This window comes from Salvelinus fontinalis, chromosome 17 (assembly GCF_029448725.1).
Source record: "Salvelinus fontinalis isolate EN_2023a chromosome 17, ASM2944872v1, whole genome shotgun sequence".
In the NCBI taxonomy this organism is placed as follows: domain Eukaryota; kingdom Metazoa; phylum Chordata; class Actinopteri; order Salmoniformes; family Salmonidae; genus Salvelinus; species Salvelinus fontinalis.
Genome location: NC_074681.1, coordinates 13,433,576 through 13,721,933, shown reverse-complemented (window position 1 = coordinate 13,721,933; position 288,358 = coordinate 13,433,576). Strand labels below are relative to the sequence as shown.

Sequence of the window (288,358 nt, the reverse complement as noted above, 5' to 3'; positions counted from 1 at the left end):
CCAGTAGAGAGGTGCAGGGGAAATTTGAGGTTACAGTAGACTTCAGTTGCAGGGGTCAATTTGAGGTTACAGTAGACATCAGGTGCAGGGGTCTTTTGAGGTTACAGTAGACATGTGCAGGAGTAAATTGAGTTTACACTACACAGGTGCAGGGGTAATTTGAGATTACAGTAGACAGGTGCAGGGGTAGTTTGAGTTTACAGTAGACAGGTGAAGGGGTAGTTTGAGTTTACAGTAGACTTCAGGTGCAGGGGTAATTTGAGGTTACAGTAGACATCAGGTGCAGGGGAAATTTGAGGTTACAGTAGACTTCAGTTGCAGGGGTCAATTTGAGATTACAGTAGACAGGTGCAGGGGTAATTTGAGATTACAGTAGACAGGTGCAGGGGTAATTTGTGTTTACGGTAGACATCAGGTGCAGGGGTCATTTGAGGTTACAGTAGAAATCAGGTGAATTGCTATTTTGAGATTACAGTAGATGTCAGGTGCAGGGGTAATTTGAGGTTAAAGTAGACATCAGGTGCAGGGGTAATTTCAGGTTACAGTAAACATCAGGTAAAGGGGTAATTTGATGTTACAGTAGACAGGTGCAGAGGTAATTTGAGTTGACATTAGACAGGTGCAGGATTCATTTGAGTTTACAGTAGACAGGTGCAGGGGTAAATTGAGTTTACAGTACACAGGTGCAGGGGTAATTTGAGATTACAGTAGACAGGTGCAGGGGTAATTTGAGATTACAGTAGACAGGTGCAGGGGTAATTTGATTTTACAGTAGACATCATGCGCAGGCGTAATTTGAGGTTCCAGTAGACAGGTGCAGGGGTAATTTTAGGTTACAGTAGACATCAGTTGCAGGGGTCAATTTGAGGTTACAGTAGACATCATTTGCAGGGGTAATTTGAGATTACAGTAGACAGGTGCAGGGGTAATTTGAGTTTACAGTAGACATCAGGTGCAGGGGTAATTTCAGGTTACAGTAGACATCAGGTGCAGGGGTCTTTTGAGGTTACAGTAGACATCAGTTGCAGGGGTAATTTGAGATTACAATAGACATCAGGTGCAGGGGTAATTTGAGATTACAGTAGACAGGTGCAGGGGTAATTTGAGGTTACAGTAGACATCAGGTGCAGGGGTAATTTGAGATTACAGTAGATGGTGCAGGGGTAATTTGAGTTTACAGTAGACATCAGGTGCAGGGGTAATTTCAGATTACAATAGACATCAGGTGCAGGGGTCTTTTGAGGTCACAGTAGACATCATGCGCAGGGGTAATTTGAGGTTAATGTAGACAGTTGCAGGGGTAATTTGAGTTTACAGTAGACATCAGGTGCAGTGGTCATTTGAGGTTACAGTAGACATCAGGTGCAGGGGTCATTTGAGATGACAGTAGACAGGTGCAGGGGTAATTTGAGTTTACAGTATATATCAGGTGCAGGGGTAATTTGAGGTTACAGTAGACATCAGGTGCAGGGGTAATTTGAAATTACAGTAGACAGGTGCAGGGGTAATTTGAGTTTACAGTAGACATCAGGTGCAGGGGTAATTTGAGGTTACAGTAGACATCAGGTGCAGGGGTATTTTGAGGTTACAGTAGACATCAGTTGCAGGGATAATTTGAGTTTACAGTAGACAGGTGCAGGGGTAATTTGAGTTTACAGTAGACAGATGCAGGGGTATTAGAGTTTACAGTAGACACCAGGTGCAGTGGTAATTTGAGGTTACTGTAGACAGGTGCAGAGGTAATTTGATTTAACAGTAGACATCAGGTGCAGGGGTAATTTGAGTTTACAGTTGACAGGTTCAGGAGTAATTTGAGGTTCCAGTAGACATGTGCAGGGGTAATTTGCGTTTACAGTAGAAATCAGGGGAAGGGGTCATTTGAGTTTACATTAGAAATCAGGTTCAGGGGTAATTTAAGGTTCCAGTAGACATTAGGTGCAGGGGTAATTTGAGTTGACATTAGACAGGTGCAGGGGTAATTTGAGTTTACAGTAGACAGGTGCAGGGGTAAATTGAGTTTACACTACACAGGTGCAGGGGTTATTTGAGATTACAGTAGAGAGGTGCAGGGGTAGTTTGAGATTACAGTAGACAGGTGCAGGGGTAATTTGAGTTTACAGTAGACTTCAGGTGCAGGGGTAATTTGAGGTTACAGTAGACATCAGGTGCAGGGGAAATTTGAGGTTACAGTAGACATCAGTTGCAGGGGTAATTTGAGATTACAATAGACATCAGGTGCAGGGGTAATTTGAGATTACAGTAGACAGGTGCAGGGGTAATTTGAGGTTACAGTAGACATCAGGTGCAGGGGTAATTTGAGATTACAGTAGATGGTGCAGGGGTAATTTGAGTTTACAGTAGACATCAGGTGCAGGGGTAATTTCAGATTACAATAGACATCAGGTGCAGGGGTCTTTTGAGGTCACAGTAGACATCATGCGCAGGGGTAATTTGAGGTTAATGTAGACAGTTGCAGGGGTAATTTGAGTTTACAGTAGACATCAGGTGCAGTGGTCATTTGAGGTTACAGTAGACATCAGGTGCAGGGGTCATTTGAGATGACAGTAGACAGGTGCAGGGGTAATTTGAGTTTACAGTAGATATCAGGTGCAGGGGTAATTTGAGGTTACAGTAGACATCAGGTGCAGGGGTAATTTGAAATTACAGTAGACAGGTGCAGGGGTAATTTGAGTTTACAGTAGACTTCAGTTGCAGGGGTAATTTGAGGTTACAGTAGACATCAGGTGCAGGGGTATTTTGAGGTTACAGTAGACATCAGTTGCAGGGGTAATTTGAGTTTACAGTAGACAGGTGCAGGGGTAATTTGAGTTTACAGTAGACAGATGCAGGGGTATTAGAGTTTACAGTAGACACCAGGTGCAGTGGTAATTTGAGGTTACTGTAGACGGGTGCAGAGGTAATTTGACTTAACAGTAGACATCAGGTGCAGGGGTAATTTGAGTTTACAGTTGACAGGTTCAGGAGTAATTTGAGGTTCCAGTAGACATGTGCAGGGGTAATTTGCGTTTACAGTAGAAATCAGGTGCAGGGGTAATTTGAGGATCCAGTCCACATCAGGTGCAGGGTTCATTTAAGTTTACAGTAGACATCAGGGGAAGGGGTCATTTGAGTTTACATTAGAAATCAGGTTCAGGGGTAATTTAAGGTTCCAGTAGATATTAGGTGCAGGGGTAATTTGAGTTGACATTAGACAGGTGCAGGGGTAATTTGAGTTTACAGTAGACAGGTGCAGGGGTAAATTGAGTTTACACTACACAGGTGCAGGGGTTATTTGAGATTACAGTAGAGAGGTGCAGGGGTAGTTTGAGATTACAGTAGACAGGTGCAGGGGTAATTTGAGTTTACAGTAGACTTCAGGTGCAGGGGTAATTTTAGGTTACATTAGACATCAGTTGCAGGGGAAATTTGAGGTTACAGTAGACATCAGTTGCAGGGGTAATTTGAGATTACAGTAGACATCAGGTGCAGGGGTAATTTGAGATTACAGTAGACAGGTGCAGGGGTAATTTGAGGTTGCAGTAGACATCAGGTGCAGGGGTAATTTGAGATTACAGTAGATGGTGCAGGGGTAATTTGAGTTTACAGTAGACATCAGGTGCAGGGGTAATTTCAGATTACAGTAGACAGGTGCAGGGGTATTTTGAGGTCACAGTAGACATCATGCGCAGGGGTAATTTGAGGTTAATGTAGACAGTTGCAGGGGTATTTTGAGTTTACAGTAGACATCAGGTGCAGGGGTCATTTGAGGTTACAGTAGACATCAGGTGCAGGGGTCATTTGAAATTACAGTAGACAGGTGCAGGGGTAATTTGAGTTTACAGTAGATATCAGGTGCAGGGGTAATTTGAAGTTACAGTCCACATCAGGTGCAGGGTTCATTTGAGTTTACCGTAGAAATCAGGTGCAGGGGTAATTTAAGGTTACAGTAGACATCAGTTGCAGGGGTAATTTGAGATTACAATAGACATCAGGTGCAGGGGTAATTTGAGATTACAGTAGACAGGTGCAGGGGTAATTTGAGGTTACAGTAGACATCAGGTGCAGGGGTAATTTGAGATTACAGTAGATGGTGCAGGGGTAATTTGAGTTTACAGTAGACATCAGGTGCAGGGGTAATTTCAGATTACAATAGACATCAGGTGCAGGGGTCTTTTGAGGTCACAGTAGACATCATGCGCAGGGGTAATTTGAGGTTAATGTAGACAGTTGCAGGGGTAATTTGAGTTTACAGTAGACATCAGGTGCAGTGGTCATTTGAGGTTACAGTAGACATCAGGTGCAGGGGTCATTTGAGATGACAGTAGACAGGTGCAGGGGTAATTTGAGTTTACAGTAGATATCAGGTGCAGGGGTAATTTGAGGTTACAGTAGACATCAGGTGCAGGGGTAATTTGAAATTACAGTAGACAGGTGCAGGGGTAATTTGAGTTTACAGTAGACATCAGGTGCAGGGGTAATTTGAGGTTACAGTAGACATCAGGTGCAGGGGTATTTTGAGGTTACAGTAGACATCAGTTGCAGGGGTAATTTGAGTTTACAGTAGACAGGTGCAGGGGTAATGTGAGTTTACAGTAGACAGATGCAGGGGTATTAGAGTTTACAGTAGACACCAGGTGCAGTGGTAATTTGAGGTTACTGTAGACGGGTGCAGAGGTAATTTGACTTAACAGTAGACATCAGGTGCAGGGGTAATTTGAGTTTACAGTTGACAGGTTCAGGAGTAATTTGAGGTTCCAGTAGACATGTGCAGGGGTAATTTGCGTTTACAGTAGAAATCAGGTGCAGGGGTAATTTGAGGATCCAGTCCACATCAGGTGCAGGGTTCATTTAAGTTTACAGTAGACATCAGGGGAAGGGGTCATTTGAGTTTACATTAGAAATCAGGTTCAGGGGTAATTTAAGGTTCCAGTAGACATTAGGTGCAGGGGTAATTTGAGTTGACATTAGACAGGTGCAGGGGTAATTTGAGTTTACAGTAGACAGGTGCAGGGGTAAATTGAGTTTACACTACACAGGTGCAGGGGTTATTTGAGATTACAGAAGAGAGGTGCAGGGGTAGTTTGAGATTACAGTAGACAGGTGCAGGGGTAATTTGAGTTTACAGTAGACTTCAGGTGCAGGGGTAATTTTAGGTTACATTAGACATCAGGTGCAGGGGTAATTTGAGATTACAGTAGATGGTGCAGGGGTAATTTGAGTTTACAGTAGACATCAGGTGCAGGGGTAATTTGAGATTACAGTAGACAGGTGCAGGGGTAATTTGAGGTTACAGTAGACATCAGGTGCAGGGGTAATTTGAGATTACAGTAGATGGTGCAGGGGTAATTTGAGTTTACAGTAGACATCAGGTGCAGGGGTAATTTCAGATTACAATAGACATCAGGTGCAGGGGTCTTTTGAGGTCACAGTAGACATCATGCGCAGGGGTAATTTGAGGTTAATGTAGACAGTTGCAGGGGTAATTTGAGTTTACAGTAGACATCAGGTGCATTGGTCATTTGAGGTTACAGTAGACATCAGGTGCAGGGGTCATTTGAGATGACAGTAGACAGGTGCAGGGGTAATTTGAGTTTACAGTAGATATCAGGTGCAGGGGTAATTTGAGGTTACAGTAGACATCAGGTGCAGGGGTAATTTGAAATTACAGTAGACAGGTGCAGGGGTAATTTGAGTTTACAGTAGACATCAGGTGCAGGGGTAATTTGAGGTTACAGTAGACATCAGGTGCAGGGGTATTTTGAGGTTACAGTAGACATCAGTTGCAGGGGTAATTTGAGTTTACAGTAGACAGGTGCAGGGGTAATTTGAGTTTACAGTAGACAGATGCAGGGGTATTAGAGTTTACAGTAGACACCAGGTGCAGTGGTAATTTGAGGTTACTGTAGACGGGTGCAGAGGTAATTTGACTTAACAGTAGACATCAGGTGCAGGGGTAATTTGAGTTTACAGTTGACAGGTTCAGGAGTAATTTGAGGTTCCAGTAGACATGTGCAGGGGTAATTTGCGTTTACAGTAGAAATCAGGTGCAGGGGTAATTTGAGGATCCAGTCCACATCAGGTGCAGGGTTCATTTAAGTTTACAGTAGACATCAGGGGAAGGGGTCATTTGAGTTTACATTAGAAATCAGGTTCAGGGGTAATTTAAGGTTCCAGTAGACATTAGGTGCAGGGGTAATTTGAGTTGACATTAGACAGGTGCAGGGGTAATTTGAGTTTACAGTAGACAGGTGCAGGGGTAAATTGAGTTTACACTACACAGGTGCAGGGGTTATTTGAGATTACAGTAGAGAGGTGCAGGGGTAGTTTGAGATTACAGTAGACAGGTGCAGGGGTAATTTGAGTTTACAGTAGACTTCAGGTGCAGGGGTAATTTTAGGTTACATTAGACATCAGTTGCAGGGGAAATTTGAGGTTACAGTAGACATCAGTTGCAGGGGTAATTTGAGATTACAGTAGACATCAGGTGCAGGGGTAATTTGAGATTACAGTAGACAGGTGCAGGGGTAATTTGAGGTTGCAGTAGACATCAGGTGCAGGGGTAATTTGAGATTACAGTAGATGGTGCAGGGGTAATTTGAGTTTACAGTAGACATCAGGTGCAGGGGTAATTTCAGATTACAGTAGACAGGTGCAGGGGTATTTTGAGGTCACAGTAGACATCATGCGCAGGGGTAATTTGAGGTTAATGTAGACAGTTGCAGGGGTATTTTGAGTTTACAGTAGACATCAGGTGCAGGGGTCATTTGAGGTTACAGTAGACATCAGGTGCAGGGGTCATTTGAAATTACAGTAGACAGGTGCAGGGGTAATTTGAGTTTACAGTAGATATCAGGTGCAGGGGTAATTTGAAGTTACAGTCCACATCAGGTGCAGGGTTCATTTGAGTTTACCGTAGAAATCAGGTGCAGGGGTAATTTAAGGTTCCAGTAGACATTAGGTGCAGGGGTAGTTTGAGTTGACATTAGACAGGTGCAGGGGTAATTTGAGTTTACAGTAGACAGGTGCAGGGGTAAATTGAGTTTACACTACACAGGTGCAGGGGTAATTTGAGATTACAGTAGAGAGGTGCAGGGGTAGTTTGAGATTACAGTAGACAGGTGCAGGGGTAATTTGAGTTTACAGTAGACTTCAGGTGCAGGGGTAATTTGAGGTTACAGTAGACATCAGGTGCAGGGTAAATTTGAGGTTACAGTAGACATCCGGTGCAGGGGTAATTTGAGATTACAGTAGACAGGTGCATGGGTAATTTGAGATTACAGTAGACAGGTGCAGGGGTAATTTGAGTTTACGGTAGACATCAGGTGCAGGGGTCATTTGAGGTTACAGTAGAAATCAGGTGCAGGGCTATTTTGAGTTTACAGTAGAAGTCAGGTGCAGGGGTAATTTAGGTTACAGTAGACATCAGGTGCAGGGGTAATTTTAGGTTACAGTAAACATCAGGTAAAGGGGTAATTTGATGTTACAGTAGACAGGTGCAGAGGTAATTTGAGTTGACATTAGACAGGTGCAGGATTCATTTGAGTTTACAGTACACAGGTGCAGGGGTAATTTGAGATTACAGTATACAGGTGCAGGGGTAATTTGAGTTTACAGTAGACATCAGTTGCAGGCGTAATTTGAGGTTCCAGTAGACAGGTGCAGGGGTAATTTTAGGTTACAGTAGACATCAGTTGCAGGTGTCAATTTGAGGTTACAGTAGACATCATTTGCAGGGGTGATTTGAGATTACAGTAGACAGGTGCAGGGGTAATTTGAGTTTACAGTAGACATCAGGTGCAGGGGTAATTTCAGGTTACAGTAGACATCAGGTGCAGGGGTCTTTTGAGGTTACAGTAGACATCAGTTGCAGGGGTAATTTGAGATTACAGTAGACATCAGGTGCATGGGTAATTTGAGATTACAGTAGACAGGTGCAGGGGTAATTTGAGGTTGCAGTAGACATCAGGTGCAGGGTTAATTTGAGATTACAGTAGATGGTGCAGGGGTAATTTGAGTTTACAGTAGACATCAGGTGCAGGGGTAATTTCAGATTACAGTAGACATCAGGTGCAGGGGTCTTTTGAGGTCACAGTAGACATCATGCGCAGGGGTAATTTGAGGTTAATGTAGACAGTTGCAGGGGTAATTTGAGTTTACAGTAGACATCAGGTGCAGGGGTCATTTGAGGTTACAGTAGAAATCAGGTGCAGGGGTCATTTGAGATTACAGTAGACAGGTGCAGGGGTAATTTGAGTTTACAGTAGATATCAGGTGCAGGGCTAATTTGAAGTTACAGTAGACATCAGGTGCAGGGGTAATTTGAGGCTCCAGTCCACATCAGGTGCAGGGTTCATTTGAGTTTACCGTAGAAATCAGGTGCAGGGGTAATTTGAGTATACAGTACACATCAGGGGAAGGGGTCATTTGAGTTTACAGTAGAAATCAGGTTCAGGGGTAATTTAAGGTTCCAGTAGACATCAGGTGCAGGGGTAATTTGAGGTTACAGTAGACATCAGGTGCAGGGGTATTTTGAGGTTACAGTAGACATCAGTTGCAGGGGTAATTTCAGTTTACAGTAGACAGGTGCAGGGGTAATTTGAGTTTACAGTAGACAGATGCAGGGGTATTAGAGTTTACAGTAGACACCAGGTGCAGTGGTAATTTGAGGTTACTGTAGACAGGTGCAGAGGTAATTTGACTTAACAGTAGACATCAGGTGCAGGGGTAGTTTGAGTTTACAGTTGACAGGTTCAGGAGTAATTTGAGGTTACAGTAGACATGTGCAGGGGTAATTTGCGTTTACAGTAGAAATCAGGTGCAGGGGTAATTTGAGGATCCAGTCCACATCAGGTGCAGGGTTCATTTGAGTTTACCTTAGAAATCAGGTGCAGGGGTAATTTGAGTTTACAGTAGACATCAGGGGAAGGGGTCATTTGAGTTTACAGTAGAAATCAGGTTCAGGGGTAATTTAAGGTTCCAGTAGACATTAGGTGCAGGGGTAATTTGAGTTGACATTAGACAGGTGCAGGGGTAATTTGAGTTTACAGTAGACAGGTGCAGGGGTAAATTGAGTTTACACTACACAGGTGCAGGGGTAATTTGAGATTACAGTAGACAGGTGCAGGGGTAGTTTGAGTTTACAGTAGACGGGTGAAGGGGTAGTTTGAGATTACAGTAGACAGGTGCAGGGGTAATTTGAGTTTACAGTAGACTTCAGGTGCAGGGGTAATTTGAGGTTACAGTAGACATCAGGTGCAGGGGAAATTTGAGGTTACAGTAGACATCAGGTGCAGGGGTAATTTGAGATTACAGTAGATGGTGCAGGGGTAATTTGAGTTTACAGTAGACATCAGGTGCAGGGGTAATTTCAGATTACAGTAGACAGGTGCAGGGGTATTTTGAGGTCACAGTAGACATCATGCGCAGGGGTAATTTGAGGTTAATGTAGACAGTTGCAGGGGTATTTTGAGTTTACAGTAGACATCAGGTGCAGGGGTCATTTGAGGTTACAGTAGACATCAGGTGCAGGGGTCATTTGAAATTACAGTAGACAGGTGCAGGGGTAATTTGAGTTTACAGTAGATATCAGGTGCAGGGGTAATTTGAAGTTACAGTCCACATCAGGTGCAGGGTTCATTTGAGTTTACCGTAGAAATCAGGTGCAGGGGTAATTTAAGGTTCCAGTAGACATTAGGTGCAGGGGTAGTTTGAGTTGACATTAGACAGGTGCAGGGGTAATTTGAGTTTACAGTAGACAGGTGCAGGGGTAAATTGAGTTTACACTACACAGGTGCAGGGGTAATTTGAGATTACAGTAGAGAGGTGCAGGGGTAGTTTGAGATTACAGTAGACAGGTGCAGGGGTAATTTGAGTTTACAGTAGACTTCAGGTGCAGGGGTAATTTGAGGTTACAGTAGACATCAGGTGCAGGGGTAATTTGAAATATACAGTAGACAGGTGCAGGGGTAATTTGAGTTTACAGTAGACAGGTGCAGGGGTAATTTGAGTTTACAGTAGACAGATGCAGGGGTATTAGAGTTTACAGTAGACACCAGGTGCAGTGGTAATTTGAGGTTACTGTAGACAGGTGCAGAGGTAATTTACTTAACAGTAGACATCAGGTGCAGGGGTAATTTGAGTTTACAGTTGACAGGTTCAGGAGTAGTTTGAGGTTCCAGTAGACACGTGCAGGGGTAATTTTCGTTTACAGTAGAAATCAGGTGCAGGGGTAATTTGAGGATCCAGTCCACATCAGGTGCAGGGTTCATTTGAGTTTACCGTAGAAATCAGGTGCAGGGGTAATTTGAGTTTACAGTAGACATCAGGGGAAGAGGTCATTTGAGTTTACAGTAGAAATGAGGTCCAGGGGTAATTTAAGGTTCCAGTAGACATCAGGTGCAGGGGTAATTTTAGGTTACAGTAGACAGGTGCAGAAGTAAATTGAGGTTACGGAAGACTGGTTCAGAGGTCATTTGAATTGACATTAGACAGGTGCAGGGGTAATTTGAGTTTACAGTAGACAGGTGCAGGGGTAAATTGAGTTTACACTACACAGGTGCAGGGGATATTTGATATTACAGTAGACAGGTGCAGGGGTAGTTTTAGTTTATAGTAGACAGGTGAAGGGGTAGTTTGAAATTACAGTAGTCAGGTGCAGGGGTAATTTGAGTTTACAGTAGACTTCAGTTGCAGGGGTCAATTTGAGGTTACAGTAGACATCCGGTGCAGGGGTAATTTGAGATTACAGTAGACTTCAGGTGAAGGGGTCTTTTGAGGTTACAGTAGACATCAAGTGCAGGGGTAATTTGAGTTTACAGTAGACAGGTTCAGGATTGCTTTGAGGTTGCAGTAGACAGGTGCATGGGTAATTTGAGTTTACAGTAGACAGGTGCAGGGGTAATTTGTGTTTACAGTAGACATCAGGTGCAGAGACAATTTGAGTTTACAGTAGACAGGTGCAGGGGTAATTGAGCTTACAGTAGACAGGTGCAGGGGTAATTTGAGGTTACAGTAGACATCAGGTGCAGGGGTAATTTGAGATTACAGTAGACAGGTGCAGGGGTAATTTGAGTTTACAGTAGACATCAGGTGCAGGGGTAATTTCAGTTTACAGTAGACATCAGGTGCAGGGGTCTTTTGAGGTTACAGTAGACATCAGGTGTAGTGGGAATTTGAGGTTACAGTAGACATCAGGTGCAGGGGTCATTTGAGGATCCAGTACACATCGGGTGCAGGGGTAATTTGACTTAACAGTTGACATCAGGTGCAGGGGTAATTTGAGTTTACAGTAGACAGGTTTAGGGGTAATTTGACTTAAAAGCAGACATGAGGTGCAAGGGAAATTTGAGCTTACAGTAGACAGATGAAGGGGTAATTTGAATTTACAGAAGGCAGGTGCAGGGGTCAATTTGAGATTACAGTACACAGATTCAGGGGAAATGTGAGACTACAGTAGACAGGTGCAGGGGGCAATTTAAGGTACAGTAGACATCAGTTGCAGGCGTAATTTGAGGTTCCAGTAGACAGGTGCAGGGGTAAATTGAGTTTACAGTAGACAGGTGCAGGGGTAAATTGAGTTTACAGTTGACAGGTGAAGAGGTCATTTGAGATTACAGTAGACAGGTGCAGGGGTAATTTGAGTTTACAGTAGACATCAGGTGCAGGGGTCATTTGAGGTTACAGTAGACATCAGGTGCAGGGGTCATTTGAGATTACAGTAGAAAGGTGCAGTTGTAATTTGAGTTTACAGTAGATTTCAGGTGCAGGGGTAATTTGAGGTTACAGTAGACATCAGGTGCAGGGGTAATTTGAAATTACAGTAGATGGTGCAGGGGTAATTTGAGTTTACAGTAGACATCAGGTGCAGGGGTAATTTCAGATTACAGTAGACATCAGGTGCAGGGGTCTTTTGAGGTCACAGTAGACATCATGCGCAGGGGTAATTTTAGGTTGATGTAGACAGGTGCAGGGGTAATTTGAGTTTACAGTTGACAGGTTCAGGAGTAGTTTGAGGTTCCAGTAGACACGTGCAGGGGTAATTTGCGTTTACAGTAGAAATCAGGTGCAGGGGTAATTTGAGGATCCAGTCCACATCAGGTGCAGGGTTCATTTGAGTTTACCGTAGAAATCAGGTGCAGGGGTAATTTGAGTTTACAGTAGACATCAGGGGAAGGGGTCATTTGAGTTTACAGTAGAAATCAGGTTCAGGGGTAATTTAAGGTTCCAGTAGACATCAGGTGCAGGGGTAATTTTAGGTTACAGTAGACAGGTGCAGAAGTAAATTGAGGTTACGGAAGACTGGTTCAGAGGTCATTTGAGTTGACATTAGACAGGTGCAGGGGTAATTTGAGTTTACAGTAGACAGGTGCAGGGGTAATTTGAGTTTACACTACACAGGTGCAGGGGATATTTGATATTACAGTAGACAGGTGCAGGGGTAGTTTGAGTTTATGGTAGACAGGTGAAGGGGTAGTTTGAGATTACAGTAGACAGGTGCAGGGGTAATTTGAGTTTACAGTAGACTTCAGGTGCAGGGGTCATTTGAGGTTACAGTAGACATCAGGTGCAGGGGAAATTTGAGGTTACAGTAGACTTCAGTTGCAGGGGTCAATTTGAGGTTACAGTAGACATCCGGTGCAGGGGTAATTTGAGATTACAGTAGACTTCAGGTGAAGGGGTCTTTTGAGGTTACAGTAGACATCAAGTGCAGGGGTAATTTGAGTTTACAGTAGACAGGTGCAGGGGTAATTTGTGTTTACAGTAGACATCAGGTGCAGAGACAATTTGAGTTTACAGTAGACAGGTGCAGGGGTAATTGAGCTTACAGTAGACAGGTGCAGGGGTAATTTGAGTTTACAGTAGACATCAGGTGCAGGGGTAATTTCAGTTTACAGTAGACATCAGGTGCAGGGGTCTTTTGAGGTTACAGTAGACATCAGGTGTAGTGGTAATTTGAGGTTACAGTAGACATCAGGTGCAGGGGTCATTTGAGGATCCAGTACACATCGGGTGCAGGGGTAATTTGACTTAACATTTGACATCAGGTGCAGGGGTAATTTGAGTTTACAGTAGACAGGTTTAGGGGTAATTTGACTTAAAAGCAGACATGAGGTGCAAGGGAAATTTGAGTTTACAGTAGACAGATGAAGGGGTAATTTGAATTTACAGAAGGCAGGTGCAGGGGTCAATTTGAGATTACAGTACACAGATTCAGGGGAAATTTGAGACTACAGTAGACAGGTGCAGGGGTCAATTTAAGGTACAGTAGACATCAGTTGCAGGCGTAATTTGAGGTTCCAGTAGACAGGTGCAGGGGTAAATTGAGTTTACAGTAGACAGGTGCAGGGGTAAATTGAGTTTACAGTTGACAGGTGAAGAGGTCATTTGAGATTACAGTAGACAGGTGCAGGGGTAATTTGAGTTTACAGTAGAAATCAGGTGCAGGGGTAATTTGAGGTTACAGTAGACATCAGGTGCAGGGGTCATTTGAGGTTACAGTAGACATCAGGTGCAGGGGTCATTTGAGATTAGAGTAGACAGGTGCAGTTGAAATTTGAGTTTACAGTAATATCAGGTGCAGGGGTAATTTGAGGTTACAGTAGACATCAGGTGCAGGGGTAATTTGAAATTACAGAAGACAGGTGCAGGGGTAATTTGAGTTTACAGTAGACAGGTGCAGGGGTAATTTGAGTTTACAGTAGACAGATGCAGGGGTATTAGAGTTTAGATTAGACACCAGGTGCAGTGGTAATTTGAGGTTACTGTAGACAGGTGCAGAGGTAATTTGACTTAACAGTAGACATCAGGTGCAGGGGTAATTTGAGTTTACAGTTGACAGGTTCAGGAGTAATTTGAGGTTCCAGTAGACATGTTCAGGGGTAATTTGCGTTTACAGTAGAAATCAGGTGCAGGGTTAATTTGAGGATCCAGTCCACATCAGGTGCAGGGTTCATTTGAGTTTACCGTAGAAATCAGGTGCAGGGGTAATTTGAGTTTACAGTAGACATCAGGGGAAGGGGTCATTTGAGTTTACAGTAGAAATCAGGTTCAGGGGTAATTTAAGGTTCCAGTAGACATCAGGTGCAGGGGTAATTTTAGGTTACAGTAGACAGGTGCAGAAGTAATTTGAGGTTACGGAAGACTGGTTCAGAGGTAATTTGAGTTGACATTAGACAGGTGCAGGGGTAATTTGAGTTTACAGTAGACTGTTGCAGGGGTAAATTGAGTTTACACTACACAGGTGCAGGGGATATTTGATATTACAGTAGACAGGTGCAGGGGTAGTTTGGGTTTATAGTAGACAGGTGAAGGGGTAGTTTGAGATTACAGTAGACAGGTGGAGGGGTAATTTGAGTTTACAGTAGACTTCAGGTGCAGGGGTAATTTGAGGTTACAGTAGACATCAGGTGCAGGGGAAATTTGAGGTTACAGTAGACTTCAGTTGCTGGGGTCAATTTGAGGTTACAGTAGACATCCGGTGCAGGGGTAATTTGAGATTACAGTAGACATCAAGTGCAGGGGTAATTTGAGTTTACAGTAGAAATCAGGTTCAGGATTGCTTTGAGGTTGCAGTAGACAGGTGCATGGGTAATTTGAGTTTACAGTAGACAGGTGCAGGGGTAATTTGAGATTACGGTAGACAGGTGCAGGGGTAATTTGAGGTTAAAGTAGACATCAGGTGCAGGGGAAATTTGAGATTACAGTAGACATCAGGTGCAGGGGTCTTTTGAGGTTACAGTAGACATCAGGTGCAGGGGTAATATGAGGTTACAGTAGAAATCAGGTGCAGGGGTCATTTGAGGTTACAGTAGACATCAGGTGCAGGGGTAATTTGAGATTACAGTGGACAGGTGCAGGGGTAATTTGAGTTTACAGTAGACATCAGGTGCAGGGGTAATTTGAGGTTACAGTAGACATCAGGTGCAGGGGTAATTTGAGTTTACAGTAGACATCAGGTGCAAGGGTGTTTTGAGTTCACAGTAGACAGGTGAAGGGGTCATTTGAGTTTACAGAAGGCAGGTGCAGGGGTCAATTTGAGATTACAGTACACAGGTTCAGTGGACATGTGAGTTTACAATAGACCTCAGGTACAGGCGTAAATTGAGTTTACATTAGACATCAGGTTCCGAGGTAATTTGAGTTGACATTAGACAGGTGCAGGGGTAATTTGAGTTTACAGTAGACAGGTGCATGGATAAATTGAGTTTACAGCACACAGGTTTAGGGGTAATTTGAGTTTACAGTAGACAGGTGCAGGGGTAGGTTAAGTTTACAGTAGACAGGTAAAGGGGTAATTTGAGGTTACAGTAGACTTCAGATGCAGGGGTCAATTTGAGGTTACAGTAGACATCCGGTGCAGGGGTAATTTGAGATTACAGTAGACTTCAGGTGAAGGGGTCTTTTGAGGTTACAGTAGACATCAAGTGCAGGGGTAATTTGAGTTTACAGTAGACAGGTTCAGGATTGCTTTGAGGTTACAGTAGACAGGTGCATGGGTAATTTGAGTTTACAGAAGACAGGTGCAGGGGTAATTTGTGTTTACAGTAGACATCAGGTTCAGAGACAATTTGAGTTTACAGTAGACAGGTGCAGGGGTAATTGAGCTTACAGTAGACAGGTGCAGGGGTAATTTGAGGTTACAGTAGACATCAGGTGCAGGGGTAATTTGAGATTACAGTAGACAGGTGCAGGGGTAATTTGAGTTTACAGTAGACATCAGGTGCAGGGGTAATTTCAGTTTACAGTAGACATCAGCTGCAGGGGTCTTTTGAGGTTACAGTAGACATCAGGTGTAGTGGGAATTTGAGGTTACAGTAGACATCAGGTGCAGGGGTCATTTGAGGATCCAGTACACATCGGGTGCAGGGGTAATTTGACTTAACAGTTGACATCAGGTGCAGGGGTAATTTGAGTTTACAGTAGACAGGTTTAGGGGTAATTTGACTTAAAAGTAGACATGAGGTGCAAGGGAAATTTGAGTTTACAGTAGACAGATGAAGGGGTAATTTGAGTTTACAGAAGGCAGGTGCAGGGGTCAATTTGAGATTACAGTACACAGATTCAGGGGAAATTTGAGACTACAGTAGACAGGTGCAGGGGTCAATTTAAGGTTACAGTAGACATCAGTTGCAGGCGTAATTTGAGGTTTCAGTAGACATCAGGTGCAGGGGTCTTTTGAGGTTACAGTAGACATCAGGTGCAGGGGTAATATGAGGTTACAGTAGAAATCAGGTGCAGGGGTCATTTGAGGTTACAGTAGACATCAGGTGCAGGGGTAATTTGAGATTACAGTGGACAGGTGCAGGGGTAATTTGAGTTTACAGTAGACATCAGGTGCAGGGGTAATTTGAGGTTACAGTAGACATCAGGTGCAGGGGTAATTTGAGTTTACAGTAGACATCAGGTGCAAGGGTGTTTTGAGTTCACAGTAGACAGGTGAAGGGGTCATTTGAGTTTACAGAAGGCAGGTGCAGGGGTCAATTTGAGATTACAGTACACAGGTTCAGTGGACATGTGAGTTTACAATAGACCTCAGGTACAGGCGTAAATTGAGTTTACATTAGACATCAGGTTCCGAGGTAATTTGAGTTGACATTAGACAGGTGCAGGGGTAATTTGAGTTTACAGTAGACAGGTGCATGGATAAATTGAGTTTACAGCACACAGGTTTAGGGGTAATTTGAGTTTACAGTAGACAGGTGCAGGGGTAGGTTAAGTTTACAGTAGACAGGTAAAGGGGTAATTTGAGGTTACAGTAGACTTCAGTTGCAGGGGTCAATTTGAGGTTACAGTAGACATCCGGTGCAGGGGTAATTTGAGATTACAGTAGACTTCAGGTGAAGGGGTCTTTTGAGGTTACAGTAGACATCAAGTGCAGGGGTAATTTGAGTTTACAGTAGACAGGTTCAGGATTGCTTTGAGGTTACAGTAGACAGGTGCATGGGTAATTTGAGTTTACAGTAGACAGGTGCAGGGGTAATTTGTGTTTACAGTAGACATCAGGTTCAGAGACAATTTGAGTTTACAGTAGACAGGTGCAGGGGTAATTGAGCTTACAGTAGACAGGTGCAGGGGTAATTTGAGGTTACAGTAGACATCAGGTGCAGGGGTAATTTGAGATTACAGTAGACAGGTGCAGGGGTAATTTGAGTTTACAGTAGACATCAGGTGCAGGGGTAATTTCAGTTTACAGTAGACATCAGCTGCAGGGGTCTTTTGAGGTTACAGTAGACATCAGGTGTAGTGGGAATTTGAGGTTACAGTAGACATCAGATGCAGGGGTCATTTGAGGATCCAGTACACATCGGGTGCAGGGGTAATTTGACTTAACAGTTGACATCAGGTGCAGGGGTAATTTGAGTTTACAGTAGACAGGTTTAGGGGTAATTTGACTTAAAAGTAGACATGAGGTGCAGGGGTCAATTTGAGATTACAGTACACAGATTCAGGGGAAATTTGAGACTACAGTAGACAGGTGCAGGGGTCAATTTAAGGTTACAGTAGACATCAGTTGCAGGCGTAATTTGAGGTTCCAGTAGACATCAGGTGCAGGGGTCTTTTGAGGTTACAGTAGACATCAAGTGCAGGGGTATTTTGAGTTTACAGTAGACATCAGGTGCAGGGGTAATTTGAGATTACAGTAGACAGGTGCAGGGCTAATTTGAGGTTACAGTAGACATCAGGTGCAGGGGAAATTTGAGATTACAGTAGACAGGTGCAGGGGTAATTTGAGTTTACAGTAGACATCAGGTGCAGGGGTAATTTCAGTTTACAGTAGACATCAGGTGCAGGGGTCTTTTGAGGTTACAGTAGACATCAGGTGTAGTGGGAATTTGAGGTTACAGTAGACATCAGGTGCAGGGGTCATTTGAGGATCCAGTACACATCAAGTGCAGGGGTAATTTGAGGTTAATGTAGACAGTTGCAGGGGTAATTTGAGTTTACAGTAGAAATCAGGTGCAGGGGTCATTTGAGGTTACAGTAGACGTCAGGTGCAGGGGTAATTTGAGATTACAGTGGACAGGTGCAGGGGTAATTTGAGTTTACAGTAGACATCAGGTGCAGGGGTAATTTGAGGTTACAGTAGACATCAGGTGCAGGGGTAATTTGAGTTTACAGTAGACATCAGGTGCAAGGGTAATTTGAGTTCACAGTAGACAGGTGAAGGGGTCATTTGAGTTTACAGAAGGCAGGTGCAGGGGTCAATTTGAGATTACAGTACACAGGTTCAGTGGACATGTGAGTTTACAATAGACCTCAGGTACAGGCGTAAATTGAGTTTACATTAGACATCAGGTTCCGAGGTAATTTGAGTTGACATTAGACAGGTGCAGGGGTAATTTGAGTTTACAGTAGACAGGTGCATGGATAAATTGAGTTTACAGCACACAGGTTTAGGGGTAATTTGAGTTTACAGTAGACAGGTGCAGGGGTAGGTTAAGTTTACAGTAGACAGGTAAAGGGGTAATTTGAGGTTACAGTAGACTTCAGAGTGTAAGGGTTCAATTTGAGGTTACAGTAGACATCCGGTGCAGGGGTAATTTGAGATTACAGTAGACTTCAGATGAAGGGGTCTTTTGAGGTTACAGTAGACATCAAGTGCAGGGGTAATTTGAGTTTACAGTAGACAGGTTCAGGACTGCTTTGAGATTGCAGTAGACAGGTGCATGGGTAATTTGAGTTTACAGTAGACAGGTGCAGGGGTAATTTGAGGTTACAGTAGACATCAGGTGCAGAGACAATTTGAGTTTACAGTAGACATCAGGTGCAAGGGTAATTTGAGTTCACAGTAGACAGGTGAAGGGGTCATTTGAGTTTACAGAAGGCAGGTGCAGGGGTCAATTTGAGATTACAGTACACAGGTTCAGTGGACATGTGAGTTTACAATAGACCTCAGGTACAGGCGTAAATTGAGTTTACATTAGACATCAGGTTCCGAGGTAAATTGAGTTTACAGTAGACATCAGGTACAGGGGTAATTTGAGTTTACAGTAGACATCAGGTGCAAGGGTAATTTGAGTTCACAGTAGACAGGTGAAGGGGTCATTTGAGTTTACAGTAGACAGGTGAAGGGGTAATTTGAGACTACAGTGGACAGGTGCAGGGGTCATTTGAGGTTACAGTAGACATCAGTTGCAGGCGTAATTTGAGGTTCCAGTAGGCAGGTGCAAGGGTAAATTGAGTTTACAGTAGACAGGTGCAGGGGTAGTTTGAGTTTACAGTAGACAGGTGAAGAGTTAATTTGAGATTACAGTAGACAGGTGCAGGGGTAATTTGAGTTTACAGTAGACATCAGGTGCAGGGGTAATTTGAGGTTACAGTAGATATCAGGTGCAGGGGTCTTTTGAGGTTACAGTAGACATCAAGTGCAGGGGTAATTTGGGTTTACAGTAGACAGGTTCAGGAGTAATTGGAGGTTGCAGAAGACAGGTGCAGGGGTAATTTGTGTTTACAGTAGAAATCAGGTGCAGGTGTAATTTGAGTTAACAGTAGACATCAGTTGCAGGGGTAATTTGAGTTTACGGTAGACATTAGGTGCAGGGGTAATTTAAGGTTCCAGTAGACATCAGGTGCAGGGGTCATTTGAGGTTCCAGTAGACATCAGGTACAGGGGTCATTTGAGGTTACAGTAGACATCAGGTGCAGGGGTAATTTGAGTTTACAGTAGACATCAGGTGCAAGGGTAATTTGAGTTCACAGTAGACAGGTGAAGGGGTCATTTGTGTTTACAGAAGGCAGGTGCAGGGGTCAATTTGAGATTACAGTACACAGGTTCAGTGGACATGTGAGTTTACAATAGACCTCAGGTACAGGCGTAAATTGAGTTTACATTAGACATCAGGTTCCGAGGTAATTTGAGTTGACATTAGACAGGTGAAGGGGTAATTTGAGTTTACAGTAGACAGGTGCATGGATAAATTGAGTTTACAGCACACAGGTGCAGGGGTCATTTGAGTTTACATTAGACGTCAGGTGCAGGGGTAGGTTGAGTTTACAGTAGACATCAGGTGCAGGGCTATTTTGAGTTTACAGTCGAAATCAAGTGCAGTGGTAATTTGAGTTTACAGTAGACAGGTTTAGGGGTAATTTGACGTAAAAGTAGACATGAGGTGCAAGGGAAAATTGAGTTTACAGTAGACAGGTGAAGGGGTGATTTGAGATTACAGTAGACATCAGGTGCAGGGGTCATTTGAGGTTACAGTAGACATTGGGTGCAGGTCTATTTTGAGTTTACAGTCGAAATCAGGTGCAGTGGTAATTTGAGTTTACAGTAGACATCAGGTGCAGGTGTAATTTGAGTTTACAGTAGAAGTCAGGTAAAGGGGTAATTTGAGGTTACAGTAGACATCAGGTGTAGTGGTAATTTGAGGTTACAGTAGACATCAGGTGCAGGGGTCATTTGAGGATCCAGTACACATCGGGTGCAGGGGTAATTTGACTTAACAGTTGACATCAGGTGCAGGGGTAATTTGAGTTTAAAGTAGACAGGTTTAGGGGTAATTTGACTTAAAAGTAGACATGAGGTGCAAGGGAAATTTGAGTTTACAGTAGACAGATGAAGGGGTAATTTGAGATTACAGTAGACAGGTGCAGGGGTAGTTGGAGTTTACAGTAGACAGGTGAAGGGGTAATTTGAGACTACAGTAGACAGGTGCAGGGGTCAATTTAGGGTACAGTAGACATCAGTTTCAGGCGTAATTTGAGGTTCCAGTAGACAGGTGCAGGGGTAAATTGAGTTTACAGTAGACAGGTGCAGGGGTAGTTTGATTTTACAGTAGACAGGTGAAGAGGTCATTTGAGATTACAGAATACAGGTGCAGGGGTAATTTGAGTTTACAGTAGACATCAGGTGCAGGGGTAATTTGAGGTTACAGTAGACATCATGTGCAGGGGTAATTTGAGTTTACAGTAGACAGGTTCAGGAGTAATTGGAGGTTGAGGTAGACAGGTGCAGGGGTAACTTGAGTATACAGTAGACAGGTGCAGGGGTAATTTTTGTTTACAGTAGAAATCAGGTGCAGGGGTAATTTGAGTTAACAGTAGACATCAGGTGCAGGGATAATTTGAGTTCACATCAGACATCAGGTGCAGAGACAATTTGAGTTTACAGTAGACAGGTGCAGGGGTAACTTGAGTTTACAGTAGACAGGTGCAGGGGTAAATTGAGTTTACAGTAGATATCAGTTGCAGGGGTAATTTTAGGTTACGGTAGACATCAGCTGCAGGGGTAATTTAAGGTTCCAGTAGACATCAGGTGCAGGGGTCATTTGAGGTTACAGTAGACATCAGGTGCAGGGGTCATTTTAGGTTACAGTAGACATCAGGTGCAGGGGTAAATTGAGTTTACAGTAGATATCAGTTGCAGGGGTAATTTAAGGTTCCAGTAGACATCAGGTGCAGGGGTCATTTAGAGGATCCAGTCGACATCAGGAGCAGGGGTAATTTGAGTTTACAGTAGACATCAGGTGCAAGGGTAATTTGAGTTCACATTAGACATCAGGTGAAGGGTCATTTGAGTTTACAGAAGGCAGGTGCAGGGGTCAATTTGAGATTACAGTACACAGGTTCAGTGGACATGTGAGTTTACAATAGACCTCAGGTGCAGGCTTAAATTGAGTTTACATTAGACATCAGGTTCCGAGGTAATTTGAGTTGACATTAGACAGGTGCAGGGGTAATTTGAGTTTACAGTAGACAGGTGCATGGATAAATTGAGTTTACAGCACACAGGTGCAGGGGTAATTTGAGTTTACAGTAGACAGGTGCAGGGGTAGGTTGAGTTTACAGTAGACAGGTAAAGGGGTAATTTGAGATTACAGTAGACATCAGGTGCAGGTGTCATTTGAGGTTACAGTAGACATCAGGTGCAGGGCTATTTTGAGTTTACAGTCGAAATCAGGTGCAGTGGTAATTTGAGTTTACAGGAGACAGATTTAGGGGTAATTTGACGTAAAAGTAGACATGAGGTGCAAGGGAAATTTGAGTTTACAGTAGACAGATGAAGGGGTAATTTGAGTTTACTGAAGGCAGGTGCAGGGGTCAATTTGAGATTACAGTACACAGATTCAGGGGAAATTTGAGATTACAGTAGACAGGTGCAGGGGTATTTGGAGTTTACAGTAGACAGGTGAAGGGGTAATCTGAGACTACAGTAGACAGGTGCAGGGGTCATTTGAGGTTACAGTAGACATCAGTTGCAGGCGTAATTTGAGGTTCCAGTAGACAGGTGCAGGGGTAAATTGAGTTTACAGTAGACAGGTGCAGGGGTAGTTTGAGTTTACAGTAGACAGGTGAAGATGTAATTTGAGATTACAGTAGACAGGTGCAGGGGTAATTTGAGTTTACAGTAGACATCAGGTGCAGGGGTAATTTGAGGTTACAGTAGACATCAGGTGCAGGGGTCTTTTGAGGTTACAGTAGACATCAAGTGCAGGCGTAATTTGAGTTTACAGTAGACAGGTTCAGGAGTAATTGGAGGTTGCAGTAGACAGGTGCAGGGGTAATTTTTGTTTACAGTAGAAATCAGGTGCAGGGGTAATTTGAGTTAACAGTAGACATCAGGTGCAGGTGTAATTTGAGTTCACATTAGACATCAGGTGCAGAGACAATTTTAGTTTACAGTAGACAGGTGCAGGGGTAACTTGAGTTTACAGTAGACAGGTGCAGGGGTAAATTGAATTTACAGTAGATATCAGTTGCGGGGGTAATTTGAGGTTACGGTAGACATCAGGTGCAGGTGTCATTTGAGGTTACAGTAGACATCAGGTGCAGGGCTATTTTGAGTTTACGGTCGAAATCAGGTGCAGTGGTAATTTGAGTTTACAGTAGACAGGTTTAGGGGTAATTTGACGTAAAAGTAGACATGAGGTGCAAGGGAAAATTGAGTTTACAGTAGACAGGTGAAGGGGTAATTTGAGATTACAGTAGACATCAGGTGCAGGGGTCATTTGAGGTTACAGTAGACATTGGGTGCAGGGCTATTTTGAGTTTACAGTCGAAATCAGATGCAGTGGTAATTTGAGTTTACAGTAGACATCAGGTGCAGGTGTAATTTGAGTTTACAGTAGAAGTCAGGTAAATATGTAATTTGAGGTTACAGTAGACATCAGGTGTAGTGGTAATTTGAGGTTACAGTAGACATCAGGTGCAGGGGTAATTTGAGTTTACAGTAGAAGTCAGGTGTATTGGTAATTTTAGGTTACGGTAGACATCAGGTGCAGGGGTAATTTAAGGTTCCAGTAGACATCAGGTGCAGGGGTCATTTGAGGTTACAGTAGACATCAGGTGCAGGGGTCATTTTAGGTTACAGTAGACATCAGGTGCAGGGGTAAATTGAGTTTACAGTCGAAATCAGGTGCAGTGGTAATTTGAGTTTACAGTAGACAGGTTTAGGGGTAATTTGACGTAAAAGTAGACATGAGGTGCAAGGGAAAATTGAGTTTACAGTAGACAGGTGAAGGGGAAATTTGAGATTACAGTAGACATCAGGTGCAGGGGTCATTTGAGGTTACAGGAGACATTGGGTGCAGGGCTATTTTGAGTTTACAGTCGAAATCAGATGCAGTGGTAATTTGAGTTTACAGTAGACATCAGGTGCAGGTGTAATTTGAGTTTACAGTAGAAGTCAGGTAAATATGTAATTTGAGGTTACAGTAGACATCAGGTGTAGTGGTAATTTGAGGTTACAGTAGACATCAGGTGCAGGGGTAATTTGAGTTTACAGTAGAAGTCAGGTGTATTGGTAATTTTAGGTTACGGTAGACATCAGGTGCAGGGGTAATTTAAGGTTCCAGTAGACATCAGGTGCAGGGGTCATTTGAGGTTACAGTAGACATCAGGTGCAGGGGTCATTTTAGGTTACAGTAGACATCAGGTGCAGGGGTAAATTGAGTTTACAGTCGAAATCAGGTGCAGTGGTAATTTGAGTTTACAGTAGACAGGTTTAGGGGTAATTTGACGTAAAAGTAGACATGAGGTGCAAGGGAAAATTGAGTTTACAGTAGACAGGTGAAGGGGTAATTTGAGATTACAGTAGACATCAGGTGCAGGGGTCATTTGAGGTTACAGTAGACATTGGGTGCAGGGCTATTTTGAGTTTACAGTCGAAATCAGATGCAGTGGTAATTTGAGTTTACAGTAGACATCAGGTGCAGGTGTAATTTGAGTTTACAGTAGAAGTCAGGTAAATATGTAATTTGAGGTTACAGTAGACATCAGGTGTAGTGGTAATTTGAGGTTACAGTAGACATCAGGTGCAGGGGTAATTTGAGTTTACAGTAGAAGTCAGGTGTATTGGTAATTTTAGGTTACGGTAGACATCAGGTGCAGGGGTAATTTAAGGTTCCAGTAGACATCAGGTGCAGGGGTCATTTGAGGTTACAGTAGACATCAGGTGCAGGGGTCATTTTAGGTTACAGTAGACATCAGGTGCAGGGGTAAATTGAGTTTACAGTAGATATCAGTTGCAGGGGTAATTTAAGGTTCCAGTAGACATCAGGTGCAGGGGTCATTTAGAGGATCCAGTCGACATCAGGAGCAGGGGTAATTTCAGTTTACAGTAGACATCAGGTGCAAGGGTAATTTGAGTTCACATTAGACATCAGGTGAAGGGTCATTTGAGTTTACAGAAGGCAGGTGCAGGGGTCAATTTGAGATTACAGTACACAGGTTCAGTGGACATGTGAGTTTACAATAGACCTCAGGTGCAGGCGTAAATTGAGTTTACATTAGACATCAGGTTCCGAGGTAATTTGAGTTGACATTAGACAGGTGCAGGGGTAATTTGAGTTTACAGTAGACAGGTGCATGGATAAATTGAGTTTACAGCACACAGGTGCAGGGGTAATTTGAGTTTACAGTAGACATCAGGTGCAGGGGTAGGTTGAGTTTACAGTAGACAGGTAAAGGGGTAATTTGAGATTACAGTAGACATCAGGTGCAGGTGTCATTTGAGGTTACAGTAGACATCAGGTGCAGGGCTATTTTGAGTTTACAGTCGAAATCAGGTGCAGTGGTAATTTGAGTTTACAGTAGACAGGTTTAGGGGTAATTTGACGTAAAAGTAGACATGAGGTGCAAGGGAAAATTGAGTTTACAGTAGACAGGTGAAGGGGTAATTTGAGATTACAGTAGACATCAGGTGCAGGGGTCATTTGAGGTTACAGTACACATTGGGTGCAGGGCTATTTTGAGTTTACAGTCGAAATCAGATGCAGTGGTAATTTGAGTTTACAGTAGACATCAGGTGCAGGTGTAATTTGAGTTTACAGTAGAAGTCAGGTAAATGGGTTATTTGAGGTTACAGTAGACATCAGGTGTAGTGGTAATTTGAGGTTACAGTAGACATCAGGTGCAGGGGTAATTTGAGTTTACAGTAGACAGGTGCAGGGGTAGGTTGAGTTTACAGTAGACAGGTAAAGGGGTAATTTGAGATTACAGTAGACATCAGGTGCAGGTGTCATTTGAGGTTACAGTAGACATCAGGTGCAGGGCTATTTTGAGTTTACAGTCGAAATCAGGTGCAGTGGTAATTTGAGTTTACAGTAGACAGGTTTAGGGGTAATTTGACGTAAAAGTAGACATGAGGTGCAAGGGAAATTTGAGTTTACAGTAGACAGATGAAGGGGTAATTTGAGTTTACTGAAGGCAGGTGCAGGGGTCAATTTGAGATTACAGTACACAGATTCAGGGGAAATTTGATATTACAGTAGACAGGTGCAGGGGTAGTTGGAGTTTACAGTAGACAGGTGAAGGGGTAATTTGAGACTACAGTAGACAGGTGCAGGGGTCATTTGAGGTTACAGTAGAAATCAGTTGCAGGCGTAATTTGAGGTTCCAGTAGACAGGTGCAGGGGTAAATTGAGTTTACAGTAGACAGGTGCAGGGGTAGTTTGAGTTTACAGTAGACAGGTGAAGAGGTAATTTGAGATTACAGTAGACAGGTGCAGGGGTAATTTGAGTTTACAGTAGACATCAGGTGCAGGGGTAATTTGAGGTTACAGTAGACATCAGGTGCAGGGGTCTTTTGAGGTTACAGTAGACATCAAGTGCAGGCGTAATTTGAGTTTACAGTAGACAGGTTCAGGAGTAATTGGAAGTTGCAGTAGACAGGTGCAGGGGTAATTTTTGTTTACAGTAGAAATCAGGTGCAGGGGTAATTTGAGTTAACAGTAGACATCAGGTGCAGGTGTAATTTGAGTTCACATTAGACATCAGGTGCAGAGACAATTTGAGTTTACAGTAGACAGGTGCAGGGGTAACTTGAGTTTACAGTAGACAGGTGCAGGGGTAAATTGAGTTTACAGTAGATATCAGTTGCGGGGGTAATTTGAGGTTACGGTAGACATCAGGTGCAGGGGTAATTTAAGGTTACAGTAGACATCAGGTGCAGGGGTAATTTGAGTTTACAGTAGACATCAGGTGCAAGGGTAATTTGAGTTCACAGTAGACAGGTGAAGGGGTCATTTGAGTTTACAGAAGGCAGGTGCAGGGGTCAATTTGAGATTACAGTAGACATCAGGTGCAAGGGTCATTTGAGTTTACAGTAGACATCAGGTGCAAGGGTCATTTGAGTTTACAGAAGGCAGGTGCAGGGGTCAATTTGAGATTACAGTACACAGGTTCAGTGGACATGTGAGTTTACAATAGACCTCAGGTGCAGGCGTAAATTGAGTTTACATTAGACATCAGGTTCCGAGGTAATTTGAGTTGACATTAGACAGGTGCAGGGGTAATTTGAGTTTACAGTAGACAGGTGCATGGATAAATTGAGTTTACAGCACACAGGTGCAGGGGTAATTTGAGTTTACAGTAGACAGGTGCAGGGGTAGGTTGAGTTTACAGTAGACAGGTGCAGGGGTAAATTGAGTTTACAGTAGATATCAGTTGCGGGGGTAATTTGAGGTTACGGTAGACATCAGGTGCAGGGGTAATTTAAGGTTACAGTAGACATCAGGTGCAGGGCTATTTTGAGTTTACAGTCGAAATCAGGTGCAGTGGTAATTTGAGTTTACAGTAGACAGGTTTAGGGGTAATTTGACGTAAAAGTAGACATGAGGTGCAAGGGAAAATTGAGTTTACAGTAGACAGGTGAAGGGGTAATTTGAGATTACAGTAGACATCAGGTGCAGGGGTCATTTGAGGTTACAGTAGACATTGGGTGCAGGGCTATTTTGAGTTTACAGTCGAAATCAGATGCAGTGGTAATTTGAGTTTACAGTAGACATCAGGTGCAGGTGTAATTTGAGTTTACAGTAGAAGTCAGGTAAATGGGTAATTTGAGGTTACAGTAGACATCAGGTGTAGTGGTAATTTGAGTTTACAGTAGACATCAGGTGCAGGGGTCATTTGAGGTTACAGTAGACATCAGGTGCAGGGGTCATTTTAGGTTACAGTAGACATCAGGTGCAGGGGTAAATTGAGTTTACAGTAGATATCAGTTGCAGGGGTAATTTAAGGTTCCAGTAGACATCAGGTGCAGGGGTCATTTAGAGGATCCAGTCGACATCAGGAGCAGGGGTAATTTGAGTTTACAGTAGACATCAGTTGCAAGGGTAATTTGAGTTCACATTAGACATCAGGTGCAAGGGTCATTTGAGTTTACAGAAGGCAGGTGCAGGGGTCAATTTGAGATTACAGTACACAGGTTCAGTGGACATGTGAGTTTACAATAGACCTCAGGTGCAGGCGTAAATTGAGTTTACATTAGACATCAGGTTCCGAGGTAATTTGAGTTGACATTAGACAGGTGCAGGGGTAATTTGAGTTTACAGTAGACAGGTGCATGGATAAATTGAGTTTACAGCACACAGGTGCAGGGGTAATTTGAGTTTACATTAGACGTCAGGTGCAGGGGTAGGTTGAGTTTACAGTAGACAGGTAAAGGGGTAATTTGAGATTACAGTAGACATCAGGTGCAGGTGTCATTTGAGGTTACAGTAGACATCAGGTGCAGGGCTATTTTGAGTTTACAGTCGAAATCAGGTGCAGTGGTCATTTGAGTTTACAGTAGACAGGTTTAGGGGTAATTTGACGTAAAAGTAGACATGAGGTGCAAGGGAAATTTGAGTTTACAGTAGACAGATGAAGGGGTAATTTGAGTTTACTGAAGGCAGGTGCAGGGGTCAATTTGAGATTACAGTACACAGATTCAGGGGAAATTTGATATTACAGTAGACAGGTGCAGGGGTAGTTGGAGTTTACAGTAGACAGGTGAAGGGGTAATTTGAGACTACAGTAGACAGGTGCAGGGGTCATTTGAGGTTACAGTAGACATCAGTTGCAGGCGTAATTTGAGGTTCCAGTAGACAGGTGCAGGGGTAAATTGAGTTTACAGTAGACAGGTGCAGGGGTAGTTTGAGTTTACAGTAGACAGGTGAAGAGGTAATTTGAGATTACAGTAGACAGGTGCAGGGGTAATTTGAGTTTACAGTAGACATCAGGTGCAGGGGTAATTTGAGGTTACAGTAGACATCAGGTGCAGGGGTCTTTTGAGGTTACAGTAGAAATCAAGTGCAGGCGTAATTTGAGTTTACAGTAGACAGGTTCAGGAGTAATTGGAGGTTGCAGTAGACAGGTGCAGGGGTAATTTTTGTTTACAGTAGAAATCAGGTGCAGGGGTAATTTGAGTTAACAGTAGACATCAGGTGCAGGTGTAATTTGAGTTCACATTAGACATCAGGTGCAGAGACAATTTGAGTTTACAGTAGACAGGTGCAGGGGTAACTTGAGTTTACAGTAGACAGGTGCAGGGGTAAATTGAGTTTACAGTAGATATCAGTTGCGGGGGTAATTTGAGGTTACGGTAGACATCAGGTGCAGGGGTAATTTAAGGTTACAGTAGACATCAGGTGCAGGGGTAATTTGAGTTTACAGTAGACATCAGGTGCAAGGGTAATTTGAGTTCACAGTAGACAGGTGAAGGGGTCATTTGAGTTTACAGAAGGCAGGTGCAGGGGTCAATTTGAGATTACAGTAGACATCAGGTGCAAGGGTAATTTGAGTTTACAGTAGACATCAGGTGCAAGGGTCATTTGAGTTTACAGTAGACATCAGGTGCAAGGGTCATTTGAGTTTACAGAAGGCAGGTGCAGGGGTAATTTGAGTTTACAGTAGACAGGTGCATGGATAAATTGAGTTTACAGCACACAGGTGCAGGGGTAATTTGAGTTTACAGTAGACAGGTGCAGGGGTAGGTTGAGTTTACAGTAGACAGGTAAAGGGGTAATTTGAGATTACAGTAGACATCAGGTGCAGGTGTCATTTGAGGTTACAGTAGACATCACGTGCAGGGCTATTTTGAGTTTACAGTCGAAATCAGGTGCAGTGGTAATTTGAGTTTACAGTAGACAGGTTTAGGGGTAATTTGACGTAAAAGTAGACATGAGGTGCAAGGGAAATTTGAGTTTACAGTAGACAGGTGAAGGGGTAATTTGAGTTTACTGAAGGCAGGTGCAGGGGTCAATTTGAGATTACAGTACACAGATTCAGGGGAAATTTGAGATTACAGTATACAGGTGCAGGGGTATTTGGAGTTTACAGTAGACAGGTGAAGGGGCCTTTTGAGACTACAGTAGACAGGTGCAGGGGTCATTTGAGGTTACAGTAGACATCAGTTGCAGGCGTAATTTGAGGTTCCAGTAGACAGGTGCAGGGGAAAATTGAGTTTACAGTAGACAGGTGCAGGGGTAGTTTGAGTTTACAGTAGACAGGTGAAGAGGTAATTTGAGATTACAGTAGACAGGTGCAGGGGTAATTTGAGTTTACAGTAGACATCAGGTGCAGGGGTAATTTGAGGTTACAGTAGACATCAGGTGCAGGGGTAATTTGAGTTTACAGTAGACAGGTTCAGGAGTAATTGGAGGTTGCAGTAGACAGGTGCAGGGGTAATTTTTGTTTTCAGTAGAAATCAGGTGCAGGGGTAATTTGAGTTAACAGTAGACATCAGGTGCAGGTGTAATTTGAGTTCACATTAGACATCAGGTGCAGAGACAATTTGAGTTTACAGTAGACAGGGGCAGGGGTACCTTGAGTTTACAGTAGACAGGTGCAGGGGTAAATTGAGTTTACAGTAGATATCAGTTGCGGGGGTAATTTGAGGTTACGGTAGACATCAGGTGCAGGGGTAATTTAAGGTTACAGTAGACATCAGTTGCAGGGGTAATTTGAGTTCACAGTAGACAGGTGAAGGGGTCATTTGAGTTTACAGAAGGCAGGTGCAGGGGTCAATTTGAGATTACAGTACACAGGTTCAGTGTACATGTGAGTTTACAATCGACCTCAGGTGCAGGCGTAAATTGAGTTTACATTAGACATCAGGTTCCAAGGTAATTTGAGTCGACATTAGACAGGTGCAGGGGTAATTTGAGTTTACAGTAGACAGTTGCATGTATAAATTGAGTTTACAGCACACAGGTGCAGGGGTAAATTGAGTTTACAGTAAACAGGTTCAGGAGTAATTGGAGGTTGCAGTAGACAGCTGCAGGGGTAATTTGTGTTTACAGTAGAAATCAGGTGCAGGGGTAATTTGAGTTTACATTAGACAGGTGCAGAGACAATTTGAGTTTACAGTAGACAGGTGCAGGGGTAACTTGAGTTTACAGTAGACAGGTGCAGGGGTAAATTGAGATTACAGTAGACAGGTGCAGGGGTCATTTGAGTTTACAGTAGACATCAGGTGCAGGGTTATTTGAGGTCACAGTAGACATCAGGTGCAGGGGTCTTTTGAGGTTACAGTAGACATCAAGTGCAGGGGTAATTTGAGTTTACAGTAGACAGGTTCAGGAGTAATTGGAGGTTGCAGTAGACAGGTGCAGGGGTAATTTTTGTTTACAGTAGAAATCAGGTGCAGGGGTAATTTGAGTTAACAGTAGACATCAGGTGCAGGGATAATTTGAGTTCACATTAGACACCAGGTGCAGAGACAATTCTAGTTTACAGTAGACATCAGGTGCAGGGGTAACTTGAGTTTACAGTAGACAGGTGCAGGCTTCATTTGAGTTTACAGTAGACATCAGGTGCAGGGGTCATTTGAGTTTACAGTAGACATCAGGTGCAGGGGTAATTCTAGTTTACAGTAGACATCAGGTGCAGGGGTCATTTGAGTTTACAGTAGACATCAGGTGCAGGGGTCATTTGAGTTTACAGTAGACATCAGGTGCAGGGGTAATTCTAGTTTACAGTAGACATCAGGTGCAGGGGTCATTTGAGTTTACAGTAGACATCAGGTGCAGGGGTCATTTGAGTTTACAGTAGACATCAGGTGCAGGGGTAATTCTAGTTTACAGTAGACATCAGGTGCAGGGGTCATTTGAGTTTACAGTAGACATCAGGTGCAGGGGTCATTTGAGTTTACAGTAGACATCAGGTGCAGGGGTAATTCTAGTTTACAGTAGACATCAGGTGCAGGGGTCATTTGAGTTTACAGTAGACATCAGGTGCAGGGGTCATTTGAGTTTACAGTAGACATTAGGTGCAGGGGTAATTCTAGTTTACAGTAGACATCAGGTGCAGGGGTCATTTGAGTTTACAGTAGACATCAGGTGCAGGGGTCATTTGAGTTTACAGTAGACATCAGGTGCAGGGGTAATTCTAGTTTACAGTAGACATCAGGTGCAGGGGTCATTTGAGTTTACAGTAGACATCAGGTGCAGGGGTAATTCTAGTTTACACTTGGGAAAGAATGCTGTTGCTATCGTAAAGTTAGTTAGTGATCATAAAACATGATATTATCATGTTACGAACAGCAGATATTTTGTATGGAATTTCTATTTGGTGTGTATATTTTGTGCACCTTAAAAGGGATACCATTGGTAATGAAACACAAGAAATGTACAGTATGTACATCAATTTTGCCACATAGTTTGGATGGGAATATCTTAATATTTTTTTCATTTTTAAAATACTTTTACTTACCATATTTCCATCCACCTAGATATAAATTAAAACTTTCCCTCTGAAGAATGCCATTGCAGTACCACCCCACTTAGTTACCAAGATATTTTTTACAAACAAGATTATATCACCCTCTCCATGATATTAATATGATATGTTCTGTGATCTGTAAACAGCTGGTTATCTTGTTTTTCCATGATAAGAGAAAGTGCGAAGGATTTCCGGTTTGTGAGCACATTTGGGCTGAATCTTTCACACATCACAAATTGCAGATGGGAAGCAGTGATCTTGAACAGCCGATCACATTTCCGTGACCATCTGACACCTTCCATTTAGGAAAATAATACTTTCTATCTTAGCATACCCTCTGCTGCTGCTGTTGCAGCCAGCAAAAGGAATTATGCCTGGTAGACTTTGTTATGCTGTAACTTCCAGATAGATTCTCCATGTTTTGTTTCATTGATTAGATGAAATGCTCTAATCTTTTATCTGTTTATTCTAGGCTGTAATCATCTGAGCTGTGCGTATTATTGACTTATTTCCCTGTATTGTTGTTGATATGCCTGTCACCGCAATGCTATTTCAATTATTGACACTAAGAGTATCAATATACAGTATGTAGTGATGATTGTAAATTTTAACAAAAATAAATAGACTATTTAACATTTTGTAGAAATGCACAAAGCATGTAGTATTCACGTTTCTTAACTATTCCTACATTCCCACACTATTTCACACTATTTTGCTTGTTCTTTCTCTGCATATCCTCTTTGTAGAAGGGCAGTGGGCACCAACCCTGGTCTTTGATAGCTACAGGGTGTCAGCTTTTCTTTCAGCCTAGAACTAACAGAATTGATTCTGCAAATCAAGGTCCTGATAATTAGTTGATTATTTCAATCAGGTGAGCCTTGCTGGATTAAAACCCTGGAAACCCTGTGGTTCTCAATGACCAGGGCTGGAAACCACTACTGTGGTTAGTCCTAACCTTAACCCTAGTCATAGATCGAATACTAAACTCAAAACCAATTCATAGTCCATGCCTAGCACATTCATAAGCAGTTCATACTGTAAGCAAGTCAACTCAGGTCAAAATAAGCACACCTGGTTTTTGTTTGATAACAGAGTGGATGTAATGTTCAATCATATTTTTCAGAACATTCAATTGCGTTCCATAAAATATTTACATTCTAAGAAAATACCTATTTACTTCCTCTTCAAGGAATACGGAATGGTGCATGTAATGTGAATGTGACAGATACATATGAGTTGGGTTAACTGGTATGGAGAGAGTTGTAAATCACTGTACAGTGATTCTCTGTCTCAAGGGGTTTAATTAGTCCAGAAACTCTTCTCTTATCTGATGACCGACCCCCCCCCCCCCGCCCCCCTCGCTGCAACAACCTACCACCATATAAATGCCCTGAAATTTGAAGACCAGTGGCCTCAGGAGACTGAGTTGCTACAAAGAGCTGAAAGAGTTGGAAATGGTCATTTCATAGCACTAGGGTGGCTCTCTGGAGACTTGGGTAATGTCGTACTAATTGACTGTGGTATTATCTTATGGCAAACATTACAGTCCCAGACAAATTCCAAAATAGGTTATAGCTAGGTACTAGAGTATGATTATACTGTATGTTGAGCCGTTTAAGGTTGGAGTACTGTATAATCAATATTATTATGTTTTACAAATCATAGCGGTCAATTGTTTTTCCATTTATTTTGACCATTGGGGATTTTAGAAACATTTAAAATAATGTCTGTATTTCGTGTAGGCTTACCCTGCCGAGACGTTTTGATAACCGTGTAAATCTCTCTAAGACAAGGTGACTTTTATCAATATATTCACCTGTATTTACCCCCACCAAAATGAAATGCTAATTAGCTGCTAATTAATGCTATCATAAAGAACTACAAATGCCCTGATGATCTGGATGAGACTGCCGAATCGAGGCAAAGGTGAGATTCTCTGGATTAACTTTCTAATGTTAGCTACATTTGGTCAAGAATAAATTGCCTATATTTATTTAAATAAACAATTCTGTGAACTGTCTTGTGCAAGTTTTAAATTGACACAATAACTGTAAGCAAAGTGATGATGTGCAAGAGCTTGCAGGGATCTGTAGTCTTGCATGATGTCTACTTTGATGCTAATTATCTTTTTCGAATCTGAGAGTAAATAGTGCCAAATATATTGATAGAAGTCAACTTGACCGAGAGAGATATATATGGCTATCAAAACGTCATGCCAGGGCAAGCCTTTCCCTATGGGAAAAATTGAATGGTGGAAAAACGATTGGAACCATTTCCCTGTTTGACCGCTAGGTTTTATGGGAATTATGAAACCTCCACTGTGGGGCTCTATAGCCAAACCACTAGATGAGTACACAAGATGCTCAGATGGTCTGGTTACATTTTACAAGACTCCGGTAGTAACTGTATGATCTATAAACCACACTGGGTTGAGAGGTGGTACTGTCCTGTTGTCAAACATTCAACCATCAAAAGGCATCAAGAAAGATTCTATCTTTTATTCATGTTAAAACCCACTGTTTATGTGGCCTACTATTATCGGATGGTGTTGCTCTATTTCATAGTACATGAACAAGCTCATTTATCCTTATCCGTCATTGTATAACTTGTGAGGAGGTATCTGTCAGTTCTGGTCCCGGGGGACCCTTGGATATGCACGTTTTTGCTCCAATTGCGCTCTTTATTTAATTGACAGTTCAGTCCAACCTAATAAGTGCTATAACAGATTTAAAATTGATTTGCTTGAATGTTTTGTTTTCACGGTTTGCTTTGTGGGAAAGACATGTTTCATCGACTTGCTTTGTTATTTAGCCCCTCAATATGACAATTGTGATGATACATCAACCTAAATGCAGCATATAGTCAATTAAGAATGACAACGTAATTGTATGTGATTAAATAGTATAGGTAATTGTATGTGATAAGATATGTGTAGTGTATTGAGTGACACTAAAACCACATAGTTGTAGCACCAAACAGTTCTGAACTTAATTTAATCAATTTTAGAATAAGGCTGTAACGTAACAAAATGTGGAAAAAGAGTAGGTGTCTGAATGCACTGTATTTATATATATATGTGTGTAACATGTTGATAACATTGGTAGAGATGGTCTGACTCATGGAACCATCATGACTTACAAGACAACAAATATCAGATATGTGGTGTGTCTTTATTAGAGTTGACAGTGCATCTGTACACCTACTATAAGGTGAAATTATTTAGAAATGCTGTCAAAATGGGTTGTGAGGCCTATCCTGTATGGGCTCATTTGTAGGGACAGGCCACCAGAGGTCTCTTCACAGTCCCCAAGTCCAGAACAGACTACTGGAGGCTCACAGTACTACATATATCCATGACTACATGGAACTCTATTCCACATCAAGTAACTCATGCAAGCAGTAAAATCTGATTTAAAAAACAGATACAAATACACCTTATGGAACAGGACTGTGAAGAGACACAAACAGGCACAGACACACGCATACACACACACGATAACATACGCACTATACACACACGTACACATCGATTTTGTGTTGCAGATATGTGGTAGTAGAGTAGTGGCCTGAGGGCACACACTTAATGTGTTGTGAAATCTGTTGTGAAATGTAATGCAATGTTTTTAATTGTATATAACTGCCTTAATTTTGCTGGACCCCAGGAAGAGTAGCTGCTGCCTTGGGGATCCATAATAAATACAAATACACGCATTCCTTTCTATTGTGTAGGCCTACAGTAGACCTATGTCCATGTCACAATAACTATTCTATCAAGCTACAAATATCTGATAACTTCTGCTTTTAGATACTAAAATAGCTATATAATGGATGTTTATATGCATAGCAATTTAACTTGCTGGTTATTGGAATGAGGATGAATTTATGCTCCCAGAACATAATTTTGTCAAACATATACAAATATGTTTTATAATTAAAATTATAAAACTATTATTGGTAATATCATACTCTACGTCCAAATGTGAGGCATATAATCCACTAAAGTTGGACTAGCAGGAGCAGAATGAGATGAGAGGTTATTTTGGCGATGGAGATTAAGGCAGGGGCTTTTTGTCATTTGTGCGAGACAAGCCATTCATTCATCCATCCAGTTCACAGCCAAAAAAAGGCTGGTCCCAGAAATTAGCAGTTTCAGCTCAGCAGCAAAGTCGTCGGGCTGTGAAGGCAGAGAGAAATTGACTAATTAGCAATGCGCACTAAAACTTGACGGTTCTCTCTATAACAGCGAGGGAAGACTCGGTTTTTCTCCCCCTTTCTCTTTTCTTTCTTCCATAGATGTTTGAAATCGCAGTCATTTACGCTCGACAGTTTTTACAATAGCCTTGAGCCATAATTTTGCGAGTCTCTCCAGCATCCATACCCCTGCATGGTCTCTCTCCACCGGCCATGCACGACCGTTTCTCTCCCCAACCGTGGATTTCCTATTACTCTCGTTACGACTCACTGAGCCCCAGGCCCAAGGATAATGATGTGTTGTTTCTTGGTAGCATAATTTGTCACACGTATATTTCTTCTTCTTCTTCTCTTGCAGAAAGCACAGCTCCCTCTCACACACTCACACACTTCTTGTTAATTCAGAAGAACAAATGATCAACGCCAACAAATAACCTGAAATAGTGACTTTATGAGTGAGAATCAATAATTATTCTGTGGCACCGACCATAGACTTTTAAAGGAAAGGAACATATCTAAAGAAAAAGGAGAACAAAGAAAAATCAAGTGAGATTGTTGGGAACCTGAAGCTTTTTACAAGCTCGTAATCAGGTAAGTTTGGCTTGATCTGAAGCAAGCTGCTCACATCATTTAGTTGTGACAGGCGCTTTAGAGAATGTGGCGACTACGAAACAAGGTAGTACAGGACGCTTATATCAAGTTTACAAACATTTGTCATGTAGTAAATGCATTTTTAGCGTTGTTTAACTACATACACATGTGCATGTTTCATTTATATTATTGGATTGCTGCACTGAATTAATAATTTCCGATACTCATGTCTGAATAGTCGTAACTCAGGTAAAAAGGGGAAAAAGCTTCCGCACCGAGCACAGTGATGTCGGCTGTGTGAGGGACAAACTAATTGCTTTTGTATCACTCCGTGCGTGCATTTGTGGATGTGTAAATTTGATCATTGTGAGAGTGCAGCAAGATAAGAGGAGAACGATAAGTGTTAGCTGAATGCTGCATTTTATCTTTGCATAGGGGTTGCCTTTTCCCTTATTCAACAACTTAAATTGCGTTATCAAAGAGAAGGCGCTGCAGCATCTCCTCTCATAGTTTGTTTTGGCAATGCGCGTCAAACCGCAGCGTCAATTGAAATGATCTTGTCTTGAAAGAATGCAAATAGCAATTGAACGGCACATTCTTAGGACAATACGTTTTTATTTTCTCTTGTCTTCCGACATGAGCCAAAGTTGAAATGATAGCCTACCGGACCGAACTATATTGTTCATTGCAGAATAGTATCGGCGGGAGCAGCATGATGGTTTACCGGTTCGATCGGATGCATATTCATTTAATTAACCATTATGATCGGTGTAACGTGAAGGTATTAGAGACAATTCCCTTCTGACTGTGATGATGATATCATGTTATTTTATTCATAGATAAATGGGCTAGATGTAGGCTAAATGGCTTGCATGGTGTATTTGTTGCCTAGGTGAAGTCATGTCCAGATCGGGTGATAGAACATCCACCTTTGACCCTACACACAGTGACACCCTGCTGCACGGGCTCAACCTGCTATGGAGGAAACAGCTTTTCTGTGATGTGACTCTCACTGCCCAAGGACAGCAGTTCCACTGCCACAAAGCAGTGCTGGCGTCCTGCTCTCAGTATTTCAGGTGTCTCTTTTCTAGCAGTCATATGCTCAACAACGAGGGGACCAACAACAACAAGGACCAGGGGAGCAGTGGTACCCCATCTTCCTCCCCCGATGACAAGCTGATGGCAAGCACCCGGTCCATCAACAACCTGGTCCTCCAAGGCTGCTCCTCCATCGGACTACGGCTAGTGCTGGAGTACCTGTACACTGCCAACGTCACTCTCTCTCTGGACACTGTGGAAGAGGTGCTCTCGGTCAGCAAGATCCTTAATGTCCCGCAGATCACCAAGCTCAGCGTGCAGTTCCTCAATGACCAGATCTCTGTGCAGAACTACAAGCAGATCTGCAAGATCGCAGCACTGCACAGCTTGGACGAGACCAAGAAGCTGGCCAACAAGTACCTGGTGGAGGATGTGCTGCTGCTGAACTTTGAGGAGATGTGCGCCATGCTGGATGCTCTGCCGCCCCCGGTGGAGTCGGAGCTGGCTCTCTTCCAGATGTCTGTGCTGTGGCTGGAGCATGACCGGGAGACTCGCATGCACTACGCCCCGGACTTGATGAAGAGGCTGCGCTTCGCCCTCATTCCGGCCCCGGAGCTGGTGGAGAGGGTGCAGTCGGTTGACTTCATGAGGAGTGACCCAGTGTGCCAGAAGCTGCTGATGGATGCCATGAACTACCACCTGATGCCCTTCAGACAGCACTGCAGGCAGACCACAGCCAGCAAGTGAGGATGTACACACACACACGCACGCACGCACGCACGCACGCACGCACGCACACACACACACACACACACACACACACACACACACACACACAAAGTTAGTAAAGATACTACCTTGTACACTTGGAAAAGGTTAGGGTTAGTGAGGATGCTTTAGAATGGTCTAATCTACCTTATTTTCATACCATCTCACACTATAAATGTGTTAACTCTCTGTTAAAAAATGTAAGTGCTGAAAAGATGGAGAAACATAACTTCAGTCAATAGGAAGATAGTTGAACAGTACATTCAGGCATTTCTTCCAAAATACGAGTTATCTCATTATTCCCAAAAATATATAGGTCACTTATAATTAAACATAGACACACTTGTAAAACATATTACATAAGAGCACATGAAAACTGCTATTGACATAACCTGGGTAGATATAACCTACAAATACATAACCTATACATTTTTGAATAGCTTGACAAGAGCAAAGAAACAATTCATGGATTATAGAGTTGTAGGTCTGGGTGATCCATACCGAGAATGGTTACTTTGTTTGCCTTACCTACATTACAACCATGGCTTGTCATGTTGTGTTCGTCATGATCAGCATTTTCCGAGACAGTTAATGGACAGGAGGAAGATGATTGATTGGTGGTGCTTGAAGCTGCTGTTGTTTAAAACCTCTTGAAACATCGGAGTTTGTATTATAACTCTGAAATATTATGGAGCAATTTTCACTTTTACATTTGTTGAACATTATCTTCTTAATTCAGAAACAGTAGGCTTTATGATTGGAAAACTAATCTCACAGTATTGGAGAAAATAGAAATAAACAATTATCTTGCACTTGTGGTGTATAATGTATTTACCAGAGTAATTTATGGCATGGTTAATTTCCTTATTTATTTCTTACAATATCTTTATGGAGCACACTACTGTTTCCCTATCTAATGGAAATCAAAGAAAAAGTTATGAGCAATGGAGAGGACCTCCATGTCCTTGAGCATGTTGCCATGCCTAGTAGTCTCCTTAGTGAGATGTCCATACATGGGCCCAAATGCAGCATGGATCTAGGATCTAAACTTCTCATATTAATCACATGCCACTGTTTCTCTCCCCTCAATTAATCTGCATTATCTATGTCCAGTGGTCATTTGCATATGAGAATAACCCCAAAAACACATGAGTGGGCCATTATCCAAATGGATGCACTGAGACAGTGGTCATTTAGTCATAAAAAATAACAATACAAATGTCTGGAATTAATGGCCAATGTTGTTAAAACGACTGTTACTTTGTGGCTAGTTGTTTAATTGCATTGAACTTCATTCAAAACAAGATGACTGGACTCAATGTACAGTGAAGTTCGTGGCTCGGCTATTTCACAAACAAACCCCCAGAACTCAAGAATATGTTGAACAATTGGTTCAGAACTGCCACATGGAGTCTTCACCAAGTGAATAGCAATATTGATCTACTCTACTGTATCTACTCCCAGTCATATTTGTGTCACTGTATGTCACCCTGTAGAAAGGTTCTGATGACTTCACACCTAATTTAACAGATATATTTAGGGTGTAAACCCTCTTTGGACAGAAAGCATATGAAAAGCAAGCAGGTTCATTTTTTCACATAAATTCAGAGACAAACAGTTGTGATGTTACAAAGTCTAGTTACTCTGTTATTACCATGTTATTAAATAGATACAGTGTTCAGGTTAATACACAATGTTGTTAAGATGTTACTACTATGATCTACATAGCTCATATAGTGTTGGCCAATAAGGAAGTGTCTACATGATGGGGAACATTATTTTGTTATCTAAATATTTCATATAGGATATGCTACAGTTCAATGACTTCCAACACAATGAAGTTGTAGTGATCAGTTGCAGTTGACTTGGTACTATAATGAAAAAGCTTGTATTTTTGTTTGATGTTGGTGGTAGTTTTATTTAATCTATATCAGTTATGTAATCTTTGTGTTTCCTACCTCTTATCCCCACACCTCAACTCCCCTCCACCCCAACCCCATCCAAACCCCTCCACACCCACTTTACTCCAGGATTCGTTCCAATAAGAGGATGCTGTTGCTGGTGGGTGGCTTGCCTCCTGGACCTGATCGACTCCCCAGTAATCTGGTCCAGTACTATGATGACGAGAAGAAGACATGGAAGATCCTCACTAGTGAGTAGTAGCCCCGTCTTTTACCTGAAGCTTCTTCTGTTATATGCGTCAAATGAATCAACATTCTATCAACATCATATTTTATATTTTTTCAACATGCTGATGTTGAACATCAATCGATTTTTTGGGATGATTTCACAAAAAGTCATACACAGTTTATGTCTCATTTTAACCAGATTTCAACCCACAAATCAACAATAGGATTTCAAGGGTTGGTTTATTTCAAATGTAATGTTACGAGGCTTTGCCTTTAGCACAAGTACTTTTTCTGGCAAAATGAGGGAAGAAGGAAGAAGTTCCTCAAATTCCTAGAGGTAATGGTGTATTACTAGCACTTTTAGTGCGTTTTTAATCAGAGCGTGACTTTACAGGCACACCACCATGGCATGGAGTTTCCCTTGTTTTAGCTGAAATCTCCTGGCAAAGACGCATGGCCAGATTTATAGTCATCTAATGACATAGTGGCGTGTAGATGTAACATTATAGAATGACATGTTACTGTCCAATATATTAAGATACAATATATTATTATTGAATATTGAGTATGCCAGATAGATAGTAGAGAGTTAAAGAGAAAAGAAACATCCCTCCAAGCTAATAAAACCATATTGGTATTTGGACATGCATCGACAACTTGAAAAACCTTGCAAAGCTAAAAGCACATTCTGTGGGTATTCTTTGCCCAATAATTTACAGATGTAGGATCTTAATATGATCTTAATTTGAGCCAGTTTGCTACAGCTTGAAAATAACCCTGCAGCAACAGGAAATGTGAATTATTATGTGGATTATAATGAATGGGCATTTTTGTAGGGGTTGACACGTTTCGTTAGGGAAGTGGAAATTAGGAACTTTAGAAGTCTTTTTAAACCTTGAATACACTGCAAGTTTGCATTTCCTGATGTGCAACAAAATAGTCAACAAAGTAATCCTTTACACTCATACCCATATACAGATTGAAAATGGAAGATTTGGGCACTGATAAAACGGCTAAATTGGAACGCAGTGGCTGTACAGTAACATACTACACATGATGTCAGAGCTCTATCCTTGTGCTTCACAGCACTGTATGAGTTTTGACTGACAGCCATTCTGAACTTGAGCACCTTGCGTGACAAGAAGTTGCCCCCATTGGGCAACTTTTGCACATTATTTGATGTCTGAGTGAGAGAAATGCTGTAAATTAAGAGGACTCAATGTATTTTGAAAGATGACTCATTGAGGATTATAATAAATACTGCTTTGATGTCACACATGCAAGCCAAACACCTGTGAGTCCAAATGTGCACTTGTCATATATAGTGTCAATGTTTATGATCATTATGTTCGATGTACAGTTATAAGATGACATGTTGTCATACCCTGGGTTGTTCTGAACAGAAGTAGCCTATTTTTGTTTATTGTGAAGAAAATTTGTCGGGCCACAGACACCTGAATGCACAAGACTCCTTTCTATGCGCACCAAAATTACAATGTTTCTCTGAAATGCCTTGTGGAAGCCTAAACCTGTAAGATCGTATTTTATAAATTTGCTAGTCATGTTGGCAATAGAAGAGGCTTTCAAATGATGCCCACCTGATCCAGATAGCGATTTATAATGGACCGTTTTTGGATTGCGTAAACACCAACAGTAATTGTGTGATGGCGGGGATGCAGGGCTGTGTTCCAAACAAAACAACTACAAGTGTGCTTGCTCTAGTTCCTCAACGGCACAGCTAGGAGAGCTCAAAAAGTACCTTTTAGTTGAAGACTGTTCTTTGAGTCATAAAAGTGCATTGAAATGTCTTAGGAACTGTGAACACTTTGGAGAGGTGTGTGTCCACTTGGAGACAACAACAAAACACCTTGTCATTTTTGTGTCTTATTTTGCACCTATCCCACATTTCCCAGGAATAGTCTTATCATGTTACTGAATGTAACCAGAGTATTTTCAGTTTTCGTTATGATCAAATGCGGCAAAAAGTACAGTAAATGTAAAAGGCACATAAAATCAACAGTCTAATGTTTGGATTCAGTCTTGTGCCAGGTTGTTTTCTAACCTTTGGTGTAATAATTTCCCCATAATCTGTAAACTGTTCCCTTTCAATTGCTACCATAGTTATACATTTTCATATTTCTTCTGTAATAAATATTTCAATTTAGCCCTATCCATATAGGCCAATTCCCACGAGTGTAAAGGGTTAAGATCCTACATCTGTAATGCTTCTGCAAATACAAAGAACAAGCTTTCTATTACACTACTTGCCTCAAGATATAGTGTCCTATGCTCTCTCTCCCACCTGTCTATGTTGACCTTTTGAGAGACACCACTATATTCTTGCCAATTTCCAAAGGTCAAACAAGTGCTAATGGAAAACCTTATCTGTCCTTTGGATCATCATCTGTGTCCATATTGAGTTGTTGTCCTCTGGCCTGGCAGGGAGCATCTCTCACTAATGTTGCTCCATTCATACATATTAACCACTGGTCTACCTCCCTACTGTCATCTCATAGACCCCGTACACTCTATTCTCCCAATACAATACAACTTTATTGTCCATTTGTCAGAACTGCTTTCAATCACTCCCATTCAACACACTAACAGCACTTGTCTCACACATGCCCATAGTTATTTCTGGTCCTGGTCTGATATTGCCAGTGTCATGTACCATGATACCATTTCAACACATACCATCTGTAGCTAGACAGAATTGTAGCAGTGGTTCCAACTACTATGCAACTGTCTGCTGTCTGTCAACACTCAACAAGCTACATTTCTGCTCTGTTATCATTAGTGTTACATTAATGGTATTTTAACATTTCCTCTTGATTTTGTCAGCCATGTTACCAGAACAGGCATGCATACACAACGACTTTCAGCCTCATTGATATTTCAGTATTGACATTTTTCTCATTAAAGCTCATTGGTATAAAGTGTAACAACCAAAAGGTCAATGGGGATTTCCATTATTCAAAACTAAAAGTTAACACTCAAATGGTCCGTGTCCGTGTGGAAGGACAAAACTGCAAAATCATCCCCTTAACGTAACACATCGATAACCACCTGATGTAGCTGCTACACAATGGATGTGGAATAGAGGATGATTAACATTCAATCATAACTTTTCAATGAGGCGAAGCCTGAGAGGGATAGCGTTTGATTAAGACATTTATCAACACAATTTAGGGAGATTCTGATCCCTCTTGTCGCGTCCGATCACTGCAGCTCGTCTGTTCTAGAAACTAGAGGAACTCTTGCTTGCCATCTAGTGTACCTATCGCAGCGTGAAGAAGCAGGGAAGGGAAGGAAGACAAAGACATTGGCTCAGTTAAAGTAGTGACTCCGTCCACCGCTGCCTGATTCTACAGTACCTGAGCCAACCCGGCATTAATACCTCATGGCTTCAGAAATCCATCTTGATCTAAGCACAGTACTGAACAAAAGAATGCAATGTGGTGGGATGCAACACTAACGATGTTAGATGGCTGTAGTAACGCAACGTTGATTGGTGCAGTTGCCGTGGAGTCATTCAGTCGACCCCAACCAAGTGTGTTTCTATGCTGAGGTGTCTGACTCCCTCTAGTGAACCTGAGAGCTTACTGTAAAGCCAAGGCAAGGCCAATTCTAAGGGATTGGGTTTCTGCCACATAGTGGTTTTACAGTTTAGGCTCCAGTGGTAAATATGGAACAATTTAAATGTATTTTGATATCAACATCTATGAACATCATGATCCCTGATTCAGAGATGGATCTTATTTCTTTTCAGGCTGTAATGTACAAGACTATCAGAATAGAAGTAAAACAAATAAATTAGCAGACTTGAACATAAGTTATGGACAGTAAAAGCATCGTTCTGAGTCTTTTTATCCTCAATACCATCTGATTTACCCTCAGTGGAGAGCAATGTTTTTTTACAGTATCAGATGTTGTTTACTAAGAGCAGAAATCGCAACACAACAAAAATAACCACTCGTTCAAATCTCTTAACATCGACTAAATGATAACATTAAGGCATGTAATGGAAATCTACCACCTACACCCTCTTGCCAGTGTGGTGCACTGAAGTCAGGGAGTAGAATCCCCTTCCCTCAAGATAAAGCTGTTAGTCCTCCTATCTACCGTATCTGAGGCTCTCCACCTTCAATGGAAGACCTCTGCATGTCACACACCCTTATTGAAGATAAAGCTGTGTAAGTCAGTATCTGTCTGAGATAGACTCCCCTCTATGAGATGAAGACCCCTGCATGTCAGCCAGCCACAGCTTTTGAGATTGCAGAGCTGAGGAGAGGAGAGGCCAATCGGAAAGAAATGAGATTCAAGGCTGTCTAATTTTACAGCAACTGCAATCCATCAGACTAGCGGGGAGGTGACGGTGGAAATGACGGATGGAGACAGACAGGTGGGCTTTACCATGCCACTGATTTACGCTCAAAAGCCCACGCACGGTGCGGGCCTCTAGATTTATTGAGTGAACATGATCATGTTCATTATGACTGTCACCTAAGACCGTTTCTCTCCATCTCAACGGGGTCACTTTAGCAGGGGAAGATGGAGTGGAGAGAGGGAGAGGGATAAGGAGGTTCACCTAGACATTCACACAGTAAACAGGCAGGGAGACTTCACCACCACCAGGTGGTTGGGGGCGTTTGGCCTTCATGCAGTGTGTTGTCAAATGTGAAACAACACCAATTGTCTGAATACTGGATTAAAAGGAATTGTTTAGATTCTTTTGCTTGATTTGGTGCTAGAGTTTGGAGTGCAAGTTACTGCTCTTTCACACACAGTATAGAGTTTTTACTGGATGTCAAGTTGTGACATGGTGAGGTAGACCCCAGGAGCAGAGAAGAGAACCAGACAAGGAACCTGTACTTTAGGAAAAAATGTAAATACTTTACTGGAAAACGTTCAACACAAGGTACAAAGTAAAACTGGGAAAACAACCAACACTAAGAGTCGAACTCACTCAGGAGACAACACACACAGCAAACAAATCAAGCTTCTGCAAAGGGTGACAGAAAACATACCTCTCTAAAAGTAAATAATAATTAGTAACAAAAACACCTGTGTCATTATAGTCTCTAGGGCGGTCTCTGCCGCCCTCTGGTGACAGGTGGAACCATGACACCACCATTATGTGTCCTGCCTCAGCCAGTTTCTGACATCCTCCACTGTTGTCTTGTGTCTCCCAGTAATGCCTTACAACAGTGCCCATCACTGTGTGGTGGAGGTGGAGAACTTCATACTACTGCTGGGTGGAGAGGACCAGTGGAACCCCAATGGTAACATCACTACTGATACTACTACTAATGCCAATACTAATACAAAAAAAACTATTCATGTATATATAGTATTTATATTCATAATTCACATTTTATTGCCACTCAACATCTTTAGAAAGGATAGGAGTGGCCATATTAACTGTTTATGGATCTTGAATCTGACATGTATTTTGCAGGAAAGCACAGCACTAATCATGTCAGCCGGTATGATCCACGATTCAACAGTTGGATACAACTTCCGCCTATGCAGGAAAGGTAAGTCAATGCAAACAAAATTGACAAAATAATGCAATACAAATAGATGTGGGAATTATTGTACTGATTATTAACACTGAATTATTGCAGGGTCTGTATGTTCTAACCATTCCATACAAATAGCTTAGTGGTTAGAGCAGTTAGGGTCAGTAACTAAAGGTTGCTGGTTCTAATACCCGAGCCGACAAGGTGAAAAATCTACCGATATGCCCTTGAGCAAGGCACTTAACCATCATTTGCTCCAGGGGCGCCTTACTACTATGGCTGACACTGTAAAGCATCACATTTCACAGCACCTATCCTGTGTATGTGACAATAAAACATCTTTGTTTATTTTTTTACATACAGAGGTTATAACTGAGTTGTAACTTTGTCCACCAAGGCTTCCACCATGCACACACACACACACACACACACACACACGCACGCACGCACGCACGCACGCACGCACGCACACACACGCACACACATGCACACACAACCCACCACACACACCACACACAACCCCCCCCCCCCCCCCCCCCCACACTGTCCTGGTTGTTTTAATGATGTTGTCTGGTTGACACATCCTCCTCAGGAGAGCCAGTTTCTTTGCCTGCTGCCTGGATAAGCACCTGTATGTGATTGGTGGGAGGAACGAGTCGGGCTACCTCTCCAGCGTGGAATCCTACAACCTGGAGACTAACGAGTGGAACTACGTGTCCTCCCTGCCCCAGCCCCTAGCCGCACACGCTGGAGCAGTGCACAATGGGAAAATATATATCTCAGGTCAGACCTCACTCATTCTATTTAGCCTTCATTTTAATAGGTTGTCCCATTGAGGTCAAAATACCTATTTTACAAGGGAGACCTCACGGATCATCTCAATGGAAATAAGTTCATGTTGAAAATGCAAAGCTGAAAAATGACTAACTCAGACACAGTAAAAATGAACGGAAAAAAATCTATTGATCTGGAGTATCGTGATTAGTGCAGGACTGCTAAATATCATCTATCAATGCATACACAGACTCGTTGATTTCCCTGCACACTTAGTCAGGATGTGTAAGAACCAATGCTGGAGATGAGAAGCAGGTACGGAGAGTGAACATTTAATATAGCACAGACATGGAACAGGACAGGAACAGTGTCAGAACCGGGGAACACAACGACATATGACAATCAATGCTGAGGCGGGGAAAAGAGCTGGGGAACAGACAGATATAGGGGAGGTAAGCAGAATGATGGGTCAATTGATCCTGATGTGTCCATTCATAGCTAATAATAATGTCTTTATTTGTGTGTCTGCTATACCACTATAGGTGGAGTCCATAATGGAGAATACGTTTCCTGGCTGTATTGCTACGACCCCATCATGGATGTGTGGGCCAGGAAACAGGATATGAACACAAAGAGAGCCATTCATGCCCTGGCTGGGATGAATGACCGCCTCTACACTATTGGGGGCAACCATCTGAAAGGTAAAGACTGGCATGTCTCAGCTACTCTATTTTTTGCACATAGCCAATGAATGAATGTGGAGTAGAAGATGGATCCTCTGAATACTAGTATATTCTCTATATTCTCAGGGATGCTGTCCACTAATGCTCAATTGGATTCAATAGCTTGACCCATAAAGCCATATGACCCCTCTATCTTGTCCTCAGTTGAGCATTATTCTAGGAATATTGCAGTGTGGGAAATCACAATGAGGGTTTCTCATCGTGTTTCCTTTCTGCTGTGCTCAGGTTTCTCTCACCTGGATGTAATGCTGGTGGAGTGTTATGACCCCAAAGCGGACCAGTGGAACATCCTCCAGACACCAATCCTGGAGGGCCGCAGTGGCCCCGGCTGTTGCATCCTGGACAACAGCATCTTCCTAGTGGGAGGATACAGCTGGAGCATGGTAAAGGCTAATTTCACTATCTTTATCCTACGTTAACGCTTATCCTAGGTTTAGTTGAAATGCTATACAGTATGTATGATTGTGTGTGAGTATGAAGTTGTATTTTCTTGTTTTAAAAGCACAATAGCTTAGGGTATGTAGGCCTACAGTATGGGTTTAGGAATACCAACAACCTGGTGGCTAGATTAGTTTCAGTCCTGATAGAGACAACCATAGGTGGGACACCGTGAAATACCTTTACATTACTTTGAAACACCTTTGAAAAACCTTTAAAAAATTGCCCTCATAGACACATGCCCATGTATGAATTAATATAATAACGATGTCTCAACTGCTGTATTGCAGGGAGCCTACAAGTCTTCCACCATCTGCTTTAGCCCAGAGAAGGGGACCTGGACAGAGCTGGAGGGAGAGGTGGCAGAGCCCTTAGCAGGCCCATCCTGCTCCACTGTCACATTGCCTGCCTGTCTGCCCTTCAACAAATAACACATCACTAGGTATGACAGAGTAGCAGGAGAAGTAGGTGAGGAAGAGAATGGGGAGATGGTGGAAAGGACCATCGATAAACGAACAGTTGTTAACAAATTTTGTGATGAAGTACTCCAATCAGCCGATGGAATGTGTATAAATTATTTTTTTACTGGTTTGACAAAAGAGCACTTTCGTTATTATTGCCTACTGAAGGTTTGAAAAAGTAAGTTATCATGTATTTCCTGTATTTAACCCCATCTGTGTTGAACTTCTTCCAGACAATGGACACATTTCATATCAGATTTTTCTTTAATCGATAGTAAGTGTTTTTGGCTTATCTTGATATAACTAGCACGCATAGTGTTGAACTGAATTGTAATAGCTTTCAAAAATCCATTTGTATCTTGTTATTAGTAGGAGACATCAATCAAAAACAGAATGCAGTGCTGTTAAAAATAATTGTCACTGTAAACTGTCTGTCAACCAAATCACACTGAAACGGAACTCTGGTTAATACCCACTGGGCACAGAAGTCAGTTCAACGTCTAGTTTTGATTTACATTTGGTTGAGTTGTCAACTAACTTTAATTCAACATGAAATCAACACAACATTTCACCATGTCATTGGATTTAGAGTTAAAAAAGTACGAAATAACCTTACGTTGATGACTTTTTGCTAATCTAATTAGTTTTCCACGTTAATTCAAAGTCATCACATTGATTTTTGCGGTTGAAATGACATAAAAACAACTTTGATTCAACCAGTTTGCCCAGTGGGTATGCTCATCTTTTTACAACCAAAATCATGATTCTGTGTACAGTATATTGTAAAGCAGAGACATACTAACAGTTGATCTGCTTGTTGGATATCGTTGCCATACTGTACATGTGGCAAAGGAATCCTTCTCCCTTCAAGCTGCAAGCGAGAACACTTTTTACATTCAAAATCTATTCTGATCTTTGTAAAAACGGCACTAAAAACTGATATGATTATTTAGGGGTCGTACAATCAAATTATTATTATTTATTGCTAGCCATTGATATACATTGGTAGCAATGTTAACTGGGTGATAAGGTGGGTTTTCTGTGGTTTTGTGTTCAATGTTACCTGTTAATGTTTAACAGAGCCTATTTCCAGAGATCACAATTCCCCTCAAAAAGAGTATATCCCATTTAAGATAAGGATAAAGAATACAGTGGTCCTTAATGCACTAATAGTGAACTTTAAAAACCCTGTATATAAGAATGGTTCACAAAACTAAAAGTTTGCTGAATTGTTGTTACCTTCAGTTATACTAAGTTCAGAAACATGATGAAAGTGAATTGAACTGTCATGTATACATCCTACTCTTTTGTCTAAGTAAGTGTGCAAGGTCCACACTGAATATTGGTACCTGTTGAAATACATATAAATAGGGTATGTTGATTTTAATTTTTGTAAATAATCGCTTGCAGTCGAAAAAAAATTGTGCACTCAACCTGGGATTTATTCTCAAATCCTGTTATGTCCTTTGCATTTTAGAATATGAAAATAAAAAGGAAACTTGATGATTACAACAGTCTCTGAACCTTGTTGCAGGTACTGCAAATACATCCAGTCAACAAACCCTCACTTTACATAGAACTTCCAGTATACAGTGCCTTGCAAAAGTATTCATCCCTGTCATACGGTGGGTATAGCTGGTACATGGAAGTCAGGCGCAGGAGAGCAGAGATGAGTGAAAAAAGAAGCACTTTACTGAGGCAATAGTAAGAACAGAACGCAACCGCGTCACAAAAACAAATGCCCAAAGAACAAGTGAGGCAGCACAAAGTACAACAACCCAGTACAAAGTACCGGCTGCCACAAAGCACGGGTACAAATAAAACCCGGCGCAACACAGCGTGCCAACCAAGACAATAAACAATACCTCACAGACATGGAGGGAACAGAGGGCTAAATACACATAGTAATCATGAGGATATGTAAACCAGGTGTGTGGAAAACAAGACAAAACAAATGGAAAAATGAAAGGTCGAGCGGCGATGGCTAGAAGACCGGTGACGTCGACCGCCGAACGCCGCCCAAACAAGGAGAGGAACCAACTTCGGCAGAAGTCGTGACAATCCCCCTTGGCATTTTTCCTATTTTGTTGCAGTACAACCTGTAATTTAAATAGATTTTTATTAGGATTTCATGTAATGGACATACACAAAATAGTCCAAATTGGTGAAGTGAAATGGAAAAAATTGCTTGTTTAAATATTTTTTTTTAAATTAAACGGAAAAGTGGTGTGTGCATATGTATTCACCCCCTTTGCTATGAAGCCCCTAAATAAGATCTGGTGCAACCAATTACCTTCAAAAGTCACATAATTAGTCAAATAAAGTCTAATTGTCACATGATCTGTCACATGATCTCAGTATATACACAGCTGTTCTGAAAGGCCCCAGAGTCTGCAACACCACTAAGCAAAGGTCACCATCAAGCAAGCAGCACCATGAAGACCAAGGAGTTCTCCAAACAGGTCAGGGACAAAGTTGGGGAGACGTACAGATCAGGGTTGGGTTGTAAAAAAATATCAGAAATTATGAACATCCCACGGAGCACCATTAAATCAATTATATAAAAAAATGGAAAGAATATGGCACCACAACAAACCTGCCAAGAGAGGGCCGCCCACCAAAACTCATGGACCAGGCAAGGAGGGCATTAATCAGAGAGGCAACAAAGAGTCCAAATATAACCCTGAAGGAGCTGCAAAGCTCCACAGCGGAGATTGAAGTATCTGTCCAGGGGCCAGAAAAGGGGCATTGCTTAAAGAAATGAATAAGCAAACATGTTTGGTGTTCGCCAAAAGGCATGTGGGAGACTCCCAAAACATATGGAAGAATGTACTCTGGTCAGATGAGACTAAAATGTAGCTTTTTGACCATCAAGGAAAATGCTATGTCGGGCACAAACCCAACACCTCTCATCATCCCGAGAACCCCCAGAACCCCAACCCCATATTTTTCGTCAGGGACTGGGAAACTTGTCAGAATTGAAGGAATGATGGATGGCGCTAAATACAGGGAAATTCTTGAGGGAATCTTGTTTCAGTCTTCCAGAGATTTGAGACTGGGACTGAGGTTCTCCTTCCAGCAGGACAATGAGTCTAAGCATACTGCTAAAGCAACACTCGAGTGGTTTACGGGGAAACATTTAAATTTCTTTTAATGGCCCAGTCAAAGCCCAGACCTCAATCCAATTGAAAATCTGTGGTATGACTTGCTGTACACCAGCGGAACCCATCCAACTTGAAGGAGCTGGAGCAGTTTAGCCCTGAAGAATGGGCAAAAATCCCAGTGGCTAGATGTACCAAGTTTATAGAGACATACCTCAAGAGACTTGCAGCTGTATTTACTGCAAAATGTGGCTCTGCAAAGTATTGACTTGGGGGGGGGGGGGGGGGGGGGGTGAATAGTCATGCACGCTCAAGTTTTCAATTTTTTGGTCTTATTTCTTGTTTGTTTCACAATAAAAAATATTTGGATCTTAAAAGTGGTAGCCATGGTTTGTAAATGACACAACCCCCCAAAAAAAATCAATTTTAATTCCAGACAGCTCTTTGGTCTTGGCCATAGTGGAGTTTGGAGTGTGACTGTTTGAGGTTGTGGACAGGTGTCTTTTATACTGATAACAAGTTCAAACAGGTGCCATTAATACAGGTAACGAGTGGAGGACAGAGGAGCCTCTTAAAGAAGAAGTTACAGGTCTGTGAGAGCCAGAAATCTTGCTTGTTTGTAGGTGACCAAATACTTATTTTCCACCATAATTTGCAAATAAATTCATTAAAAATCCTACAATGTGATTTTCTGGATTTTTTCCCCTCATGTTGTCTGTCATAGTTGAAGTGTACCTATGATGAAAAGTACAGGCCTCTCTCATCTTTTTAAGTGGAAGAACTTGCACAATTGGTGGCTGATTAAATACTTTTTTGCCCCACTGTATATATTTCACACGATTTTGATAATATATTCGTCAAGCCCATTCAAAATATTAGGGGACAGAACCCAAAAGTATGAAGTACGAAAACAGTTCGGAAGATCCCGATTGAAATTTTAAATAATAACACTTTGGTGGGTGCTTATACGTATTTGTCCTATTTCACACATGTGAATTGAAAATGTGTTTTATGCATAACCCAACTCTCCCTGACACACCTCAGAGAGTGGGGTCATAGTCAGTGTTGGCCATTATTAATGGTGACCATGGAACAATTAGTTGTATGCTTAACTAGCTGGCTAGCAGATTTTTCCCCTTGTCAGCTCAGGGAATAGATCTAGCAACCTTCAGTTGCTGGCCCAACATTCTAACCGCTAAACTACCTGCTGCCCCAGTATAATTGTAAACACTATAAAGGTGGAAAACTGCAGAAAGTAATGCTGAAAGACTACTTTGTGATAACCTTCAGACTCAGAGTATACACAAACAAACACAAGCAGCAAAAATATGTGCATCTGCTGGTTGGCATTCCTCTCTTTATCTGGTAAAGGACACCAACAGTGTCCATTTTCAAAGAGGCTGTTGGCCATTTACAATTTGACCGCAAACTCCTGCTGCTAGCTAGTCATTTTTAGGTTTTTAGGTTTTCAACTTTTATTATTTGGGGAGCTTGGCACACCTGTATTTGGGGAGTTTCTCCCATTCTTCTCTACAGATCCTCTCAAGCTCTGTCAGGTTGGATAGGGAGCATCGCTGCACAGCTATGTTCAGGCTTCTCCAGAGATATTTGATCTGGTTCAAGTCCGGGCTCTGGCTGGGCCACTCAAGGACTTTCAGAGACTTGTTCTGAAGCCACTCCTGCGTTGCCTTAGCTGTGTGCTTAGAGTCATTGTCCTGTTGGAAGGTGGACCTTCGCCCCAGTCCTAGGTCCTAGGTGCTCTGGAGCAGGTTTTTCATCAAGGTTCTCTCTCTACTTTGCTCCGTTCATCTTTCCCTTGATCCTGACTAGTCTCTCAGTCCCTGCCACTGAAAAACATCCCCACAGCATGATGCTGCCACCACCATGCTTCACCGTAGGGTATGGTGCAAAGTTTCCTACATATGTGACGCTTGGCATTCAGGCCAAAGAGTTCAATCCTGGTTTCATCAGACCAGAGAATCTTGTTTCATTGTCTGAGAGTCCTTTAGGTGCCTTTTGGCAAACTCCACGTGGGCTGTCATGTGCCTTTTACTGAGGAGTGGCTACTGTCTGGCCACTCTACCATAAAGGGCTGATTGGTGGAGTGCTGCAGAGATGGTTGTCCTTCTGGAAGGTTCTCCCATCTCCACAGAGGAACTCTGGAGCTCTGACAGAGTCACCATCGGGTTCTTGGTCGCCTCCCTGACCAAGGCCCTCCTCCCCCGATTGCTCAGTTTGGCTGGGCGGCCAGCTCTAAGAAGAGTCTTAATGGTTCCAAACTTCTTTCATTTAAGATTGATGGAGGCCACTGTGTTCTTGGGGACCTTCAATGCTGCAGAAATGTTTTGGTACCCTTTCCCAGATCTGTGCCTCGACACAATCCTGTCTCGGAGCTCTACGGACAATTCCTTCGACCTCATGGCTTGGTTTTTGCTCTGACATGTACTGTCAATTGTGGGACCTTGTATAGACAGGTGTGTGCCTTTCCAAATCATTTATTTTGTACCCCTTTGTCTCCCTAATTTCGTGTATCCAATTGGTAGTAGCGGTCTTGTCTCATCGCTGCAATCCCGCACGGACTCAGGAGAGGCATCGGTCGAGAGCCGTGCGTCCTCCGAAACACAACCCAACCAAGCCACACTGCTTCTTGACACAATGCCCACTTAACCCGGGAGCCAGCCACATTAACATGTCGGAGGAACCACCGTACACCTGGCGACCGTGTCAGCCCGCCACAGGAGTCTCTAGTGCCCGATGGGACTTGGACATCCCTGCCCGCCAAACTCTCCCCTAACCAGGATGACGCTGGGCCAATTGTGCACCGCCTCATGGGTCTCCCGGTCGCGGCCTCCTGTGACAGAGCCTGGACTCGAGCCTTTCCAAATCATGTCCAATCAATTGAATTTACCACAGGTGGACTCCAATCAAGTTACAGAAACATGGATGATCAATGGAAACAGGATGCACCTGAGCTCAATTTCGAGTCTCATAGCAAAAGGTCTGAATACTTACGTAAATAAGGTATTTCTGTTTTTTATTCTTAATGAATAGGCAAAAATATTTTTTTTTACTGTTTTTGCTTTGTCATTATTGGGTATTGTGTGTAGATTAATGAGAAAAAACCCTGAATTTAATCAATTTTAGAATGAGGCTGAAACGTAACAAAAAAAAAGTCAAGGGGTCTGAATACTTTCCGAATGCACTGTATCATACCCCCCCAAAAATGCTAACCTCCCCTGTTATTGGCATGTCTTGGGGGTATGATCTTTGTGCCTCTGTAACTTTATCATGCATCAATATTAACAGTTCATTCATGATTATCCGTAATCATTGTAACATCCACATTAATGTAGAAGTGTAGAAGATTAATGTAGAAGAAATATATTCTACTCTTATTTACAATAAAAGTGTCTCCAAAATGACAATAGATTATTTACCATTCATTTCTATTGGGCACAACATAATCTGAAACACAACCAAAACAAACTGCAAATGCATCCAACATGTTTGTAGAGCCACAAGCTTGATGGAGTCATTGCGTGCTAGGAATATGGTACAAAATACTAAATGTTTGACTACATTAACACACATATCAATCACCACCTTCCGGAGACACCTGAAACCCCACCTCTTTAAGGAATACCTAGGATAGGATAAAGTAATCCTTCTAACCCCCCCCCCCTTAAAAGAGTTAGATGCACTATTGTAAAGTGGTTGTTCCACTGGATATCATAAGGTGAATGCACCAATTTGTAAGTCGCTCTGGATAAGAGCGTCTGCTAAATGACTTAAATGTTAAATGTAATGTAAATATAAGTCAATTTGTCAAAATACTTATGAAACCTTCAAATGGGGATACTAGATAGATAAAGTGCTTTCATTTATAAAAAAGAGAAACAGATAAGTATGAAAATACCCTCAAATAAAAGGTGACATTCTGATATGTCGCCTCATGTGAAACATTTGATCTCAAATCCAAAATGTTGGAGTATAGAGACAAAGATAATTTGTTTTATTATTTCATTTTTTATTTTAAAAGATTTACCCACCTGCTAGTTACAACCTTGTCTAATCTTGGCAACTCGTCAATGGGCCGGGAGAGGCGAAGGTTGAGACATGCGTCCTCCAAAACATGACCCGCATAGTTAACTACTTAACACACCGCTCGCTTAACCCAGAAGTCAACCGCACTAGACCACTTCCACACTCCATCCCCCAGGGGCAGCAGCAGCCAGGTCCACCTTGTCTTACCTGAACCTCTGCCATATTATCAAAGCTGAGTTTACACTTGTAGGTGTGATGTCTGACCTCTGGCTTCTCCCATGGCAGCCTCTTAACTTTTCCTTCTGGGAAGATGTTATTCAGGATCTCCCAGCTGAGGTCAAAAACAGCCTTCAGGAAAATTAGAGACATACTGTAGGAGGGTCACTCAAAACTACACAAACAATGAGCCACCACTTCGATAAATCCTGTAAAAAAGAAATTCGTTACCTACTATTCCACCATATTAACTAATTTACACTAATTGGGTGAATTAACTGATTGTGTGAATCAATATGTGAATATTGTGAATCTGTGCTTTTACACCAAGGCTTACCATCCTGTAGCTACGCTTGCTACGGGTCTCCAGATCATCTCCCTCTGCATATATCCCCAGAGGGATGCCTGGCTTGTCTTCGTCAGCCAGGATGTGTGGCCCCTGGGCCAGCTTGCTTTGGGTCCAAATGTGTCCAGTAGCCAGGTGCACCAGCCTGGTCACCGCAGGCACTGTGTGGGGCACCACCATAGGGATCTTAGCCTTTTGTGGCTTAAGCTTGGCTGGTTCTTTGGGAGGCTCTTTGTCACCTGCTTTAGCCATGGGGCTGCTGGTTTCCACCTGCCTTGGCATGGGACTGCTGGTTTCCACCTGCCTTGCCATGGGGCTGCTGGTTTCCGCCTGCCTTGGCATGAGGCTGCTGAAGCTTACAGAGTTGCTTCCTCTTTGCCTCACTGTGGCCCAAATCATTGTTGAACCACTTATCCCCGAGCTCGTCCAGCAGCTCATCGAGCTCATCGCGAGGTTTGGTATTTTTCCCCTCTGTGGACCGATGGCTTTGGCGACGGTGGTACGACTGGCCTTTGTCTGGACAGAGTGTGGAGCAGAGAATAGTTATACTAGAGAATGTACTGGATACTTCAAAAATGAACTTCTCAAGACATGGACAGTACAAAAGCATCAAAAAACATAAAATGATACGATGGGGTAACTCACCTGGCTGTTGCTCTGCTCAGGAGGGTAGGGTGAGCACCTGCCGGTGCTGCTGCCTCGGCCACTGCTGGAGCTGTGGCTGGAACTGGAGCTCGAGTTGCTCTCCTCAATCTCACTCTCCCCAGAAGACTCAAAGTCCTCCTCATAGTCAGCCTCAGCCTAATGGTGAAAGACTCATGCAGTGACCCACAGTAGAACATTACCTATTGCCAATGACTATGTACTACATGTATATTAAAAATAAATAACAAAAGTTACTCCCTTACCTCTTCCTCTTTCTCCTCATCTGAGGACACCTTCTCCTCCTTCTCCTCAGTGTCAGGGCTGGACTGGACCAAAATGCCATCGAGGCCTTGGGGGGTTCTTTTTCCCCCTGGGAGGCTTGGAAGATCCACATGGCCAGAACCTCCTTCTCCAGGCAGAGCACGGCTTCCTCCAAGGCATCCAGCTGGCATTTCCATTCTAGCAGCTTCTCTGCCTGGCAGCAACGTTGCCAGAGCACATGCTCACGCTTGGTCAGGTACCTAGCAGATGAGACATATCAATTATTTCCCCCACAGATGAACCTGTGAGATTACATAAATCCATATCTGATGACAAAGTGTGTAGTAGGAGTACAGTATTAACTAGATATAAGGACATCAAAACAGAGTTACTTTGAAACCTTGTTGGCCACCTTACGACTCCTTCTTCCCAATAACTGAACCTCCTCCTATGGGGACCATACATTACAGTACATGTAGTTAGTTACTTATACACAACCATGGTTATGCTACTAAGTACAGTACATACAAAATAAAAGTGGTGTTACTAAGTACATTCAATAATGGTGTTACTAAGTACATAATACCATAATGGTGTTACAAAGTACACATAAAATCATAGCAGTGTTGCTAAAGTACCCTAAAACTTAAATTAAACGCTTAGTCTCAAATAGCTGCCTGTCCCTTTTAAAACATAGGTAGCATAAACGTAACCACATGTATATGGATTTGCTTTAGTGTACAGTACCAGTCAAAAGTTTGGACACACCTACCACCTTTTTCTTTATTTGTTACTATTTTCTACATTGTATAATAATAGTGAAGACATCAAAACTATGAAATAACACATATGGAATCATGTAGTAAACAAAAAAGTGTTAAACAAATCAAAATATATTTAATATTGTCAAACGGTGTGTGTAGCTGGTACATGGAAGTCAGGCGCAGGAGAGCAGAGATGAGTGAACAAAGAAGCCCTTTACTGAGGCAATAGTAAGAACAGAACGCAACCGCGTCACAAAAACAAATGCCCAAAGAACAAGTGAGGCAGCACAAAGTACAACAACCCAGTACAAATACCGGCTGCCACAAAGCACGGGTAAAAAACAAAACCCGGCGCAAACCAGCCGGAAGCGTGCCAACCTTGACAATAAACAATACCCCACACAGACATGGAGAGAACAGAGGGCTAAATACACATAGTAATTATGAGGAGATGTAAACCAAGTGTACAGGAAAACAAGACAAAACAAATGGAAAATTAAAGGTGGAGCGGCGATGGCTAGAAGAACGGTGGCGTCGACAAGGCGAGGGACCGACTTTAGCGGCAGTCGTGACAAATATTTGAGATTCTTCAAAGTAGCCACCCTTTGCTCTTTGGGATTTTGAGTGGTGCAGTGGTCTAGGGCACTGCATCTTAGTGCAAGAGGCATCACTACAGTCCCTGGTTCGAATCCACGCTGAGTTATAGTGTCATAATGGGTAATTGACAATAAATGGGTCTTACATCCAAAATCATTGTATTTGGTTCAAAGCAGCTGAACTCCTAGGAGTAACATTGGATGGTCAGTTAACAGGGGAAAGTCCCAAGTGGATCAGTGGTCTAAAGCACAGCATCTCAGTACAAGATGTGTCACTGCAGTCCCTGGATGCAAATCCAGGCTGTATCACATCCGGCCATAATTGGGAGTCCCAAAGGGTGGTGCACAATTGGCCCAACGTTGGCCAGGGTAGGCCGTCATTGTAAATAAGAATTTGTTCTTAACTGACTTGCCTAGTTAAATAAAAAAATCATTGATGACAGCTTTGCACACTCTTGGCATTCTCTCAACCAGCTTCAAGATGTAGTCACATGGAATGCATTTCAATTAACGGTTGTGCCTTATTCATTTGTGGAATTTCTTTCCTTCTTAATGCGTTTGAGCCAATCAGTTGTGTAGTGACAAGGTAAGGGTGGTATACAGAAGATAGCCCTAGTTGTTAAAAGACCAAGTCAATTTCATGGCAAGAACAGCTCAAATAAGCAAAGGGTAACGACTGTCACGATCGTGTGGAGGATTGACGGACCAAAACGCAGCATTAGGAAAATAAGCCATCTTCCTTTTTATTATGAAGAAGGAGAACCGAAAACAAAACACTATTACGAAAACTAACAAAACAAACAAACGACCGTGAAGCTATGAACGTAGTGCACATACAGGCTACAAACGTATAACATAGACAATTACCCACATCAAACGAAAGCCTATGGCTACCCTAAATATGGCTCCCAATCAGAGACAACAGAAATCAGCTGTCTCTAATTGGGAACCCATTCAGGCAACCATAGACTCTCCTAGACAACTACACCAACATAGACACAGCTAGACACATGCACTCAACACAAACCCATACACTACACCCAACACCCCCTTTACCATATAACCACCCAAAACCGATAAAACACAAACATTCCCCATGTCACACCCTGACCTAACTAAAATAATAAAGAAAACAAATAATACTAAGGCCAGGGCGTGACAACGACAGTCAAAATTGCTTTAAGACATGAAGGTCAGTAAATCTGGAAAATTTCAATAACTTTGAAAGTTTCTTCAAGTGCAGTCGCGAAAACCATCAAGCGCTATGATGAAACTGGTTCTCATGAGGACCGCCACAGGAATGGAAGACTGAGAGTTACCTCTGCTGCAGAGGATAAGTTCATTAGAGTTACCAGCTTCAGAAATTGCAGCCCAAATAAATGCTTCACATAGTTCAAGTAACAGACACATCTCAACATCAACTGTTCAGAGGAGACTGCGTGAATCAGGCCTTCATTGTTGAATTGCTGCAAAGAAAATACTACTAAAGGACACCAATAATAAGAAGAGACATGCTTGTGCTAAGAAACTGGTGAATTAGACTGGTGAAATCTGTCTTTTGTCTGATGAGTCCTAATTTGAGATATTTGGTTCCAACCGCGGTATCTTTATGAGACGCAGAGTAGGTGAGCGGATTATCTCTGCATGTGTGGTTCCCACCGTGAAGCATGTCAGATCATGTCTATTGCATATATAAGCCAGTGGGGAACAATAGAGTGTAATTAATTAATCAGCACATTTACCATGTGAGGGGTCTCCATTCTGAAATAGATCCACTTGTTTCACCAGCCAGTCAAAGCAACCACTCTGTTCAAAGATTGAGCAGAGACTGACAAACTGCTAGTGATACTCTAAAACAGAATGCTGCTTTAATGATGTGATAATACAGTGCATGGTACATGTAATAAGGAACACAGAGGATGAAGTAATCCATATGAACATTCTTCGAGAGCGGTCAATGTGGTCAAATGTGTGATGTGTGCTAATTCCCGTGTATTAAACTTATTTTTAACTAGAACTACAACTTAAAATCAAATATTCAGTGTTTTCCTTACGACTCTTTTATTTCAAAATAAAAGTTGATAAAGCTGAAGATGAAACAAATTGAGCAGTCCATCCCCATCTCTGACTGACATTGAGTGATTTGTTCTAGAAATGTAATACTACCACCAACTACTGTAAAATGTATGATATACTGTAGTTTTACTTCACCATAGTTTCAAATAGCCTTTGGCCCTTTCAACAATTGCATTGATATTTACAGTGTAATGTTCATATTCAGTTCCTGAGACCTACAGCAGTTTTGACTCAAGTTATTATTGGGTTAATAACTTCCACTCCAGAAGGATGTCCAAGCCATTCATTGCATGATACTTCAACTAAAAAAAAGGCTTTACCAAATAAATTAAATCATGTGTAACATCAGGCATTTTCAATGGTACATGGTTCACAATAAACATGAATTAAGATGATCAATTAATACATGTTAGCAATTTACTAGTTTCTATAGAACATGGGCATACTGTACTTGATCTAACACTGACTGATTCCCTGCACAGAGTAATGATTATTGGGATGATTTCCATGCATAACCAACCCCTTTCCCTCCCTTCCTTCTCCAAGCAGCCTGTGTAGCCTACATTAATCTCAGCTAGACTCCTTGGCTCCCAGCCTCTCTCCTGGATTTAGCTGCACAGCACTAATCATCATCACTCAAGGAATTCACGCGAATTCGTTTTTAATCATAATCTCAGACAATTTGAGGAATAAGAGGAGAATAAGACGAATTTCGTGTCATTTTGATGGCAGGTGCCCTGGTAACTGATAGTATGAAGAAGGGGACGTCACTTCAAGGTAAATGTTGTTTTTACAGATGAATATTTTACAGATGAGTTAATTGATGTTTTCCCCAACGATCCATTACAGTATTCCCTAGAGCTCATAGTAACATGTTTCTAGTCGTTTATTTGGTGCTCTGATTATACTGTAATGCGCTTAATTGTTTGTTGTCGTTAATATGCTGTATTCATGAAAACATTCTATTATTCCACATATACCTGTTGGAAGCTCGGTTTTTTATTATATTTGATTTCATCGATTCGCCGGCGACCAATGTTTGCGCACAAATTAGTCGAAAGGGGGTATAACTTGGCAGATCTTGTTGCAAACAATTCCAGTACGCATTAAGTGTTGCGCAAGATAACAACCATGGACATATTTGCAAATGAAAAAGGACACAGAATGTCAATGGAGTGGTTAACTTTATAATGAAGGTTGAAAAACATGTGAACGTTCTGATATTATATTATATATCAAGGATTTTATTATGTGTTAGGCTGTGTTTTATTCATTCGCAGCTACAAATGTAATAACAGTACAAACAAAAAAGAAACAACCTAATAACAGTTAGCTAGCTGAAGGAAAACCTCTATTCTATTTTAGCTACCCCATGCCCTTACAGTTTTAGCGAAGGGAGATACTCATGGCCTATGCGGTCCTAATAAGTTGTTTTGTTATTGGATGTCATTGATTTATTGTTGACTACTATGACATATTTCATATGGCAGAATTAAAAGTAATACTAATGGCGATCTCATCTATATCTTCAACGTAATTAAAGTCCAGACTGATATGATTTACATCATGTTGGTTCAAGTGTGTTGCTTATATGATGCTGTGTACTATGAGGCCAAGGTCCAGTTTCAGTTATGGCAACACACAAAGCACAATAGAATACAATACATTGGTCTTTCTCAGTGTACTGCCTGTCACTGGCTGTCCCTCTACTGTAGCCTAGGTTAGGACAGCGGCAGCTCTGCAGTCATGTCTCCTGTGGCTGTACAGGTCTGAAGAGCTGCTGATGAGTGACTCACTCTCTCTCCTCTCTCTGTGCCTCAGCTCTCCCACACTCCAGAATGCTCCTTTCAGCTTCTGCTCAGTGGAAACGGCCTTGTCTCTTCTTTGTCTCAGATAGTGTCGCAGATAACCTCTGTTTTGTTCTGCCATTTCTAACATACAGTACTTTAATAGCCCCATAGAACAACAGCGTGAGGAAAGCAGCCAGGGTTCTCATGTGGGGTCCATTGGAGCAATGGGTTTGATAATTGTGTAATGAACCCCTGGCATTTACATTATCATCCAATTATGTGGTCATATTCAGGCCATTTTAATATAGTGCATTGCGTAGATTTGTTCATGTCATCAAATTGCAATCAGGAAAGGTGAGGTTAGAGAGGATCAGATCATTATTTTACTCAATATAAATAAATGTTGTCCTTTTGGTACTTTGTAACTAAGGCATTCAGTTTTCAGCATCCCCATTTTGGAGATTGTATTGTGTTTCCAAGAAACAAAAGTCTAAAGAGAAAGCTTGGTTTTCCATCTATCATTCTCCCTATTTCCCGCTGTAAGTGCTTGGTTCGTTTGGTACATATGAGTTATTAGTGGTTCACTTCACGCAAACAGCTGTTAAAGCTAAAAGAAAATGGCACTGCATCAGGGGAGGTCACTTTGCTTTTCTTTTCATCCATTTGTGTGAAATGGCAAGATACACCCAATTACTCAGCAGTGAAATATCAATAGAGCCATACGCCTTCACAAGGACCAGACGTTTAACCCCTTTTATTTGGCAACATCACCATCACTAAAAGGAACGGACCTACTGTCAGATAAAGGTGACTGGTATGTGCCTACATCGGATGAAAGGTTAGAGGTTAAAAGAGGGAAGCTTGAGGCAGGTGGACTTACTGCCTGAGAGAAGCAAATCTGTTTTCAAAAACTGTAGTCTGCACAAGATAAGACTGAACAGTGGATTTTTCAGCTTGATATTAGCTTCAGGTTATCAGATTGAGTTACAGAAAACAAATCTGTTTTCGAGGACTTGGCACAGAAAAATATTATCAGTATACATATTTGCAACTCATCGGTAACTGCAGTCAAATTACTAAATTACCCTCTAGTGGCCTCATGGGTGGAATGTTATTAATATGTTTCATAATTTCATAATTAATAAATATTAAAAATAAAAAATCATGCAGAAAATCCATTGTTCCTATGTTAGACGGTTGTGTTATATTTCAGTCTTCTGTGATGTATATAAAGTCTAATATTGGGATGCAAACTCAAAATGTAAGTCATTAAAACTCCATATCTGACATGGTACAGGTGTCGTCTTTGTTTTAAGACCATAACCATGTGTGTGAGTTGTATACTTTTGTTTCAAAGTAAACTTGTTTAAGGTTACCAAGAAACACTCTGTGTGACCCTGACTTAGCCCACTGCAGTAAAAGGTTACATGGAATCCGCAGTAGGGAGAAACAGCGGCACTGGCTCCCCCACCACCATTGTTATTGTTTTTGTTGCTGAGCTGAGCAGCAGTACATATTGTGCTCTTCTATGGCGCGTGCAATGATGTCAGAGGGGAACAAATTGTGTTTGTTGTTTGCAATAACTTCTATGCTGTTGTAATCACAAATGGAAGTGGCTGTTTCACCATTAGCGATTTCAGATTGAATCTATTCTCTCTCTCTATTTATCTTTCCCTAGCACTATGTTGATCCCAGCAGCCCTCCTATCCAGAGATGCTCACCAGCTCAGACAAATCTCTATCTCTGATGCCCGACCACTGTGCCCCAGCGGGTTTGGCTTCCGGGCCCAAAGGCAGCACATCCAGTAGGGGGATGCACGGCACTCGCTCCTCCCTCTCTCTCCCTGAGCCCGAGCCATGGCGCCGGACCCCCAGCCCAGGCACCACCCGTCAAGGGGGCCTTGTCCAGGAGTCCCGCTCCTGCTCCTTGCAGGTTCCCCACTCCGGCCTGGAGACCCTGGATCTACCCCCGCGTGCGGCCAGCTTCGACGTCCCTTACAGGGTGGAAGAGGCAGGGTCGGACACAGGCTCAGGGTCTGTGAGTCCCTGTAGTATGCAGAGGAGACGCGGGGGCATCGTGGATCAGAGGGATGTGATCAGGGCCCACGAGTCGCACAAGATGCAGAGCACACCACAGGCCCGCAGGAAAGACTGGGAGTAAGTACACAGGATGGAGGGGGGAGGGGTTCTCTCTTCACATCTCTGTCCTGCATCAAGATGAAAAGAAGCAGGGGGAAAGAAATGTACAGAATGTATCCAGGAATAGAATGTATACAATAATTTATAGGAATGCACAGAGTAATCAGCCTACACTATGTTGGTTGAAGTGTGGCAGATTCTCATGTTATGCTGTGATAACAAGACAGAATTGGAAAAGTGGTCAATGGTCAATGTGTTCACCTCATCTGGCTGCAAGTTTATTGGACTGTACAGTGTCCCTTCAGACCTTACAGTGCCCTGTCTGACTGGCTGTACAAATCTCTAGGTTGAATCTGATGCTGTGTTACAATATTATTGGTGGTTGGGTTCTATCTACTGTATGCATTGCTTGCTTGTGGAACTTTGAGCTCTGGAGCTCTGATTACCTCCTTAGCATCACTCAACTGTGGAGTGCCACTCCATCACGGTAACCCCACCCCCTCTCTCCCCCCACATATCTTCTTTATCATAAGCACATTCTGGTATATACTGTGTTCTCTGGTTGTAATTCTCTCTTTGTCTCTCTCTCTCTAATGCTTTCTCTCTCTCTCTCTCATGCTTCCTCTCTCACAATTTCTCTCATTCTCTCTTTTCCACGCTCCCTCTCTCACTCTGTCATACACACTTACGTAATTACTCTTTTGTATCCCTACTACACTCGCACACTCTCTCTCGCTTCGCATCCCCCCACCACCCCCTCACTCATTCATCATATACAGCCAAACATAATTGGGAGACTTGTTTGTTTCTGGTTGCAACCCAATGTTCCAATGAACAACATTCAACGCAATGGGTCAACTCAGTCTTGCATTATGGTATCGATCAGGTTTGGAATCATTTTTAAAAATCAGTCTGGAAATCACTGGGAATTCACCTCAACAACAGTTTTTACATGTCAAAATTATATTCACTTTTGAACTCATACAGTTATTCCCACGCATTCCCCCTTAATCCCACCTCAAGTGTTTGTGCAGTAGAATGTCTGTCAGAAAGGCCAGACATTAGGGTTTATCTTAGTGTAGTGTGCATATCTGACCATTAGAGGATGCCACAGAATCAAACAAAGCATACCGTGGAAAATCAAATAGATAGTGGCGATGATAATGGAAAGAGAAGTTCTTGTTCTTCCAAGATGTGCATAAAAGAGTTTGGTATTTGCTAAATATGAATGGTGGCTGTTGTAAATATTCACAATTAACATCCAAAGAGCAGTAGAGATGATTAGGCTATACAAGTAGTGTATGACTGTTTCAATAAACTTTGAAGTAATTCAAAGTATCTTACAAAAGGCAACAAATAACTTTTAATGAAATACGAGTGTGTGTCTGAAGATGACACATTTTTGAAGTGACATCTATTATCTGTACTGTACAGGATAAGGATTACTGTAGGAGACATAAGCAACATTTTACCATTATCAGAATGCAACGTTGATTGAGAGGATGGGGTGTGGTGTACAGTTAGGTTATTAATAATATGTCTGTTTATATAAGCTTCAGTTATTGGTAGGACCAGATCGACATAACTCAGGAATAGAGAGTGTCTGTTGCTAGGTAACGGAGATAAAGAAAAACGCTAAAGCCACTCCAATCAGCGTTGGTCGGGGTGAAATCCTCTGTCGACAATTACATAAACGCTCTTCTGAGTTCTGCCGATAAGTACACCCATTAATGTTTTAACTCGTGGTGCATGTCAGCTGCATACATTTCTCCCCCTTCCAAAGGAATATGTTTCAAAAGGACTGTGCTTATTTATTAAAATGTCCTCCTCCTGAGTGTTGTGAAGAGATAAATACATCATGAGTTTTTCCTCCTTGTCTAGAGACACAAGAGATGGCACCGGAAATGCTCTTCTCCTCTTTGTATCTCCATTACAGAAAGTCCTTCTGAAACACATAATAGTGGAGATGTCGTGCAGATTTGGACCACACATACTATATTCCGTTACCCCACCAGTACAGACTGTAGGTCATTCTGTTGTTCCTGATGATGTCAACCATGCTAACCCTTCTGATGCTTTGTATTATGAAGTGACATCTGAAGGCATGAGGATGAGGATGATGATGATGAGCTGAACTAATGATGAATGCATGATTAAGCTCTCAATACTGGGTAGTAATCACTTCCAAGTGGACTCAATTTAGAAACAAACTATGTGAATCAATGTATTTCTTTGTGCAACTTTGATGGTTAGATATTGGAATAGGAATGTTGTTGAATTCAACCGTATATATCCTATTAAATTACCAGATGGGCTATTTCATAAACCTTCAAAGTTCCAGAATGGGCTGAAAATGGCAGCTATATTGGTCAGGGAGAAATCCAAACCAATCTAATTGGAATGAATGGCAGTAGAGGTATAATCCTTATTTTACTTATGCAGGAAAATACAAGTAAGATGTGATATATATCAGACATTGTCTAATATAATTATTGCCAACCTAAAATATTGTTATATAATTATAAATACAGTTTATATGGCTTTATTAAAATGTTCTGTAAAATTGCCTCTAAAATATTTGTAAACAGACCATAATTGTCTTAATGTTTGTTTTCTTGGAAAAATGTGAGTGCTATATGATACAATATCAGTACTTGTTGCATTTACAACTTGTCTAAATTCTATCATCAGCTGATTTCAGCCAGTGTATGGCTGTGGATTGACTGCATTGTTTGAATGGAATGTTGGCATATTGGCAGTTACTTAAAACATTTATGGAATCATTCCTCTAAGACTGTCTGGCTAGCTAGCTAACAAACATACAGTGCAGATACATTCATCTAATTCATTACTTTGCACAATAATCTTATCAAAGCACTGGCAAACCATGGTTTACCAACTCCCTGACCAAAATGGCTGACCTTTAGCCCATCATAAGAAGGTTAATGTCCGTTCTAGTATTCTAATTCTATGCTTTCAACATATGAGCAGCGCTCATAGTCATTCATTTAACTTATTTTACCAGAGTGAAATATTATTTGAAGGCAATATTGGCCCCTCCGTTTATCTAGAGGGACTGAAACCTTGACATGGTTTGCCAGAAACTGAGTTGCCCTGGGGGAGAAACCGATTTCTGTAGGAAGTGGTAGCTCTATTGTGCAACATGGCTTTTGTTGGCTAAATGAAAAGAACATAGCAGAATTTCAAGAGAGCTGTGTCGCTATGGAAACAACTGCGAAGAGAGAGAAAAACGAATTTCATGTTCATAGAAATTGACAAATATTTTAGGCCCACCTCTTAGGGTCTTTTCTGGTGCTTTATGTAATGGATGTTTAAGCAAAAATGTCTACATATGACTTTATGTATTGTAGTACTATTGTCTCTCTCTTTCTATTTTCTATTTCTCTGTTTCTCTCTCACTCCCCCACTCCCCCCCCCCCTTCTAAAGTATCTACACATATACCCATAGGGATAGAGGGAGGGATGGGGGGATGGGATGGGGGGTTGGGATGAACTGGTGGTCATTTTTAATAAGACCCATTACCACATCTCGAAGAACAGCGGCAGATGGAATGAGAGAGCCCCGTGTTGCCAAATTAGGTCTCCATCACACTCTGAATTAGTGTGAAAGCCCCTGCTTTCTTCTCCTCTGTCTCCCACATAAAGGGGGGCAGCTCCTCAAGATCTATTTCATGATCTATTTTTATTTCAGACATTATATTCCAATATTAGCACAATGACCTGGATTGGTTAAATGTTTTTAATATTAGCCTACAAGTCTGTCTTCATTAATAAACATACTGTATCTCAATGCTCTCACTGTGTAGCTTAAAGCTAATATGTATAATTTAAGGTGTACACATGGAAATCAGTTCATAACACCAGAGGAAACTTAAATTGGCCAATAAGTTATTATCAGACTTCTTTGTGTGATAAGGTTTACCTTTCAATTGGGGAGGCTTTCAGCAGTTTTCTTGGTTCCAATTAGTTCTCTTTGTCTCAAGTCTTTGTTTTAGTGTTATGATGGTGGCTCTACAGAAACACAGTCTATGCTGATAGTGTGTTCACTAATGCAGGGACTGTGACCTAGTGGTACCAATGACACAGGTCATGCTTTGCAAGACATGTTTGTTTAAATGCATTGCAGAGAAAGGGGCCTATTTGTGTGGGTAGATTGTTTGTCACCTTATTTTCTAGCTGTATTTTACTATAACATAATGCTAACACTTAGGATCACTAATGTGTTCCTTTACTTTCAAAGGTGATTTTAACCCCCCCCCCCCCCTCCCCCCCCTCTAACCCCACCCCCTTAGGAATTCTGGTTATTGTTTTAAATGTAGAACTTACAAGGGCATGTGAATGGTGTGGATAATAGAGATAGAATGCATAGATAGTTTCCATATGTATTTTTGGAAACTGACAATTTTGACAAAATGTCAGTGTTCAACACTGAAATATATATTACCATGGAAACGGAAATATGATTTTTCTATCTCATGACAATTCTCATTCAGATGTACAGTATGTTGAACATTGCCATAGGCTACTGAAAGACGTGGGAGGGGTTGCGCAAGTGTGCGGGAGCTTGCGCTCACTCTCCTTCGTGGTCATTTGGAGGCAGGTAAACGCATTGAAAGATAATCGTTCGCGGATCAAAGCAGTATTCTAGCGCCAAATGTTTCTCTCTGCAGAAACAATTACATGTATCATTGTTAAACGGATAAAAGATTTCGAAAATGTTTTAGACGATACAAATTGGTCGCTTCGGAAAGTTACCAAGATCTATTTTGACTGGATGAGAGGAGATGCGTAAAGTTTTTGGAGACGAGGATACATGTCCCGTGGACTCCATTGTCTAACGAAGATCAACTGGGTTTAGGCTAAATATGCATTCTATAGTGTACGTTACTGAATTTATATGTTTTAGAAAGTTTTAAGTGAAAAGTCGGTGAATGTTGTTCCTGTTCCGAGTTTATCCAGTGATGCGTTTATGTTGAAACTTGCCTGGAGCGTGACTGACCATCACCGTTCACTCGCCCGGACAGATGGGGTGATCTAGATGGACATATTTTACAATCCGTGTAATCGAATCGTTATACATTATTAGTATGAAAACTCAACAGGAAATGTACATTTTGTCTTTCACTTCAGCATGGAATGACATTGCATGTAACTTTTGTTTGGGGGGGGGGGGCTCTTTGCGCCTCATCAGGTCGGCTGTCAATGGATATTTTATTACTCTACCTACACATTTGCTTTTTAATTTGTTTTGATATCCAAGGCAACAGCATATAGCAAGTTTTATCCTCGTTTTTCCCTCCATAGAATGGCTCGGTTTGGAGATGAGGTTCAGATGACGATGGATTCCCGAGACTCCGGGGACCCGGAGCGCGGGGAGGACGGCGGGGACACGGCTTCAGGTACAGGGTCAGGGACGCTAAAACAAACTAAAGCGGCGAGGGCGCGAACCATGGCTCTCTACAACCCTATACCCCACCGGCAGAACTGCCTCACTGTCAACAGGTCGCTCTTCATATTCGCCGAGGACAATTTAATTCGGAAAACCGCCAAGAGGATCATAGAATGGCCATATCCTTCCTTATACTATACATACTCACTCACACGTTATGCCTACCTGAATATCACAGCACTCAGATGTGTTTTGTGTTGTCTGTCCGTTGTCAAAAAGTATTGCTAACTGCTAATTCGACTGTGGTGCATATCAGCACAATGGACAGCGCCCATACTTATCTATATTATAATGGCTGTCCTCAGTCGTCACTTTTAATTGAGTTCTTTAGATTTGATTTGACTGTTATAGTAGGCCGTCAGTTTGTTCTTCTTTTTTATTTTCTTCATTTTTTTGAGGTACAGTTGTGTATTAGTCTGTCTATTAGTCAGAAATACACATGTTTTTGTTGTTGCCTTTTTCTATGCTAAATCTATCAATAACCACAGAGAGCTCAGTTTTGTCATGCTTATACTTACGGTATAATGCTTATACTAATACGTTATTATGCTTTACAGATAATGCATTGATTCCATAATGCAATACACTGCTTTTGAGATGTATCATCATACTCATACATTGTGCCACTCTACTGCTTCCTGTTATTTAACCACCATCCCAGTTGTTGTGTGGGTGTACAACCAGAGTGGTCAAGACAAGCTGAACACAGATGGTTGGAGGTATTTTTTGTATATTTTATAAATATATATTTTTTTAACCTTTATTTTGACAGGGAGTCATGCTGAGTGTGAGTGTGAGACTTTCAGTTTTCAGGACTAGATAGTCTTTCGTTTTCTGCACTTGATTGAGCTTGTGTGTGGCAATGGAACCGAAAGTCCCAAAAGTGCAAGTCCCGCCCACCTGGCACTTCCAGGCAGGTTCAATCAAATTTATTTTAAAGAAAACAATACTTTTTGAACCCATGTCTAGTTGTTGGTGGTGAATATTCATTCAAGTGGCTGTGAATGACTAATGGGAGTCAAGGCTCTGGAGAGTATTATTTTGTTGAGGAGTATTATTTTGTTGTGGAGTATTATTTTCTTATTTAGATTGCCTATTTTTAACTAGTTTGAGTCGTGCCGACATGATGTAGACTCATCAATGTGATTCACAGTAGCTCCCAGAGGCCCCCGCCACAGCCCTCCTCAGTGAGTTAATGACACCATTTTCACTCAAGGCTAGAAATTAATAATGAAGGAGAAAGTGTCTCATGTGGCGCCTCTTACGATAGCCAAGTCAAACATAGTCTCTCATACACACACACACACACACAAACACACACACACACACACACACACACACACACACACACACACACACACACACACACACACACACACACACACACACACACACACACACACACACACACACACACACACACACACACACACACACACACACACACACACACACACACACACACATTAACAGAGTGATGCAGCAGCAAAGCTGTGGGTATCACAGTTTACATACAACAGGTCCCTCGAAGTGTTGCCCTCTGTGGGGAAGAGGCTCTCAGGCCAAAGTGACTTTTGAACACACTCAGATAAATGTTACTGTAAAAGGTTGTTGCCATGGATACTACATTAGCTCTGACTGCTTTGATGCCAGTCTCTATTTGAACCATTCCATTGTCCATCCATCCGTCATCTGATAATCCATCCATACAATTCCAATTTAACTGTAACTACCAACATCCCCAGCCATTCTGTATAACCTGAGTATAGCAAACATTAGGGACACCTTCCTAATATTGAGTTGCAATGTTTTGTATACTCAGTGTATATATAATAGTTTCCATTCCAATATAATCAGCATTGTCATTATCATTGGTTTGTCACGATTGTCTTGAACTGTATATAATCATGTAAAAAAGCCCTGTCCTTAACCTTGTGGCCCTTACACCGTTTGAGTGGGTGATCCTGGCGACCATCACGGCCAACTGCATCGTCCTGGCCCTGGAGCAACATCTTCCTGGGGAGGACAAGACCCCCATGGCCAAAAGACTGGTGAGACTAGGCCTTGATCGGTTAATATTAGGCATTTAGGCTGCATCTCAAATGGGACCCTATTCACTATATAGTGTTGTAACTTAAATGGGTTACAGCGTTTACAGTTTATTCATAGCCAGACAGAATTATTTATTATTACAGTTTACAAGTGAGGTCTATGTATTTTATTGCAACACATATGACAGAACTATTTACACCTTTCTGTTGTATTGGTTGAAAACTGCAAGTACCACAATGTCTTGAGGCAGTAAGTGAGAACAAGATGTTTTGTACAGTCTAAAGTGGTAAAATGTAACGTGAACGATTCAATTCACTCAAAGAACCTTTCATCGCATAACTAAAAAGTTACAGTTGAAGTTGCAAGTTTACATACACTTATGTTGGAGTCATTATTGTTTTTCAACCACTCCACAAATGTATTGTTAACAAACTATAGTTTTGACAAGTCAGTTAGGACAACTACTTTGTGCATGACACAAGTCATTTTTCCAACAATTGTTTACAGACAGATTATTTCACTTATATTTCCCTGTATCACAATTCCAGGGGGTCAGAAGTTTACATACACTAAGTTGTCTGTGCCTTTAAACAGCTTGGAAAATTCCAGAAAATGATGTCATGGCTTTAGAAGCTTCTGATAGGCTAATTGACATAATTTGAGTCAATTGGAGGTGTACCTGTGGATGTATTTCAAGGCCTACCTTCAATCGCAGTGCCTCTTTGCTTGACTACAAAAAAAATTGTAGAACTCCACAAGTCTGGTTCATCCTTGTTAGCAATTTCCAAATGCCTGAAGGTACCACGTTCATCTGTACAAACAATAGTACGCAAGTATAAACACCATGGGACCACGCAGCCGCCATACCGCTCAGGAAGGAGACGCGTTCTGTCTCCTAGAGCTGAACGTACTTTGGTGAGAAAAGTGCAAATCAATCCCAGAACAACAGCAAAGGACCTTGTGAAGATACTGGAGGAAACGGGTACAAAAGTATCTATATCCACAGTAAAACGAGTCCTATATAGACATAACCTGAAAGGCCGATCAGCAAGGAAGAAGCCACTGCTCCAAAACCCCCATAAAAAAGCCAGACTACGGTTTGCAGCTGCACATGGGGACAAAGATCGTACTTTTTGGAGAAATGTCCTCTGGTCTGATGAAACAAAAATAGAACTCTTTGGCCATAATGACCATCGTTATGTTTGGAGGAAAAAGGGGAAGGCTTGCAAGCCGAAGAACACCATCCCAACCGTGATGCAAGGGGGTGGCAGCATCATGTTGTGGGGGTGCTTTACTGCTGGAGGGACTGGTGCACTTCACAAAATAGATAGCATCGGGGAAATTATGTGGATATATTGAAGCAACATTTCAAGACATCAGTCAGGAAGTTAAAGCTTGGTCGCAAATAGGTCTTCCAAATGGACAATGACCCCAAGCATACAGTCGTGGCCAAAAGTTTTGAGAATGACACAAATATTAATTTTCACAAAGTCTGCTGCCTCAGTTTGTATGGTGGCAATTTGCCTATATTCCAGAATGATAAGAGGAGTGATCAGATGAATTGCATATAATTGCAAAGTCCCTCTTTGCCATGCAAATGAACTGAATCCCGAAAAAACATTTCCACTGCATTTCAGCTCTGCCACAAAAGGACCAGCTGACATCATGCCAGTGATTCTCTCGTTAACACAGGCGTGAGTGTTGACGAGGACAAGGCTGGAGATCACTCTGTCATGCTGATTAAGTTCGAATAACAGACTGGAAGCTTCAAAAGGAGGGTGGTGCTTGGAATCATTGTTCTTCCTCTGTCAGCCATGCTTACCTGCAAGGAAACACGTGCCGTCATCATTGCTTTGCACAACAAGGGCTTCACAGGCACTGATATTGCTGCCAGTAAGATTGCACCTAAATTAGCCATTTATCGGATCATCAAGAACTTCAAGGAGAGCGGTTCAATTGTTGTGAAGAAGGCTTCAGGGCGCCCAAGAAAGTCCAGCAAGCGCCAGGACCGTATCCTAAAGTTGATTCAGCTGCGGGATCGGGGCACCACCAGTACAGAGCTTGCTCAGGAATGACAGCAAGCAGGTGTGAGTGCATCTGCACGCACAGTGAGGCGAAGACTTTTGGAGGATAGCCTGGTGTCGAGAAGGGCAGCAAAGAAACCACTTCCCTCCAGGAAAAACATTGGGAACAGACTGATATTCTGCAAAAGGTACAGGGATTGGACTGCTGAGGACTGGGGTTTCTCTGATGAATCCCTTTTCCGATTGTTTGGGGCATCCGGAAAAAAGCTTGTCCGGAGAAGACAAGGTGAGCGCTACCATCTGTCCTGTGTCATGCCAACAGTAAAGCATCCTGAGACCATTCATGTGTAGGGTTGCTTCTCAGCCAAGGGAGTGGGCTTACTCACAATTTTTCCTAAGAACACAGCCATGAATAAAGAATGGTACCAACACATCCTCCGAGAGCAACTTCTCCCAACCATCCAGGAACAGTTTGCTGACGAACAATGCCTTTTCCAGCATGATGGAGCACCTTGCCATAAGGAAAATGTGCTAACTAAGTGGCTCGGGGAACAAAACATTGATATTTTGGGTCCATGGCCAGGAAACTCCCCAGACCTTAATCCCATTGAGAACTTCTGGTCAATCCTCAAGAGGCGGGTGGACAAACAAAAACCCACAAATTCTGACAAACCTCAAGCATTGATTATGCAAGAATGGGCTGCCATCAGTCAGGATGTGGCCCAGAAGTTAATTGACAGCATGCCAGGGCGGATTGCAGAGGTCAACACTGCAAATATTGACTCTTTGCATCAACATCATGTAATTGTCAATAAAAGCCTTTGACACTTATGAAATGCTTGTAATTATACATCAGTATTCCATAGTAACATCTGACAAAAATATCTAAAGACACTGAAGGAGCAAACTTTGTGAAAATCAATGTTTGTGTCATTCTCAAAACTGTACGACTGTACTTCCAAAGTTGTGGCAAAATGGCATTGGGATAACAGAGTCAAGGTATTAGAGTGGCCATCACAAAGCCCTGACCTCAATCCTATAGAAAATGTGTGGGAAGAACTGAAAAAGCGTGTGCGAGCAAGGAGGCCTACAAACCTGACTCCATTACACCAGCTCTGTCAGGAGGAATGGGCCAAAATTCACCCAACTTATTGTGGGAAGCTTGTAGAAGGCTACCCGAAATGTTTTACCCAAGTTAAACAATTTAAAGGCAGTGCTACCAAATACTAATTGAGTGTATGTAAACATCTGACCCACTGGGAATGTGATGAAAGAAATGAAAGCTGAAATTAATCATTCTCTACTATTATTCTGACATTTCACATTCTTAAAATAAAGTGGTGATCCTAACTGACCTAAGACAGGGAATTTTTACTCTGATTAAATGTCAGGAATTGTGAAAAACGGAGTTTAAAGGTACTTGGCTAAGGTGTATGTAAATTTCCGACTTCAACTGTAAGTAGTGCACTATATTGGGAATAGGGTGCCATTTGGGATGCACATTACTCTACAGTAAACAATATAGCTTGCAGCCTATTTCCAGTTTAACAAGTCTAATTGCCATTCGGACCTATGGTTTCTGGGTGTTTTAGGTTTACATTTTTTTAAATGTTGGCTGTGATATGCCGCGTTCACGTGCTATCAGAAACTCGGAAACTAACTTACAGTTTTTTTTAATGGCTTTGGTACATTTTCACAACTCTTAGGACAAAAACTCCAAACTAGTCACACAGCTAGTCTTTCACTCAAACCTGTCATTTTTGTTTAACCAGGCAAGTCAGTTAAGAACAAATTCTTATTTACAATGACAGCCTACCCCGGCCGAACCCGGACGACACTGGGCCAATTGTGCACCGCCCTATGGGACTCCTAATCACGGCCAGATGTGATACAGCCTGGATTCAAAACCAGGGACTGTGGTGACGCCTCTTGCGCTAAGATGCAGTGCCTTAGACCGCTGTGCCACTCGGGATCCTTTTAGATTGTAAAAATCTCTCACCACACAACCATTGATTGAAAATATCTTTAATGTGAAATGTAATGAGAACATTTGTTTAATCACCAAAACACAACATAATGGTCTTTTACATTTAGTACTTTTAACTACAAGTTAATCCAATAGCAAACAATGCAAGATACATGTTTCAAATCACCCTTAGAAGTATAAATTACAGTAGATTACACAGATTTTACATTAGGCAATACACTTACATTAGCCAACAAAATTGACAGAAAATTGGCCGATGAGGTTCCACCCACGGCGCCGAGTTTTGGCCAGGTTGAAGCCCGCTTCATCAACAAAGATTTACTCGTGATGGTTCACAGCAGGATCAAGCACCAACACCCTCGAAAGATATATTTTGGTGAGTTATTTTTACAGAATAGTTCCAATATGGTATTGTGAAGTAGCATGTGCATCAAATAGTAACAGTAATACAGTGTATAGAGCTTTACGAGAACATACTCAGCCTGCAGTTGTTTCACCTGGTCGTTGTTTCTCTCGAAAGGCACCAGGTAAATATGTTTCGTAGATACCTGGTGCCTCTTCTAAAGGCAGGTGATTGTTGGTAGGCTGATGGATGCCACATTGGCAAAGGTGTCATTGTTCTCCTCAATGTTCTGCTTTATTTCGGACAGCAGTAAGTCATTCCTGGCACTCACCATTTCCACCACTGCCCACTCCTGCTGGTTGGTCAGCACACTGCCACAGAGTATACTGTCAACAGATCATACCTTAAGAATACTAACATGTTTTGGTAATTTACATGCATTACTATATATCATTTACTATACATGTAATGGTAAAGCATAGTGCATATCCTGCAGACTTACCAGTTTTCTTGGCGAAATGTTCTCTTGATCTAATTGACAGTTGATCTTTTCAGATTGAGGTGAACTGTTCTGGCAGCCTCTGCCGTGGTAAGGCCTCTGTTTACCACATGGTCAACGATGATGGCCATGACTTCATTAGACACAGCAGTTCCCTGCCGTCTGCCTCCCTCTCTCTGATATCCACCTCTCTGACGGGCCCCTTGTCCACGAGCTCTTTGATTTCTTCCTCCCCCTTTCGGTCTATCCTGCTCTATGTTTACACACACCCTTTTACATGGTGACCAAGGTGGTTATCACTATGTTAAATCAATTAACAATAACGAGTAGTCATTGTGTGTGGTTATCATGTATCATACATGAAATGTAGATGTTTCTACTTTACAGACAAACACATATTATTTCTGTAGTTCTCAAAATCCATATATAGTAGACAAACCAGTTTAAAATCTATAGGTTTACCAAACGGTTAAATGATTAACCATTAACCACAGTTGGATTAAGTGATGGTCAAATGTATTTTAACAATTGTGAAGAGAATCATATGAAAAGTATTGTGACCATTGCATTGTGAAAGGCAATTACTTTATATGAAAGGTATTTCTAGATGAAACACTGTAACGCTCGTCTAAGGGAGGAGACCAAAACGCAGTGTGGTAAGTGTTCATTTTAAATTTTATAAATAAACTGAACACTGAAACAACAACAAAAAAACAAAGAGAGTGACCGAAACGAAACAGTCCTGTCTGGTGCAGACACAAAACAGAAAACAACTACCCACAACACACAGGTGGGAAAAGGCTACCTAAGTATGGTTCTCAATCAGAGACAACGATAGACAGCTGCCTCTGATTGAGAACCACACCCGGCCAAACACAAAGAAATAGAAAGCATAGAAAAATGAACATAGAATGCAAGACATAGAATGCCCACCCCAACTCACGCCCTGACCAAACCAAAATAGAGACATAAAAAGGATCTAAGGTCAGGGCGTGACAGTACCCCCCCCCAAAGGTGCGGACTCCGGCCGCAAAACCTAAACCTATAGGGGAGGGTCTGGGTGGGCATCTTTCCGCGGTGGCGGCTCTGGCGTGGGACGTGGACCCCGCTCCACCTTAGTCTTGGTCCACTTAGGTGGCGCCTCTGGAGGGGACCCTTGCCGCCGACCCTGGACTATGGACCCTTGCAGCGGGCCCCGGACAGGAGGGTGACTCTGGCGGCTCCGGACAGGAGGGAGACTCTGGCAGCTCTGGACTGGGGATCGTCGCTGGAGGCTCCGGACTGGGGATCGTCGCTGGAGGCTCCGGACTGAAGGGCGTCACTGGAGTGGAGAGACACACAGGAGGCTTCGTGCCATGGATCATCACTGGAGGCTTCTTGCCATGGATCATCACTGAAGGCTTCGTGCCATGGATCATCACAGGAGGCTTCGTGCCATGGATCACCACTGGAGGCTTCGTGCCATGGATCATCACTGGAGGCTTCGTACCATGGATCACCACTGGAGGCTTCGTGCCATGGATCATCACTGGAGGCTTCGTGCCATGGATCATCACTGGAGTGGAGAGACATGCAGGAGGCCTTGTCCTTAGCTGAGGCACCGGATACACTGGGCCATGGAGGCGCACTGGCGGTCTCGAGCGCAGAGCTAGCACAACTCGTCCTGGCTGGATCCCTTCTGTAGCCCGGCAAGTGCGGGGAGTTGGAACAGGTCGCACTGGGCTGTGCTGGCGAACCGGGGACACCGTGCGTAGGGCTGGTGCAGTACACCCCGGGCCGAGGAGAAGCACTGGAGACCAGATAGCTCGGCTGATGCGAGGAGCTGTGATGTAGCGCACCGGGCTATGCGTGCGCACTGGGGACACCGTGCGCTTCACCGCATAACACGGTGCCTGCCCGGTCACTCTCTTGCCACGGTAAGCACGGGTTGGCTCAGGTCTCCTACCTGACTCCACCAATCCCCCCGTGTGCCTCCCCCCCCAAAAAAAGTCTGGGCTGCCTCTCGTGCACGTTTCCTCGAGCCAACTCCTCGTAGCGTTGCAGCTCCGCTTTAGCTGCCTCCAGCTCCTCTTTGGGACGGCGATACTCTCCCGGTTGTGCCCAGGGTCCCTTTCCGTCCAAGATTTCCTCCCATGTCCAGGAGTCCATTCCACCACGTTGCTTGGTCCTTTGGTGGTGGGTAGTTCTGTCACGTACGTCTAATGGAGGAGACCAAAACGCAGCGTGGTAAGTGTTCATATTATAATTTCATTCAAAACTGAACACTAAACAAAATAACAACGAGTGTGAACGAAAACGAAACAGTTCTGTTAGGTGAAGACACACAAAACAGAAAACAACTACCCACAAAACACAGGTGGGAAAAGGCTAATTAAGTATGGTTCTCAATCAGAGACAACGATAGACAGCTGCCTCTGATTGAGAACCACACCCGGCCAAACACATACAAATAGAAAACATAGAATGAAAACATAGAATGCCCACCCCAACTCACGCCCTGACCAACCAAAATAGAGACATAAAAAGGATCTCTAAGGTCAGGGCGTGACAGTATTAAACTACACATTCTCATGGGTGCATACCTTCACAAGCATACCTGTGTAAATGTTCAATATGGTTTGTGTCCCTCTGATGTTCTAATGCATCCATACTGTATCTTCCCCCTACAGGAGTGTACTGAGCCTTACTTCATTGGGATCTTCTGTTTTGAGTTTGGCATCAAGCTTGTGGCCCTGGGCTTTGTGTTCCATAAAGGCTCCTACCTGAGGAATGGATGGAATATCATGGACTTCATCGTGGTGGTCAGCGGGTGAGTTACAACTAGTGAAATATGGATTGCTATGCATTTATGTGGGACATTTGGACTAGAAGCTCTGGCACACTTACGATGGACAAATATCACTTGTTTATTTTGTGCCAATGTGTTGGCATCAAGGCCTTAGTCAGAACATTTTCTTGAAGCTCAGCTGGTGAGGGACAGCACGGGCCTCTTACGTCTCCTCTCCGTGACCTACAAACCTGTGGCCATGTGTCCACATTGGTTTTTCCTTGTGGACTCTTTTGCAAACACATCCATATGGATCTTGTCTTCTGCAGTTAGGCAGTTACTATTAATGATTGGTTAGATAGCTGTTCATCATTACAAAAATGTGCTTATGCATAACAAGGTGAAGTGTGTGCTTCCCCTGCACAGTGTGGCTATGCAGCCAGCAGATAGGTGGGTGGATAAGTGGATTGGCTGTCGTGTCGAAAACCTGTTTAGTTTTGCCCCCCAGGGCCTCTGTGAATTACATGTAAATGTAGTGAGAAAGAGAGAGAGAGAGCATAGAGAGAGAGAGAGAGATTGGGTTCATTTCTGCTTTATGTTTATCTAACACTTTACTTCTTCATAATGCTCAAAGTCAACATTTTTGGCATCCATATTTGGTATTTTCTGTTGTATGTAGGGAAGCAGCATACAGTATACAGGGAAGATGGCTGCTGGCATGTTGACATCACAGCTCACCCCAACGCCCACGTCTCTCTCTCTCTCTCTCCACTTTCTCTCGCTGAATGCACTTACATAAAAGGACCTGCATCACGTTGACACACCGTTTAGGACAGACCCAAACTCAACAGCTGTTCTATCATCATTTAGTAGATACCCATCGCAAACTGTCTAAACAACATGGAAGAATCTGAAACAGAGCCTCTTGGTGCAAAATATTCCAGTTACTCAATCAGAATAATCAGTGGGGGGTCTCGGCAGGTCAGAGAGACCACTACATGTCTGTACTGTCTCTGGATTCAAGTGTTACGAGGACAGACAAACTGTCTGGCACGGTCACATACTGTAGTTTATGGAGGAGTTCATAGAGTGCATCCTTTTGTCTGAGCCGGTAATGAGTCAAAGAGAAAACATCCACGCTGTACTCTTATTGTATCATGAGTAGTCATCTGTGTGTGTCTGTGTGTGTATGAGAGAGAGAGTTTTTAATACGCTATGCTTGTGGGGGCCTCTAGCTCAGGTCAGGACCTGGGTGAATCAAAGCTGTTTCAGTTCCATGCGTCATCCCCTGACAAGTGTCACTATTTCAAATGAGAGATGTGTCATGCTTTTTCCTGCTACTCATTGCTACTCATCTTCAGTATATTGCATGCTGCGTACTGCATATTATTGTGAGCGATAACAGTGGTGGATAAAATACTTCATTGTTATACTTGAATAAAAGTAAAGATACCTTAATAGAAAAGTACTCAGGTACACGAGCAGTTAAGAGCAATGAGCCAGTAACTGAAAGGTTGGTGGTTTCAGCTCCTGAGCTGACTAAGTGAAAAATCTGTCGATGTGCCGTTGAGCAAGGCACTTAATCCTAATTGCTCCTGTAAATCGCTCTGGATTAGATCATCTGCTACAGTGCATTCAGAAAGTATTCAGATCCCTTTCCTTTATCCACATTTTGTTACGTTACAGCCTTATTCTAAAATGGATTCAATAAAAAACATCCTCATCAATCTACACACAACACTCCCTAATGACAAAGCGAAAACAGTTTTTAGGACATTTTTGCACATTTATATAAAATATACAAAATGAATACCTTATTTACATAAGTATTCACAGACCCTTCGCTATGAGACTCGAAATTGAGCTCAGCCTGTTTCCATTGATCATCCTTTAAATGTTTCTACAACTTGATTGGAGTCCTCCTGTGTTAAATTCTGTTGATTGGACATGATTTGTAAAGGCACACACCTGTCTATATAAGGTCCCACAGTTGACAGTGCATGTCAGAGCAAAAACCTAGCCATGAGGTTGAAGGAATTGTCTGTAGAGCTCCGAGACAGGATTTCTGCAGCATTTAAGGTCCTCAAGAACACAGTGGCCTTCAGCATTCTTAAATGGAAGAAGTTTGAAACCACCAAGTCTGTTGCTAGAGCTAGCTGCCCAGCTAAACTGAGCAATTGGGGGAGACGGGCCTTGGTAAGGGAGGTGACCAAGAACCCGATGGTCACTCTGACAGAGCTCCAGAGTTCTTCTATGGAGATGGGAGAACCTGCCAGAAGGAGCCATCTCTGTAGCACTCCACCAATCATGCCTTTATTCTAGAGAAGCCAGACGGAAGCCACTCCTCAGTAAAAGGCACATGACAGCCCACTTGGAGTTTGCTAAATGGCACCTAAAGGTCTCAGGCCATGAGAAACAAGATTTTCTGGTCTGATGAAACCAAGATTGAACTCTTTGGCCTGAATGCCAAGCGTCACATCTGGAGGAAACCTGGCACCATCCCTATGGTGAAGCAAGGTGGTGGCAGCATCATGCTGTGGAGATGTTTTTCAGCGGCAGGGACTGGGAGACTAGTCAGTATTGAGGGAAAGATGAACGGAGCAAAGTACAGAGAGATCCTTGACGAAAACCTGCTCCAGAGTGCTCAGGACCTCAGACTGGGGCTAAGGTTCACCTTCCAACAGGACAACGACCCTAAGCACACAGCCAAGACAACGAAGGAGTGGCTTCGGAACAAGTCTCTGAATGCCAGACCCCGGACTTGAACCAGATCGAACATCTCTGGAGAGACCTGAAAATAGGTGTGCGGCAACGCTCCCCATCCAACCTGACAGGGCTTGAGAGGATCTGTAGAGAAGAATGAGAGAAACTTCCCAAATACAGCTGTGCCAAGCTTGTAGAGTCATACCCAAGAAGAGTCAAGGCTGTAATCGCTGCCAACGGTGCTTCAACAAAGTACTGAGTAAAGGGTCTGAATACTTATGTAAATGTGGTATTTCAGTTTGAGATTTTTTATAAATTTCAAAAATAAATAAAATGTCAAAAAAACAGTTTTTGCTTTGTCACTATGGGGTATTGTGTGTAGATTGATGAGAAACAATTAATTTAATCCATTTTGGAATAAGGCTGTAATGTAACAAAATGTGGAAAGGTCAAGCGGTCTGAATACTTTCCAAATGCACGCTAAATGACTAAAATATGAAAGTCACCCAGTAAAATACTACTTGAGTAAAAGTCTAAAATGATACGGTTTTAAATGTACTTAAGTACAGTGGTGGAAAAAGCACTCAATTGTCATACTTCACTAAAATTAAATACAGTTTGTTTACTGTGATATATGTATCTGGTCAAACATATTTTTCCCAATAATTTTTCTCCAAAAGTTCCAAAAGAACTTATGTGACATACTTTCTGGTGGAAGGCATGTTCCCCCTCTCTCCCCCCCTCCCCTCCTCCTCCCCTCCTCCCCTCCCCTCCGCCATCTAGGAAGTAAGTCAGACATAAGAGGAACAGCACACATGTCACGGCGGCAGGCGACTGGGAAATGAAACAAGGCCAGTGGGCCAGTAGCTGGCGGCTGTCATTCCGTCTGAAATTAATGAAATTGTTGGAACCTCATCTACAGGGACTCAGAGCTCATTAAGAATTCTTCATTTTTATGGGAAGAGTGTGTAGAAAACCCCAGATTTGCTGGGATTCTGAACATGTTCAATTACAGTAACTCCCCCGGCAACAAGTTTGGTACCGGTGGATTGGATGTCGTTGATTAGCGTAGACTTGTATGCCAGGTGAATTGTATTGCATATGTCGGTACTCCAATTATGTATTAGTAGAACTGGATAGCTACAGTATATTATGCACTTATACAGTACTATGTATGTTTAGGAGTTTTCTGTTTCATGGATTTGAACATACAACCATTTAGTCACTCGTCCATGTCTCTCCATGTCTCTACCCTCTTTGCCACACTACATCCCATTGTACTACTCACCAATCAATGTAGTACTCATCAATCAATCAATCAATCAATCAATGGTGCATCATTGAGTCATGTTCTCGCGCTCTTTTGCTCCTGACCCCTCTCTCTCTATTGTATGTGTCAGACCAGCTCATCGTCCCTGCTCCCCTTACCCCTCTCTCTCTATTGTATGTGTCAGACCAGCTCATCGTCCCTGCTCCCCTCACCCCTCTCTCTCTACTGTATGTGTCAGACCAGCTCATCGTCCCTGCTCCCCTCACCCCTCTCTCTCTACTGTATGTGTCAGACCAGCTCATTGTCCCTGCTCCCCTCACCCCTCTCTCTCTACTGTATGTGTCAGACCAGCTCATCGTCCCTGCTCCCCTTACCCCTCTCTCTCTACTGTATGTGTCAGACCAGCTCATCGTCCCTGCTCCCCTCACCCCTCTCTCTCTACTGTATGTGTCAGACCAGCTCATCGTCCCTGCTCCCCTCACCCCTCTCTCTCTACTGTATGTGTCAGACCAGCTCATCGTCCCTGCTCCCCTCACCCCTCTCTCTCTACTGTATGTGTCAGACCAGCTCATCGTCCCTGCTCCCCTCACCCCTCTCTCTCTACTGTATGTGTCAGACCAGCTCATCGTCCCTGCTCCCCTTACCCCTCTCTCGCTACTGTATGTGTCAGACCAGCTCATCGTCCCTGCTCCCCTCACCCCTCTCTCTCTACTGTATGTGTCAGACCAGCTCATCGTCCCTGCTCCCCTCACCCCTCTCTCTCTACTGTATGTGTCAGACCAGCTCATCGTCCCTGCTCCCCTCACCCCTCTCTCTCTACTGTATGTGTCAGACCAGCTCATCGTCCCTGCTCCCCTCACCCCTCTCTACTGTATGTGTCAGACCAGCTCATCGTCCCTGCTCCCCTCACCCCTCTCTACTGTATGTGTCAGACCAGCTCATCGTCCCTGCTCCCCTCACCCCTCTCTCTCTACTGTATGTGTCAGACCAGCTCATCGTCCCTGCTCCCCTCACCCCTCTCTCTCTATTGTATGTGTCAGACCAGCTCATTGTCCCTGCTCCCCTTACCCCTCTCTCTCTACTGTATGTGTCAGACCAGCTCATCGTCCCTACTCCCCTTACCCCTCTCTCTCTACTGTATGTGTCAGACCAGCTCATCGTCCCTGCTCCCCTCACCCCTCTCTCTCTACTGTATGTGTCAGACCAGCTCATCGTCCCTGCTCCCCTTACCCCTCTCTCTCTACTGTATGTGTCAGACCAGCTCATCGTCCCTGCTCCCCTTACCCCTCTCTCTCTACTGTATGTGTCAGACCAGCTCATCGTCCCTGCTCCCCTCACCCCTCTCTCTCTACTGTATGTGTCAGACCAGCTCATCGTCCCTGCTCCCCTTACCCCTCTCTACTGTATGTGTCAGACCAGCTCATCGTCCCTGCTCCCCTCACCCCTCTCTCTCTAGTGTATGTGTCAGACCAGCTCATCGTCCCTGCTCCCCTCACCCCTCTCTCTCTACTGTATGTGTCAGACCAGCTCATCGTCCCTGCTCCCCTCACCCCTCTCTCTCTATTGTATGTGTCAGACCAGCTCATCGTCCCTGCTCCCCTTACCCCTCTCTCTCTACTGTATGTGTCAGACCAGCTCATCGTCCCTGCTCCCCTCACCCCTCTCTCTCTACTGTATGTGTCAGACCAGCTCATCGTCCCTGCTCCCCTTACCCCTCTCTCTCTACTGTATGTGTCAGACCAGCTCATCGTCCCTGCTCCCCTCACCCCTCTCTCTCTACTGTATGTGTCAGACCAGCTCATCGTCCCTGCTCCCCTCACCCCTCTCTCTCTACTGTATGTGTCAGACCAGCTCATCGTCCCTGCTCCCCTCACCCCTCTCTACTGTATGTGTCAGACCAGCTCATCGTCCCTGCTCCCCTCACCCCTCTCTCTCTATTGTATGTGTCAGACCAGCTCATCGTCCCTGCTCCCCTCACCCCTCTCTCTCTACTGTATGTGTCAGACCAGCTCATCGTCCCTGCTCCCCTCACCCCTCTCTCTCTACTGTATGTGTCAGACCAGCTCATCGTCCCTGCTCCCCTCACCCCTCTCTCTCTACTGTATGTGTCAGACCAGCTCATCGTCCCTGCTCCCCTTACCCCTCTCTCTCTACTGTATGTGTCAGACCAGCTCATCGTCCCTGCTCCCCTCACCCCTCTCTCTCTACTGTATGTGTCAGACCAGCTCATCGTCCCTGCTCCCCTCACCCCTCTCTCTCTACTGTATGTGTCAGACCAGCTCATCGTCCCTGCTCCCCTTACCCCTCTCTCTCTACTGTATGTGTCAGACCAGCTCATCGTCCCTGCTCCCCTCACCCCTCTCTCTCTACTGTATGTGTCAGACCAGCTCATCGTCCCTGCTCCCCTCACCCCTCTCTCTCTACTGTATGTGTCAGACCAGCTCATCGTCCCTGCTCCCCTCACCCCTCTCTACTGTATGTGTCAGACCAGCTCATCGTCCCTGCTCCCCTCACCCCTCTCTCTCTACTGTATGTGTCAGACCAGCTCATCGTCCCTAATCCCCTTACCCCTCTCTCTCTACTGTATGTGTCAGACCAGCTCATCGTCCCTGCTCCCCTTACCCCTCTCTCTCTACTGTATGTGTCAGACCAGCTCATCGTCCCTGCTCCCCTCACCCCTCTCTCTCTATTGTATGTGTCAGACCAGCTCATCGTCCCTGCTCCCCTCACCCCTCTCTCTCTATTGTATGTGTCAGACCAGCTCATTGTCCCTGCTCCCCTTACCCCTCTCTCTCTACTGTATGTGTCAGACCAGCTCATCGTCCCTGCTCCCCTTACCCCTCTCTCTCTACTGTATGTGTCAGACCAGCTCATCGTCCCTGCTCCCCTCACCCCTCTCTCTCTACTGTATGTGTCAGACCAGCTCATCGTCCCTGCTCCCCTTACCCCTCTCTCTCTACTGTATGTGTCAGACCAGCTCATCGTCCCTGCTCCCCTTACCCCTCTCTCTCTACTGTATGTGTCAGACCAGCTCATCGTCCCTGCTCCCCTCACCCCTCTCTCTCTACTGTATGTGTCAGACCAGCTCATCGTCCCTGATCCCCTTACCCCTCTCTCTCTACTGTATGTGTCAGACCAGCTCATCGTCCCTGCTCCCCTCACCCCTCTCTCTCTAGTGTATGTGTCAGACCAGCTCATCGTCCCTGCTCCCCTCACCCCTCTCTCTCTACTGTATGTGTCAGACCAGCTCATCGTCCCTGCTCCCCTCACCCCTCTCTCTCTATTGTATGTGTCAGACCAGCTCATCGTCCCTGCTCCCCTTACCCCTCTCTCTCTACTGTATGTGTCAGACCAGCTCATCGTCCCTGCTCCCCTCACCCCTCTCTCTCTACTGTATGTGTCAGACCAGCTCATCGTCCCTGCTCCCCTCACCCCTCTCTCTCTCTATTGTATGTGTCAGACCAGCTCATTGTCCCTGCTCCCCTTACCCCTCTCTCTCTACTGTATGTGTCAGACCAGCTCATCGTCCCTGCTCCCCTCACCCCTCTCTCTCTACTGTATGTGTCAGACCAGCTCATCGTCCCTGCTCCCCTTACCCCTCTCTCTCTACTGTATGTGTCAGACCAGCTCATCGTCCCTGCTCCCCTCACCCCTCTCTCTCTACTGTATGTGTCAGACCAGCTCATCGTCCCTGCTCCCCTCACCCCTCTCTCTCTACTGTATGTGTCAGACCAGCTCATCGTCCCTCCTCCCCTCACCCCTCTCTCTCTACTGTATGTGTCAGACCAGCTCATTGTCCCTGCTCCCCTCACCCCTCTCTCTCTACTGTATGTGTCAGACCAGCTCATCGTCCCTGCTCCCCTCACCCCTCTCTCTCTCTACTGTATGTGTCAGACCAGCTCATCGTCCCTGCTCCCCTCACCCCTCTCTCTCTACTGTATGTGTCAGACCAGCTCATCGTCCCTGCTCCCCTCACCCCTCTCTCTCTACTGTATGTGTCAGACCAGCTCATCGTCCCTGCTCCCCTCACCCCTCTCTCTCTACTGTATGTGTCAGACCAGCTCATCGTCCCTGCTCCCCTCACCCCTCTCTCTCTACTGTATGTGTCAGACCAGCTCATCGTCCCTGCTCCCCTCACCCCTCTCTCTCTACTGTATGTGTCAGACCAGCTCATCGTCCCTGCTCCCCTTACCCCTCTCTCTCTATTGTATGTGTCAGACCAGCTCATCGTCCCTGCTCCCCTCACCCCTCTCTCTCTACTGTATGTGTCAGACCAGCTCATCGTCCCTGCTCCCCTCACCCCTCTCTCTCTACTGTATGTGTCAGACCAGCTCATCGTCCCTGCTCCCCTCACCCCTCTCTCTCTACTGTATGTGTCAGACCAGCTCATCGTCCCTGCTCCCCTTACCCCTCTCTCTCTACTGTATGTGTCAGACCAGCTCATCGTCCCTGCTCCCCTCACCCCTCTCTCTCTACTGTATGTGTCAGACCAGCTCATCGTCCCTGCTCCCCTCACCCCTCTCTCTCTACTGTATGTGTCAGACCAGCTCATCGTCCCTGCTCCCCTTACCCCTCTCTCTCTACTGTATGTGTCAGACCAGCTCATCGTCCCTGCTCCCCTCACCCCTCTCTCTCTACTGTATGTGTCAGACCAGCTCATCGTCCCTGCTCCCCTCACCCCTCTCTCTCTACTGTATGTGTCAGACCAGCTCATCGTCCCTCCTCCCCTCACCCCTCTCTCTCTACTGTATGTGTCAGACCAGCTCATTGTCCCTGCTCCCCTCACCCCTCTCTCTCTACTGTATGTGTCAGACCAGCTCATCGTCCCTGCTCCCCTCACCCCTCTCTCTCTCTACTGTATGTGTCAGACCAGCTCATCGTCCCTGCTCCCCTCACCCCTCTCTCTCTACTGTATGTGTCAGACCAGCTCATCGTCCCTGCTCCCCTCACCCCTCTCTCTCTACTGTATGTGTCAGACCAGCTCATCGTCCCTGCTCCCCTCACCCCTCTCTCTCTACTGTATGTGTCAGACCAGCTCATCGTCCCTGCTCCCCTCACCCCTCTCTCTCTACTGTATGTGTCAGACCAGCTCATCGTCCCTGCTCCCCTTACCCCTCTCTCTCTACTGTATGTGTCAGACCAGCTCATCGTCCCTGCTCCCCTCACCCCTCTCTCTCTACTGTATGTGTCAGACCAGCTCATCGTCCCTGCTCCCCTTACCCCTCTCTCTCTACTGTATGTGTAGGACCAGCTCATCGTCCCTGCTCCCCTCACCCCTCTCTCTCTATTGTATGTGTCAGACCAGCTCATCGTCCCTGCTCCCCTCACCCCTCTCTCTCTACTGTATGTGTCAGACCAGCTCATCGTCCCTGCTCCCCTCACCCCTCTCTCTCTACTGTATGTGTCAGACCAGCTCATCGTCCCTGCTCCCCTTACCCCTCTCTCTCTACTGTATGTGTCAGACCAGCTCATCGTCCCTGCTCCCCTTACCCCTCTCTCTCTACTGTATGTGTCAGACCAGCTCATCGTCCCTGCTCCCCTCACCCCTCTCTCTCTACTATATGTGTCAGACCAGCTCATCGTCCCTCCTCCCCTCACCCCTCTCTCTCTACTGTATGTGTCAGACCAGCTCATTGTCCCTGCTCCCCTCACCCCTCTCTCTCTACTGTATGTGTCAGACCAGCTCATCGTCCCTGCTCCCCTCACCCCTCTCTCTCTCTACTGTATGTGTCAGACCAGCTCATCGTCCCTGCTCCCCTCACCCCTCTCTCTCTACTGTATGTGTCAGACCAGCTCATCGTCCCTGCTCCCCTCACCCCTCTCTCTCTACTGTATGTGTCAGACCAGCTCATCGTCCCTGCTCCCCTCACCCCTCTCTCTCTACTGTATGTGTCAGACCAGCTCATCGTCCCTGCTCCCCTCACCCCTCTCTCTCTACTGTATGTGTCAGACCAGCTCATCGTCCCTGCTCCCCTTACCCCTCTCTCTCTACTGTATGTGTCAGACCAGCTCATCGTCCCTGCTCCCCTCACCCCTCTCTCTCTACTATATGTGTCAGACCAGCTCATCGTCCCTCCTCCCCTCACCCCTCTCTCTCTACTGTATGTGTCAGACCAGCTCATTGTCCCTGCTCCCCTCACCCCTCTCTCTCTACTGTATGTGTCAGACCAGCTCATCGTCCCTGCTCCCCTCACCCCTCTCTCTCTCTACTGTATGTGTCAGACCAGCTCATCGTCCCTGCTCCCCTCACCCCTCTCTCTCTACTGTATGTGTCAGACCAGCTCATCGTCCCTGCTCCCCTCACCCCTCTCTCTCTACTGTATGTGTCAGACCAGCTCATCGTCCCTGCTCCCCTCACCCCTCTCTCTCTACTGTATGTGTCAGACCAGCTCATCGTCCCTGCTCCCCTCACCCCTCTCTCTCTACTGTATGTGTCAGACCAGCTCATCGTCCCTGCTCCCCTTACCCCTCTCTCTCTACTGTATGTGTCAGACCAGCTCATCGTCCCTGCTCCCCTCACCCCTCTCTCTCTACTGTATGTGTCAGACCAGCTCATCGTCCCTGCTCCCCTTACCCCTCTCTCTCTACTGTATGTGTCAGACCAGCTCATCGTCCCTGCTCCCCTCACCCCTCTCTCTCTACTGTATGTGTCAGACCAGCTCATCGTCCCTGCTCCCCTCACCCCTCTCTCTCTACTGTATGTGTCAGACCAGCTCATCGTCCCTGCTCCCCTCACCCCTCTCTCTCTACTGTATGTGTCAGACCAGCTCATCGTCCCTGCTCCCCTTACCCCTCTCTCTCTACTGTATGTGTCAGACCAGCTCATCGTCCCTGCTCCCCTCACCCCTCTCTCTCTACTGTATGTGTCAGACCAGCTCATCGTCCCTGCTCCCCTCACCCCTCTCTCTCTACTGTATGTGTCAGACCAGCTCATCGTCCCTGCTCCCCTCTCCCCTCTCTCTCTACTGTATGTGTCAGACCAGCTCATCGTCCCTGCTCCCCTTACCCCTCTCTCTCTACTGTATGTGTCAGACCAGCTCATCGTCCCTGCTCCCCTTACCCCTCTCTCTCTACTGTATGTGTCAGACCAGCTCATCGTCCCTGCTCCCCTCACCCCCTCTCTCTCTACTGTATGTGTCAGACCAGCTCATCGTCCCTGCTCCCCTCACCCCTCTCTCTCTACTGTATGTGTCAGACCAGCTCATCGTCCCTGCTCCCCTCACCCCTCTCTCTCTACTGTATGTGTCAGACCAGCTCATCGTCCCTGCTCCCCTCACCCCTCTCTCTCTACTGTATGTGTCAGACCAGCTCATCGTCCCTGCTCCCCTCACCCCTCTCTCTCTACTGTATGTGTCAGACCAGCTCATCGTCCCTGCTCCCCTCACCCCTCTCTCTCTATTGTATGTGTCAGACCAGCTCATCGTCCCTGCTCCCCTCACCCCTCTCTCTCTATTGTATGTGTCAGACCAGCTCATCGTCCCTGCTCCCCTTACCCCTCTCTCTCTACTGTATGTGTCAGACCAGCTCATCGTCCCTGCTCCCCTCACCCCTCTCTCTCTACTGTATGTGTCAGACCAGCTCATCGTCCCTGCTCCCCTTACCCCTCTCTCTCTACTGTATGTGTCAGACCAGCTCATCGTCCCTGCTCCCCTCACCCCTCTCTCTCTACTGTATGTGTCAGACCAGCTCATCGTCCCTGCTCCCCTCACCCCTCTCTCTCTACTATATGTGTCAGACCAGCTCATCGTCCCTCCTCCCCTCACCCCTCTCTCTCTACTGTATGTGTCAGACCAGCTCATCGTCCCTGCTCCCCTCACCCCTCTCTCTCTACTGTATGTGTCAGACCAGCTCATCGTCCCTGCTCCCCTCACCCCTCTCTCTCTCTACTGTATGTGTCAGACCAGCTCATCGTCCCTGCTCCCCTCACCCCTCTCTCTCTACTGTATGTGTCAGACCAGCTCATCGTCCCTGCTCCCCTCACCCCTCTCTCTCTACTGTATGTGTCAGACCAGCTCATCGTCCCTGCTCCCCTCACCCCTCTCTCTCTACTGTATGTGTCAGACCAGCTCATCGTCCCTGCTCCCCTCACCCCTCTCTCTCTACTGTATGTGTCAGACCAGCTCATCGTCCCTGCTCCCCTCACCCCTCTCTCTCTACTGTATGTGTCAGACCAGCTCATCGTCCCTGCTCCCCTCACCCCTCTCTCTCTACTGTATGTGTCAGACCAGCTCATCGTCCCTGCTCCCCTTACCCCTCTCTCTCTACTGTATGTGTCAGACCAGCTCATCGTCCCTGCTCCCCTCACCCCTCTCTCTCTACTGTATGTGTCAGACCAGCTCATCGTCCCTGCTCCCCTCACCCCTCTCTCTCTACTGTATGTGTCAGACCAGCTCATCATCCCTGCTCCCCTCACCCCTCTCTCTCTACTGTATGTGTCAGACCAGCTCATCGTCCCTGCTCCCCTTACCCCTCTCTCTCTACTGTATGTGTCAGACCAGCTCATCGTCCCTGCTCCCCTTACCCCTCTCTCTCTACTGTATGTGTCAGACCAGCTCATCGTCCCTGCTCCCCTCACCCCTCTCTCTCTCTACTGTATGTGTCAGACCAGCTCATCGTCCCTGCTCCCCTCACCCCTCTCTCTCTACTGTATGTGTCAGACCAGCTCATCGTCCCTGCTCCCCTCACCCCTCTCTCTCTACTGTATGTGTCAGACCAGCTCATCGTCCCTGCTCCCCTTACCCCTCTCTCTCTACTGTATGTGTCAGACCAGCTCATCGTCCCTGCTCCCCTCACCCCCCAGCCCGGTCCTCCACCCTTTGCCCCCTGCCCCTTGTGCCCCTCTCTGCTGTCCCTGTTGGAGAGTGTGTGTGACACTTAGCTGTAATGCATAATATATTTTGGTGGGTGTTCTGAATGATTCATTAGCCATCTGGCACAGAGACAGCTACTCCATGTGTGTGTGTGTGTGTGTGTGTGTGTGTGTGTGTGTGTGTGTGTGTGTGTGTGTGTGTGTGTGTGTGTGTGTGTGTGTGTGTGTGTGTGTGTGTGTGTGTGTGTGTGTGTGTGTGTGTGTGTGTGTGTGTGTGTGTGTGTTTGTGTGTGTGTGTGTCATTAATTTTCCTTCTCAGTCTGTATACAGAAATATCTTTTTTTCTACAGCAGTTATCACCCAAATCAATCAATTAACAAGTTAATCACTCAACCAATCAATCGTGCATCATTCAGTCACATAATCCTATTGTGCCCTTGATAGTGAACTCAAGAAATGAATTGACATGTTATATTGCATTAGAAGTACTTGTACTCACCATGGGTGTCAACCTTGAGTTTTAAAAGAGAGAGTGTGTAGGGGTCTCATTTCCAATCATGTTTGTCTAATTGAACTGTATAAACAATGGTTTATAGTCCCATGTGGGTAGTCGTTGTGAAAACACAGGCCCAGCTATTTATTTGGTGACTAATAATGGATAAATGCCGCCTGCTTTTCTAATCCCAAAGGAAGCATGTGGAATGTTTTATAAAACATTATGTTTAGGACATCAAATGGAAGATAATGCACTTAAAACTAGTACTGGCATCTATAGGCGTACACACAGGATTCCTCTGTACGTCTTGTCATTCGCTGTAAGCAGTCTTCTTAAAATGGCAGCAACATGATGTTCAAATAGTTTATCTTTTTTTCCTTCTTATGTTTCCCTCCCTGTGTTCAGTGGTTGTTCTCTGTGTAGGTGGAGGTGTGTGGGAGAGGCCGGCAGGCCACATTCTGTTCATGTAATGAATTCAACCACTTAAAAGTCAGTTTCAGTACAATACAGTGTAACACTATGAGGCGAAGGTAGAGCAGCCACTCAGTGTAACGTGAACAAACGACGACAAACCAACACAGAAACAGCATAAATAAATTCCAGAAATCTGGCCCTGCTATTCATATCTATCCATTACATTAACAACTACACTCTTAGAAAAAAAGGTGCTATCCAGAACCTTAAAGGGTTCTTCGGCAGTCCCCATAGAAGAACCCTTTGAAGAACCTTTTTGGTTCCAGGTAGAACCCTTTTGGGTTCCTTGTAGAACCCTTGTTCCTTGTAGAACCCTCTACATGGTATCCAAAAGGGTTCTACCTGGAACCAAAAATGGTTCTCCAATGGGGACAGCCGAATAACTTTTTTGGAACCCTTTGTTCTAAGAGTGTTCTGAACATTCTCTCTAATAGCTAGTGTATTTCTCCAGTTCAGGTCATGGTGGATTTAGACTGTGTAGATGTGACAGACTGGTCTGCCAGTCTGTTTGTGCTATCATGTCAACTGGCACTCATTATCGTGTTTGGCTTGACAATGACAGCAATGGATCTGGGACCAGGCTTTTGGTCTTGTGGCTCTAAACGAAACTTGGACAAAACATTTTATGTAGGTTCTCCCTTGCATTGATTGTATTTTTAATGTTGTTCTGGTGATTTGTTTGGACAGAAGGGATTCAGCTGCATGAAACTAGTGATCTGTGGTCAAAAGAAATTCTCTGCCCAATCAGCCATGAAGGAGCAGCAGTGCTACAGCTTTTGTTCAATGTGTTTGATGGCTGTAGACTCCCACACCTCTCCACACTCTCTCTGCTCTCTCTCTCTCTCCCTCTCTCTCTCTCTCTCTCTCTCTCTCTCTCTGCTCTCTCTCTCTCACTCTATCTCTCTCTTCTCTCTCTGCTCTCTCTTTCTCTCTCTTTCTCTCTCTCTCTCTCTCTTTCTCTCCTCTCTCTCTCTCTCTCTCTCTCTCTCTCTCTCTCTCTCTCTCTCTCTCTCTCTCTCTCTCTCTCTCTCTCTCCATCCCTCTCTCTATTGCGTGGGCTCACACTTGAGTTTCTGCCATGTGCTTTCTGCCCAAACACACACCCCCTCCCCCACAATCCGCAGCACTTACTATCAGAAGTTAATCGATTAATCTATACATAGAATAGAATGAATACCTGTTCAAAGTCATATATGTATGGCGTTAGCAATGTAGTGTACAGTACAATGTACAGGAAGTACAGTTAATACAGAGACTGATTTGCCTTTCTTTACTTCCTGTTGGTTGCTGTAAATGTTTTCAATGTTTGTGTGCGTGGGTGGAGGGATGTCAATATGTACGTGGGTTGTTGAGGGATGTGAATAGGGTTATTCCATGTCATTTCAGCAAGCCACCATCTCAGATTGTTCTGAACTCATTTCTGTAGTTAGAAACAGATAAGATTAGCATTCTTGAAACATTCTTTTGGTGAAATTGTATTTGATCAAATTGATTGCACCCAAATTGGCTATTTTAATTTATAGGATTCATATAATCTTCAATAAATATAGTACCTAACATCGGATTTGGATCATATTTATTTTTAACAATGACTAAGACATGAGGAATCCAATAACATTTCAAAAGCCACCACGGCACCCCCCCACACAACCCACACCAATCCCACCCCAACAACCAGTGTACAGTATCAGTTCTCTATGTTTGAGAAGTAGTATAAAGATGTGGTTTGGAGTATGCTTTTTCATCCTTTGTAATGTATTTCCTGTGACTCTGGTGATGGTCCAGCCAACCCCCCCCCCCCCAATGAATTTGCTTACATTATTTACCATAAATTAGTATGCAAGTACCAGGTTTTCCCAACTAGATGCCGCTGTTCCTGCTACTGCCACCACACCCTTTTATCCATTTTGCTGGTCTCTTGTGTTTATTAAATAGATCGCAGCATTTCTTTGCATCTTTGAGCAGAAAATAGCTTTTGCTGATAATGAAAATACATTGTGTTGTCAATTGTGTGGTCAAGCCAGTCCTCCATGAAAGCAATTCAGTTTGTCCTTCTCTTAGCAACCTAATGCTTCAACACAACTATCCTTGAGTATTCCAACAACTGGAGGCTCTCTGAGAGGGTTATCCATATGGTGCAATTCTCATATGAAGACTTTTCCTACAAGCCCAACATTTTGATGGACATATGGGCTAGTGACTAAATGTGACAACCCTAATAAAATAATACAAATATTAACCATTGCATGGCAGTCGTATGTTTAGAAAACATCTTTATTATTAGAAAACATCTTATTGTTAAACCCAGCAGAACACTATACAGTGTGTGTTTGGGACTTGTACCATTGAAAAGCATTAGAGGACATAATGTTGAAACCATTAGAACTGCTGTAACCTAAAGGTGTGCTGTTCGTCAGGAAAGGTCTAACTAATCAATTTTTAAAGGGAACAAACCACACACAGAGGGACTGTTTCCTAGACACAAATTAAGAATAAGAGAAGGACATACTGAGTTGCTTTCATGGAAGATTGGCTTGAATTGTGAGCATGACAGCACAATTTATTTCAATCATCAACAAAAGCTATTGGCTTTCTACCCAAATCCATACTGAATGATGGAAATATTCTGTTAAGCTGACAGTGTCGCTCTGAATGTGATAAGTTATCAGATGATGATAATTGTGGGTTAATTTGATTTCCTCAACGTAGACCGCTTCTGTCACTCAAAGATCCTTATCCATAAACCACACTACCTATTAACCATTTATTCCATTGGAAAACATGTGTCGGCAGAATCCTGGCTACAGCAGGGGCCCACATGAACATCCCCGTGGACCTGCGGACTCTGAGGGCGGTGCGAGTCCTGAGGCCTCTCAAACTGGTCTCTGGGATCCCTAGTAAGTACTCTGCATATCAATCACCAGCTGAAATATTAATCAGTTACAGTATCATAATACCTCTGTCTGTACTCTACTACAATGTCTTATTCCCAGAGGCAATCAGGCATTAACTATTCATACACGTGTGTGGTGTCACCAGGCTTGCAGATCGTGCTGAAGTCCATCATGAAGGCCATGGTGCCTCTGCTCCAGATCGGCCTGCTCTTGTTCTTCGCCATTCTCATGTTCGCCATCATCGGCCTGGAGTTCTACAGCGGGAAGCTCCACCACACCTGTCTACCTACAGCTGACATCCTGGGTAGGAACATACTTCATTCTCCCTCACACTCCCTGCATTTCATACATTACCCCAGTGGTTCCCAGCCTGCGGTATTAGGACCCCCGGGGTTACTTGGCTTATCCACAGGGGTACTTGAGAAGACTCACTAGACCATAGGCCTACTGGTAAAATGCACATGACGGGGTAATGTCGTGGAATATTCTAATCAAGTGAGAGAAACTTTGTCATTTCTTCAAACAATCATCTTTATTTAATATTGATTAATTATTGCAATAATGAGACCAGTCAACCCAACACTCTTGACTGTTCGGCCGAGTAATCTAACCTGTACGCAAATGCAGTGTTCTTTATATAGCTGACACTAACAATGCTTAGTCATGGCTGGTTCCACCCCTCCCATGCAGACCAAGGGCACCATAAGCCACTCTGGATTCATCCGGTCGCTATCTGAGCGGGGTTGTTGTCTTAACCCCACCCTGGCTTAGTTTCTCAAATGCAGGGATGATTTTGAGACAATGAGGGATTGTTCTACTCCTAAGCTATCTCTAGTAAAACACATTATTGTCTTTGTAATGCAGTCTTTAACTCATCTCTAGTGACCATACGCCCAGATTGACTGTAGGGAACTAGAGTGGAAACCATAAAAACACAGCATTAGTAGGACAGAAATGTCTTACTATTAGTTAAATATGAATTGTTAACCATTAATAAGAAATGAAAAGGTAAATACGTAATTGTTCTCTCACAGTACTTCAGGGGTACCTCGGACAGAGCAAAATTCAGTTGGTGGTACAGTAACCGGAAAAGGTGGGGAACCACTGCACTACCCCACACTCCCCCACACTCCATGTATTTCATACACTCCCCCACACTCCATGTATTTCACACACTACCCCACACTCCCTGTATTTCACACACTACCCCAAACTCCCTGTATTTCACACACTACCCCACACTCCATGTATTTCACACACTACCCCACACTCCCTGTATTTCACACACTACCCCACACTCCCTGTATTTCACACACTACCCCACACTCCTTCACACTCTCTCTCTAGCAAAACCTCTTTGCCCACTTCTACCTCTATCCCTGGAGGAGGTCCCCTTCCCCTATGTGCTACATTTCCTCCCTATTATACTGTATTTATCTTTAACATATTCTATTATACTGTATTTATCTTTAACATATTCTATTATACTGTATTTATCTTTAACATATTCTATTATACTGTATTTAGCTTTAACATATTCTATTATACTGTATTTATCTTTAACATATTCTATTATACTGTATTTATCTTTAACATATTCTATTATACTGTATTTATCTTTAACATATTCTATTATACTGTATTTAGCTTGAACATATTCTATTATACTGTATTTAGCTTTAACATATTCTATTATACTGTATTTAGCTTTAACATATTCTATTATACTGTATTTAGCTTTAACATATTCTATTATACTGTATTTAACTTTAACATACTCTATTATACTGTATTTAGCTTTAACATATTCTATTATACTGTATTTGTCTTTAACATATTCTATTATACTGTATTTAGCATTAACATATTCTATTATACTGTATTTAACTTTAACATACTCTATTATACTGTATTTAGCTTTGACATACTCTATTATACTGTATTTAACTTTAACATTTTCTATTATACTGTATTTAACTTTAACATACTCTAGTATACTGTATTTAACTTTAACATGCTCTATTATACTATATTTAAATTGAACATACTCTATTATGTTGTATTTAACTTTAACATATTCTATTATACTGTATTTAAATTGAACATACTCTATTATACTGTATTTAACTTTAACATGCTCTATTATACTATATTTAAATTGAACATACTCTATTATGTTGTATTTAACTTTAACATATTCTATTATACTGTATTTAAATTGAACATATTCTATTATACTATATTTAACTTTAACATGCTCTATTATACTATATTTAAATTGAACATACTCTATTATACTGTATTTAACTTTAACATATTCTATTATACTGTATTTAGCTTTAGCATACTCTATTATACTGTATTTAACTTTAACATACTCTATTATACTGTATTTAGCTTTAACATACTCTGTTATACTTTATTTAACTTTAACATTTTCTATTATACTGTATTTAACTTTAACATACTCTAGTATACTGTATTTAACTTTAACATACTCTATTATACTGTATTTAACTTTAACATACTGTATTTAACTTTAACATATTCTATTATACTGTATTTAACTTTAACGTACTCTATTATACTGTATTTAACTTGAACATACTGTAGTTAACTCTCTCTCCCCCTGCACTGTTTATCAGAACATCTTTATAATGCAGCTCTTTTACCTGGCAGCTTCACGAGGATCATTCTGTCCCATCTAACACTTTTTTCTAAGTACACTTAGAAAAAAGGGTTCCAAAAGGGTTCTTCAGCTGACCCCATAGGAGAACCCTTTTTGGTTCCAGGTAGAACCCTTTCTGGCTACAGGTTGAACTCTTTTGGGTTCTATGTAGAACCCTCTATAGAAAAGGTTCTACATGGAACCCGAAAATGGTTCTACCTGGAACCAAAAAGAGTTCATGTTAGTGTAACAGTAGAACTTTACGTTGTCCCCTCGCCCCGACACGGGCGCGAACCAGGGAACCTCTGCACACATCAACAACGGTTGCCCACGAAGCATCGTTACCCATCGCTCCACAAAGGCCACGGCCCTTGCAGAGCAAGGGGCAACCCTACTTAAAGTCTCAGAGCAAGTGACGTAACTGATTGAAATGCTACTAGCGCGTACCCGCTAACTAGCTAGCCATTTCACATCCGTTACACTCACCCCCCTTTCAACCTCCTCCTTTTCCGCAGCAACCAGTGATCCGGGTCAACAGCATCAATGTAACAGTATAACTTTACGTCGTCCCCTCGCCCCGACACGGGCGCGAACCAGGGACCCTCTGCACACATCAACAACTGACACCCACGAAGCAGCGTTACCCATCTCTCCACAAAAGCCACGGCCCTTGCAGAGCAAGGGGCAACACTACATCTAGGTTGCAGAGCAAGTGACGTAACTGATTGAAACGCTACTAGCGCGTACCCGCTAACTAGCTAGCCATTTCACATCCGTTACATTAGTGTGCCTAACTGAGCTGCTTAGCTACATTTCAATTAGCCAACAATGATTACTCTGTAATTACACAAGCCACAAATAGTATTTTATTTACTCTAACATGGAAAAAATATGGTTTGACCCAGGGATATACTGTATGATCAATCTCCAGAAATGTGTATTTCTCAACTGTCAATTCATGCAGCAACACTGACCCCTGGGATGTTGGTGAGTGGTCCCTGAGATGGTTAGCTGACACAGATTCAGTCAGTTCTCAAGTGACAGTTTTTAATGTAAGTGGTCCTCCAAGGACAAAGGATCATAGCTCCCCTGTTGTAATTAAGGTTGAGAGGAACACTGCTCTAGACATCTGCTACTCCTAAATCCTATTTCAGTCTATGGTGACTTTGGAAAAGGTCAGAAGCAGCGCAAAAGTAATCCGTCTGAAAAGATTTGGCATGGATCCTCAGATTCTCAAAAGGTTCTACAGCTGCACCATTGAGACCATCTTAACTGGCTGCATCACCGCTCGGTATGGCAACTGCTCGGCATCCGACTGCAAGGCACTACAGAGGGTAGTGAGTACGGATCAGTACTTCAGTGGGGCCAAACTCCCTGCCATCCAGGACCTCTATACCAGGCGGTGTCAGAGGAAGGCCCTTAAAATTGCCAAAGACTTCAACAACCCGAGTCATAGTTTTCTCTGCTACTGAATGGCAAGCGGTACTGGAGCGCCAAGTCTGACCCCAAAAGGGTCCTGAACATCTTCTACCCCCAAGCCATAAGACTGCTGAACAGTTAATCAATTGGCTACCGGACTATTTACAGTGACCTCCTTTATTATTATTTGTATTTTTTTTGCACTGACTCTCTTGCACTGACATTATGTACATGCACTAGACTCTACCCACACACTCACACATACTACACTGATACTCCAACACACACACACACACACACACACACACAGACACACACACACACACACCAATACACAAAACACACACACATACACACATAGACACGCTTTCACACTCTTAACATACGCTGCTGCTACTCTGTTTATTATCTATCCTGATTGCCTAGTTACTTTTACCCCTAGCTACAGTACCAGTCAAAAGTTTGGGCACACCTACTCATTCAAAGGTTTTACTTTATTTGTACTAGTTTATACATTGTAGAATAATAGTGAAGACATCAAAACTATGAAATTACACATGGAATCATGTAGTATCCAAAAAATTATTCAAAGTAGCCACTCTTTGCCTTGATGACAGCTTTGCACACTCTTGGCATTCTCTCAACCAGCTTCACCTGGAATGCTTTTCCAACAGTCTTGAAGGAGTTCCCACATATGCTGAGCACTTGTTGGCTGCTTTTCCTTCACTCTGCGGTCCAACTCATCCCAAACTATCTCAATTGGGTTGAGGTCAGGTGATTGTGGAGGCCAGATCATCTGACGCAGCACTCCATCACTCTCCTTCTTGTTCAAATAGCCCTTATACAGCCTGGAGGTGTGTTTGGGGTCATTGTCCTGTTGAAAAACAAATGATAGTCCAACTAAGAGTAAACCAGATGGGATGACGTATCGCTGCAGAATGCTGTGGTAGCCATGCTGGGTAAGTGTGCCTTGAATTCTAAATGTATCACTGACAGTGTCACCAGCAAATCACCATCACACCTCCTCCTCCATGCTTCACGGTGGGAACCACTCATGCGGAGATCATCCGCTCACCTACTCTGCGTCTCACGAAGACACCAAAAATCTCAAATTTGGACTCATCAGACCAAATTACAGATTTCCACCGGTCTAATGTCCATTGCTCGTGTTTCTTGGCATAAGCAAGTCTCTTCTTATTATTGGTGTCCTTTAGTAGTGTTTTTTTTGCAGCAATTTGACCATGAAGAAGGCCTGATTCACGCAGTCTCCTCTGAGCAGTTGATGTTGAGATGTGTCTGTTACTTGAACTCTGTGAAGCATTAATTTGGGCTGCAACTTCTGAGGCTGGTAACTCTAATGAACTTATCCTCTGCAGCAGAGGTAACTCTGGGTCTTCCTTTCCTGTGGCGATCCTCATGAGAGCCAGTTTCATCACAGCGCTTGATAGTTTTTGCGACTGTACTTGAAGAAACGTTCACATTTCTTGAAATTTTCCACATTGAGTGACCTTCATCTCTTAAAGTAATGATGTCTTTTCCCTTTGCTTATTTGAGCTGTTCTTGCCATAATATGGACTTGGTCTTTTACCAAATAGGGCTATCTTCTGTATACCACCCCTACCTTGTCACAACACAACTGATTGGCTCAAACATATTAAGAGGGAAAGAAATTCCACAAATTAAATTTTAACAAGGCGTACCTGTTAATTGAAATGCATTCCAGGTGACTACCTAATGAAGCTGGTTGAGAGAATGCCAAGAGTGTGCAAAGCTGTCATCAATGCAAAGGGTGGCTACTTTGAAGAATTTCACATTTAAAATATATTTTGATGGATATTTTTTTGGTTACTACATGATTCCATATGTGTTATTTCATAGTTTTAGTGTCTTCATTATTATTCGACAATGTAGAAAATAGTAAAAATAGAAAAAACCTTGAATGAGTAGGTGTGTCCAAACTTTTGACTGGTACTGTATGTCTAGATACCAGACCTGCTGTTGTCAACTCTCTAGAGACAGCAGGAGCGGTAGAGATACTCTTAAATGATCGGCTATGAAAAGCCAACTGACATTTACTCCTGAGGTGCTGACTTGCTGCACCCTCGACAACTACTGTGATTATTATTATTTGACCATGCTGGTAATTTATGAACATTTGAACATCTTGGCCATGTTCTGTTGTAATCTCCACCCGGCACAGCCAGAAGAGGACTGGCCACCCCTCATAGCCTGGTTCCTCTCTAGGTTTCTTCCTAGGTTTTGGCCTTTCTAGGGAGTTTTTCCTAGCCACCGTGCTTCTACACCTGCATTGCTTGCTGTTTGGGGTTTTAGGCTGGGTTTCTGTACAGCACTTTGAGATATCAGCTGATGTAAGAAGGGCTATATAAATACATTTGATTTGATTTGATTTATATTACCTCAATTACCTCGTAACCATGCATATTGACTCAGTACTGGTATTCCTTGTATATAGCCTCGCTATTGTTATTTTATTGTGTTACTATTTCCTTTTTTTTCGTTTTTTTTCTTCTTACTTTTTAACTCTGCGTTGTTGGGAATGGGCTCGTAAGTAAGCATTTCACTGTAAAGTCTACACCTGTTGTATTCGGCGCATGTGGACAATACAATTTGATTTGAAACAACGCACCATGGACAGTGGTTATCAGGCTCCCCATGCTGTTGGGTGGAATACTGCAACACTGTGTTGTTAGTTTGGTGAAGAAAGGAGCGTGCTACTTACATTTGAACCACATCTGCCTTGTCCTGTGTTAGAAAATGAGACGATGGATACGACCGAGGTGGAGTTTGCGTGCGGAGTCAGGAAGTGTCCAGAGAAGTACGACTGTGTCGGGTCATGGATCGGCCCCAACGACGGCATCACCCAGTTTGACAACATCCTGTTCGCTGTGCTCACTGTCTTCCAGTGCATCACCATGGAGGGATGGACAGCTGTACTCTACAATGTGAGTACCGTACACTCCAACTACTTTAAGGCTACTCAACAACAACAAAAATACATATTTTTGGGGCAGACACATTGAGGGTCAAATCCTGACTTCATGTGTAATTCAATGTTTCACGTACAGTGAAGGATTTATCGATGTCAATGGGAGCTTTGTCTGAATGTTGGAGTGTTGCATGGGTATCTCTAAGGTTTGTGGATTCGTGGAGGACTCCTGAATGCACAGGAGGTTTGATAGGTGCCTCTATCTTGTATCTGTTCTTGTACTTCTTGTACTTACATACACGTCTCGTGTGTGCTAGACCAATGATGCCTTGGGCTTTATGTGGAATTGGATCTACTTTATTCCTCTCATCATCATCGGCTCTTTCTTCGTACTCAACCTGGTGTTGGGAGTCCTCTCCGGGTGAGTAAATAAAAGTGTGTGGGTGTGGGTGTGGGTGTGGGTGTGTGTGTGTGTGTGTGTGTGTGCGCGCGCGCGTGTGCATGGGCAGATGTGCAAGGTTGTGTGATTTTATGAGGGTTTTGGAAGGGGTATTAATGGATCGCCCCATGTCCTGCATGTGTAGGGAGTTTGCCAAAGAGAGGGAGCGGGTGGAGAACCGTAGAGCCTTCATGAAGCTGAGACGCCAACAGCAGGTAGAGAGAGAACTCAACGGATACAGAGCCTGGATAGACCGAGCAGGTACTGTACTGTCACCTTAGAACCACCACCAGAACTACGTAAGATGGAACAATGTATATATTATAAGATCCAAGTGGTGATTTGGGTGTTATGGTTTGGTCGAAGTAGATCATGTTCATTTTGCAAGCTGCTGTGGTGCTTTTGAAATGGCTCTGCCCTGATGGAGATACCTGGTGAATATATGCCTGGAGGGTGACTTTGTGAAGCTGCAGTGCTATAATGGCAATCTACAGTATCTTTCTCCCACGCAAGTTGAGGTTGAGAGGAAGGTGAGACTGACTCACTGACTCAAGTGTGAATGCGAGTCTGTGCGCATCCATGTGTGTGTGTGTGTCCATTTTTGTGTACATGTGCTCATCCGTGTGTGTGTGTGTAGGTGTGTGCATGTCCGTGTGTGTGTGTGTGTGTGTGTGTGTGCGCACGTCTGTGTTTGTGTGTGCCCATCCGTGTGTGTGTTTAAAATGTATGCGTTAGTCATAGAAATCAATGTGTTCCATCTCTGGAGGGGTTTATCAGGGCCCTGAAAGAGAAGCGTTGGCTGCCAGGCGAGCACTAGATGAGCTCTTACCTGATGATGAGTTTCTCCCCCTCTTAGAGCATCAACACTATGCAACACTATACATTCAGCCCCAATACTAAGCTTTGCAATGCTAAAACAATAATTTCAATATTACATTTCAACAGGTTAGCCCCATGATTTGCTCACAATCTTCAGAGAGTGCTGAGAGAGGGAGAGAGACCTATTTACGTTTCAGTAACACTTTATGATCACTTAGTGTGGATAACCTTGAAATGTGTTCATCCCAATGTTACAGAGGAGGTTATGCTGGCTGAGGAGAACAAGAAGTCGGGGAGATCTGCTTTAGATGGTAAGAACCAGAAGACATTGAGAGGAGTCACCACCAAAATGTTCTATTAATGTCCTTGCCTTCCACATTCACTACCCTTGCTACAGTAATCCTTACAGTCCAATACAGTACAGTACAGTGTTTTTGATGATACATTGAACACTTCACCTTTTCACAACCTGCCTCTCTCCATCAACTACACGACAACTCCAGCTATAGTCAAAGGCAACATTTTGTTGCTCTTTGACCTTCGTTAGCTGAGAGCTGCTGCAGACAATTGAAAATGCCAGTGAAAAGTGAAAATATACTGTAAAACACCTCAAGAAGTTAATTTGCTTTGTTTACTGTGTGGACATTGTGGTTGTCTTGGTAACAGTAAAGTGAAAAAGGCTTGGCGTGCGCCTGTAGTGATATACCATCTGTCAACAAGGTCTTGTTTTTAGAATGTTTTTGTTTGTCTCACTCCTTTTCAGAAGACGTGAATGATTCATATGACACTTTCATTTACACCGTATCTAATATCTACCCTTCCTCTCATGTTCAGAGGACTTCAGTCAGTTTGCCCTGAAAGTTAGTATGTCAGCGTGGATATGTGCCATTTCCCACCGTTAACATATCATTATTTCTATTTAGAGCTAGTTTGCCATTCACTATGCTGGCTCGTGAAATGTGTTGTGTCATAAAGCATCTGTTGTTTCATGTCAGACTATCTAGGCTATTAGAGACATTCTCTGTTTGTTCTCATTTTGTGTTGTGTGTGTATTCAGTGCTGAAGCGGGCCACCAGTAAAAATGCAAAGCGTAGAGGAGGTCCTGGGGATGCGGAGATCTCCACTATAGGTGAGTGAGGAACACACAGCCTAGACCCTCATATTAAGACTTCTTGTTGTCTTTCTCTTTGCCTCCATTTCTCATCTCTTTCCCCCATATCTATTTGACCTCTAATATTTTCTACACCTTTTCTCTCTCCTCTCCAACCCTGACCTTTTTCTTTCTCCATATCCTTTCTCTCCCTCTCTTTCTGTCTATTTTCTTAAACTATCCTCCTCTCCTCTCATTCCTCCTCCCCAGGAGCACCTCGTATGCGGATCCGTACGGTGCGACGTGGCCCGGTGGCGTACATGCGTCGTAAGGAGCGTATGCTGCGTATCTCCCTGCGGCGCATGGTGAAGACAGACACCTTCTACTGGACTGTCCTCAGCCTGGTGTTTCTCAACACCATATGTGTGGCCATTGTCCACCATAACCAGCCAGACTGGCTCTCCACCTTCCTGTGTACGGTTGATCGATCAATTGATTGAATCAATAACATTTTCTTTACATAGACAATTCCACCACAACAATTACATATTCCGAGAAAATAAACTCCTGGCACTAAGCATAGGCTATGCATTGTATTTACAGTATAACTTACAGTAGCAAACTTTAAATGCATTCTGAACAACTTTCAATACATCTCCAGACTATGAAGATGGCCTTCTTCCATCGTACAGTGTTTATAACATAGCCTGAAAAAAAGCTGGGTTTGAACAGAAAGGCTCTGAACATCTGCCCAGCCTTTCATTTTTAATGATTTATTATTTCTTCAGACTATGCAGAATTTGTTTTCCTGGGGCTCTTCTTGGCAGAGATGTTCTTAAAGATGTATGGCCTGGGTTTCCGCCTCTATTTCCACTCCTCATTCAACTGCTTTGACTGCGGAGTGAGTTTGTTTATCCTTTACGTTTACTCTCCAATAGCTTATGGTGAACCTTGATTACCACAGCTAAGTGGAATCAAGACTTACAAGTGTGGCAACAAAATATTTGCTTATTATTATACAGGTGGATCAAGAAGCATTACATTTCTAACAATATGGACAATTAAGTGCTACTGTTATGTGATACTGTCCTATATTGCAGACTAGTGTGTGTTCTTAATGATAGAGGTTTGTCGAAACTGAACTTCTCTTACAGTGTTTGAGTGTTGCTTGGTGTCTCTTGTGCAGGTGATAGTTGGCAGCATCTTTGAGGTGGTGTGGGGCTTCTTCCGGCCTGGCATGTCCTTTGGCATCAGCGTCCTTAGGGCGCTGAGACTCCTGAGGATCTTTAAGATCACCAAGTGAGTGGAACATCAACCAGAATGAGGGTTAGGATCAACATTAGTGTTACTGCTGTAAGTGCAATGTATTATCACACAAGGGTTAAGGTTACTGCTGTAAGTACAATGTATTATCACACTAGGGTTAAGGTTACTGCTGTAAGGACAATGTATTATCACACTAGGGTTAAGGTTACTGCTGTAAGGACAATGTATTATCACACTAGGGTTAAGGTTACTGCTGTAAGGACAATGTATTATCACACTAGGGTTAAGGTTACTGCTGTAAGGACAATGTATTATCACACTAGGGTTAAGGTTACTGCTGTAAGGACAATGTATTATCACACTAGGGTTAAGGTTACTGCTGTAAGGACAATGTATTATCACACTAGGGTTAAGGTTGGGATTAATGTTAGGGTTAGGGTCAGTATTGGTGTTACTGCTGTAAGGACAATATATTATCACACAAGGGTTAAGGTTACTGCTGTAAGGACAATGTATTATCACACTAGGGTTAAGGTTACTCTTGTAAGGACAATGTATTATCACACTAGGGTTAAGGTTACTGCTGTAAGGACAATGTATTATCACACTAGGGTTAAGGTTACTGCTGTAAGGACAATGTATTATCACACTAGGGTTAAGGTTACTGCTGTAAGGACAATGTATTATCACACTAGGGTTAAGGTTACTGCTGTAAGGACAATGTATTATCACACTAGGGTTAAGGTTACTGCTGTAAGGACAATGTATTATCACACTAGGGTTAAGGTTACTGCTGTAAGTGCAATGTATATCACACTAGGGTTAAGGTTGGGATTAATGTTAGGGTTAGGGTCAGTATTGGTGTTACTGCTGTAAGTACAATGTATTACCACTCTAAAAGGCAGTCAAAATGGCAGAAGGAAGATATTGAGGTCTGTCTATTTATTGTACCAACCTACTCTCTTTTTTCTTGACCAGGTACTGGGCATCACTGAGGAACCTGGTGGTGTCTCTCATGAGTTCCATGAAGTCCATCATTAGTCTGCTCTTTCTCCTCTTCCTCTTCATTGTCGTCTTCGCCCTGCTTGGCATGCAGCTCTTTGGGGGCAGGTGAGCAGAACCATAGGGTTTGGGTTCATTTATTAGATACAGTGTCACTGATATCAGGATAGTTATTCAGTAGTTCTCCAATAACAGGATATTAAGAATGTCTTGTATAGACAGGTCTCAGGACCCATGAATGTATTTTCAGTTGATCTGTTCATTGACTATTGATGTGGATTCGCCATGATCATATCACCAGATATTATTCCAAATATAAATTCAGGTGCCGCCTGAAGCTGTTCCATGTTATGTTGTGCTGCATCGGAAATGGAATGATAAATCTGAAATGAAACGTCTGGCTGAAAATATCAACTTCCACCTCCTCCTCCTCCTCTTCCTACCTTCTTCCTCCTCCTCTTCCTCCTCCTCTTCTTCCCCGGTCACATCTGCCTATCCATTCTCTTTCTCCCTCTAGGTTCATCTTTGAAGATTACACTCCTACCAACTTTGACACGTTTCCAGCTGCCATCATGACAGTGTTCCAGGTTTGGCTTCTTCACTCCAGACTCTCCCTCTGGCTTCCCCATGATGACACACAGAACCCAGGGATATCTCCCACATCCCCCCAGGGCCAAGATTAAACAACTCTGTTCACTGCTCGCCTCCCCTTCCATTTACTAGCAGCCCACACATACACATACATATACACATGAATGTCAGAGCAGTGAAATATGGAAGAATGTTTGATAAAAACCGTAAACTAGGTTTTTACGAGATAAATCAATTAATAATAGGACTGACATTTTTAACTCTGCAGAGAGAAAGAACCCTGTTACCAATATGATTAAATTATGGCCCAACAATGACTAAACAATTCAGACAAGGTTCCTGCCATTTTGAATCTTCTTATGTATTGGTGTGTGGTATTTGTGTGCCTGCATTTCCAATTATATACTTTGCGTTTTTGTATTATTTTCATTCAAATTTAATTGGGCTGCTCATTATTGATTCTTTAATTGTGACTCTAGATCCTGACTGGTGAGGACTGGAATGAGGTGATGTACAATGGAATCCGCTCCCAAGGAGGAGTGCAGTATGGCATGTGGTCCTCCATATACTTCATAGTGCTCACCCTGTTTGGGAACTGTATCCTTCTTCAACTTCCTACTAACCACCGTCTACTGATTCTGTTCACATTGTAGATAGGTTTCTATATACACTACCGTTCAAACGTTTGGGGTCACTTAGAAATCTCCTTGTTTTTGAAAGAAACACACAATTTCTGTCGATTAAAATAACATCAAATTGATCAGAAATACTGTGTAGACATTGTTAATGTTGTAAATGACTATTGTAGCTGGAAACTGATTATTTTTTTATGGAATATCTACATAGGCCCATTATCAGTAACCATCACTCCTGTGTTCCAATGGTACGTTGTGTTAGCTAATCCAAGTTGATCATTTTAAAAGGCTAATTGATCATTAGAAAACCCTTTTGCAATTATGTTAGCACAGCTGAAAACTGTTGTTCTGATTAAAGAAGCAATAAAACGGGCCTTCTTTAGACTGGTTGAATATCTGGAGCATCAGAATTTGTGGGTTCGATTACGGGCTCAAAATGGCCAGAAACAAAGACCTTTCTTCTGAAACTCATCAGTCTATTCTTGTTCTGAGAAATGAAGGCTTTTCCATGCGAGAAATTGCCAAGAAACTGAAGATCTCGTACAACGCTGTGTACTACTCCCTGTGTACTACTCCCTTCACAGAACAGAACAAACTGTTCAAAAAATGTGCTTTTCTTTCAAAAACAAGGACATTTCTAAGTGGCCCCAAACTTTTGAACTGTAGTGTATTTCTTTCTCCTTATGTGAAAGTTGTAGCAGGCCTAAAGTAGGAGTCATGGGTTTTGATGTTGTGTGGAACTGTTTGGCAGAAGTTCATGTATTTCAGTTTCTTCCACCCCTGTAAGCATTCTTGACCATACTGTGACCAGATACACTGCTCAACGTCTTCTTGGCCATCGCTGTGGATAACCTTGCCAACGCACAGGAACTCACCAAGGTGTGTAGTACTATTTTAAGAATTTCTACGGAATTGGTTATCTTGAAATTAAAATAAGTGCTTTCAAAGAAATGTTTAAGGGTCATGATCTATGGTCATAGCCAATGTTCCCTCTAATCTGCGTACATGTGCAGGCCGCGCAGCTCCCCCGGGACTGCAGAGCAGAAGAAATATCAGCCCGCGCAGAGAAGCATGAGATTTTCCTATTAGTTTTCCCCATTAGTTAATTAACACTATTAACATTTCCCTTTACTGTGGGAATTGTGATCAAATCAACGCAATATTAGCCACTTTCAATGCAACATACCGAAACAAAACAAACTATGCAAGAGATTCTGTTCTAGGCAGAACGCATCAGAGTAGGATTCTGTTGCATTGACACGCATGACTCAGCCCATACACAGACCAGTGTGCCAAAACCAATCAGAGCTGCAGTAGGCTATATGCAAATAGACAATTGCCATATATGGATCTGTGCCATTCACTTTGAACTGGACTGTGTTTACAGCATGAGCTGTCGTGAGTAGATGCGCTCAGTGGTGTAATGTACTGAAGTAAAAATACTTGAAAGTACTACTTAAGTAATTTTATTTGGGTATCTGTACTTTACTTTACTATTTATATGTTTGACAACTTTTACTTCACTACATTCCTGAAGAACATTGTGTACTTTTTACTCCATACATTTTCCCTGACACCCAAAAGTTCTTGTTACATTTTGAATGCTTAGCAGGATAGGAAAATTATCCAATTCACACACACAAGAGAACATCCCTGGTCATCCCTATTGCCTATTATCTGGCGGACTCACTAAACACAAATGTGTCATTTGTAAATTATGTCTGAGTGTTGGAGTGTGCCCCTATCTATCCGTAAAAAAATGTGCTGTCTAGTTTGCTAAATGTAACTAATTTTAAATGATTCATGCTTCTCCTTTTACTTTTGATAGTTAAGTATATTTTAGCAGTTATAAACTCAGAAAGAAACGTCCTCTCACTATCAACTGTGTTTATTTTCAGCAAACTTAACATGTGTAAATACACTGCTCAAAAAAATAAAGGGAACACTTAAACAACACAATGTAACTCCAAGTCAATCACACTTCTGTGAAATCAAACTGTCCACTTAGGAAGCAACACTGATTGACAATAAATTTCACATGCTGTTGTGCAAATGGAATAGACAAAAGGTGGAAATTATAGGCAATTAGCAAGACACCCCCCAAAACAGGAGTGATTCTGCAGGTGGTGACCACAGACCACTTCTCAGTTCCTATGCTTCCTGGCTGATGTTTTGGTCACTTTTGAATGCTGGCGGTGCTCTCACTCTAGTGGTAGCATGAGACAGAGTCTACAACCCACACAAGTGCCTCAGGTAGTGCAGTTCATCCAGGATGGCACATCAATGCGAACTGTGGCAAAAAGGTTTGCTGCGTCTGTCAGCGTAGTGTCCAGAGCATGCAGGCGCTACCAGGAGACAGGCCAGTAGATCAGGAGACGTGGAGGAGGCCGTAGGAGGGCAACAACCCAGCAGCAGGACCGCTACCTCCGCCTTTGTGCAAGGAGGTGCACTGCCAGAGCCCTGCAAAATGACCTACAGCAGGCCACAAATGTGCATGTGTCTGCTCAAACGGTCAGAAACAGACTCCATGAGGGTGGTATGAGTGCCCGACGTCCACAGGTGGGGGTTGTGCTTACAGCCCAACACCGTGCAGGACGTTTGGCATTTGCCAGAGAACACCAAGATTGGCAAATTCACCACTTGCGCCCTGTGCTCTTCACAGATGAAAGCAGGTTCACACTGAGCACATGAGCACATGTGACAGACGTGACAGAGTCTGGAGACGCCGTGGAGAACGTTCTGCTGCCTGAAACATCCTCCAGCATGACCGGTTTGGCGATGGGTCAGTCATGGTGTGGGGTGGCATTTCTTTGTGGGGCCGCACAGCCCTCCATGTGCTCGCCAGAGGTAGCCTGACTGCCATTAGGTACCGAGATGAGATCCTCAGACCCCTTGTGAGACCATATGCTGACACATGCACATTTGTGGCCTGCTGGAGGTCATTTTGCAGGGCTCTGGCAGTGCACCTCCTTGCACAAAGGCGGAGGTAGCGGTCCTGCTGCTGGGTTGTTGCCCTCCTACGGCCTCCTCCACGTCTCCTGATGTACTGGCCTGTCTCCTGGTAGCGCCTGCATGCTCTGGACACTACGCTGACAGACACAGCAAACCTTTTTGCCACAGTTCGCATTGATGTGCCATCCTGGATGAACTGCACTACCTGAGCCACTTGTGTGGGTTGTAGACTCCGTCTCATGCTACCACTAGAGTGAGAGCACCGCCAGCATTCAAAAGTGACCAAAACATCAGCCAGGAAGCATAGGAACTGAGAAGTGGTCTGTGGTCACCACCTGCAGAATCACTCCTGTTTTGGGGGGTGTCTTGCTAATTGCCTATAATTTCCACCTTTTGTCTATTCCATTTGCACAACAGCATGTGAAATTTATTGTCAATCAGTGTTGCTTCCTAAGTGGACAGTTTGATTTCACAGAAGTGTGATTGACTTGGAGTTACATTGTGTTGTTTAAGTGTTCCCTTTATTTTTTGGAGCAGTGTATTTGTATGAACAAAACAAGATTCAACAACTGAGACATAAACTGAACAAGTTCCATGACATATGACTAACAGAAATGGAATAATGTGTCCCTGAACAAAGGAGGGGACAAAATCAAAAGTAAGAGTCAGTATCTGGTGTGGCCACCAGATGCATTAAGTACTGCAGTGCATCTCCTCCTCATGGACTGCACCAGATTTACCAGTTCTTGCTGTGAGATGTTACCCCACTCTTCCACCAAGGCACCTGCAAGTTCCCGGACATTTCTGGGGGGAATGGCCCTAGCCCTCACCCTCCGATCCAACAGGTCCCAGACGTGCTCAATGGGATTGAGATCCGGGCTCTTCGCTGGCCATGGCAGAACACTGACATTCCTGTCTTGCAGGAAATCACGCATAGAACGAGCAGTATGGCTGGTGACATTGTCATGCTGGAGGGTCATGTCAGGATGAGCCTGCAGGAAGGGTACCACATGAGGGAGGAGGATGTCGTCCCTGTAACGCACAGCGTTGAGATTGCCTGCAATGACAAAAATCTCAGTCCGATGATGCTGTGACACACCTCCCCAGAACATAACGGACCCTCCACCTCCAAATCGATCCTGCTCCAGAGTACAGGCCTCGGTGTACCTCTCATTCCTTTGACGATAAACGCGAATCCGACCATCACCCCTGGTGAGACAAAACCGTGACTCGTTAGTGAAGAGCCAGTCCTTTTTGCCAGTCCTGTCTGGTCCAGTGACAGGGGGGTTTGTGCCCATAGGCAACGTTGCCTTACAACAGGCCTACAAGCCCTCAGTCCAGCCTCTCTCAGCCTATTGCGGACAGTCTGAGCACTAATGGAGGGATTGTGCGTTCCTGGTGTAACTTGGGCAGTTGTTGTTGCCATCCTGTACCTGTCCCGCAGGTGTGATGTTCGGATGTACCGATCTTGTGCAGGTGTTGTTGCACGTGGTCTACCACTGCGAGGACGATCAGCTGTCCGTCCTGTCTCTCTGTAGCTCTGTCTTAGGCGTCTCACAGTACGGACATTGCAATTTATTGCCCTGGCCATGTCTGCAGTCCTCATGCCTTCTTGCAGCATGCCTAAGGCACATTCACGCAGATGAGCAGGGACCCTGGGCATCTTTCTTTTGGTGTTTTTCAGAGTCAGTAGAAAGGCCTCTTTAGTGTCTTAAGTTTTCATAACTGTGACCTAAATTGCCTACCGTCTGTAAGCTGTTAGTGTCTTAACGACCATTCCACAGGTGCATGTTCATTAATTGTTTATGGTTCATTGAACAAGCATGGGAAACAGTGTTTAAACCCTTTACAATGAAGATCTGTGAAGTTATTTGGATTTTTATGAATTATCTTTGAAAGACAGGGTCCTGAAAAAGGGGCATTTCTTTTTTTGCTGAGTTCATTTACTTTTGATACTTAAGTATATTTAAAACCAATACTTTTAGACTTTTACTCAAGTAGTTTTTTATTGGGTGACTTTTACTTGAATGATTTTCTATTAAGGTACTTTTACTCAAGTATGACAATTGGGTACTTTTTCCGACCACTGGATGCGCTTGTTTTTAGATCCAAGCTAGAGCTGCATGTAGCCACATGTGCACATTTTGTTCATATCCTTTGCTAGTTAGTGAGTTATTAGCCCAGTTATAGATCATTTGTAGTCAGCAATGGAGAAGTGATTGCTTCCTACAAGAGCACAAAAAGGGAAAAATTGTAGACATCTTTGAGAAGCGAGTAAGGTAAAAGCTTTTGTTTTGTCTTAAAGGGGCGGTGTTGTATTTTGAGACAGGATTGAATAAGCTAAGTAGCCAATAGGCAGAGTGTAGCATAATTTGTCTGATTCTCTGTAATAATGGTATGGGAATAATAATGCATTTTATTTTAGAAAGTGGTTTCTTGCATCAAACAGCACAACAACATATTCAGTCACCTCCTTGTCTGAAGGACAAGTGGATAATTTCCAAAAGTCTCATGGAATTTAAGCCTACATTGAACACCACACATTGGCTGCTACTGTAGGCTGAATGATAGAACAACAATTTCCATGCTAAAATGTTTATCCATTGTTTTTGATGGTAGGCTACTGGTAGGCCTACATTATGATCAAATAGCCACAGTAGCCTACTTGACCACCGTCTGAAATTAACTTAAAGCTGTTACAGCCTCAGTGTTTACAGTAAACGCGCGCTGGAAGTTGCACAGAATTTACACAACGTTTAAGTTTGAGCTCAGCGGACCTGAAATTTACTCAGTGCCCCAAAAAATGTTAGCTGCCCTATATCCTAAACTATTTGTGGGACTTAAATTTATTTTTGCGTTTATTTTACCTTTGTTAGGACGAAGAGGAGGAAGAGGAGTTTTTCAATGCAAGATACGCCAGAGGCACAGATGGCCCGATGTCTGAGTAAGTGCTCCGTTTATGCTTTTATTACAATGGCAATTGGTCAGGCACCTTCTTTGGCCTAGTCTTGGTGAAGATTAGGAGGAGATTTGAAACTGAGGGGTGATCATCATGCGAACTCAATATCTATCGATTACACAGCCATAACACTCACAGGAAAACGCTGGTCTACTATACTCTTTGAGAATCTGGTGTAGGCGTAAGCAGAATGTTGATTTTCTTTGCATACAGCTGCATGATCAATCTTCAGGGTTAGAGAGGCATGTTCTGTGGGCTGTGTGTGGAAAATGAATGTGTACTTGCTTGTTACATAGCATGTGTAATGGAAATTGCATTAGGGAAATTAGGGATGAGGCACACGTCCAAGTTAAGACAAGCATCTTCGCTTTGATTCGGATGTTGCTCTGGGGACTTGTTAATGATGTAATGATCTAATGTAGGATAATGCATGATTTTAATTAGGATATACGTTTTTGGTTTATTTGAGCATGTCAGTCAACTGTTAAATGAAGAAAGATAACAGGCCAGTCATACAAGCATGTTTTTTATTTATTTAGGATTTGTTTATTTGGGAATATCAGTAAACAGATAAATTAAACCAAATGACAGGGCAATTATAGAGTATAAGCATAGTATAATGCTTAGTGTATAAGCACCACCAACCATTCTGCTCCCTCTGTAACAGGTACAGGTAGGGGGAAAAGGATGCATGGATTGTACTGTCCTCTGATCTTCTCCAGGCACGTTACACTGACTGTGTCATTTGTCTGTTACAACATATTTGAGTGTCAGTCCTATGTGTTTCAGAGCTATCAAGATGCCACTGCTTTTGATACGTATACTGTACTATGGTGTAATGTTATGTCATGCTGCTTCCATCATGTTGTCTTGTTACTCTATGCCTGTAATGTGGCACTAACCAAAATAAATACTACAAAATATAAGTAACAATTCTAGCACTGCCCTTGTAGGGTCAAGTTGAAACAATTTGTAATAACACTTGGATATTCACTGTTATTTGATAGGATTTATAAACATCCACTGTCACTACTGAGAAATAATATTTTTTCTAAGTGAACAGGATCCATTTATAGATCCATTTATCAAGCTGTCAAAGCCAAATTCCCATGCCAAATATACGAAATATTATAATAATACAAATAAAATAAGATAGAACCAAATATACTAGACTGGCATTACTGGCATGACCCTTGACCTGGTTTTGGACTGTGTCACAAGGATTGTTCTATTCTGTCTCTGTTCCAAAAACACTAATGTCTTGTTTTCAACCAATCACTCATTGAATACATGGATTACAAAAGAGTCTGAATACCGTAAGTAAAGTTGTCTGTCTGTCTGTACCCCTGTCACACCTAATTCAAATTCCTTTATCTTAGTAGAAGAAGTTTCTATATATCACAGTATTTCCCTATTTTAATCCTGCACTATTCCTTTTTGTTTTTGTGGCTTTTTGATTTTGTGTGCTTTCTTCCCAGGTATTTTCATCATTTGAATTTCAATCGAATTTCTGGATGTTTGCTTTATTTAGATGATAATTCAAAAATGTAATTGAATTCATCTTAAGCCATAAAACATACAATATCTCTGATTCAAAATGTTCATGGCAAATTGCTCTGTCGTGCAATTTTCGTACTTCATTATTGACATATTTACATACATAGATACTATGTTATATAATATGTAATATGTCTATACTCTATTTAGTGTGAGGTGTAACTTATCATTGATAAGTGTACATGTGACGTGGGCGAGATGCTGCCCTCTAGTGACGGGCTTTGTATTGTGTTCTGTAGGAGGAGGAGGCGGCCCTACCTCCGCAGGAAGAAGGCCATCCACAGGGGCCGTATGGCCGTCCCCGAGGAGGAGGAGGAGAGCACTGCTGGGGGCGGAGCCGACCAACCCCCCAATGGCACCAATGCCTTCTCCAACCGCCGTGACCGACGGAGGAGGGGGGGAGGAGGAGGAAGAGGAGGAAGGTCCGTGTGGGAGCAGAGGGCCAACCAGCTACGCAAGCGGCGCCAGATGGAGAGCCAGGAGGTCCTGTTCGGAGGCAGCCCCACCGAGGACACCACTGACACCCCTACCACCGCCTACCGCGCCCCCACCCTCTCCCCAGACGCAAGCCCCGGTCACCTGCCCGAGTCGCCCATGTCCGGGATCATGCCCATGCCTGAACCCCCGATGTCCATTGCCATCCCGCTACCGGAACCCCCAGACTCGGAGCCTGTGCCTCTGTTTACGTTAGCTGAAGAGAGAGCGGTGAACCATCGCCCCACTGGTGGGGAAAGGAGGCACAGGGTGGCCCGGAAATCCAGGCCTGGCCCTGGGGGGGCGGAGGAGGGAGGGGCGGCGCGGCATAGGAGGCACCGTCACCGTGAGGCCCGGGCTGAGGCCAAGAGCAGAGAGTCCCCACATGAGGAGGTCAGCGAATCAGGCAGCCGCGAGAGGAAGATATTGGAAGAGAGGGAGGAGAAGGAGGGGAAAGAGGAGAAGGAGGACAAAGGAGAGTTCGCTGAGGTGGAGGGAGGAGTGTCAGGCAAGGATGAAGGAGGAGCCCTTATTATCAACTTAGAGAGTGAAGAAGAGCATCTGAGGTAAGACAGTGGTTCTAGGTTCCATTATTTTATGATAAGGGTCATGGCATTGTGATTATTGAGATTAGACTAAGTGTCTAAACACATGTACACATTCTCTTCCATACACCTCCTCTGCAGGGTGTGTATTGCAGACATCCCTGAGCCTCCCCTATGTGATAACTTCCCTGAGTACCTACCCCCACCCCTGCTGGAACTTCCACCCCAGATGGAGGAGGGCGAGGTGGGGGAGACTGGGCAGTGTGAGCCCTTGTCCCAGGACCCTCCAGTGGAGCCAGCCCCAGAGCAGTTCGCAGACCCCTCAGAGCTCCAGGCAGCAGCAGGGGTCAGTGACTCAGAGAACAACCAAGCCTCCCTGAACCTTGAGGAGAGTAAGGAGTCAGAGCAAGGCCCAGACAGCCAGACCAGTGTGATCATAGAAATGTCTGGAGCACAGCCACTGCTGGAGGTCACCCCCATGACAGGTATGGTGCTCAACATTTTACAGTAGTTCTTTGAAAGCAATGTAAGGGCCATTGACTGTTCTGTATGGTTTCCTGCTGGAACAAGGATGGTTACGATAACGATGGAACTTCTTTTGTAATGCTCGGGAAGAGCCAGGTCAAATAACAGGTTTTATCTTCAATTTACTTTTAGCTTTACACAGCAGCAAGGAGGTGGAGGTGTACCATCGTGAGAGGAAGGAGAAGAAGGAGGAGGAGGAGTCGCAGGTGGAGAAGGAGGAGGATGAGGAGGCTAGCCCGCCCAAACCTGTACCTCCTGGCAGCATGTTCCTCTTCAAGGCCTCCAACCCGTAAGACTCTCCTTCCTGCCCATGTCTTGGCATACATTCAAGTGCAGTATTAGTCTTTTCAGTTCAGTTCTATGTAAGGAGTGTTCTGTGGGGCTCCCGAGTGGCGCAGCGGTCTAAGGTACTGCATCTCAGTGCTAGAGGTGTCACTACAGACACCCTGGTTCGAATCCAGGCTGTATCATAACCGGCCGTGATTGGAAGTCCCATAGGGCGGTGCACAATTGTCCGGGTTTGGCCGGTGTAGGACGTCACTGTAAATAAGAATTGGTTCTTAACTGACTTGCTTATTTAAATAAAGGTAAAATAAAATAAAGGACTGAAGTTCAGAGTCTGAACCCAGTTAGAAAAGGCTACTGTGTTTATGCATCAGTCAGTGTGCTCTTACTGCACAAGTACACATTCACATACTCTCTCATACATTGTATCAGAAACACAAGTAATACATTGTATCAGAAACACAAGTAATCTTTTTTGAGACCATGTTTGCAGATACAATATAGTAGTCATTATATTTATCATCATTGTCGTCATGAGCGATCACTTGTGTTTCTGATACTGTTGACCATCTCTCCACTTTATTGATCTGTAGGATCAGGAGGATCTGTCACTATGTGGTGACCATGCGCTACTTTGAGATGACCATCTTGCTGGTGATCGTGGCTAGCAGCATCGCTCTGGCTGCTGAAGACCCTGTGTGCACCAACTCTGACAGAAACAGGGTGAGTTCAATTTTGAATCTGGAATGTTGCTATCAGTGATGTGGATGTGTGTATATCTTCTCACATAATTGTTGGATGTGTTGGCTTTTCTAGGTTCTCCGTTACTTTGATTACGTCTTTACTGGAGTCTTCACGTTTGAAATGATTATAAAGGTGGGATACTCAAAGAGAAGTGATCAATTATGATCAACTAAAATGATCAACTGAAACTATGCACAGAAATAAACATGTAACAATATTTTCAGTGTAGTAACTTATGGTGTTATATGTACGTGTGTGTATCTATATTGTTGTTTGTTTGTGTGTGTGTGTGACTATGTTGATGTGTGTGTGTGTGTGTGTGTGTGTGTGTGTGTGTGTGTGTGTGTGTGTGTGTGTGTGTGTGTGTGTGTGTGTGTGTGTGTGTGTGTGTGTGTGTGTGTGTGTGTGTGTGTGTGTGGGGGTTTGTGGGGTGTCCTCCAGATGACTGACCTGGGACTGCTTCTTCATGATGGCTCCTACTTCCGTGACCTGTGGAACATTCTGGACTTCATCGTGGTGGTGGGAGCTCTAATCGCCTTTGCTCTGACGTGAGTTGGGTTGCAAAGTTACCGGTAATTTACCAAAGTTACCGGAGTCTTCTGTAATTTTGGTAATTAACAGGTAATCTATGGCAATCTATGGTAATTTTGGTATTTTATACTTTAATAACTTTTAAAGTTTTTTATTTATTTATCTGTGTCCATATTGTGCTAGTGGATAGACCATACGATTCAAGATAGCCTAATTAATGAAAAAAGCATTGAATCAACAATGGCATTATTTTCAATTGACTCTGCAACTCTTCCAACTTTTTTTACCTTTTTGCTGCCACTAGTTTTCCACCAAAACATTTACAACAAATACATATAGACATAGTAAAATAAATAATCAAAGTGTGTAATATGTGAAGTATATTTAATTCTGAAAACCTCATATTAAACACCAATGGAATTCACTAAGTTTATGGTTTATATTTAGGATAATGTTTTACAGTTTTGTCATTCTATTTTTTTGCTATCTTAACTGTATTTAATTATTTTATATACAGTACCAGTCAAAGTTTCAACACCTACTCATTCAAGGGTTTGTCTTTATTGTTACTATTTTCTATGTTATAGAATAGTAGTGAAGAAATCAAAACTATGAAATAACACATATAAATGAATGATGAAGTAACCAAAAAAGTGTTAAAAAATCTAAACAGATTTTAGCTTTTAGAATCTTCAAAGTAGCCACCCTTTGCCTTGATGACAGCTTTGCACACTCTTGGCATTCTCTCAACCAGCTTCATGAGGAATTATTTTCCAAAAGTTGAAGGATTGCCCACATATTCTGAGACCTGTTGGCTGCTTTTCCTTCACTCTGCTGTCCAACTCATCCCAAACCATCTCAATTGGGTTGAGGTCAGGGGATTGTGGAGGACAGGTCATCTGATGCAGCACTCCATCACTCTCCTTCTTGGTCAAATAGCCCTTGCACAGCCTGGAGGTCTGTTGGGTCATTGTCCTGTTGAAAACAAATGATAGTCCCACTAAGCGCAAGCCAGATGGGATGGCCTATCGCTGCAGAATGCTGTGGTAGCCATGCTGGTTAAGTGTGCCTTGAATTCTAAATAAATCACTGACAGTGTCACCAGCAAAGCACCCCCACACCATCACACCTCCTCCTCAATGATTCACGGTGGGAACCACACATGCGGTGATCATCCGTTCACGTCCTCTGTGTCTCAAAAAAGATACAGCGGTTGGAACCAATAATCTCAAATTTGGACTGATCAGACCAAAGGATAGATTTACACCGGTCTAATGTCCATTTCTCGTGTTTCTTGGCCCAAGCAAGCCTCTTCTTATTATTGGTGTACTTTAGTAGTGGTTTCTTGCCAGCAATTCGACCATGAAGGCCTGATTCATGAAGTCTCCTCTGAACAGTTGTTGTTGAGATGTGTCTGTTACTTGAATCCTCAAATCAAATGTATTTATATAGCCCTTCTTACATCAGCTGATATATCTGTATATATAGTTCTGTATAGAAATCCAGCCTAAAACCCCAAACAGCAAGCAATGCAGGTGTAGAAGCACGGTGGCTAGGAAAAACTCCCTAGAAAGGCCAAAATCTAGGAAGAAACCTAGAGAGGAACCAGGCTATGAGGGGTGGCCAGTCCTCTTCTGGCTGTGCCGGGTGGAGATTATAACAGAACACGGCCAAGATGTTCAAATGTTCATAAATGACCAGCATGGTCAAATAATAATAATCACAGTAGTTGTCGAGGGTGCAACAAGTCAGCACCTCAGGAGTAAATGTCAGTTGGCTTTTCATAGCCGATCATTGAGAGTATTTCTACTGCTCCTGCTGTCTCTAGAGAGTTGAAAACAGCAGGTCTGGGACAGGTAGCACGTCCGGTGAACAGGTCAGGGTTCCATAGCCGCAGGCAGAACAGTTGAAACTGGAGCAGCAACACGGCCAGGTGGACTGGGGACAGCAAGGAATCATCATGCCAGGTAGTCCTGAGGCATGGTCCTAGGGCTCAGGTCCTCCGAGAGAGAGAAAGAAAGAAAGAAAGAGAGAATTAGAGAGAGCATACTTAAATTCACACAGTACACCGGATAAGACAGGAGAAATACTCCAGATATAACAGACAGGGTCACCTAGCCCCCCGACACATAAACTACTGCAGCATAAATACTGGAGGCTGAGACAGGAGGGGTCAGGAGACACTGTGGCCCCATCCGATGATACCCCCGGACAGAGCCAAACAGGCAAGATATAACCCCACCCACTTTGCCAAAGCACAGCCCCCACACCATTAGAGGGATATCTTCAACCGCCAACTTACCATCCTGAGACAAGGCCGAGTATAGCCCACAAAGATCTCCGCCACGGCACAACCCAAGGGGGGGCGCCAACCCAGACAGGAAGACCACGTCAGTGACTCAACCCACTCAAGTGACGCACCCCTCCTAGGGACGGCATGGAAGAGCACCAGTAAGCCAGTGACTCAGCCCCTGTAATAGGGTTAGAGGCAGAGAATCCCAGTGGAGAGAGGGGAACCGGCCAGACAGAGACAGCAAGGGCGGTTCGTTGCTCCAGAGCCTTTCCGTTCACCTTCACACTCCTGGGCCAGACTACACTCAATCATATGACCTACTGAAGAGATGAGTCTTCAGTAAAGACTTGAGACCGAGTCTGCGTCTCTCACATGGGTAGGCAGACCATTCCCCTCTCTCCACTGGCATTCCATAAAAATGGAGCCCTATAGGAGAAAGCGCTGCCTCCAGCTGTTTACTTAGAAATTCTAGGGACAATTAGGAGGCCTGCGTCTTGTGACCGTAGCGTACGTGTAGGTATGTACAGCAGGACCAAATCGGAAAGATAGGTAGGAGCAAGCCCATGTAATGCTTTGTAGGTTAGCAGTAAAACCTTGAAATCAGCCCTTGACTTAACGTTTCTAGGACACACGTTCCGCTAGCAGAACCCCCCCCCCCCCCCCAACATTCTGCTTAAAGGAAATATTTAACACATTAACAAGTCCAATACAGCAAATGAAAGATAAACATCTTGTTAATCTACCCATCGTGTCCGATTTTTTTTAAATGTTTTACAGCGAAAACACAACATATATTTATGTTAGCTCACCACCAAATCCAAAAAACACACAGCCATTTTTGCCAGCCAAAGATAGCTTTCACAAAACCCAGAAATAGAGATAAAATTAATCACTAACCTTTGAACATCTTCATCAGATGACACTCATATGACATCATGTTACACAATACATTTATGTTTTGTTCGATAATGTGCATATTTATATCAACAAATCTCGGTTTACATTGGCGCCATGTTCAGAAATGCCTCCAAAATAGTAATTGCAGAGAGCCACGTCATATAACAGAAATACTCATCATAAACTTTGATGAAAGATACATGTTTTACATATAATTAAAGATACACTGGTTCTTAATGCAACCGCTGTGTCAGATTTTTAAAAAACTTTAGTAAAAAGCACACCATGCAATAATCTGAGACGGCGCTCAAATATAAATAAAATTTCTCCGCCATATTGGAGTCAACAGAAATACGAAATTACATCATAAATATTCCCTTACCTTTGATGATCTTTCATCAGAATGCAGTGCCAGGAATCCTAGTTCCACAATAAATCGTTGTTTTGTTCGATAATGTCCATTACTTATGTCGAATTAGTAACTTTAGCTAGCATGTGTAGTACTCGTGTCCAAACACTGGCGCAAGTGAACGCAAACGTCGGATGAAAACTTCAAAAAGTTATATTACAAGTCGAATAAACTGGTCAAACTTAGTTGAGAATCAATCTTCAGGATGTTGTTATCATATATATCCAATAACGTCCCAACCGGAGCATTTCTTCATGTCTGTAAAAGTAATGGCACACATTGACATCCCATGTCTAGCGTGCGTGACCAGGAACTGGCAATTTGCCAGACCAGTGACTCAAATAGCTCCCATCTGGCCCCACATCACACTAGAGGCTTCATTCCACGTTCTACTGACTGTTGACATCTAGTGGAAGGCATATGAAGTGCAAACAGATCCATAAATTACAGGGATTTGAATAGGCGATGACTTTCACATCGACCCTTTTCAGAATTTTCACTTCCTGTTTGGAAGTTTGCCTGCCATATGAGTTCTGTTATACTCACAGGCATAATTCAAACAGTTTTAGAAACGTCAGAGTGTTTTCTATCCAGTACTAATAATAATATGCATATATTATCATCTGGGACAGAGTAGGAGGCTGTTCAATTTGGACACCAATTCATCCAAAAGTGAAAATGGTGCCCCCTATCCCTAAAAAGTTTAAACAGGAAGCCAGTGTAGGGTGGCTAGCACTGGAGTAATATGATCAAATTTTGGGGTTCTAGTCAGGATTCCAGCAGCCATATTTAGCATTAACTGAAGTTTATTTTGTGCTTTTCCCGGGTAGCCGGAAAGTAGAGCATTGCAGTAGTCTAACCTAGAAGTAACAAAAGCATGGATACATTTTTCTGCATAATTTTTGGACAGAAAGTTTCAGATTTTTGCAATGTTACGTAGATGGAAAAAAGCTGTCCTTGAAACAGTCTTGATATGTTCGTCAAAAGAGGTCCAGAGTAACGCCGAGGTCCTTCACAGTTTTATTTGCAACGACTGTACAACCATCAAGATTAATTGTCAGATTCAACAGAAGATCTCTTTGTTTCTTGGGGCCTAGAACAAGCATTTGTCCGAGTTTAAAAGTAGAAAGTTTGCAGCCATCCACTTCCTTATGTCTGAAACACAGGCTTCTAGCGAGGGCAATTTTGGGGCTTCACCATGTTTCACTGAAATGTACAGCTGTGTGTCATCCGCATAGCAGTGAAAGTTAACATTATGTTTTCGAATGACATCCCCAAGAGGTAAAATATATAGTGAAAACAATAGTGGTCCTAAAACGGAACCTTGAGGAACACCGAAATATACAGTTGATTTGTCAGAGGACAAACCATTCACAGAGACAAACTGATATCTTTCCGACAGATAAGATCTAAACCAGGCCAGAACTTGTCCGTGTAGACCAATTTGGGTTTCCAATCTCTCCAAAAGCATTTGGTGATCGATGGTATCAAAAGCAGCACAAAGGTCTAGGAGCACGAGGACAGATGCAGAGCCTCTGTCTGACGCCATTAAAAGGTAATTTACCACCTTCACAAGTGCAGTCTCAGTGCGATGATGGGGTCTAAAACCAAACTGAAGCAATTCGTATACATTGTTTGTCTTCAGGAAGGCAGTGAGTTGAACTCTGTGAAGCATTTATTTGGGCTGCAATCTCAGGTGCAGTTAACTCTAATGAACTTATCTTCTGCAGCAGAGGTAACTCTGGGTCTTCCTATCCTGTGGCGGTCCTCATGAGAGCCAGCTCTTGAAATTTTCCGGATTGACTGACCTTCATGTCTTAAAGTAATGATGGACTGTCTTTTCTCTTTGCTTATTTTAGCTGTTATTTTACCAAATAGGACTATCTTCTGTATACCACCCTACCTTGTCACAACACAACTGATTGGCTCAAATTAATTCAATTAAATTAACTTTTAACAAGGCACACCAGTTAATTGAAATATATTCCAGGTGACTACCTTATGAAGCTGGTTGAGAGAATGCCAAGAGTGTGCAAAGCTTTCATCAAGGCAAAGGGGGGCTACTTTGAAGAATTTCAAATATAACATGTATTTTGATTTGTTTAACACTTTCTTTGGTTACTACATGATTCCATATGTGTTATGTCATAGTTTTGATGTCTTCACTATTATTATACAACGTAGAAAATAGTAAAAATAAAGAAAAACCCTTGAATGAGTAGGTGTGTACAATTTTTTGACTGGTACTGTATATTACTGAAGGCCACACAGATAATTACAGAGACCTGTGATAATCTGAAGTAACCAAAAAGGCCACTGGATCTCATCTGATAAAATTCCACCCAAAAGGAAAGTTAGCAAAATTCTGGTACTTTACTGGTAAACTTTTCCAGTATTATACCCTTCCTCTGCAACCCTAAACATGAGTCACACTCACAACGCTTCTGCTGCTGGATGAGTAATCACACTGACTCACTGTAGCAGAGTAGCAGAACTTATATTATATACTGCACTGTAGCATATCTCAACATATATTATGCGTCTTCTAGTTGATGCCTCATGCAGTGATCGAAATATTGCATTTCCTATGTCTTTGTAATAACTCTTTCCCTCTGACAAGGGGCGACAGGTAGCCTAGCAGTTAATAGTGTTGGGCCTGTAACCGATAGGTCCCTGGTTTGAATCCCTGAGCTGACAATGTTAAAAATCTGTGGATGTACCCTTGAGCAAGGCACATAACCCTAATTGCCCTTTATAAGAGCGTCTGCTAAATGACTAAAATGTAAGTGGACATGTCAATGAACTTTCAGTCTTTTGTAGGCTAACAGGCTAATAACATAATCAAGTACAGTAGCTAGCGCACACAGGATTTAGTTCTGGGTTGCGAGGTTAATGAATGTGTGCTTCTCCTCTGCCTTGTATGTAGATATGACTGTGTGTTGATTTCTCTGTTGTGGATATAGCTGTGATCCTCTGAGCGGTGCTCGTTGTGGATCTCTCTTTATGTTTCTATTTCTCTGTTGTTCCTGTGGAATTTATCACTGTTGGGGCTTCCAGGAATGTGATTGGGTAAAGCACACACTTCTCATTCTCAGAAAATTCTCATTAAATTCCCATGCACTTCTCATTGAATTCTCATGCGCTTCCCGTAGAATTGTCATGTACTTCTCATACAATTCCCTGTTGGACTTCTTATAGAATTCTCATACACTTCCCATACTTCTTGTACACGATTCACCATGTCTATTTTCAGATACTTCTGTCAGCTACAAATATTTTAAACATTTTACAGAATTCAAATTAATTCAAATTACAAAAAATAAATGAAGACCTTCTTTGTTAATTTGTGTGAACACTTGTGTGTTTGTGAGATTTGTATGTGTGTGCTCTCGCTCGTGCATGTGTGTGTGTGGGCATGCGTGCATGCATGTGCGTTTGTGTTTCTTCCCTGTGAGCCCACAGTACACTAAAACACATGTCTGCATCAACAGGAACAACAAAGGCAGAGACATCAAAACCATCAAGTCCCTCAGGGTTCTGAGAGTCCTACGACCTCTGAAGACCATCAAGAGACTCCCCAAACTCAAGGTACCATACTGTACTGTGTTAATGTTCATATACCAACATGGTTGGAGAATTTCAGTTTACTTCCTGAATTGAATGAATTGAAATGGAATTGACCCGAACCCTGTCTACCAATGCCAATGCTTTGTTGACCTTGGCTCCTCTTACAGGAAAAACACATGATTTCACATGTGGAAAATCACATGATTTCACATGTGTAGTTTCATGTTATCACATGTTGCTTTACATGTTGTCACATGTTATAACATTAACTTTGCATTAAGATCACATGTGATATCCAAGGGGTTTTTCCATAAAGGTCCTTCATTAAAATGAATGAAATCTTTCAAAACTTTCAGGGAATTTCCAGTGAATGTGGGTTTTTACCTTCTATCCGTGGAACCATGTATCCTCTCCTCCTCCTATACAGGCGGTGTTTGACTGTGTGGTGACGTCTTTGAAGAACGTCTTCAACATCCTCATCGTCTACCAGCTCTTCATGTTTATCTTCGCTGTCATCGCCGTTCAGCTCTTCAAAGGAAAGTTCTTTTACTGCAATGACAGCTCCATGGACACAGAGAAGGAGTGCCAGTGAGTCCAACACACAGATGTACAGTATGCCAGTGGAGGCTGCTGAGGGGAGGACTGCTCATAATAATGGCTGGAATGGAGTACAGTGGATGGAATGGACTGAATGGAATGATATCAAACACTAAAAAAACATGTTTTTGATACCATTCCATTTACTCCATTCCAGCAATTATTATGAGCCATTCTCCCCTCAGCAGCCTCCACTTACAGTACAAACACTGGAACAAACAAAGACAACAAATCGTTTACTTATTCACAATCGTCCACACAACACCCATTTCAAATTGGTGAGTGATCAGAGGAATCCTTACCTCCTCTGTCTCTGTCCTTTAACCTCTATTCTGTTCTTCACAGAGGTTACTACATTGACTACGCTCGAGACAAGAAGGAAGTGAAGAAGAGGGAGTGGAAGAGGCATGAGTTCCACTATGACAACGTGTGCTGGGCTCTGCTCACTCTCTTCACTGTTTCAACTGGAGAGGGCTGGCCGCAGTAAGTCCCTGATGTTCCCAGCACTATGCTCTAACACAACATGAATGCAACTGATATGGGATTCAGAGAGACTGTTGACATTTGCCTGTTACTATTCCCCCTCTCTCTCTCTCTCTCTCTCTCTCTCTCTCTCTCTCTCTCTCTCTCTCTCTCTCTCTCTCTCTCTCTCTCTCTCTCTGTCTCTGTCTCTGTCTCTCCTTCTCTCTCTCTCTCCCTCCCTATCTCTCTCTACTTGTTTTCTCTCCCTCCTTACCTCCAGGGTTCTGCAGCACTCTGTGGACGTGACAGAGGAGGACATGGGTCCAAGTCGGGGCAACAGGATGGAGATGTCCATCTTTTACGTTGTCTACTTTGTGGTCTTCCCTTTCTTCTTTGTCAACATCTTTGTCGCTCTCATCATCATTACCTTCCAGGAACAGGGTGATAAGATGATGGAGGAGTGTAGCTTGGAGAAGAACGAGGTACAGGACAGAAAAGCAGCACACAAATGCACTCCCATTCTACTATAGCTTAAACATACTGCTGTACCCCATCACCCCAGAATTTGATTTCGTGAATAGGTGCTGCCAGCAATAGACCACAGGAGGTTGGTGGAACCTTACTGCTGGACCACAGGAAGAGTAGCTACTGCCTTGGCAACAGCTAATGGAGATCCATAATAAATACAAATACTCAACTTGTACATACATTCGTACAACACGAAAATAAACACAGGATTTCATGAAATTGATTCACTTAACAGTGGTTCCCAAACTTTTTATAGTCCCGTACCCTTTCAAACATTCAACCTCCAGCTGCGTACACCCTCTAGCACCAGGGTCAGCGCACTCTCAAATGTTGTTTTTTGCCATCATTGTAAGCCTGCCACACACACACACTATACAATACATTTATTAAACATAAGATTGAGTGTGAGTTGTTGTCACAATCCGGCTCATGGGAAGTGACAAAAAGCTCTAATAGGACCAGGGCAAAAATAATAATATAATAATAATCAATAATTTTGCTCTTTTTTTAGCCATCTTACATGTAAAACCTTATTTGTTCATCAAAAATGGTGAATACCTCACCACAGGTTAATGAGAAGGGTGTGTTTGAAAGGATGCACATAACTCTGCAATGTTGGGTTGTATTGGAGAGTCTCAATCTTAAATCATTTTACACACACAGTCTGTGCCTGTATTTAGCTTTCATGCTAGTGAGGGCCGAGAATCCACTCTCACATAGGTACGTGGTTGCAAAGGGCATCAGTGTCTTAACAGCGTGATTTTCAAAGCAAGAAAATCTGAGCACATCCCTATCCAGAACTCTGGCGGTGGCTTCTGATTAAATTACATTTTCACAGAACCGCTTGTTGCAATTTCGACGAGGCTCTCTTGTTCAGATATCGGTAAGTGGACTGGAGGCAGGGCATGAAAGGCATAACGAATCCAGTTGTTTGTGTCATCCGTTTCGGGAAAGTACCTGCATGATTGCGCACCCAGCTCACTCAGGTGCTTCGCTATATCACATTTGACATTGTCCGTAAGTGTAACGATGCACGCTGAGAGTCGGGAAATACATTTAATTAATAAATGAAACAAACACGTAACACAAACAGCACACCAACATGGAACAGGAACAGAAACAGTGACGCCTGGGGAAGAAACCAAAGGGAGTGACATATAAAGGGCAGGTTATCAAGGAGGTGATGGAGTCCAGGTGAGTGTCATTATGCGCGTAGCGCTGGTGACAGGTGTGCTCCATAACGAGCAGCCTGATGACCTAGAGGCCGGAGAGGGAGCACACGTGACAGTAAGCATGAGTTCATTTTTACACAACAAATTATACAATGATGGAAAGACCTGTGTGTTGTCCTTGTTAATGCAGACAGAAAAGAGCTCCAACTTCTTAATCATAGCCTCAATTTTGTCCCGAACATTGAATATAGTTGCGGAGAGTCCCTGTAGATTCAGATTAATTCAGGCGAGAAAAAACATCACCCAGATAGGCCAGTCGTGTGAGAAACTCGTCATCATGCAAGCAGTCAGGCAAGTGAAAATTATGGTCAGTAAAGAAAACTTTAAGCTTGTCTCTCAATTTAAAAAACGTGTCAATACTTTGCCCCTTGATAACTAGCTCACTTCTGTAAAAGCATCACATGGTCGTTGCCCATATCATTGCATAATGCAGAAAATACACGAGAGTCCAAGGGCCTTGCTTTAACAAAGTTAACAATTTTCACTGTAGTGTCCAAAATGTCTTTCAAGCTGTCAGGCATTCCCTTGGCAGCAAGAGCCTCTGGGTGTATGTTGCAGTGTACCCAAGTGGCGTTGGGAGCAACTGCTTGCACGCGCGTTATCACTCCACTATGTCTCCCTGTCATGGCTTTTGTGCCATCAGTACAGATACCAACACAAAGTCCATTTGATGTCACAAAGATGTCCAGTACTTTAAAAATATCCTCTCATGTTGTCATGATTTCCAGTGGTTTGCAGAAGAGGATGTCTTCCTTAATTGACCCCCCATAAACGTAATGGACATATACCAGGCCTGGCCAGCCACGTCTGTTGACTCATCCAGCTGTAACGCAGAGAATTCACTGGCTTGTATGTGAAGCAGTAATTGTTTCAAAACATCTCCTGCCATGTCACTGATGTGTCGTGAAACAGTGTTATTGTCTTACTACTCGAAAGTCGTCTTTATTCTCGCTCAAAAAACTCCTATGGCTTATTTTTAAAATTGTCATGTTTCATTTCTAAATGTCTGCTCAAGAGTGAAGGTTTCCCGTGAGAGAGTAATGGTTAATGTGATAGGATGTTAATTATTTGACAAGGCTACCTGTATTTGACACTGTGTTGTTATTTCGCTGAACACTAGATGGTTTAATTTTATTTTTGGCAGTGAAATGAGGCTACTCATGCGAAAGAAAAAACTCATCCAAATGTATAGCCCCGTCAGAAAATATAAATATACTGTTTGAAAATGTGAAGAAAAAAATGTAAGTTATTATTATTTTATTTTTTAAAATGTGAATCACATTTTTATTTGGCATACCCCCGACGGCTTTGCGTACCCCTGGGGGTAGGCGTACCCCAGTTTGGGAATACCTGACCTACAATAACCATCTTGCTACCTTGATCAGATATACACATTTGATTGATCACAATAATCTCACAGTTTCATTTCTGATTTCTTCCTCTTCTTTTTATTCTCTCTCCATCAGAGGGCATGCATTGACTTTACCATCAGTGCCAAGCCCCTGACGCGCTACATGCCCCAGAACAGGCAGACCTTCCAGTACCGACTGTGGCACTTTGTGGCGTCACCATCGTTTGAGTACACAGTGATGGTCATGATCGCCCTCAACACTGTGGTGCTCATGATGAAGGTATGGAACCTATGTCTTTGTAACACAGTTTATAAACATGTACAGGCCTTTGTTAGAATTTAGTTTCACTCTCAAAGTCTCAAATCCATAGGAGCAAGCCCAGTGTAACCCTCTTTGTCTGATAACAGTTGAATATGACACATCTCTGTCTCTTTGTATTAAATATGTAACCCACTTCTTTGCCATCACTGTTCGATACTTTCCGGTCTCACTCTGACTGTGTCCTGTTTGTCCGCAGTACTACTCAGCTCCAGCAGCATATGACACGGTACTGAAGCACCTGAACACAGCCTTCACCGTTCTCTTCTCCCTGGAGTGTATCCTCAAGATCATGGCCTTTGGTTTTGTGGTGAGCAAGACAACAGGATTAAACTGTCCAACTGGGAAAATTAATGTTACGGTAGACATGGTAGCATGTTATGGTAGAATCGTTTCCATTCAAGAAAGGAGGCTTGCTTTTGTATAATGGTGCTCATTTGCCCCCTGACAGAACTATTTTCGAGACACTTGGAACATTTTTGACTTCATCACTGTGCTCGGCAGCATCACTGAGATCATTGTGGATTTACAGGTAATGTTTCACTTTAGCTCTTTAACCTTTACTTCATAACCACTGTGATTCATGAGCTGGTAATGCTGTAAAGCTTTTTCTCTCAGTAAAAATAGGCTATTAAAGTTGTAAATGTACTTGTTGACTTACTCGCCATCAATCAAATCGATCTCTATATATCCCTATGCCTATGGGTATGTTCTGTCTTCTTTGTCCCCGGACACTTCTCTGTTCCGTATATGCCTTGCCGTCTCCACCTTGGCGTCATACATCAGTTTTATGTTTACTGTATTTATATAGAATATTCTGTATGTTGACTTTGTGTAAATTCCTCTGTCTGTATAGTATCTGTACGTTTGTCTATTGCAGTGGAGGCTGGTGAGGGGAGGACGGCTCATAATAATGGTTGGAACGGCGCAAATGGAATGGCATCAAACACCTGGAAACCATATGTTTGATGTATTTGATACCATTTCACCTATTCCGCTCCAGCCATTACCACGAACCCGTCCTCCCCAGTTAAGGTGCCACCAACCTCCTGTGGTCTATCGCTGGCAGCACCTATTCACTAAGACAAATTCTGGGTATGTATAAATGTACTTGGTGAATAAAAGTGATTCTGACTTCTATATTTCCTGTGGTCTGTCTATCTCAGTCAATAAACACATTCAATATGAGTTTCCTGAAGCTGTTCCGGGCTGCCAGACTGATCAAACTGTTGAGGCAGGGCTACACCATACGAATCCTGCTCTGGACCTTTGTACAATCCTTCAAGGTCAGCCATGTTCTCCCCTGCTTTTACCATCTGTCATGTCCACTTAAGAAATATCCGACTTTGTTAATAGAACTAGTAGTCTGTCTTTATTTTGTATGTCCCTAGTCCCAGCTGGCCGTTGCACACACAGATGGGACTCGGCTGCTGGTGTGTGTTCTTGGGAAAACCAAATCCTTCTTCTCTATTTGTATCTCTTCTTTGCTCTAGGCTCTTCCTTATGTTTGTCTGCTCATCGCCATGCTGTTCTTCATCTATGCCATCATTGGGATGCAGGTAAGACCTCCAAAGCTTATATGCTTTACAATGGTAACTTCAGCCACAAAAAGGATGTTGTATTGCGGCTTCATTTGTTTCTCACTTGATCCACGCAAGGTGTTTGGAAACATCAAGCTGAACGATGAAAACCATATCAACCAGCACAACAACTTCAAGACCTTCTCCGGTGCACTGATGCTTCTCTTCAGGTGGGTGCATTGAGAAGGAATCAGAAGCTGAGACATATTCAAAACTATAAGTAGATTATTTTGCTGGCTGATGAATTCATATATTGGTTCATGTTTAATAGACTAATTGGTTGATAAATTGCTTGCTTGCTTGATTAATTGACTCATTAATTGACTCATTTATTGACAGGAGTGCGACGGGGGAGTCATGGCAGGAGATCATGCTATCGTGTCTGGGGGGGCAGGAGTGTGAGCCAGACTCCTCCATGGCGCCCATGACCATGTCCCCTGACCACGAGGGAGGCTGTGGTACTGACTTTGCCTACTGCTACTTTGTCTCCTTCATCTTCTTCAGCTCTTTCCTGGTGAGGACGCTGCATGAATAAATTTTTTCTCCTTTCCTCCACTCTTTCTCAGCACTCTTTCTCTCCCTCACCGTCCATTTTTCTGATAGACAAGAGCAACTTTCGATAGTGCTACACAGATACACAAAAGCAATTTTTTGGATTGTATGCATGGACATGTGGACATCAGTATTGTATCTGTGTAGCACTATCAAAAATACACACATGCTATCTCTCACACGTCCTCTCCTCTTGTATGACTGTAGATGCTGAATCTGTTTGTGGCTGTGATCATGGATAACTTTGAGTATCTGACCAGAGACTCTTCCATCCTGGGTCCTCATCACCTGGATGAGTTTGTCCGTGTCTGGGGAGAGTACGACCGCGCAGCATGGTGAGAGAGAAGACACCACCATGTCTCAACTCTTCCCAGCAGAGGACAGTGTATTGACTCTCTAAAAGCGAAATAGGCCTGAACTGCCTTAATTCCTGTGTTAGACTGGCCAACGTCTTCTGTTTCAAACTCCAAATGAATGCCTTAACCCTTACCTTTTCTCCTTAACTCTCTCTTTCTCCTTCCTAATTTTCCCCTATTTCTTCTGTAGTGGGCGTATACACTACACCGCCATGTATGAGATGTTGACCCACATGTCTCCACCCCTGGGCCTGGGGAAGAAATGCCCAAGAGGAATGGCCTACAAGGTATGGAAGAAACACTTACTTTATTTTATTAATTTAAATTTAGGATAGACATATTTTTTACAGTTGTTTCACTGTAAAGCATGTGGAATTCTCTCTATCTCTCTCTCTCCCTCCCTTTCTACTGCCCTCCATCTCTCTCTATCTCTCCCTCCCTCCCTCACTCTCTCTCCGCCCATCCCTCCTTTCCTTTCTCCCTCCACAGAGGCTGGTGTTGATGAACATGCCTGTGGATGAGGACATGTCAGTCCACTTCACCTCCACCTTGATGTCTCTCATCCGCACCGCTCTGGAGATCAAGATCGCACGAGGTCAAGGAATGAGTTGAGTTGAAAACCACCACGCCTCACTGCATTTGCATAATTTTTCCAATTTAGACTTGGTCCATCTTGAGCCTGAAGATCCACACTGCCTAGGGCATGCAGACTTTTGGTCCAGCCCAGTACTGGTAACACACCGGATTCAACGTATAAATGGCTTGGTGATTTGTTGAGTAGTTCAATCAGGAAATTCAGCAACATTAACCATTTCCCCTGTCTGTGTGTAATGGCTGAATAAAAAAAGACTCCTGTGGATCTATTGTAATGTGGTCCAGGTGGGGAGGACCGAGTAGCTCTGGACACTGAGCTACAGAAGGAGATCAGTGTGATATGGCCATACCTCCCCCAGAAGACCCTGGATGTACTGGTGCCCATCAACAAAGGTCAGACCCACACTGGAGAGAGACATGGAGAGGTAGACCTGGGAGTCAGTCAGTCAGTCAGTGGCTAGCAATCTAATCTAATCTGTGTCTTACAGATTCTGACATGACAGTAGGTAAGATATATGCCTCCATGATGATCATGGACTACTTCAAACAGAACAAAGCCAAGAAGCTGAGAGCACAGCTGGAAGCACAGGTCAGCTTTACACACCATATACACATTATATACACTGAGTGTACTAAACATTATGAACACCTGCTCTTTCCAAGACATAGACCTACCAGGTGAATCCAGGTGAAAGCTATGATCCCTTATTGATGTCACTTGTTAAATCCACTTCAATCAGTATAGATGAAGGGGAGGAGACAGGTTAAAGAAGGATTTTTAAGCCTTGAGACAATTGAGATATGGATGGTGTATGTGTGCCATTCATAGGGTGAATGGGCAAGACAAAATATGTATGTTCCTTTGAACAGGATATGGTAGTAAACTCAGCAAAAAAAGAAAAGTCCTCTCACTGTCAACAGCGTTTATTTTCAGCAAACTTAACATGTAAATACTTGTATGAACAAACAAATTTCAACAACTTAGACATAAACTGAACAAGTTCCACAGACATGTGACTAACAGAAATAGAATAATGTGTCCCTGAACGAAGGGGGGGTCAAAATCAAAAGTAACAGTCAGTATCTTGTGTGGCCACCAGCTGCATTAAGTACTGCAGTGCATCTCCTGCTCATGGACTGCACCTGATTAGCCAGTTCTGTGAGATGTTACCCCACTCTTCCACCAAGGCACCTGCAAGTTCCTGGACATTTCTGGGGGGGAATGGCCCTAGCCCGATCCAACACGTCCCAGACGTGCTCAATGGGATTGAGATCTGGGCTCTTCGCTGGCCATGGCAGAACATTGACATTCCTGTCTTGCAGGAAATCATGCACAGAACGAGCAGTATGACTGGTGGCATTGTCATGCTGGAGGGTCATGTCAGGATGAGCCTGCAGGAAGGGTATCACATGAGGGAGGAGGATGTCTTCCCTGTAACGCACAGCATTAAGATTGCCTGCAATGACAGCAAGCTCAGTCCGATGATGCTGTGACACACCACCCCAGACCATGATGGACACTCCACCTCCAAATCGATCCCGCTCTAGAGTACAGGCCTTGGTGTATCGCTCATTCCTTCGACGATAAACGCGAATCCGACCATCACCCCTGGTGAGACAAAACCGTGACTCGTCAGTGAAGAGCACTTTTTGCCAGTCCTGTCTGGTCCAGCAACGGTGGGTTTGTGCCCATAGGCTAAGTTGTTGCCGGTGATGTCTGGTGAGGACCTGCCTTACAACAGGCCTACAAGCCCTCAGTCCAGCCTCTCTCAGCCTATTGCGGACAGTCTGAGCACTGATGGAGTGATTGCGTGTTCCTGGTATAACTCGGGCAGTTGTTGTTGCCATCCTGTACCTGTGTACTGGATGTACCGATCCTGTGCAGTTGTCGTTGCCATCCTGTACCTGTCCCGCAGGTGTGATGTTCGGATGTACCGATCCTGTGCAGGTCTTGTTACACGTGGTCTGCCTCTGCGAAGACGATCAGCTGTCCGTCCTGTCTCCCTGTAGCGCTGTCTTAGGCGTCTCACAGTACGGACATTGCAATTTATTGCCCTGGCCACATCTGCATTCCTCATGCCTCCTTGCAGCATGCCTAAGGCACGTTCACGCAGGTGAGCAGGGACCCTGGGCATCTTTATTTTGGTGTTTTTCAGAGTCAGTAGAAAGACCTCTTTAGTGTCCTAAGTTTTCATAACTGTGACCTTAATTGCCTACCGTCTGTAAGCTGTTAGTGTCTTAACGACCGTTCCACAGGTGCATGTTCATTAATTGTTTATGGTTCATTGAACAAGCATGGGAAACAGTGTTTAAATCCTTTACAATGAAGATCTGTGCAGTTATTTGGATTTTTACGAATTATCTTTGAAAGAAAGGGTCTTGAAAAAGGGACATTTCTTTTTTTGCTGAGTTTAGGTGCCAGGTGCACCGGTTTGTGTCAAGAACTGCAACACTGCTGTTTTTCATGCTCAACAGTTTCCTGTGTGTATCAAGAATGGTCCACCACCCAAAGGACATCCAGCCAGCTTGACACAACTGTGGGAAGCATTGGAGTCAACATGGGCCAGCATTCATGTGGAAGGCTTAAAACACCTTGTAGAGTTCATTCCCTGACGAATTGAGGCTGTTCTGAGGGCAAATGGGGGTACAACTCAATATTAGGAAGGTGTTCTTAATGTTTTGTACACTCAGTGTAATAACCTCAGTCCTCTTCTGTATAACATTATCATGGCATCTGGCATCTGTTGACACAACCTAGTGCCTGTAGTGATGTATTGCTTGGTGTGGTCTCCTCTACAGAAGGCCAGTCTGATGCCGTTCCAGCGGCTGGATGCCTCGACCCTCTCTGAAGACATTCTGTCCAATGCCCAGCCCCTGCCCTGCATGCCCCACAGTGCTGGCTCCGCCCTGTGAGTCAGTCCGTGCGTGCAGGCTTGCTTGCATTCGTGTATGTGTGTGTGCCTTGTGCCTTTAGTAAGTATTTGTGACCGACCCCCTCGATTCGGCCTTATGTAGCAACATTTTTAATTGTTTTTTACGTTGGATTAAAGTAGAGATGTAGAGCTTAAAAATTGTATATCATACACTGCAGTTGAGAAACAAGTAATTCTGCTTTGAAAGTTGGTACTTGAAACTTGTAACCCCACTTTTGAGAAAATGGCCCTTGAATATTTTGGTACACCTACTGGAGAGCTTTTCTTTGTCTACACCCATTCAGCATTGTTCACACCCTCTTAACCTCTCTGGGATATTCGGGACGGTAGCGTCCCACCTCAATAACAGCCAGTGAAAGTGCAGGGCGCCAAATTCAAAACAACAGAAATCCCAGAATTTAAATTCCTCAAACATACAAGTTTTTCACACCACAGTGTCCGATTTCAAAAAGGCTGTACGACGAAGGCACACCAAACGATTATGTTAGGTCAGTACCTAGTCACAGAAAAACACAGCCATTTTTCCAGCCAAAGAGAGGAGTCACAAAAAGCCGAAATAGAGATAAAATGAATCACTAACCTTTGATTATCTTCATCAGATGACACTCATAGGACTTCATGTTACACAATACATGTATGTTTTGTTTGATAAAGTTCATATTTATATCCAAAAATCTCAGTTTACATTGGCGCGTTACGTTCAGTAGTTCCAAAACATCCGGTGATTTTGCAGAGAGCCACATCATTTTACAGAAATACTCATAATAAACATTGCTAAACGATACAAGTGTTATGCATGGATTTTAGATCCATTTTAGATGGATTTTAGATCCTTAATGCAACCGCTGTGTCAGATTTCAAAAAAGCTTTACCGAAAAAGCACACCATGCAATAATCTGATTACAGCGCTCAGACAACAAATCAAGCCATACAGATATCCGCCATGTTGTGGAGTCAACAAAGTCAGAAATAGTATTATAAATATTCACTTACCTTTGATGATCTTCATCAGAATGCACTCCCGGGAATCCCAGTTCCACAATAAATGTTTGATTTGTTCGATAAAGTCCATAATTTATGTCCAAATACCTCCTTTTTGTTTGCGCGTTTAGTACACAATCCAAACTCACGACACGTGGGCAAGTCCAGGCGAAAGTTCAGACGAAAAGTCATATTACAGTTCGTAGAAACATGTCAAACGAAGTATAGAATCAATCTTTTGAATGTTTTAACATTAATCTTCAATAATGTTTCAACTGGAGAATTCCATTGTCTGTAGAAATACGATGGAACGCAGCTAACTATCACGTGAGCGCACGTGACCAGCTCATGCCAGACACCTGACTCAATCAGCTACCATTCCCCCCTCCTTCACAGTAAAAGCATCAAACAAGGTTCTAAAGACTGTTGACATCTAGTGGAAGCCTTAGGAAGTGCAATATGACCCCATTTCCACTGTATCTTGGATAGGCAAAGAGTTGAAAAACTACAAACCTCAGATTTCCCACTTCCTGGTTGGATTTGAGTTCTGTTATACTCACAGACATCATTCAAACAGTTTTAGAAACTTCAGAGTGTTTTCTATCCAAATGTACTAATTATATGCATATTCTAGCTTTTAGGACTGAGTAGCAGGCAGTTTACTCTGGGCACATTTTTATCCAAGCTACTCAATACTGCCCCCCTGTCCCAAAGAAGTTAAGCCTTAGCCCCACCCATCTCTTTAAAGATTCACATGCGAGGCCATGTGGTAAACACACGCTATATCAAATAAAAGCTGTGTTTATTTGTCTTATGCACAGGACACAGAAGTGGTTACTTGCATAGTAGTAATATCTAAAACAGAAAGTGTCCAGATAAAACTATTGTATAAATATTTTAGCATTATTAGATGACACTTACCTGACACACTTGTCTAAATTGATGGGTCATGTGAAGGAAATGCTATAACCACCTCCCAGCCACACAGCTAAGTGGATGGGTCACTATTGTCTAGACATGTACACATGTTCATTAAATACAATAGATGGCCGTAATCACCCCCAGACACACCTAGCTAATTTGATAGGTCATGTAATAACCCGGCCGAAGTGGAGTTTTTTGTTTAGACATGTAGCTAGCTAGCTAAACAATTAACCGGCATAATCCCAACTCATACTACTACCAAAACAAACATTGTAATAGCTGTAGTATGAATCTGCAGGTAGCTAAAGCTATCAAACTAGGTTCAATGTTAGCTAGCTAACATTAGGCTATAACTAGGAATGCAAATGGATTTCTGATTCGAATAGTATTACTACACTGGTCATACACATAATGTTAGGTAGCGAGCCAGCAAGCTGCAAGCTGCTAACTAACAGTATGCTTTAGCTTGCAATAAAACCAACTTTCTCACAAAATTAGAAACTTATATCTGATAATGTAGCTAGACTCTTAACATATACATGGGCGAACGCTTCACAGCAGACTGGAACCATTTAACTCCGTTTTGTTTGTAGCTACATCTTGTTTGGCCAGCGTTGTGTCAAGTCACTCCGGTTTACACTGACCGTGGCGTGTGCAGAAATTAGTCCATCACTTTTTCAACTGATCTGTCGATAGCACCTGCTAAATACAGGGCATCAATGTTGTTGAGAAAAGTTGCAACACTTCTGTAGTTCTCGTTGGCTAACGTTATATCTTTCAATAATGGTGCGGTAGAATGGACTGTCAAACATACTGAACAGCTCACGTTATAGACAGAAGCATGCTACATGGCAGACCAATCCAAACTCATCTCCCGGCATGTCCAGCCCATCCATTATCACAGCCAATCATGGCTAGCGGGAAGGTTCCTGGCTTTTTCCGTGGCTAAACCAACTAGGCTCGTACTTATGGATGGAATACAAGTTTGTTATTAAGGCACATGAAAGTTCACAGGTTCCAGAAGGCATTTCTGTCAAAAAACACATTTTGATAACAAAGACTAATAATAATATTTTTTAAAAGTAGTGACGTGCGACATACGCCTAGTTTCCTGAAATGAGTCACATTTGTGTTTGACAGTATTTCCTCTGTGACTTGCCTCCCTCTGTAGGACCAGAGGAGGCCTGGTGGCGTTGAGTCCTCTCTCCCCCCAGGACCTGCTCAACATGCAGCCCATGACCTCTGACACGGATACCAGAAGCCAACACTCCAGGGTAACGAGAAGGACCAAGTCCTATGTACTGTAGAAACACATCACAGGAGTACTGTACACCACACTAACTAGCACAAACACCAACTACACAAAGTACACACACAAAGAAGCCTTTATATAATTTAGTAAGTGTACAATGATAGCTCTATAAAGCCCTTTGCTAGGAGCCAAAAGGAAAAAGTCAGCTATGGGCAAAATATAAAATACTGCCCGGTGAAAACCTAACCTCTTGCGTTAAAGCGCTAAATATCAACCCACACATAGACAACAATGAATCAATTACACTTATCTAATAGTAATGGTTGAATGAAGATGCTAATAGTGCAGCGCAGAGCACGGCATTCATGTTTCTATGTGTTTCCGTCCTTGCCTAAGTTGTAGTCTGATTAGTGGAGGTTTAAAGGAGATGCAGGCATTCTCGCTGTTCATTGTGCTGTTTATAGGCTGTTTGGTTGAACTGGTCTTCAGTGTACTGTTTGCCCTATAGGAATGTTACGACTTTGACCCTGGATATCTGTTAGTGTTTGCCAAATTTGATGTATATTTTCACTAGGGAGTTACATGAGTCATGACAGGCTTTAAGGAGAGGTGAACTTGTCTGGCTCAGTATGTTTGGTGTATCCAGATCTGAACTTGCATGAGTATGTGTAACAGTAGGCCCAATTGTTGTTCTGGTCTCTCTCTTCTCATTTATTGTTGTAGCGATGTGCTTGTGCTGCCATCTCCTCTTGCTCTCTGACTTTCTCCTCCTGCTTTGCCCAATCTTTCTGGGGTCAGTCTCCTTGTTGTCATTGGTTGTTAATCTGTGGCTCTTTGGCTGGAATGGCTTCTGATTGGTTGGTGACAATGGAATGGCCTAGGTTTGATTTACCCAATTGCAGAAAGGCCTTGCGAATTTTTACCATGTAACATTGTCTGAAGTCCTCCTTGGCTGGAACCCCAAAAGGCAGTTAGTCCCAGTACTGAATTGACCAGCCTGATCTCTACTGTACTGTACTCTATCTCTCCCCTCTCTCTGTCTCTGGTCTCATATAGGTGAGTGCAGGGGAGTGCAGTGGGTTGATTCCTGACCCACTGGAGCTCCCATTTGGCAGGGGGCTGTGTGTACGGGCTTCCTCCATGCCTCGTCTGTCTGTAGAGCCACAGGTACTGCCCTCTGACCACACTGACTCCTCCAGGGGCCGGAAGGGCCCGGGGCAGCAAGGGGGCCCCAGAGTGTGACATGCATGTCTGTGTGACAGAAGACAATGACCAGGCTACACTGGTTGTGCCGTTTAGAGAGAAACATTTATTTTATGTGTCTTCCGTTTGCTGCTGGTGTGTCTGGAGAGATATAATCAACATGGATGTTTTTCTACGGAATGCTAGCGGTTCAGAATGGTGTTTTATTGATCCTGGGTTACTGGTATGTTTTGCCTTACCTCTCTCTCTGTCTCTCTCTCCACAATGAGTTGAGGGGGGAAATTAGGCGGTCCAAGCGTCCTAGTTGACCTGTTAATTGCCTGGAATAGTGAGCATGGATAGGAATTATGGATGGATTTCTTCCAAAGTAATAAAACGTATTTTATGGTATTTGTGGGTATTTGGTTGTCTCCTCCTCTTTGTGTATGGCCATGTACGTGTGTGTGTGTGTGTGTGTGTGTGTGTGTGTGTGTGTGTGTGTGTGTGTGTGTGTGTGTGTGTGTGTGTGTGTGTGTGTGTGTGTGTGTGTGTGTGTGTGTGTGTGTGTGTGTGTGTGTGTGTGTGTGTGTGTGTGTGCCTGTGTGCGTGTGCAGACCGAGATGGCCAGTGGCTCTATGAAGCGGTCCTCGTCCACTGTGGCTGACCAGAGGGTGAATGGCCTGTGGCAGGAGGAGAAGAAAAGTCCTGATAGACTGTACAGACCACGCCACAAGAGCTACAAGGCTGCCGGTCAGTCTCCACTCTCTACTCACGTGACCTCTCCTCTTATCAGTCCCACTGGCATGATGAGGGGTGGTATTCGTGTGTGGTTATTGTATGTTTAAAGAGTTCTTATTTTTCCATGTCTTTTTTATGTCTTTATCCTAAGTACATCAATGATTATCCACTTGTCATCAACATACTGTTTACTGATCTACAGTGTAGTGATAATGTTGCTGTTTACTGATTTACAGTGTAGTGATAACGTTACTGTTTACTGATCTACAGTGTACTGATAATGTTACTGTTTACTGATCTACAGTGTACTGATAATGTTACTGTTTACTGATCGACAGTGTAGTGAAAACGTTACTCTTTACTGATCTACAGTGTAGTGATAACATTGCTATCTACTGATCGACAGTGTAGTGATAATGTTACTGTTTACTGATATACAGTGTACTGATAACGTTGCTGTTTACTGATCTACAGTGTACTGATACCGTTACTGTTTACTGATCTACAGTGTAGTGATAATGTTACTGTTTACTGATCTACAGTGTACTGATAATGTTACTGTTTACTGATCTACAGTGTACTGATACCGTTACTGTTTACTGATCTACAGTGTACTGATAATGTTACTGTTTACTGATTTACAGTGTAGTGATAATGTTACTGTTTACTGATCTACAGTGTACTGATACCGTTACTGTTTACTGATCTACAGTGTACTGATAATGTTACTGTTTACTGATCTACAGTGTAGTGATAATGTTACTGTTTACTGATCTACAGTGTACTGATAATGTTACTGTTTACTGATCTACAGTGTACTGATAACGTTACTGTTTACTGATCTACAGTGTACTGATAATGTTACTGTTTACTGATCTACAGTGTAGTGATAATGTTACTGTTTACTGATCTACAGTGTACTGATAATGTTACTGTTTACTGATATACAGTGTACTGATAACATTACTGTTTACTGATCTACAGTGTAGTTATAACGTTACTGTTTACTGATCTACAGTGTAGTGATAACATTACTGTTTACTGATCTACAGTGTACTGATAATGTTACTGTTTACTGATCTACAGTGTACTGATAATGTTACTGTTTACTGATCTACAGTGTAGTGATAACATTACTCTTTACTGATCTACAGTGTAGTGATAACATTGCTATCTACTGATCGACAGTGTAGTGATAACGTTACTGTTTACTGATCTACAGTGTACTGATAATGTTACTGTTTACTGATCTACAGTGTACTGATAATGTTACTGTTTACTGATCTACAGTGTAGTGATAACATTACTCTTTACTGATCGACAGTGTAGTGATAATGTTACTGTTTACTGATCGACAGTGTAGTGATAACGTTAATGTTTACTGATCTACAGTGTAGTGATAACATTGCTATCTACTGATCGACAGTGTAGTGATAACGTTACTGTTTACTGATCTACAGTGTAGTGATAACATTGCTATCTACTGATCGACAGTGTAGTGATAACGTTACTGTTTACTGATATACAGTGTACTGATAACGTTGCTGTTTACTGATTTACAGTGTACTGATAACGTTGCTGTTTACTGATATACAGTGTACTGATAACGTTGCTGTTTACTGATTTACAGTGTACTGATAACGTTGCTGTTTACTGATTTACAGTGTACTGATAACGTTGCTGTTTACTGATCTACAGTGTACTGATAACGTTGCTGTTTACTGATCTACAGTGTACTGATAATGTTACTGTTTACTGATCTACAGTGTACTGATAATGTTACTGTTTACTGATCTACAGTGTACTGATAATGTTGCTATCTATTGATTTACAGTATTTACTGTAGGCTAATTGTTCGACTTATGGGCGTAAGCATGTAGCTTCAATCCTGTCCTTTCATCATACCCTCTCTCTTTATCTGTTGTTGTCTCTCTCTGTCCCCCTCTCTCTTTATCTGTTGTTGTCCCTCTCTGTCCCCCTCTCTCTTTATCTGTTGTTGTCTCTCTCTGTCCCACTCTCTCTTTATCTGTTGTTGTCCCTCTCTGTCTCCCTCTCTCTTTATCTGTTGTTGTCTCTCTCTGTCCCCCTCTCTCTTTATCTGTTGTTGTCTCTCTCTGTCCCCCTCTCTCTTTATCTGTTGTTGTCTCTCCCCGTCCCCCTCTCTCTTTATCTGTTGTTGTTCCTCTGTCCCCCTCTCTTTTTATCTGTTGCTGTGCCCCTCTCTCTGTGCTCCTTGCCATGGTCTTCCTCTTCCTCATCCAGTGTCGCGGTCAGAAAGGAAGAGGCAGTTGGACACAGAGAAGGAGCGCGGGAGGTCTAAAGAGCGCCGCCACCTCCTCTCCCCAGACACGTCCCGCTGTACCTCCGAGGAGAGGAGCCTGCAACCCTCACACTCCCCTAGCCGTGAGCGCACACACCCCCTGGACAAACAGGTAGGCCACACACATGCAGGATGCTTAACCAAGGACACATATTAAAGACCCATACACCATTAGTACCCCCTGAAGCCACAACTAGACCAACTAGACACAAACACATACCCACATTTGAAGAACTGGTAGGCCACATACACACTTGTGAAAAAACAGTCAGACATTTGTATTAAATGTGTTTCCACTCTTGTGTCCAGGGCAACAGCTCCGACAGCCCCATCCCCACCTCTGAATCTAGTACTCCTAGCCGTCGCCCCCTGTCCCAGACCTCAACACGCTCCCATCCCCACATCTCTTACTCTCCTCTGGTGTGTCGCACGCACCCTCCCTCAGGGGACGATGATGACGACAGGGGCAGCCCAGAGACTCAGAGGCGAGGGGAAGCCTCCAGAGAGGGGGCAGGGGGAGAGGGACAGAGTGGGGCGAGGGGCCGTCGCCACCAGCAGGGCTCTCCCCTGCGTCGCTACCCGTCGGAGCCCTACCTGGCCCTGCAGGAGGACGAGCACAGTCTGGACCCCACCGGGTTCATGGAGACGCTGACTTTCGAGGCGGCGGTAGCCACCAGCCTGGGACGTGCTAACACGGTCAGCTCCACATCCAGCTCCAGCTTCAGCTCCGCTCGACGGGGTTCCAGGAGCGGCTGGCAGGTCCCCAACGGACACTTCCGGAAACGCCTGGCTCAGACGGTCTCTGTTGCGGGCTGTGAGCCACTCAGCGACACAGAAGAGGACGACCGCTGCTAGGAGGAGGAAGAAGTGGAGGCGGAGGGGCGGTGAAGAAGGAGCGTAGGGAGTAAAGAGTTAAAGTTGTATTACATTATAAAGGAAAAGGGACATTTGTCACTCTCTTGCATTACTACTGCATACCTGTGTGATTGTAGTATGTTTGCTCAAATGTGAGAGGAGAACAAAAATAAGAACATTGTTTTTGACTTTTGCAAGTGGAATCCCTTTCAAATCCACACAGAAAATGTACAATAAATATCTACCCACAAATATTTGACTGTGGTTCATTTATATTTTGACTATCAAAATAAAGAGCGTAATAATAAACCTCAAATAGCCTTGGATGGACAGAAAAGAGATTAAATGAATAGAATTGTAATTTGTGTCAATAGGTATTGTCATATCTGAAGGTGTTTCTCTGGCATTGATTCAGTGTTGCTCTTAACGGTGTGTGTGGGGTGTGAATATGTAACTATGTGCAAAATAAGGAGTAACAATATCTTTGAAAGCCATGGTTTTTGTAAATACATGTGGGTTTTTTTCCTATAAATTTGCCACCAGTACCACTTGATTGTCTGAGTAGGATACATGGCCATAAAGAAGGGTAACTGTAAAAGTACTTTATAAATGAATGAAATGTAGTCATGTCTATGTAACAAAATACACCCAAACAATAATTGATCAAGCAATGTTTTTTCGAATTTTAGTAGAGCTGAGTTCATTTTTGACCTTTTGCACCCTCCACCATTAGATTTCCTATCCCTTTACTGTCTACAAAGGGAACACACTTCTTTAATAAGAATCTATTCATACGTAAACCATGTAACTCCTGTTGTAATTTTTTAAAGGAATAAAACAATCATTAATACAAGCAGAAAAGTGAATGGCACATTGTCTTCTGTTGGAAATCTGTATGATTTTCTTTTCTTTTTTTACCAACTTGCAGGACAATGGACAACAACCAACAATGTCATGAAATGTGATTGCTTTCAATAAAAGTATTCATTATTTTTCAGAAAAGGAATGCCTAAATATCTAGTGTGATTTGAAAGACATGGCTTTGTTATGAACAGGACTCTAGAGAACCAAATGACTAGGACAATACCCAGAACATGGCTTCAATCCAAACCTTTATTAAGCCAATAGGAAAGCCAGCAGAACCTGTGGCTGTCTTGAACCAACCTTCATCTTGTTGATGTACTGTACTGTACCTGTTTTTCTTCAGATGTTACAATATTTTTTTAAACATTTGACTGATTCATTCCTTCTCATCTTCCGGAATCAATAACTGGCCAGAAACAATCATGAACTTGAGTATTTTCTTCATCAATGTAGCCATCCATGTTCTCCTCTTCTTCATTAGCCTACCGCGTAATCAGTACTTGTCAGATACCTCACTGCAACTGTATATTTTCTACCTAGATTGGTTTATAAAAATACTGTATGAGCCATTACAGACGACACATGTAGGAAGATGTTTTCAACACACCTGATTTTACCTGTTATTTAGAATGGTTTACTAATAATGTACAGTACATTTATACCATGCTTTCTGCAAGATTGCAAGAGAACATATCCCTTTCAGCTCACAACACACTTGAAGGGTGGAATAGGATATTTCTGGAATGGTCATTTAAGGTACATGTATATGTATTTGTTTTATTTGCCTGAAAAAGGGTAATGATTCTGTGAAACTCACTTAACCAAAAAACAGAGAATTGTATAATAAGTTCCTTGAATGCAAATAGTTGTTTGGTTTATATGTGTAAAATAGTTGTATATACAGTATGAATAAAAGTTTCCTAAATTCCAAGAAAAGTATCCTTAATTGCAGTTATGTGGCTGCTTGTCTCGGTATCTGATGTAGACCAATGGTCAACTCCAATCCTTATATAACTCTCCATAAGGCTCTAATGTCTGGGTAAAGTCAGGAATAAACATTTTGCTGAATGTTGTTTACACTTTACAGTAGACCACTTCAGGGAATAACTATACATGAATTATGAGATTAAACCAACAATTGTGATCTTTGTTTAAGAACAAAATTGTATATCATTAAAAAAAAAATGAAATAACAGACTATTTTGGGTCTTGTGCCAGCCACCACTTTTCATTTCCTTGTGTGACGTTGCATTGCAACCATCCAATGAAAGTGCAAAAAGCAAACTCCTCACTCACCTTATGACAAAGTCAACAACACTAAAGCCGTTACGTCATATCCAATGGACGCCAAGTTCAGGTTGAAAAAATTGAATAATATTGCAAGCTAGCCAGACACTTACTTTATTCGTGAAGTCAGTGGTCTATATTTGTGAAGAATATAGATGTTCTATCGCTAATGTCGTTATGATAGTTTCTATTTGAGCGAACGTTTTTCATTTAAAATCTTAGGCCGAGGAGTGAATGATATTAATCAAGGAAGTCACTAGCTGTTTAGCCAAAAGCGTTAGCTAGCAGCAGTATCTAGCTAGCTCTTTGTTTTGACTGTGATGGTCTGATGATGTTGAATAGCTTGGGCAGCTGATGGGTCTCGAGCTAGTGTTTATATGAACATATATATATATTATGTTTTAATGGATTGTTAAATAGTATTTAATGTGTAATAACATTACTTCTTCAACGAGGGGAAGATACATTTGGTTGTAAACGAACAATAGGAAGTTTACAAGCTAGCTAAACAACGGGGGACTGAGAAGTGGACATGGGCAATTGTCTCAAATCGCCGACGTCCGACGATATATCTTTGCTTCACGAATCCCAGTCTGACAGAGCAAGTTATGGGGAGGCAGACCCGGATTTGGAGCCACCTCCGCCTTACCAGGTCAGACTTTATAGCTACTAATGTTAAAGCTAGAATCCTTTGTTGCTACATTTATTGTTGGACTTATACATTCATTATATAGTTATAACCACTGATTCTTGAAGAATATAACTGATAAATGCCTCATGAGCTTAGCTCAACAGTCGTACCCTATCAGAACCCAAAATATAAGCTTGTTTTGTTTGTAAACAATTTAGCTAAATGTAAACTAACACTGTATAGCCTCTAATCATGGTTATAATTATAATTTTGATATCGTGGATGGTCAGTCCTTATTGCATCCATAGCTCTGAATTAATTTGAGAGGGGTTCCATTTCTCCAGGCCCATCCCTCAGCATTTTACCAAAACAGAGGCGGGGTAACCACTTTGTTATTGCTTCAATTAAGGACCCTAGCTTTAAGTATTGCTATGCGAATTGACAGAATCATGCAAGACCCAGGGGTCAAGTGCATTGAACATCTTTAGAGAATCTGGTCAAATATTTCCTAATTATTTAGCTAGATTATTTATTTTCTTTTATATGATTCCATACCATTACTGACTCATTCATCTAGGTATAGTTTAAAGTGAATTGTTGCTGTCAAATGTATGGTTTTAAAAGCTAGGCTACATCAGATGAGCCACAATAAAATATTTAAAGGGCTGAGCAATAGTGTTGCATTGAAATTATTGTTTTCATAGGTAGTCCTATTTGCAACTGATTGTTATGGGTCTGAGTTTTCACATATCAATAGTTGAACATACTCAGTCACACAAAGAGAAAAACACACAACACTTTTAATGCCCAAATGCTTTTCAATCTCACAAAAGTGTTCTAAACAGGCTTGCCAAGAATGTCTAGACTGGGCAGTTTTTTCCGGCTGCTTTATCCATGGCAGGGTGTGTGTTTTGGCTCGCCACAGCGCAGAACACACATTGTGATAAACCATTATGATAGACTCCTTCTTTCTCCTTGTTGTATCACACTTTCATATAGGCCTCACACATGATTCCACCTCAAATCACCCAATACTAGATAGCTGCCGAGTCATACCCTGGCTGCCCAAAAGTAGTGTAATTGTCTATGAATTGGATTTGCCGTGGCAGTGTTTCTGCTAGTTTAATTTCCAGGTTCCCCCTGGCAACAACATTGTCAATTGAAACAAATGCAAGACAAACTCTTGTAGGCGGGGTGGAACCGATGATGTATGTGTATAAACCCTGGATGACTGACAGGTGGCGCTGTATTGAAGCCACCGCACATCCATCTTGGTATTCCTCAATTATACAAATTATTTTGGAAGATTTAGAAATGCATTTATTAATGTCTATATTTGTTTTTGACACATTTATTCTATTACAGACACTTTAGTGCATACTTTTAAATTATATTATGTGAGCTAAACATTAAAAAGAAAATGAACAAAAATAAATAAAAAAATCTTTAAAGTATTTATTTAAGAGTACTAATGTTACTGTCCCCACTACAACAACTGAATAAATACATGTAATTTTGTCCTTGAACCATTTAATTGAAATACTGTCGCCAATATGGCCGACCAGTGGCTTCAATGCCTTTCAATGGCCAATATATAGCATCAGCAATCCAGGGTTTACAGCTGAAGTTGGAAGTTTACATACACTTAGGTTGGAGTCATTAAAACTCGTTTTTCAACCACTCCACAAATTTCTTGTTAACAAACTATAGTTTTGGCAACTTGGTTAGGACATCTACTTTGTGCATGACACAAGTCATTTTTCCAGCAATTGTTTACAGACAGATTATTTCACTGATAATTCACTGTATCACAATTTCAGTGGGTCAGAAGTTTACATAGACTAAGTTGACTGTGCCTTTAAACAGCTTGGAAAATTCCAGAAAATTATGTCATGGCTTTAGAAGCTTCTGATAGGCTAATTGACATCATTTGAGTCAATTGGAGGTGTACATGTGGATGTATTTCAAGGCCTGCCTTCAAACTCAGTGCCTCGTTGCTTGACATCATGGGAAAATCAAAAGAAATCAACCCAAGACCTCAGAATAAAAATGTACACCTCCACAAGTCTGGTTCATCCTTGGGAGCAATTTCCAAACGCCTGAAGGTACCATGTTCATCTGTACAAACAATAGTACACAAGTACAAACACCATTGGACCACACAGCCGTCATACCGCTCAGGAAGGAGACGCGTTCTATCTCCAAGAGATGAACGTACTTTGGTGCGAAAAGTGCAAATCAATCCCAGAACAACAGCAAAGGACCTTGTGAAGATGCTGGATGAAACAGGTACAAAAGTGTCTATATCCACAGTAAAATGTGTCCTATATCGACATAACCTGAAAAGCCGCTCAGTAAGGAAGAAGCCACTGCTCCAAAACCACCATAAAAAAAGCCAGACTACGGTTTGCAACTGCACATGGGGACAAATATTGTACTTTTTGCAGAAATGTCCTTTGGTCTGATGAAACAAAAATAAAACTGTTTGGCCATAATGACCATCATTATGTTTGGAGAAAAAGGGGGAGGCTTGCAAGCCGAAGAACACCATCCCAACCGTGAAGCACGCGGGTGGCAGCATCATGTTGTGGGGGTGCTTTGCTGCAGGACGGACTGGTGCACTTCACAAAATAGATGGCATCATGAGGTAAGACAATTATGTGGATATATTGAAGCAACATCTCAAGACGTCAGTCAGGAAGTTAAAGCTTGGTCGCAAATGGGTCTTCCAAATGGACAATGACCCCAAGCATACTTCCAAAGTTGTGGCAAAATGGCTTAAAGACAACAAAGTCAAGGTATTGGAGTGGCCATCACAAAGCCCTAACCTCATTCCTATGGACAATTTGTGGGTAAAACTGAAAAAGCGTGTGCGAGCAAGGAGGCCTACAAACCTGACTCAGTTACACCAGCTCTGTCAGGAAGAATGGGCCAAAATTCACCCAACCTATTGTGGGAAGCTTGTGGAAGGCTACCCGAAACGTTTGACCCAAGTTAAACAATTTAAAGGCAATGCTACCAAATACTAATTGAGTGTATGTAAACTTCTGACCCACTGGGAATGTGATGAAAGAAATTAAAGCTGAAATAAATCATTCTTTCTACTATTATTCTGACATTTCACATTCTTAAAATAAAGTGGTGATCCTAACTGACCTAAGACAGGGAATTTCTACTTGGATTAAATGTCAGGAATTGTGGAAAACTGAGTTTAATTATATTTGGCCATGGTGTATGTAAACTTCCGACTTCAACTGTATATACGTCATTAGGTGGAACAGACCACCCAAACCCCGCTTATACCATGGTTGTTGAAACACTGGGTCATGGGATCAGTTCAGTTGAGTTGGCCCATGGATTGACTTTCTGTATGTTTCTTCCAGGAGGCCCACATGCCGGTGTACCACCCCACCCCCAGCCAGGCCCGCCTGGCCAGCCAGCTGACTGAGGAGGAGCAGGTCCGTATCGCCCAGCGTATCGGCCTCATCCAGCACCTCCCCCGGGGTGTCTACGACGGAGGACGGGACGGCTCTGAGAAGAAAATCAGAGAGTAACCATCTGTTTACCACTGTTTTTATTAATATCTTAATATTATTAGTTTACCACTGTTTTTATTCTCTGGTGTAATTGATAAAGGTCACTGTTCATGTGACCTGAGCAGGTAAAACTCTGACCCTAGTTGTAGCATGTAACTGTGTTTGTATAACATAACTAGTGCCCAGAGTTTTTCCTGGTCAGTTAAAGGGCTGAGGAAAAAATGATCAAAACCACTATTCATACATGTATTGACCCATTTTCTAGGTGTGTGATATGTATGATGGACTTTGTGTACGGGGACCCCATCCGGTTTCTGCCCTGTATGCACATCTACCACATGGACTGTATAGACGACTGGCTGATGAGGTCCTTCACCTGTCCCTCCTGCATGGAGCCTGTGGACGCCGCCCTGCTCTCCACTTACGAGACCAACTGACCACGGACCCTAAATACAACACTACCCCCTTCTGCCGAGCTCTGCCTTGCCACCCCCCTACAAACACACGCACACATACACACACACTTCCACCAGCCCCAACAAACACACACATGCTGCCCCCTTCCCCTCTGCTTTTTACCTTGGGATAAGGAGCAGCACAGTGTCTTGGTCGGTGATGACATACGAGAGAGAGACTATGGAAACACTAGTGATTAACAATGAAAAGACTTGGACCCATCCACCCATCACCTGGAACTGGCTCTGAACTGGGACTGGCTCTGAACTGGAACTGTCTCTGAACTGGAACTGGCTCTGAACTGGAACTGGGACTGGCTCTGAACTGGGACTGGCTCTGAACTGGGACTGGCTCTGAACTGGGACTGGCTCTGAACTGGGACTGGCTCAGAACTGGAACTGGAACTGGCTCTGAACTGAACTGGCTCTGAACTGAACTGGCTCTGAACTGAACTGGCTCTGAACTGGAACTGGAACTGGAACTGGCTCTGAACTGGCTCTGAACTGGAACTGGAACTGGAACTGGCTCTGAACTGGCTCTGAACTGGAACTGGCTCAGAACTGAACTGGCTCTGAACTGGAACTGGAACTGGCTCTGAACTGAACTGGCTCTGAACTGAACTGGCTCTGAACTGAACTGGCTCTGAACTGAACTGGCTCTGAACTGAACTGGCTGAGTCATGGTCTGACTGAAATAAGGCAACATTAGGCAGCTGCCTACATAGGAGGACAAGCAGGCATAATATGTGCGTCTGTGGTGGACTGGGTTCCTGAGTCAGCTGTTGAATACAGTACTAGGATTGGGTTGGTGATGTTATGGTCAGAAGAGGGGGAGGGGCTGTTACTGTAGTGATGGCTCACTGCATTTCCACTTGAGCAGGTCTCGGTGGCATCCCATCCCAGCCAATCATTATTCACCATGATTAGTAGCTGGGAATGGGATTAGATAATTTTCTGTCATCTGAATTTGGTCACCAGGAAGTATCCTATCAGATTCCTTTGGAACCCACAGCTGGCAACAACAAGACAATATTATGACTCATCAGTCTTCTAAAGTCTCAAAATCCCGCACTCTGAATATGACTTAGTAATGGCAAAACAGCTACAGGAAAGCCGGCATGGTGGCGCAATAATGGTTATCTCTCTACGGACTGAAGCATACCCTGTTTTAGTGTTTCAAAATAAAATAAGTTACAGAGCATAGTCTCCTTTTAGGATTACAACAAAAACAATTATAGTATGCACATACACAGTGCAGAAATCACCCAAAACCCATCCTCTATTAGACTATGATATGTTTAATGGAGAAACACATACACTACCGTTCAAAGGTTTGGGGTCACTTAAAAATGTCCTTGTTTTTGAAAGAAAAGCAAATTGTTTGTCCATTAAAATAACATCAAATTGATCAGAAATACAGTGTAGACATTGTTAATGTTGTAAAAGACTATTTTAGCTGGAAAAGGCAGATTCTTTATGGAATATCTACATAGGCGTACAGAGGCCCAGTATCAGCAACCATCACTCCTGTGTTCCAATGGCACGTTGTGTTAGCTAATTCAAGTTTATAATTTCAAAAGGCTAATTGATCATTAGAAAACCCATTTGCAATTATGTTAACACAGCTGAAAACTGTTGTTCTGATTAAAGAAGAAATAAAGCTGGCCTTCTTTAGACTAGTTCAGTATCTGGAGCATCAGCATTTTATGGGTTCGATTACAGGCTCAAAATGGCCAGAAACAAAGACCTTTCTTCTGAAACTCGTCTGTCTGTTCTTGTTCTGAGAAATTAAGGCTATTCCATGCGAGAAATTGCCAAGAAACTGAAGATCTCGTACAATGCTGTGTACTACTCCTTTCACAGAACAGCACAAACTGGCTCTAACCAGAATAGAAAGAGGAGTGGGAGGCCCCTGTGTACAACTGAGCAAGAGGAAAAGTACATTAGGGTGTCGAGTTTGAGAAACCGATGCCTCACCAGTCCTCAACTGGCAGCTTCATTAAATAGTACCCGCAAAATACCAGTATAATCGTCAACAGTGAGGATGCGACTCTGGGATTCTGATCAATTTGATGTTATTTTAATGGACAAAAAATGTTATTTTCTTTCGAAAACAAGAACATTTCTAAGTGACCCCAAACTTTTGAACATTAATGTACATCCGTTACCTTTTGTTTTGTCTTTCAGATTTACCATTATAAATGGCTCCACTGCCATTCCAAATGGCCTGAAGTAGTGGATGAGCTGTATGTCAATCACTCTGTGTAAGGTTTATAGGTTTTACAATAAGAGGAGTAGCATAGCTGTCAGACAATGTAAAGGGCTCATTTGTGCATGTGCAGGATGATCTGTCTAAAAGTTAGGAATGCTTGCACACACATTAATCTGATCCCGAGATTTGCACTTTACTTATAGGACAATAACGGAAGCATTATATTAATATATATACCTATAACCTTGCACTTTTCAATATTATTTCTTATTTTCGCAGCACAGAAGTTAAGATTGATATTGATAATGCTGTCAATGCTACCATTGGTCACATATCAAGTTGAACTAAAGCTCAATAGCTGAATATGTATTCATGAAATGTGTGATTCAGTAGTGTGCATCTGCTTTGTTTTGCTTGTCTTGATTCTAGTGTGTGTTTTTGTGTGGAAGTGACTGAGTGAAGGGGACAGAGGTTTGCTTTGTCTTGGATGAGACAATATTGAATAGAATAATATTTCTTCCCTTAAGTACTTAGCTTACTTACCTGTATTTTCAATCCCACAGTCATCATTGCGCAATTTTATTTCTTGCTGTAAAAAACAAACAAAAAACATTTTTTTTGCTTTTTTATATATGTTTGTAGCGAAGTAGCGTTGCAGTGAATTATTTCCATGACATTTTTTGTTTATATAATAGTGATACCCTTTTCTGTATTGATGTTTGTGTATCTCCTACCTTTTAGATGTATCGTTTGTCATTGTGTTTGTGGGAGATAAGTATTTCCCATTAGAGTTTACACTGGCTTGAGTATACATTTGCAAACCTCTGTCCCAAAGATATTTGTAAGAGGGGGAAGATTTCTCTCATGGTTTCACGGTGACATTAAACGACAACACACGTGTTTCAATTATTAGCTTTGTTTTGCAGTGTTTTTCAGAATTCTGAAAATAAATGTCATCTCCTGTAGTCCTGGTTTTTGAAAGGCCAAGCATCCCTCATATTGAAGCTGTAAAAAAATGTAAATAAACAAGAAAGCACACATTTGTGTCATGCCTGACTTATTAGTGTTCTGAGACTGTAGTATCTTGTTACACCAGATGTTAGTCAAACGTTACATTTCCCCTTTTATCCTATCAGCAGAGTACATACTGTAATTATTTCTGCTTAGATTTGTTGCTGCTATAATCATGGCAATGGTATTTCAAAGTCTTTTGTCACATACAGTATTGCACAAGCCAGGCTTTTATGGTCATCATGATCTGTGCTTTTACAGAAGTGATTAGTTGCGACATGCCTGTTTGTTTCTCAGATTAGACGTTTTACCTAATTAATCAGTATGATCAGCTTAGTTTATCAATGCTGCAATGCAATCGCCTGACCAGCTTAGACTAGTGGGGCTAATGCCATGGTACGGAGGCAAGATTACGTTAGGCAACATTGTACAAAACATGGGCTCTGTCAAAAAAATTACTAGTTGCAACATCCTAACTTGTTTGTTCTTTTTCTTGAAGCTAAATACACCTAATCTGATTTTGTTTGGCAACATAACTAATCTTTGTGGCCCTTTCACTAGTAGAGACACTCAGTATGCGCAGCGCTTTTGGGTGCAAGGCCTCAATGTATTCAGATCCTTTTTTCACGATGGAGCAATGGTCAGTGAAGGTTCCTCAGAGGAGGAAGTGGAGGACCATCCTTAGTGAATTTCATGAATATAAAAATAGTGAAACATTCAAAAGGTTATCATTTTTAGATACAAATATACTAAATATATTCACTTCACCAAATAATTGATTAAAACACACTGTTTTGCAATAAAAGTCTACAGTAGCCTCAACAGCACTCTGTAGGGTAGCACCATGGTGTAGCCGGAGGTCAGCTAGTTTCCCTCCTCTGGGTACATTGACTTCAATACAAAACTTAGGAGGCTCATGGATCTCACCCCCTTCCATAGACTTACACAGTAATGACAACTTCCGGAGGATGTCCACCAACCCATCAGAGCTCTTGCAGCATGAACATGTTGTCCACCCATAGGATCAGAGAATGAATCTAGTACTGAAAGCATAAGCTACAGCTAGCTAGCACTGCAGTGCATAACATTTGCTGAGTAGATGACTCAAAGAGAGAGAAAGAAAACAGTTGAACAGTTATGAAACAAATTTTTCAAAAATGGAGGAGCAAGAGAGCCAGCTGTATTTTGTTGTATTTCTTTTTTTCACTTACTTAGCTACCGAATGCAGCTAGCTAGTTTAGCCTACTCAAACACCCAGCTCAAACAGAGAGGGATGCTATGTTAGCTAGCTGGCAATGGCTATCCAACACTAAAACTCTTCCAAGTCAAGGTAAGCTTTTGGTTTTATTAATTTATTGCCACCTGGGCCCACTTGCTGGCTGACTACAATGTACTGCATGATTGTAGCGGGTTTACTAACCCGTTAGTTCTAGTAGCTATGTTGACTATGTTGTCAGCTAATATGGTGACAATGATGTAGGCCTTGTATAGCAGTTAGTGGTTATATATGAAGGTTTGGCTTGAAATGGTTTTTTTGCCTGGTCACAGACAGCTGATGTGTTGTGCACTAAAGTCCACAAGCGAAGGTGAAAGGAGGAGAGTGTGTAGATCCGAGAAGGAATTATACATCAAGAAAAGTGATCATACTGTTTGTATGTGGCTGCTATGAACATGAACTGTGTTTGCGTGTGATCAGGGGTGTATTCATTCAGCCGTTTCTTAAACGGAACGGGGATAAACATACCTGAAAATGTCCAATAGAAACTCTTATTTGCAACTGTTAGACTAATGATTACACTCTAGATCAGCTAGATGCAGGCAAGAGTGTGCAAGGCGGTATTAAATGTGTCATCTTGATTACTTACATTTTTCTCTCAACCTGTGCACCTATATTGTAAACTAGGTCGTAGCAACCTCATGATGGATATAGGGAAAATGTGAGTATCATGTAGTAACCTAAACCTATGTTACATTGAGCTGGGTGAATGGAATATGAATGACAGTCATCCAATATACTGTAATAGAAATAAGGCCATGCTCATAAAAATCGTCCTCCCTCATCTTAAACGGCACCGACCACCACTGATTAACATGGAGCGGAGGGACTTTGTCGTAGATTCAATCAGATCAATAGTTAACCAGTATTAGCAGACACCGACATAGCGGGTATTTTGGCTGTCAGAGGTGGAACTGTTGGACCCTTCAAATCGGTGAGCAGCTGCTCTTGAGATCAAAGCCACACTGTCCCACTCCTGTTAGAAGTTCAGAAGGAGAAAGCGTAGGCTGTATAGAAATACTTTTTAAAATCATTACACTAAATAATTAGTTTCTATCATCCTAATGGAGGTGTAGATTACATCTCACATTCCAGTGTTCAAACAATGCTGCATGGGATTTATGTTAATGTACCTCTGTGCAGCCAATGGCAATGTCCGCTTTAGGTATAATGCCGGGAGCCATTTGTGGATTTGACAGCTCTAATGCAGTTCCACCTTCAACTCCGCCAAAACAACCGCTATACAGATGACATGGAGCAGAGGGACTTTATTGTTGTCCTTCGGGACTAGTTCTTTCATGTATATACCTGTACTACGTGTGCATCTAAGAAATTCGTTTTTTTATTTTTTATACACTATAGAATAGTCAAATTATTAGTTACACACAACATTCAACTTTCTTTCCCAAAATAACAGACATACAATAAAAAGGCCAGTATTTTGATTATATTTTAATTATTCCAACCCTGAAGTGCACAGAGACATGGTACTGTGAACAAACACATTGATTTCCAGCACTGACACAACAATTGTATTAACCAATCAGGGTGTCGTGACTGAGAGGCCGCTGATGTTTTTTGCTGTGGGCTCACAGAAATAATTGTAGGAAACCTACTTATGCCCTGATACCAGCAGGTTCCATTCATACCACGAAATGGTACATTTTCATCAAAATGGACGCTCAACCATACTGAATCGTAGGTGGCAGAAAGTTAAATGACTTAAAATCATGATGGAAGATGGTCAGATACTTGCCTTGTTTTTGCTGACACAACAAGCCAAGTTATTTGTAGCCTATACTTTGTCATTGTTTATTTGTTTGTTCTATTGCTGAGGGAATTGTGATGCTTAGTATGAATACCCTGGAATGGTGACTACTAGTCTTTGTGCATTGAGGATTATTGAAATGTTATTTCTTGTACATTCCGTGGAAGGTGACGGGTATAGGGCAGTCCACCTCTGCCCTTGCGATCTCCGACATGTCCTTGGCGTTGAGGATCAGCATGTACCCTGACTTTTGGGCCCCTGGGGATACTACAACGGTCAACAGAACTCCTGTGGGTCATTGGAAAAACACACGGTTGGTAGAAAAACACAGTGCCCACCATTGTAACTGTAACCCGTCTTTTTATGAATTATGCTGAGAACATTTTTCTACTAAATTTAAGTACCTTGTCCCTGGATAAATAGCTAAAGGACTCTATTCAATCCGCATTGCGGAAGTTCAGTTTTACAGCGTGATTGAAATTTAAAGGCAATGTTCCTGCTTTAGAGGAGACTGCATCCACGATAAACACTGCATATGTCAGCTTAATTGCAAATTACCTCTAAATTTCTATCTCAGATTGAATAGAGCCCAATGTCTCTTAAACTCTTCTTAACACTAACACAAACACAATACTATGTATCAGTGTTTGCCCTGCACCATGCCTGTAACAGTGACAGTATAGTACACTAAGGGTACAGTACAATACTGTGCATACCATCATCCTCATCCACGCCATCGGGGGTCTGCACAAAGAGAGGCTCTGAGGGGTAGGAGTCCGGCTCCTGCCACACCCAGGTCTCCTTGGTCTTCACGTTCAGCTTGATGATCTACAGCCGCATAGAGATTCCTCAAGGTCTAACATACACATCTTGGTCTTCACATTCAACTTGATGATATACAACCACATAGACAGAAACTCATGGCCACTCACGTAACATGCTATGACCTCTGCCATTCACTTCTCAGAGTTTGAAGATAGATTTGTGGCAAACAACAAGACTACTCACCCTGTCAGGAATGAAGTGGTTGAGGCCCAGGGCATAGGCATATGTGTAGTTCTTCCCACCGTGCTTCTCATAGTTGATCTGAGGAAACTCAAAGGCTTGGCGGGGCCCAGAGAACAGCACCTCAGGCTCCAGCCAGATGGTCCCGTCAGTACGCATCACTGCTGTGGCCGTGGTGTACGGCAGGCATATCAGGTTCTTTCCCTGCTCCTCCTGAAACACAGTCAGTATGAAAGAAGGTTTGAATAAGTTAGAGCAGTTATACAGTGCATTCGAAAAGTATTCAGACCTGTTGACTTTTTCCACATTTCGTTACAGCCTTACTCTAAAATAGATTTTTTTTAAATCCTCAATCTTCACACAATACCCCATAATGACAAAGGGAAAACAGGTTTTTAGAAAGGTTTGCAAATGTAGTTTTTTTTTTAACAGAAATACCATATTTACAAAATAATTCAGACCCTTTGCTATGAGACTCGAAATTGAGCTCAGGTACCAAAAAGGGTACCTAAAAATGTCTGCAGCATTGAAGGTCTCCAAGAACACAGTGCCCACCGTCATTCTTAAATGGAAGAAGTTTGGAACCACCAAGACTCTTCCTAGAGCTGGCCGCCCGGCCAATCTGAGCAATCGGGGGAGAAGGGCCATGGGCAGGGAGGTGACCAAGAACCCGATGGTCACTCTGACAGAGCTCCAGAGTTCCTCTGTGGAGATGGGATAAACTTCCAGAAGGACAACCATCTCTGCAGCACTCCACCAATCAGGCCTTTATGGTAGTGGCCGGACGAAAGCCACATGACAGCCCGTTTGGAGTGTGCCAAAAGGCACCTAAAGACTCGTCGACAAGATTCTCTGGTCTGATGAAACCAAGATTGAACTCTTCGGTCTGAATGCCAAGCGTCACGTCTGACTTAAACCTGGCACCATCCCTATGGAGAAGCATGGTGGTGGCAGCATCATGCTGTGAGGATGTTTTTCAACGGCAGGGACTGGGAGAATAGTCAGTATCGAGGGAAAGATGAACAGAGCAAAGTACAGAGAGATCATTCATGAAAAGCACACTGGAGCAGGTTAGGACCTCAGACTGGGGCAAAGGTTCACCTTCCACCAGGACAATGACCCTAAGCACACAGCCAAGACAATGCAGGAGTGGCTTCGGAACAAGTCTCTGAATGTCCTTGAGTGGCCCAGCCAGAGCCCGGACTTCAACCTTTTGAACATTTCTGGAGAAACCTGAAAATAGCTGTATAGCGACACTCCCCATCCAACCTGACAGAGCTTGAGAGGATCTGCAGAGAAGAATAGGATCTGCAGAGAAGAATGGGAGAAACTCCCCAAAAACAGGTGTGCCAAGCTTGTAGAGTCATACCCCAAAAGACTCGAGGCTGTAATCGCTGCCAAAGGTGCTTTATCTGTCACGTTCTGACCTTTATTTCCTTTGTTTTATCTTTATTTAGTATGGTCAGTGCGTGAGTTGGGGTGGGCAGTCTATGTTTGTATTTCTATGTTTTGCTATTTCTGTGTTTGGCCTGATATGGTTCTCAATCAGAGGCAGCTGTCAATCGTTGTCCCTGATTGGGAACCATATTTAGGTAGCCTGTTTTGTGTTGGGTTTTGTGGGTGGTTGTCTTCAGTCTTTGTGTGTCTGCACCAGATAGATCTGTTTCGGTTTTCACTTTGTTGTTTTTTGTATTTTGAGTTGTTCACTTCATTAAATAAGATGAACACTTAGCACGCTGCGCATTGGTCCTCTGATCCTTCAAACTTCTCCTCCTCAGACGAGGAGGAAGACGACATCCGTTACATTATCAAAGTACTGAGTAAAGGGTCTGAATAGTTATTTAATGTGATATTTCAGTTTTGTATTTTTAATACATATCTAAAAACCTGTTTTTGCTTTGTCATTATGGGTTATTGTGTGTAGATTGATGAGGGGGAAAAAACGATTTTTATCAATTTTAGAATAAGTCTGTAACGTAACAAAATGTGGAAAAAGTCAAGGGGTCTGAATACTTTCTGAATGCACTGCACACGTTGCTATCCAAAATAAAATAAATACAGGGTAACACATATGCACTTTATTGTCCAAAAATTAAGAAATAATATGTAAATGAAATGTAAACTAAAAAAAATGATTTTTAAAGAGAAGGAAATGACTTACCCTGTGGATGTCCAGTGGGATGACGTATCTCCTGACCTCTGGCTGAGGTGCCATCATGGCTGCCTTCTTCACCTCTTCCCAGTTGGAGCGCAGGTTGGCCAGCCAAAGGTAGTTATACACAAACTCAAACCTACCAGGAAATGAATGAGAATTAGTTTCCTAATCCTTTAAAGAGACAGTGTTTAAAGACCAGGGGCTAGGATTCATTAATCAATTCTTCTGAAAAAGGACATTGCTAAGGCAATTCACTTCAAATGAATGCCACCCCTGAGATCCCTCAGTCCACAATTAATCCAGTCACTTATGATGTGTCATCACTTTTTATATACGCTTACAACTGCCACTGTATTGACATTGCCATCTTATGAGAGAGACAATTTTTAGCTGTTCCATTACCCTTTCCATGTACACACATCAGCCACGATGAAACCATTGTCCTCATAAGTGTTGATGTGATGGAACAGGTTGATGGGAGCAGCCTTGAACTTATGGTCAATGTATTCTCCTTGTCCTCCTCCAATGTCCTTTCTGGCGATGTGGAACAATGTCTGTGAAATGTATGTTAAAAAGTTTATTAGGTTTGACAATAATGTGTGTTAGGCTTAAGTCTGTTGTGACTGCACACGTGCGATTTGGTTCTGGGTGTCGAGACTAGGTATGATGTTACTGTACATAATGGTCCTGTTTAGAAATGTGTCACTTTAAACTAAAATCTACTGAGTGTTTGCCTCCTTACCCCGAGAACCTCGTTGGACTCGAAGCAGTCCATGTAGTTGGAGCCTCGGATGCTCCAGGCACTGAGGAACTTCAGCAGGTTGATTTTCACAGGGGTTTCGACAAAGACAAAGTAGTTCTCCGACATGCCAAAGCTAAGGGTGATATTTAGACCGTTTAAGTTGGCATGCATTGTAAGTTGTTATATGGCTTAGTCAAATAACACAGAAGGAGGCATGTCCATGATTGACTTCTTGCTGTTTTGGGGACCTCAAGTTCAACTATGAACATGATGGATATGTTATTATGACCCACCTGTGCACATAGGAGGGCTTGAACCTCTCGGCACTGGGGAACTGCACCACAACCTTGGACTTTTCAATGGGGTCTGACTTGTCTGAGGAGAGAACACAAGATGCAATCAGGGCACAAGCCTTCAGATTCCCTTACTATTACAAGTTATCCTATCCAGAACAAGTTAAGTACAAGTTACCTACATTTTCTAGTTTAAGAGTTGGAACATGTGCATGAATTCTGAATGAATATCTTTCATTTTCATTTTCTTGAATCAATTTGGACACAAGCCCAACCTTTCTGAGTGGGTGGGATTCTGACAACGTTGTAGGCCAGCGATGCTCCTTTCCCCATGCAGTTTCCGATGTTGAACACTGTTCCGTCTCTCTCAATGTGTGGGTGGGCTGTCACTCCATTGATGTTGACGTAATTGCACAAGTCCACCTGAGGGGAAGTGAAGTCATAGTGTTATTCATTATTATGTTATACATGTGTTATAACTATTAATGAGAAGTGAGACTTCTGTCTATAATCAGTGGACCAGTATGTAACACTTCCATTTTTTTGAGTCTGTTGAATTAGGCCAAAGGATATAGGCATACACTGGTTTCTGGTACAGTATATTGTGAATACTGTCATGAAGGGGGATGGAATTTCAGCCTTGGGGAAAAGAGGAGAGTAATACCTTCTTCAGTGTATCCAGCGTGTCAGTGTTGACTTTAGTGATGTAATTGGTTTCTGTGACGGCGTAGTAATCTTCACCAATGGGGTAAACGTTCACCAGGCAATTGTCTGTCACCTCAACACCCTTGAAGTAAGTGAAAAACCTGCACAGAGAAACACACACCAGTTTTTGAAATTGATCCAACAGTCATCATTAAAACGACGATCAAGGCAACAGCAGTGAAAATATACACAATGATTGATATGAAGGATCAGATATACAGTGCCTTCGGAATGTATTCACACCCCTTGACTTATCCACATTTTGTTGTGTTACAGCCGGAATTGAAAATGTATGACATTTAGATTTTGTGTCACTGGCCTACACACTATACCCCATAATGTCAAGGTGGAATTATGTTTTTAGAAATTAATAAAACATGTAAAGCTGAAATGTCTTGAGTCAATAAGTATTCAACCCATTTGTATGTCAAGCCTAAATAAGTTCAGGAGTAAAATTGTGCTGAACAAGTCATAATGTATTGCGTGGACTCACTCTGTGTGTAATAATACTGTTTAACCTTATTTTTTAATGACTACATCATATCTTTACCCCTCAAATACAATTATCTGTAAGGTCCTTCAGTCAAGCATTGAATTTCTTACACAGATTCAACCACAAAGACCAGGAAGGTTTTCCAATGCCTCCCAAAGAAGGGCACCTATTAGTAGAATAAAAATAAAAAGCAGACATTGAATATGGGGAAGTTATTGGTTATACTTTGGATGGTGTATCAATAAATCAGTTACAGAGTTAAATGTCTGAAATATTTTTGGCAAGAAGTGAAAATGTCTGTGTAGCAATTATAAACAAACTTGACAGAGCTTGAAGAATTCAAAAAGAATAATGTGCAAATATTGTACAATCCAGGTGTGCAAAGCTCTTAGAGACTTACCCAGAAAGACTCACAGTTGTAATCGCTGCTACAGGTGATTCTAACATGTATTGACTCAGGGGTCTGAATACCTATGTAAGTTAAATTTCTGTATTTCATTTTCAATAAAATTCGCAAAATTTCTAAAAACATGTGTTCACTTTGTTATTATGGGGTATTGCGTGTAGATGGGTGGAAAAAATATACATGTAATATTAATACATTTTGAATTCAGGCTGTAACACAAAATGTGGAATAAGTCAAGGAGTATGAATAGTTTCTGAAGGCATTATATGGCAAGCAAATATAACCATTTACAGGATATGGGGCGGCCTAGTGGTTAGAGCGTTGGGCCAGTAACCGAAAGGTTGCTAGTGTCACGACTTAGGCCGAAGTCAGCCACTCTCAACTCGCGGCGTTCGGCGATTGCCTAGTTAAATAAACTAAAATATATGTTGCAGGTTGAGGTTTATTGGGATGAATATTGTTCTGGAGGCAGGGCTGAGAAATTTCCACTAGAGAGGACGGCTACAAAGTCAAAATTGCCTATATACACTGCTCAAAAAAATAAAGGGAACACTAGAATAACACATCCTAGATCTGAATGAATTAAATATTCTTATTAAATACTTTTTTCTTTACATAGTTGAATGTGCTGACAACAAAATCACAAAAATTATCAATGGAAATCAAATTGATCAACCCATGGAGGTCTGGATTTGGAGTCACACTCAAAATTAAAGTGGAAAACCACACTACAGGCTGATCCAACTTTGATGTAATGTCCTTAAAACAAGTCAAAATGAGGCTCAGTAGTGTGTGTGGCCTCCACGTGCCTGTATGACCTCCCTACAACGCCTGGGCATGCGAGGTGGCGGATGGTCTCCTGAGGGATCTCCTCCCAGACCTGGACTAAAGCATCCGCCAACTCCTGGACAGTCTGTGGTGCAACGTGGCGTTGGTGGATGGAGTGAGACATGATGTCCCAGATGTGGTCAATTGGATTCAGGTCTGGGGAACGGGCGGGCCAGTCCATAGCATCAATGCCTTCCTCTTGCAGGAACTGCTGACACACTCCAGCCACATGAGGTCTAGCATTGTCTTGCATTAGGAGGAACCCAGGGCCAACCGCACCAGCATATGGTCTCACAAGGGGTCTGAGGATCTCATCTCGGTACCTAATGGCAGTCAGGCTACCTCTGGCGAGCACATGGAGGGCTGTGCGGCCCCACAAAGAAATGCCACCCCACACCATGACTGACCCACCACCAAACCGGTCATGCTGGAGGATGTTGCAGGCAGCAGAACGTTCTCCAATGCGTCTCCAGACTGTCACATCTGTCACGTGCTCAGTGTGAACCTGCTTTCATCTGTGAAGAGCACAGGGCGCCAGTGGCGAATTTGCCAATCTTGGTGTTCTCTGGCAAATGCCAAACGTCCTGCACGGTGTTGGGCTGTAAGCACAACCCCCACCTGTGGACGTCAGGCCCTCATACCACCCTCATTGAGTCTGTTTCTGACCGTTTGAGCAGACACATGCACATTTGTGGCCTGCTGGAGGTCATTTTGCAGGGCTCTGGCAGTGCTCCCCCTGCTCCTCCTTGCACAAAGGCGGAGGTAGCGGTCCTGCTGCTGGGTTGTTGCCCTCCTACGGCCTCCTCCACGTCTCCTGATGTACTGGCCTGTCTCCTGGTAGCGCCTCCATGCTCTGGACACTACGCTGACAGACATAGCAAACCTTCTTGCCACAACTCGCATTGATGTGCCATCCTGGATGAGCTGCACTACCTGAGCCACTTGTGTAGGTTGTAGACTCCGTCTCATGCTACCACTAGAGTGAAAGCACCGCCAGCATTCAAAAGTGACCAAAACATCAGCCAGGAAGCATAGGAACTGAGAAGTGGTCTGTGGTCACCACCTGCAGAACCACTCCTTTATTGGGGGTGTCTTGCTAATTGCCTATAATTTCCACCTGTTGTCTATTCCATTTGCACAACAGCATGTGAAATTTATTGTCAATCAGTGTTGCTTCCTAAGTGGACAGTTTGATTTCACAGAAGTGTGATTGACTTGGAGTTACATTGTGTTGTTTAAGTGTTCCCTTTATTTTTTTGAGCAGTGTATATTGTTTAAAAAAACGTTGGTCTTAATTTAAGGTTAGGCGTAAGATTAGCAGTGTGGTTAGGCTTAGGTTTAAAATCACATTGTATGACTTTGTGGCTGTGCCAGGGATTGACTACCCTACAGATCTGCCTCCGGTACATGAGTCATCCCCATAAATGCCAACATGCGGCTATGTTATTCATCTGATGAGGAGGTTAGCTACCAACCTGGAGAAGATGTTTTTGCAGGGATCTGGGTAAGCGAAGGTGCCAAATTCAGTGATCACCACACGCTTTTCTGTAATGGCACGCACATAGGCATCTGTTTTAACATACCTAAAGGATAAAGGTAGAAATGGGTATCAAATCCATTAGGTTAATAAGACTCAAATGCAATGTAACCACTGATCTCTAACGGACATTATTCATCCATTCTTACTTGTTGAAGTAGGTGACTTGGCCATTTTTGAAGTCGAATTTGTGCATGAGGGCCTGGCCATCGAAGAGGTGGTAGAAAGGCTCATCTCCAACCTCAAACAGGCCAGGGCCCAGACGAAGAAGACTTCCCTTCAGAAATGAAGGAATCCTACCTGTAGATGTGAGAGAAAAGAGCTTTGTAAAAACAATTGATCAATGAACAGTTCAATGTGATTTTATCTAGAGCAGGTAACAGGTCAATTAGGGAATGTTTGTTATAGATACAATACTGTTTTCACATGAATTAACCAAGATGGCAGTGATTTATTTGCAGATGCAGTGTATTTTTCTGTGTTCTCATTTTAGGATTGTGTACAGATTGAATGTACCAGAAATCTATACTATATATACAAAAGTATGTGGACACCCCTTTAAGTAAGTGGATTTGGCTATTTTAGCTGCACCCGTTGCTGACAGGTGTGTAAAATCAGGCACACAGCCATGCAATCTCCATAGACAAACATTGGCAGTAGAATGGCCTTACTAAAGAGCTCAGTGACTTTCAACGTGGCACCGTCATAGGATGCTACTTTTCCAACAAGTCAGATAGCAACATTTTTGCCCTGCTAGAGCTGCCCTGGTCAACTGTAAGTGCTGTTATTGTGAAGTAGAAACGTCTAGGAGCAACAACAGCTCAGCTGCGAAGTAGTAGAACGCACAAGCTCAACGAACGGGACCGCCGAGTGAAGCGCGTCTGTCCTCGGTTGCAACATTCACTACCGAGTTCCAAATTGACTCTGAAAGCAACGTCAGCAGAATAACTTTTCGTCGGGAGCTTCTCAAAATGGGTTTCCAGGGCCGATCAAGCCTAAGAACAACATGCGCAATGCCAAGCGTCAGCTGGAGTGGTGTAAACCTTGCCGCCATTGGACACTGGAGCAGTGGAAATGCATTCTTTGGAGTGATGAATCACGCTTCACCATCTGGCAGTCCGGCGGACTAATCTGGGTTTGGCAGATGCCAGAAGAACGCTACCTGCCCAAATGCATAGTGGCAACTGGAAAGTTTGGTGGGGGATTAATGGTCTGAGGCTGTTTTTCATGGATTGGGCTAGGCCCAATGGTGGAAAAAGTATAAAATTGTCATACTTGAGTAAAAGTAAAGATACCTTAATAGAAAATGACTCAAGTAAAAGTGAAATTCACCCAGTAAAATACTACTTGAGTAAGTCTAAAAGTATTTGGCTTTAAATAATCTTAAGTATCAAAAGTAAATGTAATTGCTAAAATGTACTTAAGTATCAAAAGTAAAAGTATAAATCAATTAAAATTACTTATATTAAGCAAGCCAGACGGCACCATCTTGTTTAAAAAATATATTTATGGATAGCTAGGGGAACACTCCAACACTAAGACATTTAAGTTTAGTGAATCCGCAATGTCAGGTAGTAGGAATGAACAGGGATATTCTCTTGATAACTGTGTGAATTGGACCATTTTCCTGTCCTGCTAAGCATTCAAAATGTAACGAGTACTTTTGAGTGTCAGGGAAACTGTATGGAGTAAAAAGTATATTTTCTTTAGGAATGTAGTGAAGTAAAAGTTGACAAAAATATAAATAAGTATTTTTACGAATAAAAAAAACTGAGCTGGCGCACACCCAGAGAAAATTATTTTATGTAGCGGTGCTGACTAACGGCGAATAAACTATGAGCTATAAAAAAAAATAGAGTTGCGCACTATATATAAACTCCCAGTAATTTATTGGGTAAATCACCAATGTTTTGTCAGCACTTAAGGCACAGTGATGCCGAAACGTTTGTGATTTACCCAGAGTTTATACTTAAGTACTTTACACCACTGGCTACAGCATACAATGACATTCTAGACAATTCTGTGCTTCCAACTTTGTGGCAACAGTTTGCGGAAGGCCCTTTCCTGTTTCAGCATGACAATGCCCCTGTGCACAAAGCGAGGTCCATACAGAAATGGCTTGTCAAGATCGGTGTGGAAGAACTTGACTGGCCTGCACAGAGCCCTGACCTCAACCAAATAGAACACCTTTGGGATGAATTAGAACGCCGACTGCGAGCCAGGCCGAATCGCCCCCAAAATCAGTGCCCAACCTCACTAATGCTCTTGTGGCTGAATGGAAGCAAGTCCCCAGAGCAATGTTCCAACATCTAGTGGAAAGCCTTCCCAGAAGATTGGAGGCTGTTATAGCAGCAAAGGGCTGACCAACTCCATACGAATGCCCATGATTTTGGAATGAGATGTTTGATGAGCAGGTGTCCACATACTTTGGTCATGTAGTGTAGTAAAGTTAAAATAACCTGCTTCATATGACCAAATAAATATGTAGTTAACAAACCTGTAACTGTTGCAGGGACAGGCTCTGATAACTCCTCAACTGTCTCAAAGATCTTCTTGTAGCCACCAGCAGGGTGCTCAAATCTGCTTTGTGAAGGAAAAAAATGAAGTAACTGAAGCCCGGGGCTCTCCAACCCTGTTCCTGAAGAGCTACCCTTCTGTAGGTTTTCAATCCAACCCCAGTTGTAACTAACCTGTTCAGGTAATCAACCAGCTAGTTATTAGAATCAGGTGCACTAGATTAGTGTTCAAGTGAAAACCTACAGGAGTGTAGCTCTTCGGGAATAGGGTTGGAGTGCCCCGCTTTAACCTATAAAAGGTCAAACCAACACTGTCCCAAAGGAGGAATTTCTCAAACATAATTCAAAATGCATACATTCATACATATTTTCTCTTTATTGAGTAAAGCAACACACATTATTCCAAATAAAATTTGGTCTACTTGCATGAAAAATGTTAGATTTTTCAAAGTTGACATTTTCCACTTTATCCCTATGGTTGACCCTTGACAGCGTGAGAGTTCAGACATGAATCCAGACATAATAAATGAACCATCACTCACCGGCTGACCATGGTTCCTCCTTGTTGTGGGAGCACAGAGACACACACTCACTCACATACAGATGGCTTCAGATCACTTCTGAACTGGAAGTCTTGGCACTCCAAGGGGGTTTAGGGTCTTTATACATCGAGCCCCTCTCTCTGTCTTGACCCTGAGTGGCTGGAACATTTCTCTTGACCAATCAGGTTGCACCATGAGAAAGAATGCCATTGTGCCAATATCCTTAGCTTGGTTGCACAATGGTGGCCCTCTAAAACCGGATTTATTTTGCCTGAATATTTCACAAAATCAATAGGCCTGTGTTTGTCTGGCAAATGTGTTGCAATAACATAAGATGTGATTGTTCAATCATTTATATATTTACCAAACCACAGTAGCAGGGAGAGTCTATAGATACATTTCATGGCATTTCACTAAATTAATGTAATTATTTTCTACTTTCCTGTAGACTACATTTTGTAACTGGGATAGATTTACCTTACCCTCCTGCTCAATTGACTATTTGGCAGAACATTAACAATAGTCAAACGGCACCAATTTCAAATGGGCCTTATACTCTTGACTTGTATATATGCATGTGTGATTCAGAGTTACTGTGTAACTGCTTATCTCGGCTGAGTTTTGCTTATTTAAATGTACATTTCTACAGAGTACGGAGTCATACAGTACTTTGTGTACATTGGGGTCTATAAACGTTAAGTCCCCTATGTATGGGACTTTGAGCGGTTCTGGACTGGTTCTGACCGACATTTCTGTGTACAGAGCACTTGTTGAATGACACAACATGAATTGCTGTGTACACCGTGAAAGCTCTGATTGTCCCGCTTCACATGTCACTCTCCGCTCTCGTCTGAAATGCAGTATGTGAAATCTGACACCTTATTTGCATAGGGAGCTACACATCACATTTTCTGGGTGTCAATTATGTACCCCCCCACACACACACACTTCTGTTGAATAGGAAAAATACATATTTAATATTTGTATCATATTTGTACTGTGTACTTGAGCTTGTGTCCTCAAAAGTGACTACCAGAAAGGTGAGATGTTAATATTTTTGGCAGTATACGCATTACTAGGTACTGTTTATGGCCCTCTCATGATAAATAAATACTTTTGGGTATGTCTACAAGTAACATTAGTCATGATTTTAAAGTAGGAAAATGTGTCTAAAAAATACAACACAAGACCATGTTATTGTTTTGCACCACATCAGTAACTAAACACTGTAGATGTCAAATTGTTTTTACCAACATCTAATCATGTTCATATTAAAATACTGGGTACTATTTTGTGTAGTGTGAATAATGTAATTGATAGCATCATGGCAAACAAACTTGTTTTGACAGTTATTTTGTGAGGAACAGAGGTAGCCATCAGAACTTTGCCAGGGGCACACAATTTGCTGTCCTCATATGAGCGGGTTGCTTTTCCCCAGGAGACTAAAGAACAATGTGGTGATTGTCCTCTGCACATGTCCAGAGTAATAAGCCCCTAGCTACCTGGATTATAGCTGGTTGCTTTTTTAGACAGACACAGGCAACTTCAAACTCGGACCAAAGAACAATAAGCAAGTAGCCTCAGTGATAAATAAACGATCATTAGTATCCAATTACATCACTAACAAATTATAAACATGAATAGTATAATTCACAGATCAAAGGGGCAGGTTTCAAGGGATAAATACACCTAACATATTTTCACGTGGACTAGAAGTAAGCATGCATCTATCTATCTATGTATAAAGATCCAGGACAACAACCTCTCCCTCAACGTGATCAAGACAAGGGAGATGATTGTGGACTACAGGAAAAGGAGGACAGAGCATGCCGCCATTCTCATCGACAGGGCTGTAGTGGAGCAGGTTGAGAGCCTCAAGTTCCTTGGTGTCCACATCAACAACAAACTATCATGGCCAAACAGTCGTGAAGAAGGCACAACAAAGCCTTTTCCCCCTCAGGAGACTGAAAAGACCGACCACTAAAACAGGTCCTCAGATCCTCAAAAAGTTCTACAGCTGCATCATCGAGAGCATCCTGACTGGTTGCATCACTGCCTGGTATGGCAACTGTTCGGCCTACGACCGCAAGGCACTACAAAGGGTAGTGTGTATGGCCCAGTACATCACTTTGGCCAAGCCTCCTGCCATCCAGGACCTCTATACCAGGCAGTGTCAGAGGAAGGCCCTAAAAATTGTCAAAGACTCCAGCCACCCTAGTCATAGACTGTTCTCTCTGCTACCGCATGGCAAGCGGTACCGGAGTCTAGGTCCAAAAGACTTCAAAACAGATTCTACCCCCAAGCCATAAGACTCCTGAACAGCTAATCAAATGGCTACCCAGACTATAAGCATTGCCCCCCCCCCCCCCCTCTCTTTTACGCTGCTGCTACTCTCTGTTTATTATCTATGCATAGTCACTTTAACTCTAACTACATGTACATATTACCTCAATTACCTCCACTAACCAGTGTCCCCGCACATTGACTCTGTACCGGTACCCCCTGTACATAGCCTGCTATTGTTATTTTACTGATGCTCTTTATTTTTTACTTTTAATTTTATTTATCTATTTTTTACTTAACACTTATTTTTCATAACTGTATTGTTGGTTAAGGGCTTGTAAGTAAGCATTTCACTGTAACACCTGTTGTATTTGGCACAAAAGTATACATTTTTCATCAAACTAAACGGCTGCCACAGCTGATTATGAAAAACTCTGTGAACAGAGGGTCACTCACTCTCTAAAAACGTTTAGATAAAAACCAAATCCATTGTTACATTGCTGTGGCAGATTTGTACCAAACACAAACACTGAGTGTCAGAGTGAAGCTTTGGATGGGAATATAAGGCCTATTGTTGTTGACGCGCATAAAAGGAGAGCTTTGATTTTCTACACTGCATTCCTGCAAAGAATTTGCTTAAACCATCTAAGTCTCAGTTGACACATGTTACTATGCCCATTCTGGTTGAAAACATAGTCAATATCCACATAACACTTGTCAGCCTAATAACTTTCAAATCAATGACCTCAACAATAAAGCCATTGGTTACCAACACCTCTCACATGAACAGTGATTAGCCCTACTGTAATATTGTAATAAAATCATGAATACATCCATGTCCTATTATTTCCTACTGATGTAAAGTGATATAAACCGACCACTAAAACAGTTGAAAATACAGTGGGGAGAACAAGTATTTGATACACTGCCGATTTTGCAGGTTTTCCTACTTACAAAGCATGTAGAGGTCTGTAATTTTTATCATAGGTACACTTCAACTGTGAGAGACGGAATCTAAAACAAAAATCCAGAAAATCACATTGTATGATTTTTTAAGTAATTAATTTGCATTTTATTGCATGACATAAGTATTTGATCACCTACCAACCAGTAAGAATTCCGGCTCTCCACAGACCTGTTAGTTTTTTTTAAGAAGCCCTCCTGTTCTCCACTCATTACCTGTATTAACTGCACCTGTTTGAACTCGTTACCTGTATAAAAGACACCTGTCCACACACTCAATCAAACAGACTCCAACCTCTCCACAATGGCCAAGACCAGAGAGCTGTGTAAGGACATCAGGGATAAAATTGTAGACCTGCACAAGGCTGGGATGGGCTACAGGACAATAGGCAAGCAGCTTGGTGAGAAGGCAACAACTGTTGGCGCAATTATTCGAAAATGGAAGAAGTTCAAGATGACGGTCAATCACCCTCGGTCTGGGGCTCCATGCAAGATCTCACCTCGTGGGGCATCAATGATCATGAGGAAGGTGAGGGATCAGCACAGAACTACACAGCAGGACCTGGTCAATGACCTGAAGAGAGCTGGGACCACAGTCTCAAAGAAAACCATTAGTAACACACTACGCCGTCATGGATTAAAATCCTGCAGCGCACGCAAGGTCCCCCTGCTCAAGCCAGCGCATGTTCAGGCCCGTCTGAAGTTTGCCAATAAACATCTGGATGATCCAGAGGAGGAATGGGAGAAGGTCATGTGGTCTGATGAGACAAAAATAGGGCTTTTTGGTCTAAACTCCACTCACGTGTTTGGAGGAAGAAGAAGGATGAGTACAACCCCAAGAACACCATCCCAACCGTGAGGCATGGAGGTGGAAACATCATTCTTTTGGGATGCTTTTCTGCAAAGGGGACAGGACGACTGCACCGTATTGATGGGAGGATGGATGGGGCCATGTATTGCGAGATCTTGGCCAACAACCTCCTTCCCTCAGTAAGAGCATTGAAGATGGGTCGTGTCTGGGTCTTCCAGCATGACAACGACCCAAAACACACAGCCAGGGCAACTAAGGAGTGGCTCCGTAAGAAGCATCTCAAGGTCCTGGAGTGGCCTAGCCAGTCTCCAGACCTGAACCCAATAGAAAATCTTTGGAGGGAGCTGAAAGTTCGTATTGCCCAGCGACAGCCCCGAAACCTGAAGGATCTGGAGAAGGTCTGTATGGAGGAGTGGGCCAAAATCCCTGCTGCAGTGTGTGCAAACCTGGTCAAGAACTACAGGAAACGTATGATCTCTGTAATTGCAAACAAAGGTTTCTGTACCAAATATTAAGTTCTGCTATTCTGATGTATCAAATACTTACTGTATGTCATGCAATAAAATGCAAATTAATTACTTAAAAATTATACAATGTGATTTTCTGGATTTTTGTTTTAGATTCCATCTCTCACAGTTGAAGTGCACCTATGATAAAAATGACAGACCTCTACATGCTTTGTAAGTAGGAAAACTTGCAAAATCGTCAGTGTATCAAATACTTGTTCTCCCCACTGTATGTGTATACAATTATTGCTCTTGCTTGTTTCTGGGAACAATTAGGAGGCCTGCGTCTTGTGACCGTAGCGTACGTGTAGGTATGTACGGCAGGACCAAATCGGAAAGATAGGTAGGAGCAAGCCCATTTAATGCTTTGTAGGTTAGCAGTAAAACCTTGAAATCAGCCCTTGCCTTAACAGGAAGCAAGTGTAGGGAGGCTAGCACTGGAGTAATATGATCAAATTTTTTGGTTCTAGTCAGGATTCCAGCAGCCGTATTTAGCACTAACTGAAGTTTATTTAGTGCTTTATCCGGGTAGCCGGAAAGTAGAGCATTGCAGTAATCTAACCTAGAAGTAACAAAAGCATGGATACATTTTTCTGCATCATTTTTGGACAGAAAGTTTCTGATTTTAACAATGTTACGTAGATGGAAAAAAGCTGTCCTTGTAACAGTCTTGATTTGTTCGTCAAAAGAGAGATCAGGGTCCAGAGTAAAGCCGAGGTCCTTCACAGTTTTATTTGAGACGACTGTACAACCATCAAGATGAATTGTCAGATTCAACAGAAGATCTCTTTGTTTCTTGGGACCTAGAACAAGCATCTCTGTTTTGTCCGAGTTTAAAAGTAGAAAGTTTGCAGCCATCCACTTCCTTATGTCTGAAACACAGGCTTCTAGTGAGGGCAAATATTGGGCTTCACCATGTTTCATTGAAATGTACAGCTATGTGTCATCCGCATAGCAGTGAAAGTTAACATTATGTTTCGAATGACATCCCCAAGAGGTAAAATATATAGTGAAAACAATAGTGGTCCTAAAACGGAACCTTGAGGAACACCGAAATATACAGTTGATTTGTCAGAGGACAAACCATTCACAGAGACAAGCTGATATCTTTCCGACAGATAAGATCTAAACCAGGCCAGAACCTTTCCGTGTAGACCAATTTGGGTTTCCAATCTCTCCAAAAGAATGTGGTGATCGATGGTATCAAAAGCAACACTAAGGTCTAGGAGCACGAGGACAGATGCAGAGCCTCGGTCGGACGCCATTAAAAGGTCATTTACCACCTTCACAAGTGCAGGCTCAGTGCTATGATGGGGTCTAAAACCAGACTGAAGCATTTCATATACATTGTTTGTCTTCAGGAAGGCAGTGAGTTGCTGCGCAACAGCTTTTTCTAAAAATGTTGAGAGGAATGGAAGATTCGATATAGGCCGATAGTTTTTTATATTTTCTGGGTCAAGGTTTGGCTTTTTCAAGATGAATACCAAATCCATTGTTACGTTGCTGTGGCAGATTTGTACCAAACACAAACACTGAGTGTCAGAGTGAAGCTTTGGGTGGGAATATAAGGCCTATTGTTGTTGACGCGCATAAAAGGAGAGCTTTGATTTTCTACACTGCATTCCTGCAAAGATTTGCATAAACCATCTAAGTCTCAGTTGACACATGTTACTGTGCCCATTCTGGTTGAAAACTTAGTCAATATCCACATAACACTTGTCAACCTAATAACTTTCAAATCAATGACCTCAACAACAAAGCTGTTGGTTACCAACACCTCTCACATGAACAGTGATTAGCCCTACTGTAATATTGTAATAAAATCATGAATACATCCATGTCCTATTATTTCCTACTGATGTAAAGTGATATAAACCAACCACTAAAACAGTTGAAAATATTTGTATACAATTATTGCTCTTGCTCGTTTGTTTCACTTTTGTGATATAACATATTCAAATAGTCAATGTCTGTTATCAATCATGACTTCCATCTGAACAGGGGGATCAAGATATCTCTTGGCCTTGCACCATCTATTTCAATTTGCCTAGAAATATAGTTAACATTTTTAATCAAGGTACACTATCGTAATTTGGTTGTGAATCAGCAGTTTTCTCTTATGTCAGTCACTGATAGTCACTTAATTAGTCCATGTCAGCTAACATTTTTAGATTTTAAATTAGTTTAGCAGCCAGCTGATTTTGATAGTCCATCTCACTCAGGTATCATATTTAAACCTGCAAACATTTCTCTCCACTCTATGGAAAAATTTGTAGAATTGCTGGAAATGAGCTGTAAAACAGCACATTTTCATCTCTGCCCTATGGCAAAATTAGTAGAATTGAATGAAATTAGCTATAAAATGCAAAGTCTTCTCTCCGCCCGATGGCAAAATGTGTAGAATTGCACAAAATAATAAATGTTCTCTCCGGTGTTGAGGGAGGCTGATAAAATATTTTGCTCAAAATGTGGTGGTGGTGGGGGGTACGCAGAGCAACTGACTAGCCCCTTATGATGAATTTGCATTTTTTGGGGCCCCCACTCTGAGTTAGCGTGTAGTGTTTTGTTTATTTATACATTTTCATACAAGTACAAATGACAAATATCAGGCTCAAATATTTGTTATACAAATGATCAGCATTCAACAACTTACATCACTAGTAGTGTTAATGTGTGTTAGTAAAGGTCTGTCTCCCCCAGGAATCAAATTGTGAAATTTATCACATTTCTGTGGCATGTAATAATGATTATTATATTATTCTACATAACTTGCAACAACAGTAAATTGAGACCCTGACTGAATTGGTCCGAGGGCGTTCAAAAGGGGGGCGGCCCTCCCGCCGCCAGTTGTCCATCCCACGCCCGTGTAAACTATCTACATCACTGCAGGATTTTCACAGTGCGCATGCCGTTCATTTTTTATGTGTATTCACGCTTACAACATGGCGACGAAACACATTGGGATGAACGTTTGAGTTTATAAAACATCTTCGGCTAGGATAGCAACGAAGTACATTTCTAAAAAATCCTTCTCAAATCGAGGTGTAATTGTTTATATATTTGTTTTTAAAATTGTATTGTGAAAAAAATGAATTGTACCACGAACGTAGTGCAAGTGACGAACGTGTCGCCAAGCACAACATCCGAGCAGATGCGAATGCTGTTCGGGTTTCTTGGAACCATTGAAGAACTCAAATTGTTTCCACCAGAGTAAGTAACTCATATTTGTTTAACTTTTGTCGCAAACTAGACATCGTTATTGTTTATTTGACTATTAATTTCATACCAATTTGTGATTTGGTTGATTTCCATATAGGTAACGTTAGTATTAACTTTAGTTTAGCTAACGCTAGCTAACGTTAGCATCGGAGGCCCAAGCTGGCCGTCCCCAAAATATTAGACGAAATATGAGCTAGCTAAGGTAATAGTTTGGTTAGCTACCCCAGGGGTGTTTTGTTGGACACAATCTACTACTATGTTGTTGCTATCTAACTAACTTACAAACGAACGTATTGCAGTGAATCGCCTCTGCCAGTGACGTCGCGTGTGTGTTTTGTGAAGTTCCAAGAGTCGGAGTCCGTGGGGGTTTCTCAGCATCTGACCAACACAGTCTTCGTGGACAGAGCGCTGATCGTCGTCCCTTTTGCCGAAGGTTGGTGCTTTGTTCTCCCCTCTTCTGTATGAATGATCCTATGACGTAGTTATGGGAGAGTCACGCGCCCATTGATTTCATGGAGTTCTATGATCCTGTGGTTTGAGATACTATTTAAGCATGTGTCCTAGCTATTTCAGATCCTAGTATCCATTCTCGATCTGACAAGCCTATCTGATTCTGTGATAAATGATGCCATGCCACTCTCCCAGTGTCTTGTACAATCCCCTTGCTAATTACAATGAGAGAGATTTCTATATCAGATCTCTCAACCCATATCCATGGTATACTGTGGAACTAAATACCAAACTTATAACCACCATACACATCATTTATTATATAAAGCCACTGCCACACTGTAAGGTCATAATGCCACCCATGATGTATTGGACTTGATAGACACTAAACAACACAGACGACTTTGAGTCTATAGTGGTCTCCAGAGCCTATTCTTTGCCCCCCTTCCCCCCACCACCCCTTTAACAGTAACCACAGTATACCAAGATCTGCTTTAGGGACCGGCACTTTCTTCGACTGAGAGAGCTGAACAAGCCCAGACTGTGCACGGGCAGACAAAAAGAAAGCAGAGAGGAACTTGCATGTATATGAAAACTTAACCATGCTTTTTATTTTCTCCCCCATATTGGACTATCCTCTATTAAACTTATCTCTGTTATTTGTGTGTGTGATTTGTTGTAGTGGAGAAGGCAAAAGCAGAGCCCCCTCCTTGATGGCTGAAAGTGGTCCTCTGCCTGCCAACAGGGGATTGTAGACAATTACAAAAGGCCAGCAAGCATTCAAGCAGCCCCCCAACCCCTTCTCTTTCTCTTTTTTTCTGTGTCCTTTCTTCTTTCTCTCATTTTCTATTCTCTATGTATTTTAGTTTAAGTGGAATGCAGTAGTTAAGATATTACCATAAGGCAGATCACATGTATAACACAACATGTTATTTGACTACTCACAAGTCTATTTATCAAAATAGGTATTTTAATAATCTGACCTGTATAACATCCAATCTAATTCTCATTGGATCCAAATGGTCACTGAACAGTGAACAATACACATACATCTCAATGACACTGCTATTGCTACAGCTGCATTTCATACTTTTTTCATCTTTAGCGTTAAGGCACTTCCTGGTTTTGGGAGTTGGGTGAACCCTTATCGCAATCTAGTATCCAATTTTAATTCAGCTAAAAATTAGATGCACTCACTCAACACTCGCTGTCCCTCAAATTGGCAGATTCAAATAACTAGGCTGTGTGTTTTCTATGTTGACCAGTGATACTGTACTTTAAGGTTTCTGACTATCTAGTTGTCGTTAATTGTCTTAGATATCCACCCACATGACAATGGCAACTGGTTCAGTGCTCTCTCTTTAACAGTGGTCTTTCTTTTTTGTTGTTGTGTTTTACAGTTCTTTTTCCTGGCTCAGCCAGTCCTGTATACCAGGCCCCGCTGAAAATACCACCCAACCGTTTTGTCTCCTGCAGCTAAATTCTCTCTCCCATGTGCCATTTTTTAAATGTTTTTTTTTGTGGGTGTGTGCGTATGTGTGTCTGTCTTGGTGTGTGTATGTTTGTGCGTCTTCTGTTAAAAAAAAAAAAGAAAAATGTTGTTTTTCCCATTGCATCTTGATTAAGATATTGTATGTTTCCTTTTTTAGGTAGCATTGGTAACATTGATGTGAAACCATAGTTGTTTTTTCCCCCCTATATTAGTCAGACATAAAAAACAAGCTAATCTAATGTTGCCAAGTTGATTATTAAACTTAATCAAAAAGCATTACTTTTAAGCATATTTGATGCAGTGACAAGTAAGGTTTTTGGGAGCATAGATATCGCCTACCTAGAATTTGATTGCTAGCTAGGTTATTTTTCTACGTATTGCTGGTAAGTAGTAGAAACTGTGACTGTACAGTATTTACTGTTGACCTCCAACTCTCTGAAATTCTTTTTGTTTTGTGTATCTCGATTTTTTTTTCTTTTTTTTTCTCTGTGCTCCTTAGTAGTGAAGCCACCAACGTGAGTCGCTTGTTCAATCTATATGAAAATTGAGAGCACACCCCACTGGAGAAGCCGCTGTGCTAGCTAACGTTTGGTTCATGACTTAAAATACACGTTCAGGTGATACAATCTTGGCAGTGTTCACTGGAGTAGTGTGTATTGTGTGATACTTTTTTCCCAACCTTAGAAGAATAACTATCTACAATGATTAAAAGAATAAGGGGAACAAACCTTCTCAAATCTAGCAGCTATCAAAGGTAACAGTATTGAAACCTGTACACATGTTTGTTTGAAGAATACCTGAGCAAGTAATCTTTTTGTTTTTCAAAATGTCTCTCCTCTTTAGTAGATTCTAGACGTAGACGTTCTCTTCTTCCCATAATGCCGGTTTTGTTTTTCTGTAGGTGTTATCCCAGAGGAGGCTAAGGCTTTGTCACTGCTGGCGCCAGCAAATGCTGTTGCAGGGATTATGTCCGGAGGAGGTCTCCTTCCAACACCTAACCCCATGTCCAATCCACAGGTAGGACTTCTCCCAACACCAAACCCCATGTCCTATCCACAGGTAGGTCCTCAGCATAGACATCCAATATTTTGTTGTTCAATTTAATTATGTGGTCTTTCATTGTCTTACGTCAGCGCAACGATTCTGCCTGCGCTAATCTGTCTCGTATCTTGCAAAACATATGGGATATATAAAAAGTAGTTTGGCTACCATGTGCTGTCTAGCATTTGAAAATACTAACGTAAACTCACTCACTTTTGTACATCGTCTTGGTCCGTACAATTTACCTTATTTTTGCGCCCAAAAAAGTAGTACTTCCATATCAACTGTAATATCAATACCAATGTAAAGCACAATTTCACCCCTTTCCAACAAAATTAATGACGAGACCTTCATGATGCCCATCTCTGCATAATTCAAGAAGGCAATGAGCTTCGTCAGGTCTTTTTAAAATGTCGATTGGGGAGCGAAGGCTACGAAGTGATCTTGAAAGGGAGAAATATGTTGTGTGAAGAAACAGGTTTTTTCACCTGATTTGTCCAACTAATCAAGTTTAAAATGTAAATAAAACAAAGAGTTTATGTAATGTCTCATCACATACCTGTTTGAAGGTTTGTGTCGAATTTGAAGAGGGATTTAGGGCTGCGCTAACATTAGCCTCACAAGTGAACTGCAGCTGTTCTGTCTTTTGAGTGTCATGATGGCTCGCAGTAATGACGTGCAAAAAAAATGCACTTGGCACCCTAGTCATGAAATATCAGTTTAATATTAGCAATAATTATATTAATTTAGACAGAAATCATGAATGAAGTTTTCTTAAGTATATATGGTTAAGCATGATATTAATCTGCGAGAGAACGGCTACGCCTGGTGGAAAGAGGCTGTACGGCACAAAATGAGATGTAACGTACAGCGTCAGAGGGGTCATTTTTTTTCATCTTTTCTCCAATACTGTTCGGCCATGACCATGTCAATCAACGCTGAATCGAAACGTGGTTCACCCCCTGGATTTCGATGCCAACACAGTCGCTACAGTCCCATTCGTTTTCATTGCAGCCTCGTTTGAATGTTGCGGTTACGCACATTTGTACGGAATGGGGTGAGTTTACGTTACCTTGGTTACATCGTCTGCTTAACCTAATTTCTGCCTCAACTGTCTATTAATCTCAGCTAAAACAATAAATTGGTCAATAATGAAGTTTCTTTGGTGATGACTTCTAGTCATTTTACATTTAGCATGGATTTTTGTGCTTCAATGAGCGGTATTTCCGAAGTTTGACTGGGCACAAAAGCTAGCATAAATTTGACCAATATTAGCTTGCTAGAGGAGAAACGTTGCTGCTAACCAACAAGCTACCTACTTAGTGCTGCGTACACAATTTGTTGAACGCTTCAAACAAAACCTAGCTCGCAAACTACTTCAGTAGTGCTAATTTTAACATTACAATTTTTAAAAATGTGACCAAATTAGTTTCTTTTTGATTTGTTTAGTTGGGGGGTTTACAGATACTAACTTTTATGAGTTTTCATGAAGCAGCTGTTCTGCCGTGAGTCATTGCAGTAGCCTCCCGAGTCAGCTGCTGTAGTCAGCTGCTGTAGTCAGCTGCTGTAGTCAGCTGCTGTAGTCAGCTGCTGTAGTCAGCTGCTGTAGTCAGCTGCTGTAGTCAGCTGCTGTAGTCAGCTGCTGTAGTCAGCTGCTGTAGTCAGCTGCTGTAGTCAGCTGCTGTAGTCAGCTGCTGTAGTCAGCTGCTGTAGTCAGCTGCTGTAGTCAGCTGCTGTAGTCAGCTGCTGTAGTCAGCTGCTGTAGTCAGCTGCTGTAGTCAGCTGCTGTAGTCAGCTGCTGTAGTCAGCTGCTGTAGTCAGCTGCTGTAGTCAGCTGCTGTAGTCAGCTGCTGTAGTCAGCTGCTGTAGTCAGCTGAGCCAATTATACAAAGTTACTTACAAGTTAAATGTTAGCAATCGCAGAGAAACATGCTGGATTACGGACTGATTTCTGATATCGGTCCCTCATTTTGAGGCTGCATGTCTACAACTTCTGGGTAATTTAACCAGGCTAAGCAAGCTTTTCATGTCAGTAAAGGTAGAGCTAGCCAGCTATGTCAGTAAGCTAGCTACAACAGTTAGCAAAGCTGCTGATCAAGTCACTGCACTGGTGACCGAGGTCCTTGCACATTATTTGTGCAGGAGATACCCACAGTTTTGTTTATTTTCTCAAAATTGCAAACCAATAAATCACTGTCACTATTTGTTTTATATTTAGGTAATTATTCTGCCTATTTCATGGATACAAAAGCATATTGATTAAAAAAATAGGAACTGTGTTTTCATTGTTGAATGGTGGATGCTCAGGAATATTCATATTTACACACGAGTTCCACATCCTACAAGACAGATTAAGGGACGAGCGTTGCGTAGGAGTGACGCCATCTGACATAAGACAATGTCAGTCCTTAAGTTAATGAAATGGAACATGCCCTGATAAGTCCATTCTCACGTGAACACAGGTGTATACATGACCACGGGTATACCACGGGTATATATATAGTTATATAATTTAAATGTGTACATCAGGGTTCCCCAACTGTGGCGGCCTACTGGCCGAATTTAGCTTGCGAGTGGTTTTATTTGGCTCCCCAGGCTTTCTTAGCAAAGAACAAAAAAAACGTATTTTTCATTGTTGATCATAAAACTGTAAAAACACCAGGAAATCAGCTCCAATTGATTTAAATTTAGGAAATCTGTTCCCAAGTATTCTCATGCATAATAAAGAGATGATCGTATACAAATGTAAGCAAGGTTTGAAATGATTACATTTTAGTCAAATATGGTATCTGTTTGGGATTCTTGCGGTCAATTTGCAGTCTACAAAGGATTTGTAATTATGTTCCGACCATCCACTCAAGAAAAAATTGGACCTCGGCTGAATCTAGTTTATGATCCCTGGTGTACATGATACTGCAACAAATTTTCCCCATGGGGACAATGGTCTGTAAAATAGAGTCATAGACAATGAAAGGGTTAATAATGTGTTGCATTTTAGATGGGAGGCAATCCTTTCGGTGGTCCCTCCATGGATGCGATGGCAGCGTTTGGGTTTTCAAACCCCAATATGAATATGAATATGAATCCCCAGGTGAGTGTTTGCTTGCAACCTGGAGATGCACTACATGACCAAAGGTATGTGGACACCTGCTCGTCGAACATCTCATTCCAAAATCATGGGCATTAATATGGAGTTGGTCCCCCTTTGCTGCTATAACATCCTCCACTCTTCTGGAAAGGCTTTTCACTAGATGTTAGAACATTGCTCTGGGGACTTGCTTCTATTCAGCCACGAGCATTAGTGAGGTTGGGCACTGATGTTTGGCAATTAGGCCTGGCTTGCAGTCTGCGTTCCAATTCATCCCAAAGGTGTTTGATAGGGTTGCCGTCAGGGCTCTGCAGGGGAGTCAAGTTCTCCCACACCAGTCTCGACAAACCATTGCCATGCTGAAACAGGAAAGGGCCTTCCCCAAACTGTTGCCACAAAGTTGGAAGCACAGACTCATCTAGAATATCATTGTATGCTGTAGCATTAAGCTTTCCTTTCACTGGAACTAAGGGGCCTAGCCCGAACTCGTAAAAAAACAACCCCAGACCATTAATACTCCATCAAACTTTAAAGTTGGCATTATGCATTCGGGCAGGTAGCGTTCTCCTGGCTTCCGCCAAACCTAGATTCGTCCGTCGGACTGTCAGATGGTGAAGCGTGATTCATCACTCCAGAGAACGTATTTCCACTGCTCCATAGTCCAATGGTGGTGAGATTTACACCACTCCAGCCGACACTTGACATTGCACGTGGTGATCTTAGGCTTGTGTGTGGCTGCTTGGCCATTGAAAACCATTTCATGAAGCTCCCGACGAACAGTTCTTATGCTGATGTTGCTTCCAGAGGCAATTTGGAAATCTGTAGTGAGTGTTGCAACCGAGGACATATGATTGTTACACTCTTCAGCACTCTGCGGCCCCGTTCTGTGAACTTGTGTGGCCTACCACTTTGCGGCTGAGCCGCTGTTGCTCCTAGACATTTCCACTTCACAATAACAGCACTTACAATTGACCGGGGCAGCACTAGCAGGGCAGAAATTTGGCGAAATGTTGGGAAGGTGGCATCCTATGACGGTGCTACGTTGAAAGTCACTGAGCTCTACAGTAAGGCCATTCTACTGCCACTGTTTGTCTATGGAGATTGCATGGCTGTGTGCTTGATGTTATACACCTTTCAGCAATGTTTGTGGCTGAAATAGCCAAATCCACTTATTTGAAGGGGTGTCCACATACTTTTGTGTATATATAGCGTTCTGTTAAAAGGGAAATGTTGAAATTATATTTCTAACTTGTATATTATATATTTTACACTCTTCTTCCCCAGTCTTTTCCCACTGAGCAGCTTCTGAAGTTTATGACGCAGGTGGATCCAAAGTAAGTCATCGTGTCTCTAGAAAATTCCCGTTACAAGACATCAGACTAGCTCACCTCCAGTAACACCTATGAGCCATTAATTTGTTGGATTGCACTCCAGTGTGCTCTAATTAAGCAGTAAGGCACGGAAGGGGTGTGGTATATGGCCAATGTACCACTGCTAAGGGCTGTTCTTAGGCACAACGCATTAGCTGTGTTATATTGGCCATATACCATGGACCCCAGAGGGGCTTTATTGCTATTATAAACTGCTTACTAAAGTAATTAGAGCAGTAAAAAAAAAATGTTTGTCATACCTGGGGTATACGGTCTGATATACCACGGCTTTCAGCCAATCAGCATTCAGGGCTGGAACCACCCAGTTTATAATTAAGCAGTAAGGCCTGCGGGGGTGTGGTATGTTTAAGCAATAAGGCTTGAGGATGTGTGGTATATGGCCAATATACCACGGCTAAGGGCTGTTATGCACGACCTGGATACAGCCCTTAGCCGTGGTATATTGGCCATATACCACAAACCCCTGAGGTGTCTATTATAAACTAGTTACCAACATAAATAGTACTTTTTTTTGTCATACCCATGGTATACGGTATGATGTACCACGGCTTTCAGCTAGTCAGCATTCAGGGCTCGAACCACCCGGTTTATAATGGCCAGAACAGCCCTTAACCATGGTGTATTAGCCGTATACCACACCCCCTGGGTTCTTATTACTTAAATATACCACGCTTAAGGGCTGTTCTTAGGCACGACGCAAAGACGACCCTTAGCTGTGGTATATTGGCCATATACCACAAACCCCTGAGGTACCTTATTGCTATTATAAACCGGTTATTAATATAAATATAACAGTAAACAAGTAGTTTTGCATATTGTCTGATATGCACGTGACTGGAATGCTGTGGCTGTTTCAGCCAAACACCATCCAGGACCCAAATTACCCGGTTTATAATCACCACAAAATAATGTCCTCTTCTTCAGAATGAGCCACATGGGTGTAGGGATGAACATGAACATGAATCCAGGCCTGAAGGCAGACTCCTCCAACAAAGAGATAGAAGTGGCCATGAAGAGGGTCAGAGAGGCCCAGTCCCTAATCTCTGCTGCCATCGAGCCTGGCAGTGAGTAGCCAAAGCATTGCATCTCCAAAACATACCTTACATCTCAGATATATTACCGTTAGACCTAGCTAAAAGCTATTGTTTGCTGTACCAAAGTAATTTTAACGTTTTGTTTATGCAGACAAGGAGAGCAAGAGGAAGCACTCGCGTTCCAGGTCCAGGTCCAGACGCAGAAGGTCCCGTTCTCGCTCCAGACACAGGTGAACACAATCTGTTTTCCTGACAAATGATTTGGATTGTGTTAAAAATAAAGTAAAGCTTTTTTAAATTCTTTTTGAGGGCAGAGATTGATGTCGTGTCTGTGTGATCTTCGTGGTCTGCAGGCGTTCAAAGAGCAGGTCTAAGCGACGTTCACACTCCAGGAGCAGGAGACGCTCCAAGAGCCCTCGAAGGAGAAGTGGGAGGTCCCACTCCAAAGACAGGAGCAAACCATCACCAAGTATATCCAGGTGAGCCACAGAGCACAGACTTGACCCATTCTTAATCCTCAAATTGCACACTCATAACTTCCAAGACAGCCCTGAGGATACTGTCTACCTCGTAACCACAACTCTAATCCCATATATACAGTTGAAGACGGTAGTTTACATACACTTAGGTTAGAGTCATTAAAACTAGATTTCAACCACTCCACAAATTTCTTGTTAATAACATACTATAGTTTTGGCAAGCCGGTTAGGACATCTACTTTGTGCATGACACAAGTAATTTTTCCAACAATTGTTTACAGACAGATTATTTCACTTATAATTCACTGTATCACAATTCCAGTGGGTCAGAAGCTTACCTAACCGACTAAGTTGACTGTGCCTTGAAACAGCTTGGAAAATTCCAGAAAACAATTGTAATGGCTATAGAAACTTCTGATAGGTTAATTGACATAATTTGAGTCAATTGGAGGTGTACATGTGGATGTATTTCAAGGCCTACCTTCAAATTCACTGCCTCTTTGCTTGACAACATGGGAAAATCAAAAGAAATCAGCCAAGACCTCAGGAAAAAAAATTGTAGACCTCCACAAGTCTGGGTCATCCTTGGGAGCAATTTCCAAATGCCTGAAGGTACCACGTTCATCTGTACAAACAATAGTACACAAGTATAAACACCATGGGACCACACAGCTGTCATACCGCTCAGGAAGGAGACGTGTTCTGCCTCCTAGAGATTAACGTACTTTGATGCGAAAAGTGCAAATCAATCCCAGGACAACAGCAAAGGACCTTGTGGAGATGCTGGAGGAAACAGATAAAAAAGTATCTATATCCACAGTAAAATTAGTCCTATATCGACATAACCTGAAAGGCTGCTCAGCAACAAAGTAGCCACTGCTCTAAAACCGCCATAAAAAAGCCAGACTACGGTTTGCAACTGCACATGGGGACAAAGATCGTACTTTTTTGGAGAAATGTCCTCTGGTCTGATGAAACAAAAATAAAACTCTTTGGCCATAATGACCATTGTTATGTTTGGAGGAAAAAGGGGGAGACTTGCAAGCCGAAGGACACCATCCCAACCGTGAAGCACGGGGGTGGCAGCATCATGTTGTGGGGGTGTTTGCTGCAGGAGGGACTGGTGCACTTCACAAAATAGATGGCATCTTGAGGAGGAAAGGTATGTGGATATATTGAAGCAACATCTCAAGACACCAGTCGGGAAGTTAAAGCTTGGTTGCAAATGGGTCCTCCAAATGGACAATGACCCCAAGCATACTTCCAAAGTTGTGGCAAAATGGCTTAAGGACAACAAAGTCAAGTTATTGGAGTGGCCATCACAATCCCTGAACTCAATCTTATAGAAAATGTGTGGGCAGAACTGCAAAAACATGTGTGAGCAAGGAGGCCTACACACCTGACTCAGTTACACCAGCTCTGTCAGGAGGAATGGGCCAAAATTCATTGTGGAAGGATAACCCAAAACATTTGACCCAAGTTAAACAATTTAAAGGCAGTGCTACCAAATACTAATTGAGTGTATGTAAACTTCTGACCCACAGGGAATGTGATGAAAGAAATCAAAGCTGAAATAAATCATTCTTTCTACTATTATTCTGACATTTCATTCTTAAAATAAAGTGGTAATCCTAACTGACCTAAGACATGGACTTTTTACTAGGATTAAATGTCAGGAATTGTGAAACTGAGTTTAAATGTATTTGACTAAGGTGTATGTAAACTTCCGCCTTCAACTGTATATAAAATGTACACTACCGTTCAAAAGTTTGCGGTCACTTGTTCAAGGGCAGAACGACAGATTTTTACCTCGTCAGCTCGGGGATTCGATCTTGCAACCTTTCGGTTATAAGTCCAACGCTCTAACCACTAGGCTACCTTTTGCCCATTTAAAGAAACAATAAAACTGGCCTTCTTTAGACTAGTTGAGAATTTGGAGCATTAGCGGGTTTGATTACAGGCTCAAAATTCTTCTTTCTTCTGAAACTAGTCCGTTTATTCTTGTTCTGAGAAATGAAGGCTATTCCATGTGAGAAATTGCCAAGAAACTGAAGAGAGCAAACTGAGCAAGAGGACAAGTACATTAGTGTCTAGTATGAGAAAGACGCCTCACAAGTCCTCAACTGGCAGCTTCATTAAATTGTACCCGCAAAACACCAGTCTCAACGTCAACAGTGAAGAGGTGACTCCGGGATGCTGGCCTTGTAGGCAGAATTGCAAAGAAAAAGCTATATTTCAGACTGGCCAATAAAAATAAAAGATTAAGATGGGCACAAGAACACAGTCACTGGACAGAGGAAGATTTGAAAAAAGTGTTATGGACAGACGAATCCAAGTTTGAGGTGTTCGGATCACAAAGAAGAACATTCGTGACATGCAGAAAAAATTAGAAGACGCTGGAGTGCTTGATGCCATCTGTCAAGCATGGTGGAGGCAATGTGATGGTCTGGGGGTTGTGGTGGCATTTTTCTGTTTTACCAAAAGAGGAGAGTTACAAACTACACACCAGTCAGAGTTGTACTTAAATTACATATTTTTTAATAAGAGCTTTGCAATAGCCCTTTTTAACTTTCAATGATGTGCTATCTCTAATGAACCATTGAAAAGTGACTACAGAAAAATACAAAGATATTTTATAGCCAAGATACACCCCTCTCAACTTACATGCTGGACCACAGATCTTAGGAACTGTTGCCAAAGAAATACTTTTTCTTGAGAAAGGAGTATCCCTTAGCCAGATAACATTCACTATAAATTATCGTTCAGTTTGGTCCCTCAGACGAGGTTCTAATCTCGTTCCTGGTACGTCATAGGACAAAAACACCAACTCATCCAATGGCATATATCAATTATTAACTCTAGATACTCCCATCTCAAGTAAATCCCCTCTTGACCCCACTCCTGGACAAGCTCACTGAGGGGAGTGAGACTCTAGGTCATACACTGTCCCAGGATAAGTGTAAGATTAGAGAGGGCATACAATGTTTCCAGACACTGCCATACACCTCCCCCCAATGGGAAAAGGAGGGAGTGACTGGCGCACAGACATTGTGGCGACAAGTAATTGGTTCCCCATTAATCACGCCATCCCTTCACATGGTTTAAGAATAGGCAAAGACACATTCACATATGAAGACAATGCTCCATTCTGTCCTCTTCCCATTCTCATATTCTGCATAGCACCAGGGACATGTAAAAGACAAGCCTGACCTCCCCCCTCTGGGCCCCAAGTGACTGAGCCCTAGCTGAGGGAAAAGTGCAACTGCCAACACTATAGTCCAAAAGGATACATTCTAATGACAAGAATCTCACATAAGCATATTATGCAAATAAAACATCTTAATTATCTATGTTACCCAACTCCTTCTGATTTGTCTGCCACAGAGTGCTTTGGTGGTGGTAAAGTGTGAGATTTGTGCAGGGTAAAAGAGATCTTGAAGAAGAAAGCTCTCACTCCGTTTTGCAACGCCATGCCATACCCTGTGGACGGCGCTTAATTTGAGCCAATTGCCTCCTACAACAGGACAATGACCCAAAGGACAGCTGCAAACTATGCAATAACTATTTAGGGAAGAAGCAGTCAGTTGGTATTCTGTCTATAATGAAGTGGCCAGCACACTCACCGGATCTCAACCCTATTGAGCTGTTGTGGGAGCAGCTTGACCGTATGGTACATAAGTGCCCATCAAGCCAATCCAACTTGTGGGAGGTGCGTCAGGAAGCATGGTGTGAAATCTCTTAAGATTACCTCAACAAATTGACAACTAGAATGCCAAAAGTCTGCAAGGCTTTAATTGCTGCAAATGGAGCATTATTTGACGAAATCAATGTTTGAAGGACACAATCATTATTTATTACCTTGTCAGTGTTTTGACTTTCCTATTTTGCTAATTAAATTCAAATATGTTTTCATGGAAAACAAGGACATTTTGAACGGTAGTGTATGTACAGTGGGGAGAATAAGTATTTGATACACTGCCGGTTTTGCAGGTTTTCCTACTTACAAAGCATGTAGAGGTCTGTAATTTTTATCATAGGTACACTTCAACTGTGAGACGGAATCTAAAACAAAAATCCAGAAAATCACATTGTATGATTTTTAAGTAATTCATTTGCATTTTATTGCATGACATAATTATTTGATACATCAGAAAACAGAACTTAATATTTGGTACAGAAACCTTTGTTTGCAATTACAGCGATCATACGAGTCAACAGAAATACGAAATTACATACATTACGATTTTGTTCGATAATGTCCATTACTAGTGTCTAATTAGCTACTTTTGCTAGCACGTTTAGTTCACATGTCCAAACGCTGGCGGCAGTCCAGGCGAACTCGGACGAAAACTTCAAAAAGTTATATTCCAGGTCAAATAAACTGGTCAAATTAAGTAGAGAATCAATCTTCAGGATGTTGTTATCATATATCCAATAACGTTCCAATCGGTGCATTTGTTTTTGTCTACAGAGTAATGGAACGCATGGCGATATCATGAGTAATGCGCGTAACCAGGAACTAGCATTCCGCCAGACCACTGACTCAAATAGCTGCCATCCGGCCCCACATCACACAAGAGGCTTCATTCCACGTTCTACTGACTGTTGACATCTATTGGAAGGCGTAGGAAGTGCGAACAGATCCATATCTTACTGGGATGTGAATAGACGATGAGTTTAACATCAACCAGCCCCAGAATTTCCACTTCCTGTTTGGCAGTTTGCCTGCCATATGAGTTCTGTTTTATACTCAGGCATAATTCAAACAGTTTTAGAAACTTCAAAGTGTTTTCTATCCAATAGTAATAATAATATGCATATATTAGCATCCGTGACAGAGTAGGAGGCAGTTCACTATGGGCAAGCAATTCATCCAAAAGTAAAAATGCTGCCCCCTATCCCTAAAAAGTTAAACAAGTCAAAATATATTTGATATTCTTCAACGTAACCACCCTTGTTGACAGCTTTGCACACTCTTGGCATTCTCTCAACCAGCTTCACCTGGAATGCTTTTCCAACAGTCTTGAAGTAGTTCCCACATGCTGAGAACTTGACTGCTTTTCCTTCACTCTGCGGTCCAACTCATCCCAAACCATCTCAATTGGGTTGAGGTCAGGTGATTGTGGAGGCCAGGTCATCTGATGCAGCACTCCATCACTCTCCTTGGTCAAATAGCCCTTACAGAGGTGTGTTGGGTCATTGTCCTGTTGAAAAACAATTGATAGTCCCACTAACCGCAAACCAGATGGGATGATGTATCGCTGCAGAATGCTGTGGTAGCCATGCTAGTTAAGTGTGCCTTGAATTCTAAATAATTCACTGACTGTCACCAGCAAAGCACCATCACATCACCTCCTCCATGCTTCATGGTGGGAACCACACATGCGGAGATCATCCGTTCACGTACTCCCCGTCTCACAAAGACACGGCAGTTGGAACCAAAAATCTAATTTGAATTCATTAGACCAAAGGACAGATTTCCACCAGTCCAATGTCCATTCCTTGTGTTTCGTGGCCCAAGCAAGTCTCTTCTTCTTATTGGTGTCCTTTGGTAGCGGTTTCTTTGCAACAATTGGACCATGAAGGCCTGATTTCACACAGTCTCCTCTGAACTGTTGGTGTCTGTTACTTGAACTCTGTGAAGCATTTATTTGGGCTGCAATTTCTGAGGCTGGTAACTCTAATGAACTTATCCTCTGCATCAGAGGGAACTCTGGGTCTTCCTTTCCTGTGGCTGTCCTCATAAGAGCCAGTTTCAATATAGAGCATGGTTTTTGTGACTGCACGTGAAGACATTTTCAAAGATCTTAATGTTCCATTTTCACTGACCTTCATGCCTTTAAAGTAATGATGGACTGTCATTTCTCTTTGCTTATTTGAGCTGTTCTTGACATAATATGGACTTGGTATTTTACCAAATAGGGCTATCTTCTGTATATCACCCATATTCAACCTCTCCTTCGTATCATCTGAGATCCCCAAGGATTGGAAAGCTGCCGCGGTCATCCCCCTCTTCAAAGGGGGAGACACCCTGGACCCAAACTGTTACAGACCTATATCCATCCTGCCCTGCCTATCTAAGGTCTTCGAAAGCCAAGTCAACAAACAGATCACTGACCATCTCGAATCCCACCGTACCTTCTCCGCTGTGCAATCCGGTTTCCGAGCCGGTCACGGGTGCACCTCAGCCACGCTCAAGGTACTAAACGATGTCATAACCGCCATCGATAAAAGACATTACTGTGCAGCCGTCTTCATCGACCTGGCCAAGGCTTTCGACTCTGTCAATCACCATATTCTTATCGGCAGACTCAGTAGCCTCGGTTTTTCTAATGACTGCCTTGCCTGGTTCACCAACTACTTTGCAGACAGAGTTCAGTGTGTCAAATCGGAGGGCATGTTGTCCGGTCCTCTGGCAGTCTCTATGGGGGTACCACAGGGTTCAATTCTCGGGCCGACTCTTTTCTCTGTATACATCAATGATGTTGCTCTTGCTGCGGGCGATTCCCTGATCCACCTCTATGCAGACGACACCGTTCTGTATACTTCCGGCCTTTCCTTGGACACTGTGCTATCTAACCTCCAAACGAGCTTCAATGCCATACAACACTCCTTCCGTGGCCTCCAACTGCTCTTAAACGCTAGTAAAACCAAATGCATGCTTTTCAACCGTTCGCTGCCTGCATCCGCACGCCCGACTAGCATCACCACCCTGGACGGTTCCGACCTAGAATATGTGGACATCTATAAGTACCTAGGTGTCTGGCTAGACTGCAAACTCTCCTTCCAGACTCATATCAAACATCTCCAATCCAAAATCAAATCTAGAGTCGGCTTTCTATTCCGCAACAAAGCCTCCTTCACTCACGCCGCCAAACTTACCCTAGTAAAACTGACTATCCTACCGATCCTCGACTTCGGCGATGTCATCTACAAAATAGCTTCCAATACTCTACTCAGCAAACTGGATGCAGTTTATCACAGTGCCATCCGTTGTGTTACTAAAGCACCTTATACGACCCACCACTGCGACCTGTATGCCCTAGTCGGCTGGCCCTCGCTACATGTTCGTCGTCAGACCCACTGGCTCCAGGTCATCTACAAGGCTATGCTAGGTAAAGTGCCGCCTTATCTCAGTTCACTGGTCACGATGGCTACACCCACCCGTAGCACGCGCTCCAGCAGGTGTATCTCACTGATCATCCCTAAAGCCAAAACCTAATTTGGACGCCTTTCCTTCCAGTTCTCTGCTGCCTGCGACTGGAACGAATTGCAAAAATCTCTGAAGTTGGAGACTTTTATCTCCCTCAACAACTTTAAAAATCTGCTATCCGAGCAGCTAACCGATCGCTGCAGCTGTACATAGTCCATCTGTAAACTACCCACCCAATTTACCTACCTCACCCCCCCATACTGCTTTTATTTACTTTTCTGCTCTTTTGCACACCAGTATCTCTTCTTGCACATGATCATCTGATGATTTATCACTCCAGTGTTAATCTGCTAAATTGTAATTACTCGATTTATTGCCTACCTCATGCCTTTTGCACACATTGTATATAGATTCTCTTTTTTTTTCTACCATGTTATTGACTTGTTTATTGTTTACTCCATGTGTAACTGTGTTGTTGTCTGTTCACACTGCTATGCTTTATCTTGGCCAGGTCGCAGTTGCAAATGAGAACTTGTTCTCAACTAGCCTACCTGGTTAAATAAAGGTGAAATAAAAAATAAAATAAAAAATATGTGCAAAAGTTGGCTACTGAAGAAACTCATATGAAATATATTTTTGATTTAACACTTTTTTTTGGTTACTACATGATTCCGAATGTGTTATTTCATAGTTTGATGTCTTCACTATTATTCTGCATTGCAGAAAATAGTAAAAATAAAGAAAAACCCTTGAATGAGTAGGTGTTTACAGACTTTTGATTTATTTAACCTTTATTTAACTAGGCAAGTCAGTTCAGAACAAATTCTTATTTACAATGACGGCCAAATCTATACACAATACCCCATAATGACAAAGCAAACAACTTTTTAAATTTTATAAATTAGCAATCACATTTTACATAAGTATTCAGACACATTACCAAATGCATTGTTGAAGCACGTTTGGCAACTATTTTAGCCTCGAGTCATCTTGGGTAAGACGCTACAAGCTTTGCACACCTGTATTTAGGGAATTTCTCTACAGATCCTCTCAAGCTCTGTCAGGTTGGATGGGGAATGTTGCTGCACAGCTATTTACAGATCTCCAGAGATGTTCAAGTGCGGGCTCTGGTTGGGCCACTCAAGGACATTCAGATCCTTGTCCCAAAACCACTCCTGCTTTGTCTTGGCTGTGTGCTTAGGGTCGTTGTCCTGTCGGAAGGTGAAACCTTCGCCCAGTCTGAGGTCCTGAGCGCTCCGGAGCAGGTTTTTCCATCAAGGATCTCTGTACTTTGCTCTGTTCATCTTTGCCTCGATTCTGACTCGACTCCCAGTCCCTGCTGCTGAAATACATCCCCACAGCATGATGCTGCAACCCCCATGCTTCGCCGTAGGGATGGTGCCAGGTTTCCTCCAGACGTGACGCTTGGCATCCAGGCCAAAGAGTTCAATCTTGGTTTCATCACTCCAAGCGTGCTATCATGTGCCTTTTTACTGAGGAGTGCCTTCTGTCTGGCCACTCTTCTATAAAGGCCTAATTGGTGCAATGCTGCAGAGATGGTTGTCCTTCTGGAAGGTTCTCCCATCTCCACAGAGGAACTCTGGAGCTCTGTCAGAGTGACCATCGGGTTCTTGGTCACCTGCCTGACCAAGGCCCTTCTCCCCCTATTGCTCAGTTTGGCCGGGCGGCCAGCTCTAGGAAGAGTTTTGGTGGTTCCAAACTTCTTCCATTTAAGAATGTTGGAGGCCACTGCGGTTCTTGGGGACCTTCAATGTTGCAGAAAGGTTTTGGTACCCTTCCCCAGATCTGTGCCTCGACACAATCCTGTCTCTGATCTCGAAGGACAATTCTTTTGACCTCATGGCTTGGTTTTTTCCCTGACACGCATTGTCAACTGTGGGACCTTATATAGACAGGTGTGGGCCTTTTCAAAATAATGTCCAATCAATTGAATTTACCACAGGTGGACTCCAAGTTGTAGAAACTTCTCATGGATGATCAATGGAAACAAGATGCACCTGAGCTCATTTTAGTCTCATAGCATTTGGTCTGAATACTTAAGAATAAGGTATTTATGTTATGTTTAATAAATTAGCAAAAATGTCAAACCTGTTTTTGCTTTGTCATTATGGGGTATTGTGTGCAGATTGCTGAGCAAATTGCTTTATTTAATCCATTTTAGAATAAGGCTGTAACGTAACAAAATGTGGAAAAAGTCAAGGTCTGAATATTTTCTGAAGGCACTGTATATACAATACCAAATATTGATCAGATGTAACTAACTTGTCTCTGAACCACAGGGATAGGAAGAAAGAGGAGCGGGATAAAAAGTGCTCCAAAACACCTCCGAAAAGCTACAGCACTACCAGGAGGTCTCGCAGTATAGATCGGTGAGTGCAGCTTTGTTTGGTCAGAGCCACACATCTGACTTGTCTGTTTCTCCATGCTGCCAACCATGTTGATTGGTCAGATATTTACTACTTGTGACATTACATTTTTTCATTTTGTTGCTGTTGAGTACAGACGGAGGAGGAAAAGTCGCAGCGCCAGCCGATCTCCTAAGAAATCCCCCAAGAGGAAAGTTTCCAGGACTCCCTCTCCTAGAAGGTGGATATTTTGGCCTATCTATGGTCTCGTTATTGCCGTTTTTATTATTGATTGCTTCTCATAGAAAATCATTTCCTAAGGGGACACGTTTTCGAAATGATGCCAGTGGTATTGGTGGCTACTTTGAGTGTGAATGAGACAATCTTCTAAACATTTTGTTTACAGTGTGAATGCACTCGAATCATGCACTCAATTTATTTCGATTTCAAATGTCAAGGTTTCTTTTAAGGGACCTGAAAATAAACAATGTTGGACTGTCTACACTCATTTGTTTTCATAATCTTTAAACTCTCCTCTCTACAGACATAAGAAGGAGAAGAAGAGGGACAAGGAAAGACAGAATGACCGGGATCGAGAGCGCAGGTGCGATAAAGACCGCAGTCGGGAGGAACGGAAGGAAAAGAAAGAAAGGAGTAAAGATAAGGAACGGGAAAAGAAAACTGATGGAGAGAAAGGCGATGTGAAGGTAAGCAGCAATGACTACAACTGATTTGTCTTTAGTTATGTAAGATGTGTAGGCTGTCCATGCTTATTCTTCCTTCTGGCTTTTGACCTCAGATCTAGCGTTACTCGCTGTATTTAAATGAAAAACAAGTAATATGAAATGAGCTTCAGAAATATGAAACTTAATCATTTCAAATGTCCTAGATGTCTTTGCAGGTCACCAGAGACTATGATGAGGAAGAGCAGGGCTACGACAGTGAGAAGGAGAGGGAGAGGCTGGACAAGAAGGATTCCGACCAGGACTCCGGAGCCCAGTCTCCTCACTCGGTGGAAGGCAATGGCACTGGGACTCCCAAAGTCAATGGTGACGACCACCGCGAAGAGGACGTCGACCACCATGAAGAGGACGACATGGATGTCAGTGATTGAGTCACCTAATCATAGAGACGGGTGCATAGATCTCTGTACCCAACCCTCCATTGTACCCAACCCTCCATGCTGCACCGACCTTACTGTATACAGGCTTCAATCAACTCCATCCCTCTTTATCTCACTTGAATTGTTAGATTTCTTTTGGAGTGACTAGACAAAATATAGATCAATTAGAAGATGAACCTTAAGACTTCAGTTGTTAATTTTCTGTTTATGGTGTGTACATGATTCTTTATTTTGTCCTATTTCGGTGGTGAAAAGGTGTGGTTGGGTGAAAGGTTTATTGCCGTAATTTTAAGTGTATACTCTAGCAAGTGTGCAACCTTTTTTATTTTTTCCTTAAAGGATAACGGCATTTGTGTATTTTTGTTTTTTATTTAGTTTCTACTCATTGCTGGGAGCAGAAGCAGCCAGTTGCACTGCTTAACAAATTCACTGTATGTCCATTCCATCAGACATGGCTGCTAGATGGAGCAGTTTGCTGTGGACTTAGCTTTTCATTCTTGTATTGTTGCCTCAATAATTCACCATTTACTATTTTTTGTCACTCCTGTACGTGGTATATAGTGTTCATATCCCATCCGTTATTATACGGAAGACGTATAGTGAGTCTTGTGGTGCTATAATAACCACACCTTATAGCTCACCTATTCACAATACCCATTAGATCTTATTCTTATAAGTTTGTATTGTGCTTTATCAGTGATTCTTTTATATACAATAAAAACCCATATGTGTAAAGATAATGGAGCAATATTTTTTTAAATAAGAATCTTTGAGAACTAAGTCACCAAAAACTAGACAGGTAAAATTCAAAAAATGGCATGGGGCCCACGTTGATTTTATGTTTGAGTTACTCAGCATTAGAACACAACATTTAGCATTGGCTTATGTGTATAATTGCAGGAAACGAGCTTTAAAACTGTCAAATGTTCTTTCTGGCCCATGGCAAACAATGGAACACTGCAGTGCAAAGACATGATGCTGGTGATTTATTTAAAGGAATGGGAAATTGGAAAAGCTGCAATACATTTTTAAATAACAGTAGGCTCAAGCCAGATACACATTCTTATGACCCAAACTGTTACCTACTGCTGGTCATATCTCATTTCAAAAACCATATGGATTTTACAGGTTGATAGTCCAACTGTATAAGCTGTCATTAAAATGTAATGTAGAGTCTGTAGTATACTGAAGGAAATAATCTAAATGCATTTGACCAAAGGGTTTTAAGTGTGGTTACAATATTTATACGGTAGAAGTTGGTCTTCCTGAATAATTCAAAAGGATAGCGAGATGGCAGCAGGTATAACAAGTGTGTAGGAAATATACACTCAAAAGGACATAAGTAATCCAATTGGGTCAACATAGCATGCAATTAAATATACTTAATGTCAGTGCAGTATCAAACTAGAACAGCTTTCCTGAAACCCCATCTGGGTTCACACACACCTTTAAAGTACAGTACAACAGTCCTCTCTCAAACACAAAACACATTAAGGGCTGGATTCAATCCATATCACAGAAGATATGCATTAAAATGTAAAGGTTATTTCCGATTGAGCCAACACCGTGTTTACCGTGAATGCAGTCTGCGACCACAGGAAAATTGGCTATAATTGTCAATCGCACTATAAAGCGGATCTTCAGCGCTACGGATTGAATAGAGCCCCAAATTCACACAATCACTTGAAACAGACGGTGATAGCCAGGAGGTAAGATAGATGAGCTAACCTGAAAATACAGGTGTTTGCATCCTGAGTGAGAGAGCACGAGTGAGCAAAAGGCTTGGGTATTGATTTGTGTAAGAATGCTGTTTAAACCAGCAGGTTTAAAAATAACATTCTTATGTACTGGAAATGTATTGCTACACAGTGCAGCCCCTTTTGACTAGGCCTATATAATCTACATAATTTAAATATGAAAGTTATGCTCAGTTCAGTTATGACGTCTCTATTTTTCAAACACTTAAGTTTATAAGAAAAGGGTAGTCTCCAATGGGCAGACGCTAGATGCAGTGAGTGCTAAGCCTGGAAAAGTGCACATTGAAGATGTCACAGTCAACTCCATAACTTTTCAGAGCAGTGATCATGTAGTAGGTTAATGAAGTTGTTAAGCAGATGACATCAAATATTTTTGGGGGACCTTGTGCTGTTATTGCTACACATATGAACATGGTTGTGGTGCAATGCGAGTCCTGTTTGCATTGGTTTTCTATGAGGAAATATCTACAAATTGAACACTCAGGGCCAAGAGATAATTCCCTTTTTTCCATCAGAACACACAAACATCAAACAATAGGATGGCACATTCTAATTTTGTCTCAACTTAAGTTGGTCATTTTCCTTTTAAAAAAGTAGGTAGGTAGAGGCTGTTTGTCAGTTTCCGAGCAGGTGGGATGGGGGCACATCTGGTTACTATGACAACCAGGTCAGAGGTCAGGGAAGCGACTGGGGTCCTCCTTGTAGTCTGCTGGGATGGAGAAGATGGACTCCTCAAAGTCATCGTAGCGAAACTCTTGGAAGGTGACCGTCGCTGTGATAGTGGGGAACACAGGGATGTCTGGAACACAAAAATAGGAGAGGTTGTTTCCAGCGTTTAATATGTCAGTTTCTTCATAATTTAACAATATTTCATTTTACAGTGCATTCGGAAAGTATTCAGACCTCTTGACTTTTTCCACATTTTGTTACGTTACAGCCTTTTCTACAATGGATTCTTTTTTTTAATTGTCCTCATCAAATCGACACACAATACCCTATAATGATAAAGCAAAAACAGATTCACAGAAATGTTAGCAAATTTGTTCAGTTAAAAACTGAAATATCACATTTACATAAGTGTTCAGACCTTTTACTCAGTACTTTGTTAAAGCACCTTTGGCTGCAATTACAGCCTTGAGTATTCTTGGGTGTGACGCTACAAACCTGGCACACCTGTATTTGGGGAGTTCCTCCAATTCTTCCCTGCAGATCTTTACAGGCTCTGAACAGGTTGGATGGGGAGCGTCGCTGAACAGCTATTTTAACGTTTCTCCAGAGATGTTCGATCGGGTTCAAGTCCCGGCTCTGGCCGGGCCACTCAAGGACATTCAAAGACTTGTTCCCAAGCCACTCCTGCGTCGTCTTGGCTGTGTGAACCTTTACTCCAGTCTGACGTCCTAAGCACTTTGAGGCAGGTTTTAATCAAGGATCTCTCTGTACTTTGCTCCGTTTATCTTTCCCTCGATCCTGACTTGTCTCGCAGTCCCTGCCGATGAAAAACATCCCCACAGCTTGCTGCCACCACCATGCTTCACCTTAGGAATGGTGCCAGGTTTCCTCCAGACGTGATACTTGGCATTCAGGCCAAAGAGTTCAATCTTGGTTTCATTAGACCAAAGAATCTTGGTCTCATGGTCAGAGTCCTTTAGGTGCCTTTTGGCAAACTCTATGCGGGCTGTCATGTGCCTTTTACTGAAGAGTGGCTTCCGTCTGGCCACTCTGCCGTAAAGGCCTGATTGGTGGAGTGCTGCAGAGATGGTTGTCCTTCTGGAAGGTTCTCCCATCTCCACAGAGGAACTCAGGAGTTGTCAGAGTGATCAAAGGGTTCTTGGTCACCTCCCTGACCAAGGCCCTTCTCTCCTGATTGCTCAGTTTGGCCGGGCAGCCAGCTGAAGGAAGAGTCTTGTAAAAATCAAGTTGTAGAAACATCTCAAGGATGATCAATGGAAACAGGACGCACCTGAGCTCAATTTCAAGTCTCATAACAAAGGGTCTGAATACTAATGTAAATAAAGGTTAAAAAAATATATTTTATACATTTTAGAATTAAGGCAGACTAACTAAATGAAGCGCAGAGATATATACACACACATGAAACCTTAAATTAACAAAATGTGGAAAAAGTCAAGGGGTCTGAATACTTTCCAAATGCAATATATACTGAACCAAAATATAAACGCAACATGAAACAATTTCTAAGATTTTTCTGAGTTAGAGATCATATAAGGAAATCAGTCAATTGAAATAATGTCATTAGGCCCTAATTGATGGATTTCACATGACTGGGACTACAGATATGCATCTGTTGGTCACAAATACCTTAAAAAAATAGGTAGGGGCGTGGATCAGAAAGCCAGTCAGTATCTGTTTTGACCACCATTTGCTTCATGCAGCTCGACATCTCCTTCGCATAGCATGGATCAGGCTGTTGACTGTGCCCTGTGAAATGTTGTCCCACTACTCTTCAATGGCTGTGTGAAGTTGCTGAATATTGTCGGGTACTGGAACATGCTGTAGTACATGTCGATCCAGAGCATGCCAAAAAATGCGCAATGGGTGACATGTCTGGTGAGTATGCAGGCCTTGGAAGAACTGGGACATTTTCAGCTTCCAGGAATTGTGTACAGATCCTTGCGACATGGGCCATGCATTATCATGCTGAACAATGAGGTGATGGCGGCGGGTGAATGGCACGACCATGGGCCTCAGGATCTCATCACGGTATCTCTGTGCATTCAAATCGGCATCCATAAAATGCAATTGTGTTCATTGTCCGTAGCTTATGCCTGTCCATATCATAACCCCACAGCCACCATTGGGCACTCTGTTCACAACGTTGACATCAGCAATTACTCTCCCACACAACACCATACACTCTGCAGTTGTGAGGACGGTTGGACGTACTGCCAAATTCTCCAAAACGATGTTGGGAAAGGGGAATACCTAGTCAGTTGTACAACTGAATGCCTTCAACTGAAATGTGTCTTCCGCATTTAACCCAACCCCTCTGAATCAGAGAGGTGCGGAGGGCTGCCTTAATCGACATCCACGTCTTCGGCGCCCGGGGAACAGTGGGCTCAGGGGCAGAACGGCAGATTTTTACCTTGTCATCTTGGGGATTCGATCCAGCAACCTTTCGGTTACTGGCCCAACGCTCTAACCGCTAGGCTACCTGTCGCCCTGGAGGTGGTTTACACTAGAGAAATTAACATGAAATTATCTGGCAGCAGCTCTGGTGGACATTATTGCAGGCAACATGTTGTTGTGTGACAAAACTGCACATTTTAGAGTGGCCTTTTACTGTCCCCAGCACAAGGTGTACCTGTGTAATGATCATGTTGTTTAATCAGTTTCTTGATATGCCACACCTGTCAGGTGGATGGATTATCTTGGCAAAGGAGAAATGCTCACTAACAGGGATGTAAACAAATTTGTGACCAAAATTTGTGAGAAATAAACTTTTTGTGCTTATGAAAAATTTCAGGGATATTATATTTTAGCTCATGAAACATGGGACCAACACTTTATATGTTGCATTTATATTTTAGTTCAGTGTTCAATAGATTCATACCAAGCTTGACTGGAAACCCAGGAGGAAGCTTCATTTGAACAAATTCTCTTAGTTTGTTGAAATGTTTGAATGGGGCTATGACCTCCAACACATTCAGTAACCTGGAAGAGGACAGAAAAAAGGCTCAGTGCCAAACACTTATTTTGAATTGATGTATGCATTATTCTAACAGTACATTACTAGCCTAGATCCTATTCAATCATACTTAAAATGTACCTAAAATCAAGAGGCCTTCCAAAAGAATTTGCGAGACAAGAACTTTTCTGAATAGGCGATCTGCATCCGCCTAATATACATTTAAATCAGAACCTGTGTGCACAATAACGATAAATACATGGACGTTTCCAAATGCACTACAGTCAGTGGTGAGACTGATGAGAGACTACTAGCCAATAAGAGGAGGGATTCTACTCACGACTCAATGCCCAGAGGGAAGTCCTGGCTCATGGCTACGGTCGCTTTGAAGTTCTTCTTGCTCTCCTTACACACAAGCTCTCTCCCAAGATGAGGTGCCCTGAGGATGAACACACATACAAACACGCTAAGTCAGCACCATTGGCGTATACGTTTGGAGGTTTAATAGTAAGCCACTGCTAGTAACAATCTTCAATGAAATAACTCAATAATAAACATTGGCTTGATATTAATCTGGACATTAGTGTCATCTGTGACCTTTCTTAAAAGGAATAAAGCAGGGCTTACTTTCCGTGCTCTGCAGAAATGTACTCCTCCCAGGAGATAGTGTTGGGGTCTGGAGCCGTGAGGGACAGCCTTCTCTGAGGCTGAGGGAAAGACAGAGGAAGATCACCACATGTAGACTTTCCTTTATGCATCATAACTGTTAAGTTCATGTTTTAAGTATCCCTATATTTCTGTTATTACGGGGCTATCACTCAGTCAAGAGTGCGCATGCGCAGGAAGTCTAGTCGTTGTTGGACCTAGCCTGGAGTGTAATGGCTACCTTGTATTGTGTTCATATAGTATAGTAAACTTTGTTAAACTGGAACCTTGTCGTTGTGTCATTTCGAGTTAACATTGGTAGCAGAGGATGGTTTCTAACTACAACGTGCCACCTCGCTTCGACGAGAAGAGGTCGTACGAAAGTTGGAAAAATGAACTGGGAATCTGGACACGCGTTACTAATCTGGAGGCGAAAAAGCAAGCACTTGCGGTGGTATTATCGCTGGAGGGAAGAGCGAGAGATACAGCACTGGAAATATCCGTTGAGGATTTGAACAAGGATGACGGTATGGGAACTTTGATCACAGCACTGGATTCTGTATTTCTCAAAGAAGAGAAAGACCGTGCCTACGAGGCATATTCAAACTTTGACAGTGTTACGAGAGATATTTCGGTTGCAATGGCGGACTACATCATTGATTTCGAACAGAGGTACAATAGGATGCGCAAGTACGACATGGTTCTCCCGGATGCAGTGTTAGGGTTCAAGTTGCTAAACACTGCTTGTCTAGATGGTAGGGAGAAACAGTTGGCTTTGACTGCTTGTACTGACTTGCCGACTTCATAGATGCAAAAGTCAGCACTAAAAAGAATATTTGGTGAGAAGACGTCTGTCGCGCCAATAACAGATGGAATGCAAGTGAGTGACGCAGCATATTACACCGAGCAGCACAGAAAAGGCGCCAACAAGTCACGTTCTCAAGACAACCAGAAGAGGGCGCCATTTCCCGGCACAAATCCACTGGACAAATATGGAAGGAGATCAAAATGTGCAATTTGTCAAAGCACTTACCATTGGGTTAAAGACTGTCCTCATAAAAATGAACAAGTTAAACTAACAGAGGAAAATGTAAACACAGAGATAGAGCAGTGTAACATTACACTGTTTTCAAATGAATCTGCTTTTGATACTGAGATTTTTATAGTTGAATCCTTAGGATCTGCTGTGATTGATACTGCATGTACACGGACAGTGTGTGGTGCAAAATGGCTTGATAGCTATGTCAGTGAACTAAATATGAAAGAAGTACAAAATATGATTGACACACCAAGCAACAGAGCTTTCAATTTTGGGAGAATTGTCCATTCTACCAAGAGAGTTAAGATACCAGCAAAAATTGGTCAGACTAAGTGTCACATTGAAACAGAGGTGGTCCCTACAGATATCCCCTTACTATTAAGCAAAGCTTCCCTCAAGAAGGCAGGAGCTGTACTAGACATAAAAAATGACCAGGCAGTAGTGATGTTTAAACAACCAGTGACTCTTGAACTTACTACCTCAGGCCACTATTGTGTAAACATTTTAGACAAAGACATCACACAGAGTCCATGCAAAAGTGAGATTCTGACTGACACAGAGAACATGAGCACTAAAGAAAAACACAAAGTATTGTTAAAGCTTTACAAACAGGTTGGACATGATACAGTTGACAGACTTCAGAAGTTACTCAGCAGTTCAGGGAATAATGATGATGAGAAGTACGAAACTGGAAACAAAGTGTACTACAAACGAGTTGACTGTCAAGAGTGGAAAGGACCGGGAGTAGTCATTGGTCAAGATGGTGTGGTGATATTTGTGAGGCACGGAGGCATGACTGTCAGGGTGCATCACTCAAGATTGCGGAAAGTAAATGATCAACAAGATAGAGGGGCTGTTGCTGAGAATCAGTCTCCTAATGAAAATGACAAAAAGGACACAGTAACAGACACAAACCTACCAGATGTCGCATCCAATGATATGGACACCGAAACTGACACAGGAAATGGAGTAGAGACATTCAACCATGCTACAGGTAATACTGTTGAGCGTTCAAATGAGGAAAACATTCAACAGCCACATGTGTTAAGAGAACATGGTTGTTCCAATCTGAAAACTGGACAAACTGTTAAATACACGGACAGAGAAAGTGGTATTCCACATACAGCAACCGTCATTGGACGAGCAGGAAAAGCAAAACACAAGAGCTGGTACAACTTGCAGTACTCTGAACCAGCTACACTTTCTGGTACAACAGGGTCAGCTGACCTGCCACTTGTAGATAATATCAGAATTGAACTAATGGAAAATCGAGAAAAACAGAATGACATTCAAAATGATGATGTACTTGAAACAAAGGACGTGTCATTTGACTCAGCTAAGCTAGATGAGCTCAGTAATTGGAGGAAAAATGGAGTGTTTGAGGAAGTCAAAGACATTGGCCAAAAGTGTGTCTCAACAAGGTGGGTGTGTACCCTTAAAGAATCCTTAACTGGAATAGTGCCCAAAGCACGTCTAGTGGCTAGAGGTTTTGAGGAGCTGGCTGCTAAAGAACTCCCAAAAGACTCACCGACATGCACCTCAGAGTCACTCAGATTGCTGATGTCAGTGATCTGCCAGAAAAAATGGAAACTTAATTCCATAGACATCAAATCTGGATTTTTGCAGGGAACAGAGCTGTCAAGGGACATTCACATCCGACCTCCGGCTGAAGCTAAAAGCGAAGGAACACTGTGGAAACTAAAGAAGTGTGTGTATGGACTGGCAGATGGATCACTCTACTGGTACAACAAAGTCAAGGCAACAATGCTGAATACAGGTGGAAAAATTTCACAAGTGGATCCCGCAGTCTTCTATTGGCTTGATCAAGACTGCAATGTGACTGGAGTACTTGCCTGTCATGTTGATGACTTTATCTGGGGTGGCTCACAGACCTTTGCTTCAACTGTGATTCCACACCTCAAAGCTGTTTTCTAGGTTGGCCGTGAGGAGCATGATCATTTTTGTTATGTTGGCATAGAGTTTATTACAGTTGATGGAAAAATACTGATGCAACAGGAGATATATATCAAGAATCTTCAACCTATCCACATGGATTCTTCAAGAGCCATACAAAGGAATTCCCCTCTGTGGAATTGAAGCTGGTCAATTGAGGTCAAAGATAGGACAAATTTTATGGGCTGCGAGACAGAGTAGACCTGGTTTGATGGTTGCAACTTGGCATCTAACACAAAACACGCCACTGTACAAACCATTCATGAGGCAAACAAAGTTGTTCGTAAACTGAAATCACAAAAAGTGACTTTAAAGTTTCAGCATGTTGGAAAAGATGACTCTTTGAAACTAGTTGTCTTCAGTGATGCTTCGCTAGGTTAACACTGGTGGGACAAAACGGCACTTTCTACCTGTAGTTTCTGTCACTGTCAACTACTCATTAGTTGATGCTGTGAAGTCAACCAAGTCTGTCAGAGAAAAGACTTTGAGATTAGCAGCATCAAGGAACTTATTCAAGCACAGAGAATCCAGCGGATTCTGTGGTCGACCACAAAGGAACAGCTTGCTGACTGTCTGACTAAAAAAGGAGCATCCGGTCTTGTGCTCCTACAGGCTCTCGCTCCTACAGCTCTCAGTAATGGAAAGTGGCAGCTTGAGTAATACAAATAAAAACTGTCACACAACCCATTTGTAATGGGGATCTTGAATAATACTTGGACATTTAATTATGTTGTTGATGTTTTATTTGTCTTTAAAGAAAAGGGGGAGATTGTTAAGTTCATGTTTTAAGTATCCCTATATTTCTGTTATTACGGGGCTATCACTCAGTCAAGAGTGCGCATGCGCAGGAAGTCTAGTCGTTGTTGGACCTAGCCTGGAGTGTAATGGCTACCTTGTAGTGTGTTCATATAGTAGAGTAAACTTTGTTAAACTGGAACCTTGTCGTTGTGTCATTTCGAGTTAACAATAACCACATATCCATATTATGTGCACCAAAACCACACCCACTACTGAAGAAGGCCCAAAGCCTCCCTCCCTCCATCCAAGTCCCTCCCTCACCTCATAGTTCTGCTCCACCAGGTTCCCTCCTTTGCTCAGGCTCTCCATGATGGCCTTGTTCCTCAAGACGTCCTCCTCACTCAGATGCTCCCGCCGTTTCCTGGACTCCAGCACCAGGCCGTTCACAGAGTAGAAGTCAGCCAGGAAGTTACCAACTCTCTCCTGCAGGGACAGACACAAGCCAGATGCATAATAAACACTGGTGGCTGCATTATTAATGACACCCTATTACCTATACAGTACATACAGTGATCACTGTTTTACAGCCTGTGTTCATAATGGCTGCTCAATGAAACGACCTCTCTTGATTTGTCATAGACGCTTGCTAAAAAACTTTAATGAGCAACCCTTCCTTCATGAACTGGCCTCTGTTAAATGGTATGGAATTAGTTTGCTCCCCTCTGTCGAAGAAGCTTGGACTTTTAAACAAATGTTTTCAGTGGAATTGGTAACAAACCTATAAAGAAAATGAGAATTAAAAACAGGTTCAGACCCTGGTTCGACCGTGATCTTACAGTTACTCCAACTCAAGAATTACATTTGGCGAAAGGCTCGGCACACGCATACTCAAGCTGACTGGCTATCGTTCCGGCAATTGAGAAATAAGTGCACTCAGGCTATCCGGAAGGCCCAAGTGAGTTACTTTAAGGAGCAGTTCTCTCTCTCTGGATCTAACCCCAAGAAGTTCTGGAAAACGGTTAAAGATCTGGAGAATAAACTCTCCTCCTCACAGCTGGCCATGCCCCTTAATGTTGATGATGTGGTTGTTACTGACAAGAAGCACATAGCTGAGCTCTTCAATCACCACTTCAATAAGTCAGGATTCCTATTTGACTCAGCCATGCCTCCTTGCCCGTCCAATGTTTCCTCATCTCCCACCCCTTCTAATGCAACTAGCCCCGATGCTCCTCCCTCCTTTTCCCATGCCCTGCTACAAAGTTTCTCCCTGCAGGCGGTCACGGAGTCCGAGGTGCTAAAGGAGCTCCTTAAACTTGACCCCAAATAACCATCTGGGTCAGATTGTTTAGACCCTTTCTTCTTTAAGGTTACTGCCCCTTTTATCGCCAAGTCTATCTCTGACCTTTTTAACCTGTCTCTCCTCTCTGGGGAGGTTCCCATTGCTTGGAAGGCAGCCACGGTTCATCCTGTATTTAAAGGGGCAGATCAAGCTGATATGGGCCTATTTCTATTTTGCCCTGTTTATCAAAAGTGTTGGAAAAATCAACTGACTGGCTTTCTTGATGTCTATATTCTCCCTGATATGCAATCTGGTTTCCACTCAGGATATGGATGTGTCACTGCAACCTTAAAGGTCCTCAATGATGTCACCATTGCCCTTGATTCTAAACAATATTGTGTTGCTATTTTTATTGACTTGGCCAAAGCTTTTGATACAGTAGACCATTCCATTCTTGTGGGACGTCTAAAGAGTATTGGTGTCTCTGAGGGGTCTTTGGCCTGGTTTGCGAACTACCTCTCTCAAAGAGTGCAGTGCATAAAGTCAGAAAATCTGCTGTCTCAGCCACTGCCTGTCACCAAGGGAGTAACCCAAAGCTCAATCCTAGGCCCCACGCTCTTCTCAATTTACATAAACAACATAACTCAGGCAGTAGGAAGCTCTCTCATCCATTTATATGCAGATGATAGTCTTATACTCAGCTGGCCCCTCTGGATTTTGTGTTAAATGCTCTACAACAAAGCTTTTGTGTCCAACAAGCTTTCTCTGCCCTTAACCTTGTTCTGAATACCTCCAAAACAAAGGTCGTGTGGTTTGGTAAGAAGAATGCCCCTCTCCCTACAGGTGTGATTACTACCTCAGAGTTTATAGCTTGAGGTAGTCGCCTCATACAAGTTACCGGGAGTAAGGCTAGAGAGTACACTGTCCTTCTCTCAGCACATATCAAAGCTGCAGGCTAAGGTTAAATCTAGACTTGGTTTCCTCTATCGTAATCGCTCTTCTTTCACCCCAGCTGCCAAACTAACCCTGATTCATATGACCATCCTACCCATGCTAGATTACGGAGACATCATTTATAGATCGGCAGGTAAGGGTGCTCTCGAGCGGCTAGACGTTCTTTACCATTCGGCCATCAGATTTGCCACCAATGCTCCTTATAGGACACATCACTGCCCTCTATACTCCTCTGTAAACTGGTGATCTCTGTATACCTGTTGCAAGACCCACTGGTTGATGCTTATTTATAAAACCCTCTTATGCCTCACTCCCCCCTATCTGAGATATCTACTGCAGCCCTCATCCTCCACATACAACACCCATTCTGCCAGTCACATTCTGTTAAAGGTCCCAAAAGCACACACATCCCCGGGTCGCTCGTCTTTTCAGTTCGCTGCAGCTAGCGACTGGAACGAGCTGCAACAAACACTCAAACTGGACAGTTTTATCTCAGTTTCTTAATTCAAAGACTCAATCATGGAGACTCTTACTGACAGTTGTGGCTGCTTTGTGTGTTGTATTGTTGTATCTACCTTCTTGCCCTTTGTGCTGTTGTCTGTTCCCAATAATGTTTGTACCATGTTGTGCTGCTACCATGTTGTGTTGCTACCATGTTGTTGTCATGTTGTGTTGCTACCATGCTGTGTTGTCATGTGCTGCTGCCTTGCTATGTTATTTTAGGTCTCTCTTTATGTAGTGTTGTGTTGTCTCTCTTGTCGTGATGTGTGTTTTGTCCTATATTTCTATTTTATTTTACATTTTTAATCCCAGCTCCCGTCCCCGCAGGAGGCCTTTTGCCTTTTTGTAAATAAGAATTTGTTCTTAACTGACTTGCCTAGTTAAATAAAGGTTAAATAAATATAAATAAAACACAGCTTATGATCAGAGACCAATTGTATTATTTACTCTATATTCCAGTGACCCCTGCACCCCTCCCCACATTCTGCTGTGTTTCAACAAAATAACTTGCCTATTGAACAGGACCGGAACCGGGAGGGGTGCTTACCGTCTTGTCCTGCCTGAAGAGCCAGCCGATCTGACTGCGGGAGAAGGTGATAGATTTGGTGGACAGGGTGGCAGAATAGACATCACTGCTCATCAGGATGTCCACCTCCTCCTCAGTCTCCATCTCAGACTCCTGCAGGGACACATCAGGCAGTCATCATAATCATCATCATAATGACATCACAGAATTCAATAGGTCCCATTATCTTTAAAGGGGACATGGTGAAAAGAGAACTTCCACACACATAAGATTCCAGAAGAAAAAAAAGATGGTCCATTGTAACAATAACTGATCTTTCAATCAATCAACCTTAGCCAGGGCAATAGAAACATTCATGTGAGGTTGGGTGGTTTGGAGGACATGGTACCAAACCATATAGATCACCTCGTGGTGTATCCGCTGGTACACCTTCTGCTCATTGTCCAGGACATAGAAGGACTTGGAGGGCGGAGCATCTCCGTTAAAGATGAAGCTGAGGTCTCCTCTCTGACACTTCATATCTGAGAAGTCTATCAGAGTTGTGTCCAGTCTGTCAAAGGAGAAAGAGAGAGAAGGAGAAAAAGTGTAATGGGTTAACTCTGGGAGATGAGTGGTTGCACACGCCAGCTATAATCCTCACAACTTGTAGCTGGCGTCTGTGTCAAACGTGTATGTGATGCCTTACCTGATGTTGATCCCCTGCTTGTAGATCTTGCAGTTATCAGATGGCAAAATACGGGAGAGCAAGGGCACTATGAGACACGAGAAATAAAATGTAATGATCAACAGTAGTTAACGGATAAGATTCATTAAGATAAACTGCAGAGATAATATGTGGTATCATTATGTGGTATATAAATGAACATGGCCGTGACTAGACAATGCATGGTCTTTAAAAGGGATAGTTATCTACTTCCCCAGAGTCAGATGAACTCGTGGATACAATTGTTATGTCTCTGTATCTGTCACGTTCCTGACCTGTTTTCTGTAGTTTTGTATGTGTTTAGTTGGTCAGGGCGTGAGTTGGGGTGGGTAGTCTATGTTATGTGTTTTCTATGTTGGGTTAATGTGTTGCCTGGTAAGGTTCTCAATTAGAGGCAGGTGTTTGACGTTTCCTCTGATTGAGAACCATATTAAGGTAGGTTGTTCTCACTGTTTGTTTGTGGGTGATTGTTCCTGTGTCTGTGTATACCACATGGGACTGTTTCGTTTGTTCGTTCGTTTTAGGTAGTCTGTTCCTGTTCGTGCGTTCTTCGTCTATATTATGTATTCATAACCCGCTGCGCCTTGGTCCGTTCATTCACCACAAGACGAACGTTACAGTATCCAGTATGATGAAGTAAGAGGTAGTTTTGCCAGCCAATGCTAACTAGCTAAGGGCAAAGATGAAGTCTGCAGGTACAGCTAGACTTCGTCGTTGCACTAGGCCAGTGGTTCCCAAACTGTGGGGCCCGCCCCGAAGGGTCAGCAGTGGGGGTCAGCCCCCCCTCAATTTTTTTCTTTGATTTTTTAAAGGAACTCAGTCTGGCTTTAAACTTACTTCTGAAAGTTGTAATAGTAGAAAGTACGAGGAGCAATTTCGAAATTGGTTAGTGCATCGTCAGTTCCTTGTCACGTTAGTCATTGCATACCTTGTCAGAAATGTCCAGATCAACTAGCCCATGTCAGCTACTGATTTTATATTTCGTTTTTATTAGCCCATATACAGTTGAAGTCGGAAGATTACATACACGTGACCAAATACATTTTAACTCAGTTTTCCACAATTCCTGACATTTAATCCTAGTAAAAATTCCTTGTCTTAGGTCAGTTAGGATCACCACTTTATTTTAAGAATGTGAAATGTCAGAATAATAGTAGAGAATTATTTATTTCAGCTTTTATATCTTCCATCATATTCCCAGTGGGTCAGAAGTTTACATACACTCAATTAGTATTTGATATCATTGCCTTTAAATTGTTTAACTTTTTGGGAAGTTTTGGGTAGCCTTCCACAAGCTTCCCACAATAAATTGGGTGAATTTTGTCCCATTCCTCTTGACACAGCTGGTGTAACTAACTCAGGTTTGTAGGCCTCCTTGCTCGCACACGCTTTTTCAGTTCCGCCCACAAATTTTCTATAGGATTGATGTCAGGGCTTTGTAATGGCTACTCCAATACCTTGACTTTGTTGTCCTTAAGCCATTTTGCTACAACTTTGGAAGTATGCTTGGGGTTATTGTCCATTTGGAAGACCATTTGCGACCAAGCTTTAACTTCCTGATTGGAGTCTTGAGATGATGTGGATATATTGAAGAAACATTTTCCTACCTCATGATGCCATCTATTTTGTGAAGTGCACCAGTCCCTCCTGCAACAAAGCACCCCCACAACTTGATGCTGCCACCCCCGTGCTTCATGGTTGGGATGGTGTCCTTCGGCTTGGAAGCCTCCCCCTTTTTCCTCCAAACATAATGATGGTCATTACAGTTCTATTTTTGTTTCATTAGACATCTCTCCAAAAAGTACGATCTTTGTCCACATGTGCAGTTGCAAACCGTAGTCTGGCTTTATTATGGCGGTTTTGGAGCAGTGGCTTCTTCCTTGCTGAGTGGTCTTTCAGGTTATGTTGATATAGGACTCGTTTTACTGTGGATATAGATACTTTTGTACCTGTTTCTTCCAGCATCTTCACAAGGTCCTTTGCTGTTGTTCTGGGATTGATTTGCACTTTTTGCATCAAAGTACGTTCATCTCTAGGAGACAGAACGCGTCTCCTTCCTGAGCGGTATGACGGCTGTGTGGTCCCATGGTGTTTATACTTGCGTACTATTGTTTGTACAGATGAACGTGGTACCTTCAGGCATTTGGAAATTGCTCCCAAGGATGAACCAGAGTTGTTGAGGTCTACAATTTTTTTCTGAGGTCTTGGCTGATTTCTTTTGATTTTCCCATGATGTCAAGCAAAGAGGCACTGAGTTTGACAGTAGGCCTTGAAATACATCCACATGTACACCTCCAATTGACTCAAATTATGTCAATCAGGGCCTCCCGGGTGGCGCAGTGGTCTAAGGCACTGTATCGCAGTGCTAGCTGTGCCACCAGAGACTCTGGGTTCGAGCCCAGGCTCTGTCGCAGCCGGCCGCGACCGGGAGTTCCGTGGGGCAAAGCACAATTGGCCTAGCGTCGTCCGGGTTAGGGAGGGTTTGGCCAGTAGGGATATCCTTGTCTCATCGCGCACTAGCGACTCCTGTGGCGGGCCGGGCGCAGTGCGCGCTAACCAGGTCGCTAGGTGTACGGTGTTTCCTCCGACACATTGGTGCGGCTGGCTTCCCGGGTTGGATGCGCGCTGTGTTAAGAAGCAGTGCGGCTTGGTTGGGTTGTGTTTCGGAGGACGCATGGCTCTCAACTTTCGTCTCTCCCCAGCCCGTACGGGAGTTGTAGCGATGAGACAAGACAGTAACTACTAACAATTGGATACCACGAAATTGGGGAGAAAAAGGGAGTAAAAAATGTTTTATATAAAAAATTATGTCAATCAGAAGCTTCTAAAGCAGTGGTTCTTAACCTTGTTGGAGGTACTGAACCCCACCAGTTTCATATGCGCATTCACCGAACCCTTAATTGGAAAAATAAAATATACCTCGAATTCAGAGCCCATTTCTTTACACAGCTCACTGAAGCTGCGGTGCCTCAGAGCACTAGTTCGCACATAGTTCACGCATTCCACTACAATTTTTAATACTTCTGCCAGTTTTGGAGGCAAGGTTTTTGTTGCCAACGCATGCCTGTGCAGAATACAATGCGTAACAATGATGTGTGGTGCATCGGCTTTCACTAGCGCACCAACACCAGACTTTCTTCCCAGCATGACTGGAGCTCCGTCCGAACAAACTGCAGAAACCATATCCCACGAAAGATTGTTGTCTTTGAAGAAGTCATCCACAAGTTTCTTCACATCGGCTGCCTTAGTTGTTGTTGTAAGAGGCTTACAAAATAAAAAATCTTCCTTTATCACATCGTCTTTCACATAGCGCACGAATACAGCAAGCTGGCTTAGATTGGAAACGTCTGTGGTCTCGTCGAGATGAAGGCTGAATTGTGCCTCTTTTCCCAGGATGATATTCGCCATCTTCAACACAGCTGGTTTTATGAGTGTTTCACCAATGGTGTGTGGTTTGCCCTGCTTTGCGATCAGGTAAGCAACTTCGTACGATGCTGTGAGGATCGGTTTGCTGATGGGTACAAAGCCGAGAACAGGCAGAGTAGCCTTTTCATCGAATCTGGCTCTCTTCACCTTGAATTCAGCGAGCGTTGTGTTCTTGTATTTTCCATCTCCATGCAGCTTAAGGAAGTGTTCTCTTAGTTTTGCCGGTGCTAGACTAGAATTGCTCAACTTGGCATTGCAAATCATGCAGTTAGGACGCTGACTCCCATCACGTTCCGTTATACATGCGAATGCATATTGTACATATTCGTCCGACCACTTTCTTTGTTTGCTCGACATAGTAAGTATGAAGGGATTAAAATATTAAGAAAGAAATCACAAGACGTACCATCACGACAGTCACAAGTCGACTACTGAGCGCACCAAATTCCCTGCAGCAGATAGGCCAAGCGATGTAGCGTGATCACCTGCAGCCAATGATGGCCAAGCGGGGCGTGTCATCACGAATCATATGAGTCGGATGTGTGTCTTGACCTCCGCCGAACCCCTGAGACTGACTCACCGAACCCCTGGGGTTCGATCGAACCCAGGTTAAGAACCACTGTTCTAAAGCCATGACCTCATTTTCTGGAATTTTCCAAGCTGTTTAAAGGCACAGTCAACTTATGTATGTTAACTTCTGACCCACTGGAATTGTGATACAATGAATTATAAGTGAAATAATATGTCTGTAAACAATTGTTGTACTAATTACTTGTGACATGCACAAAGTAGATGTCCAAACCGATTTGCCAAAACTATAGTTTGTTAAGAAGAAATTTGTGGAGTGGTTGAAAAGCTAGTTTTAATGACTCCAACCTAAGTGTTGGTAAACTTCCGACTTCAACTGTATATTGTTGTAATTCTTTTGTCACTGAAATATTACATGAATACACATTAGACAAGCCAATGCTGGAAGTGGGGCCCCGAGTGAAAAAGTTTGGAAACCCTGTGCTAATCTAGCGCTAACGCCAGTTAGCATTGGCTCGCAAAACTACCTCTAACTTATTTTTGTAGCAACACACAGAAGCATCCAGGGTCAATACCCTTCAAGACACCTCCCACAGTCCCCCCACAAGAAGAAAAATATTAAATACAATTAATTCCATTCCCCACCCCCAAGAACCCCCCAATGCACCAACAACCAAGAGAATGAACTAAAGAGAAAAAAGAAAAAGACAGAAGAAAACAGCAAACAATGCAAAAAAAAAGGGGGTGGAAAGTTAAACAAAGGACATCAAGGACAACTAAAATAATAACAGGAATGCCAACTGTATATATTTGTTGTATGTCTGGCACTATTACATGTATGTGTCAACTATGCTGTGATGGTTAACGTACAATTTCAATCCATCTAATCGAATAGAATCTACAGATTGCGAGTTGAAGAGAAATACTTTTACTAACAGTATTAGTAATTGACTGACCCGGTCTCTCCAGATCTCCGAACAGTACTATTTCGAGGGTCAATTTTAGATCAATGCTATGCATTTTCAGCAATTCCTGAACCTGAGACCAGAAACAGGCTACCTGGGGGCAATACCAAAATAAATGGTCTATTGATTCTGTATCCTCACAACAAAATCTGCAGAACTTCGATGATTTTATGCCCCAAATATTCAACATTTTGTTGGTGGCAAGAATTCTATATAATAATTTTAGCTGAAAAGCAAGGTCTTGAATAAGTTAATCAATTAATCAATTAATCGAAAATGAGACATGGCAATCTGCACAAAGGCAAAAAGGTCATTTTTAAACAACGGATGAGCTTTTCTTAGTAATCTACTTGAGAACCATTTAGGGTTCAAGTAAAACTTTTGGATAAGCAAAGCTTTTAGAGAGAGGTTTAGCGCTTTTATATTAATAATCTCAACACACCCAATTCATATTCATTATATAGATAGGCATGTATTTTTGCATCACAACATTGAAGTGTAAGGGGCTTCCAGTTTTTTAGATAGATGGCAAATATAAAGACCCAGATTGAGTCTTGTTTTAATAATAGTGAAATCAGACCTTCCTGCTGAGTACCTGACAGACTACCATTTACATAGGACTAGTTAAAACAATCTAACAACGGAGCTTTAAGTATATCAAAAAATACTTGATATACCTCTACCGGTATGTCATCAAGCCCTGGGGTTTTTCCAGACTGAAAGGATTTAATAGCCTCAATAAGTTCTTCCTCTGAAATTTGGCCTTCACACTGATTTTTCTGTACATTTGTTAATTTTCCATTTTTTATATTATTTGGAAAGAATTCCTTAACGTAATCTTCATTCAGTGGGAGAGGATTAGACGGAAAAGAGAACATCGGCTAAAATAATTAGTTTCCTCTTATAAAATATAATTCTAGGGAATCATAGATGACTCGTCTAAAGGTAAAGAAATTCTGCAAAGTCTTTTTGTTAGTGTTCCTGTATTGGAGATTCAGGAAGAATTTTGTGCATTTTTCTCCATATTCCATCCAGTTTGCTTTATTTTTGTAATAGATTACATTAGAACGTTCTTGAATAAGTTACTCAAGTTCTTCTTGTTTATCCTCTAACTTATTTTGTATCTCTGTAGTATTGTTTTTATTAGTCAATGGATTTCCCTTGTTAGTCTTGTCTCTTTAGCCAGAAACGGCTTTTTTATTATTGATGAATATTGAATTGAACGACCTCTGAAGGTACATTTAAAGGTATCCCAAACAATAAGGGGATTTGCTGAACCTATATTATACTGGAAAAATTCAGTTATAAATTATTTTGTCTTGGTTAAAAAGAAGTTGTTCTCCAGTAAACTTGGATTAAATTTCCAATATCCCCGTCCACGTGGAAACACTAAGTTATGTGAATGCCAATTAGATGATGATCCCATCGCATTCTGTCTCTTATTAAAACTTTTTTGACCTTTGATGCAAGAGAGAAAGAGACAAGAAAGTAGTCAAGACGACTAGCTTGATTAAGTCTCCTCCATGTATATCTCACTAAGTCTGGGTTTTTTAGTCTCCAAATATCCACTATTTCTAATGTGTCCATAATATTTGTGATTTCCTTAAGGGTACGGTGATGATAGTTTGTAGAGTTTTACGGTCCATTGAGGTACTTAACACTGTGTTATAGTCTCCTACCATAATGATTTGATAATTTGTTGCCTGTAACTTCAATAAATTGGTATAAATGTTTTCAAAGAAGTATGGATCATCCTGATTTGGACCATATAGGTTAATCAAAAGGATCCAGCTTCCTTGCGAATCATTCCTGACTATTTGCACATTCAGATTGATATTTTTGTTAATTAATATCATCACGCCTTTTGAGTTCCTTTCTCCATGACAGAAAACTATTTCACCACCCCATTCCCTTTTCCACGCAACTCAGGATGTAGAGTGAGTTTCCTGTAAACAGTATGTTATATTCCTTTTCTTTCAGCCATGTAAAGACAGATCTTTTTTTATAATCTGCTAAACCGTTACCTACCCACCTACCTCATCCCCATATTGTTTTTATTTACTTTTCTGCTCTTTTGCACACCAGTATCTCTACTTGCACATCATCATCTGCTCATTTATCACTCCAGTGTTAATCTGCTCAAATGTAATTACTTCGCTACTATGGCCTATTTATTGCCTTACCTCCTCACACCATTTGCACACACTGTATATAGACTTTCTTTTTTTCTATTGTGTTATTGACTGTACGCTTGTTTATTCCATGTGTAACCCTGTGTTGTTGTTTGTGTCGTACTGCTTTGCTTTATCTTGGCCAGGTCTCAGTTGTAAATGATAACTTTTTCTCAACTAGCCTACCTGGTTAAATAAAGGTGAAATAAAAAAATAATAACTGGCTATACTTATGTCACCCCTTACCATAACTAGATACTATTCTCAGTCTAAACTTACCATAATTAGTGCTTGTAAAGTTACTGCCATCAGAGATATTATGACGGTCAAAATTAGAGGCAAGGGATGTCAAATGTCTGATATTTAGAATTCAAGAAATAGGTTCTAGCAATATTTGTTTTATTCCCTTGCCTGTTTGCCTGTGAGTCAATGCCACAGATGTTAGAAATGTGTTAGTAAATTGAGACAAGACATTATGTGTGTAGTAAATCTGAGTAGGTTGATGTGATATTGGATGTGATTTAGTGAGAATGTGTACGATCTCTGTATAAGAGTAAGACTATAATGTGTGATGTCCAAATAAATAATAACTCTTAATATTCATGATGATAATTGTAATCCATATCGTATCACCGTCATAGTTGCATCATTGAAAAACACATCCCAGCATTTCCATAGCAAATGACGTTTCACATGATCATGAAAGAGACCTTGCATTACTCTAGAGATGGCTTCACTACAGTACAAATGTATTCCGTACAATATGTTATTATTCCCCAGTGCCCCTATTCTGATATCTTCCCCTTGCTTGTTGTAAACATATATAAACGTATAGACAAATACATAAAAAAAGAGACAAAAAATAAACACATTAAAATATAAAACAGTTCTCGACAATAGAGAGAGGGAGAGAAGAAAAGAAAGAAAGCGAGAGAAGACAATGAGATCAGGTGTGTGTGTGTAAGTCTGTATGTGTTAGCGAGCATGTAATTGAGTATGTGTGTGTTCATATCCACTTCATATTTTTCAGATATTTTTACAGTTCCCATACTTTCTTTTTTTCGTAACCTGAATACACATTAGACATGGCAAAATGTATAGAATTACATGAAAATTTGCTTTAAAACGGCAAAATTGTTCTTTGCACCCCATGACAAATGTGTAGAATGGCAGGAAATAAGCTTTAAACCTGCAAAATTCTCTCAACTAACAAGAGGGGTGTGAACAGTTTGTGTCATGAACAGTGCTTGTGCCCATAGAAATATACGTGGAGCGTGCGGAGGGCGCGGGATATTCCCCAATGCTGGAAGGGGTGCCACGAATGAAAAAGTTTGGGAATCCCTGTGCTAAGCTAGTGTCAGTTAGCATTGGCTCGCAAAACTACCTCTAACTTCTTTTTAAAACATTTTTTTTTTATTGACTATCCAAAACATACAATATACTTGAAGTGAAGCCGCTCAACAACTACACCATACCAGTCATCCAACAGACTCCCATTCATAGCGACACACAGAAGCATCCAGGTTCAATGCCCTGCTCAAGGGCACGTTGACAGATCTCCCACCAGGCCAAAAAACGTGAACCCGAACCCTCCAAAGTTCCCCAATAGCTGTCCCTCAACAATTCGAGACCCCTCCCACAGTCCAACCCCCAAGAAGCATTGGCTCGCAAAACTACCTCTAACTTCTTTCATATTGCACGCAGAGACATAAAAAAATAAAATCCCCAAACAATCTCTTTAACTTCTTTGTGAAAGGGGGGCAGTATTGAGTAGCTTGGATGAATAAGGTGCCCAGACTAAACTGCTTGTTACCCAGGCCCAGAAGCTATGATATGCGTATAAGTAGTAGATTTGGATAAAAAAAACTCTAAAGTTTCCAAAACTGTTAACATAATTTCTGTGAGTATAACAGAACTCATATGGCAGGCGAAAACCTGAGACAAATCCAACCAGGAAGTGGGAAATCTGAGGTATGTAGTTTCATTTAAGTGATTGCCTATCCAATTTGCTGTGTCTATGGGGCCAGATTTCCCTTCCCAAGGCTTCCAGCAGATGTCAACAGTCCTTAGAAAGTTGTTTGAGGCTTCTATTGTGGAAGGGGGTCGAATAAGAGCTGTTTCAACAAGTGGACTAAGCTGTGGCCAATGAGTTGTTTACTGCGCGGTCACGCCGTTCCTTCTTTTTCCTCTGTAATGAATACGTTATTGTCCAGTTGGAATATTATTGAAGATTTATTATAAAAAGACCCTAAGGATTAATTGTAAACATCGTTTGACATGTTTCTACAAACTGTAATGAAACTCTTTTGACTTTTCGTCTGGATTTTGCGCTCGCGCATTGTGCCTTTGGAATAGTGAACTAAACGCACGAACAAAGCGGAGGTATTTGGACATAAATATGGACGTAATCGAACAAAACAAACATTTCTTGTGGAAGTGGGAGTCCTGGGAGTGCATTCCGACGAAGATCAGCAAAGGTAAGTGAAGATTTATAATGCTATTTCTGACTTTTGTTGACTCCACAACTTGGCGGGTAACTGTATGGCTTGCTTTTGTGGCTGAACGCTGTGCTCAGATTATTGAATATTGTGCTTTTGCCGTAAAGCTTTTTTGAAATCTGACACAGCGTTTGCATTAAGAACAAGTTTATCTTTAATTCTATGTGAAACATGTATCTTTCATCAAAGTTTATGATGAGTATTTCTGTTATTTGATGCAATTTCTCCTGATGTTTGAGGCATTTCTGTTTTCTGGTGTTTGGATGTAAATATGAACAAAACATACATGTATTGTGTAACATAAAGTCCTATGAGTGTCATCTGATGAAGATCATCAAAGGTTAGTGATTAATTTTATCTATATTTCTGCTTTTTGTGACTCCTATCTTTGGCTGGAAAAATGGCTGTGTTTTTCTGTGATTTGACGGTGATCTAACATAATCGTTTGTGGTGCTTTCGCTGTAAAGCCTTTTTGAAATCGGACACTGTGGTGGGATTAACAACAAGATTACCTTTAAAATGGTATAAGATACTTGTATGTTTGAGGAATTTAATTATTTGAGGAATTTTAATCATCTCTGTTGTTTTGAATTTGGCGCCCTGCAATTTCACTGGCTGTTGGCGAGGTGGGACGCTAACATCCCGAACAATCCCAGAGAGGTTAACAAATCCCTGAGCCGAAAGAGCACCACAGATCCTCTAAGCAATTAACACACCACACTCCATGCCAAGATAGAATGGTAACAGAACAGACCATTTAAAAAAACTTTTTGCATTTATTTTATTTTAAATACAGGCTAATTAGATTGGAGAATGAAACTACCTGGCGAAGGTGTCCTGCACTAAGAATAACAATGAATAGAGAGTGTGTGAAAAGAAATGTTGGCTCGGTGCAGCTTTTAATGTATTGCATATCATGTAGCGGCGACTCACCCCAACTTTGAAAGTCCCAGTGAAGCTCAAAGTAGAAGTCACCAAGCTATGAAGATTTTAAAAAATATTGTACATTATTATATTGTCATGCAAGCCACACACTATCAAACAAAATTCACAAATAAGTTCCTTTATAGCTGTAAATTGTTAAAAACATTTTAAAAAGGGGAAAAATGTATTTTGGTGCTGTTATTATGGACAGATGCTGAAATTGGAGAGAAAGGTTAAAGAAAGGTATGGACAGATAGTGGTAGTGAACTGATACTACTACTAGCTATGGAACAAACAAACTGAAATTACTGACACCCTTGATAAAGATGACCAATTATGAATTCATAAAATAAATAATATAGAGATATTTTGTATGCAAAAAATATACAGTGGGGAGAACAAGTATTTGATACACTGCCGATTTTGCAGGTTTTCCTACTTACAAAACATGTAGAGGTTGGTAGGTGATAAAATCCTTATGTCATGCAATAAAATGCAAATGAATTACTTAAAAATCATACAATATGATTTTCTGGATTTTTGTTTTAGATTCCGTCTCTCACAGTTGAAGTGTACCTATGATAAAAATGACAGACCTCTACATGCTTTGTAAGTAGGAAACCTGCAAAAATCGGCAGTGTATCAAATACTTGTTCTCCCCACTGTATATATATATACATTATTTTATCCTAATAAAATTGCTGAGAGAAAGAGATTATGTTTAACAAGTAATATTTGTTTTACCTCAAAAAGGTAGGGGTCAAAATGATTGACACCCCTAAAGATTCTTATAAATAAAGTTGCCAAAAGTAAAGTATTTGGTCCCATATTCCAAGCACACAATGACTTCATGGATTCATTTGCAGTTTGTTTTGGTTGTGTATAAGATTATTTGGTCCCCAACAGAAATTAATGGTAAATAATGCAGTGTCATTTTGGAGCCACCTTAATTGTAAATAAGAATAGAATATGTTTCTAAACAATTCTACATTAATGTGGATGCTACCATGATTACAGATAATAATGAATGAATAATGAATAATGATGAGTGAGAAAGTTAGAGGGTCAAAGATCATACCCCCAAGACATGCTAACCTCTCACCATTACCAATAACAGGGGAGATTAGCATGTCTTGGCAGTATGATCTTTGACAAAACTAACAGCAAATGCATCCAACATGTTTGTAGAGTCACAAGCTTGATGTAGTCACTGCATGCTAGAAATATGGGACCAAATACTCAACCAAATACTAATACTAAACTTTATTTGTAAGAATCTTTGGGGTGTCAATCATTTTGACCCCTACCTTTTTGAGAAAAAAAGTATGACTTGTTAAACAAATTCTTTCTCTAAGCAATTGTATTAGTATAAAATAATACAATTTCCCAATTGTTTGGAGCATACAATATAGCTAGGTATTTTTATTATTTATCTTATACAGTCGTTATTGCTCATCTTTATCAAGGGGGTCAATAATTTCAGACCCGACTGTCAAATACTTTTGGAAATATTCAATTTATTTCACTGTACTGGCAAAAATAAATTAAGCGCAGCTCAAGTACTTTGACAAAGGATCTGTGCACGCCATAAATTATGGCGGATGCTGTAGTAGGCTAGCCCAGTTGGCTGTCAAAGCCTCACCTCCTTCAGCGCTCTCAGCAGCTTGGGCCTCTTGTCCGCCACACTCTCTCTGGACTGCTGCTTCAGCTTCCGCAGTATGGCTGTGACTGACGATGGGAGAAGAAGGAGATCACAACAAATCCATAGCAAGGCACTGCTATACAACTCCATACAAGACATAGCCAATATTTTCCATAGCCTAGATATGCTATACGTGCAAGTTTCTACCTTGAGACACACACACACAGCAGAAGCGATTACAAGGGCAGATGATCTTGCAAAAAGCAACTTTCAAAAGCGTTACACAACACTAAACCTAAAATTTAAATAAGATGAGCTTCGTAAACCAACGCTTCAACGACAGTGAGAGTTGTGAGCCAGAGAAGAAAAAGGAGATACCCAGCCAGTCAATGACAGAGTGATAAATCATTCAACCAAGTGATATACTCTAACAGTATTCCAATGGGTTTTTGCCTGATACTACTCTGACTTTAAGACCAAAGTTATCCTATTTACACTTTGTAGTCAATTTTGACAATAGAATATATGTTTGACTCCTATCGATGCCACATAGGCTGTTTTCTAAATGAAAAGTTATTTTTTAGGGGCAGTTGCTCAAACACTGATGCAGCCAGCAATCCGGACTGTGGCTCTGTGGTGCAGCAGAGTACAAAGGGGAGGCTGCCTATGACATGAGTCACCTTACACACTGCGCAGTTAAATACATGCTGAACCTCAGTGATACAACACCCTTAATGAGTTTCTGGATGGATTTCAAAAAGTGTGTGCTTTCTTGCAAAGAATTATAATTGGGGTGAAATCTCTATCTTCTATCCAGTAACCTTGATCAGTGTGTTGGAAAACTGAGCAGGTCGAGCATAACACGTCAACTCTGTTGCCCATAAATACACTAGCTACAAATGTAAAAAATAAATAAATAACAATAAAATGTGACGCTTGCATTCAATTGCCCCTCCCTGTTGCACACAACAAGCTTCCATTCCTCCTGTCACAAGGGGACAGATCGCTGCTTTAAGATGAAATTGTCAACCCTGTTACTTTATGTGGCACTTAGATACTTACTATAGTCAAGTTTTATGTAACCTCGAGATGGGAAAACATGTTTTTATTAAGTTGAACATGTGCTCTTTAAGACAGAATGTTAGAATTATGGGAGAACATTTTTTTCCACCAAGTTAAACCAAAAGGCACTCCTTTCGTGGAATGACCCATCACTCTCTTTCTGCAGCGGTCTCTTACACTGAACAAATCGCAACAATTTCAGTGATTTTACTAAGTTACAATCCATATAAGGAAATCAATGAATTGAAATACATTTATTAGGCCCTAATCTATGGATTTCACATGACTGGGCAGCAGCGCAGCCATGGGTGGGCCTGGGAGAGCTTAGGCCTAGCCACTGGGGAGCCAGGCCCAGCCAATAAAAAAATATAAACAATTCCCACAAAAGGGCTTTATTACAGACAGAAATACTCCTCAGTTTCATCAGCTGTCCAGGTGGCTGGTCTCAGATGATCCCGCAAGTGAAGAAGCTTGGTGTGGAGGTCCTGGGCTGGCGTGTTTACACGTGGTCTGCGGTTGGAAATACTGCCATAGTCTCTAAAAACGACATTGGAGGCATCTTATAGTGGAGAAATATATATTCAAATTATCTGGCAACAGCTCTGGTGGACATTCCTGCAGTCAGCATGCCAATTGCACGATTCCTTAAAAGTTGAGACATCTGTGGCATTGTGTGACAAGACTGCACATTATTGTCCCCAGCACTTGTGTAAAGAGCGCACAGTTTAATCAGCTTCTTGATATGTCACACCTGTCAGGTGGATGGATTATCTTGGCAAAGGAGAAATTCTCACTAACAGGGACGTAAACAAAACTGTGCACAAATTTTGAGAGAAATAATATTTTTGTGCTTATGGGAAATGCCTGGGATCTGAAACATGAAACACGGGACCTACACTTTTCATGTTGCGTTTATATTTTTGTACAGTATAATAATAAGCCTTAGTATACTTTTTTTGTTGTTGCTATTTCTTATTGTTGTTGCATTGTCGAGAAGGAGCCTGCAAGTAAGCATTTCGTTGGACGATGTATCCTATGCGTATCCCGTACATACAGTGCCTTTGGAAAGTATTCAGACCCCTTGACTTTTTCCACATTTTGTTACGTTACAGCCTTATTCTAAAATGAATTAACAAAATCAAAAAATCAACACACAATACCCCATAATGACAAAGTGAAAACAAGTTTTTAGAAATGTTTGTAAATGTGTTAAAAATAAAACAGAAATACCTTCTTTACATAAGTATTCAGACCCTTTGCTATGAGACTCGAAATTGGGCTCAGGTGCATCCTGTGTCCATTGATCATGTGGTAAATTCAACTGATTGGACATGATTTGGAAAAGCACAAACCTGTCTATATAAAAGGTCCCACAGTTGACAGTGCATGTCAGAGCAAAAGCCAAGCCATGAGGTTGAAGGAATTGTCCATAGAGCTCTGAGACAGGATTGTGTCGAGGCAGAGATGTGGGGAAGGGTAGCAAAAAATGTCTGCAGCATTTAAGGTCCCCAAGAACACAGTGGCCTCCATCATTCTTAAATGGAAGAAGTTTGGAACCACCAAGACTCTTGCTAGAGCTGGCCGCCCGGCAAAACTGAACAACCAAGGCCTTTATGGTAGAGTGGACAGACGGAAGCCACTCCTCAGTTAAAGGCACATGACAGCCCGCTTGGAGTTTGCCAAAAGGCACCTAAAGACTCTCAGACCATGAGAAACAAGATTCTCTGGTCTGATGAAACCAAGATTGAACTCTTTGGCCTGAAAGCCAAGTGTCACAACTGAAGGAAACCTGGCACCATTCCTACGGTGAAGCATGGTGGTGAAGCATGGTGGTGGCAGCATCTTGCTGTGGGGATGTTTTTCAGCGGCAGGGACTGGGAGACTAGTCAGGATCGAGGCAAAGATGAACGGAGCAAAGTACAGAGAGAAAACCTGCTCTAGAGCGCTCAAGACCTCAGACTGGGGATATGGTTCACTTTCCAACAGTACAATGACCCTTAGCACACAGCCAAGACAACGCAGGAGTGGCTTTGGGACAAGTCTCCGAATGTCCTTGAGTGGCCCAGCCAGAGCCCGGACTTGAACCTGATCTAACATCTCTGGAGAAACTTGAAAATATCTTTGCAGCAACACTCCCCATCCAACCTGACAGAGCTTGAGAGGATCTGCAGAGAAGAATGGGAGAAACGTGTGCCAAGCTTGTAGTGTCATACCCAAGAAGACTCAAGGTTGTAATCGCTGCCAAACGTTCTTCAACAAACTACTGAGTAAAGGGTCTGAATACAAATGTGATATTTCCATTATTATTTTTTTTAAATAAATTAGCTAAAATGTCTAAAACCTGTTTTTGCTTTGTCATTTTTGGGTATTGTGTGAGGGAAAAAAACAATTTAATCAGTTTTAGAATAATGTGGGACAAGTCAAGGGGTCTGAATACTTTCCGAAGGCACTGTACGACTAATAAATCTTTGAACTTTTAATTTTACCACTAGTAGTACTGCCACAGTCACTGGCCAGAGTTTGGCTGCCATTGCGTGTCCTTGGTGTACTGTGTGGATGGAGCCAAGCTGCTGTCTCCTCCCTGCCCACTGCGATCTGACCTTCCCATGCCTGACCTCTGTCCCCAGTCTGCCAAAGCATCCCTACTGCAGGACTGGAGACACATACTAATACATGTTGGGGTGACAGGGTCATAGCTCTAACCCGGGCAACATATAACAGGAAATTTAATTAAAGGGAAATAAAGATTTGTAATACATTTTGATATATATATATATGTTTTGCCTAACCTTTAAAATTACTTGCATGGAATTTTTTATAAACTAGCCTATTTATAATAGTATTTTATATTATGCAGTTAGATTTTTTTTTTGCTAACAAGGCAATAAACAGAAAAAAACTGAGCGAGCTAGTGAAGCCCATTCAATCCTCTACGATACTCACCATTTAAAAAACAGACACTTCACTTAACTAGCATTCCTAACAAATCCACATAATCAACACAAATAAAATGTACCCTATATTAAGACCTCTAGTTTACAGTGCTGTGTTAAATGGGCATCAAAGTGGGCATCAAAGTGAACAGACAGAGAGCCAGCCAGCTGTAGAGCTGCTTAGTGCCCCTTCAGTCACACTAAGCCCTGGGCCAGGCTGGGTTCCAGGACGTCTGGATGCAGACAGAGCGTGCAGAGAAAATCCCCGGCATGACTTTGGCTGGCTAGCTGGGCCAGCCTACAACCCAACCCCTCAATAGCACCAGAGAGCAATCGGTCAGTCTACAGCCTAACAGGACCCGGTTTATCGATAGTGATGGAATTTAGGCTTATATGTGTTTTAATGATGCATCATAAAGATAACAGCCGAAGATGTCAAATCCATTTCCCTAAACACCATGCAGTGTACCCGTTACAAAGTGAAACGTAACTGTGTGGTGGGAAAAGTACCCAATTGAGTAAGAGTAAAGATGACTTAATTGAAAATAACTAACTTAAAAGTGAAAGTCTACCGGGAAAATACTACTTGAGTAAGTCTAAAAGTATTTGGTTTTAAATATACTTAAAACTTCTTTGTGATCGGTGTCCCTTCCACGGGATGGTTGAGTTAACGTAGGCTAATGCGAGCATGAGGTTGTAAGTAACATGAAAATTTCCCAGGACATAGACATATCTGATATTGTCAGAAAGCTTAAATAATCTAACTGCACTGTCCAATTTACAGTAGCTATTACAGTGAAATAATACCATGCTATTGTTTGAGGAGAGTGCACAATTTTGAACATGAAAAGTTATTAATAAACAAATTAGGCACATTTGGGCAGTCTTGATACAAACGTTTGAACAGAAATGCGATGGTTTATTGGATCAGTCTAAAACTGTGCACATACACTGGTGCCATCTAGGAGCCAAAATCTAAATTGCACCTGGGCTGGAATAATACATTATTCAAAGATGGTAAAAAAATATACAAAAGAACGATTGTTTTTTTCTTTGTATAATCTTTTACCAGATCTATTGTGTTATATTCTCCTACATTCCTTTCACATGTCCATGAACTTCAAAGTGTTTCCTTTCAAATGGAACCAAGAATATGCATATCCTTGCTTCAGGGCCTGAGCAACAGGCAGTTAGATTTGGGTATGATATTATAGGCAAAATTTGAAAAAAAGGGTCTAATCCTTGAGCGGATTTATGTATCAAAAGTATAAATCATTTCAAATTGCTTATTTGAAGCAAATCAAACAGCACAGTTTCATTGTTTATTTATTCATTCACTGTTAGCCAGATCAGAGGCAGTAGGGATGACCAGGGATGTTCTCTTCATAAGTGCATGAATTGGAACATTTTCCTGTGCTGCTAAACATTAAAAAATGTAACAATACTTTTGGGTGTCAGGGAAAATATATTCAGTAAAGTACTTTATTTTCTTCAGCAATTTAGGGAAGTAAAAGTAGTCAAAAATATAAATAGTAAAGTACAGATACCCCCCAAAACTACTTAAGTAGAAATACTTAAAAGTACTACTTAAGTACTTTACACCACAGGTCGTTACACGATATGCCGTGCTGAAAACTATTCCAGAATATATAGGATATAAAGCATACTGTAGCTCTATAATATATTCAAAGTTTAAAAATAAATAATATACATACGCAAACAGCACCAGTCAAAAGTTTGGATACACCTACTCATTCAAGGGGTTTACTTTTACTCTTTTCGACATTGTAGAATAATAGCGAAGACATCAAAACTATGAAATAACACATGGAATGTGTTATCATGCAGTAACCAAAAAAGTGTGAAACATATCAAAATATATTGTTTATTTGAGATTCTTCAGTAGGCACCCTTTGCATTCTCTCAACCAGCTTCTTGAGGTAATCACCTGAAATGCATTTCAATTAACAGGTGTGCCTTGTTAAAAGTTCAATTGTGGAATTTCTTTCCTTCTTAATGCGTTTGAGCAAATCATTTGTGTTGTGACAAGGTAGGGGTGGTATACAGAAGATAGCCCTATTTGGTAAAAGACCAAGTTCATATTATGGCAAGTCCAGATCAAATAAGCAAGGAAGCGACAGTCCATCATTACTTTAAGACATGAAGGTCAGTCAATAAGGAACATTTAAAATAACTTAAAGATTATTCAAGTGCAGTTGCTAAAACCATCAAGCGCTATAATGAAACTGACTCTCATGAGGACCACCACAGGAAAGGAAGAGCCAGAATTACCTCTGCTGCAGAGGATAAGTTCATTAGAGTTACCAGCTTCAGAAATTGCAGCCCAAATAAATGCTTCAGAGATTAAGTAACAGACACCAACATCAACTGTTCAGAGGAGACCGCGTGAAATCAGGCCATGATCAAATTGCTGCAAAGAAATCACTACTACAGGACACCAATAAGAAGAGACTTGCTTGGGCTAAGAAACATGAAATTAGACCGGTGGAAATCTGTCCTTTGGTCTGATGAGTCCAAATTTGAGATTTTTGGTTCCAACCGCCTTGTCTTTGTGAGACGCAGAGTAGGTGACCGGATGATCTCCGCATGTGTGGTTCCCACCGTGAAGCATGGAGGAGGTGTGATTGGGTGGGGGTGCTTTTCTGGTGACAGAAAGTGGTAGCCATGCTTAACCAGCATGGCTACCACAGCATTCTGCAGTGATACACCATCCAATCTGGTTTGTGCTTAGCGTGACTATCATTTGTTTTTCAACAGGACAATGAGACAAAACACATCTCCAGGCTGTGGAAGAACTATTTGTCCAAGAAGGAGAGTGGTGGAGTGCTACATCAGATGACCCGATCTCAACCCAACTGAGATGGTTTGTGATGAGTTGGACCGCAGAGTGAAGAAAAAGCAGCCAACAAGTGCTCAGCATATGTGGGAACTGCGTCAAGACTTTTGGGAAAGCATTCCAGGTGAAGCTGGTATACAGAATGCCAAGAGTGTGCAAAGCTGTCATCAAGGCAAAGGTTGGCTACTTTGAAGAATTTCAATTAAGAAATATATTTGTTTAACACTTTTTTGGTTACTAAATGATTCCATATGTGTTATTTTATAGTTTGTGTCTTCACTATTATTCTACAATGTAAAAAAATAAAGAAAACCCCTTGAATGAGTAGGTGTGTCTAAACTTGACTGGTACTGTATATTTTTTACCCAAATTTTCCCATCAAAAGAAAAAAGGTTCTGTAGCCTATTACGTATTTAAGTGTTTGTATACATTACATTTAAGTCATTTAGCAGACGCTCTTATCCAGAGCGACTTACAAATTGGAAAGTTCATACATATTCATCCTGGTCCCCCCGTGGGGAATGAACCCACAACCCTGGCGTTGCAAACGCCATGCTCTACCAACTGAGCCACACGGGACGTATAATTAGGTTTGCCATGTGTTATGTATTTTAAGTGTTTTTTGTAGTGCTATGTTCTATGCAATGCTGGATAATGTACATTCTGCATTTCTTCATTTTGTGTCAACTGTGAGAAAGAATTACTAAAGTCTCTCGTTGCCACCTTCGCTATATCAACGTGACCTAAAAATAGGATATAATGACAATGGTTTTCGTAATTGCTCAACAAATCATTAATTGTAGCCTATGGCAGGTAGGAATTGAGATTAAAGAATGCCAACAGATATTCTACAATTAAATAAACATTAAGTAGCCTAGGCTACAAGTTAAGCGACATTTCTATTGACCTAATATGTTGACCTTTAGGTTATTGGTTAGACTAAAGTAATAGTAGCATATAGGCCTAATAGATACAAATATTGAAGTGGCTCAGATGTAGTCTAATGGCTTAATACTAGGTAGGTCTATTGATTGCACATATATGAAAGTGATGTCAATATATAGCCTAATTTCTGTCAAATTTGTAAAAATTATCCTTACTTCACTTTTGCAAACATTTTAGGCTATTTACATGAGGGAACCTGAGTGTAAATATCAAGACTCCATTCAAAGACAGGATAAACTCAAATCTATATAAAGAACTCAGGGATGGAACACCACTGTTCAATTATATCTATATGCAACAAAAATATAAAACGCAACATGTAAAGTGTTGGTCCCATGTTTCATGAGCACAAGCTTATTTCTCTCAAATGTTGTGCACAAATTTGTTAACATCTCTGTTAGTGAGCATTTCTCCTATGCCAAAATAATACATCCACCTGGCAGGTATAGCATATCAAGAAGCTGATTAAACAGCATGATCATTAGACAGGTGCACCTTGTGCTGGGGACAATAGAAGGCCACTCTAAAATGTGCAGTTTTGTCACACAATGCAATGCCACAGAACTCTCAAGTTGAGGGAGTGTGCAATTGGCATGATGACTGCAGGAATGTCACCAGAGCTGTTGCCAGTGAATTGAATGTTAATGTCTCTACCATAAGTCGCCTCCAACATCGTTTTAGAGAATTTGGCAGTACGTCCAACCGACCTCACAACCACAGACCACGTGTAACCACGCCAGCCCAGGACTTCACATCAGCCACCCAGACAGCTGATGAAACTGTGGGTTTGCGCAACAGAAAAACTTCTGCACAAGCTGTCAGAAACCGTCTCAGGGAAGCTCACCTGCGTACTCGTCATTCTCACCAGGGTCTTGACCTGACTGCAGCTCGGCGTCGTAACCGACTTCAGAGGGAAAATGCTCACCTTCGATGGCCACTGGCACACTGGAGAAGTGTGATCTTCACAGATGATTTCCGGTTTCAACTGTACCAGGCAGATGGCAGACAGCGTGTATGGCGTCGTGTGGGCGAGCGGTTTGCTGATGTCAACATTGTGAACAGACTGCCCCATGGTGGTGGGTGGTTGTGGTATGGGCAGGTATAAGCTACAGACAACGAACACAATTGCATTTTATTGATGGCAATTTGAATGCACAGAGATAACGTAACGACATCCTGAGGCACATTCATCCGCCAAACACCACTCCATGTTTCAGCATGATAATGCACAGCCCAATGTCGCAAGGATCTGTACACTATTCCTGGAAGCTGGAAATGTCCCAGTTTTTCCATGGCCTGCAAACTCACCAGACATGTCACACATTGAACATGTTTGGTATACTCTGGATCGACGTGTATGACAGCATGTTCCAGTTCCCACCAATATCCACGATTTCGCAAATACATTAAAGAGAAGTAGGACAATATTCCACAATCAACAGCCTGATCAACGACCCTACTTTTTTTTAAAGGCATTTGTGACCAACAGATTCATATCTGTATTCCCATTCATGTGAAATCCATAGATTAGGGCCTCATGAATTTATTTCAAATTACTGATTTCCTAATATGAAATGTAACTCAGTAAAATATAAAAAATTGTTGCATGTTTTGTTTGGCAATATATCCTCCAAACACCAGCTCTGAGGCATTATCCCTTTTATACAATGGGTTAGCAACATATTCAAATAATGATTGACATATTTTAATTAAAAACGTTATTTTAATTAAATGTATTCATAGTATTTCATCCTTCAACAAGATATAGTCCCGACACAAATCTAGGGTTGCTAGAGTCGTTGAGTCTTTTTGTTCTGCATCTAGGGACGCGACCCAGTCGTTCGTTCTAAATGTTCCATTGCCATACTGTTTGGCAACGTTCTTATCCCTTACTCGCTAGCTAGCCAACTACTGCGAATTTACAGTCACGTCAAAAAGTGCAGCCAGAATAACAGCAAAGTAGCTGCATTTGCATAAACTTTTTTCTAGTGATATTTATTTGGATACATCCATAACAATAAGCTGATGAGGCGCGATTTCGCCTGGCATAGAAAATGTGCTCAATCGTAAGGACAATGTTGTTCAGAGGAGCTAGCCAACAACACAGCTACAGTTAGACAATCACTTTAAACTGAAGCTGGAAAGATCAGCAGCGTTTTGTTTTAACTTTTTTCAATTTACATTTTTTTGTATATATCCATAAAAATGATGCCAGTGGAATCATGATTTCGACTGGCTGAGAAACGCTGCCTGTCTGTCTCGTCCTGACTCACGACACATTCATTACTATGGGACAGCTGGAGATTGAATTTGAATATTGAAACAATGTTGCAAATGTCGGAGAGACAGAGAACAAGGTTTATTCAAATCTCCACTGTTAAAAACTAAATGTTAGTCTAAAAGAAACATGAAATAATGTCTAGATGCTTTTTATAGTGGAGATCAAGTTCATAAGTTGCTTGGCTGGGCTGATGAGACAATGGATTACGAAGTCAGATGGAACAGAGTAAATAGGCATTTTAATGTCATAGAGTTAGCCGGTGGGAACTTGTGGAATAAAACCGTCTGGAATGCGGTTTTAACCATTCAGGATTAGACCCTTCCGTTGTATAATACCGTATAAAACCATAGCTTGTCTCTCCCCAACAAGAGGAATCCTAGCTTGCCGGTCCCGGTATAAAAAAGGTTGAGGAACACTGCTTTGGATAAAAAATACCCTAGATCCTTACTCATCTGTCGGTCTCCATAGCTGATGGCCTCTGCCAGGGGGCTCCAGCCCTGGGCATTCTTCACCTTCACAGGGGCATTATGGGCCAGGAGCAGGAGGGCACACTCTGCAGCACAAAAAAAAACACAAACATTACAATTGATCAAACATATCATCAAGCTACTTTTAGATTAATTGTTTTTGTTTTCAAATCTAAGCCAATCACCCGTCTCCATGGTCTTTATACTTGGACGTTGAATACTCATTTCTGTAGTTAATGACGATAACAGTATATTGCGTCAAGTAACAAGACGTCGACTGACCCCGAAGGGCGTTCGATATGGGACCAGCCGCTACTATGAGACTACTAGACTATGTAACACACTGCAGTCCGCAGAGGTCAGACAGGATGATCTCAGTACAGCAGGACAGACAGGGAATTTATCCCAGAAGAAAGCCACATGGCCAATTTACTAGAGGAAAGCTGGAGAACATGTTGATTATGTTATGTGAATGGCAAAAAACATTGCTGGTAGGATGACTTGGGAGACATGCCAGATGTGGGGCATAATGCCCTGCAACAGGGCACATTTTCTGTGTCATTTCCTGGCCTTAGGCTTATGGTGCTTTCAAGCTAACTGGGAACTCAGAAAAAAAAATAGGTCAAATCATGATGTCAGTGATCTTCAGGTCGGACCTCTAAAAAGATGCCAGAGTTTCCGACATGAAATTCCAAGTTGGATGACCGTTCAAATAAATTTTTCCCAGTCGGAGCTTGTTTTTTTTCTAGTTCCTAGTTGTCTTGAACACATTTAAGTTGTAGATTTCAGAGTTACCAGTTGTTTTGAATGTGGCATTAGGCCAGAGATGAGAGTATGAGCCAAAAAATCCTGTCAAACTCTGGTGTCATGTAAATGTTTTGAGGAAAGTAGTACAAGTCAGTCTTTTGTTGTTTGCATGTCTCGGTCCTGTTCAAATAGGTCTATGTATCTGTTATTCTCCATATCAGATATTCTTGATTACCAGAAGTCAAAGCCCTTACCTTTGTGACCCATCATCACAGCTACGTGAAGAGGTGTGTTTCCTAGAAAGAGAGAGAATGACCAGTTATGAGATTATTGAAGTCACAGCTAGTGCAGGTGCACAGGGACAATGTTTGTTTAACTCAACACACGTTAGTAAGCAAGTACTGACTATGTTGGTCAAAAAGGTGTAAACTAAAATGTAATGGATGCAAAACTAGAAGTGATAACCTATGCGGTTTCCTATTCCATGTACTAAATTCGGGTTACCATGCACACTCACCATGCACATCTTTCTGGGAGATGTTCTGGGTCCGAATGAGTGAGGACAAGCGACGCACATCTCCTCTGAACACACATTCATGAACAGGGAATTCCAAATTCAAGTCCTCATTACCATTGGTCAGAATGATGGGATTCTTGTTATAGTCATCGATGATAGTACAAACTGATTGATTGGCATTGGTTGCATTAATATTCGATAGCTGCTGCTGCAGTGCCATAGGTTTCACCGTCTTGTTATGGTTCTTGTTTGATTTGTACGTGATGGTGGTACCGTTGGGGGTTGGAGAGGTTATTGTTCCATTTGAAGATTCATCAAATGTTTCCATTAACGTTATAGCCCCATCCTTACTAGGCTTGTTGTTATGGTCTTTCCGCAATGTGCGAATCTTTTCCCCGGTCATGATTTAACGTTACTAGCTAGCAAGGAGACTAGCTACTTCAGATGAATATTGTATTATGTTGACTATGGTTGTCAATGACGGCTGCAATAGCTACCGTAATAGCTAGCTATTTTCCTAACCTAGCTAGCTAGATTGCAGTTTTTCAACCATATAATGGATGTGGGTGTTACAACAGAAACAACACACATGTAAAAACAAAACAACTGGAAAATATACTCTCAAGATTGTTAACACACGATTAAGATTGAAAATACCAAATTATTCGGCTACATCCTTGATAAAAATCGTTTCAAAATGTCCCAATTGCATCTTGCAGTGCGGTAGTTTGCTTGCTAACGTTTGCTAGCAAGATTAGAAACCTCCCGATTGAAAAGCGTTCTTAATACCTCAGTGGTGAAAAGACCATCTGCCATCTTCCGCTTAGTATCTCGCGAGAATAAAAAGCATCAAAACCACATTCCTTAGGTATCGCGATAATTAGTTGAACAGAATCTTTTATTTTTAGAAACACCAAATAAATATTTAACACATACAAAATATATTGTAGTAAACTCATGATAATATATATACAATGTAAAAGTACCAGCATAAGGTATAATTTACAGAATTTGTTCTCAAACTTGATTCTGGCATTTTTTTCGACGCCTACTAGGGGTCTTGAATTAACATACGTCATCTACACGCGCCATATTTTTGTTGTTTGCCAAGCTTCCAGAAATTTTGTTTTGAAACGCAAATAATGCCTCCAAAGAATAAGCAGAAGAAAGTGATTCATCAAGATGAACTGCGTCGGTTAATGAGAGAGAAACAAAAGCAAACGATAGATAAGAAGCGTGTCGAATCCCCTTATGCCAAGTACAACAGTCTCGACCATCTTAGCTGCGTACTCTGCAACGAGCGGGTAAAGAATGAAATATTGTGGCAGACTCACGTTCTTGGAAAACAGCATAAGGAGAAAGTTGCCGAGCTCAAGGGGTCTAAACAAAGTTCAACAGGTCAAGGACCCCAGCCCCCGCTGAAGAGGAAAGCATTGGATTCTGAAGACACGAATGGGAAAAAGTCTAAACCAGTGGCAGGTAACGAGCAGACATCTACGTCGTCAGGGCTGCCTGATGTTTTCTTTGCGAAACCTGCCCCGCCGGGGCCGAAGAAACTAACTGGAATTTTGAAAAAAACATCTGCTGGACTGAGTCTTCTGGCCGGAGTCTATAATGAAGACGATGACGAAGAGGAGGCTGGTGACTCTTCTGACCGGGGGGCAGCCTCCAGCTCGGGTGTGCAGAAGGGGACGCCTGCCCCAGGACTCCCAGCTGATTTCTTTGACAACAGCACCATTCCAGCTGTCCCAGCTGCCTCTCATTCCGGGTCTATCCTCAAACCAGATGAAACGGAGAAGAGTGTGGAGAAGAAGGAAAATACACCTGAAGCACTACCAGAAGGCTTCTTTGACGACCCAGTGAGAGATGCCAAAGTCCGCAATGTTGACGCTCCAAAAGATCAAATGGATAAGGAGTGGGAAGAGTTCCAAAAGGAAATGCGGCAGGTGAACACTAAATCAGAGGCCATTGTAGCCGAGGATGACGAGGAGGGACGTTTTGAGCGTCAGATTGATGAAATCGATGAGCAAATCGAATGTTACCGTCGGGTTGAGGTATTGAGAGATAAGCAAGATGTGGTGAAGAAGGTTGCGAAGGAGAAAACCGAAGACCAGGAAGACTCCAGGGGAAGCGATGAAGAGGATGAAGAAGAGCTGCTCCACTTGCTGTCAAGAGACTGGAGGGCTAAAGGGGCCCTTGCTTAAAATTCCTGGGTCCTTTTGACCCTAATATGGTCAATGTTTCTCCAGATTGTAAATAAAATTGCAAAGTTGCAAAGGAGCCAGCTTCTTTCCTCTGTCAATGACAAACCTTTGTTGAGGATATTGAATGTCTTGTACAGTTATGTCTACAGTACCAGTCAAACATTTGGACACACATATTCATTCAAGGGTTTTTCTTTATTTTTACTATTTTCTACATTGTAGAATAATAGTGAAGACATCAAAACTATGAAATAACACATGGAATTATGTAGTAACAAAAAAAGTGTTAAACAAGTCAAAATACATTTTATATTTGAGATTCTTCAAAGTAGCCATCCTTTCCTTGTTGACAGCTTTGCACTCTTGGCATTCTCTCAACCAGCTTCATTAGGAATGCTTTTCCAACAGTCTTGAAGGAGTTCCCACATATTCTGAGCACTTGTTGGCTGCTTTTCCTTCACTCTGCGGTCCAACTTATTGGGTTGAGGTCGGGTGATTGTGGAGGCCAGGTCATCTGATGCAGCACTCAATCACTCTCCTTGTATATTTGAGATTCAAAGTAGCCACCCTTTGCCTTGATGACTGTCAGCGTTGCACACTCTTGGCACTCTCTCAACCAGCTTCATGAGGTAATCAGCTGGAATGCATTTCAAATAACAGCTGTGCCTTGTTAAAAGTTAATTTGTAGAACTTCTTTCTTTAATGTGTTTGAGACAATCATTTGTGTTGTGACAAGGCAGGGGTGGTATACAGAAGATAGCCCTATTTGGTAAAATACCAATTCCATAGTATGGCAAGAACAGCTCAAATAAGCAAAGAGAAACAACAGTCCATCATTACTTTAAGATATGAAGGTCAGTCAATCTTTGGAATTTAAAGAACTGTCCTTTGGTCTGATGAATCCAAATTAGATTTTTGGTTCCAACCACTGTGTCTTTGTGAGACGCAGAGTAGGTGAACGGGTTATCTCTGCATGTGTGATTCCCACCGTGAAGCATGGAGGTGTGATGGTGCTTTGCTGGTGACTCTTTGACTCCTTGATTTATTTAGAATAAGGCACACTTAACCAGCATGCCTACCGCAGCAATATGCCATCCCATCTGGTTTGTGCTTAGTGGGACTATCATTTGTTTTTCAACAGGACATTGACGCAAAGCACACCTCCAGGCTGTGTAAGGGCTATTTGACCAAGAAGGAGAGTGATGGAGTGCTGCATCAGATGACCTGGCCTCAACCCAATTGAGATGGTTTGGGATGAGTTGAACTGCAGAGTGAAGGAAAAGCAGCCAACAAGTGCTCAGCATATGTGGGAACTCCTTCAAGACTGTTGGATAAGCATTCCTCATGAAGCTGGTTGAGAGAATGCCAAGAGTGTTTAAAGCCGTCATCAAGGCGAAGGGTGGCTCGTTTGAAGAATCTCAAATATGAAATATACTTTAATTTGTTTAAAACTTTTGATTGTGTGTTATTTCATAGTTTGCACTATTATTCTACATTGTAGAAAATAGTTAAAAAGAAAAAGTAGGTGTCCAAACTTTTGACTGGTACTGTATATGAAACTTGCTCTTGTGGTAAATGCTGTTTTTCTAATGTTACACACATGCAGAAATCACCATGTGTATTTAATACTGTACTATCAGCACTTATTAAAAAACATGTTGGGAGCCAAATCCTCAATTCTCATTCCTGGAGCCCTCAACACAAATCAACCCCATGATTAAATGCACACTAACTTCGTTTCTGCTGTGGTTGAACAACGAATATACAATCACAGCTGAGACCAAATACACAAACAAAAAACGTTTATGCCTGTATGGTCGTCATTATCGGAACCTTGGAGCATACTGGTGAGCCTACATGATACACAGTATTCCAAAACAAAAACAACAGTCCTTTATAAATAACCTTGACTAGAATACTATCTATATAATATTTGAAAGTATGGAAACTAAATAGATTGTCAAATCCTTGTAATCCGCATTTTCATTTTAATTAGTGCTCACACAACGCATTCATAAAATTCCCACAGTATCCCCAAAGCACATAGCTTTATAGGAACAATATTCCTGTCGGAAATCAAAATGGCAATTCTAAATCTGTTTGCCCTCATTTTTTGTTCCAGAATTCCACCTGATTATCCTGCAGAACAAAATTACCCTCAAACAGTCCTCTATGTTAAAATCGATACATTAGACATTGTTACATTATTAGCAACATGCAAAGCACAACTTAATACAATCATTTCCGTTACAAAGTACAATGCTGAGGATTTTCTACAGACCTCTAAGCAGCCCCCCCCCCCCCCCCCCCCCCCCAAAACAAGTCAATCTTACAGGATGCCATGTTAAAAAGTCTACCATATTTACATAATACAACAGTGTTGAGTGAGTTGACATGTCCTGATTTGTACATTTGCATTTTAGAATGTAACGGCCCACACAAAAGAACAAGGTTAAGTTGAGAGATCAGTGCTTCTATAACTACCTGTTACATTATCACAACCAGGGGTGCCTACTTCTGTCTCTTCATCTGTACTACACACAACACTAACACAGAAAATTGAAGCTAACACTCCACTTGTATGAATCCATTAACATTGTATTATTTCTACATACGCTTCAGGAGTTAATATTTGAAGGTGATTTAAACTAGTTATAAGAGCGTGTTTATAGCCCTTGGAATCTTGCAGACTTATACTGCTAAAATAAAAATGGTTGGGTTAAAGATACATTTAGTCTCGGTGTTACATTAAAATGCAGAAAATAACTCAAGACATTAAACAAAACAAACAAAGACTAACTGAACTTACATAAATGGGAAAGTTTGTTGTAGGTACTAGATTCTGATAAGTGATATTTTGGTTAAGTCATGATGTCCCTATTCAACTATTCATTTCACATCAACTTCACATGTCAATCAATCAAAAAATGTGATTTTGGGAATTGTACATTTTGTAAACTGTTTTGCCAAATAATAAGAAACATCAAACCTTGTATCTGGGTAGCTGACTGTAGCTTAAGTGTGTAGGGGAGCATGCCAGTGCCACTGTTCCACATTTAGCTTGTTATTAAATACTCAGTTCAATAAAAGTGCAGCCATCATTACTGTGAGGCACTCCACATACACAACAGAGACCTCTCCCTGTTCAATACTGTGCTCTGCAGCCTCAGCCACTTCTTCTCACAGACCTGCAGCAGCTTTCAGTTCAGCCAGTGAGAACCTCTGGTCCCCGTCTTTGTCGTAGCGATCCAGGCTACGGGGGTCTGGTGTTGCGGTGTCAAAGAGTTTCCTCAGGACTTGGTAAGACATTCCCTGAGAGGTGGGGTCGGTCCCTGTGTGCTCAAAGAGCTCATTGAGATCTAGTGGAAGTAGAAGTTTCAGGTAATTGTTCATTGGCCACAAAATAAAATGCACAAATTCCTTGCTCAAGCACACTGTCAATCGGAGATTCATATCTGCATTTCTCCTTAATTGTGGATGCAGGATACTCTGTATATGACTAAGATTTTGATGTATGATCACAGATATGAAACTTCATAACTAAAAGTTTATTCAATACCTTTCAAAGAACTAACTCCAGGAAATGACACAGTTTTAAGGTTTTCTATTCCAGACTCTCTCTTGGAGCGATTTGACGTCAAAAAACGTGGACGTCTTGTTGGCTTTGAACCTGTGGAGGAGAAAGAAAAGGACAGTCATCCACAGTTAACATTGTACTTCACTATACTTATTTCTTATCAAAATGTCATGGACAAATAAGCTTTCCTGTCTGATCTTATTATACCATGTGTAGCTTCTGAAGTTGCTGAGTTAATTCCATCTGCATTGGTGTCTCTCTCTGTAACTGGGTCCTTTACTGGTTCTGTTCCATCTCCACTGACGGGCACTGGTTCAACGACCTCCACAAGGTCCTTAAATAGGTTGAAATGTACCTTTAGTTTTATATTATTTTAGCTTAGTTTTTTAGCATGAAGTGATTATAACATAATTGTTGGTGTGTTTAACTAGGAATCATGAATGCTACAATGTAAAATGCATTTCGACATTAGAACAATAACAACAGTACTTATCTAGGCACATAGCCACCGAGGGTCAAGCAGCTCTTGCTACATACCACTCTACGAGTCTGTATCTTATCTTGTGTGTGCCTTGACAGAACCGTGAACCACTTCCATCCCATTACTCACACTGAATGGTGTTGTTTGGGCAGAGCCCTGCTCTATAAAAGACACCCTCTGAGTGAGGTTGGACACAGCGGTGTGGAGACTGTGGATCTGGTCATCGGTCCATGCGTGGTACAGTGTCTGGGTCTTGTTAACCTCACTCACCTCTCTCAGGTGAGTTACGTCCTGTAACAATACGACACAAAAACATGCATAAACTCAGCAAAAAAAGAAACATCCTTATTTCAGGACCCTCTTTCAAAGATATTTCGTAAAAATCCAAATAACTTCACAGATCTTCATTGTAAAGGGTTTAAACACTGTTTCCCATGCTTGTTCAATGAACCATAAACAATTAATGAACATGTACCTGTGGAAAGGTCATTAAGACACTAACAGCTTACAGACAGTAGGTACAGTTATGAAAACTTAGTACACTAAAGAGGCTTTTCTACTTGCACTTGCTAGCTAATTTGTTTTATTTAGCTAGCTTGCTGTTGCTAGCTAATTTGTCCTGGGATATAAACATTGAGTTGTTATTTTACCTGAAATGCACAAGGTCCTCTACTCTGACAATTAATCCACACATAAAACTGTCCACACATAAAACGGTCAACCGAATCGTTTCTAGTCATCTCTCCTCCTTCTAGGGTTTTTGTTCAACTTTATATTGCGATTGGCAACTTTCATAAATTAGGTGCATTATCGCCACTGACCTTGTTCGTCTTTCAGTCATCCACGCGGGTATAACCAATGAGGAGATGGCACGTGGGTACCTGCTTCTTAAAACCAATGAGGAGATGGGAGAGGCAGGACTTGCAGCGCGATCTGCGTCACAAATAGAACTAACTTCTATTTTAGCCCTTGGCAATGCAGACGCTCATTGGCGCGCGCGAGCAGTGTGGGTGCAATAATTGAATAATATAGATTTCTAAATTAATTTTGCAATGCTCACGCACGTGACACGAGCAGTGTATCAGCCTGTAAGAGTTGACTGCATCACTTCTTTTGATAAGAAACATTGTGTTGAAAATTAAAAAATTGTTTGCATAGTCAACTTACACACAGCTCTGACACACACTTACCCCACCAGACATGCCACCAGAGGTCTTTTCACAGTCCCCAAATCCAGAACAAATTCAAGAAGGCATAAGGTATTATATAGAGCCATTATTGCATGGAACTCCATTCCATTTTATATTGCTTAAATAAACAGCAAACCTGGTTTAAAAAAACAGATAAAGCAACACCTCACGGCACAACACCTCTCCTCTATTTGACCTAGATAGTTTGCGTGTATGCATAGATATGTAGGCTACGTGTGCCTTTAAAAAAAATGTATGTCATTCTGCCTTGAGCTGTTCTTGTCTATTATTGTTCTGTATCATGTCATGTTTCATGTTTTGTGTGGACACCAGGAAGTTTAGCTGCTGCTTTTGCAACAGATAATGGGGATCCTAATAAAATACCATATAATGATCACAGGCTGCGCAGGACACTTTAGAAGTCAGAGGGTGCACGGAGGGACATGTCGAAATGCAGAATTTTGGCACTTTAAGCATTTACTGATATAAAAATGTGATTAAATAAATTCTCCATGTGGTCTACTGGTATATTAAAAAGGCACTTCATTGTATATTACAGGCTTTTAAAAATTCTATATTGGTGCACAATTTTTACTTTAAAAAAAAAAATTGTGGAACGACCCCAGTATAGGCTTTAGCTTACTGGGCTAACACAGTCTTGTGACATGCAGGAGACCTGGTTCGATCCCAGTCAGTCACAAGAGCAAGATTAAATAGGGAGTGGAAAGGCTATCCTTAGAAGGGCTATTCAACTATATTCTTATGGGGGCCAAATTATGTGTATTACACGGTCTGTGATCATCAAAGCAGGGAACAGAAGGCACACCCATGTTCCAGAGTCTTAGCTTTTAGGAATGGGGTCAGAATAGCTTATAGCCAAAATGGCTAAAACACTAGAGCCAAATTCATAGTTAGAAAATACATTCAACGTGCCACATTGGCTTCAGAAACTGCCAGAAGCATCTATTTACCACAGAAAGTTTGATTCTTTCTATCTGTTCTCCTCTACCTTTCCTGGCTGGCTTTCTCTGGTTTTGAATCTGAATATAGAGAATTACATTTGAAGAAGTCTGAGAAGTTGAATATATGAAACTTTGATTAACTTGAAATAATAATTTGTAAACTGGATGCGCACACAATGATTGTAATATCTACCATATTTAAACAGAATTTATAAATATTGAATTTGAATGTAAATTTTAAATTCACTGAACGCAATATTCATTCAATTCAGTTTTAAATCAGGAAATAAAAGTTACATTTATGAATTTCATGATTTAAATTGTACATTATAAATGCTAAAATATTCCATTCAAATTCAATATCCTAAAACAAATTTAAAATTAAAATACAATATTTTGGTACTAAAATCGCTCCATAACTAGAAGTTGTATAATCTCTCATTGAGATCATTCTACAGCCCGTGCATTTGGCCACTGGCACCGCTAACTGGCACGCTAACTGTGCAGGTTCAAGCTGAAGAGAATGGGCTGTAAAGGAAGCTAGTATTTCTATTTCTTTACCATAGTCATCTTTAGATCGTCCATTTCCTTCTTCTGGTCCGCAAGGGTTGTCTGCATTGTCTTGACATCATGTTGCACACTGGTTAACGTGCTGCCGATTGTAGCTACACTCTGCAAATTAAAACATTTTGAGAGTCACTTTCCAGATACATTTGTGGTTGACGCAAACAATGAGAAATTGGCAGTAATTCTAAACAAATATGTCAAATACTTCTTAATCTGAAAACTGTTTTACCTTTTGGAGCTCTTCAACTGTAGTTGGAAGATTGATTAAGTCTGAGGCTGATTTGATGTTGGCCTTTAGATGGTTCACTGCAGAGTCCAGCAAACTGATCTAATGGAATGGAGCAGAACATTAAATTAAACTTGGGAAAGACATTTCACTTCACATTCACTCTGAGCTTAGAGATACCCAATTTTTCCAAGTTGGAACTTTGAAAAATTCTTAACCTCAATTCAACCTGCCATGGTGTGAGAGGTTGCATATGAATGGTCATGAATTATTACACTTTTGTGTGTACATAACGGGGGTGGCTGGGATAACAGACCGTACATTAATTAGTTCTGCTGATATTTATAACACTTTCCCTTCACTAAAACAACTTTACCTTTCTGTTCATCTCCGTAAGGTTGGACCACAGTTTGTTCAGACCCTTGTCTCCACTTTCAATATCCTCCAGCTTTCTCTGTTTCATCTTCAGATCTTCACTTAGTTTTGGTATTTCATGTGATGACACTTTCTGGCTGGATTCCACTGTGGAGAGAAGATACATCAAGTTAATAACAATTTACTAAAACTGCAGTTATTGGGTTGTTTGATTGTAAAACTCAGCAATAAGTGATGGCTGTGCAAAGGTTTATTACAAAGTAAACTAGAGTAGTGTGTACTCTTATGGCTGAATTCTTGATTTAACCCAAAAGGCTGTGTCTGAAGGTTGACAAATAGCATGCTAGTTGTCTAACAAGCTTAGCTACATGCTTTGTAGTTACCTGGGGCGGCAGGTAGACTAGTGGTTAGAGCGTTGGGCCAGTAACTGAAAGGTTGCTAGATTGAATCCCCGAGCTGACAAGGTAAAAATATGTTGTTCTGCCCCTGAACAAGGCAGTTAACCCACTGTTCCTAGGCCGTCATTGTAAATAAGAATTGGTTTTTAAATGACTTGCCTAGTTAAATAAATAAAACAATTGTTCATGGTAGCTAGCCTGTTTCAAATTACAAAGTTAGCTAGCCTAGTTGGCTAATACGGTTAAATAAAATAAGATGACAGGTTGCTGTGTTTGTCTATCTGATGGCTTACTAGTATGCAGCTTTTCTTTGAGGGAGTCCAGGTCTTCTTTCAGAGCAATCTGCATCCAAAGCAGCCCGGCACAAGCCATAACACAGGCAGCCAGTATGATGAACAGGATCAAGGGATAGCAGACATTGCAACACTGCACGTAACTTATTCTATGATTAATTAGAAACACATAGTTTGCATTAATATTTTAGTCACACGCTTCATGCATCATTGATAAACATAATTCTACAGGTTTAGTGAGACTAAGTACAAGTTTGATCACTTACTTCCCGAAAGCAGCGACAGTACCAAGGTTGCTGAATTCCTCTTCATCTGAACTTGACTCGGATTCTGAGTCTGGGGGCTCGGTTCGTAGGAGCCTGTGGCCGGACCCCTTCTTGGTTTTCTTCCTTTTACTGTCCCCAAGTCCGATCAATGCATTAAGCTCCTTCCTCTTCTTCATCTTCTTCTGTGGGGTCAGCGAACCCGCTGAGCCCGACTTAAACCCGACCAAATCCAACGTTTTGTCCAGTTTGGTTGTTGTAAATAACGTACTATAGCTAACGTTAGCCAGTAAAGTTAGTGTTGATAAGCTGATTGGTTTCGCCAACTAGCCTAGTTAGCTTACTTTGTAACTTGAAACAGTCTAGCTACAACGAACTGCCAATCACGTATGATAACTAAGCATGTTAGACAATTATAGTAGCATGCTATTTTGAAAACTCGTAGTACTAGCTAGGTTAACGTCTGAAATAGTGAGCTAACGTTACAGACCCAGCTGAGCTAGCTACCTGACACCGGCCGCACAACCAAGTTAAAATGGCGATTTCGAGATAACGTTACTACACAGCAAAATATGGTGTAGTCAGTATAAACTATAAATCAACTCACTTCTAGTACCACGACCAATATAATATAAACCTTACCAAAATTGTTTTACATTTCTGTGCAGTCGTAAATTGATCTGACGCACTACCTGGCTAAAACAATCTTGTTTTGATGGTGAACATCTTTGACAGGGCATCCCTAAACTGGCACCTGATTGGTTGAATTCCCTTCCCTGTACTCCCATGTTTTGATACTGCCCCCAACAGGTGTGGCACATTTTTCATTGTTCTTAATTTCTTTACATGATGAAATGATCCTGTCAACAAATACCAGATATTGTACATTGACTACCATCTCTGTGAATAAATTCCCTGACTTGAACAATTTCTTAAATTGAATTTGACGATTTGAAACATACATTTTGTGTAATTAAATGTTTTGAACATACATTTAATTACACTGGAACTTCCATGATCAGGGGCCCTGCCAGCGATTTTGGACCCCATGAAAATATATCACATTGAGGCCCCGCCTCCACAGGCCGCACCAACCATGCGCAATTGCTGTAACCACACGCCTCCAGAACCAAATCAAAGCTTTAAATAACTCTACATTTGCAGGCTTGCAACTCTCCTGTAGTCCAATATTTACTGTACGATATTTACTGACAGTGAGCTGTGAAAATATAACACTGTGCAGACATGCATGCAACATTCGGCATACAGTGGAATTCACTATTTGATGCAATACTGATACCCTCTATAAGAAATGTGCTAAAGGCCATCTTTTACAGTCTAAATGTAATTTTTATGGAAAATTCTATTAACATTAATGAATAACTTCAAATAAATATAACTTAAATATACATTAACCTTTTCAATTAAAATAAATTAACATTATCATCTATAGAATGATATAACAAGCAAAATAATAAAATCAGCAGCAGATGTTTGAACTAAGTATACATACCAACTAGAAAATAAGCACCTGTAAAAGTGGAAATTAAAAATGGAAAACAAAGTGGAAATGGAAATGAAAAGGCCTGATAGTGGCGCAATAGGAAAGGTCAAGTGGTCACCAAATCAATAGGTTTCTTCCACTTGGGGTCTTGATTGTGCACAACACATTTTATGGGAATCCAGCCATTACTTTTAGATATATCTTGTTCTCAGTCTGTTCTCAGTCTTGTTCTCAGCCTTGGGGCATCATGTGTGTAGTGATCCAATATCCATAGCCATTTAACAGTTATCACTGGCCCTTGCTCAGTCTTACTCACCAAGAGCCCAGCGCCGAGCCTTCTTGCTAGCAAAGTCACTATTCAAGTCTTTGAAGTCCAGCTTTCTAGCTAACTGACTTTCAATGGGACAGCATGGCAAGACCGCAAAGCCTGTCCTGGGACATAGTGGACCTCAAATATATATTTTTTATTAGTTTTAGCTTACTGAAAGCTCTCTCACCACCATCAACAGTCACAGGTAGTGTGCAAAATATACGTAAAGCAATGCAGACTTCTCCAAACATGCTTTGCAGCTGCATCTTACATTCAGGAGACCAAGAGGGGACAAGTTAGGGGGGAAAGTGGCATCATATACAGTGTTCAGGTGTCTTACTTCATTTTGAAACTCAGGTGTAAGATCTCTGGAATACTTCATGATCAGTGGTTGGCACACAGAAGGGACTTTATCCTCACTAATCTGCCCAACTTTCAGAACAGCAGAAAATCATTTTACAATTTTTGCGGTGGTGTGGAACCTAGTGTCCAAGTCACTTATGTTGTCCATAGCAGGGGTTGTGTATTACATAGGCTCTCTGGATGTTTACTTTCTGCCAAAAACAAGAAAAAGAAAACATTAGCTTAATTAGTACATTGTAAATAAAACATTAAATTAATGATGATAGGTTAATAATTTAATATTGAAAATGTTTTACATAATGTTCTAATATTTTTTTAGGGCCCCTGTCAGTCACAGGCCCTTAGAATCATACTAAACCCCCTCCCCATACGGCACCCCTGTCCATGGTTGAAGTTGTCTCAACTTTTCTGCTCATACTTGGTTTACATTTTTGGTGTTTCATGCAACTGCCTCTGATCTTTGCACCCACGTAGGCCTACCCATATTTGCATTGTGTGCATAGGCTATGCATCTTCTCTTCTCTGTTTATCTTCCCCGACCTAGCACCAGTGGGGAGCCATCAGTTCTGATTCTGAGCATGTTGAACAGGGTCAGGACCTGACAGCGCTGAGCCGAAGCTGCCCAGGCTCTGTTGAGTGAACTTTGACCTTGGCCTGACCTATCTCCACTAGAGTGGAATCCCACTGTATCCCTCCTGATTCGATTTGCCCTGACCTTTATGCACTTGTCCCTTTGGCCTAAATCTATGGACTACTGAGCTATAAGCTACAGAGCACTTGTGCTAATTAGATCATATAGACCTAATGCATGTCTTTATTCTATCAACTCACTCATTTAATTTCAGCATGACGATTGATACCTCTACTCCAATGTCCTCTCTGGAAACGAAACCTGCAAAGCTCCTCAGAGGTAAGAGGTCAATCAAACATCTACAGGAACTCAGTAGATATAGGTGTTAAGGATCGTCTTACTGAGGGTTATGGTAATGCTGCTTTCATAAACTCAGAAGTTGACCTTAATGGGATAGTTCACCCAAATTACAAAATTATATATTGGTTTCTTTGCCCTATAGGCAGTCTATTGACAAGGTATGGCATCAATCCATGCTTTGGTTTAGTTTCCCTGTCACGGTTTTCACATGTTAACGTTTTAGCATTTGTGACACAAATCCCATTCAAGTCATGTGACTGATATTAGCATTTTTTTCCACAATCATTTTTAGATTCTTTGATGATTGTGACATGATGCGCGGAAAATGCTAATGTCGGTCCCATGACTTGAATGGGATTTGTGCCACAAATGCTAAAACATTAGCATGTGGAAACAGTGCCAGGGAAACTAAATAAAAGGATGGATTGCTGTCATACCTTGCCCATGGTGTCACGTTCGTCGTATGAATCGGACCAAGGCGCAGCGTGGTATGCGTACATTCTTTATTATAATAAGAATGACCACTGAACAAACTAACCAAAATAACAAACTGTGAAGCTATACAAAACGAGTGCTGACAGGCAACTACACATAGACAAGAACCCACAAACACCAAAGGGAAAATGGCTACCTAAATATGATCACCAATCAGAGACAATGATAAACAGCTACCTCTGATTGGGAACCATATCAGGCCACCGTAGACATACAAATCACCTAGACCTACAAAAACCCTAGACATACAAAAAAAACTAGACAATACAAAAACTAACGTACCCACCCTAGTCACACCCTGACCTAACCAAAATATAAAGAAAACAGAGATATCTCAGGTCAGGGCGTGACACATGGATTGCTTACAAGGTAAGTCATTTTGAAATTTGGGTGAACTATCCCTTTAAGGCCATGGAAGGTCAATGCCATACCTTCAGTCAAATCTGGTGTTGCTTTAGCTTGATACTCTGATACTCTGCCTTTATGCGTTAACTTGAATTAACAGGATAGAAGCTATTGTGCGAAAGCTAATACATCCAGTATAGCAAAAGAGGCATGTAGGTGGTAGAGTAAAAATTCAATCAGATGCTCATCTCTACTTAGAACACCTGGTGAGGGGACATGTGTCACGCTGTGGGTCTGTGCTAAACCCCCAGCAGGATGCTCCAATTCAAAGCATAGGGAGGATGTTTCATCTCTTTGCTGGATTTCTTTACTTTTTAATCTCAGGCCTAAGACTGAAAAGGATGCTGCTTCAACCTTCTGTCTAGTCACATTGACAGCCATGAAGCAGGGAGTGAGGGGGGGTATCATTTATTTGTATTTCATTTTTTTACTGTCACACACCGAATAGGTGCAATGAAATGTGTTGTTTTACAGGGTCCCCCATTTTACCATAATACCAATCCACCGTACTCCTGATTACAATAAAACACTTGTTTTCACAGTTTGTTCACAGCAGGGGTCCCCTTACTCTCACCAGGGCTGATCCTGGGCAACGCAACTGTCTGTCTGGCAACGATCTATCTCATGCGCTGAGAGAGAATCTAAATGGATGGCATGATGGGAGATACTGAATAGAATTGACTACTAATTGAATGCTTTCATCTGACATGACAGACTGTTTGAATACAGATGAACTGCATTGGTTGGAGGTGGTGCTGCTCCTGGAATACTGACTCTGCTCATTAGGGGCGATGTTACCCATTTATTGTGGTACACAGACCATTATGTTTTTAATGGCTGTTTTCATAAATCTCCATCAGGAATGATATTAGAGCCTGTTTTATTGTCTGTGATACAAGGCCTAAGGGTGAAACAGTGTGTGGTACTCATTGAATGAAGAGCTATGTGGGGCCTATAAGAACATGCGTATCTATTGATATGATTGGTCTCTAAACAGTATGCTTCCAGCTCCTTGTGAGAGCTAGTGTATATGCCTTTGATAATTTGTTGACGGTCATATCTGTTAGCCTACTGAAGTTGGAGCAATGAGACGTTTGAGGAATAACCATTCAATTGCATTTTACTACTAGTACATAGTCATTATGTCCTATACCTATTCAGTCAAAGCTTTGAAAGACCACGCCACTGCTGGTTTTCACTCTTTCCTTTTAAAGGTTCCAGTATATGGAATAAGTCCAAGGATATGTGATAGGTCCTAGGATTTGATCAGCCAATCAGCCAGTTTTTGAAATGTTATTTACTTCTCTGTTTTTTGTATATAGTATTTGCTGGTGTACATCAGCAGGGGGCAATGTTCTCATATAATAGAATATATGCAGGGTTTCTGCTCTCTGCTGGTTCTTGCTCTAGCACTACACAGCTGATTCAAATATTCAACTCCTCATCAAGCTTTTGATTATTAATCTGCTGTGTAGTGCTAGGTCAAAACTAAAATGTGAATGGGGGGCAGGACCGAGTTTGGGAAACCCTGAGATAGAGCGTTGCAGAGAGTTGCTGTCTTAAAATGTGCAAAGTAGAGTTGACTCCCCAACAAAAGAAGGTAAAGGTTGAAGATCACAGTAATGTCCTTATGGAGTTGTCAGCAAAACAGTATGGCAGTTTTATATTGATTTCATTTTAATAATGCGAACATCAATAATGCATGTGCATATTTGTTGTTAATCAATGGCATATTGAGCATAAAATATTTTAGCCTGGTCTCATAAACTAGACACAACATAGTAAACTTCACTACATTCCAATAGAAAATATTGTACTTTTTATTCCATAAATTTTTCCTGACAGTCAAAAGTACTTATTACATTTTGAATGCTTAGCAGGACAGGAAAATTTTGAAATTCACTCACTTATCAAGAGAACACGTGGTCATCCCTACTTCCTATGGTCAGGCGGACTCACTGAACACAAATGCATCTTTTGTAAATAAAGTCTGAGTGTTGGAGTGTGCCCCTGTCTATGCGTACATTTTAAAAACAAGAAAATGGTGCCATCTGCTTTGCATAATATAAGGAATTTAAAATTATGTATACTTTTACTTTATACTTTTGATTCTTAAGTATATTTTAGCAATTACATTTACTTTTCATACTTAAGTATATTTAAAACAAAATCCTTTTAGACTTTTACTCAAGTTGTATTTTACTGGGTGACTTTCACTTCTATTTGAGTAACTTTCTATTAAGGTATCTATACTTCTACTCAAGTATGACAATTGGTTTCCACCACTGCCCTTACCTTAACTCTTTTAGCTAACCCTTCCCATAACCCTAACCTGAACCCAACTCCTAAACTTAACCATAACCCTAAGTATTTTGTAGCCGGTCCTGCTGACGTTTGTGTATGCCATAGGACTGTGTTTTTGCTTAGTGAAATTGTTCACTTTAAGTTTGTATTATTCTGTTTCATTTGTTCCCAGGGGGGAAGGGGAAGGCACCTTGGGAGTGCTTAGGCAAGAGGCCTGTGGGCATACATATACTCGTAGAATGTGCTATGTCTATGCACACTAGATAAGACCTGGGCGGACCATCCCCTGTATTTTTGGTTAGTGCACCAGTTGGTGCTAGTTAGGTAAGTTGTGGGTAGGTAGATAAGGTAGGAGAGGGGGCTCTCTAACTTTTACTTTCTTTGCTTTGGTTCCATCCAGCCGCTTTTCCCCAAATTACCGTGTGAAGGAAATAAATTCCCTGTTAATGTAATATATTCTGCCTCTGTCATCCTTACCCGCACCTACAGTCACTCAATGGGGAGTTAGTTGAGGTTAGCAGGGTGTTGCGTTCCCTCCTCCAAGAGGCGTGCGTAACATAAGAACTTCGAATGTTTCTTCAAGTGCAGTCGCAAAAACCATCAAGCACTATGATGAAACTGGCTCTCATGAGGACCGCCACAGGAAAGGAAGACCCAGAATTACCTCTGCTGCAGGGGATACGTTCATTAGAGTTACCGGCCTCAAAAATTGCAGCCCAAATAAATGCCTCACAGAGTTCAAGTAACAGACACACATTTTTGGTTCCAACCGCCGTGATTTTGTGAGACGCAGAGTAGGTGAACTCATGGGTGGTTCCCACTGTGAAACATGGAGGAGGAGTGATGGTGTTGGGGTGCTTTGCTGGTGACACTGTCTGTGATTTATTTAGAATTCAAGGCACACTTAACCAGCATGGCTAGCACAGCATACTGCAGCGATATGCCATCCCATCTGGCTTGCGCTTATTTTATTTCACCTTTATTTAACCAGGTAGGCTAGTTGAGAACAAGGTCTCATTTACAACTGCGACCTGGCCAAGGTAAAGCAAAGCAGTGCGACACAAACAATAACACAGGGTTACACATGGAATAAACAAGCGTACAGTCAATAACACAATAGAAAAAAGAAAGTCTATATACAGTGTGTGCAAATGGCGTGAGGAGGTAAGGCAATAAATAGGCCATAGTAGCAAAGTAATTACAATTTAGCAGATTAACACTGGAGTGATAGATGAGCAGATGATGATGTGCAAGTAGTGAAACTGGTGTGCAAAAGAGCAGAAAAGTAAATAAAAACAATATGGGGATGAGGTAGGTAGATTGGGTGGGCTATTTACAGACGGACTATGTACAGCTGCAGCGATCGGTTAGCTGTTCAGACAGCTGTTGTTTAAAGTTAGTGAGGGAAATGTAAGTCTCCAGCTTCAGCGATTTTTGCAATTCGTTCCAGTCACTGGCAGCAGAGAACTGGAAGGAAAGGCGGCCAAATGAGGTGTTGGCTTTAGGGATGACCAGTGAGATATACCTGCTGAAGCGCGTGCTACGGGTGGGTGTTGTTATCGTGACCAGTGAGCTGAGATAAGGCGGAGCTTTACCTAGCATAGACTTATAGATGACCTGGAGCCAGTGGGTCTGGCGACGAATATGTAGCGAGGGCCAGCCAACTAGAGCATACAGGTCGCAGTGGTGGGTGGTATAAGGGGCTTTGGTAACAAAACGGATGGCACTGTGATAGACTGCATCCAGTTTGCTGAGTAGAGTATTGGAAGCTATTTTGTAGATGACATCGCCGACATCGCTTAGTGGGACTATCATTTGTTTTTCAACATGACAATGACCCAACACACCTCCAGGCTGTGTAAGGGATATTTGACCAAGAAGGAGAGTGATGGAGTGCTGCATCAGATGCCCTGGCCTCCACAATCACCCAACCTCAACCCAATTGAGATGGTTTGGGATGAGTTTGGCCGCAGAGTGAAGGAAAAGCAGCCAACACGTGCTCAGCATATGTGGGAACTCCTTCAAGACTGTTGGAAAAGCATTCCAGGTGAAACTGGTTGAGAGAATCCCAAGAGTGTGCAAAGCTGTCATCAAGGCAAAGGGTGGCTACTTTGAAGAATCTCACATATAAAATATATTTTGATTTGTTTTACACTTTTTGGTTACTACATGATTCCCCTATTGACCTAGATAGTTTGTGTGTATGCATTGATATGTAGGCTACGTGTGCCTTTAAAAAAACATTTAGCTGTTCTTGTCTATTAATGTTCTGTATCATGTTTCATGTTTTGTATGGACCCCAGGAAGAGGAGCTGCTGCTTTTGCAACAGCTAATGGGGATCCTAATAAAATACTAAAATACCAAGAGAATGCCAAGAGTGTGCAAAGCTGTCAATAAAGATAAAGGGTGGCTACTTTGAAGAATCTCAAATATAAAATATATTTTGATTTGTTTAACACTTTTTTGGTTACTACATGATTCCATATGTGTTATTTCATAGTTTTGATGTCTTCACTATTATTCTACAATGTAGAAAATTGTAAAAATGAAGAAAAAGCCTGGAATGAGTAGGTGTGTCCAAACCTTTGACTGGTACTGTATATGCTCTTAATTCATCTCTCATTTAGATTTAAATATACAATGTGTTTAGTGAAGAGCCTACTGAGAAACAACACCATGTTCTAAATAATAATTTTGCATGGTGCTAATTCAAAGGTACAGTAGTATCTTGAGCACCCACAGAGAGAGATCCAAAGACTGGGCATTAGTAATCAGTATAGGGATAATACATTGTTCTTAGAAACACCGGCATTATGAAAATGTTAAAGTGAGACATATTTGTGACCTTTTATCTTGAAAAGAATACATTAATATTAAAAGAAATGAATTATTATGCAGTTGATAAAAAAACAGCAAAGGACATTCCTTCTGACGTTTAAGACGCAATCTGCTAACCACTACACAAGAAAAAGAACCAGAAAGAGGAGTATTAATACTTGTTATTATGTGCAAGGATTATTTTTTCTTATAGCTCACGCCTTGTTGTATGTGATTTGTGATTCTATTGTTGAGGTAGAGAGAAAGGCTTCCCTGTTTGGGCTTTACTGTGTTTGACTGTATTCATGTACTGTCAAACACTGAGGTTGATCTGTGATTCTCTTTGTACAGGCTTCTCTCCCCGCACAGCTCAACAGGCCAGACACAAAGAGGAAGAGAGAGAACCCTTGATGAGGTGCAGAAGAGGGAAACCAGCACATTCGGGTATAACCAAGCTTTTTCAAAGCATTCTCAGCGAACTGGATCATTTATGCTCCAGCTAAAGGCATGGAAATCAGCCACACTGCACATTGGGAAAGTGATATGCCATGTTTTGTCATCGTATTTTGTGTCTGTTAGTACTCTAAGGTCTAGTGTGACTCTCAACAACATTGACTGTGAAACTGCGGCAGAGAGCCTGAATAGGAATCTAAATAGCAGAATATCTCTACTGCTAATGAGATCAAGAGCTAAGGGAAAGGCATATTTGCAGGGGAAAAAGAGGAAGAGAGCGGATTAAGAGTGGATTTATATGTAGCCTGCCACTAAAACAAGCATGCCCTGCTGTGGAGTTCCCTGTGGATGGCAGGGCAGGGGGCGAGGGATTAGTCTAACACGAGGCTGTTTAGAATGGAAGTGACTGACATGCAAAGACAGGCACAAGACAAAAAGCTGTAGGGAGAACACATGCAAAATGTCAACTATTGTTGTTGTGTCAACAGTGATGTTGATGGATGGTGATGATGGCGATGGTGGTGATAGTGATGAGGGTGAGGGGGATGATGATAGTCTCAGTGGTTGGCTTTGTGCTGCTGGAGGCTAACACTACTGAAAGTGTACCATGTGTTCTATTTAACCTGTGTTTGTGTGTCACAGGAAATTATTTATTATGAGAGGCTCCATATTTGGAAAACAATTGTCTTTGATGTTCAACAGAATAACACTCAAGGCAGTTCAGATGGTTCTTTTAACTCTCACTAATAAGAGATTATGAAGTTAAGATTTTGCCCTTAAGGGAAATTGCAGCAATGAAACCTAGCAGCAGCATCATGCATATTCATGAGATGTTGATGGTAAACACGTCATCACAATCAAAACAAATATCCGCGGCCATCGTTATTGGTTTCTAAATTACATCGCACCAGGAACTGAAACCAAAACAGCTTGGCACCAGATGGAATCCTCAAAGCACAAGGAAAATGATGGTGTGTTTTTATTGGGGAAACTATATGCATTAGTCTGTGTTGCTCAGAAAAATATATTTTAGATTAAAACTGTGACAAATCTATGCAGCACATTCCTCCATTATTCTAATATGGAGTGTCCAAATGCGTTGTCTGGTGATAATGTCAAGTATATATTCTAAGCATGGCAAGTACTTATTCTACTTGAAGACCAGCATGGAATTGAGTGGGGTTAATTGGATAAAGAATAGGAAAACAACATTTCAAAAATCAAGAAAATATAATCTGATAATAATAGTGTGTATTGCAAGATTTTGACTTCCATCAACATTAGTCTAAATTACGATTTGAAAGGTCTCTGTTATTATAACTGTTAATCGTCACAGATAATGCTGGGCTTAGGGTACCAAGACTAAACACATACATAAACAGTTAACTTACAGTGCAAACCAACATTCTTCCTGCATTCTTAGAAAAAAAGGCTGTCCCCATAGGAAAACCCTTTGAAGAACCCTTGTTGGTTCCAGGTAGAACCCTTTTGCTTCCATGTAGAATCTAATGGGGACAGCCGAAGAACCCTTTTGGAACTCTCTGAATCAGATAGGTGCGGGGGGCTGCCTTAATCAACATCCAGGTCTTGGGCGCCCGGGGAACAGTGGGTTAACTGCCTTGCTCAGGTTCCTGAACAAGCAGGTGTTTAAATCTAAAGTTGAACAGTCAAACTTTCCTAATTGGAGCAATTAGTATGCTGATATCAAATCAAAGTTTATTGGTTGCGTACACAGATTTGCAGATGTTATCATAGGTGCTGCGAAATGCTTGTATTGCTAACTCTCTCAAGGGAAAGCATTTTGGCTGGCTTTGAAAAAGCGCCGGAGATGTAAAACTTGTCTTGCTGGAGGCCTGCCATTGGGCTTCTTCGACATTGCAGCTGACAGTGCAGTCGACTACCGACTGACTGATCTACAAAGAACCTTGCATCATAAATAACTACTCATTATTATTTGTAGATCAGTCAGTCACAATTTACCCATGATACATTACAGTTTTGATCCTCTCGAACGCGGCCCTAGTCTCATGTCCTGGCAACTGCTTGTCGCGTGACAATGGTCACATTCTCCTGCTGAGATGTTGCATGCATCAACCAATTGATTCAGTTGTAGGACTCACTAGGTATCCCCCGTTCCCTTTCCCAATGGTTGTGTGCCACGTCATCCAGGGGTGTCATCACACCCAAAATTGGAAGGGGCGTAAAGTACGTGATGATGGCTGGGGGGTGGTCCGGAGGGGGGCTATAAAACAGCTTGTTCCTGCAGTCTAGAACCATATTCATTATGCTTAATTCTATGTAAAATTCTGTCAATTTTTTATGCATATCTAAGCTTACCTCTTGAGTTGTCTGTCTTTTTTTTTAAAGAAACTAAATATGCTTCTCTGCATCTCTGCTAAAATCTGGGTAAAAGATTGAAAGAAATGTGAGTATAATTCAGAACATTTAGTAATTGCTTACTTTTCTAAAGTCTACCAACCTTGCCAGCAGGCATGCCAGTTAAGATTGTTAGACAAGCCAGCCACTCAAACTTGATTGATACCTTGAAATGGCTTCTTGGTGATCAAATTCATGTATTCCGGTCTACTTAAGGCTGTTGCTCCCCCATAGACACCAATGTGATAGCTGCTGGGTCTGGTCTACTTAGCTCATTGAATACCATTGAAACAGAAAAAAACGAGAAAGCCAGAGGTCTCAATTCCTATTCCGTCTCTGCTCTACACTCTCCTCTACTGACGGAATCCGTTCACCTCGGAAGGGACCACCTCTGGTCCAGTCAATGTGCTGATTCCTCAAAATACAGCTAATATGTATTGTTATAAATAATTATGATGAAACATGGGCTTAAAAATGTAGTTTTTATTTAACCGCTTTTAATTGGAATGTTTTTTTTAAATCATCTGAGGGGGCACGTGGCCGTATGCCCCCTATGGGCATGACACCTCTGACATCATCGACTGTGTCATCGACTGATAGATTGCTGTAACATATGATGTGGTTAGCTGATACTTAAAATACCTATCCAGGCATTTTAAGATCTGGCATGCGTCAGCAACGCCTGGGCAGAGGAACGTGCCCCTTGGGAGGCCTGCCTAAAGAATAGACAAGAGAAGAGGGTAAGGAGGTCTGGACATTGTTCTAACCATATCCTTATTATCAAATCAAGGTAATAATAGGCTTGACTGAAAAACCTTTTTGGCAATGCAAATATGAACAGTTTTAGGGAAAATTATGATAGTATGCGATACACTGTATATTGCCTATTCATATGGAAAATAGGCAATAGAAAGTACAGTTTCTCATTGAAAGTACAGTTAATGATTTTGACCACGGCCAGTACTGCTGTCTGGAAATAGTAAAGTGGATAAATAAATAAAATGACTGAGAATCCATTATTTCAGCGAGAAATCAAGTCTGAAATTTCAAAGTAGAAATGTTAAACTTCAGAAGCCTTTTTAAACCTAAAATAAACAATACGTTTTAGATTTTCTCCATTGCTGGAAAGTTATACTGCAACAGAGTAATCAAATTAAGATTCCACACCTGTGCGATGATGGGTTCTTTACTGACATGTCTTACTTGAATGCTCCACTTGACTCTTCCACTTGACTGTTCTACTTGACTGTTCCACTTGACTGTTCCATTACAAAAAAGTATCATCAGCTGACTGTATTTAATCTAATCACATGACATTGGTGGTTGTTAGTAAAGGATAGTGGCTCATCCTGGTTAAAAGTATGCAAAATGTCTTCAACACATACATATTCTACTTATAGTCAGAGCTATTCAATCAAGCAATGAACTTGACTGATATTACATCAAAATAGGAAACAGATTGATTCTGCATAGTTATACTGTATAGTGAGTATGCAGATGAAAAAGCACACTTCTGATTAAACAAAATCTCTGCTCCACAATTACTTCTCATAATAAAAAATGCAATTTTGAATGAACCGAAACCACCTGAAACAGTCTGTTTGGCTGGATAATGAAACAAATCGCCATGGTGACACAGAGACACTGAGGATGGAGGGGGAGGATGTGCCTGTGCGTGTGTGCGTGCGTGCGTGCGTGCGTGCGTGCGTGCGTGTGTGTGTGTGTAGAGTCTTTATTATCCCCGGAGGGGGCAATTCATTTTCCAGCACCTAGTAAAAACACATTGAACACATGACAATAAATATACACCAAAACAATAAATACAGCAATATGTACATAACTACCAGTACTACTACAGCTTATTGAGAAAGCTGATAGCAGCTGGCATGAAGAAGGGTTTAGACCTGTTAGTTTTAAACGTGGGGAACCTGTATCTGTGTTCTGAGGAAAGCAACATAAATTCATCAAACAAGGGATGCTGGGTGTCTCTCAGAATGGATCCCTGATTTTCCCTTCCACAAATAACATCCACATTGGCCTCAAAACTCAGTTTGCTGTGAAGGAAAGTGCCAACCCACGGGCACAAACTGGTTGAATCAATGTTGTTTCAACGTAAATTGTCAACGTATTGTGATGTGGAATCAATGTGGAAAATACATTGGAATCAAAAAGTAATCAACTAGTACTGTTTTCATCTCATTTCAACCAGCGTTGTAAACATTGAAATTAGGGTAAAACTTCAACTTAAATACATTGTCGTAACCTGACTATCAAGTCGTTACATCAATCTAATTTCAACATAATCATCAGAACTATGTATATGTTGAAATGGTGTTGAAAAATCCACACAGAAACGTAAATAAAAATGTTCATCCTATGGTTAAAATTATGTAGAATTTTAGATGTATATTTTAGAGTATTTTATTTGACCTTGTTTCAATGTTGATAGTAAAAGGGTATACTTGAATCAAAGTCATAGTTTTAACGTCATGCCATCATCCTAAAATGAGAAGCCACAGTCCATCAACTGCTGCCTGAACAGTGACTCTTAATGGTACATGAGGAGTAACACACTTCAGTGAGAGCAAGTCTACCATCCAGATCCGTATCTCTATGTACCCTGCTTGTCTTTGAAAACAACCTCTGTTCATTTCAGCTGAGCTATCATGGAAACACAATTAGATGTTGATCAGCTTCCATGCTCATTTGCTTGGACTACCTAAATAAAATGTAATAGCTGAAAGTAACTCCTCAAACTTTTCTTACACAACCTGTATGTGAAAGTACATTTGGGATTGAGGTTGGGTTTATGCAGGCTGATTTGCCCAAGAAAGGACACCATCATTTCAACATGTAGCTAGATATACTCTCATTCATCTATGGTTGATTTGACCTTTGGAAGTTAAGAAGTAGTTACCATTAGCCCTATAAATAGGAGGCCAAATTCATTATATTAATATTGGGACGATATTTGTATTGATCATTGGTCTCCACTGGCTCACCATCTGTCAGAGTCTGCTTTGGTGGCAGTGACCTCCTCCAGAAATCAATAGCCATATCCTTGGTTTTCTTGACATTAAGTTCTAAGTAGGACCAGGCACACCATTCAACAAACTCATCCACCGTGTGTGCGTGTGCGTGTTTCAGTGTGTGGGATTCATTGTGTGTGTTTCAGTGTGTGTACGGTCTCCACAGTTACTAAGCGAGATTACCAAGGGAAAGGAACGCTTATGCCTTCCAATGCATGTTTCTTAAATTACGCTTCTTGGGTCATTTCCAGGGGGAAAAGCGGGCCTGCGGCATGTCTAATTCTCCTATAATACCTCCAGAAATAGAGAATCTCTTCCAAGGCAGGATCCCAGCTCGCCTTTGTTTGACATTCTGTAAGAAGAATTACTAGAAAACTTTGAAAAGCTTCCACTCTGGGCCATATTCAATCAAACTCAATCAAACTCACTTGCGTTAACATCAAAATGTATTTTGTTTTGTTTCTAGATGCCCAAGCCCCACAAGTTTGATTGAATCCCCGCCTGTAAGCAGGCTCCTCAATTAAATCCAACTGGTATTGCGTTACTGACACAGTAGCTCAACTACTATCACAGAGGGGTTTTGGGTATTGTAAAACCCTAGCAGGTTTATATTTCAAATAATGATATTTTTTGCTCATTAAGATGAGTTTTGAAATTAAATTCAAAGAAATGAACAGTGTCATGAATATTGTCTTAAATCTAAAAGCTGTGGATGGATTATTTAATGAAGAATTATTTTATTCCAGTTATATTCCCTCATACCCTTGATTATTCCAGTAATTTATGTTACCTAAAATGTACAGACATTAACAGATTTATCATAACCTACTGTAAAATATTTATATATTAAAGCAAGTTATTCAATTATAAAATGTCATGCTAAAGTTTATATTGATGCTGGCATTGAAATTAACTGAATTTGTCAATGACTTTCCAATGTCATTGAGCTATTCTCACAGTCATGGGAAAATTCTCTTTAGCTCCATGCTTTTAGAATGGAGAGCCCAACCTGCTAACATAACATGGGTTATACAAGGGATGTGAGGTCCCTTACACATCCTTTAACAAGATAGTGACTATACCCAGAGGGAATTGTTTAACTCTGCTGGAAGGCTGCTTGGAAAGACCGTCTCACAGGTGTCATGTCAATCATAGCAGGGGTCATGGTCTGACATTCATTTGACATGTGTTTGTATTTTCTCAATTTCCCTCCATTTCGGGAAAGGAGCTCTACTCTGTGTCCTGGAGTCAAACTAACACCCTTGGTGCACATAGATAGGCTACACCAGAGACTCATTCTGTGGTTCCTCCTGTGAACTACACTGTATAGTATGAAAGGAAAGTCAGAATTGATTTTTGTCCAATTGCTATGCACTGTTGAAGCACACAATAATAATAGTATTAATAAATAAATACATTGATAAATATTATTTCAGTAATGATAACACAAACACTCAATTTAATTTGGGAAATCCATGTAGCTATAGAGGCATTATTTCAGGGTAACTATAAAGGGAATTATTTATGTAATCACAATGCACAAGGTATCTAATAATAGTCTGTAGCATAGATGTCTAATTTCTAAGTAAATCCAAACATATGAGATCAAAGGTGGTAGCTGAGTACATACAACTTTATGTAATAGCTTGTTACAGTATCATTACAAAGGTTATTCAACTGCAATTACTCAGCTTAACATAGTTGAACTTGGACCAAGAACAAACAACAAGCATTTCATTTTACCCATTGAGTTAGTTGAAGTGCTGGAATGTTTCTTATTGCATATCTCATATGAAATTCATATTCATATTGAAAGGTTGAAGGTCAGCGGCTTCCTTCAGCATCCACTCTCTGAATAAATGTGTATCCTTCTCAGGAGAAAACCCTCAATGGTAGGAGTCAGGGTTAATTACTTTTCAATTCCCATACAGTTGTGTCCTCTATAGAGGCCAACATATGATATACAGTGCCTTCAGAATGTATTCATACCCCTTGACTTATTCCACATTTTATGTTACAGCCTGAATTCAAAATGGATGAAATATTTGTTTTCCCTCACCCATCTACCCACAATAACCCATAAGGACAAAGCAAAACATTTGTTGAAAATGAAATACAGAAATATATAATTTACATAATTATTCAGAACTCTGAGTCAATACAGGTTAAAATCATTGTTGGTAGTGATTACAGCTGTGAATTCTGGGTAAGTCTCTAGGAACTTTGCACACCTAGATTGTACAATATTTGGTTGTCGGCTATTTTCAAGTCTTGCCATAGATTTTCAAACTGATTTAAGTCAAAACTGTAAATAGGCCACTCAGGAACATTCAATGTTGTCTTGGTAAGCAACTCCAGTGTATATTTGGCCTTGTGTTTTAGGTTATTGTCCTGCTGAAAGGGGAATTTGTCTACCAGTGTATGCTGGAAAGCTGACTGCACCAGGTTTTTCTCTAGGATTTTGCCTGTGTTTAACTTTAGTCTACTTTTTTATCCTAAAAAACTCCATAGTCCTTGCCGATGACAAGCATACGCATAACATGATGCAGCCACTACCATGCTTGAAAATATTAAGAGTGGTACTCAGTGATGTGTTGTGTTGGATTTGCCCAAACATAAAGCTTTGTATCCAGGACATAAAGTTCATTTTCTTAGCCAAATGTTTTGCAGTTTTACTTTAGGGCCTTCTTGCAAACAGGATGGATGTTTTGGAATGTTTTTATCCTGTACAGGATTTCTTCTTTTCATTCTGTCAATTAGGTTAGTATTGTGGAGTTACTGCAATGTTGTTGATCCATCCTCAGTTTTCTCCTATCACAGCATTAAAGTCTGTAACTGTTTCAATGCCACCGTTGGCCTCATGGTGAAATCCCTGAGAAGTATCCTTCCTCTCGTGCAACTGAGTTAAGAAGGACACCTGTATCTTTGTAGTGACTGGGTGCATTGATACACCATCTAAAGTGTAATTAATCACTTCACCATACTCAAAGAAATATTCAATGTCTGCTTTTAAAATGTTGACTCATCTACCAATAGGTGGCCTTCTTTGCGAGGCGAAAACCTCCCCGGTCTTTGTGGTTGAATCTGCGCTTGAAATTCACTGCTTGACTTAAGAGACCTTACAAATAATTGCATGTGTGGGGTACAGAGATGAGGTGATTCAAAAATAATGTTAAGCACTTTTATTGTACACAGAGTGAGTCCATGCAACTTATTACGTGACTTGTTAAGCAACATTTTACTCCTGAAAGTATTTATGTTTGCCATAACAAAGGGGTTGAATACTTGTTAACTCAAGACATTTCAGCATTTTCATTTTTAATTAAATTGTAAAAAAATTCTAAAAACATAATTCCACTTAGACATTATGGGGTTTTGAGTGTAGGCCTGTGACACAAAATTTCGATTTGATCAATATTAAATTCAGGCTGTAACACAATAGAATTTGGATAAAGTCAAGGGGTGTGAATACTTTCTGAAGTCATTGTATAATGCACTCTGCTCTGATTCCCCGTAAGCGTAGAAGATTGTAGTAATGTATTGCACAGTTGAACTCTTATGAGGCAGGAGAAAAGAAGGCACAACACTGGTAACCCAGCCAAAGTAAGGAACACACTATACTGTATGTCTGAAAGTGATACACTAGAGACAATTGAAAACAATTATTTTCAGACAGAACACCATTGGGAATATAAAGTAATATCAAGACCATTTTCAAAAGCAGATGGTTCTAAACCTCTCAACATCCTCTTGCTCTAATCTTCTTGACATATATCATCATGGCTGAAAATGTGTTTTTATTGGAGGTCATGTATGACATTTATATAAAGCAATTATGCTATCATGTACTGTATCAGGAAAAACATGCCATGGATTAAAATTCTTGCTATGCATAGACATAGACATGCTGAAAAAAGCCAACTGACATTTACTCCTGAGGTGCTGACTTGATACACCCTCGATAACTACTGTGATTATTATTATTTGACCATGCTGGTCATTTATGAACATTTGAACATCTTGACCATGTTCTGTTATAATCTCCACCCGACACAGCCAGAAGAGGACTGGCCACCCCTCATAGCCTGGTTCCTCTCTAGGTTTCTTCCTAGATTTTGGCCTTTCTAGGGAGTTTTTCCTAGCCACCGTGCTTCTACACCTGCATTGCTTGCTGTTTGGGGTTTTAGGCTGGGTTTCTGTACAGCACTTCGAGATATTAGCTGATGTACGAAGGGATATATAAAATAAACTTGAAACTTGATTTGATAGACATCATGACTTTCTTTCGCTTTCTCTGACAATGTCCCTCAAGCAATTACCTGCCATGAAACAAAATACGGTATTTCAGGCCCAATAAGTGCCATCTGCATGTATTCCTATCTAGAAGGTTAGCACCTCGGTTAGATGGAAGAAGAAAGAATGCTATAGATGCTCTGCTTTTTCTGACGGTGTTCTTTTAGTCTTTTCTTGCTCACTTAATGTCAGTTTTGACGTTTTACCATCAAAATGCTGCTGCTCTCAGATGTTTTATTCAAATCCTTCCATCTAAGAGATCTCTGAAAAAATGAAGAAACCTTCATTCAAACCCAGGCGGATAAAACACACGGGGCTAATCAGGATGGCCTACTTTTCCTGACTTCATTTTTCAGCCCTCCTGACAGACTTTTTAATTACATTTTTTTCTAATCCTCTGAATTTACATGAGGAGTGAGGACTAGATCCTACTGTCACTGTGAGTTTTTACATTTAGGTGGATTTTGGAAACAATATGTATATTTTAAGGAACACACAATGAGATTTATGTATACAACCTGTAAGAAGTTGGATGATTTCATGATCAAGCTGGGAAATGTACAGTACCAGTCAAAAGTTTAGACACACTTACTCATTCAGGGGTTTTTCTTTATTTTTACTATTTTCTATATTGTAGAATAATAGTGAAGACATCAAAAACGATGAAATAGCACATATGGAATCATGTAGCAACCAAAAAAGTGTTAAACAAATCAAAATATATTGTATATTTGAAATTCTTCAAAGTAGCCACCCTTTGCCTTGATGACAGCTTTGCACACTCTTGTGATTCTCTCAACCAGCTTCACGAGGTGGTCACCTGGAATGCATTTCAATTAACAGATATGCCTTGTTATAGGTTCATTTGTGGAATTTATTTCCTTCTTAATTCGTTTGAGCCAATCAGTTGTGTTGTGACAAGGTAGGGGTGGTATACAGAAGATAGCCCTATTTGGTAAAAGACCAAGTCCATATTATGGCACGAACAGCTCAAATAAGCAAAGAGAAACGACAGTCCATCATTGCTTTAAGAAATGAAGGTCAGTCAATACGGAACATTTCAAGAACTTTGAGCGTTTCTTCAAGTGCAGTCGCAAAAACCATCAAGCACTATGATGAAACTGGCTCTCATGAGGACCGCCACAGGAAAGGAAGACCCAGAGTTACCTCTGCTGCAGAGGATAAGTTAATTAGAGTTACCAGCCTCAGAAATTGCAGCCCAAATAAATGCTTCACAGAGTTCAAGTAACAGACACAACTCAACATCAAATGTTCAGAGGAGAATACGTGAATCAGGCCTTCTTGGTCCAATTGACGCAAATAAATCACTACTAAAGGACACCAAAAAGAAGAAGAGACTTGCTTGTGCCAAGAAGCACGAGCAGTGACATTAGACAGGTGGAACTCTGTCCTTTGCTCTGATGAGTCCAAATTTGAGATTTTTGGTTCCAACTGCCGTGTCTTTGTGAGACGCAGAGTAGGTGAATGGATGATCTCCGCATGTGTGGTTCCCACCGTGAAGCAGGAGGTGTGATGGTGTGGGGGTGCTTTGCTGGTGACACTGCCTGTGATTTATTTAGAATTCAAGGCACACTTGACCAGCATGGCTACCACAGAATTCTGCAGCGATAAGCCATCCCATCTGGTTTGCGCATAGTGTGTATCCAAACTTTTGACTGGTACTGTATATTAATGGTTTTTTCAGGAAGAAGTTGAGGACATACTTTGTCATGCTTTCAATGATTTGGGTGGTGGGCAAACCAAACCGTTGCATTATCTGGTGGTGTCTCTCCCATAAACCTTTTTCAATTGAAATTCTTAAAATCTGTGGATCAATCTTTTGATTGAACTCTACCAATCATGTGCATATACAGAAAGGTAATAAGAAATCATTGAGCTATTGCAACTGTAACCAAACTACAATAATGTGACTTAATTCCTTTTTGACAGTCATGTTCCTTGGAAATATAATTCCCCCTACACTCTGTGCCAGCACAATGCTATGTGACATGCTCATCATGACACAACACATATGTCAGTCTACACTCTCCATCTCGTTTCCTCAATCCATCAGCCAGTGTTTGGGTAAACATTCAGAGTGGCCAGGCACATGGAAATACAGCTGTCAATAGACACAATTTAATTTCTCTGAGCACAACAGCGGTTTACACAATGGTAACACCGTTCAAAACAGAACGTTCGCCAGCCGGTAGAGATAAACTGTTACCACTGGGAAATTGGACAGTACAACGAAGGGAGGATGTCATAACAAGATATCCAATTGATTGACATTAGTGTCAGGGCGTATGTGACGGCTGTTGGGCACACAGTTGCAGAAATGCCACAAAGTGCACACTACTTTCAATGGTGCCAGGACATGTCCAGTACACAGCAGCAGAATTTGTATAATGGCTGCTAGTTCTGAGAGACTGGTCCTCTGACTCTGACTGTTCCTTATGTCAACACTTTTAATGGAGTTATGATGGTTCATTTGTAATTCTATCAAATCCATGTTGACTGAAGGATCAATTATTCTGAATCACAAAATATTGGAATAAAGCCACACTATGCAACCCGAGTTATCATGTCATCATATGTGTATACACTATGCAACCCGAGTTATCATGTTATCATATGTGTATACACTATGCAACCCGAGTTATCATGTCATCATATGTGTATACACTATGCAACCCGAGTTATCATGTCATCATATGTGTATACACTATGCAACCCGAGTTATCATGTCATCATATGTGTATACACTATGCAACCCGAGTTATCATGTCATCATATGTGTATACACTATGCCAATAGAAAGAGACAGGCCATCAACAACATCAACATCATTGTCAACGGTCTTGCTTGTGACAACAGGACAATGTGAGTTTAGAAACATGACCAACTACCGAGCTGCTGTCTTGAGGAATACGACATAACAGAAAGGTGGCATGAGGAACAAACTAGCTGATAATCCTTAGCACATTAAATCCAAAGTAATACGAAAAAGTCTGTGAGAAAAAGTGAGTGGGGAGTCGACTAGTGAGAGAAAATATAGTAATAATAAACGCTGTAAGGCCTCATTCTATAATGTACTGTACAGTCAGACAAGAAAACACAACACCTAATCAGATAATTGAGAATTGAGTCCTGAAATAGAGAGAATAAATGCCCTGCTTGTTTATGTCACAGAAAAATGATAACAGTGTAATTTCGATTTAAGGACATAATAACATTTCAGGAGGGTCTGGTCCAGGCTTAACCTTCAATCAGATATGGGGAATATATCTATCCTAAGTAAATGTTGGCATGCAGTGCATTCCAGAATGAACAGCATATTACCAACCACAAGAGATAACCAAGGCAACATATTTCGTAGAGTGGTCACTCTCAGATAGGGTCTAGTAATGGATATATTTGTTGATTTAAAACATTATTGGACGATATCAGATATGTTTCCATTCCCAGGAACATTCCTAAAGTTGTCTATCAGGGCCTTGTTAATGTCATCCCAATGTCAGGAGTAAAGTTTATTCTCCTAGAGCACGTCCATTCTTTAAAACAGTTTTAAAGGGCAGCTGAACTAAAAAGAGTATGTTTGAAAACAGCCTATTTTGCATCAATATTAGTCAGAAACATTGATTCTACTGTAAAAATGTACAACAAAGTGTAAATAGCATATTTTTGTCCATAAGTCAGTATCTTCAAAATAGAGATTTGAAAGATTCAGGGAAGCTGTTACTTTCCTAGTTCCATTGGTTAATTGAGGGTTGGGTTTTGATTTAGATCATGCCCACTTGCCCACTAACACGGGATGATAACGCCATGGGTAAATTGTCATGCACGGAAAAACACCATAGCTGATTGCGCTCTATCCAATCGTAGGGCAAAGCCTACAGACAGAGACACACACCTGCCCATTACAAACTTGTTTACATTATTACATTAGACAACACGTCGCCAATGTTATGTAAAAAGAACACTTGGCCCCTAAGCCCTTTATGGAGGGGCCACTTGGTGATGTGTTTGATAGGGATCACTCACAAAATTACAATTAAGACAATGCGCACTTACATCCCAACACAATTCAAAACCCATTTGTGAGCATCTTGTGTCCTGCTGTGACCTGTTTTGTAACATGATTAATTTAACACTGCCAGACAGATGCACACTCCACTAATAGATAGTGAGAAAGATAGAAAAACAAAATGGCACTGAAGCACTTTGCCACTCGCCAGTGACTTGATAAGCTGATTTAGCTAACGTGGCCAGCCTGTATGTGCCTGCTAGCTACTAGCTAGCTTCATTGACAAACACAGTCAGGTCCAAAATGATTTGCACTCTTGATATATATGAGCAAAAAAGTATAAAATATATAATACTAATACTAATAATACTGAGCTATAGTGTATGCAAAAAAAAATTATAGGTGTTAAAATGAATGGAACCCCTGTTTTCAATACCTTTCAATACCTCAACTTGCGAGGATAATGGCATTGAGCCTTTTTCTAAAATGTTTTATGACTTCGGACAACACATTGGGAAGGATCTTAGACCATTCCTCCATACAGAATCTTTCCAGATCCTTAATATCCTTTGTCTCTGCTTATGGACTGCCCTCTTCAATTCAAACCACAGGTTTTTAATGGGGTTCAAGTACGGAGACTGATGGCCATTGCAAAATGTTGATTTTGTGGTCAATTAACCACTTCTTTGAGGATGTTGACGTGTGCATGGAGTTATTGTCTAGTTAAATAAAGGTTAAATTTTTTTTTAAATTATAATAATTGTCTGGCGGAAGATCCACTTGCAGCCAAGTTTCAGCCTCCTGGCAGAAGCAACCAGGTTTTCGGCTAAAATATCCTGGTACTGGGTAAAGTTAGATCCACCACCATATTTGAAAGTAGGTATGGGGTTGGCCACTCACCGGTGTGAGTGGCCAAAGAGCTCTGTTTTCATGTCATCAGACAAAAGCACCAGTTCAAATCCAAGTGTTTGCGTTTGTTGGATGACTTGAAAATGGAGCTCTTTGGCCACGCACACCAGCTTGCAGTGAGTGTGTGTGTGCGTCACACAAACCCACACACACGCACGACACACCAGTCTACATACAAATGTATGCGGTCTACGTATGTCATGTGAGGCATGCGCTATTGCAAACTCTCCTCATAACATTTCCCAGCCAACAATGAGGGCCCTTCTTGCCTGGCAGAGGAGTTATGTCTCCTGTTTTGCCTGAAGGGCCCCTTAGGTGGGACCAGGCTTTGATATATGCTCTTTTCCAGCTGACTCTAACACCACTTCAAGTCTCCTATGTAGTAATAAGTAACACACTTAACCATTTCATCTAAAAAACAGTGCACACCAGGAGGTTTTCTAAGTTGGTGTTAAAGTTGCAGACATGATATGTGATATTGAAAGGGACAAACTGCTACATCTAAAAAGTTTAACTATGTAGGCCTAGATACGACAGAAGCTGAGACACATAGACGCGCGCACGCACGCACACACGCACACACGCACACACGCACGCACGCACGCACACACGCACACGCGCACACGCGCACACGCACGCACGCACGCACGCACGCACGCACGCACACACGCACACACGCACACACACACACACACACACACACACACACACACACACACACACACACACACACACACACACACACACACACACACACACACACACACACACACACACACACACACACACACACACACACACACAGGCATCCCGGCATGCCACTTCCTCATCTCCTGCTGCTCTGTCCTTAAACCCCTTCACCCTCCATGCAGAGAGTAGACACATCACTGTTTTACTCTTTGTCATGGTAATAACACTAAGCCTCACTGTCCCCCATTTTGCTTGTCAACTTGCGTTTATTTTGCTTTCCTTTTCTTTTTTCCCCCAGTATGTTCTATCTGTTTTTGCGGGTATGTATACGTGCCCCCCTCCTCCTCCTCCTCCTCCTCTCACAATCGTGGAACCAATTATATTATCCCTCCAACCATTTCAAATTCTGACAAAAAGGACCACAAAACTCTATTCTCTACCCCAGCAAGTTTTTCACCTTTTCTAACCTTCTCTCAAGAGCTGCTAAAAAATAGAATTTCTTTCTCTCTCCCCCTCACTCTTTCTCTCCCGGCTGTCTTTCATTCTTCTATGTGAAGACTTTCTTGACAGTGCGCAGAACAGACTTTGTGAAACCTACATACCGCTGTGTGACACATTATCGGGTGTACTCTGCTACTGCAGTGTGATGGCTGCCTAGAGATCCCAGTTGTATTGTGTTAGCCCCAGGCCATCCATTGTTTCCCACTGCAGCATTGCTTCAGGCTAATCCCTGGGCCACTCTCTTGGGCTGAGAGACAGGCTAGCATCAGCAACTCTTATTTCAGTCATTCATTTCACATTCAATGACTTTCAATAACATTATCTTATACCACTGCTACACAATTACATCTATTATAATTACCACTACTATATCTGATACCTCTATTACTACCACAACTAATACCGAATGATGATTCCAACCACATATTTGTTTACTAATAGATGTTTGTGTAAGTGATTTTTGTGCATCAAACTGTATTATAGGGGTTTGGATGTGTGTGAAGAAGTCTCACTGCAGCAGGTGTGACTAGGCTAGCAATCGCTCTGCTCCTCTGCTTCCATACCTTTTCAAATTGCACAGTGAACGAATGAATGATCATTACATATTGCACATGTATGAAATTGTTCTTTCATCTCCTCCAAGCCAGCTGCTTTTTTCAGCAAGGCGAGAATTTTATTTTTCAAGTCAACACTTACTGTACAATTAATTTGCTTTGATATAAATTCGATGCCATAGAGATTGTCCATATTCAATTCCATTAACTTCATAGGAAAAGTGTGTCTCAGTTGGTAGAGCATGACACTTGTAATGTAAGGGTTGTGGGTTCGATTCCCATGGGGGACCAGTATGAAAATGGATGCAGTCACTACTGTAGGTAGCTCTGGATAAGAGTGTCTGCTAAATGACTAACATGTAAATGTATCCATTGAAGTGGTAGCTTCTGAGAAAGAGCTGAGGGGAAGAAATAGAAAGATATCCTTGGTGGGTAATGTTATGGGTCTGATTGAAATTCCAGCGGTTCATTCAAAGCTGTCCTCGGTTTCTCCTGAAAAGCAGCTCTATGTAATTACTGTAACCACACTTTAAAAAGCAATAGGGCTGTCAAATATTCCCCAAGAATATTGGTTGAAGAGAGCAACTCTGTCTGATGCCCTGAAGTGAACATCTTGACAGGCATGCCCCCCCCCCTCCCCGAGCAAGGTGCCCTCTGAGAGTACATGTGATGATACTTATTAAATCACCTTCTTAATACAAGTTGTAGTTAAGAGCTCAAAAGAATGATACAGTGCAGCTGCACCCACACTCATTTTGGTGTCATCTGAATCGGGAATAAATAAAAACATTCAGACTGCAATTATGCTGTCAGCATCAGCAATACCCACCATATTCAATTGATGGGTTTCTCCAAGGTAGGCTACACAAAAACAAGGATAGACAAGGACTGTGTGAGCTAGGTTTGACATGAAAAGAGCATCATTGCTCAGGGACGTCATCGCCGGCTTTCATTTACTTTCAAACTGTTTCATATCAGTCATGTTTATTGGTCAGTTGACTTTGACTGTTTGTGTCAATGTATTATATTCTTAGGTGTGAAGCTTTTGTGTGTTTTGCAATGAGGCTCTCCACATCACTCATGGCAACCTGGACTCAGAGGTAGACGTAACATAGTAAATGTAAATATGTCTCCTTACGTTTAGTATGATATGTTACGTTTCATATGGTTTGGTATGTATTCATTTGTGGATGTCCATCATCCATTTCATATGATATGTTATGAATTACAATTCATATGATAGGTTACAAATTTCCAATCGTACAATATATTATAAATTTGCAAAACGTATGATATGTTATGAATTTCAATTTGTTGTGGCTAATGTTAGCTAGGTGGCTAACATTGGTTAGGGGTTAGGGTTAGGGGTTAGAGTTAAGGTTAGGTTTAGGGGTTAAGGTTAAGGTTAGGTATGTGATGTGATGGAACACGCAACCTTTGAGTAACATTCTGTGTTATGTAACCATATCAAACGCAACATACAGCAAAATACTAATTTGAGTGTCACAGATTTACATTTACTATGTCTTTGAGGCCAGGCTGCTCAATTCAAAAAGCTGATTGAGGACCTTTTTACTGAAGAATGTGTTTTGTTTTCTTTGATTGGGTTTTGCTTTTCATGTATTGACATGAATATTGAGGTGTATGTAAAGTACCGTTCAAAAGTTTCGACACACCTACTCATTCAAGGGTTGGTCTTTATTTTACTATTTTCTACATTGTAGAATAATAGTGAAGACATCAAAACTATGAAATAACACATGGAATCATGGAATCACGTAACCAAAAAAGAGTTAAATAAATCAAAATATATTTCAGATTTTAGATTCTTCAATGTAGCCACCCTTTGCCTTGATGACAGCTTTGCACTCTCTTGTCATTCTCTCAACCAGCTTCATGAGGAATGCTTTGCCAACAGTCTTGAAGGAGTTCCCACATATTTTGAGCACGTGTTGGCTGCTTTTCCTTCACTCTGTGGTCCAACTCATCCCAAACCATCTCAATTGGGTTGAGGTCGGGTGATTGTGGAGGACATGTCATCTGATGCAGCACTCCATCACTCTCCTTCTTGGTCAAATAGCCCTTACACAGCCTGGAGGTGTGTTTTGGGTCATTGTCCTGTTGAAAAACAAATTATAGTCCCACTAAGCGCAAACCAGATGGGAAGGTGTATTGCTGCGGAATGCTGTGGTGGCCATGCTGGTTAAGTGTTCCTTGAATTCAAAATAAATCATAGACAGTGTCACCAGCAAAGCACCCCAACACCATCACACCTCCTCCTATATGCTTCATGGTGGGAACCACACATGCAGAGATCATCCGTTCACCTACTCTGCGTCTCACAAAGACACGGCTGTTGGAACCACAAATCTCAAATTTGGACTCATCAGACAAAAGGACAGATTTCCACCAGTCTGATGGCATTGCTCGTGTTTCTTGGCCCAAGCAAGTCTCTTCTTATTATTGGTGTCCTTTGGTAGTGGTTTCTTTGAAGCAATTTGACCATGAAGGCCTGATTCACGCAGTCTCCTCTGAACAGTTGATGTTGAGATGTGTCTGTTACTTGAATTCTGTGAAGCATTGTTTGGGCTGCAATCTGAGGTGCAGTTAACTCTAATGAACTTATCCTCTGTAGCAGAGTATTGAAGTGTATACAGGGCTCATCTGTAAAAGAGACCTTGGTCTCAGCATGTCTCACTGTTAAAATAAAGGTTAAATAAATACAATAAAATAAATGTTCTTAGTGTTTGGATTCCATTCATCAAAATAGTTATACTGACAAGATATTTATGTGAGGCTTAGATGTACACTTGGTCTGTCTTCGATAATAACTATGTTAAGCTGTAATACAATAAGATGGAAAGCTTTCGTCAGAGACAGCTCAGGAAAATATAAATCATTTTGTTGCGCTTGGTGGTCGATCGTGTCGTATGGCGGGGGGCTATAGGCAAGATGAAACACGGCACCTATGCCATATATTAGAGGATGTCTCTTCATATCAAAATACCAACGGCGATAGTCTGCCACAAGCCATAGCGCATTCACAGCTGTGAGCCTTTAAGAGGCTATTTAATAATCCCAAACTATGGCTGCTGAGAGGTGAAACGGCTGTCCATAAACCATAGTGACAAACTTGTACAACGTGAAATGAAAAGGAGCCGGTTGACCGTCGTTAGTCCCGTCTTTTGTTTCAGTGATTTTATTTCCTCTATCTAGCTGCATTACATCCCTTCACTACCACCACTTCTCTTTCTACACCACAATTTATGGCAAAGGGTATGAGGATATTTTATGTTCAGAGTGATGATTCCCTTGACTGAGATCTAGGAAGGACATTACAGGTTGATCTATGCCAGAGGAGAGGAGACTGCAAAATCAGCCAAAATGTTTGGCGCACTGCTGGTGTTATCAAAAATGAATAGAGGAACACATTTCAGGCATTCTAAAATTCGCACTGAATCCAATATGTGTAGTAACACTGTAATTACTGTAGTAATAATGTTGTTAGGAACAGAACAGTCCCTAAATTAATTGCTTTTATTTTTATGAAATGGAGCTTTGTTAAATTATTTTCCATTCAGAGCTTTTTAGATCACTAATGATAAACCTATATTCAATACCTATAAAACCCAAATTAACACATGCACTTTTCTCAGTATGAGCAAATTTCCATAGCATATCATGATACTGGCTTGTGCATAATCACAAGAGATGCGTTTGAAGAAGAGTTGCCTTGAAGATGTTGTTTTCCCCTACCAGTCTGTGAACCATCCTCTGGGGGGCAGTAGAGACATCGCCACCCCCTTTCATCTCCTCTCCTGGCTGCTGGAAGGGAAGGGAAGGAAGGGAATGGGGTAAGGTCAGACGGGATTTAAGCTTGGCTTACCACCACGTGTGTCTCTACTAGCCCAGTCTTGCTTTAAGGCACAGATTATCCGCCCACACTGGCTACTGTTACAGCAAACCTTTGTGTCTTTGTGGCACAGCAGCTCCTTGCTAACACGCTGATTGGACGCCTCGCCTCGCCTATACTATTTCTATCCTATGTTGACTTGCATATTTATGTAACTGCTGCCTTTCCTCCTTATTGTCCAATAAATACATTAATGGGGGAGGGGATTAAAAAAGAGCAACTTACTTATAGCAAGATTTAGTGACAAGGCAGGTGGGTGGGCTGCAGACATAAGGCCGATAACCTCTTCTAAGGTCCTGCAGTGATAAAAGATAAAAAATAACCAGGATATGTTTTTTGTTTCTAAATGCACATAATTTGAACACTTAGCAGGACACCTATACATCAGACCGTTACTGTTTAAATTAAACAATCATGGCATAAACAAGACACTGGTCTGGTCTGCTCTGGTCTGCTCTGCTCTGGTCTGGTCTGCTCTGGTCTCCCAGTGGCTGGGCCAGTGAGGTTGCTGGGTAGGAGCATGTAGCCTGATTCTGTTAATGATTTGGTTCTGTGGAAACACAGGCAGGCAGATGTAGGCTAGGCTCAGGCTGAGAGAGAAATGTTCCATTGAATGAAAAATGAAATCCACTCATGTTTCCTGTAGAATGCAGGGGGAGAGAAACCTTAGATAGACGGCACAAAAACTAAAGTCTGTATTGAAATTAATTACACTTGACTCGTCGCAGTGTGAAAACTGCACCACTTATGAATTCATTACTTCTGTTCGGTCCTTTGAAAAGCGACACAGCAGTATGGAAGACTTGAACAAAGAATACAAACAAACCGATTGAAGGAGTCAAATCTTTGTATCAACAGACAAACACAACAAGTTACTTTTTTGTTGTTGTAAAATGATACTGTAATCAGTGTTGTCTCGGGAACATGCTCAGGTCAGGCATGGATGTTTTTGTCTTCATTTTCCACTTTTCACTGCTGCATTCATAGCACAGGCGGGCAAAATAAGGAAGCTCCAATACAATTGCCGATCAACAAATGAAAAATATTACCCACATATTTCTGGTCGGTTGAGTAGACATACTCTGCTATTGTTCTATAAGTTGGGTTGATGGAGAGAGAGAAGTCTCAGGAAGGCCCCAGCAGGCCTGGACTGTTAGTCCCATGTAGCAGTAGAACTGGCCTGGGTGGAAGTCATACAGCAGTGGCCTCCGTCTGGCATGTTACCCAGAGCACATCCTGTGGGAGCGGGAGCTTTGGAGCGGGCTGCGCGGCCACATCAAACAATGGCTTTTTGTTGTAAACAAAGCCAGGGCAGCTTGCCTGGCTCTCTCTCTCTCCCCCTCCCTCCCTCCTCCCGGTCCGGATCCAGTCTGCTCCTAGAATTCCGTACTGTCAGACAAAACGCAACACTGCCCGGCTCCCTCCACAAGTCCTTCCATTCTGTTTGTACTTGTACAGAAGACCGCAAACTTGGCAGTTAAACAAACAAATACAAATGCCTTGAATACAGTTTCAAAAACAGGATGAAAAGGAAAGTGAACATGTCTGTCCAAAGAGAATATGGTTAAAACTCATCTTCCAGAGCAGGTGTTGGTGCTTTTTTAATATGCATTGAAATACAATGCTCATGTGTCTGTTTATTAATCATCTTTTACCATAGTTGTGACCCCATACACTTCCTTTAGGTGGTATCCCATCCATGCATGACAGAAAATATATTTATTTCTGTAGTAATGGAAAAGTTTAAATCCCAAAAAACGTTTTAAGGAAGACTCTACATGATGAAGTTGGACACTTGGTATTTCTCACTTGCCTGATGACTCAAACTGAATTCTTAAACTGCTTTATGTTCGCTACATACTTCAGTCTGAGACTGTCACCATTGAAGTTGTTTGCGGTGACGTCAAAATGAGGGGTGTTGTACAAAAAGAAAACGTATCAGCGATTGGATCGTCTCTAACCAATTAGAGTATCAAAGCCAATGACACATTTTCAAACCGCCGCTTTACCCACGTGTGTTCTGGCTCTGGCCAACCCATCGTTTCTGGGAGCAGTCAGAAAGGTTCGAATGCGTTTGCGTTCTAGAAATCCTCTGAGAGGGACTCAAATCCAGACTCATTTTGGAGAAGAAACGTTTGTGGGTGTGGCGTTTGGCCAGAGCAATGAATTTGGGTAGCAAGGCAGATATCTCACATCTTCACATCTCACATTTACTGGAAGGATATTCTTATTCTCCACATCTGACTAGGCAAATTGGACAGTGAGTACATTCTCAGTGGCAGCAGGAATACTGTGTCCTTGAGTTATTTCTGTGCACAGGAGTTTGGTGGCACCTTAATTGGGGAGGATGGACTTGTGACAATGGCTGGAGCGGAATTAGTGGAATGGGATCAAGTACATCAAACCCATGGTTTCCATGTGTTTGATGCCATTCCATGCCATTCCATTTATTATGACCAGTCCTTCCCCTTAACCATTACTATGATCCGTCCTCCCTTCAGCAGCCTCCACTGTTTCTGTGGTATTATTATGTTGCTCCTTTTTACCAGCAACACTCTGGGAGCAGTTACGTCAACTGTGTTACAATAAAGGCTGTCTACTCTAAAATGGCAGTCTATGGGAGAATCTCAATTGGTTTTGCTCGCCTCCTCTCCTTCGTCTTCTCCTCGCCACTTTGAAAAAAGGTTAAAGGTAATTGAGGAGTGGAGGCGAGGAGAGGAAACGTGAAAACAAATGCGCTTGTATGAAATGAGACTCTCCTTATCCACTCATCAGGCAAATTATGTTTGCAAGGGTGGAATCCCAAAATGTGTTAAGTGATGAAAACCAATTTAGCTAGTTGTGCAAGACATTTTATAGATAAAAGGATAGTGTATGGTTTCCAACTGTGTGCATGCTCTTCTCCTTCCAGAAAACAACAGCTGATTCAAATGGGGTGTGGCGGATTTTAAAACACTTCCGCGGTAGCTATCGAAAGGATACTCTTGTGCATCCTCTGCAGAAGTAGGTAAATGAGGAAGGGAGCATACTCCTTGGTTCGCCTACTAACGAGGAGAGGACGGGACTTCTGCTCAATTGAGAATTTCCCCGGCTTTAGACTTCTACCATAGAGCCTTAGAAGGCTCAGTGTCCACTATGACTAATGCGCTCCACTCCACTCACCATGAAACTAGACGTAATAGCTACCCCAAGGTGTTGCAGCAACATTGTCAGTTCATATTGAAAATCCCTCTTGGGATCAGAACAGGCTTTTGAAACAAATTCACAACGCTGCAACAAACTGCCACCCTGCTATTTCAGCTCAGTGCCACCAGCGTTGCCTGCCTCTCATGTAGCTGGGTGGTAGGGAATCAAAGGTGACAATGTGATATGTTTTCACAGTGTGACACTCCAGCTTATCCCATGATTAGCGCCATATTGCCGCTAGGAGTGCTGCTTGGATCTCAGATAGTATATTAGGGAGATCAACACTTTAGGTATGATAATGGGAGACTTAAACACCCAGCTCCTTATGATGCTGTTTCAAGGTAGCAGCTGGTATGTATGCTTAGCCATTATCACCCCTGATGGTGTAGATGGGAAGGTGAAACAGGAGGGCCCATTGCTCTGTCCTTGTGGGCCCCGGAGTCTAACATTCAGTGTTGTTCCATTATGGCACCTATGTATGTTTCACTCCAACATATTCTGTGGAGCAACAGGAGACTGCATAATCATTTGGGAAATTGCTTAATTTTTATGCATTACTGATAATTGTTTAATTAGGGCAAGCTGAATCCTATTGTTCTGTCCAGGGCCTGTGGGTCCTAGTGTGCAGAGGGCCAGGGAGTGCTTTTATAGGAGAGGGAAATGGAACGGTCTGGTTCACTGCCCACACTGATCCCAGGGGCTTCCGCTCATTTTTCTTTCCATCATGACCAGTGTATCAGGGGCATTCCCCTTTCCAGGTACTCTATCCAAAAAACTAAAAGAGGTCAAACTCCCAGAAACTCTGGCAATGAAGTAGTGGATACGGTGTTGAGTCCTACTCTTCTCCCTCTACAATACTGCATACTAGAATATGGGATTCTGAAAGTGTTCCAAATTCTGCTGTCAGTTGATTGGTTTTTGTATTCCTTCCAGGGAAAGGGGATTAACCAAGATGTCATTTATATTCAGATATATTTTGCACGAATGAGCTGTAAATTATAGTTGACTGAATCATCGCCAAGTATTTGAATATTAACCATTGCAAGATACACACTGCAGCGGTTATTTGAGAAGCCACATGCTGTTCTCCTCTCTGTCAGGGGACGAGGCTCTCGATGACTGGATTTGAATCCATTTGTAAGCGCATGTTAAAGGCCCAATGCAACTGTTTTTATATCAATATCAAATCATTCCTGGGTAACAATTAAGTACCTTACTGTAATAGATTTCCATTAAAATGGGCAAAAACTGCTTTTTAGCAAAAAGCTATTTATCAAGCAAGAATTTTACTAGGACTTTCTGGGAGTGTCGAGGGGAAAACTGAAAACTAGCTGCTATGGACAGAGAGGTTTGGAACTCTCTTTGATATTGGTCTATTAACCAAAGCCAAAGCCAAAACTCGCACCCATGCAAACCTGCTGATTAGAAGATCCTGTGTAGATTGTATTTTAAACTAGCAACTATCAGAAAATAAAAATAAAACATGTTCACACTTTTAGAGTGTTAGTTTCATCAGCTGTTGTACAATATGATACAAATAATTGGAAAACTGAATTTTCACTGTGCCGGGCCTTTAGAATCTTTAGATAGGAAACAGGGCTGTGGAGTGTGGAGATTGGGATACATGCTCGAGGGCAGAGGCTAGGAGCTCTGTGGCTATGTGGGGCACTGCTGTGTGTCTTTGAGGAAGAGTCTGAATCTGATTTGCCTCAGTACACCTCCAGCTGGGGACTAGGCCTATGTTAAATCAATAAGCCACCTTTATATGTGCAAGGCTGAAGTTTATAGTGCCTCTCTAACTGCCTCTACTGGTTCTGCTACTGGTAGTGCTGCTACCAACATCCTCCACTTATACCCAGGACAATCATCATGAATGAGGATGGTTATGATTGGATAGTCCCCTGTTCATATAGGTAAGCCCATACCCAGTAGATCCATCTACATATTCTATTTCTGGTTAGTGCTTATGTTATTGTCTTGAAATAGTATTTTCTTTCTGAATGAATTAACTCAGCATGAAATACTTTTCCAGTTCTCTCTGTTCCAAAGACAAACAGGATGCCTATTCCTTTTTCCATTCATCCGCAGTTACTCCAATTAAAGAAAAACACAATGCTTTCACAGCAAGGCTCAGCATATCTTCAGGTTTGAATCCCATTTTAAAATGCTGCCGGTTGCTGCTGGGTTTATGGAAGCCTGTATGCTGTGCTGTGGCCTTAGACCCTGGGTAAGGAGCCTCTGACTGAGAAAACGAAACAACAATCCTCACTGATGGTTGGTGGCTGTTGCCTTGAACTGCAAAAACATGTTAGTGAACCAAAACAAGTACCTCCGAGTTGGAGGAGAAAGAAAAATCAATAATTTATCATTCGAATTAAATGAGGTCCGGCAGATGGTGAGAGAGGGGCCGTGGGCTTGTGGCAGAAACCTCCTGCTCTCTACCTCAGTGATATGCTCCGCTCGCGACTAAATAAAAAAGTTCAAAGGGAATCAACGATCGTGACGGATCCTATTAGCATATTCACAATGAGGGACTTTTAAAGAAGTGAAAAGAAATATTCCACACTGGAACAAATCAATGTATGCTGTGTACACACAATGCAGCTAGCTGCTTCACCAACGGGATGTTTCATTTCCACTTCACAGGAAGTAAAGGGAGAAGGCCCGGTGAAGAACATTCTAGACTGTCTCATGTATGAATATATTTGTAATTCAAGATATACAGACATACAGAGAGCTATTCCTTCCAGTTCATTTTTCATTTGGTCTCCAATAATGTTCAGTTGCAGAGCACTGACTTGGAATTAAGGCCCCAGAGAACAAAAATACATGTCATATTGCGCAACATCCATTTTACAAATGGAATGGGTTCTGTGTGACACAATGACACCATTCATCCATTGTATGGACACAAGTGCATAATGAAGCTGAGAGTTTGAGACACATCTCATATACCACGTGCCAGAGCACTGTTAAATACAGACATGGGTGAATCTAGCATAAAATCCAGGCTGGCCTTGTAAAAGTGCAGAGAGCTCTTAAGCTTCCCTCCAGACTCGTAAGACCTCTGCACCTGTCCAGGGGTCATTCATGTGTGGTGCTGTAGCTATGGGCACCAAGCAGCACGTAGTCTATTCAACTGATCTCACACTGTCTGTCTAGCTCTGTTTGGTTTCCCCTTACTTCTCTAATGATTTTTTGATTCTTTCTACATGTAGATCTCTTCCTTTTCCTTTTTGTCTTCTCCAGTGGAGCCTATATACAGCCCTACCCCATCTCTGATTTGAAATGTTGGACAGAGAAAGGGTCTGTTCCCCCAGGCAGGGACTGTATTTCAGAAACTGAAATCTGAGTGAAGTTCCCTGTGGTGCTGTTCTTTTGGACCACAACTGGTCACAAATCTGGCATCGGTTGCTGCCTCAGCACAACTACAGAGGAGCACTCTACCCGTTAAAATACAAGAGCAATCTGGTTAAGAATGGAATGCAATAAAGTTTTAAAAAGTCAAATTTGAATTTACGCAAAGAGCCTCACAACATCTAAGAACCTAAAAACAGATATATAGGAACAACTGGGTAAGAGGAAGTGTTTATTTATGGAATATGAAGAAACAATAGCTGACAGATCTATCCTGTTAGAAGGTTGTGCATGATCCCATAATCATAGAAACATTTTCTTTATAACAGAAAACCTTAAAATCAATTATTGCAGGTTAAAAATATAAACAATTTATTGTGATTATCATACACAATTCAATTTCAAACAAACAATGACTTTCTTGCCAACCATTGGATTGTTCTAGAAAAATTTAAGAGATTTCTGAACTAACATTTAATTCTTGTTCATTAATTAATCGTGCATTGAGTACTAACGCCCTTAAATTAATTGCCATTTATTTACAAATAATGACTAATTATTCATCTGCTTATTACCTACTAACAGAACAGAATGGTATGTATCTCCTCTCCATACTCTATTTTCCCATTAACAAAAAGACAACAGTTGAATAGACAATCATGTATTTAAGCCTGTTAAACAGGAACACTTGAATCTGACTTGGCACCACATTCTGTCTTTGTTCTACGCAGTATGAGAAATAGCCCTTCAAATAGTGAAGAGAAGACCACTACAGAAGAAAAACACCGTAGCTGGGAAAACGCCCAACCCATACTCTCTTGGCAACAATCCCTTTTTTTATATTATTGAAGTCTTTTTTTAGGATTAATGACAACTGTGTTCTAAAACAAAGAAAGAGAGATACTTTATTATTTTTCCATGGATCAGAGAGAGGGAATGAGGGAGGGCTTATGGACATGGAGACCAGTTTGAAAACCGGGAGGTAAAAAGTCCAGCAATGACAATAGTGGAAGTATTCACTATCTTGGCTGGAGAGCAGATAAGCTGCTTAAGAAGTCAAAACTGGCCTTAGTTTGAGTTTCATCCAACTGCCTCATGATCATGATCCAGGAGGGAACAACTGTGATATTGAGCCACCTACCGAACCTAGCACAGACCTAAACAAGAGTTTCCTATTCCATAGTCGGTCTGTGGCTCCTAATTCTCAATAGAAATTTTAAGAGCTAAATTTAAGAGGTGCTTTCCAGTGTTGCCTTGTAAATTCTTCCCTCCCATTTTACATGCTCCACAGTGTTCTGGTGGTGTAAAAGGGGACAGGAAGCAGGGACCACCATGTGCTTAAGACAAGACATACAGCACATACCTTTACTTAAAGCAGGTTATTTTCCTATCCCCATTCGTTTTGACTTGTGGACTAAAATAGAATAGAAGGGCCAAAGTGACATTGATGAGGCCACTGGGCCTGTGGTGGGGAGGGAGAGGGAGAGGGCTCCAAGCCCAGGCAGGCCCACCCTGGCTGGAATGGGTGAGGAAGACCACCCTGGGTGACTGGCCCAATTTACAGTTACAGCAACAGTCTCACCCCCACCAGCTGATTGCAGGGCAGCAGGAGGTGGCGGGAGTGAGGGTGACAGACACAGGGAGGGTGTGATCCAATGTCACCCTGCTCACCTGCTCTCTGCAGGTGTCTGGCAATGCAATGTACAAAACTTTGTGCTGTACAGCAGGGGTATGTTCAACAATACCCACCCTGCTGGTATCAAGGGGATCACAGCGGGACGGCAAATGATAAAATATTAACAACAATGACAACAATGACAACAGTAACAATAGTGATAATTAGGGCCGGTAGACTTTGACCTGACTAGGAAAAACTCTAGATAAGACGCTAGATAAAGTATAATAATAATAATAATAATAATAATAATCATAATAATAATGTTATTATTATTATGATTATTATTATTATTATTATAACAATATTTTTTATTATGATTTCTTAAGCTGCTTAAAAAGTCATATCTGACCTGGAGCATGTTGTTTTATAATCATAATAATAATAATTATCATTATTATAACATGCTCCAGGTCATGTTTCTGAATTATATGACATTGCGTTGGGCCATCAAAAATGGGAAACTAACAAGAAGCACCCCTCAGTCTGAATAAAATAAATGAAATTGAGACCAGACGAGGCCAAAGATGAGACATAATCCACAGCAGATTCTCCCTCTCACTGAATAAGGTATTGTGGAGCGGCTCTTCGGTCTCCCTGCAGCCCCTCCACCTGTACTGTTAACAAGCTCCTTCTGTGACTGGGGGAAAAATAATTCATCAGCTCAAACAAGGTGGGGGTAACCTCCCTCCCTTATTCCCCCCCTCCCACTCCGGGAGAGGCACTGGCATGCTGAGCTTCACTGGAAGACCAGGGTCAAAAAACGCTGGGAAGCAAAATGGCCCCTTCTCCTATAGTTCACTTTTTAACCAGGCAGGCCTCTGCAGCACAACTCAGTGTGCACGCATGGTAAGCCAAAATAGATAATGAGGAAGTCAGCCTAGAAAAAAACCCATCACCTTTACCAAGACCAAGCTGTTCTGGAGCACTGGTCCAGCACTCACATTCCACAGCAACCCGGAGTGATTTATTGCAACAAAAAAGGACAGGTCTTCCAGAAAAGACATTTAGCAACCACAGCTGGTTAACACCAACTGGTTGTGACTGCTGATGAGTAATGACATCTCTTTGAATTAGAGACTTTGTTCTTGCGTGTCCAAATGATGGAACACTCCTTTGAATTATTTTTCATGATGCGCTATATAATCCATTTAATAATTTCTTCCTGGAAGATAAAAAAAGAAAACAATGTGATGTATTTTCTTTCTTCCAGTGGGGTCGGGCATTTGGTGTTATCACATTTCCTGGTTGGTCGGCAGAAACAGAGCAAGTCTCAGTCCTCCTCAGCACAGATCTGTGTGCCGCTCCTCAACAGTAGACCGAGGGTCCATACAAACCCAATTAAGAATCAATTTCAGCCAGTGTTAGACAGTCTGGCGCCTGGAGAGGGGTAAATGCTTTTGATATGAACATTTTATCGTTGTCTCACAGTCTTCCATTGTCTAAGAGTCTGGCATGTGTAAAGTATCTGTCATGAGGCCTTACGCCTGAGAACTACCGCACTAACACCAAGTCAAACAGCCCTGCTTGCATCCCTGCCTCCAGTCCACACATGGTATGCATATGAAAGGGAAGACTGAAATACAACAGTGGAGAAATATTGATATGCAAAGCGATATATATATCCGTTTGAAGGCACAAGACACACAATAGTCAAGCACAATGAGGTTTTGACAGAAGGGATATAGTGAGTGGCATATTTATTCAACTCATTTTCTAACTGTCAATGTTGCCCCGAGAGAGATGTCATGACATGTCTTTTGTTGTTGACACAAGCCATATTTGTTCCGTTTTTATTTCTTCACAAATAAAGTCAAATGAAATGGAGAAAACAGCCATCACTAAACAAATAGGGAAATAACTGGGCTGACCAGTGAAACCCCATGGACACCTTGGTAAATACTATTGCAGCTTTCATAAATGACAATAAAAATGCACTCAGGTTGATTTGAAGCTATCACATTTGCCATCTGGCATTTTTGAACGCCATATATCTGGATTGGATTTATACAGGCTTTTCCAATGAGCTAAAAGTGCTTCACGTCGTCAAGGGAGAATCACCTCATCTGCTACCGGTATACAATATGCAATCATATAGACCTACATGCAATACATGCCTACAGTGAGCTGTTTATATCCACTCATGTTATTAATTTGTCTGTCACTTGATATGGAGCTTCACACATAGGAAAAGAAAGGAAATTACATTACACCAAATGACGGTTCTGCAGTTCTAACAAAAATATGGTCTTATTCCACAAAAGAACTACAAATAATTACTAAATTACCATGTAATAATATGTTGATACAATAGTCTTACTATAGTACTGAGTGTTATTATGCAGGTACAAGGGAAATTGAAAGTGTTCCCTAAACATTAGCCAAGTTCATCTCAACTCCACAATGTACATCAATGGAGTTAAGCGGAGACGACTGTGATCGGACTGTACTTCCGACGGCATCGAGTCACTGTCAGTCGAAACTTGTAAAAAATGTAGTTATTAAACCCTTGTCGTGTGCCTATGTTTGCCCACTGTAGCTACGTAACATTTTTTTGCATGCTGAAATCAATACTTTTTAATAAAACATTTGTCAAATACAACCACTAACTGTTTACTAGTACCGACTGACAGTGACTCGATGTAGTCGTAGGTAAACTGTGCCCACAGTCGTCGCAAACCAACTCCACCAAGATGTACATATCGTGGAGTTGAGAAAACCAGCGACCTAAACACTGGCATTTGCTGAAGAAGAGAGCATTACATTACAACAGACTAGTCTACTGGTACCAATGAGGCATTTGTTAAAATAAATTCCATGACAGACTCTAAAGCGGGGTCGCTCCACCAATTGGTTGACTTTTGAGTAGTGTAACTTGGTAAAAAAAAACGTTTTGTTTCTTTTAGTTTAGTTCAAGTAACAGGGTTGACCTTACATGAAGGACAGTTTTTTTTTTCTTAAAATGAATCACTAATAATTTTAAATAAATAATCATCACCAGAAATTACTTTGTCCAAGCAACACAGAAGAAACATTTTTGTTTCTAGTTTTTGATTATTATTTGTGTACTTGTTTAACATTCTTGCTGCACTGTAAGGAGATAGTGAGACGGGTATTTAGCTGCACCCGCTATAACATCTGCCAAACTGTGTAAATGACCAATAAACTTTGATTTGATTTGATAATAACTAAGACTTTACAATGATGGTGAAAACTTGGGGAAATGTTGGAGATTAGTGGGTTAAAATCTTTCTAGAAGTCACAGAAGGTGCATAGAGGGACATGTCAAAATGTGAATTTTTCCACTTTAGCATGTCTTTATTCATAATAACATTGATAGCATTTTTCATGTGGTCTATATTAAAGGGCCCTTCATGGAATATAATTGGATTTTATATTCTACATTTCTGCACAATTTCTACTTCAAATATCGAAGGGACGCAAAAGGCACTCACTTCATGGAACAACCCAGCACACATACCCTGAAATGTGTTCAAATAAAAAACAACTATCCGGGTCTCTGCACACTTCTAACAGGTAGGGGAAATAACATATTGATTCCTAGCAGTTGAGATGAGAGCCTGCACATACAGTAGATGACTCACTGGAACCTAAACTCCTTTGACAGCCCCCATTGTACAGTTCTATTTGTGCTCCTATACTTAATGTTGAGAAATGTAATGCATGTCCTTTACAGAAGCAGAGCAACCACACAAAAGCAAAATGTACAGCTCCTATGAAAGGCTGAGTAACAGACAGGGCTCAAAGCTGTGCCTTGTGCTCACGTGAGAATGAGCGGGAGATGAGAGTCATAAGCCAGCATAAAAGGTGGTCAGTCAGTGGAGGACATTGAAGTTGTTGGCGTTGTTATTGATTAAACTATTAGAGACCTTGTAGATAGAGTAACTCAAGTGAAATATAGAGTAAGTCAAGAAAACCAATAGAGAAACAAGGATATGAATAAAATCAGATGCCCATAAATTGTCAAATTATCAAATATTTGTGGTCCTAGAGCATAAAGATTTATATTTAAAAAGTCTCTGCAGAATGATTGAACCAATATTTTTTTAAGAATACAATTTTGTATTAATTTCCTCATAAACATTTGCAAGTGTTATAAGGGGTCTCAGGACAGTCTCCGGCAAATACAAGGGAGGTGCAGGATGGATTTGTGGGCTATTTAAGCTGTTTTTGTCCATATTAAATGTTTTAGGTTTCATTACATTCTATAAGAAAAGTATAAAATGATAGAGATACATAAATCCATATTTTACCAGCCTTGTATACTTCAGTCAGCAATTTTTCTGAATTTCTCTTTAGTCATTTTTCTTACTCTATTTCCATAAAAGGAGCTTATTAGCATTTCAAATGACTGAATCCTTTTAAGTCATGAGAAACATATTGTACGTCTCCATGTTCGGTGGTTGGTTTTATGATTTATTGTGTCTGAGCGTGTCATGGCTAAACTGTATGGTATGCTTCTCAACTCCAGGTGCTAAAATTAGAGACAGTCCCAGACTCCAGAGCTCCGCCTTGAGCTGCCTTGGAATTCTGCTACTTCTTTCTGATGACTAATAGCAATGTTCTGACAATTAACTATGAACAGTAAGACATGAAGAAAAGGGTACCTACTTTGACTTTGTGCGTGTGTGTG

General features: G+C 42.0%; 8 protein-coding genes and 1 long non-coding RNA gene across 17 annotated transcripts; 5 read left to right on the top strand and 4 right to left on the bottom strand.

Moving 5' to 3' along the window:
* Positions 1-36,078: 36,078 nt before the first annotated feature.
* LOC129813735 (kelch-like protein 14) lies at positions 36,079-50,087 on the top strand. The gene is made up of 9 exons (XM_055866207.1): positions 36,079-36,702; positions 37,595-38,483; positions 40,539-40,660; positions 45,830-45,919; positions 46,096-46,174; positions 46,752-46,942; positions 47,476-47,634; positions 47,902-48,059; positions 48,405-50,087. Exons 2-9 carry the CDS (start codon positions 37,603-37,605, stop codon positions 48,543-48,545), a joined length of 1,821 nt encoding a protein of 606 aa, XP_055722182.1. The 5' UTR covers positions 36,079-36,702; positions 37,595-37,602; the 3' UTR covers positions 48,546-50,087.
* Positions 50,088-61,167: 11,080 nt separating this feature from the next.
* On the top strand, positions 61,168-146,716 carry LOC129813734 (voltage-dependent R-type calcium channel subunit alpha-1E-like). 4 transcript variants are annotated; one of them, XM_055866202.1, is made up of 49 exons: positions 61,168-61,401; positions 64,093-64,570; positions 69,878-70,142; positions 71,969-72,073; positions 79,597-79,736; positions 96,240-96,343; positions 96,486-96,644; positions 103,200-103,390; positions 103,692-103,795; positions 103,959-104,074; positions 104,890-104,943; positions 105,690-105,761; positions 105,993-106,196; positions 106,511-106,623; positions 106,909-107,021; positions 107,967-108,098; positions 108,508-108,577; positions 109,061-109,178; positions 110,028-110,095; positions 115,045-115,112; positions 116,924-117,724; positions 117,845-118,188; positions 118,361-118,517; positions 119,107-119,236; positions 119,330-119,389; positions 119,699-119,805; positions 126,445-126,456; positions 126,879-126,975; positions 127,382-127,542; positions 127,897-128,034; positions 128,294-128,495; positions 131,240-131,404; positions 131,643-131,753; positions 131,895-131,975; positions 132,610-132,729; positions 132,937-133,002; positions 133,102-133,193; positions 133,363-133,537; positions 133,783-133,910; positions 134,122-134,218; positions 134,421-134,538; positions 134,811-134,918; positions 135,014-135,114; positions 137,325-137,434; positions 140,535-140,637; positions 141,672-141,782; positions 142,412-142,547; positions 144,798-144,967; positions 145,165-146,716. In XM_055866202.1, exons 2-49 carry the CDS (start codon positions 64,128-64,130, stop codon positions 145,708-145,710), a joined length of 7,386 nt encoding a protein of 2,461 aa, XP_055722177.1. In that variant the 5' UTR covers positions 61,168-61,401; positions 64,093-64,127; the 3' UTR covers positions 145,711-146,716. The 4 variants fall into 4 exon arrangements, with proteins under 4 accessions (XP_055722177.1, XP_055722178.1, XP_055722179.1 ...); XM_055866203.1 differs by lacking the exon at positions 126,445-126,456; XM_055866204.1 differs by lacking the exon at positions 141,672-141,782.
* A 1,169-nt stretch (positions 146,717-147,885) lies between these two features.
* LOC129813732 (RING finger protein 11-like) lies at positions 147,886-155,733 on the top strand. The gene is made up of 3 exons (XM_055866201.1): positions 147,886-148,513; positions 151,876-152,042; positions 152,294-155,733. Exons 1-3 carry the CDS (start codon positions 148,394-148,396, stop codon positions 152,463-152,465), a joined length of 459 nt encoding a protein of 152 aa, XP_055722176.1. The 5' UTR covers positions 147,886-148,393; the 3' UTR covers positions 152,466-155,733.
* Positions 155,734-158,419: 2,686 nt separating this feature from the next.
* rpe65a (retinoid isomerohydrolase RPE65 a) lies at positions 158,420-170,081 on the bottom strand. The gene is made up of 13 exons (XM_055866200.1): positions 169,973-170,081; positions 169,412-169,494; positions 167,064-167,214; positions 166,853-166,960; positions 163,610-163,751; positions 163,221-163,368; positions 162,946-163,027; positions 162,653-162,785; positions 162,313-162,464; positions 161,917-162,046; positions 159,759-159,968; positions 159,467-159,578; positions 158,420-159,038 (listed from the first exon to the last, which is right to left on the bottom strand). Exons 1-13 carry the CDS (start codon positions 169,981-169,983, stop codon positions 158,893-158,895), a joined length of 1,608 nt encoding a protein of 535 aa, XP_055722175.1. The 5' UTR covers positions 169,984-170,081; the 3' UTR covers positions 158,420-158,892.
* A 6,849-nt stretch (positions 170,082-176,930) lies between these two features.
* On the top strand, positions 176,931-198,111 carry LOC129813728 (serine/arginine-rich splicing factor 11-like). 5 transcript variants are annotated; one of them, XM_055866192.1, is made up of 12 exons: positions 176,931-177,745; positions 178,054-178,187; positions 180,598-180,755; positions 183,736-183,828; positions 185,110-185,159; positions 186,141-186,280; positions 186,402-186,480; positions 186,604-186,729; positions 196,183-196,272; positions 196,406-196,489; positions 196,793-196,955; positions 197,138-198,111. In XM_055866192.1, exons 1-12 carry the CDS (start codon positions 177,624-177,626, stop codon positions 197,360-197,362), a joined length of 1,464 nt encoding a protein of 487 aa, XP_055722167.1. In that variant the 5' UTR covers positions 176,931-177,623; the 3' UTR covers positions 197,363-198,111. The 5 variants fall into 5 exon arrangements, with proteins under 5 accessions (XP_055722167.1, XP_055722169.1, XP_055722172.1 ...); XM_055866194.1 differs by having other exon boundaries at positions 176,969-177,745; positions 180,598-180,713; XM_055866197.1 differs by lacking the exon at positions 176,931-177,745 and having other exon boundaries at positions 178,094-180,313.
* A 231-nt stretch (positions 198,112-198,342) lies between these two features.
* Positions 198,343-235,917, bottom strand: LOC129813727 (ankyrin repeat domain-containing protein 13C-like). 2 transcript variants are annotated; one of them, XM_055866190.1, is made up of 13 exons: positions 235,076-235,915; positions 234,813-234,854; positions 233,793-233,897; positions 223,267-223,352; positions 221,634-221,679; positions 211,095-211,161; positions 210,815-210,959; positions 210,431-210,562; positions 207,471-207,632; positions 203,402-203,481; positions 203,115-203,213; positions 202,700-202,800; positions 198,343-199,927 (listed from the first exon to the last, which is right to left on the bottom strand). In XM_055866190.1, exons 1-13 carry the CDS (start codon positions 235,476-235,478, stop codon positions 199,797-199,799), a joined length of 1,599 nt encoding a protein of 532 aa, XP_055722165.1. In that variant the 5' UTR covers positions 235,479-235,915; the 3' UTR covers positions 198,343-199,796. The 2 variants fall into 2 exon arrangements, with proteins under 2 accessions (XP_055722165.1, XP_055722166.1); XM_055866191.1 differs by lacking the exon at positions 202,700-202,800 and having other exon boundaries at positions 235,076-235,917.
* A 214-nt stretch (positions 235,918-236,131) lies between these two features.
* On the top strand, positions 236,132-238,949 carry LOC129813730 (zinc finger protein 830-like). The gene has a single exon (XM_055866199.1). The coding sequence runs from the start codon at positions 236,218-236,220 to the stop codon at positions 237,277-237,279; it is 1,062 nt and encodes a 353-aa protein (XP_055722174.1). The 5' UTR covers positions 236,132-236,217; the 3' UTR covers positions 237,280-238,949.
* Positions 238,950-239,244: 295 nt separating this feature from the next.
* LOC129813729 (EF-hand calcium-binding domain-containing protein 14-like) lies at positions 239,245-246,371 on the bottom strand. The gene is made up of 9 exons (XM_055866198.1): positions 245,615-246,371; positions 245,349-245,497; positions 244,659-244,804; positions 244,286-244,384; positions 244,051-244,161; positions 241,467-241,628; positions 241,064-241,190; positions 240,839-240,949; positions 239,245-240,638 (listed from the first exon to the last, which is right to left on the bottom strand). Exons 1-9 carry the CDS (start codon positions 245,788-245,790, stop codon positions 240,460-240,462), a joined length of 1,260 nt encoding a protein of 419 aa, XP_055722173.1. The 5' UTR covers positions 245,791-246,371; the 3' UTR covers positions 239,245-240,459.
* Positions 246,372-274,762: 28,391 nt separating this feature from the next.
* Positions 274,763-276,698, bottom strand: LOC129814570 (uncharacterized). Its single transcript, XR_008753319.1, has 3 exons — positions 276,540-276,698; positions 275,712-275,782; positions 274,763-275,398 (listed from the first exon to the last, which is right to left on the bottom strand). It is a non-coding gene; the product is annotated as an uncharacterized LOC129814570 (long non-coding RNA).
* Positions 276,699-288,358: the final 11,660 nt, after the last annotated feature.

What these genes read in the sequence shown, in the direction of transcription:
- LOC129813727 (XM_055866190.1), bottom strand. Translation starts at nt 235,478, where the DNA reads ATGACCGGGGAAAAGATTCGCACATTGCGGAAAGACCATAACAACAAG. An exon ending in CTCCCAGAAAGATGTGCATG is followed by an intron (nt 234,855 to 235,075) that starts GTGAGTGTGCAT and finishes CTCTCTTTCTAG; the next exon opens with GAAACACACCTCTTCACGTA. An exon ending in TGGTGGAGCAGAACTATGAG is followed by an intron (nt 203,482 to 207,470) that starts GTGAGGGAGGGA and finishes TCTTTCCCTCAG; the next exon opens with CCTCAGAGAAGGCTGTCCCT.
- LOC129813735 (XM_055866207.1), top strand. Translation starts at nt 37,603, where the DNA reads ATGTCCAGATCGGGTGATAGAACATCCACCTTTGACCCTACACACAGT. An exon ending in AGGCAGACCACAGCCAGCAA is followed by an intron (nt 38,484 to 40,538) that starts GTGAGGATGTAC and finishes ACTTTACTCCAG; the next exon opens with GATTCGTTCCAATAAGAGGA. An exon ending in GACATGGAAGATCCTCACTA is followed by an intron (nt 40,661 to 45,829) that starts GTGAGTAGTAGC and finishes TGTGTCTCCCAG; the next exon opens with TAATGCCTTACAACAGTGCC.
- LOC129813729 (XM_055866198.1), bottom strand. Translation starts at nt 245,790, where the DNA reads ATGAAGAAGAGGAAGGAGCTTAATGCATTGATCGGACTTGGGGACAGT. An exon ending in AACTTCAGAAGCTACACATG is followed by an intron (nt 240,950 to 241,063) that starts GTATAATAAGAT and finishes TCTCCTCCACAG; the next exon opens with GTTCAAAGCCAACAAGACGT. An exon ending in TGGAGTTAGTTCTTTGAAAG is followed by an intron (nt 240,639 to 240,838) that starts GTATTGAATAAA and finishes TACTTCCACTAG; the next exon opens with ATCTCAATGAGCTCTTTGAG.
- rpe65a (XM_055866200.1), bottom strand. An exon ending in TGTCCCTGCAACAGTTACAG is followed by an intron (nt 167,215 to 169,411) that starts GTTTGTTAACTA and finishes TCACATCTACAG; the next exon opens with GTAGGATTCCTTCATTTCTG. An exon ending in GATGTGTGTACATGGAAAGG is followed by an intron (nt 162,047 to 162,312) that starts GTAATGGAACAG and finishes ATTTCCTGGTAG; the next exon opens with GTTTGAGTTTGTGTATAACT.
- LOC129813730 (XM_055866199.1), top strand. Translation starts at nt 236,218, where the DNA reads ATGCCTCCAAAGAATAAGCAGAAGAAAGTGATTCATCAAGATGAACTG.
- LOC129813734 (XM_055866202.1), top strand. Translation starts at nt 64,128, where the DNA reads ATGCTCACCAGCTCAGACAAATCTCTATCTCTGATGCCCGACCACTGT. An exon ending in ACTGGAGAGGGCTGGCCGCA is followed by an intron (nt 128,035 to 128,293) that starts GTAAGTCCCTGA and finishes CCTTACCTCCAG; the next exon opens with GGTTCTGCAGCACTCTGTGG. An exon ending in CCAGAAGCCAACACTCCAGG is followed by an intron (nt 140,638 to 141,671) that starts GTAACGAGAAGG and finishes GGTCTCATATAG; the next exon opens with GTGAGTGCAGGGGAGTGCAG.
- LOC129813728 (XM_055866192.1), top strand. Translation starts at nt 177,624, where the DNA reads ATGAATTGTACCACGAACGTAGTGCAAGTGACGAACGTGTCGCCAAGC. An exon ending in ATATGAATATGAATCCCCAG is followed by an intron (nt 183,829 to 185,109) that starts GTGAGTGTTTGC and finishes CTTCTTCCCCAG; the next exon opens with TCTTTTCCCACTGAGCAGCT. An exon ending in GAGAGAAAGGCGATGTGAAG is followed by an intron (nt 196,956 to 197,137) that starts GTAAGCAGCAAT and finishes CAAATGTCCTAG; the next exon opens with ATGTCTTTGCAGGTCACCAG.
- LOC129813732 (XM_055866201.1), top strand. Translation starts at nt 148,394, where the DNA reads ATGGGCAATTGTCTCAAATCGCCGACGTCCGACGATATATCTTTGCTT. An exon ending in AGCCACCTCCGCCTTACCAG is followed by an intron (nt 148,514 to 151,875) that starts GTCAGACTTTAT and finishes TGTTTCTTCCAG; the next exon opens with GAGGCCCACATGCCGGTGTA. An exon ending in TCTGAGAAGAAAATCAGAGA is followed by an intron (nt 152,043 to 152,293) that starts GTAACCATCTGT and finishes CCCATTTTCTAG; the next exon opens with GTGTGTGATATGTATGATGG.